Source organism: Zootoca vivipara, chromosome 8, assembly GCF_963506605.1.
Source record: "Zootoca vivipara chromosome 8, rZooViv1.1, whole genome shotgun sequence".
Taxonomy (NCBI): Eukaryota; Metazoa; Chordata; class Lepidosauria; order Squamata; family Lacertidae; genus Zootoca; species Zootoca vivipara.
Genome location: NC_083283.1, coordinates 58204292 through 58462432, shown reverse-complemented (window position 1 = coordinate 58462432; position 258141 = coordinate 58204292). Strand labels below are relative to the sequence as shown.

At 42.6% G+C, this 258141-nt stretch overlaps 1 long non-coding RNA gene across 1 annotated transcript; it reads left to right on the top strand.

Moving 5' to 3' along the window:
- Window positions 1-15261: 15261 nt before the first annotated feature.
- Window positions 15262-176185, top strand: LOC118089812 (uncharacterized). Its single transcript, XR_009558047.1, has 6 exons — window positions 15262-15797; window positions 21817-22048; window positions 72132-72195; window positions 115749-115860; window positions 163308-163463; window positions 173333-176185. It is a non-coding gene; the product is annotated as an uncharacterized LOC118089812 (long non-coding RNA).
- The last annotated feature ends 81956 nt before the right edge of the window (window positions 176186-258141 follow it).

Here is a 258141-nt window from a genome sequence, read left to right as displayed (position 1 = left end):
GTAACCATTTACTGCGATCAGTTTGCCTTCCTGCTGTCTAAGCCACCTTCTGGGTTAGTGACATAGAATGGTAGGGGCCACATCACAGACTTACATGCTTCTAAACATATGGAGGTAGGAAGGAAGAGAGGAGCAATTGGTCTCCTGACAGGAAGGAAGTGAAAGCTGCATACTGGACCTTTAAGTTGTATTTTAAAACTTGCAAAGGGGCCCAGATTAAGGTTACCAGACGTCCCCGTTTCCCAGGGACAGTCCCCAGATTTACAAATCAGTCCCCTGACAAAATCCATCTATTTAGTAGGAAGTTGAAAAGTGTCCCCGGATTCATTGAAAAAAAATCTGGTAACCTTACCCTAGATGCCCCTCACTGGCCCAACCTAGCTGTATTACTATTCACTTCCTGTAGTGCTCCTTGGAGGTGAGCAACTTTTCGGTGAATTCGGCTCCCATCAGTGGTGGCTGTCTGCCATTTAAAGATGCTCCGATGTATTGCCACGGCTCATTGTTGTTGTTGTTGTTTAGTCGTTTAGTCGTGTCCGACTCTTCGTGACCCCATGGACCATAGCACGCCAGGCACTCCTGTCTCGCACTGCCTCCCGCAGTTTGGTCAAACTCATGTTCGTAGCTTCGAGAACACTGTCCAACCATCTTGTCCTCTGTCGTCCCCTTCTCCTAGTGCCCTCAATCTTTCCCAACATCAGGGTCTTTTCCAAGGATTCTTCTCTTCTCATGAGGTGGCCAAAGTATTGGAGCCTCAGCTTCACGATCTGTCCTTCCAGGGAGCACTCAGGGCTGATTTCCTTAAGAATGGATAGGTTTGATCTTCTTGCAGTCCATGGGACTCTCAAGAGTCTCCTCCAGCACCATAATTCAAAAGCATCAATTCTTCGGCGATCAGCCTTCTTTATGGTCCAACTCTCACTTCCATACATCACTACTGGGAAAACCATAGCTTTAACTATACGGACCTTTGTCGGCAAGGTGATGTCTCTGCTTTTTAAGATGCTGTCTAGGTTTGTCATTGCTTTTCTCCCAAGAAGCAGGCGTCTTTTAATTTCGTGACTGCTGTCACCATCTGCAGTGATCAAGGAGCCCAAGAAAGTAAAATCTCTCACTGCCTCCATTTCTTCCCCTTCTATTTGCCAGGAGGTGATGGGACCAGTGGCCATGATCTTGGTTTTTTTGATGTTGAGCTTCAGACCATATTTTGCGCTCTCCTCTTTCACCCTCATTAAAAGGTTCTTTAATTCCTCCTCGCTTTCTGCCATCAAGGTTGTGTCATCTGCATATCTGAGGTTGTTGATATTTCTTCCAGCAATCTTAATTCCGGCTTGGGATTCATCTAGTCCAGCCTTTCGCATGATGAATTCTGCATATAAGTTAAATAAGCAGGGAGACAATATACAACCTTGTCGTACTCCTTTCCCAATTTTGAACCAATCAGTTGTTCCATATCCAGTTCTAACTGTAGCTTCTTGTCCCACATAGAGATTTCTCAGGAGACAGATGAGGTGATCAGGCACTCCCATTTCTTTAAGAACTTGCCATAGTTTGCTGTGGTCGACACAGTCAAAGGCTTTTGCATAGTCAATGAAGCAGAAGTAGACGTTTTTCTGGAACTCTCTAGCTTTCTCCATAATCCAGCGCATGTTTGCTATTTGGTCTCTGGTTCCTCTGCCCCTTCGAAATCCAGCTTGCACTTCTGGGAGTTCTCGGTCCACATACTGCCTAAGCCTGCCTTGTAGAATTTTAAGCATAACCTTGCTAGCGTGTGAAATGAGCGCAATTGTGCGGTAGTTGGAGCATTCTTTGGCACTGCCCTTCTTTGGAATCGGGATGTAGACTGATCTTCTCCAATCCTCTGGCCATTGCTGAGTTTTCCAAACTTGCTGGCATATTGGGTGTAGCACCTTAACAGCATCATCTTTTAAAATTTTAAACAGTTCAGCTGGAATATCATCACTTCCACTGGCCTTGTTATTAGCAATGCTTTCTAAGGCCCATTTGACTTCACTCTCCAAGATGTCTGGCTCAAGGTCAGCAACCACACTACCTGGGGTGTACGAGACCTCCATATCTTTCTGGTATAATTCCTCTGTGTATTCTTGCCACCTCTTCTTGATGTCTTCTGCTTCTGTTAGGTCCTTACCACTTTTGTCCTTGATTATGGTAATCTTTGTATGAAATGTTCCTTTCATATCTCCAGTTTTCTTGAACAGATCTCTGGTTTTCCCCATTCTATTGTTTTCCTCTATTTCTTTGCATTGCTCATTTAAGAAGACCCTCTTGTCTCTCCTTGCTGTTTTTTGGAAATCTGCATTCAGTTTCCTGTATCTTTCCCTATCTCCCTTGCATTTTGCTTGCCTCCTCTCCTCCGCTATTTGTAAGGCCTCGTTGGACAGCCATTTTGCTTTCTTGCATTTCCTTTTCCTTGGGATGGTTTTCATTGCTGCCTCCTGTATAATGTTACGAGCCTCCATCCATAGTTCTTCAGGCACTCTGAGCTATAAAACATATTACCCAACTGCTCTCAACCAATAGACATCATGGCTGAATTCACACAAGCCTCATTCAACAGAACATGCTTAGAAATCTTTGCTGGGAGGTTTATAAGTGCATTCAACTGAACGTGCTTAGAAATCTTATGCTAAACCTTCATGCTAAACACCCAAAGGTCTATAAAAAAGCCTACATGATGAGGGATGTCAGGAACAGGACCTAGAACAACCTTATCCTGCCACCATTTTGAGCTCGTGTGTGTACAGAAAGGGCCTGAATGGGACTATATTGAACCTGACTTCTGGTATTTTTAGCCCCCTTTTCTCTCCCAATGTGGAAATGAGAGCTGTTAATAGAAAACAGGGAGGGGAAATAAAATTTTAACTTAGTTGTTACTGGGCAGCAGCATATTTACAATTTCTTGGAACAAGAATAACCAAAGAAGTTCCTGCCTTTGGCATTCAGTTTGAAGCTGGACATTCCCTCTTCAAACAATGAGATTGTTATTGAGGGGGAAATCTAGAGAGATCACCCATGTAGGGTAATTAATAAAAGACTTTGCTGAATCCCTAGATCCAAAGTACGGAGCTAAACACACGCTCCAGTAAGAAAGCCTTAGAAGAGTATAAAAGTCACAAAACATGTAACAACTGGAGCATTTGGAATATTGGCTGAACAGACCACACTTTAATAAGTTTAAATGCTTTACTTACAAAACTTCCAAGGTCAGATCCACATGTTATTCCATTCAACAGCAAAAAAAACCTGTGTGTGTGTGTGTGGAATGAACTTGTGATCTGGGCTTGAAATGGTCAAGCCCAGACGTGTTGCCTGGTCAACTTCACATAGTGGAAGAGAGTGAACAAAGGAAGCTTCACTTCCTTCATCACCAGAGGCGAGGGTGTATGACCTAGGTGAGTCTAGAAATACAATTCTGCAGTCTTAACCCCTTCATGCATTAACTAGCCCTAAGCTTGCTAGTTATATTTGACTGTAACTTCCCAGTGTTATGTCCTCAGCATTTCATAGGTTCTGGATGCTTATAGCCTCTGGAAGTGTTTTGGATTTTTAATGCTACCGAAAAGTAATAATTACAAATATAAAACACTTTTTGCATAGCAAGGGAGGCTACGTAAGCCATTACCACCACCTCCTCCTCCTGCTCCTTTTGTTTTGTTTTAATTCGTTCATTGAGGTTGGAACTCCTGACAATTATTCTAACAAAATTTGGATTGGATAGTAGCTTTGGGAGAGGTGTCTTTAAAGCTTTTCCCAAGCTATTTTTTTCCCCAAACCATTGTCCTCCCTCCCCTAACCCCCTGCCCTGTTGTTTTCCATCGAAGGGAAAAATAAAGGTACATATATCATGCCTGCAGTTCGCCCCATAATTGGATGAACAGCAGCTAGAGAGTGCAGTAATTTATGCAGAAGAAAAGCCATGGAAGGGAAGGGTTAAAGCCTTGCCTTCCTCAGCACCACTTTGTATGTGTGTGCATGCACACTTCAGAATTAAAATAAATGCCATGAGATCCAGTCATGGTGATAGAACTTCTGCATTAACTACACTAATGACTCATTCATTGCTGAGCCTGTTACCTGAAGGTTGAGCACTTGTTAGGTAGTACACTCATGCATGCTATACTGTAATACATGTGGTGGATTCATGGGTGAACATTTCAGCTTATATCATTTGCAAAATAGGAACGGAGCAGGTTCATTAATTATACTTACCAAGGCCCCTTTAAATTATCAGCCCCAATAAGAGATGCTAGTTTTTTTTTTACAGGTATTATTATTTGCATCAAGTTGCCTGGCATGACTACTGCACATTGGGAATGGAAGAGTGTGCAGAACAAGTAAGGAAAGGAACAGAAATGGGCTGAAAATGCAGTACCGCATGTGAAGTCATTCGCTTGGGACTAATAAGGTTGTCTTTGGATATCTCCTCAGAAGACTTGTCAGCTTGAAATTACAGGGGAAGAAAATGACCTTAAGGTCTTGATCCATCAAAAATGTCTGTGAGCTGCCAATATAATGCAGTTGCAGAACAGGCAAACAGCATACGGGTAATTCTTGGGTTCTGAAAATGAAGCATTCCCAGTACTTGCGATAGGAAATTTAAAATATTGTACAGTGGAATGAATGGTTTGGCAGGGTGCACATGAAATACCGATGTTTCATGGTCTCAAAGGAGTAAGTAAAATGTGTGTATCTACAAACACATGGAGCTACCAATGAGGGAGTGGTATTCCTGTACAGTAATCAATTTTGTGAAGAAAATCAGGGTTTTAGTTTAGTTAAAGGAAGTGGACGGAAAATGAGAGTGGTGACAGCTGTGTTCAGGGAGGTAAAAGAAGTCTATCTGGAGGATGATTTGGGTTCCAAAAGGAACAACAATAGATAAATTGTGCATTATTAAATGTAGGCTGAGGAATTACAAGGAAACCCCCCCCCCACTCCCATGTTCTCAGACCAGTTGCGATGGGCTGGACTTGGAGCGCAGCTCCCGCACCTGGAGAACTGTCACCTGGACATGTGCCCAGAGATGCTGGTGAGCCCATAGCTGCCAAGTTTTCCCTTTTCTCGCAAGGAAGCTTATTCAGCATAATGGAAAATCCCTGAAAAAAAGGGATAACTTGGCAGCTATGGGTGAGCCTGGTGCTGACAAGGCTTCATCATCTGCCTGGCAGCCACTTGCTTATTCAGTTATCAGCACCTGACCCCTTTTTCTAATGATAGCCCAGTGGGTGTTCTTCGGACAGTGGCTTTGAACTCCCACAAGAGCAGTACCACCTCTGTTACCATTCGTGTGTTGTTTGAGACAACAGTTCTCTGTATGATGGGGAGGGTGCACGATTTTTTTAATTTATTACTAGTATTTTCCTTTTGAAATTTTGTGTGCGCCCCTTAGAAATCTGCCCTGGGGCAATGGCCCCCCCTGCCTTCACACAGCTTTGCCCTCCTCTAGAGTTTTACATTTAAATCTTTTGTCAGATAGTCTGTCTATACAGTTTCCCTGTTTTTCCATATTGAATTTTATGGAGAGAATTGTGCAGTGCTTTGGGAGGGTACGCATACCCCTAAACATTTTGTGAACCTAAGTTTGGCCTCATTGAGGGGCAGTATTTCAATATGAGTAGGAAAACGAGAGCACCCCTAAACATTTTTAAAGAGAAAAAAAAGCACTGGAATTGTGTGTGACCATCTTTTAGTATAAGTTCTATTATTTTCAAGTAGAAATACTAAAAAAGAAAAGGTTGTTATATTGTGGGTTTTTCTTTTTAAGAAAAACTTCAGTAAAAAAGTTCAGCAAGTTGTTAGTTAAGAAGGTTTGAAGAGAGTCGGGTGTAGAAAAGGAACTGGTAGGAAGAACAGGGTAAGATTTGCTGAATAAAATAGCCATTGCGTCTCAGCATTTTTTTTTCAGGTTACCAGCCGTTAAACTATTGATCAGTCTACTCAAGATCAAACACTTGAGAATAACGGCTTGCCATCATTGGTGCAGTTAGGTAATTTGCCATCCACATTTAATAGTCTTATACGCTCCACTCTTATGGTCACATGCATGACTTCATTTGTGAAGCACACAATTCACATTCCCCTACATTCCATGCATTAAAACTACTTCTATATTCTGGCATGTTAGAGCAAAAACAAACATGCCAACATTTAAATAATAATAATAATAATAATAATAATAATAATAATAATAATATTCTGAGCATATATGGTTTAGCATAATAATAATAATAATAATAATAATAATAATAATAATAATATTCTGAGCATATGTGGTTTAGCATTTTAAAAACTTACCCAAAACATAGTGCGTCATGACTACAGGAATAAAATGGTGTTTGCATCTGCTACCCTAATGCTAAACATATTTACTTGGGGGGAAAGCACCATTTTGTTGCAGAAAATGACAACAGGTTTTAAATGTAAAAATAATAAAATGAGCACCTGTAACCAGGCACATACCTGGCCAGTGGCCCTGACTATAACATTGTGGGGTTTTTTAATTTAAAAATAAATAAACAATGAAACAACCAATCTCAACCTTGGTGGGGCCCAGCACACCCTTGCCAATGTAGGTGTTGACATCTGGGACTGTTTGCAGCTTCTATGATCAACTGCTGACCTCTGGATGCTTGTTTTTGGGATGGGCCTGGACTGTGGGGCTCTGAACTTTGGCTCTGAGGTCATCGGAGCTGCACCACTGCTTATCATTAGCTAATCAGAACATGTCATGTCAGAACAATAAACTGCCAAAAAAATTGGAAAATCTTTAGTCTTTGAAACTTTGGAAACTCTGGTCAATTCCAACCAACCTGTTTAATAAGTGTTTAGCCTGATTTGTGGGTTGATTAGACAAGAGCTCAAAATCAGCTTGAACTGAGCAGCCTGACTTTCCTGGGATGTGACAGAATCCCACCCGAAAATAGTGAGTCTAGAAGTGCCCTCTAAGCATGAAAAGTCCTTAGATATCCTGATCATCTAAATTAATTAGCTGGGGTGTGGAGAGACCTTTTGCTATCAAAGCAAGTGGCAGAGGATTATAGCCTAAGTCATTACTGTATTTGACCTCTGCTGAACTGCAGGTTGCTGTATCTCCCATAGTAGGAAAAAAGCTAAGCTCACATGGACATTTCCAGCACTTGGACTTTCAAAACAAACACAGCACCGACTTGCTGAGGTGGCATCTCTAGGCAAAAAAATAGAAGAAGTAATAATTCCCAGCACAACATATGTTGTTTCACTTACTGGCACATTTATCTTGATTGTTATATCTGTACTTGTAGATTGGTCTAATGATTTAATTCCTATCTTAAAACATAATTTCAGAAGCGGCATTTGTAGAAGACAGAAGCTGTTGATTGGAAGTAAAGAAATGGGTTGCAGAGCTCTGAATCCCATGTTTATGATAATATGGACTAAACAATCGCCATGAAGGGATACAATTCTGGGGAAGATAGCAGATTGAGTTCTTTGTTTTAACATGTGTTATTTTTTTTCAAGATTCATCATATACAATATACTAGTTTTAGAAACATTTTATCAATCAATTCATAGAAGCATAGAATTATACAATCTGAAGGGACGCAAAGAGACATATAGTCCAACCCCACAGCCTGCCCACAGCCATCCTTGGATGGGCTCGAAGCACCAACCTTCTGGTTCACAGCCAGATGCACTGACCAGATGCACCGCATATCTAGCAAGTCCTTCCATGCTCCCCTTTACTACTGATAGGTTTGCCACCCTGGGCTCCTTTGGGAGGAAGAGTGGGATATAAACTGAGGGCTGTAGCCAGCCACTGCTTGGAATACTAAATAGTAGATCCACTGAAATTCATGAACAATACAAACTTGGGGCCATTAATTTCAATGGGTAAAACTTAGCTGGGGACAACTCTAAATGCAAGAATGAAGTATGGGCAGGAAAGTATAACCCATGGAGACACAAACGGGTCATTATCCAATATGCAATTGTGTCTGGCCTGTGTGTGTGCAGCTTGGTCAGATCTGCTGTCACTCTCTATAGTTATGTGATCTGAGGTCTCTCTGTCATTGGCTGTTCTCCCTCCCCCAGAGGCAGTGACAGGGCAGGATTTTGAAGCAGAGGTCCAGGGTCCTGCTCAGGAGAATGAGCAGGAGGGCCTCCCAATGGAGAGGAACTTTGAAGGAAGTGATGTAATGTAAACATTGCCATAAGCTCATTAAGCCCAGTGTAATCCTAAGAACAATTGAAAACCGGAACTGGAAAATGGCCCATCTTGCTCTCCAGGGACCCACAAGATGCCTATGGTACCCACACTATTACCTAACTTCAGTACTGTTTTCTGTCACTCAGATTCGGGAAGAGGTAGACTCCACCGTGGAAGCAGGGCCAGGGTAAGAGAGTGCTAGAGTCCTGTCTAGTCAAGTTGCATGGGATCAATTTCCATCTGTTAGCTCTGAGGATGTGGACAGACCGCTTGGACGAGTGAAACCAACCACCTGTCTCCTTGATCCTTGCCCCTCCTGGCTTATAAAAGCTAGCCGGGAAGGGCTGGGCGATGGCGGTTATCAAACCGCTTCTTACAAAACCATCTCTAGATGCGGCCAATATGGCCAACTATCGCCCAGTCTCAAATCTTCCATTTTTGGGCAAGGTGATTGAGCGAGTGGTTGCTGAACAACTCCAGGCATGCCTGGAAGAAGTGGACCATTTGGATTCCTTCCAGTCAGGATTCAAGCCTCATCATGGGACTGAAACTCCCTTGGTTGCACTGGTCGATGATCTCTGGTGGGCTAGGGACAAAGGTGAGAGCTGTTTCCTAGTTCTGCTGGATCTCTCAGTGGCTTTTGACACCATCAACCATAACATCCTTCTGGACCATCTAGAGGCACTGGGAGCTGGGGGCACTGTCATACAGTGGTTCTGCTCCTTCCTCCTGGAAGGAGGTTCAGGCCCCTGGGCTCTCACTTGTGGGGTGCCTCACGGTTCTGTCCTCTTCCCCCATGCTTTTCAACATCTACATGCAGCCGCTGGGAGAGATCATCAGGGGGTTTGGGCTGGGTGTTCATCAGTATGCGGATGATACCCAACTCTACCTCTCTTTCAAATCAGAATCAGTGAAGACTGTGTGTGTGTGTGTGTGTGTGTGTGTGTGTCTGGAGGCAGTTGGAGGATGGATGTCAGCAAACAGATTGCGGTTGAATCCTGACAGCACAGAAGTACTGTTTTTGGGGAACAGGAGGCGGGCAGGTGTGGAGGACTCCCTGGTCCTGAATGGGGTAACTGTGCCCCTGAAGGACCAGGTGCGCAGCCTGGGAGTCTTTTTGGACTCACAGCTGTCCATGGAGGCACAGGTCAGTACTGTATCCAGGGCAGCTGTCTACCAGCTCTATCTGGTATGCAGGCTGAGACCCTACCTGCCTGTGGACTGTCTCGCCAGAGTGGTGCATGCTCTAGTTATCTCTCGCTTGGACTTCTGCAATGTGCTCTATGTGGGGCTCCCTTTGAAGGTGACCCGGAAACTACTATTAATCCAGAATGTGGCAGCTAGACTGGTGACTGGGAGCGGCCGCCGAGACCACATAACACCAGTCTTGAAAGACCTACATTGGCTCCCAGTACGTTTCCGAGCACAATTCAAAGTGTTGGTGCTGACCTTTAAAGCCCTAAATGGCCTTGGTCCAGTATACCTGAAGGAGCGTCTCCATCCCCATCGTTCTGCCCGGACACTGAGGTCCAGTGCCAAGGGCCTTCTGGCGGTTCCCTCGCTGCGAGAAGCCAAGTTATAGGGAACCAGGCAGAGGGCCTTCTTGGTAGTGGCACCTGCCCTCTGGAATGCCCACCCACCAGATGTCAAAGAGACTTTTAGAATACATATGAAGGCAGCCCTGTTTAGGGAAGCTTTTAATGTTTAATAGACTATTTTAATATTTTGTTGGAAGCCACCCAGAGTGGCTGGGGAAGCCCAGCCAGATGGACGGGGTATAAATAAATTATTGTTGTTATTATTATTATTATTATTATTATTATTATTATTATTATTATTTGATGGTTATTATAGTTAACCTGATGCTCCTGCCTCTTTCTGGAGCTGCTCAGGACCATGATCTGGAATATGAATGGCCTTTGATTTCCCCTCCTCCTGAACCGAGCTAATGAACAGGAGGCCTTTGGCTTTTCATTGAACATTGCATTGCTGGTCCTGAGCTTTGAGCTGGGACATTGATCACCTCCTTTGATCCTCTGAGGCTTGGGATGGGTGTGGTGAAAAGGGGAGTGGGTCCCAGGTATCCTGTGCCTCAGGAGCGATGAAGTTCTTAAGACACCATTTGTAAAAGGGTCAAACACAGCTTCTGGCTCCCTCTCCTCTTCAGAGAATGTCTCATCAAGACCGAGGTCTGGGTCTAACAACTCTGAAGACAGACAGAGCAAACTCTTTGGCTGATCTTGGGGACATTTGCATAGAATAAGAATGGGAAGGGGGCATACACGCCACCAGTTGAGTTTTCTAATGCTCTTTCTAATTTATTAGAGGATCATATATTGCTTTTCCATCGGTTCCTAGGGCAGTTTACACGGAATTGAAATTACGGCAAAAACAAATTTAGAACAATACCATTAAAACAATAGCTTGGGGGAGGGAAACAGTTAGAAGGGGGGGGGAATACAAAGCAGAATGGAAGTAACTGGCAGCAGTAAAAGAGGCGTGATTAAGAAGCCTGGGAAAATAATAAAGATCTTCACCTTGTGCCAAAATGACATTGATGCAAGTGCTGGGTGAGACACCACCGCCGAGAAGGCTGCACCTCCTATGGCAGGAACACACTAAGGAAGGCCTCTGTTGAAGGCACATATGTGGAGAAGCAATCCTTCTGGCACCTCAGGCTGAAGGCATCTGAGAGTGTAAAGAGTTCCTGTGAGGGACAAGGGATACAGGGAAGTCCCTCCCATCTTAAGTTCCAGCCCATCCCCAAGCGCTGGGGAGAGCAGGGAGAGCTCTGCCTCCAGCGGAGAATCAGGAAGTGGTGTCCGAGGCTCAGGCAAGGTTGCGGAGCCCATGACCCAGGTGGGACAGGAAGGGGGGAGCCCGGGGGAAAGGCCAATTCCCCCAACTCCGGAATTGCGCCGAAAACGTAGGGGGAAGAGGCTGGGTCTCCCAAAGCTTCTTTGCTGGAAGAAAACGCGCCAATCTCCATTCGGAGGTACTGACACCTCACCGTAAGCATATATATATAGATCGCTCTGAGCACTGTAAATAATCAGCACTTAATAAAAGTCTAAAAGGACTATGCTGCGAGGAGTCGTTACTCTAGAGTAGCCACATCAGCACCTGTGACAGTTCCTGTTCTTCTAGAGCAGCCAAGTCTCTCACCCCCTTTGATCTAACATCAAAGTGCATAAGCATAATGTATTTCCAAGGAATGCTCCCTTGTCTGTCCTAGCCTGACTGCCTAGGGTGGCAGCAGCCCGTGGTTATAAATGAAAAGCTTTACTTGACTGAAGGGCTTTGAGTTCTGCTTTGAGCAGAACATTTTACCTGCCTGGTGGAACTGGAAGACCAAGTCCAAAACACATTCTCACTAAAAACATGCTGCAAAATTGTATTTATTATACAGTGGTACCTCTGGATGTGAACGGGATCCATTCCAGAGCCCCGTTCGCATCCAGAACAGTACGAAACCTGAAGCGCCGAATCTGTGTATGCTCGCTGCACGATTCGGCACTTCTGCGCATGCGTGTGATGTCATTCGGCACATCTGTGTCTGCGCGAATTGCCAAACCCAGAAGTAACCCGTTCCGGCACTTCTGGGTTCGGCGTGTTCGTAACCCATGATGTACGCAACCCGCAGCGAACATAACCAGAGGTATGACTGTATGTCCTCCTTGTAAAAAAAAAGGTAAAGGATCCCTGGATTGCTAAGCCCAGTCAAAGGTGATTATGGGGTGTGGCGCTCATCTCGCTTTCAGGCCAAGGGAGCCGCCGTTTGTCCACAGACAACTTTCTGGGTCATGTGGCCAGCATGACTAAACCACTTCTGGTGCAACTGTGATGGAAGCCAGAGTGCACAGAAACGCCGTTTACCTTCCCACTGCAGCGGTACCTATTTATCTACTTGCACTGGTGTGCTTTCAAACTGCTAGGCTGGCAGAAGCTGGGACGGAGCAACAGGATCTCACCCTATCGTGTGGATTCCAACTGCTGACCTTCTGGTCCTCCTTGCATCCTAGGTCTATTAAGGTGGATGGCCATAAGGGACAGTTCTAACTCTATGGTGGTCACATGGCTATAGAATTTTCTTACGTTGGACCTATGTCAGATGTCTACATGCTGGCTTATAGGAAGCCCCTGAAAACCCATGTTTTTCAATTGGCCTTCAAGGCATGATGTAAATTAGCTGGGTGATAGTATGGTTGAACTATGCTTTCCCACCAGCTCTATGGGATATTGCTGAGTTGTACCGGTAGTTTTAAGTTTTAGAATTTTGTATTGTTGTTCTTTTATCTTACTGTTGTTTTTAGTTGTAAACTGCTTTGGATGGTCAGATGCCCAGAAAGGCAGCATAAACTATTTTAACAACGTTTTAAAGAAATAAAAGAATTAAAGGTGGCAAAATGTGTTATTTTTTCACATCCAGATAATTGCAACTTCTGCACTTTGGAGAAGATGGGTGCTCACTTGGAATCTTTTCTGTGTTTGCAGCCTCCAATCCTGGCAAATGGCCAAGAGGACAAAATCTTAGCTCAGTGGAAACCTTAAGACTTAGTAGTAGAAAGATCCTGATGTGCAAGGATAATTTTTAATCTTGTAGAAATATATCTCCTTGGGCCTCCTGAAGCTCACAAGGGAAAAATATACATGTAGTATTATCTAATTGTGGCTGAATGTGAGCTACATGATGGGAAGGACTGGGCTGAAGTGAAACAAAGTGATAAATGAATTTCTGTGGTTGAGAGATATTAGATTGGGATGGCAAGACACGGGGACGAAAAATGACTTTATTAAGTCTTCTGTTGCTATTTTACAGCTCTTTTGGGTCCCATCTAAAGTGCACAGCTACATCTGATAGTAAAAGACAACTTTTTTCACCGGATTAGAACACTATGATGCCCCTTTTAAAAATGTCCCAGCAAGCCACAGGCAAGTATTTTTGCATTGTTTCCAACGTTATGTGTAGGACTACTAGATCAACACCTGTAACCTTCAGTTCTATGAGGCTTGAAACAACAAATAGCAATGAACTTCTTTTAATTTGTGATACACTATTATTCCTATATGCTGTTTTTCCTAAAAATTAAGTAGAGCTGTGTTAGAAAATATTCTTTTGAATGGGATATAATTTCTTTAAAATAAACAAATGGTTGATTGGTTAAATAGGAATCTCCCCTAGGTCAACAGACAGAGAAGTATTTGCAAAAGGTTCACTTCACTTTTTTAAAAACCTGCTTTTAAACCTGTGTGTGGACAGGCGGTCTAGTAAAAGGACGGTAAATGGATTGGACTTATTTGAGAGTCGGGATAAAGCCTATTTCTACAGCCACCATGCAGTCATTAAAAAATTAAGGAAATTTTTTTGGGGGGTGATATTCAACTACCGTAAATTCTTCGGCTAGATTACTGCAATGGGATACAAGACATGCTAGAGATACAAGGGCAGCCCCACAGTAGTGAACAGCAGTAAAGTATTGAGGTTACCAATGCATAGACCACTGTAGTCAGACTACCTTGGTCCAGTTACAGGTAGGTAGCCGTGTTGGTCTGAGTCGAAGCAAAATAAAAAAATTCCTTCAGTAGCACCTTAAAGACCAACTAAGTTTTTATTTTGGTATGAGCTTTCGTGTGCATGCACACTTCTTCAGATACCTACTGAATAGTGCTACTGAAGGAATTTTTTTATTTTACCTTGGTCCAGGAATGGTCACAGCTGGAATATCAGGCAAAGATGGTTGAAGGCACACCTAGTCACAGAGGTCACTTGGGACATTTGTGATAAAGATGGACCACTACCCTCCAACTCCTTCAGATTAAGTGCAAACCTAACCAGAACAGGCTAACTCTTGTGCATAGGAACCTCTTACCCACAAAGCCTTTGTCTTTGCAGGACACAGCTCCGTTTATTCTCGTCCCATCCACCACTGCACCCGGGGCTTGCACAGCCTCATCTGACTCAGATGCAATGGAGAAACAGCGATGCGCATCATCAGTGCAATGATGACACCTTGCTCCAAAACGCCCAATGACCACTCCCTGCAACTTCATGTGGGTAAAACAGTGAACTGTAAACACCAGGGGGCTTAAGGGAACTCTCCCAATGCATGTCTCCGGAGATGGCCCTGCAGGTAGGAAGACGACCACCTTGCCATAGTGCCACTGATGCCCATCCCACAAGGTCAGGATTCCACCATTTTCAAGGATGCTGTGGAAGAGTTGAGTCTCGCAAGGTAGGTTCTAATCCAAGTCAGGCACCAGATATATAAAATCATACTTTCATATTCAGTGTTTAGCGTCCATGACACACCACCAACACCCAGCTCCATTCTCAGAAGTCACTAACTTGAATTATGGCTTTATCACTGAAACATGTTGTATCCCCCTACCTACATTTCCAAGCAGCAGTACTGTAGTTAGCTTGCATATTCTATTCCATGGTGTTCACATTGCCATGGCAGTAGGGAGCGTCTATGAGTCGGCGCCTCCTTTTTCAAGCAGAAGACAAGAGAAGACAGCAGCAAATAGCCGCTGGGTTTTTAGGCAGCAGAATCGAGAGAACTGTAGAGTTGGGAGGAACTCTAATGCCCTAAATGTTTTGATTTCAGGTTTGTTCCTTGTTGTTTTAAACTGGCCCTCTCTCACCTGCTGTCTAAAGTGGTGCAATCCATTCTACCGCCCAACTTCCCTGCAGGTGTAGACCGGCAAAGTAGGTAAAGCGACATGGGGACATTGTAGGGAACCAACTCCGAATTAAGCTTGTTTTTCACTTTTTGTTTTTCCCCCCAAGAGCATATTGGCGCGGCCTTGGTGGAAGTTAGCCGTCGGGACTGGAGGAGAAGTGCTGCGGTGCTCTCCGGGCGCTGCTTGCTCGGGCAGGCGCTGTTCTGCGAGGGGGCCTAAGGGGAGGCCCGGCCGCAACTCGTTGCTCAAGAACAAGGCGCGGTCGGAACATCTCCTCAACTTCGCGCGCACGTGCGCACAAAGGGATTTGGCGCCGCAACGCGCCCAGCGTTTTCTCCCCCTCCTCCTTGGGGTTAACTACGCCTTTACTCGTGGTATCCAAAACAAAGCGCGCGCAGGCCATTGGAAAGAGAGAGGAATCAGTCTACCCATGTGGACTTCCCCCAACTTCCAGGCTAGCTATGATCTACATCCCCTTCCCCCACCCCGCTTCTAAGACTTGTTTGCTGAGGGGTATTACTTTTTTAAGAGCGAGATCGCATGGAGGATGGCACAATGCAATAGCGGCGGCTCAGGGGGGGTGCCTTCATTTTTCCTTTTGTGTACTTTTAACGTTTCCACAACGAGGCACTCGGCTTGGGTAAAAGTTGCAGAGGCGGGATCGACGTGAGAAAAAAGTTAAGCGCAAAGAAAGCCCGAGCTCTTGGCTGCGCCTTTGTTTGGTGCCGGGGGACGCGAGGAGCGGGCGCACACCCGAGGGGCGGCGGGCGAGGGAGAGCCACTTAGCTCAGATAGACGGACCCGCAGCAATTGCATTGTTTTCTCCTTCCCCCCCCCCCCGCTCCGTCCAACCGTTTGAAAGAGGAAGGAGGAGAAAGCGGAAGGGGTTATCCTTCTGTCTCCTAAGGTGAGTTGCGTTTCTCTTTTGTGGAGCGCCGCGAACTTTAACTATTCTTCTCTCCCCATCCTCCCCAAAACAGCGGGACCTTATAGCAGCAAAAGTTTTCTTTTTGTGTGTTAAATACCCCCCCCTCCCACCCAGCCCGGCCTTTGCTTGTGTGCGTTAGTTAGGAAGCTGTAGCCTCAATGGCAGGCAGTTTAGTCTGGGATTAGAATGTGCTCTTGGCGTCGGTGTGTGTTTGTGTACTTCCCCTCCTTCTCATTGATAAAAATATGGAGCAAGTGGAACGAACAGGCTGGGACTGAGACTTGTTGCTTTTGGGAGACGACTGAAAACGATGGTTTGTAGATGAGAATTGGAGGCGGCGGGTGGGGGAAGGACTGTTTTTTTGCTTTCTTCCATAGTCCCCACACTCTTTGCGTTCCTCAACCTCCTCCCCTTTCATTTTGGGAAGCGGCTCCAGTAGTCCCTATTCAGGGAGGACAGGTGAAAAGCCTGGCGAGTCCCTATTATTGTGGGCTGCCGGGTGCTCTCGTTCCCACCGCTCCCTCCCTCTCGCTGTGCAACAGGTAGAGAGAGATGTCAAAAGCTGGTTGCTGCCGATCTCCTTTGCGCGAGGACGCTTTTGTCCCCCTTGGCTGGATGGATACGTTTCCAAAAGTGAAAGGGAAACGTGTTAACCTCACATTTTGCTGGCCTCCCCTATCCTGCACCTCCCTCCCCCCCTTCACTTCGGGTGTGAGGATATCTTCCCCATTTTCGGGAAATCAAGACCTTGTTCTTGGGAATCGTAAGGGGAGGAGTCTGGGAAGGGGAATCGAGCCTAGCCCGAATACCGAGGGGAATTGTTCTCAATGACCGTCAAGGGGAATCCAAACAAAGAGGTGCATCTACCGGAAATAATGATTTGAGAGATTCTCCTCCTTGCCCCCTCCCGCCTCCATTAAAATTGTTTTTCTGGGAGGCTCAGTTAGAGGGAAGTTTTGAACTGGAGGCTGTGATGAGGCGCAAAGGGAAGTCTACGAGAGGCTTCTTTTGGGGGGGGGGAGAAAAAAAGTTGCAGGGCAGGATCTGTTCAAAAGAAGAAGGGAAGGCTGAAGTTAGACTTGAGGTGCTCTTGGATGGGGGTGGGTGGGGAGAGGGAGGGGGAGGGAAAGGGGGTGAGAGGGAGAAACCTGCTGCCGCTTGCTGGTTCTTTGTCTGCTCAGGGAACTTGAACAAAAGAGGAAACTCCGATGAACTCTCCATCTCCCCTTCTGGGTTTATCTGGTCTTTTCAACAGTTTATTCAGACTTCTCCAACTTCTCCCAAAGACTTTGTAGGATGTTCCAGCTACTCCTCAGAGAGTCCTGGTTTTTAATTTTAATATATATATATTTGGTCTTAAGTTAAGAGGAGAAGGAAGGTGAGTTACTTCTGCTGTTTCTCTCCCCCTCTTCCCTTTGTGGCTTTGTTATCAACTGAAAGTGTTAAGTGGAAACTGCGTTAGAGAGGTTGGGATGTGTGCATCAGGCTAGTGTGGAATCCACTTGGGTCTGGATGTTAATACGCTGGGGGTATGATGTTGATTTTGTTAATGCCTGCAATTCTGTCAATTTGGATCTGCTTATGTAATGCAGTTTGGCGGGCACCAAGAAGGGGGGGGGGGAAGAGACTGCCTCTTGCTTGAGATGTGGATTCTCAGGACAGTGACTGGGAAGAGTGTTTTTTGTGACTGGGGGGTGCTGGCTGAACCAAGAATGGGATGCTGAAATGATCAGATTGAAGGGAAGGTGGACATTTTGGAAGGTGTGGTCTACATTGAATCTGCTTGGGTGAGATGCAGGTGAATGCTGGTTCTTTGTTGATGTGTGAGTTTGTGGAGGCATAAATGTATGTACCAGCAGAAACTTCTCCACCTCTGTAGAACTGGAAAGCTGTTCGGAGCTGGACCATTAGGACAGCACATTTCACTGTCAAATGGGCCATTATTAAGATGGAAGTTTTCAGGCCCCTTTGACCTAGCTTTCCAGTATACTTGTGAAAATCTTGTGTTCTTTTTGTTTGTTTCAAAGCTCTGGCATTTCTCCCCTTTTGTTAAGTTTTGGTAACTTACGGTACATTATGTTCCTATTTGCTCTCTTCTTATTATTATTTAAATCATTTGTCCTGAATTTTTCTGTTTCTTTCAATAACCACTTTTTTCTTAATCCCATTGTTTACCTGCTTTTCCCAGTTGCTGTGTTCCTTTCGATTTACTTACCATTCTACAACTTATTTCTTTTACACCACATTTGTTTTGCAGTGATATCTGCAGGCGTGTCTTCTTTTAATACTTTATTTTGATGCAGACTCTTACACTACAGACTTACACTAGTTTAATTCTTCTTTCCTCCCCGGGGAATCCTTGAAAGTTTAGTTCCATGATGTGGACTAGAAATCTTCAGTGCGATTTTCAGCGCCCTTGTAGAACTTCATGTTCCAAGGATCTTTGAGGAAACCATGCTAGTTGGATTGGTACCAAACCATTTTAAGTTTATAGTGTATATCCGTCCTACATTTTCTCCTCACTTTTCTCTCACAAATGTTAGTAGATCCACAGGAGAGCTTGCAATGGATAGATTATTTACTGTCATGGCTGGTCTTGTTGAACCAATATAATTCTAGCACTTGGATCTAGTACTGGAATGACAAATGCTGGATCTAATGTGCAGTAACACACAGGCCTTCTCTATGTAGGAAATTCTGGAGCACCTTCTGAGTATTGTAACCACCGACAGAGCCAGGCTGGTAAGATCAGTAGTACAGATAAAAGTATTGGCAATCTGGACACTGTGTGACTAGGCCTTCATATGAATCCAGTTGTGCGATTCCTATACAAGTTTTCCAGTTAAGGGCTGATGTTAAGGTTTGAGAGTGTAAGCTGTAATGCCAGAAATACTTACAAAGTTCATTAAGCTCAGCAGAGCTCAGAACAATAGAGTACTTCAAGAATAGAGCTACAAAGGAGAGGGGGTGGGAAGAGAAATAGAGAAATCAGGCTCCTAACTTGTACCACCTCATATCTCATATTTTCCAACTTCTGAAATGTTCAGTTTTCTTATTAAATTAATCCCATTACTTTAATTTTTGCTTATATCTTTGTTTAATGTATTTCACTGATTCCCTATTAACTCTCCTACTCCATTTCTTACCTGAGGCTTTAAAGCTTTTTCCAAGGGCTTTTCAACAACAATAGAAGCTTCAAGCCTATAGAAATATTGTGGGGGTTGTGCAGTTGCTATTGTGATTTGTAGTTGAGGAATTGCACTTGGCGCGTATTTGGGCATTGTGCACTTGTTCTACGCGTAAAACCCAAGCAAGTTATGAAAAGGGAAGTTGGCCTTTTAAATAGTCAGTCCTAAAGGTTGCCTTTGGTTTTGGGGATCAGCTGTGAAGTTTAGTTAGAAATCTTAAAAACAAAACAAAAACAAAGATCACCTAGACGTGTACAGAAAAAAGATCCCTGTTCTCACAGTGGCTTATTGGAAGCCTGCAAGCAGGACATGAGTGTGACAATACTTCCTCCACTTGTGCCCATCATATTATTCAGAGGTACAGTGGTACCTCGACTTACGAACGACTCGACAACTGAATTTTTCGACTTACTAGTGGGGCGAATGGCCACACGCTTACGAATTTCTCGACATCCGAACGGAAACCACGGCGGTTTTAGATAGGGTTTTTTCAACTTACGAATTTTTAGATGGGGTTGCTTCGACTTACGAATTTTTCCATTTCCAATGCATTCCTATAGGAAATCACGTTTCCAATGGCGCTTTTCGACTTATGAATTTTTCGACCTACGAAGGTGCCTTCGGAATGGATTAAATTCGTAAGTCGAGGCACCACTGTATACCACTTCTGAAAATCTAGGTGGCTGCTTAGATTCTAGAATAAAGACAATCGGTCCTTTTTGGTTAGATAACTATTCCTCATGCAAGTGCATGCTGTCTCTTGGATCTTATACCCATAGTCAGCATGACTGCAACAATAATAATAACAACAACAACAACTTGTCCTTTCGGTGCTACCAGACAGACTCTTCATTGTTTTTGCAGCAAGAGACTTAACGTGGCCACCCCTATCGAAAAATGGTAGGACCACAGTTTCCAGAAGATGAGTTGTAACCATATTTGGGAAGAGAACTGTGGCTAGTTTAACCATGTGGTTCAAACAGTGTTAAGTATGTTACACTACAGTCAAATGCAGCAAAGCCCCTTTCTCACTGCAAAGCACCCCTGGAGGCACTGTTTTGCGTGGAAGAAGAGGTGAGAAGGAAGGGAATGCTTAAGCCAGGCATAAGCAAACTCGGTCCTCGAGCTAATTTGGGGCTACAACTCCCATCATCCCTAGCTAACAGGACCAGTGGTCAGGGATTATGGGAATTGTAGTCCCAAAACAGATGGAGGGCCAAGTTTGGCCATGCCTGGCTTAAGCCTTCCCTGCTGGCTCACTTGACCCTGAAGATCCTCTCTGCAATCTGTTCCTTTCATTTCTGCTAGTATTGCAGATCCATGTTTACCTTGCAAACATGGGTCTGGAAAATCACAGGGTTAGAAATTTAAATAGGGATGGGAAATTTCAGGGGGAAATTGATGGGCAGAAGGAAGTGATTTGAGCACCTCTCTCTTCCTTCCATCCTTTCTCTGATGCAGATTTCCCTTTGGGCTTTGTTATAGTGTACTGTAATGAAGTTATAGTGTACCTTGCGACTAAATCTACAGGAACAGAAAACTTTTAAATGTATGCAGATTATAAAGTCAGGAGAGCATGGTCTTTGGGGGGGGGGACGACACATTTCCTCAGAGTTGTATCTGCCTATGGGTTGAGTTGCCAGTCACTTTAAGAAATCTTCCCTTTAACAGGCAGTTAAGCATAATGTTTGTAACTCTTTAGATTTGTGGACCCACTTGTAACCGCCTAAGAGTCTAGGATGGTATCCATTTGATACTCTTTTAGTTATTGTGTCAGTCTTCTTGTGTACTTTGTGATTTATGCAAACAACAGGATTTGTGCTTTACTGTGCACCAAACTCAATAAAATTTGTGCTTAACTGTGCGCCAGACTCATCTTTGCTGTAGTTGCGAGGAATTAATGGGTAATGATAAGTTGCCAGAGGTAAGATTTAAAAGTCCAATGCATGTGAAAAAAACCCTATTGAGGAAAAGTTGCTTCTGTAATACTCCTAAAATGGGTGGTGCTTAATTGTAAAAGTACAGTGGTTGAGATGAAATGGGTTAGGCTGCAATCCTCTATGCCTTTACCTGGGAGGAACTCCAATTAAGTCCAGTGGAGCTTACTTTTTAAATAGGCACACATAGATTTGCACTGCAATAAAAGCTTCTAGAACAGTGGCTCCCAATGAGCTAAGTACTGCAGACCCTGTGCTTTTCAAAAGCCAAGTTATGGACACCTTACTTTTGAAAATTTTCATATCTCTATCATTGGTAGCTTTTGTTATGTGAATGGTGCCACAGATTCCCTGGATGGTTTACTTATGAGGTCTGCGAACCCCAATTGGGAACCACTGTTCTAAAGCAGGAGTGGCTCACCTGCTGTTTGGGGCTCTGGTTTACCCTCCCCAGCAAACATTTTTCTGTCCCCCACCGAAGCCCTACCAGGTTTTGCAGCAGCAAAAAGGAAAACTATACAGTAGATTCTGCACTGGGCTGGGCAGAGCACAGTGCCCTGATGGGGATGCAGATTGCCCTTGTGTGTGCAAATGGTCACACTCATCATTGGCATGTGGTCCCCTAGAGCACCCCTGTTCCAAAGGAATATCAGGGTTGTTCTGATACTTTCATCTTTGAACACAAACTAGGCTCACAGGAGTCTTCCACCTGAATTCGAAACATGTTTAGGTGAAAACAGACCTTACTTAAAAATCAGTCAGACTTAAGTCCAAGTATGTGTGCTTACAATCACAGCTTTAGAATTATTTTATAGTGTAACTGTTGAAATGTGCCAATACCAAAGCTTACAACCTTTCATTTCTATTGAATAGGTAAACAGTGTGAATATCTCTGAATCAGGATACCTGCCAGCAAGCTACGTCTAAATCTGTATCAACCAGAACCAGACAGATGCCATGTTTTATTAACCTTCTCATTGTGGAATACAGTATAATCCAAAGAAGACACCAATATTTGGATTTATAAGTTGGAAGAATTTCTCCAAATGGAAGCCGGTGAAAATTGTAGTTGAATGGCTTGGTCACCTCCGTGATTCAGAATAAGGTATGTGTAAAATAAACAGTGTTGTTCAGAATAGGTCTTACTCAAGTACTGATTTGATGCCAAACTTGGGATTTAGCTATGTTATGCATGTCAGTTATGTGCTCCAAAATATGTTCATTTGTTAAATACAGCTTCTGAAATGTTGAGGCATGTGTAAGGCATCAGGAACCTGTGGTCCTCCAGATGTTGTTGGTGTCAATCAGTCCCAGTTGGCATGTTTAATGGTCAGGGATGTTTGGAGCTGGAGCCAGTGTGGCGTCAGACTAAAACATGGGAGAACAGGCTTCAAATCCCCTACTCAGCTTTGTAGCTCACTGGGCGACCTTGGATCATTCGCTGCCTTTCAGGCCAACCTACTTTGTGGGGAATGTTGTGAGGGTGAAATGTGAAGTGGTACAACAATCTATGCTGCCTTGAGCTCCTTGGAGGAAAGATGGGATAAAGAAATAAACAATAAACATCTGGAGGGCCACAGGTTCTCTCTCTCTCTCTCTCTCTCTCTCTCTCTCTCTCTCTCTCTCTCTCTCTCTCTCTGTGTGTGTGTGTGTGTGTGTGTGTGTGTGCCTGTCTGTCTCTATCTATCATCTATCTATCTATCTATCTATCTATCTATCTATCTATCTATCTATCTATCTATCTGGATCTGGCTGGCCTGAGTCTTGTTGGTCCACACAGACAAGAAGAGATTCTTAACTGGTTAGTTCAGAGGAATCAGGTGGTCTAGGTCAAGAGACATATTGTGACCCATAGACTTGACCTTCCCAGTCTGAGCAACTTGTCACAGACTCATTTATTTCCATTGCCTTATAACACATTGCTCGTCTGCTGCCTCTTTGTCTTTTCCCGCCTGCCCTGGAACCCAGCCTTCAATGTGACTTGGGCCACATCGCCTTTTTGGACTGTACCTTCTTTGACCCTGCTTGGCCTTACAAAAGTGATACCTAGATTGGGTGTTGCTGTTCTTTAAAGGTGGTTAGGATCTCTGGGTATCTCTCCCTACACCTTCTGAAATTTACTGCAGCCTTTTCTTTTAAGTTTGTCTTGTTGGATGCTTTTGTGGAAGCCGACCATTTGTACATATTGTGAGTGTCCATTTACACAGTGAATTAGGCTATGGCTTTACGTGGTCAAGGTGGATACTATGGGGGGAATAAATAAGTATTTGGGTAAAATATTAGTGTTGAGAATAGAAGCAATTTTTTGGATTTGTTTAAGATTGGGTGAATGTTAAATGCATGCCTCTGAAAGGTATCTCAGATAGTTGTGGTGTTTGCTTTGGTTTTTGTCTTGTCAGTTTTGTATGCTCTGTTTGTATTTAGGGCATAGTTAGTGCCATGAAAATAGTTGCTTTTGATATGCATATTTTCTCCCAAAAGATTTGTTGAGGTCTGGAAAAGATGTAGGGCAGTTAAGTATGCACTCCTTAAGAAAAAGTGTTGAGGATGGCTGGTTATTTTTTAACATTAGGGAGAGAAGAATAATCTCTTGTTTTCCAAGTTGTAAAGAGAACTTCAATTCCCCCCCCAAATCTTAATTATATTGAGGGTTTATTGATAACAACAACAATATTTATTTATTTATTTATACCCCGCCCATCTGGCTGGATTTCCCCAGCCACTCTGGGTGGCTTCCAATCAAATATTAAAAACACAATACAGGATTAAACATTAAAAACTTCCCTAAACAGGGCTGCCTTCAGATGTCCTTTAAAAGTAAGATAGTTTTCCTTGACATCTGATGGGAGGGCGTTCCACAGGGCAGGTGCCACTACCGAGAAGTCCCTCTGCCTGGTTCCCTGTAACCCCACTTCTCGCAGCGAGAGAATGCCAGAAGGCCCTCGGCACTGGATCTCAGTGTCCGGGCTGAACAATGGGGGTGGAGACGCTCGTTCAGGTATACTGGACTTGAGGCTGTTTAGGGCTTTAAAGGTCAGCACCAACACTTTGAATTGTGCTCGGAAGTGTACTGGGAGCCAATGTAGGTATCTCAAGCTGGTGTTACATGGTCCCAGCGGCAGCTCCCTGTCACCAGTCTAGCTGCCACATTCTGGATTAATTGCAGTTTCCGAGACACCTTCAAAGGTGCCTCTAGCATGGTTTGAGATGTTGGAGCATCTTTCCTGGTGAAGTACAGTACCTTCCACCTCAACAGGATTAACAGGGTCAGGCTGTGAATGAACCGGGAGGCCAAGAAATGGACCTTCACCTCTGGTGGGGTTTATTTTTCACATTTTCACATTTTCACATTTTTCTTTGACACATCTGTTTAGTGTCCCATCACTTTATTGAGTGGTTTGACATTTTCCCGAAAGATCTGCAGCAAGGTTTGTTTGACCTTGGGAATTGTGTGAGGGGGTAGGAGGCTGGTTCTTTCAGCTGGCATTTGGGGCAGGCTGGGAACTAATTTGGAGGGAGGGTAAGGTAAGTAACCTGAGGCACCTTTGGGTGAAGTGCTTCTGACCAACCACTTTCTATTGCTGTCTGACTCAAGGAGATTATTAGTCCAGTATTCCTGGGATCCAGTGGAACCACCCTGCTGAATGCTGGGCAGCAGGGGCAGGTTGGGGAAGCAAGCCTTCCCCTGAGCTCATCTTCATGGTGAGTTGGCAGTGAAAACCTCACTTCAGTGGATTGGGTTTGAGTGGGGGTAGTGTTGCCCAAGAACCGGGATAAAGGCATGAGGATGCTTCCTCCCCCATGCAAATTCCTTTCTCTCTGTTACCTGCTCTCTTGCTGCAGGTCTTTCGCACTAGCTGATAAAGTTGTGATATTTTTTTTTTAAGTAATCTTTATTAGATTTTCCAAAGTAGACACTGATACAAATCATTTCATTCGTTAATATTCCAATTTCAATTATTTCTTATATTATATAGTAAATCCCACACAATTTTATAAATCCCACAAATTTTTATAAAGTAAAAAAAGAACTTATTCAAATTTACTTTTTACTTATATTTTACAAATATCTTTAACTTAACTATGTACAATTTGTTGATACATGAATTTATGACATAATAAAGTCCTTACAACACTCATTGTTGTTAAATCATACATCTCAAAGTTGTGATATTTTGCATGAATCTTTTTTTCCGGGGATATGGATACTATTGCATCATGAAGGCCGTAATTGGGACTGATTCTTATACACCCTGATGCCTTACATTAATGTCGCTGCCTTCTGTCATGGAGGCCTAACCATGATCTGGGCCCATTTTAGATTCACCATAAAATTTTGACATTTCGGAATCTGATCCATAATGTATCTTACCCAAAGGTACCTTCTTACCTTTGAATCCACCTGAAAAACTGAGTGGGTTATGCTGCAGCTTACAGCATCCCTGGAAATAGGTGTTTTATGTTCTTATTTGTTTCATACTGTTAAATTACTGTTAGTGATCAAATAAATAAATGAACATATTGGTCCTCTTTCGCCACTGTAAGATGTTCCATGGCTGCTGGTGGTGGTGGCGATTTAGATGTTCTAGAAGTATATTGGAATATTTCTGTAACTGATTGTTGGAATGACATTAAATGACAAAACTCGTGATTCATTGTAGATTTTCTTGATATTATAATTTGGACTCAGAAATAGATAGCAACTATGTTACAATGTTCAGATGGCATTTCGAAGCGTGTAACTGACTTCTGATTCTAATAGGCATGAAGGGACATCTGGATGGAAGATTTGCTGAATGACATGGGCTGCTTTACTCTTTTTTTCCTCACTGCATTTTTCAGTTATTCTCTCCCCCTCTACTACTCAGTTCTCCACTAGTCAACACTGGAAATGAACCCAGACCTCTGTGTGTGTGTGTGTGAGAGAGAGAGAGAGAGAGAGGGGCGGGTGGGCGGAGGGCGGGCGGAGGGCGGGCCTAGGAAGAATTGGTGAGCAGCAGGTTTAATCACTCCATTGTCCCCACCAATTCTTCTCTGTAAATTCCCACCCTCCTTATTTGTTACCTGACAGTCACCTCTTGGTCCAGCAATGCCTAGTTTTTCCTTGAGAAGGAACATATGCCACAGGTCCTTCTTCCCAGGTGTTTGCATTTATTGGCGTGAGAAATACACCCATGCCCTCTCCGTGTGTGGCTGCGCTGATAGGTTTTCAACCAATCTGTAGTCTTTGTAATTTTAATGTCTGAATATCTGGTAGCTGCCAGTTTATATGTACTTTAGGCTTAACAAAGATGTCAGTTTTGATTTAATGACAGACACTTGTTAGCTTTATATACTGCAGTTTTTCATGAACTGAAAATCTTGCTTAGTTTGAGATGCATAGTTTGCATCTAGAGCGCAAGAAGAACTTTCATTTGACTGTCCTGTACTGAGTTTTCATGGTCTTTTTTTTGGGGGGGAGTTGTTTTTTCAGGTTGGGAATATGTTCTGTTCAATAGCCTTAACTCTGTCTACCACCTCTCTACCCTCTATTAGTTGAGTAAATATCCTAACATTAATAAAAAGGGTGTTCTGTTTTTTTCTTATATGCTTAGGTTAAGTGGGTGAAAGGACTAAAATATCAATAACCATTTGATTATGAAAATTATTTCATTAATGCTTGAGAAAGGGATGTAGTGGCAGATTGACTTATGTCCATACAGAAAGTTCCATGCCCTCATCTTGGCATCTCCAAGTGGGCTGGAAAAGACCCGTGTCTGAAACTCCCTGAAACCCCAGGGTGGTTTGTCTGGCTAATTCATTATACATCTTTAGGTGCCCATTGAAAGTGTTCGTCTTCAACAAGGCCTTGGGTTGATTAGCAATCCTTTAAGATGTGTTTATGGGAGGGATTTTTATGTTTTGTTTTTACTATGTACTTTGAGGTTTTATTCAGTGAACTTCCCTGAGATGAAATTTAATAAATAATAAAATAGTAATAATGAAATTCTTGAGAGCTGCTGCCAGTCAGTGTAGACACTGCTGAGCTAAATGAACTAATTGTGGGGCTTCATCCTCGTCATCGTCATCATCATCATCGTTAATTTGTATGCCATTTTCCCAAAGTGAAACCAAGCTGAAGGTGATTTACAACATCAGAAGATACACATACTGTAATTACAAAAATAAAACAAAATTTGAGTAGCCATGAACAACAAAACACCTCTGTAATTATATAATTAAAATCAAATGGTCCCCGCACATTTCACAATAAGGTCTAACAATAAAGGTACAAATGCATAATACCAAGAACAGCAATAATTAAACATCTGTACAATTAAAATGCGAGCCCATCAATAAACTCCTAAACAACACCCAACCCTGACAGTCTGTAGGCCTACCGAAGAGCAGGTCTTGCAGGCAAGATGGTCTCAGACCCTTTAAGCTAGAGCTTTCCAAACTGTTCATGTTGTTGACACACTTTTTAGACATGCATCATTTCATGACGCAGTAATTCAGTTTTACTAGCAAACTGGAGGTTAAAGTAATCCCTTTCCAGGCCCAGGAAGAGCGCAGGGAGCACTCGCATGACACACCTACCTACTGCAGCCGACACGCTAATGTCTTGCAACACACAGTTTGGAAAGCTCTGCTTTAAGCAATAGTGGCTGCTAACGTTGCTGGAGTTAGTCAGGGCTCCACCCACCTGGACTAGGTGGGAAGAGGCCAATACAGCAAGAAGCAGCTCTCCTAGGACTTGCAGCAGAGATGGTCCTTATTGCAAAGTGTGTATATAGGTAAAGGTAAAAGGTAAAGGACCCCTGGACGGCTAAGTCCAGTCAAAGGCGACTATGGGGTTGCGGTGCTCACCTCACTTTTAGGCTGAGGGAGCCGGCGTTTGTCCACAGACAACTTTCTGGGTCATGTGGCCAGCATGACTAAACCGCTTCTGGCGCAATGGAACACTGTGAAGGAAACCAGAGCGCACAGAAACACCGTTTAGCTCCCCGCCACAGTGGTACCTATTTATCTACTTGCACTGGCATGCTTTTGAACTGCTAGGTTGGCAGGAGCTGGGACAGAGCAATGGGAGTTCAACCTTTTGCAGGGGTTTAAATCGCCGACCTTCTGATCGGCAAGCCCAAGAGGCTCATTGGTTTAGACCATAGTGCCACCCACATCCCTTATGTATCTAGGACAGGGGTTGGCAACCTAAGGCCCAGGGGCCGGATGCTGCCCAATCGCCTTCTCAATCCGGCCTGCGGACGTTCCGGGAATTAGCGTGCTTTTACATGAGTAGAATGTGTGCTTTTATTTAAAATGCATCTATGGGTTATTTGTGGGGCATAGGAATTCATTCATTCCCCCCTCCCCAAAATATAGTCCGGCCCACCACATGGTCTGAGGAACGGTGGACAGGCCCACAGCTGAAAAAGTTTGCTGACCCCTTATCTAGGACATCTATCTATCTATCTATCTATCTATCTATCTATCTATCTATCTATCTATCTATCTATCTAATCATCATCATCTATCATCTATCAATGTATTTACTGGTATGTATATGTATATCTAGCAAATTTGCTTGAGTCCAGATCTTGTAATGCAGAATACAGTATTGTGTCTTCATTTTTAACTCAAAACTAAACAATTCTACAGCCAGAATATATCCAAATTGTGTTTTTCCCAAATTGTGTGGTGGATTTTCAAGCTTTCCCCAAATGGCTTGCCCATTTCAAAATTGTCTTCATCTCTCCAAATTGGGATGTTGCAATGAGGTGAGGCACAATCTGCGCACAAGGATGGAAACAAGGATAGCACTGTAGTCCCTTCTCACAAATGGTCACAGCTTCTTTCCTCTTCTTGCCCTAATTAATGATAGCAGAGCTGGACACTATTATCTCTGTGGTCACTTGGATTTACTCCTGTTACAGGAAATGTGAGCTTCTGAATAGTTGCATTGACTTTCCAGCATAATGCCGCACTGTCCTCTCTATAGCATAAAACATTTCTGGTAATTCTCAGTCACACTTCAGATTCCATTAGGTTTTGAGTACATGCTTATGTGTAGTACTGTGTTTAGAAAGCACCCATAGTTATTAGTGGTTGGTACTAAAGCCAATGGGTTAGCAATTATACGCATTGTGTTGTCTAAGCTTTACAATGGCAGCGCAGCCACACTTGTGTCTTTGTCGTACTAAAATGGAAGTGGTCCACTGTGTACCCAAAGAATATTTTGAGGTAAGGTGTAACAAAAAATGGCTTATAAGTTCCCAGTCTTGCTTCTCTCATTGTAAATGTTGAAATTCTTACTGTGATTTGAGCGTTGTTTTGTTCATGTTAAGATTCTGAAATCCAAATTGGTTTTCTGGCTAAAGTAATAATTAGGTGTGGCCATGATGTAACAGCTCGGCCAAATGAGAGGTGGGAGGGTTTTCAGAGAAACTGCTTTTCTTTATCCATAATAAAAGAAATTCTCCCTGTGGATGATAATGGTGTCCAATAAAGATCATAATCATTTGCTAGCTGATTTTTTTTATTGTACAGCTCCATCTCTGCAATAAAAACATACCAATAATGGTTATAATTGGTTTCATAATTAGATGTGGCATGGTAGTAATGTAGTCTTTTGATATTCTTTTATTACAGTGAGGTTTCTTAACTCATTTATATGTAATAAGGTAAGAGTGAATGGAGTGTGGGTTTTTCTGGGTTTGTATGAGGAAGAACTCCTGGCTCTATCCTGGCTCCTCCTTTCTCCCATTCTCTCTCCCCTCTGCTATGACATCACTTTAAAAGCAAAACACTGTGCAAGCATTTAAAATGGCTTCTGTACAGAAATGTACTGGTAAGGGACCCAATTGAGAGCAAGAATACTAAGTAAAAAAATAGAAGCAGGATATCTTCATATAGGAACCTGCTTACAACAATCACTGTGGGGTTTTTTGTTGTTGTTAACAGACAGAATTAAAATGTTTAAACCACATGCCCCGTAAAAAAAGCAATTTGCACCATTTTATTAACTCCCAGCTCTATAAAAGATATGCATTTTGTTTGACTGACCGTTAAGAAATGCATTAGGAGCTGAAACAAGTTATTGCACAAGCTGCATATGATCTGATAACCTTTTGACTTGGTGCCTGGAAAACCTGTGTTCAAGAAATATTGATTGTTCAAGAAACACAAATTTTGCATGATATGCACTGGCTGCCAGTTTTCCTTGCAGGCTCAGTGCAAGGTGCTGGTGTTAACTTCTAAAAGGTCTGAATAGCTTGGGTATGGTTGCCCTTGAGGGTCAACAAGATCAGCCGTGCTTTGGGGGCACCGTGGATGCAAGCAATGGGAGCGACACCCAATGTGGTTTGTCCTGGGCTGTGCGCTCTCTTTGGGGTGGCATAGGACCTGGGTATCTTAAGGGCTGTGCCACCTTCCATACTCTGTTCATCACATGAAGGCTTGAGTCAGATCCTTTGACAAGGTGAGACATGGTTGATGGCAAGCAGGGCAAGGGAGGGTTGCCTGGCTAAGCAAGTTGCTTCAGGCCCCATCATTATATTGTTTTAGGTGGCTAGTAAACACACGGCTGGTGGAAAAGTCCTCGGAGTTACCGTTTTTTCTCTTTGGAATTTAATATTGGGGTGTGTGTTTTATGATTGATTAAATATAAGCAAGGGACCTTTTTAAAAATGTTTTTGGTATTTTGAATTCTTAGCTGCCGTGACTTACCTAGAAAGTAGACAGAATATAGGTTTGTTAAAAGAAAATACAGTAATAAAATACATAAATTGGGCCTGCAAGAAGAATCTAGTGTGCTTTATAGACGAAAGGGGCCAATAAAAGGTGTTGCTCGTCCAGAATTGTGTGAGATGTCATGCTTTCTATCAGTGCTAATGAAATAGTGCGATTATTTTTTGGCGAACACTTTGCGTGAGAGGGGAGACTTAACAGTCGAGTATCCTTTCTATAGTGTTGGAGATTGGTAACAGAAACACTCTGAAATAATGTGTGTTTTCTGCAACCTAGAAGCTTGAAGCCCAAGAATTGGCTGTTTGGTTCCCATTATTTCCATCTTTACTTAAATATTTTTTAAGCTGCCCTTTGTCAATTAGGTATAGGAGTAGTATACAGTGCCCGCTCTTGCTCCCAGTCACTTCATTGCCTCCTTAGGGTTTCAGGGCTCTTCCATCAATCCCCCCCCCAACCAGCGCCTGCTTCTAGTAACATCGGGTTTTTTTTTTGCTTCAATTCCTGGACTTCTCTCTCTCTCACTAAAAAAAAAAAAGCCTCTTTCTCCATTTTATTTCACTGCCTTGCCCTTTACAGCTTTCCTACTGTTAATTAAAGGCCCCTACATTTCAAGAGCTAAGAATGATGCAGCTTGGTGTGCCATTGAAATGTTAAAGTTCTTTAAAATAGCAGAGATGAAGTCCGGCTAAAGAGGAAGAGTAGGCCTCTGCTTGACTATCTTTGCCGCCATTAAACTGCTGGTACAACAATTACATAAACAAATGAATGTGTAACCTTTTTCAAGTGCTTTCAATCTAGACAAATCAGAAGTCTATTCCATATAACATATTGTAAGTATACTTCTTGTCTGAAAACCAGTCAGTGAAGTACAAGTGGATTACTTTTTTTTGAAAAGCCCGCTAAGTTTTGTGAATTCTTTCTCTCCTCATCAATTGAGGAAACTTTCCTTTATTAGTCTGAGTTGTGATCTTCTTCCACTTATCTTTACATTATAACACAAATAATATTTATTTAAGGAACATGAAATTTCTGTAAATTCCACTCATCCATTTTTAAATTAGTAAACCTTTTAAAAATCAAATAAGATATTTTTACTCCCCACAAGGATAAATCCATGCTGGGGATGTGTGGCTAAAATTTCAAGTAGGATATGGTATTTTAACCCAAGACAGGTGGAGAAAATCAAATGAAGATTGCGGTGAATGTACTGAGATGTTTTCCCAAGGGTTCGGGGAGAACAAATCCTGCATTTATTCCTTTGCACACAATAGAATTCTAAAATTGCTTTAATTGCAAAGTTCTTTTTAAAATGTATTGAATAGGAAAGATGCAAGAGATTAAACCAGTGGCTCCCCGAGAGAGACTAAGGTCCCTCCAACAGGTCATGAGGGCTTTATTTATGGATCACTAGCCTGCTAGTAGTGTGCCTTGAATGCCTTGTAGCACAAAGATATATAGGGAGGGAGAGAGTTCACTTCTAGGTTAAGTGGGTCTCGAACAAAGATGAAATTCCACTGGTAGGTCCTCTTAGGAAGCGCTTTGGGAACCAGCCGTTTATACAATGAATGGTAACACTGCACAAGGACCTATTTTGCTAATTTATTAAGCAAGTGGAATTGGTGGTGATGGGGAGAGCTAAGCAAAAACTACAAGATCGGTGTTTGAACCCGTCCTGGAAGAATCTCTCTTTTCAATTACACACAAAGCTTTATTTTCCCCAGTATTGTTCTGTCACCACTCTTTCACAAATGTTTTGGAGTTCAAGAGGTCTGCTTTTTGCATGGGCATAGTCTGTAGGAAAAACATGTGAAGCAGAAGAAATGAAAAACAGTGACTTCCAAAATGCTGTTATTTTAGAAAAAGTGTGTGTGTGTGTTTGGTGTGAGTGGGGAGTATATGGTAAATGTTGAAAATGTCCACAGTCTGATTAAATAAGGCCCCCCTCTCTCTATTCCTTCCTTCCTCCTTCCTATATATTCTCTTTTACTCACTAAATTTCTTACATATTTTGCGTCCAAACTCCATCTAGAGGCAACCCAACTCTTCCCTTTCTAATTAGAACTACTCAGTTTCTTTTGAGTGGAAAGAGAAGAGTATTTTGGTTTTGGCTGGAAGCTATTCGTTAATTCAGTTCTGTTTTTGGATGACTTGTTGAGGCGTCCAAGAATTAATTGTCGTCCTAACAGCAGAGTTGAGCTCATTCTTTGATTGATAGGCATGATTGATTAACCGCAGATTAAAATGGTGGTACACAAATCGAGCCAGTCATTTGGGGGGATGGATGTTTGGTGCATATGGCATTTCTGCATTATTACAAATTCCTATGTACCTTTTAAAAATGAGCAATGTGTGTTTAATGATTCTTTAAAAAGCAAATTTTTCGCCTGCAATCCAGTTCTGGGGAAATGTTATCTTAATTAAATATTGGAAAGTATGTCCAACATCAAGGTACAGATTATGTATTTTAAATGGTTAATGAGTCAGTTACAAGGAAATGAGTTAATGGAGTAAAAAAAACCCTTTTAATTGGTTGGTTGCAATTTTCTGAAAGTGCTAGGAGAAAGAAAAAGAGACTTGAGGAGTCATTTAATGCGGCAAGCTCACCGCTCCAATTTGGAGCCCTGCATGTGTTAACAGTGTGCACAACAGACTCCAAGGGCAGGGGAGCTATTGATCTAGAAGTGCTCCTTCCCCTTTCATCTTTGGGCCAGGTGTCATCAGGGGAATTGCTCCATTTGCAGAGGCGAATGAGGAAGTCCAGAGTAGGTACAGACCCTGGAGTCCCAGGCCTCCAAGGTATTGTTGGATTGAGGTTGTGCGTTCATATTTACAAAACGGGTTCCCTTAATACATAACATTTTTTGCTACGTGTGTGTTAAATTAATGTCACCCATCACTGCATCATTTCATCTTTTAAACTGATAACATACAGATGATGGTTGAAGGAACCGCAGTACTAATTAAAATCTGTTTCTGGGATCAAGGCTAGACTTGAAATGAGACTTCTAGATTTGTGATGAGCAGAGTTCTCTGTGAGGAGGGGGGGGCATATCCAGATGAAAAGCAGCAGGTGCTTTAACACCCCTCTCCCGCCACCCCACTGCTACCTTTCCTCTGCAGTGCCTCACCCCACCTGTTTTCCCCCTCTGAGTTATGAAACCCAGGCAGGCAGAGGAAGTGTTAAGAACAGCTAGAATTCCAAACATGTCTAGTTCTACCTTTCATGTTATCTGGGAATTCCTTGAGTTGGAGGACACTCTTAACACCTCTTCTGTTAATGTCAGTTGATCTTATGTAAGTGTCTTTTATCCGGCCTTGGCAACAGTGGTATTTATAAAGTTACCCTTGAACTAGGGTGCTTGTAAGGAAACAACCCATTTGTTTTGTGTTATATTTTAAACACCATCCTGTTCCCCACTAATTTTTTTTAGAGAGGCTGAGATGAGCATTCATTGTTGAGAACAGGTTAGTTCAGGGGTCAGCAAACTTTTTCAGCAGGGGGCCGGTCCACTGTCCCTCAGACCATGTGGGGGGCCGGACTATATTTTGAAAAATAAATAAATAAACTAATTCCTATGCCCCACAAATAACCCAGAGATGCATTTTAAATAATAGGACACATTCTACTCATGTAAAAACACCAGGCAGGCCAGATTTAGAAGGTGATTGGGCCGGATCTGGCCCCCGGACCTTAGTTTAGGGACCCCTGGGTTAGTTCTGTGGTTGCAAACTTGGCACCTGTTGGCACAATGGAACTCTTGTGGACTCTCCCTGGCACCCGTCAAACCTCTGAGTCCCCCCCCCGCTCCCTTTGTCACCTCATGAGAAGGATGGTCACCTTCTACCCCCTCACTCTCTCCTCCCCATAGATAGAGCAGAATGAAGAAGTGGGAAAGAAAATCACAACTCTCTCTACTTTTCAGGGCTCAAAATGGCACCTGAACAAATGGGGCAACAAAGAGGGTGGGATGAAAAATGGCAGGAATGCATAGCTGTCAACTTTAGGATTTGAAAATAAGGGATCAGCAGCCTCACCTGTCCCGGGGACGGTCTACGGTATATCTAACAATCCAGGATAGCAGCAGGAAACGGCGCTGGAATAAGGGAATTTCCAGCAAAAAAAGAGGGAAGGTTGACAGCTGTGGCTTGGAATAAGGGAGTTTCCCGCAAAAAAAGGGAGGATTGACAGCTATGCAGGAATGTAGGAGAAGAAGGGAGAGCAATCTAGAAGACTTGGGGAGGGAGAGGCAGTTTGAAAGTACATCAAAGTGCAAGTAGATAAATAGGTACCACTACAGCAGGAAGGTAAACGGTGTTTCCGTGTGCTGCTCTGCTTCGCCAGAAGTGGCTTTGTCATGCTGGCCACATGACCTGGAAGCTGTACACTGGCTCCCTCAACCAATAACGCGAGATGAGCGCTGCAACCCCAGAGTCGGTCACGACTGGACCTAATGGTCAGGGGTCCCTTTACTGGAGAGAGAGAAGGGGGGGGGGAGATAAAGTGCAGATTAGATACAGTAAAACAGTTCCTGTTGAAATCACATGGCTTTTCCTATGAGCCCTTCTCCCCAAATAAAGCCACATATTGCATTTGTCTCTGTTGACACCATCTGATGCTTCCCTGCATTACAAGGCATGGATCCTCATAATTTTTAGAAGGAATCACCAGAAAGCCACCAAATCACAGGTCACCTCTGGGATGACAGATGTGTTTTGTGTGATTTGTTGGTAGTTTTGTTGTCATGTACAAACCATGAAGATCTGTGCCTTGGATCAACATTTTTGACCCATGTCTTATCTGTGATTGTTATTGTGTGGTCTACAAATCTAAGGTTTAATTTGATTGCATTTTTTCAGGGGCCATGTGTAAAATAACATAAATTCAAGAAGATACATTTTAATTCCACTGGATCTGGTGTGTGTGTGTTTGTGTATTCTCTCTTTTTGTCCAGGAGATAGTGGAGAGAGACATCTATATGGGGTGATGCCCACAGCATTCTCTTAAAATTTTAAATGTGCCTTTGGGCTCCCCTGATAAACAGATTTTAAATTGGGAGGAGGAACTGAATCCACAGTGGTGGTTCATAGAAAAGCAGATTTCCATAAGTTCAACTTTTATCAGATGAGGAACTAACATACACACACAATATTGTGAAGAAACATATACCGGTATGTAAATTGAATGGGAGTGATGGTAGGGTTTGACTCTGTAGAATCATCTGGTTAATTTCTGTGACATGATGTTAAAAATGCAATTAACTTTGCCATTTAAATTAATATTATTTAGAAATGTTTTAATATTGGTGGGGTTGTGTCCATAGATCTTTGAAGATTACTCAAACTCTTCATAGGTAAACAGATCATAACTGATGTATACTCTTTATCTAGGGCACCATGGTTTTGTAGCATTGCATTTTTTATATGCAGAGTCTATTACTATAAAACTCTTTTCATAGCATCACAATATACAGAGTTTTAGGAATTGTTCCAACCTTTTTATAGAATGCCCCCCCTGTTGTATGACATTCTAAGCCTATCCCCCTATAGATAACTGCTGCTCCTTTGAACTATAGTCATGTGTGTGATGAAATATGATGGTGATATCGTACTATATTGTTTCAACAACCCACATTTCAAATTAATAATCTGTGTCCCCCATCATATAATCCAAGCCTCCGACAAAGCAGGCCATAATGGCTGCATTGTTAATGTGAATATACATATGAAAGAGTCTTTAGAAATGCATTTTTGGTAGCCGTTAGCCTAATGCATGGCTCATTCATATAAAGGAAAGTCTCCTATCAATCAACCAATTTTTCTCATCCTATTTTTAACATCCAGCTTAGTTCCTTATTTAGTATAATAAATGCAACTAATAATGTGTATTATAGTAATGGCCACACCATTTGGAAAGCACCCCCACCTAGAAATTACAGCAAAATTATTTATTTTAGCAAAGCAACCTTATTTACAACTTTCTCACTTTTTTTTTTTACACTCATCTATGAGGTTCAGTCAACTTCAGTGGGATGTAGCTTTTGCTTCCAACCACCCTCAGGAAATACAGGCAGAAGAAACAAATTTTGCAACAGTGGCTTTGAGAGTGCAACTTCTTTTGTCCTACAGTAGTCGCTTTCAGCAGTCATCGTTCTTTAATTCTGGATCTCATAGGCTGGGAATGTAAGCTGATGAATTTGAAAGCTTACTTTGCTAAGATGAACACTGTTTTTCTGGTTAGATGGTGGTGAACACCATGCTTCCTTTCAGCTTGGCCAAGTGCAAGAGCAAAAGCAACATATAAACTTAACAACGTGAGGATTGCTCTGTTTCCTGAAATGGGAATGTTCAGGGTGTGTTAAGCTTCTCTACCATCTGCAGTTGCTTGGCAGCCATTCTCTTTCCTCTTTGTGATTATGTATTTGTCACTTTTCGAATGGTGCTAACTGGAGCCCCAGCATCACCTCCCTGCCCCCCAGTAGAAAAATGGCAAACCTTGTTGCATCTGAGGAGGAGAGCTGAGACAGTGATTTGCTTTATTATTTGCATTTTGTTTTTTTTTATAAAAACAACAGCTAATGTTGAGCTCAAATTGGCTCACAATAATCACAGTAGCATTAAAGAGCAACAAACATTGCAATCACTATAATATCAAACAAAGTAGAGTATAAATAAAGCAAGCAGCAGCAACAACAACAGATTCATCAAAACAATTTATACAATTCAGTGAAGTTCCAGTAATCCAAAATACGGGAAAGAGCTGCTGGAGCACCAGCCCTGAATGACACCCTCTCTCTGGGAAGGGGCTTCTTCCGCTATTAGAAAGAGCTTATAGGTGACAATAGCATCTTTCTTGCTGCTCTTGCTGTTGCTTGAGCTGTATGGAGAATGCTTGGAGGGACTGAGAGCACAGTAAACCATTATGGAGATGAGGCACTCAACACTAGATCAGGGATCATAAACAAAACTCTGATCAGCCAAAACTGAGGCATTCTGTACAGCTACCTTGCTTGTGAAGAATTTGTTTCTGAGGGTCAAGAAATGGTTTATGCGTGTCTTCTGCCACAAGAATGCAGATAAATATGCTACTGTGGTGCCATGAGGTTGTGACCTTCTGCTAAAACAAAAAGAGAGAAGTAGCAGAAGCGGCAAGAGAGAGGCTGAACTTCTGACATCCACTCCATGGTTATTTACTGATGTATTCTACTTACCCAATGTGTTTCTGTTAAAAATATTTGTTTGTCTCTTTACCTATCAGAATACCTTGTCCATAATTCCTTTTCCAATAAGTACCGTATTTGCTGTAAGGATCTGCCTCTGGAGATTGATTGTTATTTATTTATTTAAATCAAATGTGTTTGGCAACTTGCAGATACCAATAAATTGTCTATTTTTGTGTGTGTGTGGGGGGTCAGCATTTGGTCATTGTTCCTCTTTGTATGGAAGAGCATTAAACCATGTAAGAGGCCCTTACCTGCAGCCTGGAGAGGTAAAGAGACCAGCTACAGGTGTACTTACCTCAGTGAGAACTAGGCCTGTGAGTCTGCTGTTCATGAAACAATAGTCATATCATTCCAAGGAGGTAAATGATGACCCAGTTTCTCATTTGAAGATGTGGAAGTGTAATCCTGGAAGGCCTTTGGGAGCCGTATCTTTCTGGCTTGCGGGCTGAAGCAGGCCTTTCCATATGCTTAGCTGATCCACTTGTGCCAAATTTCCATTCGGCACAAGCAGAGGTCATCAACGGGGCAAGTTAAATCCTGCCAGAGGTGCCTGCATGTGTTGAATACTTCCCCCCCCCCAAAAAAATAAACTAAATTACTCCAAGTGGCTGAGGCAAGCAAACTGTGCTGATGGGAAAGACCAAGAAAATGGACATGGGCCAGTTTATCTTCGTGAAAGATAAACTTTTCTGATATTAACTAGTAATTTCACATTCACAAAGATACTTCTTTCCAGACTGCCATGCTAAATCACTTCTTCAACCATGCCTTTTCTACTTGTGCCTCTGTTGCCATGCAATCTCCTTATACCCTCCATGACATGTTTGTTAATCTCTGAACCCTTTCTGCCTTGTCCCTCCGGTGTAGTTTGTATGTCATGGGACTGTATCAGTATTGTGTTCTGTAGAACACTTGCCCTAGGGTTGGTACTACACAGTTCTAGAGTGTGAATGATAGTGCTGCCCATTGACACAGAACTCTCCCAGCAATTTTACTCCATTGCGTTCTCAATTACAGCTTCCTCTAACAGCTCAAACGAAAAATACCCCACCCCTACCAATTGCGGGGGAAAAGGGCTTTCTGATATCTCATACCTTGACTATTGTTGTCATTGGGCACACCATAGACACAGGACTGGAGGAAAGGACTTAAATTCTGTATGTGCTGGTTGGGACCCTCTGGTCATATGAATGCTTCATGACATGGAGGATCCGGCTTTTGCAGATGGTGTACCCAAAGATGAGTGCTGCTTTACATTCAAATAATTTCTTGTGATGAGAAGTGGCTGTTTCTACCTATCTGAGTTAGTGTGCAAGTTATGGCATCCTTAATAAGGCATATTCACACTATATTTTAAATACACTCTATGTGTGCTTGTGGGTTAGAAAAGTCTCTTGGAAGAGTCACTTGCTGTAGCAGTGATCCCATTCTAGTTAACAGAATGCTGTTGTTTCAGTCTTAGACACATTTGTGTTGATTTGTCTCCCAGTGGTTCTGCTCTTATTTTTAAATAACCATACCCAATAAGTGACCAAAAAGTTGTTACATGATAAGCATTGTTTGTGTTCTGAAATACTGACAGTTAACGAGCGGTTCTTTATATAGCGAGCAATAAATAATCCCTTGTCTTATTTCCCCCCTTTATACTTCCTGTTCAGTTTAATTTATTTAGCTGTTCAGTCACAATGAAATCTGTTAACTGCAACAGAAATGATGGAATGATGTGGCAACTATTTTTATCATGATGTTAGTCTTTTTCAACAGGGTTTTCTTCTAGTAAAAGTTCATCACCTTTTTTTAGTCACTTTGGCAGCCATTGTAATCCAAAAGTTTTATAATCCTATTTGCAAATAATATTCTTTACTTTTAAAGGCAGGCCTTTTTTCTAATTCTTTCGCTCTCTTCTCTCTTAAACATCCTCCTGAGCTAAGCCATGTTCCTGGATTTTGCTTAGGGCAGAGGTTTTCAACCTTTTTGAGTCCAGGGCTCCCTTGACCAACTACATTCTTTCTGTGGCACCCCTGTGGGGCTCAGGAGCCCAGTTATGGTCACCCTTTGCATACAGAGCTGCCAGCCTCTCACCCCTTTTTTGAACACTGTCTCTTGTGGAGTGTTTCCTCAGCCTCCTCTTTCCTCTCCCCTCTCCTCCCACCTGGCAGCCTCTGCTGCAACAAACAGCTGTGCAAGCCTTTGGGAGGTAGAGACATGAGAGGGCATCAGGGGAGGGAGGGAAGGAAAGAAAGAAAGAGGGACAGTGTTGCCCGCGGCACCCCTGACCATCATTAAAGGCACCCCAAGGTGCATTGAAAACCATTGGCTTAGGGTGTATCCTTAAGATGAGAATCTGAGTTTCAGAATTCAGAACAGGAACAAGATGTATAATTATAACATTGCCTGAAACATGTGTCACTTTTGAGGATGACTCTTCACCTTTTCATGGAAGCATTTCCATCCTATATATGAAATGGAAGCACTGGGCAATGTGGCCCGTTGAATAAACTGTTAGATTGGGTGTGGAAGCTTTGGCTCCAGATCCTTCCCATACTTTTGCTTCATGACCTTTTGATTCTGAATGAATGGCCACAGACTATGTTTGCAGGCGCATTTCTCCCTGATGGTCTGTGTATCGCACAGCCTTTTGTGACAAGTTTACGCCATGTGTTTACACATTGTACCATTGTGGAATATGCATGTTTGAGTCACTCTCTTGGCTCTGTTAACATGGGATAGGATCCTAATTAATTGTGCATCTCTTTCTGCTCTGCTTCCAGTTACATCAGTATGTGTGTTGAGGCGGCTGATAAGAACTGGACTGCAATATCCTCTGCTTGTCCTGTTGTCTTTCTTTCATCTACTGGAATGCCCAAGCCTTTTCTCTTTCACATCTTATTGATGCTTGTACGTGCTCATGTAATATATTCTCGTTTGAACAAGTTATTTTGGTATTTATTACTATTTATGGCTTTCACAGCACCATCAGCATGCATGCTACTTTACAGAGTGTAAGTCACAAGGACCTTGCAGTTTAAAATTTGATAAAAGAAAGCAAGAAAGGAAGGAAGGAAGGAAGGAAGGGGGAGAGATGGAAGCAATAGGTGGTGTTGGTGTTTTTTTTAGTTATGTGTGCTTTGGCTGAGTTCAGCCATGAAAATTAACAGGGTTTTGCCAAAGGCATATAGGGAACTCTAGAAAAATCAAACAGAAGCTTATTGATTTTGTGATAGGCAGAATTGCATGTTACCTTTGGCCGATATATGTTCCCACACAAGCATTTGTGTTGAGAACACAAATATGAGAGGTGATTGTGGCATGGAAAATGTACAAAGCCCTATTTCATGTGTGTTAGTTTTCCCTTGCAGCTCCAGGACTCCTTCCCCTTCCCAGCCAGGATCTTTTCCTCCCAGCAAAGTTTGCTTTCTATTAGGCAGCCTATATGGGGGAAATGATTTAAAGCCAGAGTACTTGAAACATTGCATATCTCTATATCCACTTGCCCACCCCTTGACTCCATTGCCGGAGGCTCTTTGCTGGGATACTCCCACCAAGTAAGGTTCAGTGGGTGGTGCTGGGGGCAGGGGGCAAATAAACAATTCTTGGCAGTGTGTGCTTCTTGTAGAACCCACTCCCCAGGGAGAAGTGCCCAGCTTCTACATTGTCATCCTTTTGATCACAGACTTTCAAAACTGGGTAGGTTGGTCTTTATATTGCTTTTACCTGCTTTTTTGTGTTGTCATGTATTTTTACTACATGTAAGGTAGTCTGGGAAAATAATTTGAAGGCCAGGATAAACATCGATTGAACTTGAAATTTCTGGGAGGGGCAAGGGAGAATCAGAGGAGCAGTGGAAGCACTAAGCATTCCTCCTACACACCATTCCCCCCTTCCTTTATTATTTCCTTCTTGTATTGCAGCTAAGAAAGAAATAAGAGGTTTGCAACCCTTCTTTTCCATGGTAATATCTAAGGCTGCCTTGTAGCAGTAATAGTGCCTTTGGAGTCTTCTGAACCAAAGAATAGAATACAGTATTACTGTTCTAATGATGTTACCAACAGAGATAGAATTTGTTTGTTTGTTTGTTTATTACTATTACCCCTAGAAAGGGACCCAGGTGGTGCTGTGGGTTAAACCACAGAGTCTAGGGCTTGCTGATCAGAAGGTCGACGGTTCAAATCCCTACAACGGGGTGAGCTCCCGTTGCTCGGTCCCAGCTCCTGCCCACCTAGCAGTTCAAAAGCACATCAAAGTGCAAGTAGATAAATAGGGACCGCTCTGGCGGAAAGGTAAATGGCGTTTCCGTGTGCTGCTCTGGTTCGCCAGAAGCAGCTTTGTCATGCTGGCCACATGACCTGGAAGCTGTCTGCGAACAAACGCCGGCTCCCTCGGCCTATAGAGGGAGATGAGCGCCGCAACCCCAGAGTCGGACACGACTGGACCTGATGGTCAGGGGCCCCTTTACCTTTACCTTTATTAACCCTAGATCAGTGTGAGCAATTTTACATTGTGACATTTTTCCAATACCAAATCTTCTAGACCCAGGTATGGGGAACCTGTGATCCTCTAAATTTTGGACTTCCAATTCCCATCTGCCTCTGCAAGCATAGCCAGTGGCTAGGAATGCTGGGAGTTGTAGTTCAACAACATCTGGAGGGCCACAGATTTCTCCACCCCTGTTGTAGACAAATAAAACCCTTAAAAGTGTGTCTCTCCCCCACCTCTCTCCTGGATCTTAAAGAGAATGACACACATTACTGGGTTTGCCATTCTGGAGGGCATTTGAATAATTGCCTCTGAAATAAAATCAATACATGATGCAGTAGGCTATTTACATTTAAGAAATATTGAACAGCACAGCAATTTATCGGTTAAAGAAATGGGGGCAGAGTAGCAAACTATTAAGATTTTAAGATTTTGAAAGTGTTCGCAAGCTGCACAGTAGAATATGGCCTAATTTTCTTTTAAAAAAAAGAAACCCAAAGGGCACCAGCTGCTCTGTTCAGTTTTTGCCTGGATATAATATTTACATGGCCTGATTTTATCTTTAGAAGCCTTGTTTATATATCAGCAATTTCCTGAACCTGAATTTGTCAGTCAAAATTTGGATCCTTATAGTTTAGTTGGTAAGGGAGGTTAAATCTTTTTCCACCCTTGTTTCAGAATACACTAGCTCTAGAAAAGTCCTAAATACACAAGAGATTATAGTTTGGCAATTCTTTTTTTCTTTTCTTTTTGGAAACATTGATCCAACAACCTATAATCTCTCATGCATTTTGGACTTTTCTAGAGCTGGTGTTTTCTGAAGCAAGGAGTAAGTATTTGTTTCTTGTTCCAGGAATTCATTAATCCAGTGGACCATCTCTCTTTAGCATAAGAGGTAAAGTGACAACCTTGTATACATCCCAGAGGATTTCTTGAACATAGGTTCTATTGAAGAGAGAGTAGAAGTGCACCACAATGATGTGACTGCCTCTTAGGTTTTTAATGCAGGGATGGCTAACCTGTGACCTTTCATATACCGGTGGAATGCAACTCCTGTCATCCTTGAACTTTGGCACATCCTGGCTGGGGCTGATGGAAGTTGGAGTCTAAGTCCAACAACATCTGAAGGGCCACAGGTTAATCACCCCATAGTTAATGGACTGGTGGAAGATCCCAGGTAGTGAGAGGGAAAACTGTATCTGTTAAACTTCTGCAGTATATAGATGTGCTTTTCCAGGCAGCCAGTGTTGATGCTGATTCACTGATGTATGCACTTAAGAATTAAATACACTGATGCTGCTCCTCATACACACTGCTGATGAGGTGAATAATCTCCAAGTTGTAGAAAGTAAAGTGACAATGACATCATGAACACAAATATTGTTAAGTTGCTTTTCATAGTAAAGATATGGATGTGCACTCATGATTCATGCTTGTTCTTGAAGAGAAAATGTGAACATTGCAGGAAGTGTATTTTTTACATTTAAAAATCCAGCAAGTTTGAAGAAGTGGTACATAATGCACAATTGTGACTGATGGTCATTGTACCGCTATTTATTTATGTATCCAAGTCCTGCAGCCTGATGGACAGAACTACTGCAGGGCCTCTAAGAGGCTTCTCATGCAACAGGATTCTGCATTGGAACTCCAGCTGCTAGTTAGTGGTAAAGAAATTGTATCTTTGGAGCCCCCGGGTTGTACAAGTGTATTGCAACTTGATATTTGATGCCAAAGGGTTTGAACTACTTTTCTAGTCATTTGCATTTGGGAGACATTCCTATGGCTCAGCAGAAATAAATTGCGACCAGGGATTTAAAAAAGACTGTAGTTTACTTCATGTTGCATCAACATAATTATTTTCACCAGCGGATGTGGAAATAACTACAGTGAGAACCTGTTTATGAGCTAACATTGGTAGTAGAGGCTATCATAATCACTAGGAAATGCTGTGTGAGTCTACTTGCAGTGTGTTTCTGATATATTGCAAAACTTAAATGTGACAATATTATTAATGTGTTAATGAGGACAAATGGCTTTTCATAGGTTTCAAGAAGAACAGCCAATCGGTGTTATGGGACATGGCAGGGCCCTGAAAGCAGAGACATAGAATACTCCAGACCTTGAGAATGCAAAACTTACTGGAGTAAACTATTAATGGAATATAACATTCTAAAGTACCGTAATTAATCTTTCAGTCCCTTTCAAAAGCAAATATAGATCATTTAGGGGATGAGGGAACTGTGTTAGAACTTCCTCATGTTACAAGGCATTGTAACTGATCCAGCTGTAACACAGGGTAAATTGTTCTTTTATGTCACTGAAGTATAATAAACAACTCTGTAGAGACTCAGAGAGCAAGACAGGGATATAAGGATGAGATGGTGTGGATGCTGGGGATAGTGTTTACAGTGGAAGTTTGCTTGATATCCTGCAGCAGTATCTCCTTCTGAGGAGACAAGCTGTTGTTCAGCTTAAAAAGTGGTTTGTCTCTTCTGCAATGGAAACTGCTGCAGTAGAAAAAACTAACACAGCAACCAAGGCTGCCTTCTTGTGGGTACTTAGCTGGGAATTAGCCCCATTGAACTCAGTAAAATTTCACCGGAATGTGCACGGGATTGCAACATAAACACACAGCTCTTTTCTCTGGATACTATTCTATTCTGTTTGGATCACAACTGACATTTTAAAAAATCATTTTAGTTGCATAACCAGAGGAGGAAACAACAACATGCTGTTTGACTGATACTTCTTTGTATATTCAATTTTATATGTTTATAAATGCAGCCTGGTTGTTTTCATTATTCCATCCGAAAAGCCTACTCAATCAATAAAATGTAGCTGTTTGCTTGGTGGTCTTAAAAGGAGAAGATCCTAAAGCTGCAGAAGGCTGATGGGTCTTTATCAGGACCTAATAAAATGCCACCAAGTAGTAAGGAAACTTTTGAAAAGTGCCTCGCTTCCACTAAATCAGGGCTATGAAACAAAAGGTCCATAGGCCTTATGTTCTGGGCAATGAAGTCATGCACTAATAGGACAAATGGTTGCTACCAATCATGGCTTCTTTGTCTTTTGCAACTGCCTCTCCTAACATTCACTTTACATTACTTGTGCAAATGTCCAGGAGTGTGGAGAATATAAGAATTGGGGCATGGTGGAAAGAGCCTCCACATGATAGCAAACCTTGGTTGGGTTGTCATGGATGTACTCTCCATTTCCATTGCTCATTTCCTTTGACTTGGGCTAATGACAGTTTGTTATAATGTTGAAATGGTGAGATCTATTTATTTGCTGACCATTTGTTGATCTATTTAAACTGCTGGCCATTCAAAGGGAGGATGAGTTGTGTGAGCCTGAGGTGGGATCTGATGCTCCAACCATGGTTTGATGGTTGCATGCTCAGCAAGAGATATATAAGCCAGGTGCCAAATGACTCATTGAGCCAGTGTCACAGTCACCAAAATTGAATGCCCATTTGCCATTTTGGGCCAGATGGCTCAAAAGTAGTATTTTTCAACACGACTTTTTGGTTCCCGAAATTCATTCCCATTGTGCAGATCAAATATAACAGATAGAATTCTATAGGATGGTGTGCAAAACGGTCAAGATCCAAGGATCCCCAGGCATGCACCTCCAGATGGTGGAGATGTCCGGTGCTATTCTGGCACCCAGACATTTTCACTTGGTTGCAAGTGACCAATAGCCAGGTGCAAAATGATCCTGGCACCTGGTGAATTTTGAATGCTGCAGATGAATGCAAATCACGAATAAAAATATCTTTATAGGTCACGTTCATACAGTTGGATGGTGATTTGGACTTGAAACTGGAAGACCTTAGTTCAGGTGGCTCCTCTGCCATGAACACATCTGGAGCACTTGTGCAAAGTTGCTCTCTTACAGCCCCAGTTTTCCCATTTGCAAAATAGGACTATCTGCAAGGTAATGGTGGTTGGAATGAAGAAAACAATTCTTTGTAAAGTAATTCACAACTTAAGAAGCGTAAGAAATTTTTGTACTGTTCTGGTGGGAACTAGGATATGAGCCTCACCATGTCTCCTTGGTTATTTAATCTTCAGCACTAGAAGGAGAACACAATATAATCTGTAAGATACTGTAGCTATTATATGTGCATAGCACCTAAAAATACATTGGTTAAAAAGATAACGAAGTGGCTTGCTATCTAAAAATAAACAAGGAACAGGAGGAAAGGGGGAGAAATGCTATCTAAGAATGCGGTGTTGATTTAGTTAGAAGGGAGTGACTAAACTTTTCAATTTTTATCTAATTGTGTTGATATTGAACATTGCAGAGGTGGTGATTCTAATACTATATATCCTGCCACTCCACAATTTATAGGAATGTCAAATTGTGTCCTTGAGAGATTAGTGCTTTTGCTCCAGCACTGCTGGGCTGAGTTGGCATTTGCTTCCATGCAGCCTTGACATAAGGAGTGTAAGGCCTAGTTTGGCTGCAGAATATTTAAGAATAGATATGCAAACATATTTCTGAAGAACATATGCAGTCATCAGTATTCAATCTCTAGCCCAACAACTTGTATATAAAGGCTATTTTACAGTAAGCAAAACAAGTTAGCAAAAGCACTAATTTGCCTTTCTCCCAAGGTACTGTAGCTGTAGAAATTCTAGATTTTTAAAATTATAAATCAGCCTTACTAGGCTGATAAATGAGCATGCAGATCATTAAAACATACAAATCCCTAAAGACAGACAGTGATAATGTAGGAGCTGAGATAGTAGAAATGTCTGTGTCAAATGACCTCTTCAAAGGGTTGCTTGTTTTTCGTTTTCTGCTTTTTATAGAGGTTTGTGTCAGCATATGTGCGTAGATTTTTTCCCCAAAGAAAGAGGCTTTTGAGCTTTGTTATAAAACAAAACTATTGTTTCCTTAAGAATTTTCACACACATATTAATGGAATGATAATAGATGTGGTATATAGTATATTATAGATACCATGGAATGCGCTAGATCTATTTTTATATGTACAGTTGTACTAAATTCGCACCAGCATTCTTAAATATTTCTGGCTTGTTTGATAGCTTGTTAACTTGTATGGAAATCTGGGCAGCGCATGGGGACAAACATAGATTCACTTACTTGAGAGCAAGCCTGACTGAACTCCCCCATGTGTAGCAAGTTGTACAAGCTTATTGGGTGGCCTTGGGAAAACCATGATTTCTCAGCCTAGCCTTGCTGAGGTTAAGGGAGACTTTGTAACTAAAATGAGAGATGCACATTGGAATCTGCCCTTGGTCCTTGTGATAGGGCAGGTAAGATGTTAAATAATGTACACGCATTTGCTAAAATCTGGACACCATTGAGTGGTGGATAATATTTTGCTTAATACCCGGTATGTGTTCCTGGTTGTGTTTTTAAAAGAGAAGCAGGATTTTGTTTGTTTGTTCATCTTGGTTAAAGGTAGCAGAAGGTGTAGTGAGATTTGATGGATGATTTCATTGCTGACAACTTACGAAAAACTCAAATTTATCACCGTTTTCTAATTTAAGGGGGTGTTAAATTTTAGCTGGCTGTTGCTCTGTGCTTTTGTAAAATGGTGTTTTATTAGTACAGTAATTAAGATGCCATTTGCAAACAATCAGTACTTGATTAATGGTGACTGAAAAGGAAAGGGACTGCTTGTTTACAATGCTACCTGAAGAATTTATTTAGTTGTTGCTTTCGACTTCAACAGATTGCATAAGACGTTTTCCCGAAAATAGAATGCAGGTGGCTGGCAGATACCATCAGCAGAAATTTGCAAGCATAGTTCAGAGATCTGCTTTCAACTTCTCCAAACACATCAGGTTCACTGAACTCTGGAGTAGTTATTAAAGTGTCACCCAGGAAAATTATTGGTGCCAGTGGGTAATGTGAACACACTAAGGGCTATTCTAGAGTTCATTGAGCATCTATTTCAGTGTTTTACAGAAATAGTTTGTATCATTTCAGTGTTTTACAGAAATAGTTTGTATCATTTTTACAGATCCTAAGCATACGCTGAGCCCAGGTTTAGTATTTCTCCTTCCCAACCCTCATTTTCTTCCCGCTTATTCTCTCTCTTATATAATTAAATTGTATCTTTTACAGGATGGTGCTTCCCTTTTTAATTTTAGCAGAAGAAAAGTGAATAATTGCTGTTTTAAGAGCAAAAAAAATGATGGCGACTATCTTTGTTTCACAGTACAATCGCATTAAGAAGTGGGCTGGGAAAATTCCAGGTTTTGATTCCCCAGGCATCTAGAAATTTCAGCTGAACAGATGAGGAGAAGCTTGGGGGCTGAACATGTCAAATGACAATTGCGTGTCGTAAGCAAACGGGTACAATTAGTTCTACCTTTTATGTTGGATGATGATACAGATACCGTACAAGCCATAAGGATGTCGTCTTCTGGCTAATTTAGAAGTTTTCCTTTGCTCTCAAACTTCCCCTAGTACCAGGAGAATGCATTTACATTTTTTTTGAGATATAAATCTACATAGTACTGCCATTAACATAATTTAATAATTCACTCTATACTAACAGAAGTTGTTGGATTAGGTAGCCTAAAGTTGGTATGTAATACCAGCCAAATAGGTACAGTGTGTTCCAGTATTAGATATAAATTCAGTCACTGAATGGGAAAAAGTAGGTACTGTACTTATTAAACCAGTGCAGCTGGAGGGTATGGTATGCTGTTTATTCACAATATTTGCATGGAGTCTGTATTAGCTCAGTTGAAGCCAGGTGAGGCCAGCCTGAGGTTTGCCCTATGTTCATGGTTCAGTGTGAGCCTACACAGAATTGAAGATTTTGAGTTAGGTGGGTCTTGTAGCACTATATTGTGCTCTTGCCACTTTCTCCACACTGTGCATAATTTTATATACCTCTATCATGTCCCCTCTTACCTTCCTTTTAACTAAATAGCCTGAAATGTGGTAACCTCTCCTCATAGGGGAGCTGCTCCAGCCTCTTGATCATTTTGGTATACATCAGGAGGCTTAGTTTGGTCAGAATTGAGTATACACTTCAAGGTAAAGGTAAAGGTAAGGGGACCCCTGACCATTAGGTCCAGTCATGACCGACTCTGGGGTTGTGGCGCTCATCTCGCGTTATTGGCCGAGGGAGCCAGCGTACAGCTTCCAGGTCATGTGGCCAGCATGACTAAGCCGCTTCTGGTGAACCAGAGCAACGCACGGAAATGCCCTACCGGTATTTATCTACTTGCACTTTGACGTGCTTTCGAACTGCTAGGTTGGCAGGAGCTGGGACCGAGCAATGGGAGCTCACCCCGTTGCAGGGATTCGAACTCCCGACCTTCTGATAAGCAAGCTCTAGGCTCTGTGGTTTAACCCACAGCGCCACCCGCATCCCTATACACTTCAAGAGTTAACACTAAATGCATTACTTCTGGTAAATGAGCCACCATAGCTGCTAGAGAGCTGTGAAAAGTTGTGTCCTGGGCTTTTTAGACTCGTCTACCCATGTACTATCTGAAACCAAAGGGGCACATCGGTTGACTGATGTGATCCCCCCCAGCTCTTCTACCCTGTTATTGGGGCAGAGTGTGAGTTTGTTCCCTGAAGGAGAGGAGGTCTAGCATTTTGTTGTTTCTAGAGCTGTTCCTGTATGTGTGTTGGTTTCTCCATAGGGAACTGGTTCAGCTGGAGAACCAGCTGTGGTTTTCCATTGCAGAGGTCTGTGTGCTTATTGTGCTGCTTGGAATAAAGGACATTGTATGCCTTGTTGTGGGGTGGGGGATTGTAGGGGTAATTCATTAGTACATTAGTTCATTAGGCAAGAAGTACTGGATAGAATGCTGGGAGGGATCCTGCTGGGTGAGGAGAGCATATCCCTCCCCAAGCAATCAATTCTGCCTCCATGAGGAAGCAAGTCTCATGTTTTTTTGCGAACTGCACAGTTTTATGAGGCGCTGGTGGAAAGGGTGTCCTAATGGAATAAATGCTGCAGCTTTGAAACTGCGCTGCACCTGGAGTCTTGATGATTGCATCTGTTTAGCTGTCCGTCTCAAGGCGTATCTTTTGGGCAATGCCGGCGTCCGGTTTGTTCTCCTGCTCAGTCTGACTGCAAGTGTGATCGGGTGACACCCCGATGCTGAATGGAAACTCTTTAGAGCTGCTGCATTAGCTAATGGTATAACATTTCTAATTGCACTTTGTGAGTTCTTCCCGTGTAATGACCAAACAGCTGCCAATGCTTTAGTTTTAGCCATTAGGTAGGAGTGTGTGTATGTGTGTTCTCCTTTGCAATCAGACTGACTCTTGTTTGCATTGCAAAAACAGCCAATTTTTTTAAGCAAAAGGCCTTTAGGCACCACATACTGGTGGCATGTGGGAATGTTATGTGTCCTATAGTTACGACTACAGCAGTAAAGGGAGATGGTTCCCAGCAACAAGTTTACATATGACCTTGTAAACAAAGATACGAGGTGATATAGTTGCTGGAAAGGACAACATGGGTCAAATACTGCCTGGACCTTTTTTAAGAATGTGAGAAGAGTCATACTGGATTGGACCAATGGCCTGTATAGTCCAGCATTCTGTTTTCACATTGGCCAGTCAGATGCCTGTAGGAAGCCCAGGAGTTGGACATGAATGCACCAGAGCTCTCCTGTTCACCTTCACCGGCAACTGGGATTGAGGGGCATATGGCCTATTGAGGGGCATATGGGAAGGAGTAACACAGTCATCATGAGTAGCAAAAATGGGTAAGTCTTTTCCTCTGTCAATCTCTCTGATTCCCTTTTAAGTCCACCCAAGTTGGTGGCCGTTTGTACAAACTGCAGTAGTGAATGTGATAGTTAAAAACTCTGCAGCGTGTGAAGAAATACCTACCGATCTCTTCCCCCCCCCAAACATTGAGGGTCCCCGCCAATTATGAGAGAAGGAGCAAATTTTTCCCCTGTCTACTTCCTCAACAACATGTATTGCTTTACAGTATATACTTCTGTCATGTCCTCCCGCACCTGCTATAAAGTTATGAACATTGTAAGATTTCCTCTTAGGGGAGTTGTTCTAGTGCCTTGGTCATTTTAGTACACATTCTAGCGGTGCTTCTGCTACTGTATTTCGGAGAGAGCTGGCCATCCTGAGTTCCTCCCTCTGTTGCAGCCTCCCCCAACCTGGTGCCCTCTAGATGTTTGGCTGTGACTCCCATCGGCTTCGGCCAGTTTCGCCAATGTCAGGGATGATGGAAGTTGTGTCTGAAATACTTGGAGAGCTATACCAGTTTGGGGAAAGCTTCTCTGATGCAACCAAGCATTACTGCCATGAAGGAGTGATACTACAATACTTGTGTGTTTTGTAGAATTATAATGACCCAGATGACTTTGAAAGAGTATACAGAGCCAACAAACAAGATTTTTCTCTCTCTGTGGGTGGGAGGACAGGGGTTGGCATTTGAGAAAAGAAAATCCTTGCATGGTTTTTGAAACATGTTTTCTTTGGCAAGGTACCTGTGTTCTTTTGTGTATTCTTCACAATTGGGGTGTTAAATCAAATTACTTATCAGAAAACTGCAGGATGGGCCGAAACTCGGTGATAGAGGAGTAGCTCTGCAAGCAAAAGGTCTCGGATACAACCCCTGGCATCTCCAGGCAGGACTGGGAAACACTCCAGTCTGGAAACCTGGAGAGCTGCTACTGCTAGTAACTGCAGTAGATGATAATGAGCTAGTTAGATGGACCAGTGGCATAACTTATAAGGGAAATTCCTGTGTACAGTAATAACAAGCTGCATAATAAGTAAGCACCCATTATCTTATTTTTGATTGTAGCTAATTACCACAAGGAAATAATTTTATTGGAATACAGTAAACTTTTCTAAGGAAAGACATTAAAAAAACACATTAAATGCAATTTCCTACATTGGAATGTAGTGTTAGTTGGCATCTGCTTGTCTCGGGAGACAATGGAGGAGGACGTCTTTGGAGGTGAAGTTGAACCGTTGGAGGGTTGCAGCGCCTGTTGTGGCTCTAGAGACATGTTTTGTTGCAGCTGGGGCAGACAAAGGCGTCCAGTTCTGTTGCTGCAGATGCACCATGACATTTCTTCTCTCTGCTCTCCTCCCAGCAGTCGTTCCTCTTCTGGTCCTAACCACAGATTTGATTAAACCAGGCAAAGGCAGACTCGGCCCTCCAGATGTTTTGGGACTACAACTCCCATCGACCCTAGCTAATATGACCAATGGTCAGGGATGATGGGAATTGTAGTCTTAAAACATCTGGCGGGCTGAGTTTGCCTATGCCTGGATTAAACAATCAAATGCAAGCAGTTTGTTTTATAAGTATTAGCAGATATGTGAAGACGGAGATGATAGTTTAAATGAATTTGAAGTAAGTCTGCTATCCTGTAGTAGAGAATCTGTGCCTGGACTGCAGGGTTTGCAATTCAACATCTTCAGAAGCAGCTATTTGCTAATTTTGCCTAGGTCTTATCTAAACTCAGCTAATGCTATTGGCCACTGCATATATTTGAAATTGGCTGGAACTGTATGTGCCATGTGTGATTTTCATTTTATTTTAAAGCTGCTCCTTTTACCATTCTGCTCCTATATCTTTGCTTTGAGTAAAATGAAAATTGATTTACTGGGCCCCTTTTTAAGCTGAAAAAACTAGTCTTTTCAATATTGATTTATATGAAGATGTTCCATGTTGGTGCTACTTCACCCCTCCCCTCCTGTGGATTTAGTGGCATTGCGCGCGCACACGCACACACACACACACACACACACACACACACACACACACACACAAACCCCCTCTCTTCCGTTACTTAATTATTGCAGCTGTTCCTTTAAAAATAAGATTAGCTTGAAAAAGGTTTAGGTAGGAAAAGTCTGCAGGAAGGAAAACAGTCATCCAAGCAAGGTCAACAAGGAGGTAAAGCTTTATTTGACTGGAATGTTAACTGCGGCTCCATAGTAACATGTATGTTTTCTTGCCAAATGCCCTTATTTGGTTGCGGTACAGATTTGAAAAGATTCACTTACACTAGGATGTGAAACAACATTCCCCCCCCAACCCTTAGATTATTTTTTTTGAAGGCCATGGTTTGGTAAAATCCTTACTTTTGCAATAGGAGAGCAATAGCTTTCTCTCCTTGCTCCCACCCCCACCCTCCAATAAAAATAAAATAAAATGACACTTCAAAACTCTGGTTCAAATTTATTTATTGATTTCTTCCGGTTCTAGCATTGTCACAATGCACAAGTGGTTGAATTACTAAATGAGGCAAAATAAGGATGTATTTTATCTCTCGGAATTTATCGCTCTCTTCTTGGATGTGCAAAGCAACCTGCTTGCACTAAGGTATGCAGTGCAGAATGAGATGTCTGTATTTTGAGAAATTAGAAGGCCATTAAGCTTTACAATGGCAGATGTAGTCATTAGAAGTTAATTTGTTTTGTGAAGTTATCTAGCAGTTTCAGAATCCTGATTGGCCTTCCAATTAAATGGCAGTTGTCTAGCATAGCATTCTTGGATGGGCGGGGGAAACACCCCTTTTGTTCCTAATACTGCCTTGGTGGGTGTTTACGTCTGCTGCTGTTTCAACAATAAGCAAGGGAAGAGAGATGTGATGCACTTGGATTCTGAGGAAGATGTAAGCAACAGGCATGGGACCTCAGTAGCAATTTACCAGAGTCCATCAGGACAATTTTTGTAACAGGAACATAGGAATGGCCTCATCCCAAGTCACACCATTATCTATCTAGCTCACTATCATCTACACTGACTGGTAGCAGCTCTCCAGAATTTCAGACAAGAGTTCTCTTCCAGCCCTACCTGGAGATGCCAGGGATTGAACCTGGGACCTTCTCCACACAAGTCAGATGCTCTACCACTGAGCTATGGCACTCCCCCAATATTCCTAATACTTGTAAGTGTACGTAGTAGCTCTGTCCTTTGGCTTGTGTGTCTGTTCTGGGCTTCGACCCTTCGCTTCTGGGCTCTGTGGTACCATTTGTGATGAAATGATGTCACTTCTATTGACACTGCAAAGTTGATTGTGCAGCAAATATAGACTCCCTAAAGATAGTGGCATTTCCCTTCGGAAGTCTGTTTTTAAAGATTTTCAAAAGGTGAAACTAGGTACTGTAGAGATGTAAAACTGGGTGAGTGAGACCCATTGCACTTGGTGTAATGTACTTCTGAGCAAACAAACCTAGAAGCAGGCTGCAAGTGCCTAGAGAAAAGAGCTTTCCTGGACCCATATTTATTTATATTCTTCTCCATCTCTTATCTTATTTATATGCTGCTCCTTCATGCACCTGGTGCACCCATATCATCCCTGGGCCGATTTAAACAGTATAATTGGCTCAATATTATGTCTCAACTGGCCATAGTTTCTCATTTCATATCAGAAAGAGAATCAACCACCTCCACTCAGTTTGTCTAGGGCATTGTAGGAGCTGGTTGAGCTGACCTTTCTGCCTAAGAATATTGTTTTCCTGTGTTTATTCAGCCATCTTAAAAAAAGGGGGCAAGATCTGGGTTTTCCTGTCCCTCTGCTTTTCCAAGGCAGAGAAAGGGGATTGAAAGAGTGTTGGTGCCATTGTAGACCATATGTTACATGAATAAATGCATTTAATGTGATTTCTTTTATACAAGATCAGGATTGGGGCCATGTCATGCCTGGAGGGTGGGCTTTAACGCTTCCCTTTCACATAATCTCAACAGAAATCATGCTTCCAAGCAAGGTGCGTATTGGCACCAATGGCAGTTTTACCTCCTGGGGCAAATACATAGTAGCTGGGGATAAAATGGGTGAGATTCCCCCCCTCCCAGAATGAGAGCATGAAGGGAATGTCTTAAACCTGCTCGCTGCACACAGTTGTCCCCGTCCTGATTTAGCTCCTCAAGGCTGCTGATTTTAAGTGCAGCCACACACATGGTGGCATAACCTAGTTTATTCCCTTAGTCTAGCCAGCAGAACACATTCTTCAAAATGGAATCTAGTATGTAATACAAACCTCTATTTTGGAGGACACATATGAGTGTTTCTCTCCTACATCTCCCTTGACCCTGTCCCAGGAAGGAGAAGAGAGATCTCTGACCACGGGGCCTCCAGAGGAGATTTTTGTAGCCTTTCCCCTCTCATTTCCAGGAGGGGGCAGGAAGAGGAGCAGCTGTTGGTAGTCTAGTGCAACTGAATGCACCTGGTTATTTTCATATTTGTGGTGATACTGGTGGTTAGATGATTCCTTGGAACTGCATTGGCGTAACTCTTAGTGGTGGCCGATTATGAGCATAGTGTTATGCTTCTAATATTTTCTAATTAGCAGCAGCTCCGTGGAATCCCTAGAATATTTTGAAAAGCATTACCAAGCAGTATTCACTTTAATATGGAGATCACGTTTAAGAATGTTCAAAAGGCCTTTTCAAAAATCCTCAGATTCAAGAGCTTTGACAGAATTGTTATAGGTTACTGTGTCAACGAGGAATTGACGGACACTTAAACCTCTGGATTATGCTGCCATGTGTGTGTGCTAAATCTGCATTCATTTCACATTCATTTCAAGATTCTCTAAGGCAAACTTTAATTTTCACTCCCTTTCTGCCTGTATTATTATTATTATTTAAAGTGGCTTTGCTTCAATATGACTTCCATAATTTTACAGTGATCAGGGAAGTAGGGTCTGCAGTGTTTAAAGCTTCAAAACACAAGCTATTAACACTCTCACATTAAAAGTTAAAAATCTAGCTAGGAGTATTCCACACCTTTTGAACTCTATCCATCAAAGTATATCAAGCGATTGTAAAAACATCCATTGCAGCTCTTCCATGTTATTGAACTAAGCTTCTACTTTTTTACCACCCCCATTCTATTTTTCGCCTCCTGAAATAATGCATCAGCTAATAGTGGAGAACTAGGATATATTGTGGTCCCTTTCAATAGTATGGAAGCATGTTGTTTGAAATCTGAACACAATGGCAGAAGTGTGTTGTTCACCAGGCTAGCTATCTCAAATAAGGATGTCTTAGGGCTGATGCTTAAGACTCTTATTAGGAAGTCCAACTCATTAGGAAGAAATCAGTGGTATGAGAGACTGGATGAAATGTGACCTTTGCCTGTTCCTCCATACAGAATATCTCTGGGTATGCAGCTATATAGAGGGAATCCAATCTGATTTAGCATGTGCCTAGGTACACCTGCCATTTCTGGTGATGATTCATTTGGTCACAGTTGCTGAAAAATGTACAGTGGTGTTCTCTGTCTCTCTCATTGTAGCATATCTGGAAGTTTACAATTGTGGCAGGCCACTCTGAGCTTCATAGTAGAGATGGATTGTACATTTGTACAATCCTGCAACCACACTTCAATGAAATGGTGTTTACTATAGTCAGGGGGAGGGGGAGTGTTGTCAGCAGCATACCTACTAATTGGGTTTGCCATTTGCTCTGCTTTGAAGAATCCTCATCACCAGAGTAGAAATATGGCTACACTTTGATATTTTTTTTTAAATGTTACTGTCCTTTTAAGCTCATTGACACATGTCCTGTAACTTCACCAGAACGCTGCCATCTTGTTAGCGTATTCTGCTAATTCTGAAGTGGGTTGTATCAAAAGTAGCATGTTCACACCTTCCTCTGCAGCATTGATTACTTATGAAGGGAATCTTAACAGCTAGTGTATATGGAAACTTCATGCATTATTATTTAAGAGACAGCAAGTTTTAATGCAGCAGAAGAATATATTTGTTTATCTTGAATAGTGAGGAGGGTTGCTAGTAACATCCAGTACTAAAGATGGTCTCCCATTTCAATGAGGAATCTGGCTATGCAGCAACCACGAAAACCTGGCAAATATAGCAGCACTGCTAAGAAGAGGCTGCACACTCATCCATACTGTTGTTTGATGTGGATAGTCGGCTTCCTGTGTACCTCCATTAATTCTCCATTGTCCATATCATGCTCTCCTCCAAACCACTGCCTTCCCACACTTTCTCCTCCCTCATGCCAGATTTTCTCATACCAGGGATACTCATACTCAGGAAAAGAAGAGGGTGTGAGAAAATCCAGACTGAAGGAAGTGTGGGAAGGCAGTGATTTGGAGGAGAACTTCACATGGACAGCAGAGACTGTCATAAGGGAGGCACAGGAAGCTTATTACCCACAATAAATAACAATATGGACTAGCCCTCACTTCACTATAGAGCGAAATGTGAGCAGTTTTCAAAGTGTGTACCTGGTGTCTTGCATCTGAAGGCATTGGGAGCAGGAAAACCTTGTCACAGTTTCTTAAACTTTTTTATTTTTATTTCACTGATTAAAACAACAATAAGAGTTATCAATTCTGGCCTTCATCGCTTTAGAGTCTGCAAAGAGGAAGAGAAGGCAAAATGGAAAGGAACAGGAACATAATTTGAAGGCAAATAGAGACATTTGTTGTAGTTGTCAGCCATGGAAAGACTTGACTTAATTTTGCCTCCCCCCCCCTCATCGCATGCTTTTGAAAGCCCCAGTGTGGTGCATTGCATGGTTCCCAGCCCCCTGAATATTAGCATGTGCTTTTTCATGATTATTGGACTGCTGTTCTTTAAAAAATAGTAAAAAATAGCACCAACTGCTGTGTCCCCTGCACAGCAATATAATTACGGGTTCTGAAAAATATGAGATGAAAAGAGGTGGGTCAGTGTTTTGAGAAATATCTCAGCAGGGTTCTGAAGTTAGTAGGAGTTGAACAAGGTGAGTTTGTTTCCTTCCCACAGCCAATCTATTGGTACCTAGTCCCTTATTCACTTTATAATACTGTACTCTGTGTGTGTGTGTGTGTGTGTGTGTGTGTGTGTGTAGCATTATTAACATGAAGACTGAAATATATGCAACTTTCAAAAATGGGCTTAAATATTTGGCTTTATCTCTGCCAATGGATTTATACAAAATACAATAAATGAGCTTCTATGTGAAATAATGGCTAGATGCAAGTGGTTGGGTGTTTTTGGGGGATGGGGGTGGGGTGCTTTTTGTTTGTTAATCGACACAACAAAGGGCAACAGATCCAAATGAGTTTGAAATGTTTTTCTCTCCTCAAGTTTCGCATTTTTCAAAGTCATTAATTTCCCCAGCATTGGATAAACTTCAAAAGGCACAACAGAGAAGAACAGTCTTTGTTTTGCTCTTTTAAAAATTATCTACCTGACACTTAGTGTCATAGCAAATAACCTAGCTCATTATTTTTCCAGAACTGTGTTTATGTTGCCCTTTCTTTTCTGCCCTGATACACTGTATGGACAAGCTTTCTCAAATCACCTTCACTGTTACTTCTCTGCTAGCTCTCACCTCCTCGTGTAACTACTCCCCATTCTTTGCCCTTGAGTTCAAGAGTCTGCCAACAGTAACAGGCAGGGGGAAAGGGGAGGTAGGAGAATTAAGATTGGGAGCTCAGAAATGCTGTAGCAGCACTTCAAGATTAAGATTTTAATAAATTCCACCTTGCCTTTTTTTAAAGGATCCTCCTCCTTTCCAGTACATGGTATTTATAAATCAGCTTTTGAGCCACTGACCTTGTCGGTTGTCCCACTTACTGATTACTGTGTGTTTTCTAGTTGGTCCTTTTTATTATTATTACTTTTTTGCTATGATTACAAATGCACACTAAAATAGATGTGTATGTTGGAGTGCATCTTTATGAAAAATAAAATGTCCAGTTGCCTTCATCTACACATAGAGAGGTTGGCTTGCTTGTGTTATCCAGAGAAATCTGTGTTAGCAGGAACGTCTCTTCTCTCTTTTTGGCACACTCAACTGGAGAGGGCTGTTGGATGGAAGATCTTAACCAGTTGGTAAGGGATTTGACTAGATGACACTTGGTTCCATTCCCAGGATGTGCAGTTCACATCCTATTGAAATTAGCACAAACACTCCCCAGTACTTCAGAAACTCTGGATTGTACCCTGATTGATGCTTTAAGTATTTATGTTGTTTTTAGTGGATGGTGTAAAAACTCTTTGGGAGAAGTAGATGAAGGGAGCTTTTGAAATTGGGCTTCTCTGCCTTGCAGCCTTGAGTTTCAGAGCTTGCTCCCTCCCCCCCTCTCTCTGTTCCTCTTTTGCTTCCTAAAAAGATGCATTTGTAGTAGAGTACTACTCAGATCCATGAGGCTTCCTCACCTTCTTTTTGCAAAGGAGAAAACGTGGTTACAAAAATATTGTTTTTGTGAACTGCCCTGAGATGATGAAGGGCAGTATATAAATCTAATAAATAAAACAAAATAAGTAAAATGGACACTTTGAAAACTTTGATTACCAGTGACGGTTGCCCCTCATCAAACTTTCCCACAGTTGTGTTTTTCAACTTTCCATTACCTTCCTGATTTTTTTTTAAAAGATGCTGAAAGAAATTCAAGTTCTCATAGCTTGCTTAAAGTGGACAGAGTCCAAGAAAAAGGCAGTTCTTCTTTCTTTCTTTTCCTTTTTTTACTCTGAGGCATTCTTTACTCAACAGCTCATTAACCGTTAAGATGATGAGGGCAGGGCAGCGGATAGTGCCCATGGCCAGCCCAGCCAAATAAGAAATCTGTGTTTTTAACCCCCACTTTTTCTCTCTCCCTTAATGCTAAGCATTTCCTTGGCACCGATTTCCTAGTGAAGAAACTGCATGGGGACAGAACAAGGAAGCGTTAGGCCAGGCCTGCTTCAAGCTGTTCTCACGAACTAAATGACTGCATGCGGAAGGGAATAATAAGCTGGCTGTCTCTGCAGTTATGATCTGGCTGTGTGAGTCAATTGGTCTGCTAAATCCATTACATTCTCATGCCGTTTAGATTAAGAGGAAAGAAGAGCACTGACCTCTGGCCCAACAGTGAGATCACAATTAAAATCCTGAAGTATTTATAGAGCTTCCCCGGTTTTCTTTTCATTACATTTTTTAATGTAGTCATGGACTTTCCTTCAAAATCACCACAGTTTTTTTAACTTTTTAAGCAAACATAGCTTTTCAGTAGATGAGATTTTTTCCCTTCCTTGTTAAAGCTGTGTTTATCATAGAACGCTACAATACATCAATTTATGACCATCTGTCCCTCCAGCTCATTACTGTCTGCATTGACTAGCAGTGGCTCTCCAGGAGTTTCAGATGCAGACTTTCCCAGCCTTGCCCAGAAATGCCGGGACTCAACTTAGGACCTTTTTGCACGGGAAACATATGCTTGAGCTATAGCACATCATTAATGGCATGGACCATTGGTTTCTAATAGGTATGGACCTGCATTGAACAAAGCTGTACTGAGTGCCTTGGGGACAGGATACTTCTTACCCTTGTTTCATATCGATAAATTCAATAAATGAAAAGGTTTTTCAGAAGTATTTGACTGCCCCATATATACTGTAATTTTTTAAATAATAATTTTTATTGAGTTTACATTTTTACCACATTCACAATCCATTAATTAATCTCACCACAAAAAACATTGCTCAAGCTGAGCTTCGACTCCCCCCCCCATCCCACTCTCTGGCTTTCATAAGTATTAATTTAGATCTTAGCATTTCTATAACAACCTATTTACCTTCTTTCTATCTTAATAAAATGACTGCCCCATATTTTTAAGGCAATTTCACACTACCAAAACATCTTAGATGTTAGAATTCTGCCCACTCATGAATGTCTCCCCCTCTTTCCACTTTTGCAGGCACAAATAGTACCCTGAATTATTATTATTTTTTTTTGGGGGGGGAGAGATTAGGACAGCTCTAAAACAAACAAGCAAAGACAAAGCCTGCCCCGTCTCTGATCACATTATACAAACTCCCAAATTACATGGGACCATGAAGTTGTGGAAACTGGATTCTTTAATGCCATGTGCTTTAGTTAGGTTAGCTATTTGGGAGAATTAGTAATAGCCAGCTTCTTCCCAGATTTGCAAGTTCATTCTCACTACACCTGTTGAGTGAAGCTAGAGGAATCTCATAGTTCCAAGGCATGTGTGGAGTGCCAGCTGAACCATGCCCCTCTGTATTTTGAAATGCAACTAGGACTTATTTTAGTGGCTTTATGTTAGGGCGGCACCAGAACCGAGTTATCTGTGATGCAACTGATCATTTAGTTAATTTTTTGTTTTGTTCTTTTAACTTCATTTGGCAGTGGGGAGGGGGGGGGGAGAAGTTGCACCCTCTGCACCCCTATGTCTATGCCCATGAACGCAGCAGCATATAGATGCCTCACACCATTATCATCGTTATGATTATTTAAAAACCTTTTGTTTTTTAAGCTAAAGAACTGCAGGTAAGTGGTTTTGCAATGCCAGTGCCAAAATGCTTCTCTTCCCTCACCAGTCAACCTGGACTCTCATGAACCCTCCCTGTGGCATTCTAACTATGTTGACCTGGTTACTATAATAGCATGGAGACTTCGGGGCTCTATTTCTTCCAAATATTGCCCATTATACAAATGCTTCATACAGCTATTGCTAATAGGCATCGACACAGTGTGCTGCACGTAACCTTGTAAAGGTGTGGTACTGAGTCAGCTCCACATTTTTCAAACAGATTCCTCGACCTTTCTCTGTACTGTATATATTTTCATTTGCACGTGGCTATCATGGACATCACATTTGCACCAGCCCTTCCAAGACATTCGTTCTGCTTCTGCTTCTGCTGCCAAGATGTGACTCGTGCTATGAGATCAGAATCAAATTCTGAAGTGGAGTCATCCTTGCAGTGCAGATCAGCGTGGGCAGGAAAGGTCATTGTGCTCTTCCTTTGGGATAAATCTGTGGTGAGGTGAGGGAAGAGGAAGCCTGCTTATGTTCCCTTGACCAAGATTCATATCTTTGGCAGTGTTTGAAAAAAGGACTTAATTAGATATTTGTGTAATACAGAGGATAAGGCCTATCAACTGCTATTAGCCATGACTGCTAAAGGAATCCTTGTTTGGGGAACAGACTTCTAAGCCAGAAGAAATCGGAATAAAGAAGTTATAGCTAGATTGAAATTTAATGAGCTTAGGTTACAAGAGGGTAGGCTTTGGTTAAACAGGTTCAAGGTTCTTGTATTAATTCACAAGGGCCTTAATTTGTTTTTAAGAGATCTCAGGGACCACTGGATTCCTTATAACCTTGCCTGATCATTTGTTAGTGCCCCCTCCATGGCTTGGATGCATGGTTCATTTCCACATGGAGTATTCTGGGCCCAATTTTGTGGAACCCTCTACTAGTTCAGGTCAGACAGGCCCCCTCCCTCTTTAATTTCTGGTGCTTACTGAAGACTGTTTTGTTAATTCCAGCAACATTTTAATTGAAGTCTGATAGGCATTCGGCACGGAACTGTATTCGTGTCACATGGAGCTCCCACTGAGGCCAGCGTTACAGGAGGTGTAGCAGCTCTGGATTTCTTATGTAGAGCAGGCAATTGGCCTACAAGACCCTCTCCAACTCTTGTAATCTGTGAGTAGAAGACCACACAGTAGTAGCCTTTGGCAAAGATATTTAAACCTCACTCACCAATGCTAAAGGTTTGTATTCCAGTTCCTAGACTTAGTTAGCCTTTTCTGGCAGAAATTCAATGTATGTAACTGCATGGCACAGCAGTGGTGGGAGAAAATAAGTTACCTGTTCCATGACTGTTATGAAACTGTTAAAGACACAGTATTCCCACCAGGACCAAACCTGGCAGGCCTCCTCCCAATTTCAGATTTTTCCAGATGCTGCTCACAGCTGTAGTTTGCAATATGAATCCTACTTTTTTTTAAAAAACGAAACCTAGATAGATGCTAAGTTCTATTCCAGAAATAAAGGTGTGAAATGCCCACAGCTTTGAATATGTTTATATCTCCTGCTGGTCAAAAAATGCTTCTGGATTCCCTTCAAGCCCTATTAAGTCAAAATGTAACAGGTTGGTTCAAACTAAACAATGCTGTTTCCTCTAGGAAACATTGCTTAATGATTACTCTTGAGCATCCTCCCTTCTTTTCTATTTTAAATTTGCATGTTGGGGGTGGCCATTTAAAATGAAATGTTCATGTTCTCTATGGGTGGTCAGAAAACGGGAGACTTATAAAGATGCAAGTTTGTTTTTGCATGGAATCTTCAAAGGCTTCCAGACTTCCTTGCATGATGATACAGTCAGGAAGTTGCGTGGGAGGAATTTTCTGAAGCTGTTTTCTATAATGGGAAACGTACAGCGACCATCCTCCCCCCCCCTTTTTAGCTGCAAGCTAATACAGCTACAGATTCTTTTGTTTTTGTTTTTTTATTTTTGCTTTGTCCCATAAACCTTTTGATTTTTGCCTCAGTTGCCCTCAGTGTTTCTAGGTGTGCACTGTATGAATTTAATTTGGATATGTGGAAATACAAAGTGCTGCATTCATGATTCAAACCGTTAATAAGATTTCTCAGGCTGGGCAACTTTAGCGGACGTACCTTGAGGTGCCTCGTTCTGGGACTTATTCCAGGCCATATGTTTAGCAGATTTCTGTTTCCTGCATCCGATGCATAGAATGAAGGTTAAAATTACAGTCTCTAGCTGTACAACCTAAGTACAAGTGCTCACAATTTCTCTCGGGAAGTCTTGGGAGAATTTATTTAGCCTGGCATAAGTGATAAGGCCGCTGTCATCTGAACTGGTTTCGACAGCAGCATGTTCAAATGCGTTTCGGATAAATGTGGTTCACTTATGTATTAACTTGCAGCTTGTTTGTTTGTTTATAGTCTCCCCCTGCACCCTGCACTTTTCACTGCAAAAAGTTCCCAGAATGGCTTAGGGAAGATAAATACAAACACAAGACGGTCCCTGTATGCAGGCTTGCAATCTAAAAGACACGACAGCAAAGGAAAATGTGGTGGGGAGGAAGGAGGCAAAGGAAGCAAACTCAGGTGCCAGTTCTTAAAGTTAAAAAGTTCTTATAATGCCCAACTGGGGTGGAAACAGTTGAGGGAGAAAATAAGCAAAAACAAAACAAAACCCAGCTGTCTCAGGAGAATAAAGTGGGCCTTTCACTCTCATCTCTTCTGCTGCCGCAGCTAGATATAATGACTGCTGGATGACAGCTGAGAGAGAGAAGGAGCCAAGTGGAGTTTCTCTCAGCTGAGCTGTGAGTTGTAGTCGAAAACTTCTGGGGGGCACTAGCTTGGTGAAGGCTGGCTTAGTGGGCTTTATCACATGTCAAGTGTTCACAGGGAGTAATTCTGGCATCTGCCCCAGACTACTGTTTGGTGGCTGTTGACAGATAGATGAGGGCTAATGAACTGTAGATGAATTGGAACATAGCCGCTTCTAATCATCACCCTTCAGGCTAAGGTGTGTTGGGGTGGATTTGCCCAAAGTAGACCCACCGAAATGCACGAACATGGCTAAATTAGGGCCATTAATTTCAGCAGGTCTCTGCTGAGGAAATCTTAGTTGAGTGCCACCCTTTATTGCTGTTTCTGAGCAGGTGCAATTTGCTCAGTCACTGGTGTGCTTTTTTATCACCTATATGTGATACAATCACGGCACCCAGGAATAACCTGGCACCAGCAGCCCGTGATTCTATAATCCCAGGGATTTTTGAGTGTGACGCACAAGGGGGTGGCGCTGGAGACTGCCTGGTAGCTGCAGCTAGCATAGCTATAGAACTATTGAAATTCTGGGTTCAATTAAATTGGCTGCTCTTGACCCCTTTATGGCCCAAGATAGTCCTGTGACTTGCAATAACTCAGGGAACTTATCTTTTTCTTAGATGTAACCCCTGCTGTAAGGGACGCGGGTGGTGCTGTGGGTTAAACCACTGATCAGAAGGTCGGTGGTTTGAATCCCCGCGACGGGGTGAGCTCCCGTTGCTCGGTCCCAGCTCCTGCCAACCTAGCAGTTCAAAAGCACCTCAAAGTGCAAGTAGATAAATAGGTACCACTCCGACAGGAAGGTAAACAGCATTTCTGTGTTCTGCTCTGGTTCGCCAGAAGCGGCTTTGTCATGCTGGCCACATGACCTGGAAGCTGTACGCCGGCTCCCTCGGCCAATAATATGAGATGAGAGCCTTTTAACCCCTGCGGTCTACTTTGAGGGCTGTTCTCGGGGCTGCCCTGGTTCTGTGAGCCCACCTTCCTCAAATGCCAGCTATAGTTACATTTCAGGCAATATGAGAATAACTCATATGAATATTCTCACAAAAACCTATGCACCACTTCCTCCATTCTTAAAAAATATATATTTAATATATGTTCAGTTTCCCCTTTATTGCAAGGAAGCTTGCATTGATTTGGCTAATTGGGATGCTGCTCAGTCAATTACATGGGAAAAATAAAATGTGTTTAGTTTTCTTGGCAATATGCATTCCTGTTATCTATTTCATAAGCATCTGGAGCTCTTCTAATTGTAACTGGAGATTGCCTTGCGTGTTCCATGCAAACCAGCTTCCCATGACCTCTTTTTTGCTCGCTGTCGGTGCCAGTGGCTCTTCAGGCCTTTCCAGATAACTCATTTTCAGTGCAATAAATATGCAGTTGTTCTTAATCCGTTGCACGAGAGCCAAGCACCATCCCTCAAGTAGCATTTCTGTTGCGAGGAGATGGCAAGGAGATTTCATCCGGCGCTCAAAATGCAATATTTTGTGCCACAGGGAATGTAATTAGGTACCATAGCCATTGCCATGACTGCTGTATTTTATGTGGCTGAACAAGTGTTATGCAGATGTTTTGGATGTGCCCTCTGACCCATTCCCCCCATTCCTGTGCCCATGATCTTTAGTGATTCTGCTATAATAGTCCCTAATATACCCAAATAACTGCTTTAGATACTGAGTGCATGAACTCCCATCGTGTATAGGAGACATAGAATCAAGGAATTGTAGAGCTAGAATATAACATAACTTTTTTCTTAAATAAATAAATACCAGCAAAGTTCCAACACCCTGCCATTTCATCATGAACATTTTCTCTTTCTTTTATTTTAGTTATCTGAAAGCTGCACCCCTCTCCTCACCATAACTGAATCTGAATTATAACAGGGGATGTATAAGTCGGAGATAACAAACCGGGCTATATGCCTGGGTAATTAAGTACAGTGGTACCTCTACTTACGAATAACTCTACTTACGAATGTTTCTACTTATGAACGGAGCTCCATCTGCCATCTTGGATGCAGTTTAGATAGGATTTTTTCTACTTATGAATTTTTAGATAGGGTTGCTTCTACTTACGAATTTTTTCTCCCAATGCATTCCTATGGGATTCGACTTACAATTTTTTTCGACTTATGAATGTGTGTTCAGAATGCATTAAATTCGTAAGTAGAGGTACCACTGTAGTGCTGTTGGTAATGCTGGGGCTGGAGATAGGAAGAACAGTGGCAGAGGCAGGCGGAAGAAGGGAAACAGTCCCATGTTGATATAGCTGATTTGAGCTGGCAATTGGCTAATGCAGAACAGGAGCAAGGAACCTGTGCCCATAGTCCTGCAGACGTGTAGGTATTCCATTGGGTTGCACACAAGCTTATTGGGGTCCCAGACGCATGCAGCCCAAGCTAAATGGGTGGGCATCAAGGGGGTGGGGCAAAGGTAGAAGGCATTGATGCCATGCATGCACCCCCCACATGGTGTAGGATGTTATACACAATACATCCACCTGTGGCAGGGGAGGGACTCAGTGGTAACGCTCATGCTTTGAATGAAAACGGTCCCAGGTACAATACTGGCAGTACATCCAGTTTCACTTGTGAGTTGAGAAAGGGGTTCAAATCACCTGCCATGTTGAACTTTTTGGCACAGTTCAACTGAGAAGGTCTTCCATTTTCTTATGCTGTTCCCATTCATTTTCAATATGCATCTGCTGGAGAAATTCCTGCTAAATGGTGTCTTTTGACCATTTTAAAGCAAAGGTGTTTGTTCTGTAAGCAGGGATGGGCAAATATGTCTTTTTCCAGTCTGTGACATTTTCGTACGTCATTACCACAGTTCTGCTCCATTCCATTCAGTATTAACCCCCCCTCTCTCTTAACCGCCCCCCCTAAATAGTGTTCAAATTGTGTTGGATCTTAACTTAGCGTTTTGAGAACAGAGTGGCTCCTCCCTCCTGTCCATGGAAGGCTTTTGCTGCAGTGGAAAATCCCACTGGTTGAACTGGGGAGAATGCAATTTTTGCACATTTCTTCACCCCCCTGCAGCTCTCCCCATCCATTTGTTGACGATTGTGGACAAAATGTTAAGCCACAAAATCAAGCTCAACGATCCTGCTGTGATCGGTATGCTGAAGTGACCAAACCTTTCTCAGAAATCGGCAGCACCTACCATTTGTTTCACACCTGCAAAACATTTGTTATGTCCTTTTATTAGGTGCCCCATGGCCAAAGAATCTGTGTAGGAATTGCTAGCCTTCTGTGAAACAAATTCTATAGATCCGTGGCCATGTAAAGAAAAAGCAGTTACCTTGCCTTATATTATTTTACTTGTTTCCGTGAGATCTCAAGGGTGGGTTTGATAATTGCTCCTTTTACAGAAAAGACAAAAAGGAAATGCAGTTCTTGTAGGAACAAAAAAACGGACATTTCCAACGAGTAGTTCTCCAGTACTGATCTGAAGATTTGCTTACATGTAGCAGACACGAGGGCTGGTTTGGTCTACTAGTCTTTTTGCTTTTATGGAGACACCAACCGCCTACCAGCCAGCATATTCCATCAACAGGGTGTCAGTAAACTGGTAGGATGAGTGTGCTGTTATGTGGGCTCTTCGTTCCTGGAAACGAGACATATGGATGAATGTGCTGTTTCCTCTCATTCTGTTTTGTTTTCTATTCTAGGTTATTAATAATATGGAAGCCTTTATAATGAAGACATTTCACCAAAGCCCTATGGTTCTAGGGGACATTGCAAAACATATACACATGGTATAGCATTGCTTTGCTTTTTTTTTTGTAGAACCCCACCCTACTGACTTTGAAATCACTTACTTTTCTTGTGGTCCTAAGAAGATTTGATTGCCACGTACCTCTTACGAAGTACTTGTTGCCACAGCATTTAATGCCTAACTCTGGAACTGTGAACTTGTGGTCTTTCAGGTGGTGATGGACTCCAACTCCCATCAGCCTCAGCTAACATGGCCAATGGTCTGGGATGCTGGGAATTCAGTTAGTGTGCAGTTATGTTAATGGAAACCTTGAGAGAGTTCTTTGCTGTGTTAAAACTGATGTGTTAAAATACAAACAAAACAAAATAGTTTCATCATTAGGGGGTTCATGGCATAGGGGAGGGAAACACATGGTTCACATGTGGACTGCTCATGTTCAATCCTTGAGAACTTCAGCTAAAAGGGTCAGATAAAAACAACCAATACAGTGGTACCTCTAGTTACAAACTTAATTTGTTCTGGAGGTCTGTTCTTAACCTGAAACTGTTCTTAACTAGAGGTGTGCTTTTGCTAATGGGGCCTCTTGCTGCCGCTGCACTGCCAGCACACCATTTCCGTTCTCGTCCTGGGGTCAACGTTCTCAACTTGGTAAATCTTCCAGCTTAGTGGAGTTTGTAACCTGAAGCATTTGTAACCTGAGGCATTTGCAACTTGAGGTACCACTGTACAGATACTGCACCTTGTGACCTTGAAGAGCTGCTGCAAGTCAGAGTAGACGATGTTGCATTAGATGAACAAGTAGTCTGATTTAGTATAAATCAGCTTTTGATGTTCAGGGAATTGTTTTCAGGGAAATGCATTACTTCAATTTAACCTACTCCCCCAATGGTTTATAAGCAGCTCAAATGAACAGTAACCTGTGCCTCTTTTTTTGGGTTCTCTCCCTGACCTTCCTAAGATCTGATTACATAGCAGCATACAATAAATAATTTACATCAGAAGGGCTGTTTTGTATTATATTAATGTAGCATAAATATTCCTTGTAGTAGTGGAAGGCATTCTGATGGTATTATAGGACAGTGCAGTGGGTTTAAAAAACAAACGGGTTAAAAACGTGAAACTAACAGTTGCCTTCCCCACTTTGGTTCAAGAAAAGGAGGACATTTCTTTCTGTTGGAAAACAGTAAATCAAATACCCATAAGAGGGATTTGGGGAATTGACGTACTTTGCACAAATTCTTCTGAAACATGAACATGTGTGGTTTGTGTGTGTACAGTTAAATGCTTTTTAGGGTGGAAGTTTCTCTAAGTAGGGCTGTGTTGCTCTCTGTTTAGAATGAAAGAGACAGCTGTAGGTACCCATAAGAACTAACTCTATCACAATGACAGAATGAAAAAACATTCCTACATGTGTTACAGATTGCTTAGAACTTGGATAAGACCACTGGAAAAATGATTTTGCACTGCAGCCCAAGATAATCTTTGGTATGCATAACACAAGTATATGTGTGCCTAAGGAGGACAAGTTATTTTAGAGAGCATTTAACTGGGCTTCTTAACAGGAAGGCCCTCCTTGATCTCCTGGCAACTTCCTTGGTCCACTTTGGCAAACAGATCAAACCAGAAACTATTGAATCATTCCCCAATGGCTGGTGTTTGTGCAGAGAGGATTTGATTTGCAACTGAAGTGGGGAGTTATCCAGCCCTCCGTGGCCACTTTGAAATGCAGCTGGGCTACCTGCTTGTCACCAGTCAATCACATGGTTATCATATGACATCACATTGAAAGTTCAAGCTGGGGCGGCAAAGAAATGAGATGCCCAAAGACCTGTTTTTATTACTACCACAATATTTTCAATTTTATGAAGGCAGATTTTGGAGCAGCCCAGTAGTAGATGGAACCTTTCTTCATATGTGGTGGACATTGGAAAAAGTTAAAGTATATTGGGAATTGATATATAATGAAATGGGGAAAAAAAAATTGAAACAACTCCCCCCCAAACCCCCCCAATAACAACCCCAGAGGCTTTTCTGCTAGGAATTGTCCAGACAGAGGTTCCCAGGAGACAGAAGAACTTATTCATGCATGCAACAACAGCGGCTCGGATTTTGTTAGCCCGAAAATGGAAAGTAAGAGCGGTCCCTAGTAAGGAAGATTGGCAATTTAAGATGATAGAATATGCAGAATTAGCTGGTTTAATAAGTAGAATAAGAGAGCAAGAAGAACAGGTATTTAAAGAGGAGTGGAATTTTTTGTCGAGTATATTGAAAATAATTGTGCACAGTTAAAAACTCTGGCAGTATTAAAGTAATTCAACAGTATAACGTATTTTGAACAGATGTAAGATGGGAAAATCAAATTGGATGGACATATTGAAATATGCAGGAATGGTGGATAAGTTAAATGAAACTTGGAAGGGGAGGGAGGGATGTCAGTGAACACATGGTATAATAAAAGATGTTTAATTTGAAATGTAAAATTTGAAAATTGAATAAAAATTATTATTTAAAAAAATAGATGCTAGCTCTTCAATAATCAAGGAGAATAACAGCATCCTGAAGAATCTGGATCCTGCGCCTCTGGCCTCCAGTTTATTGCACTAAGAAAGTGGAAGCTCGGTTATCTTTTATTTTGTCATTGTTTTGTAGAACTACTGTAACTTGATGGCTAATACACTACTTCAGACAAAATTTAAGCCCGAGACACCACTGTGTCAGAAAACTTCTGATACAACAATGTGAATTTTCAATGGAAACGATAGGAGAGAAAACCCTTGAGGAAAACCATATGTTCACATTTTAACATGAATAAGTCATCTCCTCTGTAAAATGTAACCATAATTTGGAACCCTTCCCAGGAGAATTGATGTCGTTTCTCTTTTCCTGTCTTCAGTGTAAATGATGAGAATCATTTTGCTTTGCTTAGGCTGTAGGAGCAAGATTTTTAATCTGTCGGTCTTCATCCCACCAACCCACATTTCAATATAAGTATATATTTTTTCACACACCCCCCTAGAACAGGTGGGAAGGGTCCATTCTGCTTGTTAATTATTCTTTTAATTTCTTTTGTGGCTTGTTGTTGTTTAGTCGTTTAGTCGTGTCCGACTCTTCGTGACCCCATGGACCAGAGCACGCCAGGCACTCCTGTCTTGCACTGCCTCCCGTAGTTTGGTCAAACTCATGTTCGTAGCTTCGAGAACACTGTCCAACTATCTCGTCCTCTGTCGTCCCCTTCTCCTAGTGCCCTCAATCTTTCCCAACATCAGAGTCTTTTCCAAGGATTCTTCTCTTCTCATGAGGTGGCCAAAGTATTGGAGCCTCAGCTTCACGATCTGTCCTTCCAGGGAGCACTCAGGGCTGATTTCCTTAAGAATTGATAGGTTTGATCTTCTAGGTTTGATAATTAAGAATTGATAGGTTTGATCTTTTGTGGCTTAGCCTTAGTCTAAGTATCTGAGGGCTGCAAATAAGTTTGTAGAGTGTAAAATGGAATGCTGGACATCAGTCTTGTCGTGAGCTGCTTGTCCAAGCCAAATAACAATTCCGTCTAGGTAAAGTAGCACATTGGGTCCAATACTCCAGCTGTCCTGTGACATGGGATTGTGTCTCTTGTGACCTGCTAAAGGTTATGAGCAAGTGCATGTGGTGGGGTGTTCCCGTAGAAGGCTGTATTGTTCCACCATTATCAGAATGCAGTTCTACTCTGTCAACAGGTACACTTGAACAAAATTTGTGGTCCCGATCTCCACGATGAGCAATATTTTCTGATGACGTCGACCTAATATTGCTGATGACTAAATGGAATCTGGTTCTGTGAAAGAAAAGGAGCTTAAAAGTCACGGTTGAAACTGAGAAGCATACTTAAGGAAATAGTTCAGTAACACTATTGATTTGGCTGGTGTTTACTGCATTGCTTTAGGATGTACTACATAGGACAGCCCTCATGTTATAATTCCCCCCTCCTGCGTTGGTGTGATGTGGTTCTGTTCTTCTCTTTTAAACAGGGTTTGTCCCAGATACCATTCCATTATCACAGGAGAGCCGTGGTTGCTGGTAAACATCTTGCAGGTAGGAAAGCGTCTATGAACCTTCTAGGATGTTCACCCTTCAGTATTTTCAATTGGATTCCCCCAGCGTTTTAGCTAGAGCTGCTTCACATTTTGTATGAATCTTTTTCTATTGGCATACTCAAAGCATGTGTACAGAGAGTTGAAAAATCCACATAAGCAATAATCACGCTTTGATTGTCTACCTACATGCAAATTGTTACCTATTAACTACTGTGTAGGAGGTTTGTAACATGGGGTGCTCATTTTCATAAATTTAGGTCAGAAAACTTCTTAAAGTTGCTTTGGAAATATGGAAAAATCATCCAAAAAACAATTTTAACACAGGATCTTCATGGATTCCTTCTCCTTTCCTCCCTGAGATGCGATACGGCCTAATAAGACTTGCAATGCTGTCCTAGGCTTCTTTTGAGCAATTCACCCCTTCTCCGAGGAACACATCAAAGGCCCTTTATGAACAGTTGTTCACCCCATGCATCTCTCTCTCTCTCTCTCTCTCTCTCTCTCTCTCTCTCTCACACACACACACACACACAGAGAGAGAGAGACACACACAGTGGTTGTCCACATTTCTGTCCTTAAAACCCTTTTATGTGAAGAACTCAGACATACATACATACATACGTGTGTGTGTGTGTGTGTGTGTGTGTGTGTATTTAGAAGTTGTGGAATATATATATATATATATATATATATATATATATATATATATATATATGATTCTAACACAATACTTCCACAACTTCTAAATGCGGTAGCAGGAAAGATCAAGCGGATGACTCATTCTCAGATTGGATTGTAATTTTAGCTAAGAAAAACACATTCGTGATGTTCCAACAGCTAACGCTTGTTGCAGGGATGTTCTCTTGATGAGGGCTATCATCAATCCTTGCCGAACCTCTTTCATACTGCAAGATCTGTTACTGAGAAAAGCAGGTGTCGAAAGAGATGGTGCATATTACAAAGACATAAAACATTCCAGGAGTTGACTTGCAAAAAGCAGAGCCAGCTGGTGGCAGAGGACAGTAAATTCAGTGTTATGTTGATCCTGCTTTGTTGGCAGACAACATCTGGGCAGCAAAGTTCACACAGCTGGATAAATGTTGCACCCTGTAGTTTCTTTTTCCACTTGGACTGAAATGGAGGTGTTGGGCATATAATCTGACCTGAACACAAGGCCAAGATGGTGCTGTGCAACAGTATTTCCATTCTGTCTGTATCTGTCCTCGTTTCCCCTCATCTCTGCCTCCTCGTTGAAACAGAGAATGCCGAGACAACTTGGTGCTTCAGATAAACAAGATATATAAAGCAGATTATGTAATGAACAACCTGCATTATTGCACATAACAATTGATCCGAATGTGGAATTTTGTAGACACACTTCCTTCTGGAAGAACAATTTGGAGAGCAAGCCATATTCTTCCAGTGGCTCTTTGCTTTATTTATCCATGTATTTATGAATAAAAGTATTTATACCTTGTATACCTGGTCCAAAAGCCAGACCGCCCAACTTGAAATATGAATATAGAGCAGTGTAAGGCCAGGTGTCCCTCTTTAGACTGAGCCTGTATCTTGTTCTACTCATACCACTTTTGCGGTATGCTTTTGCATGCTCACCTCAGTGTATCTGCTGCTGCTGCTAAGTGTTGCCTTGGTCCCATAGCCATATTATATGGCTACAGGAGATTGGGAAACACCAATCTAATGGACAGATGAGATCAGCCCAATCTGGTGCCTTCCAGATGTTTTGGAATGGAGCTGATGGGAGTTAGAGTCCCAAACATCTGGAGGACACCAGAATTGGGAAGTGTCCCAGAAATAGACATCATGAATGAATGTAATCAGAGAAAGAGAGAGAGAAGCTCTGGGCCAAATTTAACGAAGGTGTTCCATTAGTGGGAGCCAGCACAAGAGCTCCTGCTGGAGCAGGGGTCAGCAAACTTTTTCAGCAGGGGGCCGGTCTAGTGTCCCTCAAACCTTGTGGGGGGCCGGACTATATTTTGAAAAAAAATATGAACGAATTCCTATGCCCCACAAATAACCCAGAGATGCATTTTAAATAAAAGGACACATTCTATTCATGTAAAAACACCAGGCAGGCCCCACAAATAACCCAGAGATGCATTTTAAATAAAAGGACACATTCTACTCATGTAAAAACATGCTGATTCCTGGACCATCCGTGGGCCAGATTTAGAAGGCGATTGGGCCGCATCCGGCCCCCAGGCCTTATTTTGGGGACCCCTGTGCTACAGCAACAGGGACTTCCCCCCTCACTCTTTTACACAGACTGATCAGTAGCAAGATACTTACATGTGCATATGCACAAAAGGGGTACATCCAGAATTTTGCAAGCTATCTAAATCAATAACTAAATCAATGCATAAATTTGGAACTTCTGTGAGAAATTACAGTGTGGTCTACTTTTGTGTTTGAGGATATATCTTCCAAACAATGTAGAATCCCGATTATTGTACACCTCATAAAAAAAAAGTTTGCATAGAATTGTAGAGTTGGTAGGGACTCTGAGAGCCATCTAGTCCTTCCCCCTGCAATGCAGGAATCTCAACTAAACCATGTGTATGGAATCATAGAATTGGAATGCTGCTCTTCTGTGACTGGTGTCCAAAGGGCAGAATCATCTAGCTTCTCAAAGCGCATAGACCAAAACCACTATTGAAGATTGGACAGTCTTCCAGAATAGCATGTGATGCACCTGAAAAGGAGATCAGGACTCCCAGTGGACCTTCGGAAGCTACTCTTGAAAGCTTTTAGTAATTTGACAGATTTATCACGGTCCTTTCCCAGGCAAATGGAAGTTTGTTCATTTCTTTTCACATTCATTCATAAATACAATATTGTAGAGTACTTCCTACACCTCAGATGTGGGAGAGTTGGCATTATGTGATAGTTGATAGCTGTAGGTTGGGGAAAAGACAGCATTTTCCCTTCATATTTTTTGCTTTCTAAATATGCCTGTTCACACTGCTCCCAGAGTCTTCTGTAGACCTCATAGTCAGCTAACAGGCCCATGTAGGTCTCAAAATGAATACAGATGGGCCAAATCATTCCAATTGCTATTCACTTTCCCAGAGCCAGCCCACTTGTTGCTTCCCACTCTGAAAACATTTGGAGAGTTTGTCATCCTCAGTAGTGGAAGAAACATATGGTGTTTTGAGCAGTGACGGTATCAACAAAGGAACTTTTCATTTAAGAGTACAGCAATGGGGATAGTTATGCAATCTGAATTATTCATAAAGGGGAAAAATTGAATAGCAATTGTGATCACTAAATCTTACGGTGTTTATTCATTAACTATATTCAACTGCTTATACTTTTGCACTTTCCTTTTCAACTGAAAAGTATCCACTTATTTTGGGCTCAACACGCATAGGTGAAACAAAAAGTGGAAAGAACAGAAATCGTTTGTACTTTTATATGCAAATATTCTGCCATGATAAATAGTGTAGTGGTAAATTTGGAGGTACATATAGGTGAGCATAATGGCATAACCCAGTGTTTCTCAACCAGTGTGCCTCCAGATGTTTTGGGACTACAACTCCCATCATCCCTAGCTAGCAAGACCAGTGGTCAGGAATGATGGGAGTTGTAGTCCCAAAACATCTGGAGGCACACTGGTTGAGAAACACTGGCATAACCCATAACCATATTTCCAAGACCACCAAGAGATGGGTAGGAGGAGTCAGATTTACCGGGGGGGGGGGGCAAGGGCAGCAGACTCTTACCTTTATTTTTAAAAAGTGAGTACATTGGACATCTCTGAAGAAAGTTAGGGCACAAAACTTGAAGGTAGCTCTCATGCTTGGGTACTCAGCAGGCAGCACAATTGCTAAGGACACGTAATCACTTAAACACATGGGTGTCCATAGCTTAGGTCTAAGCGGGGAACAAGGATGCATAATTATGCAGGATAACCTCTCCTTGACTTTTGTACACCTGCAATATGATGTTTTTTGTTCAAAGGAGCCATGGAAACTGGTGCAAATATATGGCTAGATAATAAAGGAAGACAAATGGGTTTAATTTTTGCAGCTGTCCTTTCCCAACTTCATATAAGTAGGAGTGTGATACCAGTCACCATTTGCGGCACTGCAGCCCAAGCCTTAGTGTGGTCTGATGTCATAGATCACCCACTCATGCATAAAAACAATGTTGTCTAAAAATATATTGGTTTATATTTTTAAGGATATAGAAAACAAATTGTGTTTGAAAAAACATTGAATGCATTTTAAAAGATAAAAAGGGGATTGCAGATAGCATGTGTTAGGGATTGAAATGTATTTGAACCCCTGGGACACTGTATGACTAACTACATGGTTCATCTATATTTAAGCAACTACATATTATCTTATTATCCAGTTACTGTATATTCTTATTCTTATTTCTCTCTTCCACAACCAGCTTTCAATGCCCTGAATGTTACATACCAAAAATGGTGGGTGTTTTTTTTTAAAAAAAAGATAAATGGTGACCCATAAAATGGAACATTATTATGTCAGGTAAAATATATGCTACAACACCTGAGTGACTGTCATGTATCATATTTGTTATTGGTATAAATATACTCCCTTCCTTTATGGCTGGAATAACTGCCGGGCCACCACGGTTTAGCTAGCGAACATTAATGCAGTTCTCTTAGACCTCATGTACAGGTGTTGACAGATCTTTGTTTTTCTTATGGCTTCTTCTAACGATTCAAAATTGAATGAAACAAGAGACTTCTGAATTTGATCTCTTTAGCATTAATGGTGGAATGTACAAATCAGCCATCTGCAATGCATGCTGCAAGAAACTCTCTCTGTGTGTGGGGGGGGGGCAAGATAATTAGTTTTGAGAAGATTTGTGCAGCATTATGGCAAGATGGAGGAAAAATGGAAGATGTGCTATTATATATCAGTGTCTTGGAAAGACTGATATGAACAGCTGAGACCACACTGTGTGTACCAGTGCTGATAAGTAATGCGCTTGCCTGATATGGGGACTGACTTGAGCTGCAAGATAGCTAGGCTCAGCGTGAAAAACTAATATATATTTAGCTTTCCAGTTGCTTAAAAATGGTGTGTGTGTGTGTGTGTCTGTATGTGAACATTGTTTTGATTTCATAATCTGATGGGACTGAAGTCCAAAGATAATTGGACATCAAGGCAGAATGAGGGAAATGGATAGTCTGAACGGAAGCAAATATTAAACGAACCCTGATTAAAACAGAAAAGGGGAGCTGTTTGCCTTCATTGTCTAGACTAGTGTCCACTGCCGTTTTATCATGTAAGGGACCCTCACACCGTGTTTGCTGGCATTCCATCACTAGCTGTCGCTCCACCGTATCCACTGCAAAGAGTGTTAAGTAAATGGAAGTGATAACTCCGCACAAGAGAGCTATCAACAAGCGAGGAATTTCATCTGTTCGTGGGATATGGAATTCTATCTCTGGAACTAGACCACCCTTGGATAGGCAAGATTGTATTCAATTGAAACGATGTTGGTGGCATGGCTGAATCTCTGCTCTGTTTCTAGGTTCAGACAGCCATGAGATTAGGCCTGTTTCAAGCTGTCTCGTTTCCACGGTTGTGCTCTTTCTTCTGATCCTGATCATTAAGAGCTTAGGTTTCTTCTTGAAATATTAGTATTTGCTGTCACCACACCTTTCCTCCTGTTTGCCCCACCCCGCAAATCAAGCAACCAACTTATCCTTTAGATTCCAGAATGCTTGAATAGTATTTCCATCTCATATACTGGTTTCAGTAGTATACTTGTTACACTTGGCTTATTTTGATCGACACGCTTCTTTGTGTACTTCTGTTCAAAGGAATGTGCTAGTAAGTTGGCAAAAGAAAAATGAATGATGGCACATTCCAGAATACCAGTCACGTTTGCAGCAGGAAAAAGAAGCACCGTCTGGGCTACGGAATCTTAAAGGCTATGGTTACAATAGTGGATGTAGTGGTAATACACCTAAATAAGAATCACAGAATCACAGAAGTTTAGAGTTGGAAGGGATCCTAAGGATCATCTAGTCCAATACTCTGCAATGCAGGAATATGCAGCTGGCCCATGCGGGGATTGAACCTGCAAACTTGGCGTTATCAGCACCATGCGCTAACCAACAGAGCTATCCAGGCTGTCACAAAATATAAAACATTTTTCAGAGCACTTGTAGCTTGTAAGGTAATGGGTACACTGTGCACATTCACATCTTTAAGTGGGTATTTGTGCCTCACGTATATAAACTGAAGCAGGGGAGAATATTTATCCTCCCCTTTTCATGCAACCATTCATCATCTTTGAATGACTTTTGGGGGATAGGCATAAAGAGTTTATGTCTTTCCTTTAAAGATGATGTCTGAGCAAAAGAGAAAAAGCCCTTGGCTGTTTCTTTCTTAAAGGAAAGACAAAAAATCCTTAAAATGCTTCCACTTAAAAATGAATTAAATATTTATTGGGAAGGGGTTAGGGTGTCCTCCAACTCATAAAAATGGTTGGGCAGCATACTTTGTGGCACCAAATTTAAACACCCTAAGCTAGGCACAGATGAAGTTTATTATGTGAACCTCAGCAGAGCCTTGCTGGATCAGACCAAAGGCTCATCTAGTTTAACATCCTGTGTTTCACAGTGACCAGACAGATGCCTATGGGGAGTCCAAAAGCAAGGCATGAGCACAGTAGCATTATCTTGCTGCTATTTCACAGCAGATGCTTTGCAAAGGCAGGCTACCTCTGATGGCTAGTTGCCACTGATAGCCTTATTGTCTGTGAATTTGCTTAATCCCACTTTAAATTCTTTATGTTTGTGGCCATTACAATACCTTGTAATTTCCTGAATCCCACTTGGATTCTTGTTTAAAAAACTGGTGTTATATTTGCCGCTTTCCAGCCGTAAGTATGGAGGCTGATCTTAGGGATATTTCACATTTGATTCTTTAAAGAACTTTTGGGTGGTGAATAACATCCGGACCAAGTGATCTGTTAATTTTCAGCTTGTTCATAAGGACTAGAACTTTTTCTCTTGTCCTCATATTTGTCTTGGATCTTATGACTCCCTCCTTGGAAATGTCAGTTCAGGCATCTTCTACGTATTCTGCAGTGAAGACAGGAGCAAAAAATTAATTCAGTTTCCCTCAATGTGGAGCCGAGTAGGAAATTAAACCCCAAACTTGGTTAAGCAAAGAACTTTGGATTTAAGGAGATTTTGTCTTATTGACTTCTCTGTGCCTGCAGGTTGCCTCAAATCTGAGAATTCCAGCTTAACTGGAAAATAGATCAGACTGGCAAATTGATTTTCTTGCATTCTCACATGACTCCTAAAGGAGATATCTAATTATCTGAAACCTCGCTCCATAAATACCCTGCTTCCTGCTGGCCCAGAGTACCACTTGGGAGTTCAATACAGTAAAGTACAAGCCACATCAAAGCATATTATACTTTCCCCCTAAAACGTATGTATTTAATTTTAGAAGGGGACTGAAAGTTAAGCAGGCACTTGGAAAAATTGTCTTCCAAACTTGATTGATACTTTAAAAAGGGGTGGGTGGGTGGGAAGCATAATCAACACATTTTTCAGCCAGCGCCTTAAAGAACAGAGCTATGACATTTCTGCAATTTTGAGGCAATTCATAGCGTTATGGTCAATTGATTTTATGTGCCTGTGGGCTTGATTATAATAACTTGTAATCATTATTGGAATGCATATTTTGTGGAGAAAGAAACTAATCAAAACCTTCTAACCCAAAGAAAACTACAAGTAAAGAACAAAACACTATATAAAGGCTGCTGTAAGATCACATGATAATGAAGTACATCCATTGGTATTTAAGGTGCTTAAATAATTGAACTTCAGAAAATAGTATTGGACGTAAAATGCAATTTCTAGTCTTAATGTGGGGCTGAGGGGTGTGGAGGGGTGGATCCACTCCTGCTTTTGAAACCCTGTTGCCAGCAAGGACAGAAGGTGGTGGAGGAGTTCCCTACCAGCTCACCAACTTGAGTGTGCTGTAGCTGAGGGATCGGACCCTTTGGGATCCATGGGGCTTTAGATCTAATGGTGTCCCATCTCTGATCTCCATAGGCTCCATCACCTGAGACATCTACCATGGTGGACTACCTCTGTCCCAAGTGGTGCTGTTCTGTGCCGATGGGATAAATCCATACGATCCCATCCTCCTGAACCACTGGCGTTTGCATGTGCTCCACGTCTCATAAATTTGGACCACTTCAGTTGATACCTGTCACAGGATTAATTTCAGGGGACTTGAGTACTTGATATTTTGTGTGTGGGTTGGGGGAACTAGTTATTGACTTATAATTTCACAGTGCCTTTTCACTGAAGAGTTACAGCTTTTAACTAAGCATGTTGCATGTAAATATAGCATCTTTTGATTTTTTTTTTGGGGGGGGAATGAAGGTCAGTGATTTTTGGACTGAAACCAAAAGTAGTATATGAAACAAGATACCTTGTTTTCTGAATCTAAGAGTGTCGTCATACACGCTGCTGAGAAACTAGTCCATAAGTGTCAGCAACTGCTCATTACTGTCTCATGTGGTGAGCCGTGTAACTGCAACCTCTCAGAGAAGAACCTGTCAGATCTGAACCAAGGTCTATCTCCTGAGGTTGACCATTATTTCCTCCTGGGCAGGAATGAGTATAAAGCACTCCATTTTCCAGCTGAAGAAACTTTCTCAAAGAAACAAAAGTCTACCAGAGCTCTAACATGCCTCATTTTCCATCTTGCTCCTTGGTTCTGACTCCTTCCTGCCTGGTTTTCTGCTTGTCCTTGCTGCCCATCCTTCGAGTTGACCTTTGCTGCCCACGGTTCATTTTTGATAGCAGGACAGGATTGTGCATGAGCTTCTCTGCGTGGATGCACTGCATTGACTCGCCACATTGCACTTGTATAGCAATTCAGAGCAATTAGGTGGCATCTAATAGAATATGGGCTCTGTGAAATGTGAGCACATAGAATTGCCTGAGTACTTTGTATGTGTGGCAGTAAAAACCATGACAGCTGCACTCACAGCCTGAACTCATCAGTGGAACATTTGTTGAAAATTATAGGGCCAAGCAAGAATTTTGAGAAGAGGTTAGATGGTAGCAGGGGTTGGGGAGAGATGACGACAGAAATGACAAGGTAGGGCAACAGTTTAATTTTGTCTCTTTGTTCTCTTTAGGCACAGCCTTGGAGTTCCTAGATAACTCTGCAGTAAGCAAAACTTTCAGCAGTGTGGTATTCTGAAATTAGGGTTGAGTGTTAGTGTTGTTCTCTTCCTTGGGACCAGTATATCTTTAACTTGCTTCCAGTAGAACATTCTGGCTGTTAAGGAGCAAATAGAAGACTTGTTTTCTTTGTAGGGCTTGCTGGGAATGTTGAGCTGGTTTGAGTGCTTGCAACACAAGTCAAGACCACAGATAGCCCAAATTTACTGGTTTTTGCCTTTCACCGGTTTCAGGCGGTTTCAGCTCCTCCACTCCACACAGCTGCATTTCAACGTAGCCTTTGCATAGTTTGATCAAAAATTGCACAGCTGGTTGGGGGCACTATGAAACCACAAGGTTAGAAGAAAATCTTGACCTTTTCGAACTCTTTCTGCACATCTAATTTATTGTGCTTTGTAAGATTTAATTAGATAGGTTTTATCTTGTTGCTTCGCAGCAGAGTGTGTGCCTTGGCTTTCCTAAGCCTAACTTTCCATCCACGCAGGCTTGAACTTGGAAAACATGTTTGCTTTTATGAGTGCTTCCTCTCCACCTCATAATTATATTTGCCTTTCATCCCATTTGGAATTTCTCATATGTTTGATTCCTCCAGCAATGAATATGATTTGGTGAAGGTATGTAGCACTTGCTTGCAGCAGCTACTTCAGCTTTCCTGCCTTTATTACACATTCATCTGCTTGCTTCTTTTCTGGAAGCTTATTAACCCACTCGCATGACACAGTCCTTCCAGTAAGGCAGTGCCAAACGGTATAGCAGCATGCCAGAACACTTTAGAAATGAGCATGCTGTTTATTCTTCCAGGGATTAAATAGAATGACTTCCTTCATCTAATATTTATGCCCCAGTCGGTTCAAAATTCCTCTTCATGTTTTATTTTTAAAAGAAGTGAAAGAAAGAGATATGCACCATTTTTACCATCACCATATTGTTTTAGAAATTAGTTTTAAGGATTCCTGCACGAATATCTTTTTTGGGGGGGGGCCTGCATGCTAAAAGCATAAGCTGTGAGAAGGAACAAGGGAATTTTTTAGAAACATGTGTACAGTACCATGACTTGACAGAAAGATGTGTGTAAATGCCAGGGAAGCTATAATTGGCCAGGGACCACCAGCTCATGTGCATATCTTAAAAAACATGTGTGCATGTTCCATATTGAGTGAAGTGGCCTTGAGAGAAGGAGGAATGCTTGGAGCTCTATGATGTTCTAGGGGTGAATGTTAGAACTATTGCAGAGTTATCGCTACTTGTGACTGTTTGACCTGGCTTCATGTCAGAGCTGTTAACCTCTAAATAGCACAGGTTCCCTCCCCCTCTTCTTCTTCTTTTTTTAAAGAATGTGTTCTCTCTCTCTCCCTTTAGAAGATTCCTCATTAATGTAATTTATGGAAACCTCAGTCCCTGAACCAGAAGCTTTCCTCAGTTCTAGGAACTGCATCAAAAAGGGTATGAGAAATACTCAGCTTCAGGCTGAATGCAACTGTCGGCTACCCTGGTTTGCCTTATTTGTTGCTATTAATTTATTATTTAGGTTTGTACCCATCCCTTCAAAAGCATTATCAGGGCAACTGACGATAAAATATTGAAAGCGCCACAAATTAAGAGTTACATTACCATAAACTGAAAAACAACAACACTCTAGAAGCAGTGTTCGCAAAGAAAAGACCAATGCAAGTTTTTAAACCCTGGAAAATAAAAAAGGCCTTTGACTGGTGCTGAAATGAGGACCCAGATGAGCCTCTCCTGGAAAAGCACACCAAAGATCTCTCTTCTTGGTATTGCCGCATGTCCGGGAGTGGGGGGTGGGTGGGTGGGAGGTGACTGAAGATTTTGCAGTCCAAGCAGGACCATGTTGAGACTGGTGATCTTTCAGGCCTTGTATCCTGAGCAAGACTGGAGGAATTGCAAGGGCTACAGAGTTTGGGCCCACTGTGGCACCGGGGAGCACACCTGTGTGTAAAGGTTGTGATCCAAGCCCCAGGCTCTCCCCCACAGCTCAGCATGTGCCTGCTCTTTCATTAATGCAGTTGGCTTATTTAGGGGTTTCCAGTTCCTTTTCTCTTTCAATCAAAGCCCCCAAAGCAGCTCACAATAAGATATAGAATTTACAATATGAAACGTCTTCTTCTTCTTCTTTTTTTAAAAAGGCAAAATAATCATGCTGTGCTCACTCCACTTCTCTGAGTGGTGAGAACTTCTAGGGAAAGAATATGACTTCCCTTGGAAGGAGGTTAATGGAAGTGAATAGTGTTCATTTGTTTACCAATAAACAGCTTGAGTCCCCTATCAGATTTTGAGGGAGAGACACCACTGACCCCCCCAGATTGCTTTCTTACAGGGCCGGCTCTAGGAGTAGTCTGGGTGGTGCGGGGCGCCAGGGCGCCGGCATGCCCACCAGCCGCAGCAAGGGGTGGGGTGGGGGCGCCGGAGCAATCTTCGTAACCCGAAAGTTATGTATGCAGAGCGGTACATAACTAGAGGGTCCACTGTACTTGACAACCTTGCCAGGACTGCTAAGAGAATTTGCAGTAGCGTTTTTGATTCTGTTAACTGTCTCCTATACACCCCTAAGTCTTAAAACACAGAACACATCCTTTAAATAGTATCCCAACTTCTTACACCCAAAAGCCAGAAGAGAAAACTTTTCACTGTCCTCCCACAAATGCCATATTTGTTTGTTTATTTATTTGCTTGGGGTCTAGGGACAGGTTAAAACAATTTAAAAACACAATATTGAATACAGATTGCAATCAAGTGAATAGAATGTGTCATTCTACTAGGTGTGAAAGATCAGGGTAAAAAGGTACATATTCACCATATGACACCATATGATTGTAATAAAGGGGAGGGAATTTCACACCTTAGGCCAACCCTCTAACATCCCACTGTTCAAAATTGGGTTGCTCATTTTTTTGTCCCAAGCTCTTGCAGGAGCCAGTTGACTTGTGCAAGACCAAAAACCGAGTGTCTTTTTGGTTCTGCATTTTGGTGTGAGATAGCTGACTTAAGTGAGACCCCAAAAATGGGATGTTCTGGGATCCAACCAGAAGCTGTGATGACTTCTATAATTCCAGGATGTCCCACTCAAATTGGCATGGTTGAGGGATATGTTTAGGGATGGCCAAAGAAGTTGCACTCTCCTGACCCCTCTCAAAGCTTCTGAGTGTGGTGGAGCTACCAAGAGGACCCACTTGGTGGATGGTCTGGGAGGATCTATAGGGAAAGAAGGAGGCCTCCCATATTAAGTCGGGTTGAGTGTACTTCTATTCTGAGGAATTCCATACTAAGGTGAACCACCATTGGGCAGGGGAAGAGGCAAATCACATGACGTCCTCAGATTGATAGGCAGCCTCAGAGGACAGTGACAGAAGTCAGATTTGGGGTGTGTGCATGTGTATGTGTGTTATCTTATGTGTACTTGGAGTAAGTACAGCATATAGCTTGCAGCAGGAGGGGTTAACCTGTGGCTTTTTGGATGTTGTTGGACTCCAGCTCCCATTGGCCCAGCCTCCAAGACCATTGGTTAGGGATGATGTGAATCCAGCAACATTGGAAGGGTCACAGGTTAGCCACCCCTTGCCTGGAGGCTGCAGTTGAGTGGTGTGAAATGAACCCACAACTTGTAGCGGGTTTACCTTAAGATCCCCCTTTGGTTTTGATTCATTTTTCATTCCGATATTGGTTGGCTTCATGTTGGCTTTGAACTGCAGTGGAAGTTTGGTTTTGTTTTGACTTTATTCTAACTCAGCAGGAGGCTGTCTCCTTATACATATGCAACGCGTTTGCAAGAGAGATTTTTTCCTACTATAAAAAGGCTTGTGTTTTTGCTGGTTGATGCCCACAGTTGAAAGGCTGGATACATGATGTGGTTTTGTGAGAAGTGGAGTCGAGGAAGTGTAGCACACAGGGATGTTTTGATTACTGTTTTTTCTATTTAGAGCGGAGTCTTGCTTTGAAAATACTTGGTGTCCTTTAAACGGTCACACTTGGTGGTGCTGTTCAAAACAGCAGGGGCGAAAATGCCAGGGAAAATACTACCTGCCACTGTAAAATGCTATCTTTCAAAATACCTGCCCCATTAACCTGGAGACTTGTCTAACAGAGAGCTGTAATTTGACCCAAGCTCTTTCAGGTGCACCATTCTCCTTAATTCCAGGGAGGAAGTGAAAACTGCAATTCTGAGAGAAGTTCCATAGCAGTTCTTTTTATCTTTTAAAAATGTGGCCCTGGGTGTCCACCTTCTCTAAGTGGTGCAGGAAGGAAGGAGACACACTGCAACCATAACACAACTACCTGCTTTATTCTTGCATTAAATTAACTTTTAAAAATACATAAAATACATATTTAAATTCCTGTTCATGTTGCAGTTCTCTCTGCTCTCTTTTTATTCCCATTGTCCCCCACCCCCCACCCACTGCCCCCCCCGGTCCCCTTTCTGCCCTTTGTTCCTTTTCCAAAATTAGATTTAGAAAGCCTTAGAACTGCAGCTACCTCCTCAGGGAAGGGAAGTCTTCTGTACTGAAACACTTTTCTTAGCTCCAATTCCTACAGTATCTTTTTCAATAGCGTATGCAGCTGCTTCTCAATGCCTAGCTAGTAGGAACGGTTGTATAGGAGAGGGAAAATATGTCTGCACAGAGACATTTGTAGCTGTAGTTAACAATTATGTGTCAGCATTTCCACGGCAAACCCTCTTTCCAAGAGTTTGTGACTCTTGCCATCAGCATTTTGCTACAACCCAAAACTTGGCATATTCATACTTGGATCCAGAATGACTTTTTGATTTTTAACATAATATTGGAGTCAAAGCAATGCACTAAAACTATTAGGCTGATGCAAATAGTGTTAAGAAATTCATGCTTTTAAAAAGTAGTGTCCTGGCACGATACCATGCCAGAATGTAGACTAATAGCTGAAGGCAATCTGAAGTGGAAAGGCATATACTGTACAACCTAGTAGTTACTTTATGCAAGTACTGTAATGCTGACAGTTGAATGGACACACAGACACTTACTCTCTCCCTTTTAGGAGGATTTCTGAAACCTAGCTTACATTAGGGAAACCTGATTAATGCGAATGGCTTACGTTCTGGGGAGTGACAAAGAATTTAGACCTTCTCTCCCATATCATACTGGCAGACACTGCAAATTTGTGACTGTTAGCATGCAGGCATTTTTAGGTAGAGTTTGCACTTTGCAAGTGGGATATTATTATTATTATTATTATTATTATTATTATTATTATTATTATTATTAAATGTATTGGATCTGATTCAATTTCGGTTGAGATATGCATGTAACAACCTGAATCTTTGCTCATGTTGCTCTTCTCTCCTATCTTTATTGGTTGCATTTTTATTGGATACATTTATTTGCTTGCCAGATATTTATTTGATGCATTTATTTGCTTGCCAAACTCAAAAAGGTTTGAGATTTGAAGTTCTGCTGCTGATGAAACACGACCGCTTTTTGTTATGTGAATTGGCCCTAACTATCAGCTCTGTCTATCCTCTTCACTAATGGCAGCAGTAGTATGTGTGAATCCCATATAAAGAACTACTGTACTCAGCTCCACTTCTCCTTTACATCTGCAGGTGGGTAGTGGAAGTGCTGGACCAGTGTCTTGCCACAGTAATGGAGTGGGTGAGAGCCAACAAACCAAAACTCAATCCAGATAAGACTGAGGCACTATTAATGGGTGGGGCCAGATGGGTGGGAGATCGCCTGTTCTTGATGGGGCTACACTTCATCTGAAGGAGCAGGTTCATAGCTTGGGGGTCCTCCTGGATCCTTTGCTGTCACTCGAGACTCAGGTGGCCTCAGTGGCCCAGAGTGCCTTCCATCAGCTTTGGCTGGTGGTCCAGCTATGCCCCTATCTGAACAGGGATAGCATAACTACTGTTGTCTATGTTCTGGTAATCTCAAGGTTAGATTACTGCAATGTGTCATACATAGGGTTGCCTCTGAAGACAGTTCGGAAACTTCAGCTAGTGCAGAATTCAGTGGGCAGGTTGCTCGCTGGGGCAAGATGGTTTGAGCATATTACACTGATCCTGGTCCAACTGCACTGGCTACCAATTAGTTCCTGGGCCCAATTCAAAGTGCTGGTTTTGACCTATAAAGCCTTAAACAGCTCAGGACTGCAGTACCTCAAGGACCGCCTCCTTCCATATGAACCTACCCAGACCCTGAGATCATCCTCTGAGGCCCTTCTTCATGTGCCTCCTCCTCGAGAGGTCCGGAGGGTGGCAACACGAGAATGTCTGTGGAATGCCATCCCTAGGGAAGTTCGCCTGGCGCTGTCATTATATACCTTTAGGCGCCAGGCAAAAACATTCCTTTTAACCAGGCCTTTAGTTGATTTGATTGCCATTCTATGCTGTTTTAAAATGTGTGTTTCTTTGGGGTGCAGGTTATCGGGTTGTTTTTATTTTGATTATGTATTTCATGGTTTTGTATTTTGATTTTGTTCTGTGGACCACCCTGAGACCTCCTGGTATAGGGAGGTATATAAATTCAATAAATAATAATAATAATAATAATAATAATAATAATAATAATAATAATACTGCATGGGGCCATTTAATATCTGACCATGAAGGACTATATCTTGATTTTCAACATAACAGCACATTCCTGCAACTTGGATCAATTTCCCTTCTTCTTGTTGTTCTTGTTCTTCTTCTGGACACCTTTAATTTGCACAAAAAGTAACTTTGGAAAGAAATCAAATATGTACTTAAGTGAAGCTTTGTGAATTTACTTTCTCTCTTTAAAATTCACTAGTCAGGGGAAGGGAAGGGGAAAGAGAAATATGCTTTCCAGCTTGCATTTTGACAGAGGTAACAATAAGCAAATAATTGAAAGGCTGGGTTTCCCCACATAAAATTGTAGCTCTTTTGAGGGCCAAATTCTCAGCAGCCAGGAATTGCTATATATGAAAGACAAGCTGAGTTGCAAATTGGAATGGGGCTCCGTTTTGAAGTGTGTTGTGCTCCATGCTGGTAAGCAGAGCCAGCAGTTGCCTAGGCATGCCTGCTTCACAGAGTGGTTAGATGCTTCCCACTGTGTCTCAGTCCCAGGGAAGTATGCATTATTATCATCATTATTATTATCATCATTATTTTATATTTATAGTCTGCTTTTTTGCCCAACGGTCCTTAAAATAGCTTGCAACAGTTATGCAGCCGTCGAGCATGTGAGCAAAAGCCCCACTAAGACCGTCTGGGTATTGGCACCAAGTTAGTTAGTTCCACAGCAAGCCAGAACTGATTTTTTTTTTAAACATAAGATTGCTAGAGTGTCTGTTTTAGTGATAGATACAGATAGTCACCTAGGAGGGGAGGAGGAGAATGTGTATAATTTGCATGGCAAATAAGTTAAGGATGCCTTGAGACATAGTTACTTGGCCACTGCCTGCATGGAGTCATAGAAATAAATCAGCCCTTTGGAGCAGAGAACTAGGCAGCTTAGCAAATTCTCCCACTGCAGAGAAGCTGATAGTGCAAGAGCTATTTCGCCTCCTGAAAAGGAGACGGAAAATTATCTCTCTGCCTGATTGAAGCTTCCAAACATTCATCAAGGGGAGCTCCATGTACAGGGCAGTCTAAACAGTATGTTTCTGGAGCGTGACTTACTGTTGCTGGACGATTTATGGAATGCACTTTAGAATACGAAATGTTTCAGATGTGGTCTTTTTTTTATCAAAAAAGTACATTTTGATGTGAAGAATGTTTTGCATTGTATCAAGATGGTGTACTTGTGAGACAGTGTTTGCTTGCTGTAAACATTAATATCAATACATTAAATATTAAAAAAAACTAAAGCATTTCAGCTGCATGCTATACGGAGCAAATGTTTATAAGAGTGATCTTAGATCATTATAAATGGTAAAATGCAGATCTTCTTCTAACAAGGTAGAATGAATGTTATGCCCAACTTCCAGTATTCTCAACAGTAAGACACTTACTTTAAGTGCCAAGGTTTCTACTTTTGATGGAAATTATTCAAGATAGGACACAATGTACTATTGAATTGCAGTTAATTGTTTTTCATTATATTCAGTTTTTGTATTGGAGACATTTTGCCTTGATAGTTATTCTATAGGAAATGCAGGAAGAAGAAGCAGGTTTCACATATTCCATTTCTAACATGAGGGCATAGGGCAAGAAGCAGTTTTGTTTTTAGATACTGTGAAGTTTAGGCCAGTTCATACATTATTTTCTATTGTTTTCTTCACTTGCGGGAACCCACTCATATGACCAAGGCAATGTATGAAACAGGAGCTTAGGGACCTTGAATATGGTACTTTCCATGGTGTCTAAGACTCCCAAGATGTACCATTCAGATTTTCGAAGACAGCTCTGGTTGATACTGGTCAGCTTCTGGCTTGTTAGGTACAACAACAACAACAACAACAACAACAATTTATTATTTATACCCCGCCCATCTGGCTGGGTTTCCCCAGCTACTCTGGGCGGCTTCCAACAGAAAAATAAAATAAAACAATCGATTAAACATCAAAAGCCTCCCTAAACAGGGCTGCCTTCAGAGGCTACAAGGCTCTTGCAAGTGGACAGTGCCCATGTAAAGAGAATAAAACAACAGTATATGTAATGATGGGATTTTATCATAATTATTAGGGGCCTCATGCAACAGATAATATTTAGAACCAGGAACCAAGTGGTTTGAGTGGGTGATGCGGCTGCTATTTATGAAAAAGTTGCTTTCCCTGGGTGGAAATGATGATGTCATGGGCAAGCAACCATATCATCCACCCAACCACATGGTATCTGGTTACAGAACTGACTGTAGAAGCAAGTAGATGAAGCAAGTGAAACATACAGTATTGGTAACCTTGTGCTTAAGGTCAGAAGCACATGGGAAGTGTTGTAGTTATGTGGTAGAGCACATGCCTTTCATGCAAAATGGCTTGGGTACAATCCCTGACACCTCCAAGTAGAGTTGAGAAAGACTCATGTCTGATAGTGGCTCTCCAGAGTTCATCAATGTAGACCATGGTTAGGGAACTTCTGTCCCATGGCCCTAATTAAGCCTCTCCATTTGGCCTACAAGCCTGTTTTGGGCCAAGCTATGGCCACCTACCTGATGTCATATGTGACATTAGGTGTTAGATAGTTAAATATGTAGTTGAGTCAAAGGGGAGTTACAAAGGCAAATTGGGTGGATGGATGGTGTCTGCAAAGCCCTGTGCACAGGTGGGCGCTCAGAGGGACTACTACCTTCTGTGAGTGCTAATGGCTAAGAACTACCCTTAAGAGAGAACTCTGTATTCTATTTGTAACTTTTGTAGCTGTTATGTTAATGTAGTATGATTTTTTTTTAAAAAAATAAAAACTTATTACAAAATGCCTTTGCACCTGCAAAGCTCTGTGCACTGCGCTTTATGAAGACTGACAATCAGCTGCTCATGGAGAATGCAAACCCTGATGGTTAGGGAATTGCATAGTTCCCTATTTGGTTGCTTTGCAAACTCCAGCCATTAGCTGGTCACCCACCTGGGCAAAAACAAGTTAGCTGATGTAATTGTGATGTCAGATGATGGGCAGGTGAGCAGCCCCTCCCACCTGTCATACTTGGGCTCTGTCGGGTGGGGCAATGACCAGGGAGAAGGAGGCTCCCTTGCGGACACTAGATGAAGTCTTCAAGGATGCTACCATGCCCACAAGTGGCATCCTGGCAACCCAGATTTTTCCAATGAGGCTCAGTATTCAACTTTATGAGCGCATCAGTGTTCAGTCAGAAAACATTTCAGGCGCTTATGGTCACAAAGATACCCTTGGAAGTATGTGAGCTCTCTCTGATAGGTCAGAGAGCTGATATTTCCACTGTTGCAGATGGAGAGATTTAGTGCCCTGTACAGCTCCTTGACATAACTAACAGCAGGAACAGCAATTTTGGAAAAATAAATAAATAAATAAATAAATAAGAAGAATATAGAATAAATTGTACAAAGAGAAAAATAGTATGCAGATTTGCCTAGTTTTCATGCTTTATTCAAGTAGCAGAACTCAGCTTTCCTTGGGGCAGAGTTTTAATTTCCCTTTTAGCATAGATTTCTCACTGTGTCCCGGTTTTAATCAGCCTTGATACAGGGATTAAAAATCAAGACTCAGCAAAGTACTAATTGTGACCGTATGATTACAATAGCTGATTGTCAGAAAGCCAGAAGGGTCGGGTGGCAAAAACTTGGTCTCTCTCAGATACTTGGGTTCAACTCTGTCTCCTGCAGGTCAGCAATTTCTCATCTGTGAAACAGATATGCATCACAGGGCTCCCGTGAGTGGTCAGTTCTGGCAATACTCTGCCAAAATAAAAGCGATACAAAAATATAAATGGTAGTCGAAATGGTGGCAACGTTAAGAGATTCTGCAAGGGGTTTCTGGCACCACCCCTTTGGGCATCTTGATTTTTATGATTAGGACAAGAACTGTAGTGTTCTCCCAATGAGTTTTCCTTCCAGTATATTTACAGACTAACAGTTTGGGTATTTTCTGAGGGTGTGTTTTGTTTGGCCACAATACCACTTCCCTCTTGGAACTACTAGGGGGTTGTGAGGCTTAACTCACTGGTATGTGTAATGAGCTATAAAAGTGCAAACCATTTGAAATCTGTGAGTGTTAAAAAAATGTTCTTTGGATAAGACCATGTATGTATGCAAAGGGTTAGTCTAAATTGATTTTTTACAAGGTTTTGGAAATCTGAGTAGGTTTCTGAACTCGGGGAAAAAATCCCTTAAAAATAAATGGAAATGCTGTAAATTTGTAGTCACAGAGGTGTCAAATACTTCCACAATGCAAGTAATGTTCTGGCAGGACTGACTCTACAGTGAATTAAAGCTGTCCTCAGGGAGGGGTGTGTGTGCACAACCCTCTTAGGCATTGAACCTACATACTGTACCGTGTTTCTCATATTTTAAGATGTAGCCATAAAATAAGATGTAGAAGGATTTTCAAGCATTTGAGAAATATAAGCCATACCCCAAAAATAAGCCATAGTGGTAGGCGCCATTCTGGAGGGCGCCAAGGAAGAGGCGATGCTTCCCGCACCTCTCCGGTCACCTCCGAGCCTCCGGGAGCCAGCAGCAGCAATGCCAGCTGCGGCAGGAGGAGGAGGAGGCTTGCCGGGTCGGCACCCAGCAGCACCATGTGGAGCGCCCCGAGCCTCCAGGAACCAACGCTCCTGCTGGCTTGGGGCTTGGAGCGCATGGCGCTGCTGGGTGCCGACCCGGCAGGCCGCCTCCTCCTTCTGCTGTGTTACTGCTGCTGACTTCCGGAGGTTTGGGGCACGCTGGGCGCCGACCCGGCAGGCTGCCTCCGGAGCCCCGACCCGGCGGCGGGACACGGCAAAAGCCGCAGCGCGCGCCGCTCCGAGCACCGACCCAACGGGACGGTGTCTTAAATTATGAGAAACATGGTATGTCCTTTTTCTTATCATGCCTTTCAATTTCCAAATCAGAAAGCTGTTTTAGTCCCCCACCCCATGCACATAAGAAGATTGTTACTAAAGGGAAGCAACTAGAACTTGGTATTTACTTAGGCATGAAGTTGGAGGTTCTCAAACACTTGGACAGTTGCTAATTCATTTTTTGTTTCTGTCTGCTGTTCTGGATAATACCCTGTGGCTCTTAAGTGCACCTAAGTCCTATGATCCACCCATTCATCAGCAGATACAAATTGGCCATTTTGGGGGTAGCTTTCTATAACCAGCACACTGATTCTATTTTATTTTTGTTCATTGGATTGTGTTATGATACATTTGGAATGGATTACTGAAAACCTTCAGTTGTACCATGTCATAAATAGACTGGCCCTGACCCCAGAGTTCAGTGACTCACCAGAAAACTTCAGAAAGTATAAATTCTACCTAGAGGCTAAACATTTCAGGACAGTAAGGAGAAAATTAATATCCTTCTGAAGCTGGATCTGCAGAGGCTTGCATATTATTTATTCAATAATATGTTGCAACAATTTGGGCATGTGCCCGGTGCTGGCCTTGCAAATTGTTAGTACAGATGCTGCTTTTCTAAATGCTCAGAGATGACTGCAGTTTCTCTGTACAAAACTGTAGATACTTAACACTCTGTTTTAGGAGTAAATTTGACTTGCCTCAGTACCATGCACTCATTGGTGTACAGTCGTACCTTGGAAGTCAACTGGAATCCGTTCGACTTCCAAAATGTTCGGAAACCAAAGCATGGCTTCCTATTGGCTGTGGGAAGCTCTGCAGCCAATTGGAAGCCACGGAAACCCTGTTGGACAGTCGGGTTCCAAAGAACGTTCGCAAACCGGAACACTCACTTCCAGGTTTGCGGCGTTTGGGAGCCAAAACATCTGAGTACCAACGCATTCGGGATCCAAGGTATGACTGTGTTTAGAATCACACCATTTGCTTTCAACAGAACACAAAATGCAACAAGTTGTCATTATGGATGGAACTATCAGGATGCCAGCTTGGTAGGTAGAGACCTCATAGATTATAGACCCTGACATGTGTACAAACACAGGTCCTTGTTGGTGACAGCTGAACTGCTTGATGTCAAATGCAACAATGAGTTTCAAGCATAGTCTGTGGTGTTCCAAAGAGAATGAAGGGCAGCTATTAATTAATACAGAAGAAAGTAAAAGATTCCTGGATTGCAGGTCCCTTCCAACTCTATAATTCTGTGATTCTATGAGATCCTTGAGAATGTAAATAAACAAAAGTAATTTCTGTGCTGCTACTTCATATGGATTCATATAATTTTTTATGGACAGTTTTAGGCTACTCGAGAGCTAGGATGGACTAAGGAAGCAAAGTAAAATATATGGAGAGAGATGCCAGCTCAGTGGTAGAGCACAGAATGCCATAGGTTCCATTCCATGCATCACTATGCATTCATTTGTTGGTGGTTGCCCAAGGAGGGTGGCTGCCTTGTTCTCCATCCATGGACACCTTAATCTTCTCCTCTTCTGTGTTGGCCAGCTTAGGGTACTCCCCCAGCAGGATGTTTCCCTTTGTCTCACAGATGTTGTGGAGGATGATGGCAAACCATGATGGCATTCATCAACAAAGTCTTCCTCTGTGTCATGCAATATGCAGAAGGGACAGCCACCTCACATGAATAAACAAACCATAGCTTAGTATTATGTGCAAACCAGGTCATTGCCAGTTCATTTTGTGACATTGAACAACTGATATTACTAGTATCAAATATTTATTTAAAAAAATGAGAGATTTACCTCGTTGAAATCATTTGTGGTAATAGGGGTGCTCTTTGGAATGCCTATAGCCATGGAATGCACCATATCTGTTAAAAATAAAGTGCTTGATCTGAACTGCCTGTGGATGGAAATCAGTCCAAAGGTCTTGCCTGCTGGAGGAAGTGGTAGAGGCAGTTTCCCCCCCTAATTTCCCCCTGCAGTTCCCTGTGTCTCCCACCAACAGCTGACCTGGAGGGGTTGGGAGATCCCCGGAACAGTGTGGAAGCTACAAACAGAAGTGGCACTTGGTGAAAAATCACTTTCTCTTCCCTCCTTCTTCTACAGTGTTTCCCAAACTTGGGTCGTCAGCTGTTTTTGGACTACAATTCCCATCATCCCTAGCTAGCAGGACCAGTGGTCAGGGATAATGGGAATTGTAGTCCAAAAACATCAGGAGACCCAAGTTTGGGAAACACTGTGTGGATACCCGCCTTCACTGGATCCCTGCTGCTTCAACAAACGCAAGGAAGAGCAGGTCTGGATACAATGCAAACTTTATGCATTCCCTTACCTAAATACTTATAGATCTTTAAGTTTCTGCCCTTGCTACATTTACTTGTGTGTAAGTGCATCTGTGCAATAACTCCCTGGTGTACTGGCTATAACCTCAATGCAAGGTCAGGTAGAAGGGGCATGGCAATTACTGATGGCAGTGTTCTTTGACCTTTGCCTTACCTTTGTTTTTCAGGTCAGCTGTAGAAGCTATGTCCTGTCTGAGGTTGTTTCTGTGTTTCACATCCTGTCTGGACAGTTTACATTGACATGCCTAGGATTATATACATTGAATGTGATTGGTTAGCTTCAGTACTCCATTTTCGAATTAACAAATGTCATATAAATAAGTCCAGAGTATAGGTACTTTTCTTTTGCAGTGCAAAATACATTGGTAAAAAAGTGTTTGCTATTCAAGCTTCGACAAAGTTTCTTATTTTGCATAACCAGAGGATCTAATCTACTAATTGGTAGCCTCTAGTATCTAGACGTTTACATGAGCCAGTGATTATATAGCCTCAACCAGTCTTATCCTCCTAAACTTCCATTTATACAATGTATTCTCAATTTTATGATGGGTGCTTTCATTTTTGAGGAGGGCATGAGATGTGTATGAATGGATACATTTGCTTCATATAGAAAAGGAAGGACAGAGAAGAAGAAAAAGTCTTTGTGGTTTACGCATGGCCCTGTTTGCACATTTTAGAAGGAAGGAAGGAAGAATCCATACATGAAATTTGTCTCACTGGCACAAGTAAATAGACAAGTAATTAGGATACAGGTTGAGATATTGCTTCCTTGCGTGCTTGAGCATGTACACAAATTTGTCTAGGAAGAGTTTCCCCCTCCTTTTCAAGCCCACCTCACACTTTGGGAATCTGGGATAGTTATGAAAACTTCAAGCGAGCCTTTCTTTCCTGGCACATCTTTTTTTCTTGGCACATCTACCTTACCAAGGCATCTCTCAAAATCAGATAGTCAATAATCCAGTTGGGTGGGTAAATATCCCCTTTCCTCACCTTCTTGCTCAACATGTATAACAAACCCACATTTATTAGGAGAACACATGCAGACCTTATAGGAGACTCTTTCGTATTCCAGGTTAGATCCACATCTGTGAAAGGCAGTAATTATGTTTGGGTTGAAACTAGAACGGATCTAAACATGTATAAGAATTTCAGACGCAACTTTCTGCAGGTGGTGACTTGGGTAAGGTTAACGACCTAAATCAATATTATTGCGGCTGCTCTCTTCATGAAGGGAAGACGCTGGTCTCCCTGAGCCTCCCTCTCACCCGGCTTCATCTTGTGAAAACTGTTTCAGACCGAGAAAGGGGGGTGGGGGAGGGCGGCCATCACTCACAAACAGGATACTTAATCCTGTGCAGGTGCAGTTTGAGTAACCAGCTATGCAGGGCCTCAAGGTCACTTCGGCTGCAAATTTGGGCAGACTTGAGCTTTTGCAGATGGTAGGAGGGAGATGGGAAGGGGAAAGGGGGACTGGGGTAAACTTTGACATTTTTTCCACATCTGAGACATCTGTGCTTCTCTTTTTAAGATCCATGATGGCACATATCCCTGCCTTTTCTTTACACAGTTCCATATATGCACCTACTTCTACATGTACATGTGTGCAGTGCTTTGTTTCTGGGGAGACGCATACCCCTAAAAATTTTATGAATCTAAGTTTGGCCTCATTGAGGGGCAGTATTTCAATATGAGTAGGAAAATTAGAGTACCCCTAAACATTTTTTTAAAAGAAAAAAGGCACCACATGTATGTATGTAGTGGCACACACATCAAGGTCTCTGGGAGCAGAGGTAACTTTACCTTTGGTTGAAGTACTTGAACTGTTGACACTATTTCCTGTAAAAAAAATGCAGTCTCTGTCAAAGGAAAATACAGGCAAGTAGGTTGCTTCTCTCAGTGGAGTAAACAACTAAGTTTAAAGCCAGGGCTTTTTATTTGCATCCTTCCTATGTCTACTGATTTTTTTCCTTAAAGTGTGTTCACCGAAAAAGTTACCAAGGCAGGTTGCTGCCAACAGCTGCTTCCCTGTTCCAAATTATAGTGCTTTATTTTCTGAAAAAAGATTGCTAGAACCATTCAAATGAGTCCTGCTTTCATGTGAGTCCTAGCGGCAGATTATACCGCCTCATATTCTTCCTTTTAACAATTACTAGCATTTTAGCTATCCTTCTAATAAACCAAAAGCTAATTTTTTTTCTTCTGTCTCTAGTTTTATTTTAGGATTGTTTTTTTAAAATGTATATTGTAAGAAACCTGTAAAATTCACTTAGAAATATTTTCTTCAGAAGTTATTAAGTTTCCTAATTTTTCCTAATTTTTTTTTTTTTAAAGATCTGGACAAAAGAAACTTGTTTAAAGGTGATTTCATTTTTAAAAAGTAAGTTTAAGTAACTGTGGAGCAAAAAAATCCATGAAATCCCTTACCTACAAAAATATAACACTGGATTGGACTATGAAAGCCACCGGTCCTGGGCTTAATGCTGCTCTTGCCTCCATGACATTTTTACAGGAAAACTGTAACAGTTCTCAAATACTTCAGCCAAAAGGTAAATTTACAGGAGAACTTGTGGTGTGCTAGTATGTTTAACAAGCACACATAGAGGACTGCATGCACAAGTGCACAAACAGAAATTGGTGGAGTCTTTTTCTGGGGACACGGGTGTCGCTGTGGTCTAAACCACAGAGTCTAGGGCTTGCCGATCAGAAGGCCGGTGGTTCGAATCCCCATAACGGGGTGAGTTCCCATTGTTTGGTCCCAGCTTCTGCCCACCTAGCAGTTCAAAAGCACATCAAAGTGCAAGTACAGATAAATAGGTACCGCTCCGGTGGGAAGGTAAACAGCATTTCTGTGCGCTGCTCTGGTTCCCCAGAAGCAGCTTTGTCATGCTAGCCACATGACCCGGAAGTTGTCTGCGGACAAATGCCAGCTCCCTTGGCCTATAGAGCGAGGTGAGCGGCACAACCCCAGAGTCATCCACGACTGGACCTAACGGTGAGGGTACCTTTACCCTTTTACCTCTCTTGATGTGGTGTTAATGGTATCCTAAGCACTATGCTGAGTCAAATATAGCAACCAAGGAAACTGCCTTATACTGTGGCTGTTTGTAATTTTTGCACATGTGTAGCTATAGTTCAGCAGTGGATTTTGCACTGTTTCTCTCTCTGTGTGTGTTTCTTGTGTGCACATTTTTAAATTGCCAATTACAGTTAAAGCACGCTCTCTCTCTCCATCTTTGGGGATCTGGGGTAGTTGGGAGGATACCAAAGCCCTTGGGATATTTTGGAACCATTTCTTGTAAACTTGGGCTGTGGAGTGACCATTCACCAACCCCGAACTGGCCTTGGGTGGTGCAGCAGAGCAGGAAGGTACTTGCTAAGAAGCATGCTGTGTTAAAAACCTGCCCATACTTGAAAACTCGGATGGGGAACATAATTTTGTACTAGTTGAGTGAGTGAACTTAATAACAATAATAATAATCTGCAAAATGCAAACGATTCTTATAAAACAGAGCAAATACTGTCTTTGTGCACCCTTATTGAGAGAGTTCCCAAACCAACCAACTGGGCAGGGTGCTCAAGAGAAATGTAGTTGTCTGTTGCATTGGCTGCTGGGGCAAAGGGCTGCAACCTGAGGTATTGCCCAGGTTCTATGAACAACATGCCCCAAAATAGTCTATAAGAGCCAAACAACACAAATGAATCAACATTTGAGGAATAGCAACAAAACTTCCTCTCTCTGGCAGTGTAGCACCACTGCCACCTCAACCTTCCTTCCTGAATCCTGCCTGGCCTGACAGAATTTCCATTCCTGCATTCTGAGAAGGCTCATGAGGAACACTTCTCCTCTTTCTCTTCTGTCTTTTTTTTTTGCCAGGTTTACTTGTTCTGTCTATTAACATGTTGAATCTGCATCCTTCATGCATCCCAAAACCATTGCTTTGGGGATAATCCCTAGATACAGTTGTGTGCCGCAGAAGTTATTGCAATAGACGCGATGATCAAAAACGTAAATGCCAGTCTAAAACTAATGTACGGTAAGTGTTTATTTACACAAAAAAAGGCCAGATATTGAATAAAAAGGGTTCGCAGCTTGAAGCACCCGTACAGAAAATAGAAAATAGTGAAATTGCTAGTTGTCACAAATTATAGAAGCTATCCAGACCCAAGTAAGCCCTATTGTAAAGGTAAAGGTAAAGGGACCCCTGACCATTAGGTCCAGTCGTGACCGACTCTGGGGTTGCGCGCTCATCTCGCATTATTGGCCGAGGGAGCCGGCGTATAGCTTCCAGGTCATGTGGCCAGCATGACAAAGCTGCTTCTGGCAAACCAGAGCAGCACATGGAAACGCTGTTTACTTTCCCGCTGTAGCGGTTCCTACCGTATTTATCTACTTGCATTTTGATGTGCTTTTGAACTGCTAGGTTGGCAGGAGCTGGGACCAAGCAACAGGAGCTCACCCCGTCACGGATTTGAACGGTGACCTTCTGATCAGCAAGCCCTAGGCTCTGTGGTTTAGCCCACAGCGCCACCTGGGTCCCTTAAGCCCTATTGTAGCAACAGGCAAAGAATGCCACATTCCAGGTTATTGCATTCTTCTAGTAAGTTGCAGAGCAGTGAACAGAGAGCTTTGTTTTTTAGGCAGGAGTAAAAGCGAGCATGATTTGGTCAGGCCAGCTGTAATCAATGAGGTCCGCCTGCTGTCTTGATATGTTGCTTTTCCAAATAAATAAATAAATAAATAAATAAATAAATAAATAAATGGCTTATGTGTTGTTGTTTTTAAATGGTTTAAATGTAGCTATATTTTATTGTTTTGATGGATATGTTGCAAATCGCATTGGGTTCTTAATTGATGAAAGGTAGTTTGCAAATAGAGCAAATAATGATAAAATAAACTGCTTAGAGGCATGCACATTTTGTCAAATAATATTTGATTGGGGAAATAGGGGGGAAGTTGGGGCATAGGTTCTAAATATTTATAAACTGAATAAGAATTGTGACTACAGGTATGTCACTAAAATATATATATGCTGTTTCTATTTAATAACTATGTTCAAGACAAGGATGCTTTGTGTGTGCTCCTTATGCCTGTATTTTCCTTTCTTAACGCTTGTTCTTAATTCACATCCATACTCCTCCTTGATGGGATTTTGTATACTTGCAGCTTCATGTCCCAAGCAGCAGTTTAGCTTACATTCTAGTTACCAAACAGGATCGCCTGGCTTTGCAATTCCCCTCTCTGTAGTTTATTGTAGTGACCAGTTATTTTGGGGCACTTGGTTGGATCCTGTTGTGTTTCATCTGCTTCTTCCACACTACCATGTATTCAGATTCACAGGGACAAAAAAAATAATAGCCTGTCTCAGACAGTTTTGAGGCTATTTAAAGTACTGTATGCCACGCTTCCGATGGGGAGGCCACTTGCTGATTATATTTCTAAATTGTGGGCAAACAGTTCCATAATGCCTATTTTAGGAAAACACTGTGGGTATAATTATACAAATCTGCAAGAAAATAAGCAGATCTGCACGGTATTACCTGCTATTGTCCAATTTCTATTGAAACTTTTCCAAGGCTTCATTGCAAATAGCACCCGGGGTCCAAGGGGCTGCTTGCAATTAACATTTTAAAATGCATGCTGACTCAGTGCTAAACTGAAATCTGTCCTCCAGTTTCTCAAAATATTTCTTCTCCTGTGGGAACGGCTTCAGTTTTTTCTGCCTCGTTCTTATCACACTTCAGGATTTTGGTGGGTGCAGAGTTTTCAGCTCATGATATCATTGTAATGTGGCCAGGGGTGGTATACGTATCCCCCCCCCAGCCATTTATTATGTGTTCTGTAGCTTCCCCGACTGCCGATATATCCTCCTTAAAAAGAGCTGCTGGGTTGGTGTTGATGGGGAGTGTTACTTCATGCCTTCCCCTGGCCTTTAAATGAAGGCTAGACACCAGGGAGTGCAGACCAATGGTGAGGTGATTTGCAGATGACAGAAAAGGACACTCACAACCATCTTTCGATTACTTCAAAAGTAAGGTAACCACAGCACAAACCCTATAACACACCTGTGAGAATTTCACCACAATTTTCTCTGGTATTTTTTGCATGCCACCCTCCCCCCTCTCCACACACACACACACACACACACACACACACACTCCTTGATGGAGAATAGTTGGGGGCGGGGATGCAGGATAATTTTTTGGCGCAGGCATTGCCTTGAACCATAGCTGCCAAGTTATCCCTTTTTTCAGGGATTTTCCATTATGCTGAATAGGCTTCTTCACGAGAAAAGGGAAAACTTGGCAGCTATGCCTTGAACAGAGCTTTGTGCAATGTTGAGTATCAATTTGAGCTGTTATAGCTGCAGATTGGGATTCCCCTAGTTTGAATATTACCTGTCAAGCACACCTTAGTTTGCCTCAGGCAAGCCATGCTCTCTTCACAGACCTGCCTCAGCTGCATAAGACGTAAGGTATCTGAGATCTGCTGCCAAGAGTCTCTCCTTCAAGACTCTTGATAATTTACAGTTTAGTCTTGTAAGCTGTCCAGATTGTGGGCCACTTGAATTCCATGTGCAGGTTGCTTGAGCTCGTAAACAAAGAAACAGGGTGTGTGAAATATCAATGCGCACCCACCTGCTCACAATATTCCGAAAGGGCCTTTTTGGTGGTAACACCACACTAACAAAATGCACTCCTTGAAAAGAGGCTCACCTGGTCCGTACATTATGGTCTTTCAAGTGCCAGGTGCAGGCCTTCTTTTCCTCCCAGACCTTTTAATCATCATCGATATTAGGAACTTTTAGGGTCTGACCTCACCACCACCCCGGCCCATTTCCCTCACTGCGTTTTTATTCTGATTTTAATGGCTATTTCAGATGCACTGTTTTATGCAGCTTTTTAGATGACCCCCCCCCCCCCAGGCTTTTTTGCTGTTGTGATTTATTTTATCTTGGTTTTCCTGATTCATTGCGAATTTTTCAAAGCCTATGTATTTCAAAGCCTATGTAAACCTCCTGGATAACTTGACTGGGATGGGCTGTAAATAAATGTAATAAATAATTGCAGGTTTATGAAGCTTGTGCTGAGAAAAATGGGCATGTAGCACTCCTACCCCCTGATCTTTCCAGCTGAAATTTGCTTTTTTATATATATATATAAAACTATACAGTGAGAATGAAACTTCCCATCTTAAATGGTTGTTTTGCTGTAATGGTTTGCCTTAGAGCGATCATGGCCCTGGCCCAGATATTTTGCCCCTGCAGGCTCTTCTTTCTTTTCCAGATGAAGTGGTACATTTGTAATGTGGTATAAAATGCGCTGGGAAACAAGAGACTCGTGAACCATAATATTTCTGTGGAATGTGATAATGTATTGGAGCAGAGACATTTTGTAGGCTTCTCTTTCCCTTCCCCCAACACCTGGCGCTCATGTTGCCGCCGCCGCCGCCGCCCCTTGTGTTGCTTCCTCACTGTTGGTTTTCATATATCAACCTGTCACAGGGTAAGGGAGGGGGGAAATAAATGTAAAGAAAATATGGAAAGCAGTCACGGCTGAGGAAGCAGGCGTCTGATATTGAACTGCTCTGCGAGCAGCAAATATCTACAAGAATGTCCATTCTTGGCTCCCTTCCCTCCGGCCACCCAGTTGGCATATTAGCTTGGGGAGGGAAATGGAATAACTTAAAGAATTTGTCAGCATATCAGAATTCAAGTATTGTGTGTGTGGCATTCTGGAAAAAAGGAAAAGGAAAACAAGGCTAACCTTAGTATTTCAGCTGACTGCTCAGACTGCATAATAGGATATGCTTATCCCAGAGATCAGCTTAACTTACAGGTTGTTTTTTTTTTTAAATGTAAATAGAACCACATTGGGGGAGAGGGGTGGACTGGTGAATATTGGGATCACTGCAGACATGAAGAGGGAGTTTCCTGCTGTGGTCCTGAGGAAAACCTGTCTTTCAAAGCTGTTCCTCCCGCCCATTTCAGCTCCCATGGGAGATTCTCTCCGCCCCCATTGCCCCCAAAGGAAATACCGTCTTCAGAGAAAATGTTTTTCTGAGGACCAAGAGAACCAAAGCTTCATGTCTTCCTCCATACCTACTGTGATCCTGATCATTGTCACTCCACCCACCCTCAAGAGCCCAGCAGCCACTTGGAGATATATAGAAATGTTGAAAGGACACAGTCTTATGCTGCCATGAGACAGGCAGCCTGAGAAATAAGCACACCTAAGAAAGAAAATGGAGAAGAGAGATGATGCTCTCAATTCGATGCTCACTATGTTCAGGCATTTGCTGAAAAGCAGGTCTGGTGACACAGGGTGTGTGTACAAGCCCCCAGAGTATTGGAGGGTTTTATTTGTGTAAATGAGAGTAAAATACAAGGGGTGGGGCTGAGCACTGCTAATGCTTTCTTAAGTCAAATAGGCATTGAGGAATTTATTGAATGGTGCAGTGGGATTAAACCAACCAGATTTCGGGGGGATGGGATAACTCATTTCAAATATAAGGAGCCAACCCCAATAAAATGTACATAATCAAGATGAAAGGTTAGAAATATGTAGTTTGGAGAACCAGAACTTGAAGAATAAAGAGATCAAGGAAGGAAGAAGAAAGATATAAAGGAACCAAGAAGCGGATGCTAATAACAGAACTTCAAACTGAATGCAAGAACGGATGAGGTAACTAACGAAGAGAAAACAATAATGGAGTTATGTCATCAAATTCATGGACCGAAAGAAATAAGATAAAAGAAAGAACCTAAGGTGAGATAAAGGGAAGCCCACAAGGGACAAATTAGAATAACCCAGCCTTGATAAGATCAAAGAATTCACTGAGAAATAAGTGGGGTCAGTGGGAAAAGCTTAAGATGTAGTCCTAACCATGATAACTTGTAAGTTCTTTTAAAATCAGTGGGGCTTACCTCTGAGTAGACACACACAGGATTGTGCAGGTAGGAAGATTTCAGAAGCCCAATTTGACATGTCTTCGCCATGGGAAAAAGGAGAATAATAAAAAAAGCACAGGCAAATTTTGAGCAGAAAAGACCAAGTCAGAAATGCCAGAAATAGACAATAGCTCTGACTGAGCATGATGATGTTGGGGTCATGTGTATTCTCCCACCGCTAGAAAAGTTCCCATGTATGCTGGCTGTGCTCTCTCTGTTCCTGACCTTCGTATTTTGAGCAGGGGAGCTCTGAAAGGGGCTGTCCTTCAATTTTATTGATTGATTGATTTCCACACCGATCTTCATCCAAGGATCCCGGGGCAATTTACGATATAAAAAGCAAAAATGCACAACAATGCAACAAATAAAAGCAGTACCCCTCCTCAGTTTAAACATGGATAGAAGCCCTCTTCAAACCTTCCTTGTTGAACATGGGAAGGCTGGGGATGGGCAGGGAAGCCGGTCACGTGGTGCTACATGTGGCCTTGTGCCCCCTACCTGAATGGATATTGAATAATAATAAATAACATGTAAAGTTATTTTTATGTATGCAAATGCTTAGCTGTTTTTAATGTACAGGTGGCAGCCGTTTTGTGTGCACCCAACTGATGTGCAACCACTGACAACATGAGTCCTTTGGGACCCGGAAGACGGTAGAATGGGGGTTGGATTGGGGTGGCCTTTATGTATGTATGCTCCACTGATGCGCGGGGAGGCCAGGAATGGAACCCCCCATGCAAAATGGCCACCGCCTGTGTGCAGTTGTTCATTGTGTGTTTTTATCGTAATTTTTGCTTGAACTTCCTACTCAGTTCAGTGGGGCTTATGCCAAGGTAAGTCTACAGAGCACCGCAGTCTACATTTTTTAATAAACACTCGGCAAGAGTAAAGCTCCAGTCCTTGGACAGTCCAACTATAATAAGGGATTTTTGTCAAGGCCTTCCCAGAATAATGAGCCTTACAAATTAAACCACAGTGATCTAGGCACCGTAAAGCTTGGAACTGAGCCATATGCAACACTATCTCCATAATGCTGAATACTTGTTCCTTGGCTGCATCCCGGACTGTTTTAAAGTCTCAAAGAAGTTGGCTTTGCATTTGGAAACGGTGTTAAATGATGAAAGACAATGCTTTAAAAATAATGTTAATATTAAATACATAAGCAGGTTTTCAGACAGCCTGGGTGATTAGGCCTAGAGGAGCGGTGCCAAATGTGTCATTAAGGTAGATCTAGGAATACAAAGTGGCTGTTAACAGCATAGATTGCAAGCATGTTTCATTAAGATTCGTTTGATCATCTTAAAATAAGGGCTATAATGATTTGCCATCGCTTTACCAAGAGCCGGAATGTTCTTGCAGTATTCTAATTTAAACTATTCCTCACAATACGGAGCCCAAAGGTCAGGATTCAAGAGTCATTTTTGGTTAAAAGCTCTGTCTTAGAGACTGCAAGTCAGTCTCTTCTATATTCTCCAAACCACCAAGCCCCCACCCTTCCAGTACTTGCAGCAAGTCACGGCAAATATACTTAAAGTAATTAAACTATAAAGCTTCAGCTTGTTTTTAATATTCACACTAATTTGGTGTTTGGGAGACACGAAACACAATGGAATGATATTGCAATTATAATATTACTTGATTTGAAAAGAGATTAAGTAAAGACACAATATGTAATGTAATTCAAAATTAGCCAATTCCTTCAAGCTCTCATTTCCAACCATTTTTTGGTTTGGTGGGTTAGATGCTGTCTTGAGGCAAGGTGTACTTGTACAAAGTTCTTTAAAAATATCTGAATATATTAAAGCTTTTTATGCAGTATCCTAGCAGACTTGGTTGGCAAAAATGGGCAGAAACTGGTCACCAAAGAATTTGGTGTGTGTGTGTGTGTGTGTGTGTGTGTGTGTGTGTGGACAGTGGTAAAGAGGATAGCTGAACTATGGATATCACTGTATATATTTCTAGAATGGGTCTGCCATATTTTGGCTTGATAAATAGAAATGCAGGCCTACTATTTGTCAACTCCAGTCGTTTGCACCCATTCAATATACAGTTTACCAAATCCTGCCAACACCACCACCATTATTATTATTATTATTATTATTATTATTATTATTATTATTTATTATTATTTATTATGTTGTCCTTCCCTATACCTGTAGATCTCAGGGCAGTTCACAACACAGCATTTTAAAAGCTCCCACTCCTATTTTTAAAAGCCACACAATTCACACAACTGACCACTGAATGGGGAGGAGGAAATTGCAGTGCGGGTGACTAAGTGGGGCCCAGAGCTTGGGGGGCAGGAACGGAGCGTGGGGCAGCTTTTGCTTGTCCACCTCAGGCAGCACATGTCTTAGGTCAGCTTGGTGACAGAGAGTGCAGAGTGATGAGGTGTTGGGTTTAATATTTGTATTTATGAGACAGTCCTTTTGTGCTTTCACCCTGTGAAGTATTTTCTAAAGTTTCAGATACTCTTATATGATGACATTTGATAGGTGAACTTTTGGACAAATTCCAGGTGGAATGCTGTTAAAGGATTTGCCTGACATATTATATATATATATATATATATATATATATATATATATATATATATCCCCATCCCTCTTACAGCAGATAATGAAAGATGGCAGGCAATTGCTGGGTGGTCTCAAGTCCAAATAATACAGCATGTGTGTTTACACCAGGTGAAAGGATTACGACTAAAGTGCAGAAAGTGAGGAGGAATAGGAGTGTTGATTTACATACTTAGCCTTTTGGTTCAGCCATCTGTGAGGCAAGTAAAGGGTGTTTGATTGTTTCTGAGTCCATCGTTTATCCATTTTGTGTTTTGATGAGAATGCCTCTGAAGCCCTGGAGTGTCTGTTTGATAGGTACCAGCTCAAAGCATAATGCATTAGTAAAAGCCTGAAAGTTAAACCTCATCACTCTGTGCCCTCCTCCCCCTGTCATTTTATTTATTTGTTTTAGTAGCTTAGGTGTGCAGTAGGATACTGAAACAGGCGGTATTCAAGTGAGTGGATTGATAAAAGAAATGCCTTGCTGCCATTTTACTTGCACCACGGGAAAGAGGGAAGGGAGGGAACGTTTATTTGGAATCGAGGTTAGCCGAGGTTATCTATTTTTTGCCTCAAGCTATGGACTGCTGGCAGTTACAGGTTACTAATCTCTCCAAATCCTACAAAATCAGCACATGTGTGAGCTCTTGGAGTATATGAGCAATCCTCCAGAATGCAGCTAGCAATTGGCAAGTACAGTAATTCTGCCGAGCCTGTAGAAAGCTGGAGGAACACCTCCGCAATGTTCCGTGTTCCCCTTAATCAGTACTTCCCTCTCTAGAGACTGGAATGGGTGGCTTGGAAGGGGTGTTGCCCGGATATTACTTTTCCACCCCACCCCATTCTGTAGAGTCTGAGATCGAGAGTGGAGGGAGGAAAGAAGAACCTCAAGCCATGCAGAAGTTTCTAAATCATTCGGAGGCTTGCCTTAGGTAATTGATTTCGTGCTGGGGAAAGGAGGAATGCCAAGGCAGGCCGATGCCAAACTCTGAACCCAGAGAAGATGCCACATCAATGCAGTTCATCAGGCTGGCATTTATAATTTATTCTGGTGCCTTGTGTCTGTGTGTTTTCACCACTGCATTTAAAGAAAACACACCTAACAACTGGATGCCCGTAGAAGGCAAAACCACTTTTGGTGCTTCTTGTTTTCTTTCTCCCCCTGTGGAATCTTTGGCGAGTGTCTGCTCGATAGCTGTGTTTGCTGACTCCACCAGTCCTCTTGGCACAGCTACTCAGTGACCTCAAAGAGGACTTGTGAGGACAGACCCTGCTAGAAAACAGGCTCTCCATATCTCCATTTCTTTCTTTCTTTCTTTCTTTTTTAAAAAGGCTTTGCTCTCTATCCGTAATGGTCTTTGGAGCAGAATTGCCAGAGTTTGAGGGAAGATTCTGCAGCAGTTTAGGAATGAGGTTTCATCATGCTTTCCTATGAAACAGCCTACTTCAGCAGACTATTTACCAGAGTTTGCTGAAATGCTTTCATTCCAATGAGGTGAGCAGAAAAACCTCCACACATGCAGACTCACGCACAATACGTACTTTCTGTTTGTTTCCCCCACCCACTCTTACCTATTTCCCACCTTAGTGGATCTATGTAGGATCGTAGATCAGTGGTAGGGTATGTAATTTGCATGCAGAAGGTTCCAGGTTCAGTTCCTTTCTCTGAAATTCTGGAGAGCTGCTGTCAGTCAGTGTGGCAATAGTGTAAAGATAGTGCACTAGATGGACCAACGGTGTGCCTAAGATTGAGACAGCTTCCTCATGCAGAAAGTGGAATGCATGAACTAGCATGCAGTATGATTAGTCCCCCTCCCTTCCACACCAATAGACAACTAGGATACATGTTGCTACTTCCTCTACCTGATTTCTTGTGCAGGTATAAAGGGAGCCATCTTTTAAAATACAGATGATTGCAAAGAGATTCCCCCCCCCCTTGCGCAAATAACTCTTATCCTGTTTTGCATCAAAACATATTTTCTTGTCTTTTTATGGGTAATGATAATGAGCAATGAGAGAACAGCTTCATAGATGATAGAGGACATTACAGAAGCCATGCTGCGAGTTAACTGTAAACTAAATTGTGTTCAAATCATCAGCCTAGGGGAATGGTCCCCTGCTGTGCTTTCTCCTTTCTCTGATTTCCAATAAGATTTAAAAGTTTTGTCGCTGCCAAGAAAATGTACAGCATGGGAAGAAAAACACCGAAATTGTTCCACTAATTGTGAAGAGGCAGTGCTTAAAATGCTAAAACAGCCGAGCCTCTTTTCTTATGCCTTAATGGGTGTCTACACGTTTTGGTTTGTTTTTCATGTGCCACTGACCCTCTGTCCTCATCTGAGTTTTCTCCATGTCCTGGACTGGGAGTGAGAGTGAGGGGGTTGTCATGCTGGGCTTTATCCGAAAGTCAGAAGCACTGCGAGTCTCTTGCTGCTTCTGGACAGTCTTTCCTCACAAATCCTTTGGCTTTTGATGTGCAGAGGGCTTGTGGGGAGTATATTATTACAATATAATAAAAAACTTGTACAGAACAGCTGCATATGTGTAATCTCACTGTATACAAGTTGTACAAGTGACAAGAAAGTATTTCAATTTCAATATGTGAAAACAGTTTTAAAAATGGCATGCATAGAAAGAATTAAAAATTGCACACACAGAGTGATTAAGATTAAAAATAGCAGTTGCACAGTTTAAGCTCAATGCAAAGTGCTGGTTTTGACCCCTATGTGGCTCAGGACCGCAGTACCTGAAGGGCCACCTGTCCCCACATGAACTGACCCACACCCTGCATTTGGCATCCAGCACCCATTTCTGTGTGCCCCCTCCGAGGGAAATGCAGAGGAAGGTGACATAAAAACAGGCCTTTTCAGTGGTGCTCCCCACTTGTTATGATGGTGATGATTTATTAAATTTATATACTGCCTTTCATCCAAAGATCACAATATAAAGTTGCTGGACTCCATCTCCCAGCAGCCCCAGCCAGGATGGCCAGCAGTCAAAGATGATGGGAGTTGATTCAAGTAACATCTGGAGTGCTCTCCCCAGGGAGATATGCCTGATACCACCACTATCAACTTTTAAGTGCCAGACAAAAACATTTTTCTTTACCCTGGTTCTCTCCCCTCCCCTCCGCTCCCCTCCTTAATTTGGAGGCTTTTCAATGTGTCTTGAATTTATACGTGTTTAGGTTTTTATTCGGCTTTGGTTTTAATCATTGTTCTATTTTGTAAATCACTTTGGGTTATTTTTTTGCAAAAGAAAAGCAACTAATAAGTGCAATAAACAACAACAACAACAACAACAACAATGGCAATGCATGAAATAAATTCAAATGCAGTTCAAATACCTTTATGCCCAATGTGACTTCCATACAACTTATGTATAGTAAAACAAAGATACCATGGTTGGTGGCAAGGAAGGTGAAAAACATGAATTCCATATAATTAACTGCAGGATGCCTTTGCTGCTGGTACCTATGCAGTTGGACACCAGAAGAAAAGCAGTCTGTTTTGTGTATCTTTTGAGATACAGCAGTTGAAGGAAATGGAACAAATCCCTTGAGAGTGAAGGGTTCGCAAAATACATGCCAGAAAAAGCATGCATGTGGAAAGCAGTGATAGAGGCACACATTCATGGAAAGAAATGTGGTTGCACAGACACTGTACTATAGAGGACACGTTGGTCTTCAATCCTGCAGCCAGCATTTCCAGAGTCTGGGATGGTTTTAATCCAGCAAAATTGGGAGGGACACATGTTTCCTATCTGTGCTCCTAAGAATGAGATTGCAAAAGGTTATGTTGAAACGTATTATCACATCAGGAGTTCTGGCCATGCACCTTCTATGGTGTTGCATGTAGCTCTGGTACTGATGGGGTCTGAGGGTTCAGAGGGATCTCATGTTTTGTAGAACCAAATATTGCATGGTGTGGAAGCTCTGTGATCAGATCTCCTGATTTTATTTTATTTTATTTAACTTCAGAGCAGGAGTGGCTGTTCAGCATGGTAGCTTACACATGCTACTTTCTCTCTGTGTGTATTATCTTGAATCAACACATTTTGTAGAATTCTGCAGATCATATAACACAGTGCCTTCCTATTTCTAAAAGTCTCCTTTAGTGCTGCTTTGGAAATATCCTGAAAATGTAATGTGTGTTCACCCAAGTAGGAAAATTCATATTTTTTATATTTTATTTAGCATTTGGCTGCCTCTACCTTCTGTGGAATCCCTTGGCGATTTTAAAGGGTCAGGATGTGTCCCCATTCTCATATCTCTCTTGTGGGGCTTTCTTTCCAGAACCCTTGTAATGCAGAGAAACTGGCAATTAGTGACCTTCTGCATCAGTAGTTCCTTCTTCTGGGCATTAGACTTGATGTTATGCATCTTGGCATGTGAAGATTTAGAGCATGGCCCCCTGACCCCATCACCAGAGCAGTGGCTCCAGCTGCCAAAGATGTAGGGGAAGAGTAATGGGAAAATGGCAACCTATGATCTTCTATATATGGATGAAAGCAAGCTTAGGTAGTTCTAGTTCTCTTATTTACTTAACTAACAAGAAGCATGTTGATGCAGACCAAAAGTACAGCAATGTCGGACTTGTTTAATATGCCGATATGTATGCAAGAGTGTTTTAAATAGGGAGAGGTATACCAAGAAAGGTGGAATTCCATATGGTACATGTGTTATCTGTGCCCAATTATGCGGTCAACCCAATTATGCGGTCAACCAAACTCAGCCCAGATGCTGGTATGCATTTATCAGATGCTTTTTCTTTTGCTGAAGTCCATGAATTCATTTCCCTCCCTCCCTCCCTCCCTCCTCTCTCTCTCTCTCTCTCTCTCTCTCTCTCTCTCTCTCTCTCTCTCTCTCTCGTGTGTGTGTGTGTGTGTGTCAGAGAGAGAGAGAGAGAGAGAGAGAGAGAGAGAGAGAGAGAGAGAGAGAATTGCACATAGGGAAAGTTAATACTTTTGGACTAAAGCTATAGATAGACAAGGTCTTTTTGGGCTTCAAAGTAATTGGAAATAAGAGTTGACATGTCAAAAAAGCACTCACTTCAATTAGCAACAGTGATGTTTCAACATTAACACTGAAAGACTCAGGAAGCAAGATAACTAGGTTTGACACACTAAGAAAGCATTGTAGGGAGCTGTATGACAGTGTTGAGAATTTATCACCAAGGATCAGTAGCTTAATTTTTAAAAAAAATCAAGAGAATTTTTAGAAATAAATATTTTTGTGACTTTTGACACACCTGTTGCTTAATTATACTTAGTAGACTATTCCACATTTCTACTACAGTGGAAAAATAATTTGGGTGGCTATTGAACTAATGTGTTTTGTGGTGTACAGATAATAGAATTTGGCAGATAAAGTGTGTTCTTCAATTTTTTGGGGGGCTGGCAATATTTGAAACATGTATTTTGTGACCATAAGGACTATAAACTTGCTTATTTTAAACTAAAAGTGGAGGTGCTTAAGAAGCTGAATTCTGTGGTCTTCAATATTGTCTAAGGCTTTTCTGTACTTCCTTAGAATACTGCTAATATCTAGTAGTGTTGGATCAGAATGGTTGAATATGGGGCTTTCACCCCTGCCAACAGGCAGATTCTCATGTTGTCCACCAGCTGTAGCTCTTCAAAAGTAGCTCTGTGTAGAATACAATGTTGTGGTTGTTTCCTTGGCATTGTAAAGCTGTGGGTGGTGATAGGTAGGCCTCTAATTCTTGGGGTGGTTAGAAAATAATTTCCTGCTCTCCAGGATTAGCTTTCGTTTATCGATGAACTGTAGTTGATGAAATGCACTCATGGAAGTAGCTGTCACTTAAGCTTCCCAAAGCAGTCCTAGATCCAGGGCAGAATTCTTCAACCTCGGGTCCCCAGAAGTTGTTGGACTACAACTCCTATCATCCCTGACTATTGGGCTAAGCTAGCTGGGGATGATGGGAGTTGCAGTCTTGAAGAAGACTATTCTAGGGGCTCCCTAAAATCCATTAGGAGCAGGAATTGCCCCCTTTAATCATATGCAACCCAGCTGATGCCAGATCAAAAATATTCCTCTCAGGTAATCAATTCCATCTTATCTGGATTCAGTTTTAGTTCATGATCCACTTGGTCATAGTTAGGACTGGCCCAAAATATTTTGTTGCCTGAGTCGCAGCAGCAGTCTAGCCAAGACTAGCCAATATATTTTTGTATCTGAAGTTTAAAAACCCCACAAGTGTTTCTCTTACTCCCAGCAACAGTGAATTAAATAGGTAACCATTTGCTGGCTTTTCAATATATCTCAAATCATTCTGCCCAATGGTCTTGGCCAGCCCTGGCCATAGTTTTCAAGACCCTGGTTCAGGACAGAGACTACTGCTACCAGGTTGGGAATGAAAAGCAAAGGTAAATGTCTCAGCGTATTGAAGACACCTCCCTCCAGTATCATGTGCACGATTTGCTATTAGCACAACAGGCCCACAAATCTTTCGGTGTTTTTGTATTTGTATGCAATAAAACAAGTATAAATTTACAGAACTGCTTGTAACTGTTTCAGGTGCAACAGTGAGCACTGGCACAACACACCTACACAAATTGTCTTAACATGATTTGAGCATGGGGAATTGCTGAACTGTATATAACCTAGGCATTTACAAAACCACAAACTGCTAGACTGTTACAATAGTGACCTTGTCTTTAGCCTTCCACTCTTGCACTGCCTGTAGGATGGAAATTTCTCAACCACAGTGGGAACAAATTTAAGGTTGGGCTTCCAGTGCTGTTGCTTAATTTAGGGTCTTGCTTCCACTTTGGATAAGTTGTCTAAATTGCTTACTTGTACATGTGTCCTCTTATTTTCCCAGCCCATGTTTCCTTTTCTAGCACTCTTAATACTGCAGTTAGTAATTCACCACTTCCCAACCTCTTAGCTTTGGACAGAAGCCACAGCATTGCATTATAGTCGGTCCAGGGGGAAGGTTCTGACCTTCAGATTTTATTCAGATTACATCTTCCTCACTTAAACAAGTGAAGGCTATCTTTTAGAAGAAAACAGCCTTCCCCCCTTGAATGTCCAAAAATATTTTATTTCAGGAAAATCTGTGCAAACTCCATAGATTTGCTATCTGTAGGTTATAAATGCTTTGTATGGGATGGCTAAGCAAAATCCTATGATCTCTGTGAAAATGTTTAGTGACATCTAGGCAAAGGCGAATATCTCAGTGGGAGAGTAACTGCTTTGCATGCAGAAGGTCACAGGCTCAATCCTTAGCATCTTGAGCTAGGGCCAGGAGAGACCCCTGCCTGAAACCCTGGAGGACAACTTCAACGCACTGTAGACAATGCGAGTGACATGGACCAATGGTTTTACTCTGTATAAGGCAGCTTTATATGTTAGACTGTTAGAAATGTTGTTTGCTTGGAAATTGTTGAAGTCAATGGTGTTTTCTTCCCAGTTTAGCATTCAGCAAATGTAAGAATGAGAAAGTATTTTTACAGGTCCAGGAACTTCTCAGATGTTTATGACTTGGTATCAAAAATTTGCCTTGCTGATAAAGCAGTTTAGTTCATTGCAACCGGGGTCAGGGTTTCCAGCTTTTTTGGACTACAGTTCCCGTCACACCTGACCACTGGTCCTGCTAGTTAGGGATGATGGGAGTTGTAGTCCAAAACAGATGGAGACCTAAGTTTGGGAAACCCTGGCTTAGATAATGGTTAGAGAATGTGTTACCTTCCAGATGTTATGAGAATACAGCTCCCAGCATCCCTGATCATTGGCCATGCTGGTTGGGCTGATGGAAGTTGTAGTCCACAACATCTGGAGCACGCCATGTTGGCTATCCCTGCTTTAGTCACCCATTTAAGATCACCTATTAATTGTTATATTGAGCAAGCACTGGCGTAGGAAGCTGCTTGGGCACCCGGAGCGGCAAATATGATGTGCAGCATCACTACGTACGATGTATGCATCGCTACATACAACGTATGCGTTGCTACATACGACGCATGCGTCGCTACGTAGCACCACTGCGCATGCGTGCTACGTAGCGCTGCCCCCAAAAGACGGAGCTAGGAGCGGGCCATCCCCTCTGCTCCCCCCTTGCTATGCCCCTGTGAGCAAGAAGTCAAAAGGGCATCCATTTTAGTGCAGGGCTATAGAAACATGATGGATGGTTGTAGCGGAAGACATGAAGAACAACTTGTCATTTCTCCTTACTGCATTTTTGGAATCAATAAAGGTGCATGATTTTAAAAACTCCTATCTGTATGATTTCAGTGTAGCTCACAAATGAGACCCTAAAAGTGTAAATTTATCCTATTCTTCTAAAAGTGTTTATGGGCTCATCAACCCTGTTACAGCCTGGCCTGCAAAAATATTTCTATATTTATCTGAACAAGTCACAGTCACTGTTACATAAAACACTATATGAGGATGTTTAGGCAAGACTGAAACATCACAATCAAATTCCCTCTAGTTCTACTGCTTGCACCATCCCTTAAAAACGACAACAGACTCATACATGTTCATGCACTTCAAATTATATAATGCTAGAACACTTTTCCAGATTCCATTATATTTCTCTATATTGTCCTTTATCCTAAATGGAACACGTTCTTATGATACCAGTGCTACCATTCTAGAGACCCAACCATTTTAATTAACTGCCGTCCTATGCATATTTACTTGGAAGGAGCCAGCTTTTGTCTCATCCTAAAGTTTGCAAGAGGCAAAAGGTAATTATGTTATTCCTTCTAGTGGTTTCATAACTGATTGGAACAGTCACATTTTCTTCGCTCATGAGTCAATCTTCACCTGCTATAAAGCTCCTAGCTCATGGAGGAAAGGGTATTTCTCTATGTGCTTAATCTCCAAATCTTTAAAATGTTTTTAAAATGTTTATTATGTGCTGGTTTTAGAGTTCTTGTGAGAAAATATATAACTGCCATATATAGTACAGGGTCTACTTTTAATTGTCTTCTCTCTTTAAAAAAACAGAACCAGACTTTCTTTTTGACATAAAATGACTCAAGACCTTTCTGTGGCGACTTCCCTTTCTTTCAGGTAGAACTCGTGTCAGTGCAGTGAATGATGATTTATCTTTGAGAGAGCCAGTAATTAAAGGATTTACTTGTGGGACTGTGAGTTCCTTCCTGTTGCAGGACAGTTACCTGAGGTAAGTGAGTTATGGGATTCTATGTAATACCGCAAGCTTTCTTTCAGCAGACCTACAGTTAAAAACAGGGATTTTACCTAGATGTTTTCAGATTGGAATAGAAACCCACTGTGATATTGTACGGACACCCTTTAATTAAAAGTCAGACTATCTACTTCTGTTTTCCTGTTTGGTAATCTTGAGGGTTTCCATAAGCAGCAGTAAAGAGGTTGCTATGAATCAGAGAATTATGGAATTGTAGAGTTGGGAGGGACCCCCAAAGGTCCACACTTGAACCAACTTTCATTTAGTAATTGCCAATACTGGATTCCCCCCCCCCCCATGAGTTATTGTGGACAGTGCATTCTTTGACAACTAGCTCTTTCTTAAAGAAGCTTTAAGTTAAGCCTTAAATCAAGAGTAGAAAGTGTGGAGTCCAGTCTAATTTGCTCATTTGCCTAGATACTGTCCTCCTTTTAAAATGGGTCTATTGACATAGAAAGGCTCCTCTGTATTATTTCTTTTCTTACACTTATCAGAAAAAGTTTAACTTTTGGAAAAATATATATTATTTTTTAAATCTTCTTTGCAGAAGGTTGTTTGTCCTTTCGACGCACCACTGCAGAACCAAAACAGGCCTTCCCCACCATTTTTGTGTAGCGAGACTTGTGTTTTTCAGTCATCTAGACCAGGCACCCCCAGACTTCGGCCCTCCAGATGTTTTGGATTACAATTCCCATCTTCCCTGACCACTGGTCCGGTTAGCTAGGGATCATGGGAGTTGTAGGCCAAAACATCTGGAGGGCCACAGTTTGGGGATGCCTGATCTAGACTATAATTCTCGAAGTCAAGCTGATCTGCATATGGCTTCTGTTATTGGCTGAGTTTAATTGCTGTACTTAGTTTTCAGTTCCCTGTGTCCATTCCCCTCCACCCCCATTAAATCCCACATGATGCTGATTCCCCTGAGTCTGTTAAGATTCTGAATTGGCATCATATGAGGCAGTCTGATGAAGTGATAAGTATTTCACACTCTGGTTCTTCATCTTTTATGGTGTGCAAGTTAAAGATCCCTTTCATACACAAGTAAATGAATAAAAAGAACCCCTTTTCACATCTGGAAGACCTTGTGTATCTTTGGCCAATGAGACTGTATGACATCATGTGATGTTATGTTGGCTTAATGTCTAGCCAATATAGCAAAGCAGAATGTGTTAGAATCTCCATCCTATGGATTAATGTTATGGTTCCCATCAGTACTGTTTGTAATAGGTTCCATATTCAGGATCAAGCTGTTGGGTTTTTCTATTGTTGTAGCCAATGCATGTATGTGTGTGCCTGTGAAGATAGATTTTTGGTATCTTGTGTTGTGATACAAGACATGCAATAAGCAATGCATGTCTTAGAGACAAATTGCACATTGTGCTGAGTTTGTGGACACTGCTGAAATCAGCAATAGTGTAAGCATTCTGTTATTCTGTGTATCTCACTGCCTCTTGCCACTCCTCCTGTGCATGGTTGCTTATTTTTGCAAGATTGTTTGCTGGATTACTTTCCCAAGTAGTTTGGTCCTTGGGTTTGGCTCTGGTTACATGGGTGATAGTTTGCTATTCTTCCTCTTATACTAGGTAAAATATTCCCATGGAGATATATTCTGAAATCTACCTTAAACCTGCAAACCCCCGCCCCCCCGCATAACTTTGCAACCTTTATTCACATCTGCATCTGTGTGTCTTGCTCAGTACTTTTCATTTTCCTTTGCAAAAACGGAGGAGGGCCAAGGGAGCTGATGGCAAGCATGCCTTCTTTCCCTTTCTTGCATGGTTCTGAAGGAATGCGGCCGCTTTTGTGGAACTGATTTTGCCACTGAAAAATGCTGCTGAAAACTTTGCCAATAATTACTATTAACTGTTGTGCTGTTTTTATACAAACAGAGAAATTTAAGTTCTAGTCTAAAACCAATCAAGGGGTGTGGGTGTGGGAATCTTTCATTAAAATGGCTTTTTGAGATCGCTTTTTGATTTGGTTTTCCTATTTTCTCCCCTCGCCACCAGACAGATGGCGGTTGCACTTGTTTATTTATTTAATGGGAATCTCTGACGTCTTAATGAAAGACACACAACCTTTAAAGTTCATGCTCCATCAAGTGCACTGCCTAAAGCATGTGTAATTAACGTACACATGTAGTGACAGGAATACACATGTGAATTTCGAATTGGAAAACTAAGATACAGTACTTTGATTTTGGTAACCTGGCCACCACTTGGCTCAGACTTACATGTGAAGTCAGCATAATGTAGGTCATAAAGTCTGAGAGAGGGGTGTGATTCACTAGTCGAGCTCTATGAACAGCTCTACGAACCCTTTGAATTTATTTACACTAGAGCAAGGATGGGGAACCTCTGACCCTCCAGTTGTTGGCTTCCAAACTGGCAGTCCCAGCTCAATGTTAAGGGATGATGGGAGTTAAGGCCCAATAGTTTTGGGAGGTCCATACTCAGCACACCTGACACACCTATCCCTGCACTTGCAAGGTTTGTCTGGAGTGCACCATTAACATGGATAATAATAATAATAATAATAATAATAATAATAATAATAATAATAAAATTATTTATACCCCACCCATCTGGCTGGGTTTCCCCAGCCACTCTGGGCGGCTTCCAACAGAAAAATAAAATAAAATAATCTATTAAACATTAAAAGCCTCCCTAAACAGGGCTGCCTTCACATGTCCTCTAAAAGTCTGGTAGTTATTTTTCTTTTTGACATCTGGTGGGAGGGCGTTCCACAGGGCGGGTGCCACTACCGAGAAGGCCCTCTGCCTGGTTCTCTGTAACTTGGCTTCTTGCAGCGAGGGAACCGCCAGAAGGCCCTCAGCACTGGACCTCAGTGTCCGGGCAGAGCGATGGAGGTGGAGACGCTCCTTCAGGTATACTGGACCGAGGCCGTTTAGGGCTTTAAAGGTCAGTACCAACACTTTGAATTGTGCTCGGAAACGTACTGGGAGCCAATGCAGGTCTTTCAAGACCGGTGATATGTGGTCTCGGCGGCCGCTCCCAGTCACCAGTCTAGCTGCCGCATTCTGGATTAATTGTAGTTTCCGGGTCACCTTCAAAGGTAGCCCCACGTAGAGCGCATTGCAGTAGTCCAAGCGAGAGATAAGTAGAGCATGTGTGTCTTTTTAAAAAAATAGAAAGTTAGTGTTTAATATGTTGCTTGCTATTGCATTTAAAGCCCATTTTTTATTAGAGCAGCTAAATTGCACTATTTAGGTTTAGAGTGCTAGAAATGTGCATGGACAGAAATCATCCGTTAATAAATGGCAGTATAAATTAGACATAGCTATGTTTTTGTCACTTCTTGCCAATGTCCGCCATGCCATATGTTTTGTTTTGGTTTTTTTTTTGTATGGAAAATGGAGCTTAGTCTTCATATAGCTGCTTTTCTTTCCCTTAACCAACAGTTTGGGTCACATTTTCTGGCATCACTGAGACAGCATTAATGCAACTCCTATGAGATGTAACTATGTTAAAAAGTCTGACTCAAGAGAATTATGGTCAAGCAGACAACTCCCATGAATCTTGAAAGACAAGCCAGTCTCCTTGGCATTAGGAGGGAAGCACAGTTGCCAGTGATATTTTTAGATATGGTTGCTATCCAGATATCTAATACATGTAAATCCCTCAAATTCTGTTGGCTTTGGGTCCTAAAATCATCAAAACATTTACAGAACTTTGGGGTGGGGGACATAGCTGCCAAGTTATCCCTTTTTTACAGGGACTTTCCCTTATTTCCTCGCGAGAAAAGGGAAAACTTGGCAGCTATGGTGGGGGAAAGCAGTAAGTATATAAACATTTTTTAAAAATGCTTTATAATATTGGTATGTTCAAAATGATAAAGTGTAGAAAACTTACTTCCTTTTTTATTGAAGTGCTTTATTGCCTGAATAAAAGACTGCTGGGATATTGTTGCAGACTACATCGTCCTCAGCTTTCTATATATGTAAAAAAGAAAAAGAAAGGATGAATCCTGATTCCAGCCAAAGAGGCCCAGGTCCAGTGACTCAGATTACCTGCCCTCTTTTCTTCCACACTCCCTTCTCTCAATATGTTTCTTCTCTGATTTTGATGTTGTATGGGAAAGTTGAAGGCAGGTCACAAGTTTTAGAGAGGAGACTTCAGAAAACTGTTTTAAAAACAACAGCACAGTCTTACTAAAATAGAAGAAGTTGAAAGTTTGAAAATGAGTAGTTTTGAAAACAGGTCACCACTTTCTTCCTTTCAAGTCACTAAATTCAGATGTTTGGATGTCCTGATTACTTCTAAATATAATACCCAGTTTCCAGCTACTGTTATGGCATGACATGCTAAATTAGGATGGCTGAGGATGGTTTCCTGCTTGTAAAGCTGATCTTCGACATTCTACACCAGGTCGAGAGGTGATTTGGTTCCCTAATACTTTTGGGAATTGCTAAAATGCTGTTGTAGAGGAATTGTCAGGAGGGCTTTGTGCCATTATTTTTAGATCTTTTTAAGGTTGTGTTTAGTCTCGCTCGTGATCCTGTGAGACGTTAACTGTGGCAGTATAATTATTTTTAGAGAAAGCCTGGCCTGCATTTCCTGGCTACCACATAGAGGCCACTTTAAATCACTGTAGCTTATGGTTTTATTACATAGTTAGCTACAGGTGTAGAGCTGCTCGCCACACAGAATAGGTGTAGTTTTTGCCATGTCACTACATACTTAACAGAGACTTTTTTTGCAATCTCCTTGTGCAGTGATGGTTTTCAGCAGAGTCTAGCCATGAGGTGAGGCAAGTGTTAGTTCTCTGACACTGTTTAAAAACATGGAGTAGTCAGGATAACACTCTTCATGGTAACGTAACGGTAATGAAAGTCCATAAGAAGCCCCCCAAAATCTTTATTAGGGCATTCCACTCGCCCATCCCATCTTAAGTCCACGACCAGATGCAAACCTCATCTCTTAAACCCCAGCCCATCACAAATCCCCATTGCCTTGCTTATAACTTAGCCTGTTGAAGAATTTTGAAGATCTCAAAAGTTTGCATAGTATTTTGTGATATTTTGGTTGGTCTAATAAAAGTATGGCTATAATAAGGATTTTAGAATCTCATTGCAATGTGGATGGATGCGACACATGACCCAGTGTCTTTATACTGCTGAATGTGTAAGGTTACTGGTAGCTGCCACAGGTGATAAATGACCACATCTGTATCCATTTTTATTTATTTATTTGGTTCATATAGTAGTGTGGTGAAAAACGTTCGATTGATGTGATGAAAAAATTGCATGGTATGTGATTTGGAGCAGTGTGAAGTGAGCCGGCATGCGACTGCAGCAATGTGTAGACCAGCCCTGAGAGGCCTGGGGTGAGCTTTGAAACATCTTGCACTTCTAAGAACTGTGGTGTGTTGATGGTGGCATGCATATATTAAAGTCCTTTCCAGCTATCCTGCCTATGACCTCTGTTAGGTAGCTGGTAATGGCATCACCTGGCTTGTGATCAGATTGCCCCCCCCCCAGTGTAATATACTTTCTTTTACAAGGCTGTGGGGCGGGGGAAATATATTTTGGCGTGCTATGTTTGAGCTATGATATCTCTGCTTGTATTTGATGAGTGAGACATTGTTCTGCTTTTTACATCCCTCAAAGGAAGTGTCTGTTGACACAGCCTCTGGTTCAGTCATCTTTTATTATACAACACTCTGGGAAGCCTTTAGGGCAATCCAATGGCCCTAAAAGCAGCTTCTTTCACACAAGGAGAGAGACAAGCCTAACCAGACACCAGCAGTTCATATTTCTTTATTTACAGAGATATCTGTAATGATAATATCAGGCCTCATAGAAGACTAGGCCTGCTGAGGTTTGGGAGTTAGGCCTCCCAGCTGCTGCTTTACCTGCCAGGGTATATTAGAAGGAACACCTTCTCGTTTTTAAGAATTAGCAGTGGAGCAGTAAAGGCTAGTTTAGCATTTTAGGCATAATTGTTGAGGAACCTTTTGATGAAGCTGAATAGGACTTTCTGGGCAACCTGGGTGAGGGTGTTACTGGTACAGAACTAGCATGTAGATTGAATGTGGGAAATGTACATCTTCAGGCAGCTTCAGGGTACAACTGAAAAGAGATCCTAATTGTTGCTGCTGTTGTTAGACCACTTCATGACATAAAACTATTGAAGCAGTGCACACAGTAAAAACATAACTAAATACTGAAATCAACTTTTAAGAACAATAAAATCCATTAAACAAACTCTAGAACATTAACACTATCCATACAAATTCTAAAAAACCAAGGAAATCATTTCATCAAATATAAAATGTATCTTCCATAAATGACTGGAAAAGCTTCAGAGAAACCCTTAGAAAGAAAGAAAGAAATTCTTAGGTAGGCACCAGAACACCCCCACAGGGTAGACTCCTGTCTAGTTTCATCTGGTAATAGATACTACACATAGGATGTCGCTAACCCTGATACTGTGTAGAAAAACTGTAGAATCATGAGTTGGAAGTGATATTGGAAGTGATGGTCCAAGCTAGTACTCAGTGCAGGATCTGCAAAGCTGGCTACAACTATAGCATCTCTGACAGATGGCCACCCAGACTGCGTAAATAACTCTTGCAAAAGAGAGTTCACTACACCCTGAGGCAGTCTGCTCCACGGTCAAATTATACGTACCAGTAGGAAATGTATCCCACTGCTTAGCTGAAACCTGCTTCCCTGAAATTTCTACCTGTTCGCTCTCTTCCTGCCCTCCCAAAGCTCATACCAATGACAAACTTAGTTGGTCTCTAAGGTGCTACTGGAAGGATTTTTATTGATTTATTTTTTGAACAGAAAAGAAATTTGCTCCATCTTCTGAATCGTATCTGAAGACTGCTATCATGTTTCCCCTTGTTTTTTTTTGTTTTTTAAAAAATCTTATCTCTGAAATTAGCCACAACTGGTGGCTGGCAGATGGGACAAACACAGGAGGAGGTGACAGCAGTAGCTCAATAGCTATTCAAGGCAAAACTTCTGGCATGACAACATTTCAAGCAGGGCTTGACAGAGTTTAGGAAAGGCGAGGCAAGACAGAGCTTCAGGCTAATAAAGATAAGGTGAGGCTTCGGGTGAGGTGAGCCAAACCGAAACAGAGCTTCAGGTGAGTTAAGGTGAGGTGTCAGATGAGGCCAAGGAAGATGGTGCTTCAGGCAAGGCAAGGTTCCAGGACTCTGCAGAGCAAGAGTGGGGAACCAGATGTTGTTAGGCTCAAACAACTATCAGCCCCAACCATCATGGAAAGTAATGATGGGAGCTGCAGCCCAGTAACACCTGGAGAGCCACAGGTCGCTCAGATGGAGGAGCCAAATCCTGGGGCATCAGTTGTATGAGGCTTGCAAGGCCTCTATTGGCTCCCCAGATCACTTGATCTGGCTGGACCCGACAGTGCAGCTTTCAGCCATATCATTTTGGAGCCGTGGAGTGAGGGAAAGCATACTACCAGCTCCTCCTGTGCCAGTGGCAGAGAAAGAGGGGTGGTGGTGGAAAACCTGGAACCTGCTGCCAGATTTTTCAGTTGGAATTCACTGATGTTTGTGTCTAATAGAACCACAGAATATTGAATGCATTCAAGGGAGAATCACAGAACAATAGAACTGTAGAGTTGGAAGGGACCCCAAGGGTCATTTAGTCCAACTCAGATGTATCTTTGCTGTGAATATATCAAGCCACCCAGCTCTGTTTTGGCAGAAGAGATGTTGTAATTGTCACTTTCTTCTTTCTAAGTGACTCTTGGGTGTATACTCCAATTTAGCCACCCATTAACCTCTGTTCAGCCTGTCATAGTGGTTAGTAATAAGGAGAAAAGTAATAATAAGGAGAGAATAAGGCTGCTTCTCTGTCTGTTCTCTGTTATGTTTTGGCCAGATAGTTAAAATGTTTCTCTTCTGCTAGAGTATTTTAACCTTGCTAGCTCTGGTTTTGTTTTAATTGTTTTACTCCAGCTTTTAATGCTGTCTGTTTGTAACAGTACTGAAAGTTTACAGTTCTAAACCACCCTGGGAGCCCCGATACAGCTGAAAGGTGGCATAAAAAGCATTTGTATAAATAAAAATACATTTTAAAAGATGGATTCTGCTATCCAATCTTTTAGCCTTTAGGTGGAACATGGATTCTGATCCAAAAAGTGATCATGAATGCAAAACCATTTAGTAGGATATATCTTGAATTTGAAATTCATGGTTTGTGTCTAAGCTAGCCTTCATATTCCAATGCAAAGCTTTTATAGTTGGCTCACTCTTGCTATATCTTTAATTTAGGGCTAATTCCAGAAGCACTTCCATGTCATAAATGTAAAGGAAATACAGAAAATCTTAAGGTTCTCTTAGTCCTCCTGCTAATTAAGGGTCAAGGAGTAAACGCTATTAGTTTTCATTATAATTGTAGTGCTATAAATGTGAACAGAATTATATAGCTACATTACTTTACTTTGTTTAATGGGACCTACATCACCAAAAGAGTCTTGTATGTTTAGCAGAAGATCTGGACCTTGTGGCTCACTTAAAGTCCAGTGACACTTTAAAGACTTGGCTTGCTGTTATCTCTCCCCCCTTTTAAATAAAGAGTGACTCTGATTTTAAATCAAAGCCTCAGACCTGCTTAAATTCATCTATAGTGGGTTGTAGCCAACTAAGTGTTACTCAGAGTAGTTGCTCATGTTCATTAATTTTAATGGGTCTCTTCTGAGTAGGATGAGCATTGGATATAACCCAGTGTTCAAATACGGCATCTCTAAGACCGTTTGGTTAGTCCACAGAATTATATTTTACGAGCTAATTTCTAAAGGGGGTAGGTCAAAATCAGTGTAGCTTTGGAAGGTTCGGTCTGCCATCTTGATTCAAAATGGCATCCAATTGTATCAATACATAGAGGAAAACATAGTCCTTGATCTTGGGAACTCTCATGCAAAATTAGGTTGCGATGTGTTAAGAGGTATGCATAGTGAACCAACATTCCAAAATACATAATATATAGATGTGTTAAAGTCAACCTGGGGTTACATTTATTTACTTTTAGTAGTTGAACTGTTGTTTCATAGTGCTATGACAAATGTAAAGACCATGCCTTGCCATATCCTGGTTCAACATTTTTTGGTGTGTGTGTGTGTGTGTGTGGGAAATTGGAAATGAGTACACAGAGACAACCAATTGACATGCTCAAATACTCAGTGGAAGGAATAAATAATACCAGGGCTAGTTCAGATATTACAGATGAGTGTACATACAGCCCACATATGAGTGCCACTGAAAAACAATTCCATCTGGTGGGCTTTGTGTGTAAAATGCAATGTTTGTAAACAATGAATGTAGCACATGGTTGGAGTGGTTCCGATTTGCTTCACATTATATAGCTGTTGAAAACAATAGCCCAAAATTTCTGTCTTTGGAAAACTACTTAGGCTTCAGTTTCCGATCCTTACATAAAAGTGCCCTTGAAATAATCTGCTTAGAATTATAGTGTCAGGAATTAATAGAAGTGGACAGGATTGGAAAACTGATCATCTGCAGTAAATCAGACATTGTTCTTTTCCAGAATCCCTAGTACTAGCTCCAACTACACTAGGTTCATTCACACTGACTCATCCTGCAGGCTTCCAACACTGCATGTTTTGTAATAGGAGGAGACAGCTATAAACCTGGCTTTGCCAAAATGGCTACTTTCCCAACTCTGCAAATTTAGGTAGGCTTAAGATGTCTCTCCTCCCCCCCCAGCCCCCTAAAAAGGCTGCTCTCCCTAAATTGCAAGGAATTACTACTTCAGAACCATAGGTGGCTCAGGGAATAAGAGATGACTTGATTCTCTAATGTCCATCATCTATTGCTTTGCTTAGGCAGGTGCTAAATAAGCTAGTTGTTGTTTGTAAGTGATAACAGATAAAAGCAGCCAGAGCCTTAAAAATTGCTAACAACAGGCAACACATTTCTGGATTTAGACACGGATGTTAAAGGAGTAAAATCTGCTGTTTTGTGGATATGGGCAGATGATAAAACAGCATATTATTTCTTGGTGCAGTTACGATATGCTTTCTGCTTTTTCTTACATTGGCCTAACCTCTGTTGTGCTGCTGTAGCTTTGGCATGCACATGCTTTTGTTGAGAAGGGTACACAATGACCTGACTGCAAATCCTACAGATCCTTGTGCAAGCATTGCCATAAACAACTATAAATTGTAAGTTTCTGGGAGGTGGAAACTTCAAGGGCAAGAGAAGCACAGAAAAGGGAAGGTGTGTACAATATCAAATGCTGTCAGTCTTTGCATAAACCTGTCTTCTTGGGAGAAAAGCAATGACAAACCTAGACAGCATCTTAAAAAGCAGAGACATCACCTTGCCAACAAAGGTCTGTATAGTTAAAGCTATGGTTTTCCCAGTAGTGATGTATGGAAGTGAGAACTGGACCATAAAGAAGTATGATCGCCGAAGAATTGATGCTTTTGAATTATGGTGCTGGGGGAGACTCTTGAGAGTCCCATGGACTGCAAGAAGATCAAACCTATCCATTCTGAAGGAAATCAGCCCTGAGTGCTCACTGGAAGGTCAGATCGTGAAGCTGAGGCTCCAATACTTTGGCAACCTCATGAGAAGAGAAGACTCCCTAGAAAAGACCCTGATGTTGGGAAAGATTGAGGGCACAAGGAGAAGGGGACGACAGAGGACAAGATGGTTGGACAGTGTTCTCAAAGCTACCAACATGAGTTTGACTAAACTGCAGGAGACAGTGGAAGACAGGAGTGCCCGGCATGCTATGGTCCATGGGGTCACGAAGAGTCGGACACGACTAAACGACTAAACAAAAAAATCTTCTTGGTAATGCCATGGATTTCATTTGTCAAGGAGCAGATCTTAAAGGCATGTGGGGCCCAAACTCTTATCATTGAAAGTCCACATTTGTGCTTAATGCAATCTGTTGACTTTCTTCTCTTTTCCACCTTCCATACTGATTTGTGGTGTTAACAGCAGGAGTAAGGCAAGAAAAGCATGCAGGATGGAGTATCAATCAGGACAGACACCTTAGTTATACTCTGTGCTTTCTGTGCATGAGTATCTTCAGTCTGTCTTACTGCCCTGTGGGCTTTATGTCTCCTTTAGTAAATATTCATGTTCTTCTCTTGGTCTTCTGTGGGTAAGAGAAGGTGAATTTTGCCAGTGATGGGAACTGCTACATATAGTTAATACTTTGTGTGTGACAGTAGTGAATTGGCAGGATTAAAGCAAACTAAGTAAGCCTCAGATGCATTCTTTGAACCAAGGCTTCATCTGGCTCAACTGTGAGCTAGTTTGCAGTATGAGTTCCCTGCACATTTTTGTTAAAGGTTAACAAAACTGTTTAGACAACTTTAATGGCTGTACATCAATCTGCTGCATCAAGTTGATTAATGGAGCTCATTTCTGTAGTGAATTCTTTAATTGCTCCTTATTTACCGCAGGGAGGGGGCGTGGTGTACTTTTTGATTAAGGCAGCTGTCTGGAGTGTTCATTCACCTTGTAAATTCAATTCGTGTCAGGGTTCATTTCTGAAATAGCCTACATTTCTACCTGCTCTTCTGAACCTTCTCCAAAACGAGGCATCATCCTGGAAGCACGTTATTATAATTTGTGTGAGATGTATGTGCTTTAGTGATTGCAGTATCTTAACAGAAATCGATCAGAATGCATTTTAAAAGGTTGCTTCCGGATTGTGAATTAGTCTTTCAACATAATTTGTTATCCCTTTTCAGGAGAAGTAACTTTAAATACATGGTCATTAGCAGTCAACTCTCCCACATTTCTTGTCATTTCCCCTGCTGTCTTCAGGGGCTTCAGCAAAGCTCCATTACCTGTAAGCTGCTACCTCTGTCTTGAAGAGAAACTGAAAGCAACACAGAAACATAGTTCATCCTCCAAAACCTTCAGCAGGGGGGTGATAAAGGGATTGTTGCCTATGATGCCTTCACCCATCCCATTCTTCAATCACACACAAAAAACTGTTTTATAGTGTTTCCAGAACCTGTTTAGACAGTGGAATAGGTAAAAAATCAGATGTATATGCGTATGTATGTATGTATGAAGGGAAATGATGCCTCTTATCATATCAAAAATTGTCTGCGGTTAACAAGGATGAAGCCATTCTGAATGTGGCCTTGCTAATGCAAATAATGCATGGCTGTTTTTGGGCATTGAGACCAGACTAAATGTGAGATTTTTTAAAAAAGTATGCCATTATATATAGGTGTGTGTGCATGTGCACACATTGAGCTTTTTGTCACTAGGTTACACCATAGGTACACAGGGACGTGGGTCGTGCTGTGGTCTAAACCACTGAGCCTAGGGCTTGCTGATCAGAAGGTTGGTGGTTCGAATCCCCGCGACAGGGTGAGCTCCCGTTGCTCGCTTCCAGCTCCTGCCAACCTAGCAGTTCGAATGCGGCTTTGTCATGCTGGCCACATGACCTGGAAGCTGTACGCCAGCTCCCTCGGCCAATAACGCGAGATGAGTGCCGCAACCTGAGAGTCGGTCACGACTGGACCTAATGGTCAGGGGTCCCTTTATCTTTACCCACACCACAGCTATATATATCTATGTTCAGCTAGGAAGCTTATGTATGTGTTTACTCTTTTGCAGTGTCTGGGTATAAACAGGCAAATTGTCAGAGCTGAATCTTTGGATTAATCACTGCACATCAAACATTCTGATAGGTGTTTAGAAGAAGAATGAATCTGTTTCCTGTTGGATACAAAAGCAAGGCGAAAATGATGGCTTTGAAAATCGGCCAGAAGCTGAGATCTGAAATTAAAAAGAATTAAGGCATTTGATGGCAGGTTTTTTTTTATTAAATGCTAATTGTGAAACAGTAATTTGGCATCTGAAGGACAAGGTTTGAAGGCCTGCAAAAATTATGGAAAACTATTTGAATGCAACTAAAAAAGTAAGTTGTAGAAAAGGAAAAAAACCGCGCAGCTCCAAAACTGCGCCTTAAAACCAATGCAGTAGAAATATATAAAATGTAGCCTAAAGTTCTTGGCCAGTAAAGCGAGATGAGCGCTGCAACCCCAGAGTCGTTTGCGACTGGACTTAACTGTCAGGGGTCCTTTACCTTTACCTTTTTAACCTGAAGCTACTGGCCATCAAAAAACAATGGAGGTGCTGGAGAATGGAGATGGAATAAAAGCCTCCCTATTGTAGATAAATAATGAGAAGTTTGGCAAAACCATTTGGTGAGATGCGTTTCTTTCAAAATGGAAGATGCAATAAGAACATTTGAGTTGTGTATGGAAGTGGGTGTTGTTCCCTAGTGTTGTGTATTAATTCAAATATTCTGTAATCTGGCTAGAGTACTGTCCATTTGTCTTTTTAAAGGGGACAAACACAATCCTCAGTATGATTGGGTTCCACCGGAAAGTTAGTGTGTTATTGGTTCCCGCCTGTATCCTTCTTCACCCAAGCCTTGTTCCTATAAATACAGCTTCCCTTTACCCTAATCCCCAGTCCTGTTTGCCCTAAATAAAGAACTGTTCTCTTGAAGATGTGTATCTGGATTTATCAAGCCACAACACAACACCTAGCATTGGTCTTTGAGCCACAGAGTGAACTGTTAGCCTATACATGTCTGACCCACTTATCCTTGTGTCTCTAAGAGAGTTGCATTTGCTTATGCCCAACCTTCTGGTAGCAAGATGTAGGCAAGGCTAGAAGAGAGGTGAGTAGAGCCTAATTGAACTGGGCCAGAATTGGAGGATATGCACATGCCCCCTTCCAAATGCACACATAACAGGACACACACAAGGACACACATGACTCACTGTAGATGCAACACACACACACACACACACACACACACACACACACACACACACACACACTATGTATTCTCATCTTGCCCCCCACTGAGCTCTGCAGTTAGGCTTGTGGGAGGAGCCTCCTTTCAGCTCTGACAGAAGGGTTTTCCCCCCCTAATTGCTGCAAGCTGAATGGAGAGGCCACTGGGCCACCAGTTTCCCACCCCTGCTTCTGTGTGCAAGTGGAGTGGAGCGGCACACATACACAGATGCAGTCTACTTGTTCTGTGGCTGATTTTTTTCACAGCGTGGAAGCTGTGGCAGTTCTGCACTATCTTGCTGAGTAGTAAGCTATCAGTATTAAACTCTAGAATAGGAAGACAACTACTGTACAGTTATTGTGTGAAAGAGGGGGGGGCAATGGTTGTGTTCTGAGCTGTGTTGCATTGTAAATGCTCTTGCTGCTATTGATTATTAATCATATTTTTATAAGATTTATTATCTGTCGTTCACCATAAGGTCCCAGGGCAGATTACAAACTATGTAAAAATTACAGTGTTAAAATCGGTTCAGACATTCAGAAGAATAGGATGGATCTTAAAAAATACCTCTCTCGGTTGGCCAAGGCCAGGGTCAAATGGTACATCTTCAGCATATGTAGTAAACAGTTGCGGACTGGTTCCTTCCACCCCATCTCTCAGAACTGAGAGCTCAGAATGCATAACTTCTGTTTTATCATGATTCAGCTGTGTTTTATTGGTCCATACCCAGCCCACTGCGACGTCCAAAAACATCATTCTAGATCAGGCATCCCCAAACTGTGGCCCTCCAGATGTTTTGGCCTACAACTCCCATGATCTCTAGCTAACAGGACCAGTGGTCAGGGAAGATGGGAATTGCAGTCCAAAACATCTGGAGGGCCTAAGTTTGGGGATGCCTGTTCTAGATCCTATTAAACTGTTTTGGCCACGTGGTGCCCATTAAATGTATTTGTTTTGCTTTGGGGATTGTAGTCCCATTTGTGTTTCACAAGCTGGTCTCCGACTGTGATAATTTATTTATTTATTATTGGCCCACATGTAGCCCTGAGGATTTTGTGGTGCTTTGAAATGGGTTTCTGAAGTTCCCTCCATGGTGGGTGGCTGGGTGGGTGGGAGGTTACCTGACATCTTTGTGATGTCAGGTGAATGACAGGTGGGCCATATCCGGTTCCCCACCCCTGTTTGTAGTTTACTCACTAGGTGGCAGTAGACTTAGATCTTTCTGGGTGGAGTCACAGAATCATAGAATTGTAGAGTTGGAAGGGACCCCCAGTCCAGCCCCCTGCAATGCAGGAATCTCCTGCTCAACGCAGGGCTCAGACCCATGACCCTGAGTTTTAAGAGTCTCATGTTGTATTGACGTAGCTATCCCTGGAGTACTTTGGAAAATCATAAAGTTCTTGTCTAGCTGTAAGACTGGCGTGGCCTCTTAACCTTCTTTGAAAGTGTTTTGGAGCTTATTGTTATCATTTCCACCCCTGCTTCGCCCACACCTGCTGCAGCCAACAGAAAAAAAAGAGCATTCAGACTTCTGTTTAAAGTTCAGTGTGTCTGAGAAAGGCAGCTGACACATGCAGACTTCAGAAGCAGCTCTACCTTAATTATTTGTCCTGATTGTAGCTGCAGATTGCCCCAATAAATGCTAATGATCCTGGATTCCTTCAGTCCTGTTAGCTTCCTTTTCCTCTTACTTTCTTCACTGAAAGTCTTGAAACCCAAGGGCTGGTTTCAACAAAGGGCATAGGAGGGTGGGAGGGAGATGAAGGGAAAGGCAAGCAGATAACAGCCACATGTAATCAGCATTTTATTGCCATCCTCAGGAAGTGGGAATAGTTGAGAAAGAAGAAGAAAAAGAAAGTAGATTGGAGCAAGGAAAGTTAATTACGGCGAGGTATTTGACAGGAAATTACAAAATACAAGCAGACAGGAGAAACACACTTTTAAAACAGGCTAGGAAGTCTCCAGTTACTCCATGCTGTGTATTCAAAAAAATAAATAACGCTCAAAAGCAAGTGCTGAAAATAGTAGTTTAAACAAAAGCTACCTTATCTGATAAAGACATTTTGAGCACAAAGGGAAATTTATATATTAGCCGGCAGTCTTCAAATAAACTGATGGTTTTGATAATACCATGGATTTAATTGTGGGGGTGGGAAAGAATGAGTTTTCATTTGAATGACCTGCAGATGCAGCAAGTCCTTGCGAAAACCGTCTGGGTTTATCTTGCACATACAAACATACACACACTCGTCTATTCTTGTAAACATTGTTTATCGCTGTTTTGCAGAAATTGTAAAGGTAGACTTATGGATGTAGGCTGAAGCCGATAAATATGTGCATATTTTAAATGCCCCTCTGCAGAGCTAATATGTTTCATTTCATCTGCTAGGGTATGTAGATGGAGTCGCGGTTTATCCATGTTGGGGAATGAACAGCAAAGCAACATTTTAAGGGAGGGTTCAGAATTCCCATGGCTTGACAGAGTTCTGGAAGATTTATCATGCTATTATCATTTCATTGTTGGCTTAAGAGTGCCCTGTTCTTTACCATTCACCATGCCTGTCTTGTTATCCTTCTGTAAAGCAGGGAAACTCCCTTTTCCATGTTACCCATTTATGCAGGAAAGAGCTTGTGGACTTTGCTCCCTCCTGCCTTGTTCCTCTGAATTGCCATCAGTTTTGAAGCTGGAAAGAAACCACCACCAAGAGACGAACACCTAATACAAATTTTCTCTCTCAGACTTAATGAAATTGCATTCTATGTACTGGTAGATATGATGAAATAAGGATCCTGTGTTTAAACTCCATTCTTGGGTCCTGCCTGTATTCTATCCTCTGCATTTGCAGACAACCTGAAGTAGTGGCACAATCACAAAAAGTGCCTTTGCTCAATCCTACTAACAATCTGCCTGTTGGTGTGCTTTTTGTCTTACTTTTGCTAGCATGAATTCATATTGCCCCAAGATGAGAATAGTGCCTTCACTTGCAGTTAACATACTCTGAGTGGTAGAGAAATGCTCATTGAGGCTGTGGGGATAGGAAAGAATCCTCTCGGATCATTGTAGTACAAAAAGAGAGACCTAGTTTTGACAGGTCACATTTCCATATCGGACTCACCCATAATTGGGTAATTTGCCTTTGGCCATCCTTCTCAATATAAAAAAAGCTACTTTCTTTCAGGGCTGTGATGATATAAGTTGTTTTAGTCTATTAATTATATGAGTATTAGCTCATCAGTCAATTGATCTATTAAATCTGCAAGAGTGTTCATATGGAGAAAATCATCATGCCATGCCGATTTAGTTTTTTTAGCCAATAGTCACATTTTGCACATTTTGCCCTCCCCCTGTCACTTGGAAGAGAATGGCGCTCCTAAAGATGATGCTTGTTATCTTCAATTTGTATAAGCATTTGTATCAAAATACATTGTAAAAAAAAACAAACGACTGGATGATTTAGGTCAGCCTTTTGCTTTGCCAAAATGTTTAATTCAATGAATTTAACATTAATTAGCTCTTGATGAACCCTACTTAACTTTAAATAGATGTAGCTGGCTCTGTTTCAGTGATCTTCACAGTCTCCTCCTGAAGCCCGTGCTGAAAAACATAAGCTTACAGAAGCATGCCTTAAGACAGTGTTTCTCAACCAGTGTGCCTCCAGATGTTTTGGGACTACAACTCCCATCATTCCTGACCACTGGTCTTGCTAGCTAGGGATGATGGGAGTTGTAGTCCCAAAACATCTGGAGGCACACTGGTTGAGAAACACTGCCTTAAGACCACCTGGCACAGGAGATAGGGGGCATCATAGCTCAATGGCAGAGGGCATGCTTTGCATGCAGAATGTCCCAGATCCAATCGCACACAGTTCCAGTTGGAAGTTGATGGGGAAGAAGTCTATGTGCCCAAAATAGTGGAGAAGCTGTTACCTGTCAGAGCAGAGAAATAGGTTGGCGGGTAGAAGGCTGTTTTCCATGTACCATAGTGTATGCCAGAGCTGCATTCCCCGATGCCCTCCAGATGTTTTGGACTACAACTCCCATCAGCCCCAGAAAGCATGCTCAACAGTCAGAGATGATGGGAGTTGTAGTCCAAAACATCTGGAGGGTGCTGGGTTGGAATGGCTGCACTGGAGCATAGGAGTCTCTCACATTTTGGACTTGATCTCTGGCACACTTGACAAAAAGGTTGGTCACAGCTGCTATAGGCTACAGTATGTATGACTCTGCTGTCATAGCGTATTTCTACAAGAATCTTGACACCACTAGTTTAGCCTTTTAAGAAAGAGAGAATAAATTGAGGCTAGGCAAGCATGCAACCATTACTAGCAACAGCGTGACTTCATAGGTCAGGCTTCTCTTCCTTCCTCACTGTCTCCAAAACCTGCCTGTCTTACTGTAGTGCATGTTACGTTATACCCGTTGACAATTTTATAGCACAGGCGGAAGAGATATAAAACCAAAGGGCAGGGAGTGGGGGACGGAGGCCAGTGGAAAGAGGTCTGCTGCCACAGCAGAAATGGCTTTGTCTAACGTGACATACTTCCCTTGCTCTGAGACAATGGGATTTAGAGGCATGAGGGATTTTGAAATGAATGCTACCAAAGTTAATATTATAAATGCCCCAGTCATAGTTATGAATCAGCAATGCATCATTGTGCTGTCTTGCTCTTCTCGGAAATGTCACATGGTTCTCTTCTCCCCCCCCCCCTGCCCCGATTACTAACCTGACTAGAGATGTAGTTGACCAAGCTCTGCTTCTGGTTCTGTATGCTCAGGTTTCTAAGCCCTCTTTATTCAGGCAAGAATAGGAGTTTAATTGTGCTGGTCCAAGGTTAATCCAAGAGGCAAGGTCCAGGGCCGGTCCAAAGTCTAAGGAATCAACGAGGGGTCTATCCAATGAAGCTGAAGAAGGGTGCAGGGCAGGAAACTAGGCAAGGTCAGGAGCAGGAACACAGGCAGGATCTGGCAAGCAGCAATGTTGCTCCCGCAACTTGGGGCGGGGTCTGACTGCCTTTTATCTCTGACGAGGTAATGCCCGGTCCCGGTCCCCCGATGACTCACCACCCTGCCTCTCCTGAAGATGAGCACTCCTCCTGCGAGTACTCAGGTCTCTCCTCCTCTCATCCCTGAGCCTCTGCAGCTCGGGAGACGCTGGAGGGTTACTGGACCCAGGAGCCGCCTCAGCCTCTCCTGACCCAGCTGGTAGTGGAGCAGCTGACGGCAATGAGGTATTCCCCGCATCTGGAGCCAGGACAGGCTCAGGCCCCTGACTTGGCCCAGCTGCTGCTTGTTGCAGGGGAACCTGAGCAGACTGAGGCTCTTCAGGAACAGGCCCCAGACTAGGTTCAGCTGTTGTCCGTGGCAGAGGATCCGGTGCGGACTGAGCCTCCTCCGGTTCCGAGTCTGAGCCAGAGTCCCAGGTCATCACATTAATAAAGCAGCAGCAGGGCTGCAGACAGGGTGAAACCCTAAGATTGGCCAGGTCTGACACAAATACCTGGGGCCTCATCTTCTGCCCCGTCCCCCTTTGCCAGCAAAGTAGTTCAAACTTCAGCTCCTATCATTTCCAACTTTCAGAGGAACTCTCGGGGACGCCTGGCTGCTAAGCACACCTTTCAGGCTTGGTATTGGTATGGGTAAAGCTATTGGTAAAGCTGCCAAAAGATCCAGCTTGATGATGATACTAATCAGTTATTTTATTGGTTGTGGTGCTGTTGATGCCAAGGTTGCAAGTTTGATCCCCGTATGGGACAGCTGCAATGCAGGGGGTTGGACCAGACGAGCCTCAGGGTCCCTTCCAACCAGCGCCAGATTTACGTACTGTATAAGCTATAGCTTAGGGCAGGCATGTCAAACCTGCGGCCCTCCAGATGTTTTGGCCTACAACTCCCATGATCCCTAGCTAGCAGGACCAGTGGTTGGGGAAGATGGGAATTGTAGTCCAAAACATCTGGAGGGCCGCAGGTTTGACATGCCTGGCTTAGGGCCCCACGTTCTTGCTCCCACCCCGAATGAAAAATAATTTAAAGTTAGAGCTTAATGATTATTTCACTATTAATATACTTCTTCTTAATAGTATTTCAGTTCAACAATTACAACAAATACGTATTTTGTTATGTGCAAATGGCTTTAGATGCCTATTAGGTCCAAAAATGACCGTATTCAACACAAAAAAACATTGACAATTTGTTGTTGACAAAGGACAGCTGGACATATAAAGGGCCCCATTACCTTCAGTAGCTAAATGGGCCCTGCTTCCAACCCTACAATTCTATGATTCTATGGAGCATACAAAGTTGTCACAGTAATCAGACCATTACCAGGAGGATGGGTGGGAGAACAAAACGTGGTGATAATGTTTGGTTAGGGACATAAAACCTGCACATTTTGGACTTGTATTCCTAACAGTTGTTTCCTTGGGAAATACTGTATAGCACAGTGCTGCTTTTATAACAGAAGGAAATTTTTAAAAAGCACTGCTTTTCAGTGGAAGAAAAATATAAAAAGATGAGATCCAAAGTAGGTTGCAAAAACTGAACATCAGCAACAGCAATACCAATACCCCCCCCCCCAAAAAAAAACCCAATAACCCTGCCTAAGATTCTTAGTCCAACCTGAATGTGCAGAAGCTGAAAATTCAGATCTCAAACCTTTGTGTTCTGGGAACATGTTCTAACTAAGTTCAAGGCCTCAGATTTTTGTTAGGTATGGGAATGATGAGCACACATCTGCTTGCATCTATAAACACAACAGGAGGAGGCCTGGTTTTAAATTACCATCCTACTGCTGTGAAACCTTCCTAGTAATCCTATAAAACTGTCAGAGGCTGATGGGTCCTTGAGGGTTATGGCAATTTTCAACACCCTGCTATCAAATGTCAAAAGAATGTGAGGATTTGGTTACTACATAAATATTCCAAACTGGATTTTATTGCATTTTTTAAAACTCTCTGGTTTCTTTTTTTAGATACCTGCACAAGAAACAACTATGAAACACAGTTCTGTTTCCCCCACTTCTGTATATTTTTTTCATTCATACACACGATCTTATCTGTGTGAAAGTAAGCATGTGTTTAGGTATGGTCCCTAGCTCTGTAGGTTGTATATATTAAATTATTATATGTGTGAAGGGCCTTGCATGGCATGGAGAAAGTCCCGTGTTCAATGCCTGATGTTTCCAGGTATTGCTGGGAAGAACTCTAGTCTGATTCCCCGAGAGCTGCTGCCAGCCAGTGCATAGCGTTTATAGACATTACTGAGCTAGGTGAACCAATCACTTGCCTTGCTGTAAGGCAGCATCCTCTGTTTCACACTGGAAAATACTAGAAAATAATTCAAACTAGCAAGGTAATGAGAGTAGAAAAATAGCTCATCTGTGGAACGCTACATGTATCCTGAATGCAAACCAAATAGGAGAAAGTCGTTATTTATAGAGTAAAGAAATTGTCCCCTGTTCTTATTCAAACCTAATGCAAAGCAGACTCTTAATTTTGTAGCCCCATCTCTAAATGGGAGTTTGAACATTGTTTTGCTCAGGAGGAACAGGAAGCGCTTCTCCAATTGTTTCTGTTCTGGGAGTTTCCGCAGTGAAGATCTGGATAGCTCAGTTAGATAGAGCTCAGTGCCGGTAATGCCGAGGTTGCAGGTTCGATTCCTGCATGTGATAGCTGCATTGTACTGGATTGCAGGGGTTGGGCTAGATGATCCTCAAGGTCCCTTCCGACTCTACGATTCTATGATCTCTGTAATGGGTGGGGGTGGAGACCGTTTGGGGTAGGTGCAAGCGGCGGGTTTTGACCTAGGAAAGGAGAGCCATCAAAGTTTCAGGAAACAGGAGTGAAGCAGGGCAGGGATGTTGGAGATGAGCAGAGGAAAGGGAGGGGAAGTTCCTGTGCCAGGCAAAAAGCCGTGCCACGAGTGGCCACATTTGGATCTTGATCACAGAAAGGTGCAGAAATGTTTAACATGCAATTAAAAGAATTCAGAACAAAGTCATGGAGAGAGGGAGAGGGAGAGGGGGAGAGGGAGAGAGGGGGAGAGAGGTTTGCACAGTGTGTTTCATTAAATATAGTAGCTTTGAAAGGGTTGCTAATAAAGAAATGAAAACTGGTCCAAACAGGCTTTGTAAGAGAGCCATTAAGTGAAGCTGCATGTTGTGCTTGTGTTTCAGCTACTCTGGTGCTGATATTAGCCAGCATTCTTTCTTCTCCCCCCCCTTTCGTCTCCCCCCTGATTTGTTCCAGCTAAAACTGGCTCTTGGCAGCCTATTTTATCAGCTGGCCTGTTGTATTTAGAGCTGAACCTCACTCCTTATCTCCTGCACTGTGGCAGGGCCTCAGCCTTCAGGAGTCCAGGGCTCTGCTCTTTTTTTGTTTATACTTGTGATCCTTTTCTTATTTTGCTCTTTCGGTTTCTGCACTGCTTTCCTGGAGGCAGTGACTAGCATTTGGGTTTTTATGCATGCCAGGGATGAAAAGTGTGGCTGGGTTAATGTGGCTTCTCCAGTTTTTGTATTGACGCAGTGTGTTTGTGAATGATGTAATTTTCCTAAAGGCCTTTTTCCTTTAAATGTTGTGCCAAAGATGCCAACCTATTTGATTTTTCGTTGTGCATACACCAGGAGAAACAAGGTGGAGGAGAGATACAGTGAACTCATGGGGGGGGGGGAGTTTGGACAAAGGAGTCCATGAACATTTTTTATTGAGAAAAAACACACACAAGTGTTTCTACCTTCCAAGAAGCAGTAATCAAGCAAGCTTTGTTTATTTTCACTCTTCTCAGTAGGACATGATATAATTAAGGGCATCTTTGTTATACAAACAAAAACACATGATTTCTCCTCTCAGCTGGAGTAAATCTAAGATGGCGGAGTATCAACATCCTCCCTTCTGACCTCCGTACTTTACTGGTTTGTTTTTAAGTTTTTTACTGTTTTATACCGTGTTTATATTTTATTTTCGTTTTATTCTTATCTACTTAATTTAGCTCAGTTTTAAGTTTTAAGTTTTAGTCATAGGTTTTAAGGAATTAAAGTACAGCAGGGAGTTGTTTAAAGTCTTCCTGACCTTCACTTGGGGGAGCGTCTGGGCCTCAGCGTTTTTTTTTTTAAAAGAAGAAACCTTTCAAGTTGTGACTGCTCTTATCGTTATCTCCCTGCATTTACTCCCTGCTCCACCATTCTACTAACCAAGCAAATGAACTGAAGCGAGACTTTTACCAACCTGATTTTTACCAAATAAATAATGGTGACGACCCGGAGTGGCTGTAAAACCTCGGGCCTTCCTCGGAGTGATATAAGACCTCTCTCTAAAAGAGCTACTCTAAAGGAAGCACAAACAAAAATCACTCGGCCCTATAAGAATAGGGGCAAAGTGGAGCTGATTGAGAATCAGCAGAAAATTGAAACTTCCCCCCTCTGCACCGAGTCCTCTGCCAGCCACAACGAAGGGCCGGCAGTGCAGAGAGAGGATTGTGCGGAGGAATGCCACAACAATGGGCCGATAAAGCTCAAAATAATTTCAAATATAACTGGTACAGACACCGAAGTACTCCCGAAACAGAGACTTAAACCCCTAGCTTCTCCTGAACCATCCCAAGACCGAGAAGTGGAGGAACTGATGTTAAAACAAATTGCAGAGCTGTCTTCGGGAAACTCTAAAACATCAAAAGATTCTTGCTTCCAATCCCCTGAGACAAATGGTGAGGATTTATCCGTTATCAAATGGCTGGTGCTTTTAACTGAGGATATTGAACATATAAAATCCTACCTGGGCACCTGTACAAAAATCCTCACTATAATGATGGACACTTGTAAAATCCTCTGCAGGGAACCTGGCGGAGTGACTGCAGAATTGGAAAGTAACAACAACTTGCCTCCTATCACCTGCAAAAATAGATCATCAAGGAATGTAAAGAGATCCAGCAGGGCTATCGCCTTGAAAAGGAGACCCATAAGTGCAAAAAAGAGCAAAAATGTTAAAAATTTCAAGGCAGTGCATTACAAAAAAATGGATTTTAAAAAGCTCTTTAAACTCCTCAAGAGTTCCCCAATAACCGGGATCAGTGGGAACACCAAGAAACTTCCTGCCAGGAAGCCTTCTAAGCAAGAACTTTCTATAAACCCTTGCCCTGATGCTGCATTGGAATGCTTGGAACCCCTAACGCCTACCCCAACACCTAACTCCAAGCAAGACCTTTTGATTCAAGATCCATGGTCTCACGTTTTATCTGCAGATAAGACCAATCCCTCTAAGAAGAGGAACCTGACAAATAATAACTGGAATTTGGTGCTATACCGAAACAAGCTCGTTCTATCAAATTATCCTAAACCCCCAGGACTCCTGTCACAAGAAGAGCGTAAAGCCCATCTACTGAACTTTCTAAAGCTCTATATGCCAGGTATCCTTAATAACCCTACTGACTTGGCCCAAGTGGAATATCTATACTTCGACGGATTCCTTGCCAGAGCGGTGGTCTCATTTTATGACGGGAGACTGGCAAAACTGGTGTACAAATGTAGAGAACACCTGAAGACAAGTGGCGTAAGAATCTCAAGGTACTTTAAAAATGAAGCACCCCCAATTCCACTTATTCCCCATACTGTGATTTTGCCAAAAACTCTCCAACATAAGATTGACCAACATGTTCTAATTGATATAAACTCTGTGGATGACATCCTTAATCACCCTACTGGTCTGGTAGCCAAGGACCCTCAAAAGTTGGACTCCCTTGGGCCCACGTATGCGGTGAATCAGGGAATCGTCCTTGACAGCTTTGAAAATAATTTACTTCATTCTTATAGTGCTCTCCCACAAGAAGCTCAGAAAGAAATACTCCAAAAAATGGACACTCTCCGCCTTTGCCTGACAAAAGTGATGAAGGAACAGCTGAGACTACCTAAACAAAATATACCTGACTGTGCTTCAGATTCTGCCCCATTCTTATACCACCAAGAGCTGGACTTGTGGGTTGGGAAGGCACCCACCCCTTCCAGCCAACAGGTTGTTGCTGAGATGAACCCACTCTTCCATAATCTGGAGGCGAAAACCTCTCCACCAGACTCATGCACCACGCAACCCCCCTCTGAGGCAAATATGGCCACAACATCTGCCTGGGATAAAATGAGAGAACTTAATGAGGCCGAATTGGGCTCTCCATATAAAGTGCCCTATATGAGTGCGCTTACTTGCAACTTTATTAACCCACTCTCTTCCAACGTGAGCAAGCTGAATACATCCATAGATATCATCGAACTGGTAACAGAACCAGCTGAACCAGCTCAACAAATGAGAGACGACCCTATTTTATTCTCAGCCCCGAAGTGTGATCTGGTTGAAGACCCAACGGGTCGTATTAACAAAATTACTCAAACAATTAATGAAAATCCAACTAGTGGCACTACTTCTGTTGACTTAATTTCTCTCTCCCTAAGTAATACCCCTCTAATTCTACCATCTGGCTCTGAAGAGCCGACTATTTTAGGCCTAAAACCTGCCTCTAGTGAGACGAGTGGCTTGATTTTACAGTCAAACCATCCCAGTAAATCTAAACGATTGGGATGTATAACACGATTGCCACCTTCTCAAAGAAAAATAACTGAATTTTTTGAAGCTGAAACTCCCCCGAACTCAGAACCCCATTCCCACTCGATTTGACTACCTAATGACCAACCTAGTCACCCTCTGATGTCATTTCTATGCTGGAATATTGCGGGATGGAGGGGGAAGAAACTTGATCCAGACTTCTTAAAATTTGTTAACTTATTCCAAGTGATTCTTTTACAAGAAACTTGGGAAGAGGAGGTGATTGATATAAACGGATATGATATTATTTTACTTCCAGCTTGTCCCTCTCTTAAAGGTGGACGCCCCAGAGGAGGTTTGGCGATAGCCATTTCCCTCAAATTGCAAGCAAAACTTACACTTGTGAAATCACTCCCTCCTTACGCGATCACAGGCTTGATTTCAGGAGGGAAATTTGAATTACTGGTAACAAATGTTTATTTCCCCCCTGGGGGGCAAGCAGCGGACCTCCACTCCAAATGGGAAGCACTTGAAGAACATCTAGCTTTCTGCTATACCAAGTATCCGAATACCTCGTCAGTCTTGGGAGGTGATTTCAATGCTCGTACAGCTGCAAACTGGGAAGCGTTAGGCAAGGCCAAATGGTGGGTCCCCCCTGATCACCAGAACTTGGACCTATCCCCCCACGTACAAAGAAAATCGAAAGATAATAGGGTCAATGAAGCGGGCACCCTCCTTTATCAGCTGATTTTACGTATGAATTTAATAATTTTAAACGGGAACTGTCCCCCGGATATTCCGGGTGATTTTACTCATTTGAGCACACATACAAATAGTGTTCTTGATTATTTTATTGTCTCCAGAGATTTATTCCCAATTTTTTCTTATTTTAAAATAGAAAACGTTCAAATGAGCGACCATCTTCCCTTGAGTGCCAAGCTTTCCCTAGACTGGCAGCCAGTCAAGTCTAGGCACCCCATATATATGGGAATAAATGCTGCAGAACAAGTGAGAGGAACAAAATGGTCTGTAAGTCAAGCCCAGAAATATACGGAATTTTTCCAACAAGAGATAGTTCAAACCCATGCTCTTTTAGATTTAGATCTGTATGGGTATGAACAAATTATTAACTCATTCTCTCTGCTTACGGAAGACCTTATGTCCTTTTTTACAGTACCAGCTATTCAGGTAAATTGGGCCCATTTTAAGACTGGTGCCCCCTGGTTTAATTTACATTGCAGACAAGCTAGACAGCATCTTTGTGCCATTTACAAAGAATATAAATCTTCTGGTGCTTTAGTATTACCTAGAAATTACCAACAAGCAAAAATAGCATATAAGGAAGCTCAGAGAATGGCTAAACAAGAGTGGCAACAAAATCGCTGGCAGGCACTCATAGTCGCCTCTAGCTCACGTAGTTCACGGCAATTTTGGCAATTGGTTAATAGAAGATCAAAGAGGTACCCCCTAACAATTATTCCTGCCCCAGTCTGGGAATCCTTCCTAAGGAAATATTTTGCGTCAACAGAACCCAATACCAACACTCTTGATGATGTATTTGAGCATCTCCCCATCTGGTCCCCTATTGATCCTGACGAAATCTTGGATCTAATTTCTAAACTTAAAATTGGCAAAGCCCCCGGGCCAGATTTGGTTCCGGCGGAAGCCATAAAACTACATTCTGACTGGTGGGCAAAAATCTTGGCTGTCACCTTCGATGCCATTAATGCAACTGGAAGGGTACCAAAAATATGGAAGGATGCTATAATAATTCCGATATATAAAAAAGGCTCCCCGGATGATCCGGAGAATTACAGGAATATTAGCCTATTGTCAATAATTGGAAAGATATACGCACGTTTTCTATTGCGTAGACTTACTCAATGGGCTGAAGAAAAGAAACTGATAGGCCCTGAGCAAGCAGGATTCAGACCGAACCAGTCAACAACGGACCATGTTTTAGTTTTGCACCATCTAGCCCGAAAATATTCTTCTTCAAACCAAGGCCAACTCTGTGCGGCTTTTATCGACCTTAAGGCTGCATTTGACAGCATCCCCAGAAGGTTACTCTGGGAAAAGTTGGTTCGATGGGGAATTGACAGACGACTTTTGTGGCTAATAATTCAGCTGCATGAGGGGTCGGCTGCTAGGGTGAGAATAACCCCAGCCGGCGATCTCACAAACTCTGTGCCCATCAACAGAGGAGTCCGTCAAGGTTGTATCCTAGCTCCTTTTCTTTTCAATTTATTTATTAGTGACATGAGGACACCATTGGCTGAATCTCAGACAACCATTCATGCCCCCCGTCTTGCAAACTATCGATGCCCATTACTACTCTATGCTGATGATGCAGTAATTTTGTCATTTTCAAGAATTGGCCTCAGGAGAGCACTTAAAATATTTGTTTCATACTGCAAAACCAACTCCCTTACTATAAATCAATCTAAATCAAAAGTACTAATCTTCTCAAAAAGTCGAAAATCCTATAAGTGGCAATTAGATGGAAAACCTATTGAACAGGTATATAAATTTCAATATTTGGGAGTTTTTCTCCAATACAATCTGGGTTGGAAGGCGCATATTGCATATATTTCAAATAAGGCTAAAGCCCTTTCTTTTGCGCTTTTGCGCTTTTTCTTTTCCGATGGGGCTCTTCATGTGCCATCCGCCCTGAAGGTATTTAAAGCCAAAGTGATCGCGACACTGGCATATGCTGTCCCTTTATGGGGGACCGCAGTAAATTTGATGCCATTGGAGGTCATTCAAAACCAATTCCTGAGACGGCTGTTAAAACTCCCTCAGTGCGTTAGCAATGCGGCTATTCGCTTAGAATTAAAAACTACATCTTTAGAAAATACTCTTTGGAGGCGCAGCCTTTGCTATTGGTTGTCCTTATGGCATAGGCTCCCGAATCTGTACCTGATTCAATGTCTTTGGAGGGATGATTTTCCCAGCCCATGGGCAAGAGAGATCCATTCTAAAGTAGTGACCTATGGATTGTCCCCATCAGAACTATTAAAACTGGACCTAGCCACGGCTAAAAGAACCCTCATTCAAAAACTTGAGGAGATTGACCTCCAACAAAACACCATTCTGGGTAGTGGCACTTGCTCACCACTAAATCTTGGCATAGTGCCTTCCCAGCAGATACCATCTTATTTGACTTCCTTGTCTGTAGCGGTCCACAGATACGCCTTTATTAAGGCAAGATTTAATGCCTTTCCTTCTAATGTTATGAACAATAGATTTTCCAAAGGTCAGATTTCAGCTGTGTGTGTATGTGATAATAGATCTATTGAATCCTTACAACATATACTATTTTGCTGCCCACTGCATTCAGTTTCTCGGACCAGATTTTTGTTCCCTTTATTATCGGAAACCTCGGGTGACTCCTTGGAAACACAGTTAACACACTTACTGCAAGATTCTGATCCGAGTAGGTCCCTTTTTGTTGCCAGGTTTCTGATTACAGTCTTAGCTTATAAGAGGAAAAATGGATTACTTTATGATTATTGATCTCGCTTATATAATACTGATTTATAGTGATAATCTGATATTTTAAGTGCTGTATTGCTCTTATTTTAATGGAATTTAGGAATTTATGATTTTAGATATGTATTTGAATTTTATTAATTTTATTTTGTCATATTTGCTTTGTTGTACAATGTATATTGGTATTGCATATGGGCCTATGGCCGTAATAAACTATCTATCTATCTATCTCCTCTCAGCTCTGTGTGGCTGACCATACGGTACTGGCCTCAGCACATGTAAGTCTGTGCGCCTATCCAGTTAGCTAAACTCATACCCAACCCATATTTTCATGTAAACCAACATACAACTTTATTGACTTGAAAACAAACTTGAAGCAATCAACTTTCAAATGCAGAGGATAAAAAAACTTTGCTGTAGAAGAAGGATTAATGGTGGTTTGAATCTGACTGAGATAAGAGAGGTGGCATGTATGGACAGGTGAAAAGAGAGTGCAGTATTTGGCTTTCCAAGCTGCTACTTAGAGGAGCAGGTGACAAGGCCAGAGAGACTTTTCTGGGGAGAACCCCTCAACAGGATGACATATCCTACATAGCTGCAAACAACTGATGCCTGGTAATTGACCATTGTTGATCAGTTGTTAACAGACGTAAAACAACTTAAAAATTAAGTTGTAGAAACAAATAACAAAATGTTTATTTGAGATGGAACACACCCTTATCTTTGTAGAGTCTCTTATCTTCTTTGAGAAATAGCACCAGTAATTGATTTTAAATAGTTGTGGTCATCTTCATAAAGTGAATGAACCTTCTCTGTATTCTTAACCATGCTTACCATCTATTTTCTGAATTTCCTGAATCTCCTGAGAGATTAAAGTGTTCATCATGCCTTAAGACTAATGGCACACAGGTGTTTATCCACATATGGAGAAACAGTGAGGTCAAGGCAGGGTTATGCCCTTGACTTTATACTTTGATTTCCCCATGGTTTTAGAAGATGCTAGAAAAGCTGGAAGTTCGAGGCGTCAATGCTTATGTTGATGGTGGCAAAAAGATTCTAGCGATTGCTTGTGAACTTTCCACAGATAATATACAATAATGTAGGCAAGAATATCTGGCAGTATGGTGAACTTCCTTGGATTTCTGATTGGTTCCAGATTTGTGGTTAAAAATTGCCTAGTGGTCAGACACAACTTATGTCTAGCTTTCTATGTGGTAATAGGTGCAGCAGCATACATTTCCAAATGTGTAATGGTTATCTGCATCCACCAGTATTGCTGCCTTTTTTCTTTTATAAATGCATAGTGCAGGCTTCCTCAACCTCAGCCCTCCAGATTATTGAGACTACAGTTCCCATCATCCCTGACCACTGGTCCTGCTAGCTAGGGATCATGGGAGTTGTAGGCCAAAAACATGGAGGGCCAAGGCTGAGGAAGCCTGGAATAGTGTCTCTAAACACACAGGGTGGGATTTACCTAACCAGTCCCATCAACAGAAGCCCCGCGCAAGGACTTTTACTTGTGCAGTGGGGCTCCCCTGTCTTCTTCCTCTGTGCACACCCTGTGCCCCCTGAAATACAGAACAACTGGAAAAGCATGGCACTGGATTTTGCAGGATTCCGTTAACACACCTGATTTACAAAAAGGGTTACATCCCTCCATTTTGTGTGTGTGTGTGTGTGTGTGTGTGAGAGAGAGAGAGAGAGAGAGAGAGAGAGAGAATATGACTGGTTTGTACATAGTTGTGCTCATTCTATAAGGAATTTTAAAGTTCAGCTGTTTATTTCCCTTGCATGCTCATTAGGGAAGGCCACATAAATTTAACCGTCAGCACTTCTAATTGTGGAAGGTAAAAAGCTTTTCCAGAGTCCCATGTACTGGAAAGCTGAGTGAGTGAGTGAGACAGTCAGACAGTCTGTGTGTATGTAAACTTTTACGTCATTTTCTGATTTCTGGTAGTGATTACTGAGAGGGAGTCAGAGAGAGGAAATCTCAGCAGAAAAAAAGAGAAGGAAATATTTAAATATGTAGATCTGGTCTATATAATTAAAGGGACACATTTTGCTACATTATCTATACTGAGATTTGGAAAAAAGCAACATCAACAACAAAAATAAACCTCAAAACAATATGGGAAAGTATGCCTCAAAGTCTGTTCAATTAGGAATTGGACTGTAACTAGGAATAAAACTTTTAACTAAGATAAAGGTTCCATTTCACCAAAGATAAAAATAGAAAATACCCCAAGGCTTTATGCAAAGAAACTCCAGTGAGAGAATAGCTTTCTGTTGCGCCTAGTTCAGGAAAAAATGTGAAGGGAGACTTATTCAGTCAGCAAAACATACATGGTAGACTCCTGAGAACAGACTGATATGAGAAGCTCTTGTTCAGAAATGGTTGCATAAAGTCCTTCAAAGCCCCAGCAGCTTTGATCAAAATCTCTGATGGTAGAGAGAATATTTGAGGGCCTCAAGGCTGCTGGAAGCTTGGGAATGAATCTGTAAGCGGTGAATTTTTCAGGGGTGATGTGACCTGGAGACCATTGCCTATCTTTTCATTGTTGAAAGAATCACAGTGCTTCCTCCAAACTTGCTGTTCCAAACAGCAGATGGCCTTACCTCTTCCACTTCAAGAAACTTCAACATGCAGATTCAATGTAAACCAGCTATTCTTTGTGGGTGTGAAGTGTTACCACTTGGAAGGTCATCTGCATTATCTGGGTCCTTGCTATTTGTTTTGGTTTCTTGCAGTTTCTTACAGTTCCTCCTCCCACAATAGCATTATTTTACATTAAATAGTTTCTGTGCCCTTGGAATTAATTACAACATTCAAAATTCAGTGCATTACAGCTTTAAAGTCACATGCTTTACTACAAGAAGTTGTGTGTATGCATAAACACACAGGTTTTTGTTGTTGTTTCTAGATGCGATTTGTTTCATAATATAATGCCCACAGTAAAGCAAAGAAGATGTTTGCACTTTCATATATGCAAGCCATTGGATAAAATTTCAAAACGGAAATGGAAGCAAATATTTTGGATTGTTGATATTTAGCCATAACAGGGCTACTTTGACACATAAACATACAGCGTGAAAATTGTGGTTCTGTCTAACAATACACCCTGTCTCATATATTCATAATGTTGCTTCCAGATCAGCTTATACTGAAAATGACCTATTTGTGATCCTAAATGGTTGACTCAGATTTGTGTTTATCACTTGATGGCTTCTAGGTGTGAAAGTCATGACAGATGACACACCACATAGAGAGCTTTCATATTGCCATTGTCATAGGTGAAGCTGGGCTCTTAGACCTGTGGTCCTGTCCCAACTTCTTGGGAAGTGTTTGGAGAAGGACCTTGTGGTGGAGGCATTGTAGGCCTGGAATTCCACCGAGTCATTCCATCTCTTTCCAGTTTCATATGCATCTGTCCTGCAAGCCTTCAAACAGTTTAATCAAGAGAGCCTTTTCTTGGTGTATTTCTAGGCTATTCATACACTGCATGACTCAAACTGAAATTCACAGATTCAGGATGGTTTTGGCTAGGCCTTTTCCTTTTCACTGAGTGTCTGTTTTATGTTTCCTGTCTGTAGGTGCATGCATCACTCCTTGACCATATTCCTTGTATACTGATATGTAGACCATGGCTTGGCTTGTTCATTTATCTGAATACATTTTTCTTTCTCTGCTCTGTATGTGTTTGATTTACTGCAAAACCACCCATTCCAATGTAAATGCCATTGATTTAAATGAGATTTGCTTCAGGCAAGCCTGCATAGGATTGCAGCCTTCTTGTTTTCTGAGTTGTGTTTTGATCAGTGGGAGGTCTGGTGAGGTCTGAAAAACATTGTTTGGTTTCTGGGGACTTTGAAGCAACAAATGGCCCCTTCAAAATCTAACAAATTTACTGCAGCATAAGCTTTCATAGAGGAAAGAATGGGGACAATAACCATAGTTAGTGGACAAATGAGACAGTACTAAATGACAGGTGAAAGGAGAATACTCCCATAAGCATCTTGAGGGCCCACAAAAACCTGAAACTAAACAGTATACTTCCCTTGTTTGTTCATTGATATGTATCACACCTGTGGCAGGGAAGCCTTTGACTCCACTAGTCTTGAGTGAGTATGATATAAGGAATTTTTGCCAACATTTCAGGACAATATTCAGCAACAATCTAGATGTCAATAGGGAGGAAATCATCACATTGCAATGATGGGAGGAAAAGTCAGGTCGAAGTCAAGAACGCTGAGTAGGAAGAGATCACAGTAAGATGGAAAGTGAAGTTCGGGGGAGAGTACAGGCAGAATGACTGTAGGAAGCCGTATTTACAGGGGGGCTAGCCAGGTATTTTGCCCCAGGTGAAGCCTCTAGAGGAGCACTATTGAGGTGTGTGAGGGTGTGTGTGTGTGTGTGTACCAAACTGCGAGTGGGGTGGGTGTGCCAAACTGGGTCTTTGACGAGTGAAATAAAGCTTAGTTTCACCAAGGGAACAGTGAGTGGAGATACTGAAGTCTTGAGAGGGTTGGTTGAAAGAATGTACGTATGAGAAGTCTTCCTCAGTCTATCACCATGCCAAGAAAAGCTTCATCATTGGACGATGAGAATCCTAGTACCCCAGAGTCAGTTGAGTGAGGGGTTGGAGGCTGAATTTCACCTGCTGATTTGAGCTAACAAGCCAATTATTTTGGCTAGAAGCTTCTAGTTGTGTTTGAAATAACAGGAGGCCGTTTTGAAGAACAGAGGGGGAAAGAGCTAAAATATGGAAAATATCAGTGACATGTAATTACTGGCTACTCTTTCCCTATTGATTTTCTCATTGATATACTTGCTGTTTGCTTGCATGTGTGATGTGTCACGATGACATTTAAGCCTGTGTTGTAGGCAACATTCATTCATCCAACAAATGAGGTGGGAAGATAAGCACTTTGAAAGCCCTATTTCCCGAGAAGGCATCTGTGCACCACCAACCTGTGCTTGCTTTCTCATTGCAGCAGTAAATTGTTTCAGGCCTGTCGTCATGATGATGAGTTATCATTAGCCTCTTATCTCCGACAGAAGAGCCTGTAGTTGATCAACTTTCCCAGAACTGGAATGATGACAATCAGTCTGACAGAGCATGTCAAGCAGATGAAAAGGGGAGCTTGGAACGGCAGAAACATTAATGAAAAATAGTTTATTAAAACCCAGCTCCTTTAGAAGTTGATAGGAACTTGACTGAGAAAACTGTATGAATTTGGTTTATCAGACAGAAACAATCCTTTCTTAAGTTGCATTGTGATATGGACTGAAAGTATGCTTTTTTGTTTCTGAAGTGATGTAAATATTTATGGCAAAATTATGGCATTAGAAGGAGAACAAGCATCACTATTTGTCATATGAGTAAAGCAGATGTTGGGGCAAAGAGGAGATAAAAATGGAAAAGGACATGTGTTCTATCTAGTTCCCATGAAATCTCCATGGCAGCTTTTCTTTGATCTGGGTTTTCATGGGTGTCCTAAGATATTTTGCTGTCTGAGATGGAATAGCAAATGCTCCCCTCTCCATCAAGATGCAGCCTCCAAGACTGGTCATTTTATTTTGGCACCTGAGGCAGAAAATCCCGCAAGCACTTCTTCCTTTCCCTGGCAGTAAAAATCCAACAATATTAAATTAAATTAAATAACAATTTTTCTGCCCTTCCATTGCTCCCCAAACCAACTGCCCAAGATGGCTGCCTTCTCACCTTTAAAATGTGTGGGTAGTTTTGATCACATTTTTCTTAGTGTGTTCCCTGAGGATTTTGACGAAATCTTACAACATTATGCATATTTCTAAATGTTTTCAGAGCTCTGACATACTTCCTTCTTTCCAATATGGAATATGTGTGACTATATTCTTTTCAGCTATGTGTAGCATTTTTATAAAATATGAAGTGAGGACCTAGTAATTAGAAAGACTCGTTTTATTAAGCCACTTGCAAATTAGTTCACATTTTGTGATTCTTCATGGTAGACCACACACACATGCCTTGGATTAAAATTAGAGCAAAGCCACATAGTCACCAGAATTTTGTCACATAGTTGCACTTGATTAGACTGTTTCACAGCACAGTTTTTTGTTTTATTGAAGGAGGGTAGGTGTTGCATGTTTAAACGTTTTTTAAAATATTCTCAGGGAAACTTGCACGGCACAGAGATCAGTTTTGCTTTTCTGTGTTCCAGGAGATTTTATTTTTCTGGATATATGGGAGGATTCATTGAACATTCCCAACTTGTTTTCTGAAGTAGCATAGCTCAGCAGTAGCTGCATGTTGTGATTCTGCTGATTGTGTAGCTAAGCTAAAGACAAGAGTTGAAGTTAACTGGTGTCCTTGCATTCAGAGGAGAACTTTTGATCCAATAGAGATGTCAACTAGCAGCAGAGAAGAGTAGATTGCTTTTACTGATGCCTCCTCCTATCTGTAGCATACACACTGTTTTGGAGACCCTCCCAAATCTCTGGATCTGATTTCCAGTGTGTTAGTTCAGTTTGAACAATAGTTTGAGGAGGAACTAGGATCATTGCACCGTGGTTTGATCCTGTCCTTGCTTCAACAAACCATAGTTAATACTAACCAGAGCTCCCAGGATTTTCGAAAGATTGTAAGGTGGGGAAAGAGTGTTTGGGTTTTTTTTTGGGGGGGGGGGATGAAATTAATATATGAGTAGAAAGGTACAATAGCAAAGGCAGGTAATCATACATTTGTTCTAAGTGGCTTTTTAGCCCTGTACCTAGCACATGATGGCTTAGCCGTTAGTTTTACTGAAGATGATAAACTTAATGATTTCTAGGTAGCAGGTGGATCTGCACCCCAGTGGATGACATGTAGAGATTTGCCACCTGCTTAGGGGGAGAGGGAAAGAATTGGAATGTTTCTGCTGATCTGGCTCTATTTAGACAGCCCTCTCAACTACCCCTTTCTCCGTTTGTTTCAGTTCCACTTCCCCTTGCCCACACTAATTTGCTCTGAGCCTTCAGACAACACACGTGCAATCTTAAGTGCAGCTTAATATTTTATCAGCAGCTGTGGTTGGTCTTAGCTGTGGTTTAGGGGAACAAGCCAACTTCAAACCGTGGCTGATCCTGGCTTGTTTTCCTAAACCATTGTTAAGATTAACGATAGTTTCAGGTTTGGACATAATGATAAACCATGATGCATTGAAAACAGAAGGAAATGCTCCCGATCTCCTTGGGTTTGCACTGGAGAAGGAAGAGGAGCACATCAGCCCAAAGATTCTGCATTCAACATTAACCATAGTTTTATGTTATGCTCTAAGCAGATTGCTAAATCCCAGTGGCTGAGAAGCAACAGCAGGAATGAGCTTTGGCCTCTTTAGAAAGCATGATGTTAGAAGAGATAGACATCTGCTCTGAAGTAGCAGTTAAAAGTGTACATCACTGCCAGCTGCTTTAATTTTTTGGTGGTATAATTAAATTTATGCCCCAGCCCTATGGCCAGGTATGCCCTCTGGGTGGCTCACAACAATAAAATCAGCACAATATTAAGCAAGAACCCAACACTTGATTATAGTTAACGTTAATATAAGACAGATACAACATGGCATAATTAGCTATAAGCAGATGAGAAATCTGCACAATTTTGGGCACAAGTGAATTAGTTTTGCCTTGCCTTGTCTCCACCACTAAACTGATGACTCAGCTTGAGCTATATGAGATCAATGCATTCAGTTTAGTTCAATAAATATTAAAACCTGTACAACAATGGGTTGTTTTTCTTTGCTTTTTAGACTGGGGCTCGTTCTCTGCGCTAAACTCTTCTGTTTATTATTTTGTGAAAGTCAAATTAAGTGTTCACTATCAGCTGTTTTTATACCCAGAGTGCTGGAGTTCTTTGATCCTAATGCTTAAGAGACTTAAGGGTGGACAGGATAAATAAATTCAGTTAGGGCAGAACAAGTCATAAGAGTCTGGGCAAAACCGTGTGTATATATGTGCAAGGCATGCCTGCAGTGAAGATCGCATTGGAATAGAAAGGGTGTTGAAAGGCCTTTTTGGTGAACAGGCTGTGACTTTTACCTCGCTCATTACTATCAACTAGGCAACACACTAACTCTGACTGTAGCTGCTGCGACCATGACTTTTTAGCCATACCATGGGGAGATGAGCAGCTTCCATACTCTTTTCAGCAGAGAGGTAACAGTATGTATAAAAGCGGATTCTTCTTAATTTCCTTCCCCTTGTATGTACACTGATGCAATTTTAAATGAATATCACTGTACCTTTTTATCTAGTGCTGCAGAACCAGAGATGTGAAAAGTTCTCCTAGGTGACTTAAATACCCCAAATACTTTTCAAGACCACGTTGATAATTTATCATGGCATGCCAAGGAGCAGTTTTTAGAACTAATAATGTAGACAAATCCCACTGTGGAAATGTATCATGCAGGCTCCTCCTTTTTGGCAACTGGTGACATGGCATCCAGAAAATAATTAATCATACGATGAAATCGTGTGAACTGTTTTTGACAGCCAGGAGGTCTATGTGGCAAAATCTAATTGTGATTGCTTAATCTAACATAGCTTGGGGAGGATGTCCTTAGGACACAATGTTAGTTTATTTGATTAATCAAATGCATATTATGAGCTCTCATTTCAGTGGGTTAAATTTTCAGACAGTATTACAGACAGTGTCTCTAGGAGGGTCTAATATGAACCAAAGTTGCATAGTGGTCAGAGTGTTGGACTAGGTCCTAGGACATGGGGGACCAGGATTCAAACTCAGCCACGAGACTTGTGAGGTGACCTTGACCCTCTCTTAGTCTAACAGTTTCTCAACCAAATCTACTTCACAAGGTTGTTGTGAGGATTCAGGACACAGCATATAGCACAGCAGTATTTCCTCCTTGTTTATATCATAACAAACAGCATCCTATTCTTAAAATCACTGTTTTCTAAGCTGAAAAGCAGCCAGTCCTTTGAACAGTGGAATAGCTCTGGTGCAACCCCCCCCCCCCCGCCCAAAAGCACCAGCTGCAATTGCAGTTCTATCCATGCATGCATATATGTAAAGATAAAGGTAAAGAGACCCCTGACTGTTAAGTCCAGGTTGTGGCGCTCATCTCGCTTTACTGGCAACGGGAGCTCACCCCGTCACGGGGATCCGAACTGCCGACTTTATGATCGGCAAGCCCTAGACTCTGTGGTTTATCCCACAGCGCCACTCGCGTCCCTTTGTATATATACACATATCCTTTAATTGAGGTATACAAATGATTTCATGTACAAAAGCCATCTCCATTGACCTTGACGTACCTGATGATAACTGATGGAATTTAATGTGACTAAGACTATGGGCAGTGCTTAGATTGCTTTACCAATTCTAAATGAAATGGTGTTGGAGAGCGGCCTTTTTAACAGGTGGGGGGCGGGGGAGGCCTATAGAAGTCCTTTTTGTTTGTTTTTATAAATATTTTTTATTATGTTTTCATTTTAACACTTCAAAATAAACATTTACATAATACCATGTATTCAATTACTTCCCTTCTTCGCTTTCCCTGGTTCATTTTGTTTATCTATTATTCCTGCATATTTTACTATGTCCATTTTTGTCGGTCCTCCAATTTTACATCATTCAATTATTAATTAAACTGTTGAATTTATCTTAATGCTAGCATTTTCAAATATGTGCAGTTATTTTCCATATAGTCAGCAAAAATGTTCCATCCCTCTTTAAATAAATATTCTTCTTTCTCTATTAGGGTATTTGTTAAACCTTCTAGTTCCACATATTCCGTCATATTAAATTGCCAATCCTCCTTACCCGGGACCTCTCTCACTTTCCATTTTTGGGCTAACAAAATGCAAGCAGCTGTTGTTGCGTACATAAACAAGTTTCTCTGACACTTGGGGACTTCTGTTTGCACCATTTCTAACAAAAATGCCTCCAGTCTTTTCGGGAAGGCTGTTTTAAACATTTTTTTCATCTCATTATAAATCATTTCCCAGTATTCTTTAACCTTTTTGCATGGCCACCACGTGTGGAAAAAGTTCCCTCTGTTTCTTTACATTTCCAAGACAAATCTGATTCTGCTTTATACATCTTAGCCAATCTGCTTGGAGTTAGATACCATCTATGAATCATTTTCATATTATTCTCTTTCAGTGGATAGCATGCAATAAATTTCAAATCATTCTTCCAAAGTTTATCCCAAAGATTTAGGTCAATGTCCATTGTTCAGTGTGTCATTGAAGCTTTGACCAGCCTATCCTTTGTTTCCCATTCTGTTGGAGCCCTGTTTGGAGTAGGCAAACTCCAATACAGACGTACCTCGGGTTACGAACACCTCGGGTTACGAACTGCGCAAACCCGGAAGTATTTTCGGCCGCGATCGCAGTTTGCGAAAATAGCGCTTTGCACGTGCGCATGCAAAGTTAGGGCAGAACAAGTCATAAGAGTCTGGGCAAAACCGTGTGTATATATGCGCACGAAAATAGCGGTTTGCACGTGCGCATGCGCAAAGCACGAAAATAGCGCTTTGCGCATGCGCAAAATGGCCGTTCGGGTTACGAACTTTTCGGGTTACGAACTGCGACCCGGAACGGATCATGTTCGTAACCCGAGGTACTACCGGTACTGTAACACTAGAAACTCTCAATCCCAAAGAATTAGTTATCGTTACAGATAGCTTGCCTCTCTCCTTCTGACAAAACACACACACTTTGGTTAGAGGCAAAAGGTCAATCCCAGTCATCACAAACCAATCCATTTGAGGTTTGAAGGGTCTGTTGATGCACAACTGCAGATGGGACAAGATTATTCCCCGCCTCCAGCAATGATCAGCAAAGGCCCATCAGAGCCAGCTGCATTCCACCCCCTGCTGCCTGTTGCACAGCTCCTGTTTTCTCATCTCTTCTCCTCACACCTAACAAGGACAATTCATGCAACATACCACCCCTACTGCTGCACAGCTCTCGCTCTCTCTCTCCCCCCCCCCAGGTCCTCCCTTAGGAAATAGTAAGCCTAAGATTCTCATTCAAATGATTGCTTAATTCATATTATTTTCTAGGTTTTGTGTTGCTCTCTCCCATTGCTTTATGTTTCTGTGTTTTGCTTTGAAGTTCAGAATATCCATAGGAAAATAATGATACGCTGTGAATGAAGCACTGTACATTGGTCAACAGATTGATTTGTTTCTGTTGCAGTCTTGATGCTGTAGTCTTTATTATTGTTTATGCTTTACTCCCTGACCCACTGGGGTTGCTAATGTGCAAATTCGAACGTTGATTGGATCGCCAATTAAAAGGAACACAAGCACCATGTCGTACACATATAATAAAACTGGTAATTTTATATCTTGTCTGCTGATGAAGATAAAAGATGAGCTGCCATGTTGTCAAAGAAAAACAGAACAAAACACCCAAGCAAACCTGAACCAGGAAAAGAACAAAATACAGCCTTGGTTTAAATATACCTATATTTGCCGAAATAAAATGCCTCATAGATCCAGTTACAGAAGTCCTAACCATCATAGCTGTCTTCCTGTGGGTCGTTGTGTCTGACTGTTAACCAGAAGGTTGGTGGTTTGAGCCCACCCAGGGATGGCTGTGGGCAGGATTCCTGCATTGTAGGACTAGATGACCCTTGGGGTCCCTTCCAACTTTCTGATTTTCTGATTCATTGTACTTTGTAGTACCCATATACACAGCTATCACTAGCAGCAATAAATGACAATTCACAGGGGAGTCACTGAAGGTCAGAACACTGTACCAAAGTGCCACTTCACAAGTATGACTTCATTAAATCCATGTGCCAGCCAATCTAATCCAGAATGCAAGCAAAGCCAGCAAGAGAAGGGCCCCACAAGATAGTATCTCTGGCACCTGCATTCCCGAGACATTTTGCAGACCATTTGGTTTTATTTAGATGGTGTTTTCAGTAGCATGGCATTTCTCAATGCTCCAAACCCCGTTTGGAGAACAGGCAAGGAAAGCCATTGATTACTGATCAACAGCTTTTGATGTGCATGCTTTTCTCCAGTCAAGCTCTTGGTCACCAAACTCTGGCAGAACATGGTTCCAGCTTGCTTATAAAGACGCTCTTGAAATGCTGTGAAATATCTTAGCCACATCTCTTTTCCTTGAGGCTATATGTTTGCTCTACTAATGGGAGGGAAGGAAGGGAATGACATCAGTGATGCATGAATGGGAGATTGTTCATGTACCAGGTTACATCATCTTTTGATATGCAGCATATGTCAGCAGTGCTGAAAGGCAGGTAACCCAAACCCTAGAGGCACCTGTGGCAAATGTACCTAGATGATATGACAGCATAACCTTATGCTGATAATATTCTAAAGTTGGGATGTGTGGGTAGCTATACTTGCAAGTATTCTAAATGCAAGACTATAGTAACAATAGTAAATGGTTTCTGCAGAAAGCCCAACAGTTTCTATTTTTCTCTCAAATATCTTAAGCAGAATTGAGGACGACTTGTAAGGCAACATGTAGTTGGCTCAGTGTTATTTCAAAGTAGATTTGCTTCTGCACTAGCCCTTTTTCTCTGGAATTGACACCCCCCCCCCCCATTTAGTTATCATAGAGATTCTGCACAATGTTGTGGTTTAATGCAGGGCAATGGTCTCCAGATGCTGAGCTGTTGGACTGCACCTTCCATCATTCCTAGCCATGCAGCCAGCCATTGCATTTCAGTCTTCTTCATATTATTGTCTTGTCTTGAGCAGCGCTGACTTCAAACATTTGATATCTCATTAAAGGTGCTCTTAAAATAAAATAAAATGGCAACCTCATTCAAAATATAAATGTTGGTAGTGAAATCAGCATTTTGGGTAGAGATATGGTAATATCTGGTACAAATGTGGATTGTTCATTTATTTAGGAGAATAATATCCTCTCCTTTGATTGAATTGATACACAAAGTGGAGCAGGATATATACATGCATACGCACAAATTCAAATCCACACAGTCCAATAACCTTTAGCTTCCTTCCTAGAGGATTGTGCCAGAATTAATAAGATCACAAACTCGGTGATAATGTTCTCATTTCCCTTCCCTTCCTCTTTCTTCTTCTTTTCCTTTCCTGTGTTTGACAACTTTTTTAAAAAAAGGTGAAAAGAAAACCTTATCAAACAAACAAACAAACAAACAAACAACAGCAGTGCCAAAGTTGGAAATAAGATTTGGGCTTGTATTCTAACTTGGGTATATATTAAATTATTTGTCTGCCACAGTAACAAATGTAATAGGCTAATTAGAAATACAAGTAGCTAATACTCTGAGTTATTTTTACAGAATCTGTGAAGATAAAAAGCTGAGAAGGAAAGGCAGAAATCATTTTGTTGAGCTTATGTTTCCCATGAAGACTTTTGATAAAAAAAAGTTCAATGGAAAATGGGGAGGAGATGCTTGGGTGCACTTGCAAGATTGCCTAGCCTGCTAATCCTTCATATTTGGCTGGCTCCAGCTTTTTTTTCTTTAAGTATTGAACACATGTTCTGGTACTGTTCAAAGGCCTGTGAGAGTTGGGAGTTGATCGAAAGCTCTCAATTCCACTGAAGTGGGTGGCCAAAGTGCAGGCGTTCAACAGCTGCACCGAGCCTACTGATCTTTGTCATTTATGAATTATTTTGCATGCCGTCTGGAACCAAAATGGTGCTGTAGTTTTTAATAGAGGCAGTTGTTTAGGTACGTAGCCAAAGAAGCACATTTTGTGCATGTTATAAAATGATCAACTCTTCAAAGGCTATTTTTTCCCCTCCTTTCCTTTTTTTAATTTTTGCTTCAGTGCCTTCCAGCTAGAATTCAGATGCAGATGTCTAAACTTTTAAGTGTTTTATTTGAATTGTTTTTCCTAAGTTGCTACTTTATGCACTTGCGGATGAATGTAGTGGAAAATGTGCTGATCAGGAGAATTCGTTCACTGGCAAGAACACCTCCTTCCATATCGAGCTGCCTGTGCTTTCAGATCAGCCCATGGGGCCTCCTCATAGTCACTACATAGTGGGTAGGAGCCCAGGAAAGGGCTTTTTCAGTGGTGTCTCCTTCAATGGGAGACTGAGCCTTCAGGGGTTTGGTGAAGACTTTTTCAAAGAATGTTTGGAGTAGGTTGCTGTTCTGGTTGTCACAGTTGCTGCTACTAGTAACTTTTATTTGGTTGTTGTGTGTTTCTAACAAACTGCGTTTTTATGTACCTTGGTTCCTGAACGGCTTAGTTGTCGGAACAAATTGGCTCCCAAACGCTGCAAACCCAGAAGTGTGTGTTCTGGTTTGCAAACATTTTTTGGAAACTGAATGTCCAACGCAGCGTCCGATTGAGTGCAGGAAGCTCCTGCAGCCAATCGGAAGCCGCGCCTTGGTTTTCGAACAGTTTCGAGAGTTGAACAGACTCATGGAATGGATTAAGATTGAGAACCAAGGTGCCACAGTACTTTTATGTATTTATTTTGTATATAAAACAACCTTTGCAAAGGGTGGTGTGTAAATATTCTAAATAAGATAAAAACTGCAGTTAACTCATGTACATAAAACCCAGCTAATAGACCATCCACTGTATTTTGTAACTGAAGCTCCCAAGGAGTCTTGCAAGGCCTCCACATTTACAAAGCATCACAGAAGTCCAAGCAGGTCATACTTGTACAGGATGTATCGCACAGGGTAGTGTGCAGCAGAGGTTGTGAACCTTTCTAGACTCGAGGGCCCATTTGCAAGCAAGAAAAACTGTTGTAGGCAGCGCACACACACTGCAACTGAGCACACACTGCAACCCACCCCATTGACTACAGTAGGATGCTTCTTTTAAGCCAAATTTCAGTGGAGGGAGAAAACCCTGTGAGTGCCAGGAACCATATTGGTGACTCTTGCTGTGCAGAATGTTCAGTAATCCAAGCATGATGCATTATAGTAATTCAAGCAGGAGCTAATCCAAATACAGTGGTACCTCGGTTTACAACCACAATTGGTTCTGGAAGTCTGTTCTTAAACTGAAGCATACTTAACCTGAAGCGAACTTTCCTATTGAAAGTAATGGAAAGTGGATTAATCCGTTCCAGACGATGAAAAGCACCCCCTAAAACAGCAATTTAACACGAATTTTACTGTCTAATGAGGCCATTGATCCATAAAATGAAGGCAATAATCATTGTACTGTACTAAAAAATAAATCAGACAGTATTTTAGGTGAAAAAAATTAACATTTATTTCTTACCTGGGCTGATGATACTCATTGTTTGGATGGAGGCTCAGGGTCCTCTTCCACAATCACAGTGCTTTCGCGGAGGTCGGGCCTTCGCTCCAATGCCTCCCAGAGTGAAGGCCCGGCCTCCGGGAGGCATTGGAGTGAAGGCCCAGCCTCCGCAAAGGCACCGGAGCGTCCGATGCCTTTGCGGAGGCCGGGCCTTTTCTCCAATGCCTCCGCAGAGGCCGGGCCTTCGCTCCGGGCCTTCATTCCGGGCATTCACAGAGCCATGGGAGCGCCTCCGCAGCTGCGGCCTCCGTAGGCCTCGAAAACCTTGGTTTGCTTACTTCCGGGTTACAATCGTTCGTAAACTGAAAATTCGTAAACCGAGGTGTTCCTAAACCAAGGCTGTAGCCGTGGTTAAGTTTCATTGAAGATGTGATGTAGCTGTTGCACTAGCCAGAGATTCTGAAAAGGGTCAAGGCCCCTTTAATCCATTTCGACTTCCAGAGACAGATCTGGCATAGCCCCCAAACTGCAGTCCTAATCCTTAGTGCAATGCCATTCAGCCAAGGCTGAACACAACCTCCAAAGTTAGAAAAACCACCCAGTAACAGTGCCTCTTCTTCTTGTGTAGGTTAAGTTTATGCTGATTGGACCTCATTCAGCCCATTCATGCCTTTGGATGCTGCCCTCAGCTGCAGCCTTCCCTGATTCAGATGAAAAAGAGAAACAGTGCTGGATGTTCTACATATTTATGATATATCACCCAACTTCTCCAGATGACTGTCATCAGGGTTTTCATGTACATATTTCATAGCATGGGGGACAAGATGTAGCCCTGCTCCACACCATACTGTAGCTGCCAAGAGTCACCATTGGCACCGCCTTCTCAAGACTGCCATCAACATGAGAACTTGACAGCTAGGAGTCAGTTGCCATCCCAGATCGTCTATCAGAAGGATACCACGGTTGCTAATATTGAAAGCCACTGAAAGTTCGAGGAGACTTAGCAAGGTCAGATTCCTCTTTTTCTTTTTCCAGGATAGGTTATGCACCAGAGTGAACAAGCCTGTTCCATGCCAAAGCCAAATTTAAATGGGCCCACCCAATAATTTTCCAGCAGCCACTGCCATGAGCATCTTGTCCAAGAAGGAGAAATTTGTGATGATATTTAAGGGCAGCATATCAACCATTTCCTGCAATGAGGCATTGCATTCTGTGTTAAAAATAAAATAAATAAATTATCTTCTGCATCCAGTTGGTCAGTCCTCTCCTGATAGATGTTTTATATGAGCCAGGAATGGCAAGGGTCAAGCAAATATAGATGGAAAGCTGAACTCCTTCAAATACCTTTTCAGTGTCCTTAGGCCTCAACCACTGGAATACATCACAAAAAAACACCTGGCTATATGGTGCTCTTGTAGCTGCTGATTGTACTGTAGATAACCTGGCACCCCTGGATTAGGAGCATGTCACATTTGTCAGCCTCTGATAATTCAGTGTATATGTTAGAATATATGCAAAACGAAATAAAACTAAAGTAGTGGCACACCCCCATGGCCAATTAGCATGCTAATGCATTTCATGTTGCAAGGATTCCAGGATCTGGGGTGGTGGGGTGGGAAACCTCATGGTTCATTCACAGCTATTAAAATAGGAGAGCTAGTGATCAGTAGCAACAGAGTTTCCATACAGAGGTGGAATACAGATGGGGTGTGTGTGGACATACACTCACCATAAAGCAAATTATTTCATTGTTGACATAGGCAATATGTTGTTAAAAGCGAATGGCTGTCATCTGTTAGAACCTGCAAGGAATAGTAGAGGGTAATAAATTGCCGAAGAGGCAGCTCTCCGGTGGCATGCCATACCTTTCTTATTTAGCACGAAGGGGAAGAAATTAACTGCATGCTCTTATACATTGTCTTAAGATGCATATTCAGTGTGTGCCACAGTGGCTCTTTGTGGTATATAATGGAATATCTGCTGTGGCTACGTAGTTAGAGTAATAGGTTTCCATTGTTGCAGGCAGAGTAAAGGTTCTGTGGAATTACAGCGCATCCATTGAAGCAATTTCTATCTTAACAATAGCCTTCCTCCGTCTTACGATTCAACATCAGCAGCAATGTGGAATACCAACAAAGCACACTTCAGTGTAACAGTGGAGTGGCTAACCCTTGTAAATGTTCCTTGAGGAGAATTTTGTACAGTGGTACCTCTGGTTAAGAACTTAATTATTAATGTGACAATGTTCTTAACCTGAAGCACCACTTTAGCTAATGGGGCCTCCTGGTGCTGTCGCACTGCCAGAGCATGATTTCTGTTCTCATCCTGAAGCAAAGTTCTTAACCTGAGGTACTATTTCTGGGTTAGCGGAGTTTGTAACCTGAAGCATTTGTAACCCGAGGTACCACTGTACTCTGCATCTCGTGGGACCCCCATGAGGTTTGAAGGATGGACGGCAGATGTTTGCTTCGCCAACTAGCATGTCAGGGAGAAGGTAAGCTAGGATTTTCTCCTCTAGACATGTGTGATTTATATCTACAGGGAGACACATACAATCTCCCATTTGCAGGCTGAAATGGTATAGCCCAGCAAGAGGGGCTCATATGATTCTTCTGATTGTGTGCTTCAGTTCTTAAACATACAAGACTTTGGGGCAGAGTACATTGCATTTGCTAGGAGAATATTGCCCTAAATAGGTTTTTATGCTAACTAACTGGTCCCAGATCTGGCCCAATATATTTTGTTGTTTTCGGTGGAGCAGAAGATGGTGACCCTTCCCCATTCAAAGTATGGAAGCTGACTGGACTGTTAGGTGAATTTTGATTCAGTGTTGTTGATGGGATCGTGCTCTCCATCATGAGTCTGAGGCAACAATGGTGTGCAAAGAGATGCAGTGAAGCACACATATAGCTCTGTTCTCCAAAGGAAGGATAGACCAGGGGACCTTAGGAGTAACAGCCAGGAGCTGCTGCCATTGTGCCTAGGCATCTGTTGCCTGAGATATGGACTTAATGTTGTCCAATGGTAGGGCTGGCCCTGATAGATATGTAATGCATTTCATTATTCAGTGTGTGGATTGCTGCTGTCGTTTTCTGAATCTCTGCACTCACACACTGTTTTCCTGATGGCACCAAGTTGTGAGGTGGAAGTGTGGTTTCATAATGTGATGAGGAATCTTGTGGAAAGTAGTTCTACACATTATAGCAAGGTCACATTTCTGTAAAGGGGCGCAACTTTTATCTTGTCTATAAGTAAAAGTAGAAAAGAGTGAGTATTGAAGGAATATTTAAACAGGAAAATAGTGGTTTTGCACTGAACCCAGTGCTGCTATTTGCTCTGTTCAATCAAAGATTACTTGCAAAGATTTCCCTCATTTTCAGAGTTGTTCTCTCCCCCCCCCCTGGTGTTCTGAATGTTTAGGCTGTCTCTTCAATCAGTAACTGAGCCCAAGATAGAATCACCAGCACCACCAGCACAAGAACCTATCTTGTGGATGATGGAGACCTAAAGGAAGTAGCTTATGCAATCCAAAACCAAAATGAAATTGAAGAGAAATATAACATAAAATATGTGCAGGTAAGCAATTTATTCCCTGTTGTTTTATATGATGTATATTTCTATTTGTTAATAATACAGTATGTATTATTCCGGCAAGCACTATCATACTATGTTTCTTGAGAATGATTTAATTCCTAGATTCACTGTGTGACATTGGACAAGTTTCTGTCTCTCAGCATCAGTTACCCCATCTGTTAACTGGAATACTAAAAAGTTTTCATGGTGTAGGTTTTGAGTAGAGAGGGCCTGTTTAGGAGGAGAACCACCCACATTACAGTATAAGGATTTTAGCTGTGCAATCCCATAGATTTACTCCAATGGGGGAAGGGCCTAGAGGCCGTTTCCTGACACTTTTCATGCAAAAAATTCCAGGTGTAATCCCTGGCCCTACCTAAATCTCTGGAGAGCTGCTGCCAGTCAGAGTTGACAGTGCTGCGCTAGATGGACTTAATAGTCTGACTTATAAATACAGTATTTTTTTAACAACACAAAACTGCTCATTGGTTTGCAATGTAGGCCCTGTATTATTCTTTCTTTCTTTCTTTCTTTCTTTCTTTCTTTCTTTCTTTCTTTCTTTCTTTCTTTCTTTCTTTCTTTCTTTCTTTCTTTCTTATAAACCTATATCCCGGGGACACGGGTGGCACTGTGGTCTAAACTGCTGAGCCTAGGGCTTGCCGATCAGAAGGTCAGCGGTTCGAATCCCTGCGTCGGGGTGAGCTCCCGTTGCTCGGTCCCAGCTCCTGCCAACCTAGCAGTTTGAAAGCACGTCAAAGTGCAAGTAGATAAATAGGTACCACTCCGGCGGGAAGGTAAACGGCGTTTCCATGTGCTGCTCTGGTTTTGCCAGAAGCGGCTTAGCCATGTTGGTCACATGACGTGGAAAAACTGTCTGCGGACAAACGTCGGCTCCCTCGGCCACTAAAGCAAGATGAGCATTGCAACCCCAGAGTCATCCGTGACATGACTTAACTGTCAGGGGTCCTTTACCTTTACCTTAAACCTATATCCCACCCTTCTAGTGAGTTTGCATCAATTAATAACATTCAGCAATTGAAAACAATATAATCAAATAATGTTAATAATAACGGTGTGAAATATGAATTGCTTTCTTATGAACTGCACAGGCATCTGAAACAAGGCATGCTGTCTTAATGTGTGACAAACTTGTCTTAGGTAAGAAGGAATGTTCTTGAGGTTCCAATGCATGTTTCCATGATAGATTTGCTCCTGCGACATCACACAGGCAATTTAAAATGCTGCCTTCTAATCAGCTCTATTAGCTATTCCCTCTGAAGTGTGAGTCCCTTGCAAGTCTGTCAGAGCTCAGGTCTCTGTGAGCTCTCATGGCTCATCTTTGACTTATTAAGAAATTATTCCTCTGGGTTCTTCATTCCACTAAAACAGGTCTGCTGGTGCGCTGAGATTTGACGGGGCAAGATTTGCCACTGACGACGGGTTTTAGATCCTGACATTTGGTAACCTGGATGCAAGCTGACTGAGAAATTAATTTAGGTGCTTTTATTAAAATGCACGTGTTTTAAAAAGGCACGTAAAGTCAGAGCTTTAGGTTATAAAATGGATAACATAATAAAAGGCTTGTGTGATCAAGGATGACCAAGACACATTTTGTATTAGGTGGGTCAAAAACAAGGTCAAAATAATGAGTCACTCTCCAATAATTTATATAACACTTTACAAAAGTGCATCCGGCTTCACATTCATGAGAGCATTAATTTTTTCATTAACCTAGCTGTGCCAATTGCTTCCTATCAGCTCTCATGGAGTGAGTAGCAACTGCTGCGGGATGATTAGCCAAATGGCAGGCTGCTTCCTATTTGCCTCACTTCCCTTCAAACCGCCTCCCATCGTAACCACTGTACTTGCTTCCCATCAGCTGCTGCTGTGGCGACTCTGCTGTTAGTCCGAGGAATGGTGTATTGCCCTTTTACAAGCTATATGTGGTCAGAGGGCAACTCATCTGGAGAATGAGCAAAGATAGGCTAGGCTTCCCTGCATTTCTGATCTTTTTCTCTGCTGCAGCTCAGCACATTAAGAGAAAGGGTAGATTGGAAAGCGTTGGGGCTTGGGAAGAGTAGGTTGTCTTACACTCTTTCCCCTGCTCTCCTGATTATATGTGTGCTCTGGAGAGCATGTGAAGTGCTTGCCCAATCTGGGGCCACACACATCAGTTGTATGGGTCCCAAGGACAGATTGCAAGATGCAATACAGCCCATGGACATCTTATGTGATGTGGTCCTTAGGCTCATCAAATTTACTTGCACTCCTCTGTTTTTTGGATCAGAAGGGGTAGGAATGTGACCTAGAAATTCTTAAAACATTTTTTCTTTCTTTCTTTCTATCTTAAACATATTTTCTTTCTTTCCCTTGGAAATTCAGCAAGCCTTCAAGCTTTCTGTGGCATTTGCCGGCTCCAAATTTCCAGAGCTATAGTGAATGTGATATCTAATAGAGGCTTACTATATTTTGTGAACAGACACAAGGAGGGGGATCTTGCTTCCTTGCCAATTGAGCAGCATGTGTTGTAATATTGTGGAACCATCACCTGTAGCCCCTCGTTCTCCCTGTCCTCCAAATATTTCATTCAGAAACATGGCCTACTCCTAGTTTATATGTTTGAAATGACATTGCAGGATTCCATGATGTATAAAGGTGCTGCAATGTTTCTGAGCAGATAGTAAAGCAGGTTGCCCCGATACCATTAACAATCTCTTTCCTAAACGACTATTGTTTGCTTATTTTTGAGATGACTTCCTTCAAAGCAGCTGCACGCATTAGCCAGTTTTACCTGCTATGCAAGATGTTGTTGTTTTTTGAAAGGAATTCAACATGTAGACTCTTCTGTGGTCCTCAAAGCCCTTCTGTTTCAGAAGGGGCTTACTATATATGTTCATGCATGGTTGAGGGATGGCGGGAGAACTATTCAACTATTTCCTCCTTCCTTATTTTACCTAAGGAAAAACACTGTGTGTGTATGTTAGAGGATGTTGAAATATGTCTCTGTGTGTAAAACTAAAATGTTTAGAAAATATTTGAGAAGGGGATTTCTTTTTGCTATCTAGTGGATCTTACAGCATGTGGCCAGATATTAGCATGCTTATGCAGCCCAGTCTTCCTCTTTTATTAACAGTCTTCAGCGAGTTGCACAGAGTAGCTCTAGTCATGTGGAACTGTTTAGAAATGCAAGCAGTGACAATAGGAAATGTCAAGCTTCTAATGGAATAAGTGCAGTAAAATTACAGGCAGCAAATGTTCATTAATAAATTAGAACCATGTTTTCTTTTTCTTCTAATTGCGTTGGTCTCTGGCGGACAAGTGATTGTATTTTTCAAGTAACTTTTATCATTTACCTTTCATTTGTCTGGGGGTGTAAGGGGCAATGGAAGCAAAAACCTATACCAAAACCCCTTCTTTTAATAATGTGCTGTACATTTAATACTATTCCTGCTGAAATGTAGTTGGTTGGAATTGCTTCAGGAAATGATAGCAGACGCGAGACGCTTGTGTAGCTACTTAAGGTGTGAACCAGGGGAACATCAGTGAAATATGAGAAGTAGTTGTAGGAAATCATGACTGCAAGTAAACACCACAACAAGGGCATCTTGAATATTAAAGTCTGCATGCACACTGCAACAATCTTTCTGCTGTGCAAGGCTATGCAGCTAAAAGGACAGATTGTGTTAGGAAGACTTAAGTCAGCATGGACAAATTTGTCCATTTTGATTTCTCTCACCTTCTAATTCTTTCCAGTTTTAAAATTGCCACATTTGTGCATCAGTTAGCATTAAAAAAAAGTCCTTATAGAAATTCATCAGCAGTATAAATTCCAAATTCCCTTAATATACACCTGTTTGGATGCATTTTTGGGGGGCCAAATATGCATAATTTGTTCACCTTTTCCCTTTAATATAATACATTTTGGTATGTTACCTTCCCACTATACGGTATATGCATTTTGATGCACACTTTGCCCTAGTACACATACATATTTTTTGGCTTGAGAATTCCATCACAAAATTTGCCAAAGCACAAATTTTGTAAGGTAGCTGTGTTTCAGTTTGTATATAGTTTCGGAATATGCCAGTTAGGTAGCTTCATATTAAAATGCAAACTAAGCAGAACTCTTTCCCCAGTGCTATACTTAAGATACACATTACAGTTGCTATATGAAACATCAGTGTTTCCCAAAAGTATGGACCTCATACCTGAATCTTTCAACACCTTTGTATCTGGATCTGGGCACTCAGGGAATATTGGCGGTGTTTCCCACAACAATCATAATGTGTAAATCTGCCCGTACTTACGTTCTGCATAAGTGTAAAGTTCTGTGGCATAAGCTTCCCTAATAAAATTAGCCTGAACTTTGCAGAGGGTTTTCCTAGCACCACATAGAATGTTTGGCAACAGATGAGCCACCCTCCTTGTTAAATCTGCTTGTTTTTATTCAAAAGGAGTGCAAGCCCAGTTCTCTCTGTGGTAATATCTTTCGATTTTAACACTCTGCTGAGCTGCTGAAAAGGAACGGGCCACCCAGTTCTTCGAAGGAGCAGCTGTAGCCCTTCGACAGACCTCTCAATGGCTGGAGAGAAGCAGCACACGTTCTCATTTGTCTGCATAAAACATGGGTGGCCAAATATCTCTTGTTTTCTGGAGGTGGCAGCTATTGTCCCCTGCTCCAGCTTTGCAATCTGAAATAGTTTTGTTTGGCTTCCCGTTTCTGCTTATTCAAACACATTTGGATAACAACAAGGATTTGCAAAGCAGCACACAGGATAGTGACCTCTTCCACAACCCCCTCCTTTTTGAAGCTGTTGTTATGGCTTGAATTGTCCTAACAGGGTCTGAAAGAATTGATCGCTGGATGCTTTCCTTCTTGTTCTTTGGCAAAGAACCACCATTTCATACCATATATTTATTGATGGAGCACAGTGGCGTGTTCCAGGTTGTGTGTGTGAGTGTGTGAGTGTGTGTGTGTGTGTGTGTGAGAGAGAGAGAGAGGATTAACACATGATATATGTGTTTGGGACGCAGGTGGCGCTGTGGTCTAAAGCACAGAGCCTAGGGCTTGCCGATCAGAAGGTCAGCGGTTTGAATCCTCCCAACAGGGTGAACTCCCGTTGCTCAGTCCCAGCTCCTGCCAACCTAGCAGTTTGAAAGCACATCAAAGTGCAAGTAGATAAGTAGGTACCACTCAGGCAGGAAGGTAAACAGTGTTTCTGTGCACTGCTCTGGTTCGCCAGAAGTGGCTTTGTCATGCTGGCCACATGACCTGCAAGCTGTTCGCTGGCTCCCTCGGCCAATAAAGCGAGATGATTGCCACAACCCCAGAGTCAGTCACGACTGGACCTAATGCTCAGGGGTCCCTTTACCCTTTACCTTTATATGTGTTTTTAGACATATTGCACGTTGCTTTAAGGAAACATGCTTTTGAAGAGTTTTAAAGAGAAACTTTTTTAAAAAAAAGGTATCTGAAGAAGTGTGCATGCACACGAAAGCTCATACCAAAATAAAAACTTAGTTGGTCTTTAAGGTGCTACCGAAGGAATTTTTTTATTTTTTTAAAAAAGAGAGCTTTGCAGGTGCCAGGTGTTGCCTCTGCATGTAAAGATCCAGAAATGAGTTCTGCAATATTTCATTGCACATACCATAATGTTTCCCAATCCCCTCCTCCATATAAATATCAATATTCAATGGCAATATCCACATGCCTTCCGGAATGTGTACAGATCGATTGGCTTATTGTACTTCCTAATTAACAGGAATGTGAAGCAGGTCCACACCCTGGAGATTCCTCTGTAACTATTGCTACTTCTGGATACCCAGAGGCTGAAGGCAGATATGGCTGGTTTGTTAGCAGTACCCATACCTTAGTAATGCCCATAATGCATTGCTGTAATACACTCTGGTGGGACTGCCTTTGACAAGTACTTGGAAACCTTAGGTGGTTCAGAAGGCAGCTGCCCAAGAACTACTTGGAGCTTGCAGAATTCAGAAATAAGATCAATATTAGGAAAATGGTAAAGGACCCCTGAGCATTAGGTCCAGTCGTGACTGACTCTGGGGTTGTGGCAATCATCTTGCTTTATTGGCCGAGGGAGCCAGCGAACAGCTTGCAGGTCATGTGGCCAGCATGACAAAGCCACTTCTGGCGAACCAGAGCAGTGCACAGAAACACTGTTTACCTTCCTGCCTGAGTGGTACCTACTTATCTACTTGCACTTTGATGTGTTTTTAAACTTCTAGGTTGGCAGGAGCTGGGACTGATTTATATACTGCTTGATCAAAAGCTCTAAGCAGTTAATATCAAACATACATTCGTCGTGATTGCCTTCTGGAGACTACTGCAAACTTATTTATATTAGATGGACTGGGTATCTGATTTGCTGTTGCCCAAAGTGCTATGTTGTTTATGGTGTGTTGCATTTCCTACTGTTTTTATCATTCTTTTTAGGTGTCTTGGTGGCTTTTCCAACAGGAAGGAGGGATACAAATTATTTTGCTAGCAAAATAATTAAAATGAGATCTCTGTGCTGTTTGTTGGCATGCTTAGCTGTCATCATAGGCCATATCCTCTTTTTCTAGTGGCCAGCTTTCTCTTTCTCTCATGAAACCCTCCTCATAAGTCTGAAGGGTGCTGAGAGATTGTTATCTCAGGCTAACTGAATATGTAAACATTTCTTCCCAGGTGCAACTACAGAAACTTGTAGAGGTGAGGTTACGAGGAAGCATTTGATTGACTGGTCAGTTTGTATTTCTGCGTTTATGCTCCTGTTTTCCTTTGCCGCTGTATTTCATGTGGACATATTGATAGTGTCAATATTTAGAAGGACCCGGGAAATCTTTGGAACATAATCAATAAGCAGATGCAAAGCAGATGCACCCACAGACCTTGAAATTGCTAAGTTGTGCTGAGGTGTAAGAGAACCAGATTATTGCAGTTTGAAATGTATGTTTACCTTGCCAAAATTATGCTTTTGCTGATAATGTTCAACTTTCTGCCTTGAATGTTTGTTGTTGAAGGTACAGGTGTTTTGATATTTTGCGAACTTTTAGGCATATCAGCATATTTTACAGATTAGTTCATTTGTGTCCAGTGTAATATGTGAAACCATGTACCCCTCTCTCTTCAGGCCATACCCCTCACCTTTTTTGAGTGTTTTTATGTAGCTGGTTTGTACCCTTTAACTGTGATGATTTCTCCTGCTTAACTGCATGCATCCTGGGGAGGGGTGTGTGTGTGTTTGTGTAGAAACCTCTGTGTGGTTGGATGTAGCTTATGGTACAAAATGTATGAGTCTCACATCCATTGCCTCTGGTCCTGCCCACCATCCCACTTCTGACACCACGGGGATGCGGGTGGCGCTGTGGTCTAAACCACTGAGCTTCTTGGGCTTGCCAATCAGAAGGTCAGTGGTTTGAATCTGTGCAACGGGGTGAGCTCCTGTTGCTCTGTCTCAGCTTCTGCCAACCTGGCAGTTCGAAAGCATGCCAGTGCAAGTAGATAATTAGGTACCACTGTGACAGGAAGGTAAATAGTGTCTCCGTGCACTCTGGTTTCTGTCACGGTGTTCTGTTGTGCCAGAAGCGGTTTATTCATGCTGGCCACATGACCTGGAAAGCTGTCTATGGACAAACGCCGCTCCCTCAACCTGAAAGCGAGAGGACCGCCACTCCCATAGTCACCTTTGACTGGACTTAACCGTCCAGGGGTCCTTTACCTTTACCTTTTTTTTACCACCATGGGCATGCAGTCCCCAGAAGGTTGGTCACAGGGGAATGTAGCTCTCAAGCTACCTTAGATCTGAACCAACAGGGACTGATCCCATTCAAGAGAGAGGGAGAGAGATGGGCTCTTTTAGTTTCAGACCTAATCTTAAAGAAACAGATGGTATCTGATTAAGAACACTGGGACTAAGACTATGTACCAGTTAGCAACGGGTTAGTAATATCAAGGATAGCCATCTCATATGAATTGTTGTCCTTGTTACACTGATGCTAAATGAAAGGTGCCTTGCAAGTGCAGTTTTATTAGGACACACATGATTGCATAACTTTTTGCTTAATTTATCCTGCACGAGTTTAGATGGTAGACATTTTGCTTAAGGAAATTGAGGGTGGTTTTGTTTTTGTTTTTTTACATGAAGTATAGTAGGAGCCTGCTCAGGATATCTTAACATATTTTGGAGATAATATTTGTCTAGGCTGCTTTCCTTTTTATAACATCAAAATAATGACCAGTGTAAGCAAAACGCAAAAACCAAAACCAGCTCATAAATTCATAGGATTATCTCAAAAATGGAGAGGGATGCTATTTATGAAACATGTTTTTTTTTTTTACTTATTTGCTTATTTGGATGATGGGACTATTTTTGGCAGATAGGAGGAAACCTTGGGGGCTGAGAAGACTTTGGCATGTATTCTTTTTCAAAAATGTGTGAGAAAAGTGTGGGAATGTTGCTCACCACCTCACACATTCTCACAAACTACTCTGAGTATCATAGAATCATAGAGTTGGAAGAGGCCACAAGGGCCATCCAGTCCAACCCCCTGCCAAGCAGGAAACACCATCAAAGCATTCTTGACATATGCCTGTCAAGCCTCTGCTTAAAGAACTCCAAAGAAGGAGACTCCACCACACTCCTTGGCAGCAAATTCCAGCTCTTACTGTCGAACAGCTCTTACTGTCAGGAAATTCTTCCTAATGTTTAGGTGGAATCTTCTTTCTTGTAGTTTGAATCCATTGCTCCATGTCCACTTCTCTGGAGCAGCAGAAAACAACCTTTGTCCCTCCTCTATATGACATCCTTTTATATATTTGAACATGACCATCATATCAGCCCTTAACCTTCTCTTCTCCAGGCTAAACATACCCAGCTCCCTAAGCCGTTCCTCATGAGGCATCATTTCCAGGCCGTTGACCATTTTGGTTGCCCTCCTCTAGACACGTTCCAGCTTGTCAGTATCCTTCTTGAACTGTGGTGCCCAGAACTGGACACAGTACTCCAGATGAGGTCTGGCCAGAGCATAATACTGTGGTACTATTACTTCCCTTGATCTAGATGCTATACTCCTATTGATGCAGCCCAGAATTGCATTGGCTTTTTTAGCTGCTGCATCACACTGTTGACTCATATCAAGTTTGTGGTCTACTAAGACTCCTAGATCCTTTTCACATGTGCTGCTCTCAAGCCAGGTGTCACCCATCCTGTATTTGTGCCTTTCATTTTTATTTTTATTTGCCCAAGTGTAGTACTTTACATTTCTCCCTGTTAAAATTCATCTTGTTTGCTTTGGCCCAGTTGTCTAATCTAGTAGTTCTAAGCTTACCTTATATTTTAGGAGTAGCAATTTCCACAGAGCTTTCAATCTTCCTTTCTCACTGAACATCAAACCCCCTCTCCCCTGCCTCAACTCCCCCCCCTGACATTTTGTACCACCAAAAAGGGCGTTTTGACCTGCTTCTAAACTTTCTCCATAGGTAAACAGATAATCATATCCGGGTGTTTTACAGTAACTGCTGATGTGTTTTTGAAATGTGCTATGTGACTGACCTTGATACCACACAGTCTATCCTGGGCCAGTGTGTTTACTGAACAGGATGACTAATGCAAAAAGTTACATCATAAGTGATGACAAAACAAATGCAATGGAAAGACTTGCATCTTTCTGAGATGTTTTGCTCGCATCATTAAAAATCAGCAGGTAAAATGAATGTTGGTGGCCGTGTGTATAGATGGATGCACATTCCTAGTTGACACCAGGGCAGCCACATGCACACAAACTCCCTTTTGTGCAGCTGCTTCTTTATTCCCTCCAAGATCTTTGATTCAGTGGCTTATAGAAAATGCTCTTCCCTCTCTCTCTACCAGGTTGCCTCAGCCACAACCAGAAAAGCCGGCAGCTGCTGATGGAGGCCTCCTCCTGCTTATCCTGAGGGCCACCCTGTTATGTCTTAAAAGGCTTTGCTGTATCCCCGCCATCTGCTCCCCAATGACAGTGTGCCTGAGTTTTGTTCGCCTTCACTGCTCTCATCCTTTTGGGTGGCAGCTGACAACGGGCAATGTTCCCGTTCTCCTCTGTTTTTTTCCACTAAGAAGGCAATCCTGCCTCACCTCCCGGTTTTTTGAAGAGCTGTGCAGTTGGTGATTTAAGGCAGTGAGGATAGGCATAGCGCACGCCTGATTTATAACCATTTCTGCATGATGCCACACCTGTCTGGTGTTTAAAAAAACTGGCCTGGTCACATTGTGCCAAGATAACGGTTTTGCCTATATAGAGAAATCATGAAGATTATCTACATGAAATGACATGACATGACATCATGTGTGCACATTTGGGCAGGCCTGCCTCCAGATGTGTTTTTAAGCTTATTGGGGAATGGCTAAAGGTTGGCGATGAAGCAACCCTAGCATTTCTAGGTAGAGCTGTGAGAAATCCCTTCCCAAAAACCGGGGGAGCTGTTGCAAGTCAGGATCGACAATACTGGGATAGATGATCTGGCTCTACATAAAGCAGATTTCTGTACCTCATTTCCTGGGTTTTACCTATATTCTAGCCTTGCTGCTTAGAATCCCACAGACTCCCACCTTTCATTTTCTGGCCAAAGTCTCCAGCCCTTACAGAAGCGGAAACAGGAGGCAAAATGTGCAGGCTGTATCCTTTCCAGTGCTTTTGTGAGAATTGAGCCTGCTATCAACTATCAGTGTTACCACTGAGTATAGTCACAGCAGTAATCCATAGAGATAAAAACAAGAGCGTGACACACCCGTTGTCTGAAGAAAGGGCTTCCTGGTTTATTTCTCTCTCTCCCCTCTCCCCACCCTGGTCATCCTTGGTGGCAAAGTGATTGCTGCTCCTAGAAAACAATTCAGAAATCCGTAGGTTTTGTGTAGCTGTTATGGGGTAGGAACTTTTTTACCCTAATGCAAAAGATAGCAGCAAAGTTGGAAGTTTCCTATTCAAGTCTTGACACTTGTGAGTTTTATATATTTGGAAAATCACCTGGCCAATACAAATACAAATCCAGTTGTTTTTCCTGTAAGGAAACATGAGAACATTGGTTAAGCCCACTCCGCAGTGTAGTCCAGTTTTGTTACACCCACATTGCTGGTGGGAGAGCTAATGCATGACAACCTTGTAGTATAATCCAGTAGTTGTTATCATGTTTCCTGGATTGTTGGGATTTTTTAGGGGAATTCAACCAGAGGGGGCTGACTCAACTCCTCTTTCCCCCTCGTTCCTAATCCCAGTTCATATTCTCCTTACTGACCTTACTTCCTCCTATCCCCAGAGTACAAATAACTGTGCTAAAAAAGAACTAGCAGAAGGTTTTAATAGTTTCATAACTTAATGGCACAATCCTGTGCATATCTACTTAGAAGTAAGTCCTACTGAGTTTGATAGGACTTGCTAACTGGAAGTTAGTAAGTTCTGCAGTTTAAGGCTATAGTCCAGGCATCCCCAAACTTCGGCCCTCCAGATGTTTTGGACTACAATTCCCATCTTCCCTGACCACTGGTCCTGTTAAGTTGTAGGTCAAAACATCTGGAGGGCTGCAGTTTGGGGATGCCTGCAGTCCTTTACCCATTGACCTGCAGTAAGCTCAGCAGGTGAGCTTAAGGGACGCAGGTGGCTTGCTGATCAGAAGGTCGGGGTTCGAATCCCTGTGACGGGGTGAGCTCCCGTTGCTCGGTCCCAGCTCCTGCCAACCTAGCAGTTCAAAAGCACGTCAAAGTGCAAGTAGATAAATAGGGACCGCTACAGCGGGAAGGTAAACGGCGTTTCCGTGTGCTGCTCTGGTTTGCCAGAAGCGGCTTTGTCATGCTGGCTACATGACCTGGAAGCTATACGCCGGCTCCCTCGGCCAATAATGCGAGATGAGCGCGCAACCCCAGAGTCGGTAACGACTGAACCTAATGGCCAGGGGTCCCTTTACCTTTTACTTTAAGCTCAGCTCAACTCAACTCAGTGAGACCTACTTCCAACAGTGGCGTGGATGGGTCTGCAGTGCTGCCTAGGCTTCTCAAGGCCGTGTGTTGCTGCAGGTTACCAAGAGGGAGAGGTGGAGGGGCAAGGCAGCAGGGAGGTCAGCATGGTGCAACGTAGTGGCAGAACCATCTGATTGGAAACATGAGACCAAGCAAATGAAAATGTCTGGACTGTGGGCATTTCCATAATCCTACAAAGTCAAAATCAACCAAGGCAAGCTTCTCTGTGTATGATTTCTAGGCATCTGTTGCCAGGGCACATTTGGAAGCATAAGACCTAGATACAGAATCAAGAGAGGAAGTGTGTGTGTGTGTGTGTGTGTGTGTAATAGTTTGACACCCCAAGAGGGAAATAATTGGGAGATTATTTGCATAAAGATCCCCATCATTCTCTAAGTATTACAGAGAGAACTGAAGTGCCTATGATGAACTTTGGCATATATGCCTATGTGGCATATTTTACGTGCCTACAGTGTGGTACTGTCTTCTTCCTCTCAAAATTGATGTTACAGGCAGAGAAGTCTTGGATAAAGCAGGGTTGCAGCTGCAGAACATTTCCCACACCAGGCAGGATATGCAAAAGTATTTTGGGTGTAGGGAACGAGAGGGTGAGGTTTGCATATTCACTGCTGGCAAAACAAACCTCCTGCATCTTTTTCTTTCCTGTTGCTAAAATCTTTCAGGCTTGTTTTCTATACACCATGATTCAGGGCAACAGGAAAAGTCATTTGGTTTTTTTTAAAAAAAAGGAAAATAATGGTGAAAAGGTTGGTTATGACTTCCCTGAATAATCATTACTGAAGTTTGCCTGCTGCTTGTTTATAGTAAATATTTGTTGTACTTCTGGAAAATGTAGCATGATGTGCCATAGGAATTGGTCTCATTATTTCTTAGTTTGGAAAACCTAGGAAAAGTTCTTTTCAAAAAATAAAATTGTTTTCAGGTTTTCGACTTACTGTAATAGTGCAGAATTGCACTGTGCTGTTCTTTTCCATTCAACAAAAGAAAGGGTATCGAATCAGACACAGGCTAATGGCTTTCCATACTCTCATTTTCTTGCCAATACCTGTCAGCTCCAATAGTACAATGATAACATTGACATGAGTCAAGGGAACTGCTGGAGATTGGGAAAACAATAGGTTTCTTTCCACTTGTTGAACGTTTTCAACCTCTTTACAATTTGGAAATAGTAAGTCACAGCACCCTGTGGTGCATGAAGCTGTGTGTGCAGTGCTTATTCATTTGGGATAAAATAAAAAAATGGTTCAGGTGATGCCATTTGTAGTGGACCAGCTGCGTTGGTAGATCATCAATGCACACAGGACTCTTCTATGCAGCTTGAATCCTTGCTGCTCCATTCATTTATAAGTGTGTCACAATTTCATCCCCTGCTTCCCCCACCAAACTCAAGGCAGTGTACATGTCCTTTCTCCCATGCTACCCTTTCATTAGATTGAGAGTATGTAGTCCACTTGAAGGCATAAAAGAGGACTTCTAGTTAGCAACTTTTCCCAACAAGGCTTGAAAGTGAGCTTGGGCCTAGTCTGTCTTTCTTGGCCTGAAATTGGGCCCTTCTGCGTTCCATGATCCCCCACCTGGTGCACTTCCTGTTGTTCTGGCAAGGTGACATGCAAGGCATTTGGTTCACCACCCATGAGGGACCTGCCTGCACTTCTATAGTCCCTCATGCTACAAACAAGGAAAGTGGCTTTCCATAAAATCAACATGTGCTAATATTTATCTGTAGATGCAAATTTGGAAATAATTGCTGTAATGCAACAACAACAACAACAACAACAACAACAACAACAACAACAACAACAACAACAACAATACAATGCATGCCACTGTAGTAGGGGAGACTGTGATTGATTTTTTTATCTGTGTGCCTGCTCAGTCTGGTGTCCTAGTGTTGTTGATGGGTGACTTCAATGCTCCTGTTCTCCTTTCTTATTATTTTGGGTTTTTTTGCCTTGGACTGGAAAGCTTCAAATCAAGCTCTGCTTCTAAAGGATGACTGTCCTCTGATACCCCTTCAAATACGGACTGTCCTTTGAAAAGAAGGTTACGTGGGATGGGGCCATTCTCACAGCCACTGTTAGGATCCTGTACTTACAAGGCTTAGGTTGGGGAGCTGAAAGACTGGAAGAAGCAGCTTGGTCCTGACAGTTGGAATGAGGGTAAATGGAGCCAATGTAATATTGATGGCTTCTCCTCCCTGGCTTGGTATGAATAGGAGTTGCAGCAGGGGCTTTGCCCCAACTTCACTTGGTGTGCCCCCAGCTTTCAAAATTTGCCTGGCACATAGCGCATTTTGCAGCTACCTATTGCCCACTTTGCGACCAAGTGAAGATGCTTGTGCATCAGGATAGCGGCTGACTTCTCCACCATCTAGAGGTGCATGCCTGGGGATCCTTGGATCTTGACTGTTTTCACACTCTAGCCACCCATCCTGTAGAATTCTATCGGTTATATTTTATCTGCATAATCCAAATGAATTTCAGAAACCAAAAAGTTGTATTGAAAAAATGGCAACTAGGCATTTTGTTTTGGCGACTGCAACCCTGGTTTAAAGAGCCACTTGGCACCTAGCTTATATATCTAATGCAGTGTCCATCCCCTACTGAGGCTGACACACAGGTAAGCATATGTTGCATGCTGCTGTCCTTTTCAGTTGCCTTAATTCCTACTCCCCTTTTCACGTTACCTATCTTCTCTTGTTTCGGCTAGCAAGCTTTCTTTGGGGAAGGGGTTGGGGCAGTAAAAGGATGCCTACAAATGGGTAGGGGGGCCAGCAGAGGAGAGAGTAGCCGACAGTGCCTTTCAGTTGCTCATACTGTTGCAATGCAAAGATCCTTCCAAGTCATTGTTTGTTGTGCCGCTGTGAAAACTATTGTCCGCTGCATTGTTATATCACCTAGGAAATCTTCCAGAAACAAAGTTGATTCATGCATATCATGCTCAGAAGGCCTGATATTTGCCCTGAAGTTGCCCTTGCAAATTTCCCAGGTATATCACTCCTGAACGGATGATAGGCAGCTACAGAAATGGGTGGTGGTTGTATGGAAGGGGTGGGGAAGAGAGACTTAAGCTATTGAGAATTGAAAACCATTGTAATGTCTTTAACCTCTGCAGTATTAACACTGTAAATTGCTCCTGGATAAAAAAGTCTCTCTTTGTCAGGTTTTGTAAAACATATTGGACTTCAGTGCTCCCTCAACCATATGCTTCCCAAATGCTGAATTAAGTTGCACACCAGCCCCAGCAATGGAAGGCCTGAGGCAGAGAATTAGTTAGGTGTGAGAAACCGAGGGTATTTCCCCCACCCCTCCTCTTGCCTTGAAACCAATTTTCACTATTCATAGGCTGAAGAGAATTATCAGCCCGAAATGAAGTCACAATGAGCTCATTGTTGTTCAGCGAGTTTTTTATATAGAGTCCCAGATCTGATCTTGAAACTTTGTGTTTTAACTTCGCTCACATGATTGGTTCAGAGACCCTTAGGGGGAGGCTTCTCATCACGGTAGTTAGAATGTGCGGGTCAAATGGTTCCTTTAAAGGCTGAGACATCTCCGTTTTGTTTAGGTGTGTTGTTCTATTCTGCCCCCTTGCCCAAGCAGTGATAATGTTGGGGTGAGCTGTCAGCTCTGCAAAACCGCTTACATGAATGCAGCAGAGCTGATCACATTCTCGTGATCTCATTCTGCACGATGAGATCATTTACATGAGGTCAACAAGCTATCACGCCATGTAGGCCGTTCTCTAGAGTATCTAAACCATACAAACAGTGATGTAAGCTCAGTGCCAAGTATATATGTAATCACTCATTGTGTTTTGATGTGGCGAAGCTGTGGAATTTAGAATTTTTTTCCTTCCCCTCTCTTTTAATTCTCTTTTAAACTAACCGAAAGCCATCATCACAATTGCCCTTGAAAAGGGATTTGCTTTGTTCAGTTTCTGACTTTACATGCTGCAAAAACAAGATATCCAATTCGTTCTGGATTGTAAAGGCTGGCAGTGGCGAGAGTTGTTGGTTAATACTAATACTAATAATTTAAATTCTGTTATGCTTCCCCATCTTAAATAATTCAAAACATCACTAGGAAGGCCAATAGGGGGAAGGTAGCTAACACCTGTATGAGAAGCACCTAATAATATGCCTACTGCCTAAAAAGCTCTCCTATCTGTCCGCTGGGAGAATTGGGTCTGACTGGATGTCTACATAACAAGCATTCTCATGTATTTTATAATTAAAAAAGAAGTACGTGTGGTTAACCACCCAGTCTTCTGGCCCCCCTAGTAGGAATTTCTCTGAAGGCCTTTAAAGAAATCCTTTTCTCCCTTCTGCAAGTCCCATATGCTATTCTTGGTGGTTGCTTTTTCATGCAAGGCAGCTGGAGGATTCAGCACAATGGCACCCCCCCCACTGTCTTTCGTATTCTGCTGGAATCATTCTGCATGTACTGCTCGCACCATCCTTGCAGGTCAGGGATACTGGAACAGGGACTGGTGAATCTATCAGTTTCAGTTTCTCTCACACTTCTATTTTTTCTGTATCTTCTGCTCAGTTCTGCATCAGTTTTATCTTTTTATAAAAGTCCCCCTGAAAATACATGTGTGAATTTCTCCTAATATACGTATTTTTGTATGCAATTCTGCCCAATATACCCATTTTGAAAAAGCAATTTCCCTATATATAATATAGTCTCGTGTGTTATTTTCACTAAAATGTGCATTTTTACGCACATTTTGCCCCACAGTAATGCATTTTTCTATGCATTCTGTGGCTGGAGCAAAAATCCACAGAAATATGAATTTTATTGGATGGCTGTGTAATGTACATGCATTGTTTTGGAAAGTGTGAATTGGGTGAACTGAATCACATTTCTCACCCATTGCTATCTTGGAAACTGCTATCCCATGTGAAGAATTTGCTTGCATAAAGGTGAGCATGAGTATGCACACAGACACACAAGAGAGATGCAGGCTTATTTTTAAGAAATGAAGGCTTCTGGTGAACAATATCTGTTCAATAGCAATGTGAAGATATATGTTAAAGCATGAAATTACAACATCTACACTGATTAGCAATAGAGGAAACTCTGGTTCTGCTATTTATTGTGTTGTCCCCCCCCCCCAAAACACACACACACACCAATAGAATGAAGTGGGAAATATATAAAAAATTGTATGAATTGTTATTGGAGTGGGCCACAAAAGATGAACAAACTAAGGAAGTAATGATCAAATGGGCACAGGATTTGGGGAAGGTAATTTTAATTGATGACTGGGAAAAATTGTGGAATTGGGATATAAAATATATTTCAAATTACGATTTAAAATAAAATGTTTATAAGATGCAATATAGGTGGCACCTCACACCGTCAAGATTGGCGAAAATGTATAAAGGAAATAATAATTTGTGTTGGAGATGTAAGGAGGAGGTAGGTACTTACATACATGTCTGGTGGCATTGCAAAGGAATCAAAAATTTTTGGAATGAAATCTATAAAGAACTAAAAAAGATAGTCAAATATTCTTTCAAAAAAGATCCTGAAATATTCCTTTTGGGGATGTTAAAAGAAGCATAGCTGCCAAGTTATCCCTTTTTTAAAGGGATTTTCCCTTATGCTGAATAGGCTTCCTCGCAAGAAAAGGGAAAACTTGGCAGCTATGAAAAGAAGAGATCAAAGCAAGAGACAGATGTGTTCTGATGTATGCAACTGTAGTGGGGAGACTTCTGATAGCAAAGAATTGGAAAAGTGACAAAGTTCCGAGTAAAGAAGATTGGCTTACAAAGTTAATGGTATATCAAAAGTCGGCAATTAAAGTTGGGGTAGCAAAGGGGTTGAGTGAAGAAGAAGTAGGGAAGGATTGGATCTCCTTTAAACAATATTTAAAGAAACAGGTGGAAAAAGCTAATCTTGTAGCAGAAATATGAAGGGTACAAAATTAAGAAAGTAATAGGGAATTATAGGGGGAAAGGTATGCAATTAGCTAAGTAAATACAAGGCAGAATATAGGAGAGGCTGGAAGTCACTGGTGGTGGAGGGGGGTGGGGATAGGGATCTAATTTGGAAGAAGTATGTTCGAATTCATTTTGAGTAGATTTTTGGTTTATGGTTTATTGTTAATTTGTGTTCATATTTTATCATTAATTTGGGTTACTGTTAATTTGTGTTTATATTTTATATTTACTTTATATTATAGTTTATTGTTTATTGCTAATTTGTGTTTATTTGTGTTTACGTTAATTTGATTTAATGTTAATTTGTGTTTATATTTTATATTTTCTTTATATGTTGGTGTTTCTATTATTGTGTATGTTTTTAATTGATAAATAAACTCAATTTTAATTATTAAAAAAATATATTGTGGAAAACAGAAATGTAGAACTCCCCCCCACCCCCACCCCATTGAAAGCTAGGTAAGGGGACACAGGGCAAACAACAAGATGAATTTTAAACACCCACCCACTCAACACCTCTGAAGCATAGCAGCCTGACACTTAAAAACATAACTAATTATTATAATTTGCATACAGTATTAGTCTCTACAGCCCCAACCAATGTAGCCAATAGACAGGCATGATGGTGTTTTAGCAGCTTCAAACAGCTAAAGAGAGATTTCTATGCCATAGCAATAATGATAAAATGGAGGTAATAGTCTCAGATTGCTTGCGGGTCTATTTTGCACAATGTTTGAAATGGAATTAATACATTAGCCACAACCTGAAATGCTTTGCAACCTACTACCGTGTTTCCCCTTTTTTAAGACACCGTCTTATTCTTTTTTTCCTCAAAAAAACACACGGTGTCTTATTTTCAGGGGATGTCTTGTACCTTAAGGCCTCCTCGGAGGGGCCAGGCAGCTGGCTCGGGGTGCTGCTGGGCGCTCTGTGCGGCGCTGCAGCAGCAGCCGGTTCCAGGCACCAAGGCAGCAGGCCGCTGGCTCAGCGCTCCGCCCGGCGCTGCTGGGCGCTCCTCTCTGTAGCTGCCTGTTCTGGTGGTGGGGCGGCAGGCAAAAAAGAAAAAAAGAGGCCAGGTCGCTGCAGGGCATTCCGAGTGCTTGGCGCTGCGGAGCGCTCTGCTCTGCAGCTGCCGGTGGCGGGGCAGCAGGCAAAAAAAATAAAAATAAAGAGGCCAGGCCGCTGCGCTCCGCCCGACGCTGCAGGGCGTTCCGAGCGCTCGGCGTTGTGGAGCGCTCCGCTCTGCAGCTGCCTGTTTCGGTGGTGGGGCGGCAGGCAAGAAAGAAAAAAAAGAGGCCAGGCCGCTGCGCTCCGCCCAGGGCTGCAGGGCGTTACGAGCGCTCGGGGCTGCAGAGCGCTCCTCTCTGCAGCTGCCGGTTCCGGTGGTGGGGCGGCAGGAAAAAAAGGGGAAAAAGAGGTCAGGCTGCTTCAGGGTGTTCCGAGCGCTCGGCGCTGCGGAGCGCTCTGCTCTGCAGCTGCCGGTGGCACGGCGGCAGGCAAAAAAAATAAAAATAAAGAGGCCAGGCCGCTGCGCTCCGCCCGGCGCTGCAGGGCGTTACGAGCGCTCGGGGCTGCAGAGCGCTCCGCTCTGCAGCTGCCGGTTCCGGTGGCGGGGCGGCAGGCAAAAAAGGAAAAAAAGAGGTCAGGCTGTTGCAGGGCGTTCCAAGCGCTCGGCGCTGCGGAGCGCTCTGCTCTGCAGCTGCCGGTGGCGGGGCGGCAGGCAAAAAAGGAAAAAAAGAGGTCAGGCTGTTGCAGGGCGTTCCAAGCGCTCGGCGCTGTGGAGCGCTCTGCAGCTGCCGGTGGTGGGGCGGCAGGCAAAAAAGGAAAAAAAGAGGTCACGCTGTTGCAGGGCGTTCCAAGCGCTCGGCGCTGCGGAGCGCTCTGCTCTGCAGCTGCCGGTGGCGGGGCGGCAGGCAAAAAAAATAAAAATAAAGAGGCCAGGCCGCTGCGCTCCGCCCGGGGCTGCAGGGCGTTACGAGCGCTCGGGGCTGCAGAGCGCTCCGCTCTGCAGCTGCCGGTTCCGGTGGCGGGGCGGCAGGCAAAAAAGGAAAAAAAGAGGTCAGGCTGTTGCAGGGCGTTCCAAGCGCTCGGCGCTGCGGAGCGCTCTGCTCTGCAGCTGCCGGTGGCGGGGCGGCAGGCAAAAAAGGAAAAAAAGAGGTCAGGCTGTTGCAGGGCGTTCCAAGCGCTCGGCGCTGTGGAGCGCTCTGCAGCTGCCGGTGGTGGGGCGGCAGGCAAAAAAGGAAAAAAAGAGGTCACGCTGTTGCAGGGCGTTCCAAGCGCTCGGCGCTGCGGAGCGCTCTGCTCTGCAGCTGCCGGTGGCGGGGCGGCAGGCAAAAAAAATAAAAATAAAGAGGCCAGGCCGCTGCGCTCCGCCCGGGGCTGCAGGGCGTTACGAGCGCTCGGGGCTGCAGAGCGCTCCGCTCTGCAGCTGCCGGTTCCGGTGGCGGGGCGGCAGGCAAAAAAGGAAAAAAGAGGTCATGCTGTTGCAGGGCGTTCCAAGCGCTCGGCGCTGCGGAGCGCTCTGCTCTGCAGCTGCCGGTGGCGGGGCGGCAGGCAAAAAAGGAAAAAAAGAGGTCAGGCTGTTGCAGGGCGTTCCAAGCGCTCGGCGCTGCGGAGCGCTCTGCTCTGCAGCTGCCGGTGGCGAGGCGGCAGGCAAAAAAATTTAAAGAGGCCAGGCCGCTGTGCTCCGCCCGATGCTGCAGGGCGTTCCAAGCGCTCGGCGCTGTGGAGCGCTTCGCTCTGTAGCTGCTGGTTCCAGGCAAAAAAGAAAAAAAGAGGCCAGGCCGCTGCGCTCCGCCCAGCGCTGCGGAGCGCTCCCCTCTGCAGCCGTCGGTTCCGGTGGCGGGGCGGCAGGCCGCCTCAGGCAGGCAAAAAAAAGAGAGGCCAGGCTGCTGGCTCGGGCGCTCCGTGCGCTCGCTGCTGCAGCAGCAGCCGGTTCCAGGCCCCTCTGGCTGCCTGGGTCCCGCTGGCTGGCTGGAGCGCTCGGCGGTCTCGTTCTACACGGCATGCCTTATTTTCGGGGGGTGCCTTATATTTCACTAAAGCTAAAAAATGCTGCCATGGCTTACTTTTTGACTACGTATTTAAAAAGGGGAAACACGGTAACACAATATCTCATTGATGTTCTCCTTTCCCCCGGATAGCATTCAGGCAGCAATCCTATGTATGCTTTCCTGAGACTACCCCTCCCCACCCTCTGACTATACATAAGGGTCTGGAGACTTCTGTTTCAGTGTACAGTGGAACCTCGGTTTATGAACACCTCGGTTTATGAATTTTTGGTTTACGAACGCTGTGGACCCATCTGGAACGGATTAATTCATTTTCCATTACTTTCAATGGGAAAGTTCACTTCAGTTTATGAACGCTTCAGTTTATGAACAGACTTCCGGAACCAATTACACCCATGCTTCGGGTTAAGTACGCTTCAGGTTGAGTACTCCGCGGACCTGTCTGGAACGGATTAATCCACTTTCCAATACTTTCAGTGGGAAAGTTCGCTTCAGTTTATGAACAGACTTCCGGAACCAATTGTGTTCATAAACCGAGGTACCACTGTATCTGAAGAAGTGTGCATGCGCACGAAAGCTCATACCAATGACAAACTTAGTTGGTTTCTAAGGTGCTACTGGAAGAATGTTTTTGTTTTTGTTCCTGATAGTATTGAACTTAGTAGCCCTAGTTCAGGATTGCACAGTTTTAAATAGATTATGTTCTAAGAAACCTTGTGCTTGTGGACTCTGCACTGCAGAATACCCAAGATCTCAAGGCAACAATTTGTTGAGATAAATTCCTTAAAAAGTACATCATATATTGCTTTTTTAAAAAAAACAACAAAAATATCAGCTGTTATAGCTGTGAAATGCAACTTGCCTCAGAACTGTTTCACATGTTGCACAGAAGCTGTAAAGAGAGAGAGAGAGAGAAGAAAAACAAACAAACACAAATTTCCTCACTTTTACTGCAATGTTATGTGTGGTACTCACAGATTTCTTTTTTAAATTTTTTTTAAAATCTTTATTTAAATTTAAAAATTAAACACATACAAATCAAACGAACAAATCAAAAATATATCAAATATATTATACAAAAAACAAAATCTTACAATTAAATACAATGTGAGGTGAACTGGCTGCAACATCTGTCACCCCATTGATCGCCAGGGTTGATTCAGCTGATCTGGCTGGCTAGGCGGGTGTCCCCTTCTCCCTCACCGCGTTCCTCCCAACGCTATACACTCGGTGGAAGAGGACGACCATCCCAGATAGAAGGAGTATACCGTTCTTTGGTCAAGGGTATACGATAGCTGCGCTCCCCTGCTAGAACCTCCAAACAAGCTCAGGGACCCCCCAGATTTCAACCTGCACTGCTATCTTTGTGCTTCGGAAGTCAACTGGGAAGGTAGTAAGGGGAAATCGAGTGTTGCTTGCTTCCCATGTTAAGGCAGAAGCAGAGCAAGAAGGGAGCATGAGTTCATCGTCATGACCTCTGTAGAGTCGCACACTGGGGGAAACACACGTGAACAACTCCCTAATGAGGGCATAGTGGATCCCCTGTTCCTTCAGCAAAGGGTTTAACATGACATTTGTCATGGTGAGAGAAAGGTAGTGATTCTCCCTCTACACTTTGCTGCCACGAAGATGGGAATGTTTCAGAGTGTATTTTTGTTCCAGCATTTCCCCCCTCCTTCTGGTTTTAAGTATTTATGGTGCTGATTTAAGCGATGGAATATTAGTTACTCAAACCACCACTGCTAAGGAAACAACGTCAAATTTCTTTGGGTTCCCCCCCCTGTTCACATTTACACTGCTGTGGGCCACATTGCTGGTTTTAAAACTGATTCCTCGTAGTGTTTAACTCCTCTTGTTTTGAAGAGCATCTGAAGAGCTGTTTGAAGAAAGTCAACTGAAACGGTGTTAACAAACAAACACCAAACAAAACCCTAATTAAGTCTTCTAGAAATTTTCACATGGCTTTCAAGTTATAGTTGGTGGTTCTCAAATTGCTCCATGAAATAGATGGGCCATCTGGCCACTTAGAGAGCCCCTGCTAACCTCTCTTGGTGGGCTGTAGATATCTGCTTGTGAGAGCCACTGTGTGGTGTTAAGGATTTGCATGTGTGGAGATGTGATGTCACCTGCTTAAGAGGTTAGGGGACAGGCTCTGTTATAGTGGCTTGACGGCCAAGATCTGTACCTGTGATGGTTTTCTACTGCTGTAGTAAATAGGAAGTGGGGAAAGAAGTCCTGGGTGACAAAAGAGGTATTGAGCAGCACAGGGTTTTGACTTGACAGTCCCTCACTGGACTACTCGCATTGATCCTGCTAGTCCATTTGGGCTAGCAAAGATTAATGTGGGACTTGTCCCTTGCGCAGGTCAAGTCTCCATCTGAATGCAAGTACAAAATTGCTTGGGCCAGCCTTTTGAAATCTCACTGGTTGCTTTCAAAGAGAGAGAAATAAACCGCACTACAGTATTCTTTAATGTTGTTTCAGTTTTATCTAGCTGTTTTTACTTTGAGGTTCTTGTGTAAAAACCAAACAGAGATTACATGCTCAGGGTAGAATTCAGCGTCACGCTATTACAAACGTTCTGTCCGTGCAAGAATTTGCCGGACAGAATTATTGCCCCTCTGCTACCCCTGCACACTGTCCTGGGGGTTATATCTACCCCCGAGTCAGATTGGGGGAGCTCGCTGGGGAAGTCCTTGTGCAGGACTTCTGCTGATGGGGCATCTTAGGTGAATCCTGCCCACAACATTTTAGTATTCAGATGTCAATACTTCCCCCCCCCTTCCTGTTCCTGAAACATTGTAGGAGAGACATGCTAGCCAACTACCCAGCAGAAGAATGGAGTGTTATCCGGAATAGCTGCATTAATATTTATGTCTGTTTTATTAGAGATCCCCCCCCCCCGAGAGAACCTTAAGATTGCATTCCACAATATGACATTAATTACTGTTTTGCAAGGGCAAAAATGGGAAGGTAGAGTTTTCAGGGCTAAGTTAGACTCCAGTTTGGAGAACCCTTGTTCTCTGAATAAATTTCTCTGCATTCAGGACTCCCTTCTGTTCAGTGATTCATTTGTTCACTTGACCTCACGCAAACCTAGCTGTGTTTTATTAATTGCGCAAACTACAAATCCTCTATAACCAAATCAGCATAGGAAAACTGAGGACTATGATGATCTCAAATGTGTATGGCATTAAAGGGTCAATTAACAACAGAGGAGCAATTGGGTTCTCTTGTGTCTTGCAGTGTAAGAACTCTCATATGACAGAGTGTTCTCCTTGGCTGCTGCAGTTGCACTTACTCAATGCCTCATTCTGTTTCAGCATTTAACCAGCTGTAAAGACATTTATTGAATTATTTGTTCCTTGGCCATGAGTAAATCATTGCTTGTGTGACCCTACAATATAAGGCATTTGAATTATTTATTTTTTTAGAGTAATGGTCAGGCACATGCCACTGATAAACCTCATGAATTTGGAGAATACCCAGAGATTTTCACATATCATATATATCAACAAATATTTCAGCATTTTGCACTGTGAAAGAGCAGATGCCTTCCTCAAGCTGTCAGAGCTGCTTGCGAGGTGGCCTAACCTCTCATAAACCTTGACGTGGGGCTTAAGCTTTTTTTTTTTTAGTCAACAACAATCTGAGCCTCCTTCTAGGAATTTGGTCTTGTGAGTGACCTTTGGATTCAGCCAAGCAATTGCTTGAACATGTATTGAATGCTTTACTCAATCATAACCAGGTCTGATTTTTCCCTCTCTGAGTTCAAAATTTTTCCATGACCTACGGAATTTTCTGTGGCTGTTGTGGTTCACAAATACACATTCCCTGCCCTTTTCCAGTTAAGAGCATAACCTGGAAAATTATTGAAAACGTTGTACCATTTGTTTCTTTTAAAAATGGGTTACTCCTGGTTTGTAATAAAAGACCGCTGGCCACAAATTTGTCTTCTGTCCATACGTCATTTCCACTTTTCTTTGCATACAACCAGGTTAAACATACGCACCTACTTCTGTTTCTAATACAGTGGTACCTCGGTTTATGAACACAATTGGTTCCGGAAGTCTGTTCATAAACTGAAGCGTTCATAAACTGAAGCGAACTTTCCCATTGAAAGTAATGGAAAGTGGATTAATCTGTTCCAGACAGTCCACAGAGTTCTTAAACTGAAGCGTTCATAAACTGAAGCGAACTTTCCCATTGAAAGTAATGGAAAGTGTATTAATCCGTTCCAGGCGGGTCCGCGGAGTACTTAAACTGAAGCATTCATAAACTGAAGCATGGGTGTAATTGGTTCCGGAAGTCTGTTCATAAACTGAAGTGTTCATAAACTGAAGCGAACTTTCTCATTGAAAGTAATGGAAAATGAATTAATTCGTTCCAGATGGGTCCACAGCGTTCATAAACCGAAAATTCATAAACCGAGGTGTTCATAAACCGAGGTTCCACTGTATTGTCCTATGTGTGCAAGTTCAGAAATACGCATTATATGTAGCTGCTTGCTTCTATGCGGCAGGTTTATTTTCCTTTCCTTACACAATGCAGCCTCTGTGGTTGTCATTTGAAGTGGAAAATGACAAGCCCACCTCCAGGAGTAGGCTACCTGTATCTTTTTTCTAGAAGGGGTAATGCATTTGTGGGGAGGGAAGCTATAGTAATATGGTGCATCTCCCCACCCCCACCCCTGCCAGCATACTGGCCTTCAACTCAGATTTCAGCCTCGATGATTGCATTTTGTAATAAAACTTGTCAAAAGTCTCTCACAAAGAACTCAGGTTCAGCTTCTGGTATTTGTTCATATACATATGATGTTGTGCTTTTGACCTGAAAGGAAGACTTAGTGGTGCCATAAACTGAATTTGTTTAAGCCTGTTCTTCAGAAGACGGTTCAGTTAAATAGCTATTTCTATTTAATAGCCTATCAACAGGGAGAGAGTGAGCGGGTGCCATTTACCCAGATGCTGATTACTGCGGTTGGACAGCTTTGTTGCAATTTGCTAACCTTGTTTACCAAACGAAAATTGACCTCCTAAACCTCATTGACTTAGTTGCGTGCCATTTTTAAACATTTTATATTAAAAAAAAATATTGGCACAGTATTGTCAGGCTCACGGGCAGAGGATTTGTCTCAGCGCTTTCCTAGTTTAGAATTAATTGAAGATGCCCCAAATTTGAAACAGCCTCATAGCATTTAATAATGGCAGTACAAAACAGAATGCTCAGTGTTGCAATGGTACCATGAAGTTCAGCCCTTGGTTTATTTGGAACCAGAAGACAAAGGGCAATTGGGGATATAGTCAGCAGTTAGCTACAGGTAAATGGGTCTGTAATATGTATAAACATGCCTGCATGTTCTGGCCTGCTAATGTGGCTAGACTAGTGTGTAACAGAAACCCTGTTTTCCTCACTCTGTTTTACAACTTCCACGAATCCACCACACTGGCAGCATATTTTAAGGGCATTTGTTTGAACACATGAAGATAAGACACATGCAACCAGAACAGTATTTCAAAGCAGTTCTCAAGCATTGCTTACTTAGAGCGCATATTTTAGGTGTTTGGTTGAGATCTGCCACTAAACGAAATGCATGTTGCAATAGTATGATATTGTCTCATAAAGTACCTGTACCCAATTCCATTGCCTGTTTCTGGGAAGCTAATCTGGGGCATTACAAATGACTGTAATGCTATGAGCCAATAGAATAGTATGTTCAGTTTTCTCTGCTCACATCTTCCTGAAAGAATTAACAAGATGACAAAAACAACTGTTGAAGTCTCTCTCTCTCTCTCTCTCTCTCTCTCTCTCTCTCTCTCTCTCTCTCTCTCTCTCTCTCTCCAGTACAGTTAATAGCTGAATTGCTTATTCTCCTTTTAGGTCTGAAGCTCATGTGTGACTATATATGTCTTCCAAGGTCTTTTGCCTTGTGAGAACATTTACTTGCCGTCCTCTTTGAGATTCTGCCTAGAAGATATACTTTGGCCTTTCTTTTCTTTTCTCCTGAGCATCTCTCAACCACTTGGGGCACAAGGAGAAGCAGGATAGAAGCGATTAAATAAACAACAACAACAACAACATTCTTCTGGCCTTCAAGTGTCCCTTTCTGCCTTGTGTTCTCCTCGCCCTGGATTTTTCATAAACTCTGCTAAATCCATTTTATTGATCTGCTATTCTCTGCGCCTGCCTGGCAGCATTAAGCATCCTTTCTTTGCTGCAATTGGATTTGAAAGTTGATAGAGCACAGTGAGAAAAGGGCGTGTGCCCTGATTCACTACAGTAAAGAATTCTCTTCCTGGCCCAAGACGAACTGTTATTTCCTTGTTTCCCAGCTGCACTAATGAGGACCAACCTTACAGGGTTGTCGTGTTGCTTACTGAGATAATGTATGTGAAAGTTATCTGGATGCAATAAAGAGCTATGTAAGTGCAGGATGATATTATTGTATTTACTCTCCTTGTCAGTGATCACTGGTGATGTTTGTTCTTCACTAACAGTATTTATGATTTCTTCATTCACATGGGTTTCCCACCCACATTAGCCTGCACTATCCCATAGGACTGATTTTAGCCTTGTTTTGTTTATTGTGCTGTGAATACAAACCAACTTGCTGTTATGTTACTTTAGTTGCAAGCTAGCTGCTTCCTGTTTTGCTTCCTGACTTGGTTTCTTCCCTTTGATGTCTGTGGTTTGATTCCTTGCCATTTGATTTCACACAATTCTGTACATTAAGTTCCATTCATTCCAGACCTAGTTCCTTAATTCTCCTGACTCGCCTCCTCTTTCCCTTCTTCATGCTTCAGCTGCACCTGAGTTGCAGTGGCATCAAACAGTTTTGTCTCTTGATGACAAGTGAAGGGAGAAATGGTCTTGCACTATCTCAACTTCTCCCCCCCCCTTTATAAATGAAAACACCCTGGAGGAGGAGAGCCTGGGAGGGGAAGGGGACAGTCTAGACTTCCAAACAGTTTCCCTTTCCTGACACAGTCAGATCATATTTCCTTCCTAAGGAACACGGCTGTTTGTTTTCAATCCCAGTCTTCCAGAAAACGCTTGAATCAAAATCTGACTGTAAAGAACGACTCGAGAGTGGATGTGCTGAAGTTTGCCTCCTCTTCCTTGGTCTTCATTAACCAGAGAGGTCTGCTTGGCTGGAGGAGAGAAGAACAGGATGCCAACAGCAGCCCAAGCTTCAAAAGGCAGCAGCCAAACAAAGGTGTTCATCATACTTCAAATAGAGAGATCATGCTTTTTTTATCCGGGTGTACCTTTAGTGAATCACTCATCCTCTGAGGTAAATAGAATCCACGTAATGAATGACACTGTAAAAGGTAAAGTTAAAGGACCCCGGACAGTTAAGTCCAGTCGCAGACGATTCTGGGGTTGCAGTGCTCACCTCACTTTACAGGCAGAGGGAGTTGCATGTCGAGACCCCGTAACCACCCCCTCAAGGAGGAATAAAAACTCTAAGACACAGGATAAAAGGTTAATGTTATTGGCCAAATTTAGGCCACAACTTTATTGGTTACAGAATGTGAACAGTATTGGCTTAAGCATTGAGTAGACCAGGCTATATCTGACTCCTGCCCACTCTACGGGAAGTCTGGTAAGGTAAACCACCAGTAGGGGGAGCCCCGTCAATACAAACCAACTCGAGCTCCCCCTTGGGTTCCCGAAAGGGTCGTGACATGGCCCTAGCCCCGCCCCGGGCTTCAGACAAGATCTATACCCCCGGATTCCTTTAACGGAATACACCTAAGCATGGAGGGGCAGGCGATGGCCAGGCCTCCCCTCCCCCATCAGAAGGTCACCCAATGCCTAACCACGAAACCTTACAAAGTTATGGCGATTGCTAGCGGTACCTATTTATCTACTTGCACTATTTTGGCGTGCTTTCGAACTCCTAGGTTGGCAGGAGCTGGGACCGAGCAACGGGAGCTCACACCATCACAGGGATTCGAACCGTCAACCTTCTGATCGGCAAGCCCTAGGCTCTGTGGTTTAGACCACAGCGCCACCAGCGTTTCAATGACATTGTAGGCCTAGATTATAATTGCCGTGGTAGGTGGAAAGAAACTATTGAACATCATATTGTAGGTTGTGGTATGGGGTAGTGCAAGGTGAGCAGTAGGCAGCCAAAGGCTCTGTTGCTGAAGATGTCTCCTGGGCATCAGGCATTGGTGCCAGATCCAGGGAAACTATCAGGCTGTGAGCCCAGTTCCCCAGGAAAGGACATCCCCATCAAAAGCAGGCTTCACACCTAATTCCAGCTCAGCAGAACAGCCAAGCAACAACATTTTCATTTTATATGGAACAAGTTTCACATTTGTTTGCCCATATCCATTCCATCTGTGATGTGAGACACCGGCTCACAGCTTGCACCACCTCATTAGAATCTGGTGGAAAAGGGAGAAAGAATTCATAGAGTTGTCACAACCCAAATCTCTGAATGCAGTCGGCAGGTTTGTGTAGATCATTGATGGACCATTAGATGTTGTTGCAGGCCATCTTTCATTGACGCTCTCCAGCATGCCTCGTGATCAGGAATGATAGGAATTGTAGTCCAGCAACATCTGGAGGGCCACAAGGTTCCCCAGCCCCGATGAAGATGTTAAATAGCAGGGCAGGTGAGATGGAACCCAAAAGCCACATTTTGGAGCAGCAAATTTCATTGCCTCGCATCCTGGGATTTGATCTCAAGGAATCAACACCTACCACAGATTGTTCACTAGGGCTACTGAGGCAGGTTTGGTCCTGAAACCATGGTGGGAAAGAAAGCATTTAGAGAATTTAAATGATAAATATATGTGGGGATGGGGATGATGTGGTGATGGCTTTGGTATATTTGCATTGCATTGTGATGCAATATGGAATAAAATCTTTAAAAAAAAAATCTAAAAAGGCAAAATAAATAAATAATTTAGAGAATTGTAGAAAATATGGTCTAAATCATGGAATTTGCATTGTCCATGAAGTGCAGCACTGTTAAATAGTAATGGTTGCACTATTCTCTTGAAAGATCAGTTCAGGTGAATCATCTTGGGCAAAATTCTAGAATCCCAATTTTGCTATGGAACTTAACAGTTTCCACCACCACCTTTTATATTTCTTTGTTGACACAGAATCCTCATATCCTGTACTAATGCAGAGTTTTTGTCACAGCAGGGTCTTTTGAGGACATAGTACTTCACCAGGAATTAAGTGTAATAGCTTCCCAGTAACAATCAACAAATAAAATTTATTGCTAGAGAAGGGAGCCAGCATTTGCTCTTTGAACTTCTGTCAGGGTTTGCAAGGGAAGTTTGCAAGGGTCTGGATTTAGTGTAACTTCCCTGTCTGAAGATCAGTACAACTTAATGTTCATCTGAGGTCAGCGTGAGAAAATAGAGCTACATTGCTTAAGCCTCAGCATTGCAACAGTAGTAAGAAGCAACTCATTTGCCCTAGAATGCTTGTTAAATATTATTCTTGGAAGGTTTTGTTTTTTGTTTTTTACTAAGGGTGCAAAACAGTGCATTTAAGTGACTTTCAAACAGATAAGCAAACTTTCCTCAGGGACTTAAAAGATTAAAACAACATTGGACAAGCCTAAAGCCTGAAAACCAATGAGTTATCTGTGGGCCTTCCTTAAAACTCAAGACTAGTCTTCATGAAATCCTAACCTGAGGCCTATTCCTTTCTATCTAAGATTATTGGTTGGTCTAGAATCTAGATGCAGCAGGGTGGAGAATTGGCATCTTGAAGAAAGGGCAAGGAGATGTGTTAAAAGCAGTGGAGCACCTCCTAATCCTGACCATTGAATGCACTGCCTGCTTACACCCTCTTGTGTCTGAAACTGCAAGTTTAAGCATCAGAAAGTCAACCCCACTGAGCTTTTGTGAATTTGAACAAACAGGATATGTTCTATCACCATTTTGGTCAGTTGTAATTTTGGCATTCTTCTATGACTGTTACACTTTCTCTTTGGGGAAACTGGATTATTATTTGGGGCTTCTACATCTCTCATGATTTTTGTAAGTTTTAATATAATCTTAAATGAGTGTTTTAATAATCCGTTCTAGCTTGTTTAATAGCATCTGAAAGGAGTATTTTTATAATCTGTTATGATCTGTCCCAACTTGCTTAACATAATATATTAACATAATATATTATATTATTATATGTCCTAGCCTCTCCAGCCTGATGTCCTCCACGTGTTTTGGGCTGTAAACTGGTGATCTTTGACCAATTGGCCACACTCCCTGGATCTGATGCACATTGTAGTCCAAAGATATAGAGGGCACCAGATTGGGGAAGGCTGATCTGTCCCATAGATTTCGAAATAGACAGGACTGTAAACAGCTGAGAGTCAAGTGTTATCACTGGAGCTGTGTGTGATGATTCTGCAGAAGTGCAGCAACAGAACAACATGAAAACAATAGAGCGAGAAGGAGAGAGAAAGTAAATTATATTGGATGAAAAGGTCAGTTTCCCGATAATTTCTGTGTTTTTATTCTGAAGTCAGCTTTTTTATTTTGAGTTGATTTGATATTTGTATTCTGCTTTTTCAACAACAAATGTTGCACTCAAAGCTTCTCACAGTAATCACAATGGCATTTAAAAAGCACCAAACACTGAATTTGTTGCATATAAACAACGGCAACAAATTCACCAAAGTAAATTGGTTGCTTTATTTATATGCTGTTGTATTCTGCCTGCTCAGTATACATACTTTTACACTATGTACAAGCAATACTTTTTTAAAACAAAAAGCTAAACCATTAATATTGTTTTCTTTATAATCACCCTCTTTTTAAAAAGGGAGCTCTACATTATCTGTGGTTGTGATTTTAAGACCACCTCCCCTTCCCCATTGTACCCACTAGTGAGAAACTGCTTCCCATCCTTTTGCTCCTTCCTGTGTACTGACATTTAAGGTCAAGTATTTATAGACTTGCGTCTGTTTGTGTGGGCACATATCTCCCTTTTGCCTCCTTATGTCAGGTGTGCATTAAAGCAGCACACACTGCTTGCAGCCAGCCCACATCCTTTACCCAAAGAGCTTGTGGAGCAGGTGCAGCAACACCAGCCAGGGGAAACCCTCAGATTGTACGCCGTTGGAGCAGGTGCATGAGGGTTCCTCGTTTTGTCACATGACGACCTTACTGCAGTGCATCAGCTACTGTACTGATGTTTGTTACATTTTCTCTTATTGAGTCAAGATCCCCACTTGACCTTATAATGAGTGCAGTGTTGCACTCACACACTCTGTAGGTCGTTCTGTAACCATTTCTCTCATTTTGGGTGATGTGGGGGCAAGAGGAAGCAACTGAAAGGAGGGTACAATAATTCGGAGCGTTTTCACCATAATTAAGGGTGCCCTGGTGTAATTACACCGAAATAACTAAATCATCTTGTGTGTTTTATAGTGGGAAGGCAAAGTGGCAGGGGGAAATGGTTATTTATTCTGAGGTCATCACCTGCCTGTGCTGTTTTGTGTTGCTAGGGATCTTTGAGGAGTTTGATCTTTGTGGATCCTGATGCAGGCAGACCTGAGCCTTACAACTTGGCCTCATATGTACACAAGTATCCATTAGGTTTTGCACCTCTCTGAACTTTTGCACTGTGTTCCTTTGCTCAAATTATGTACCGAAATGCATTAAAGATGAACATAAAGATATGTGATTGTGATTAAATATGGTAGAATTACATATTTTAAAATAAATACACATTTAAATGAGAATTTTCATGTGGATTTAAACCAAAAACCCAAAAAACCCACACAGATTAAGGTAGAAGCAGGATTGAACGGATACATTAGAGGGGGAAACCATAGACTGAGAATAGACTGATCTACTCATCTCTAGCTGTGGCCAAACATGTTTAGTTGTGAATGTGTACAGGAATGCCAAGACTTCAAAGGGCTTATGGCATGAAAGAGCCATAGTTCTTTCATCCTGAAAGCATTTGATGGTACAATGTTTTAATGTCCCTTCCCCACACCCATATGTCCTCTGAGTCTTGTAGACGTAAGGAAGTAGACAGCTTCTATATTTTTCTATGATAGCACCCTTCCTTTCCCTTTGTTGTTGCTGAACTGCGAATGGGAAAGGAATGGCTCAGACCTACTAGATTATGGGGACCTAAGCCCACCTTTTCCTTTCTCCCACTCTTGCTCTTTTTCCTGAGCCACAGCATGGCTCACCTAGCCCAATAAGATTTACTCTGGTCAGCAGTAGGCATCCATATTATTGAGATCCTGCTTGAGGACCTACAGTTGGAATGGTCAGCAATTGATGTAGGCTAATGATTCATCTATCCCAGCATCCTATTTTCACAATGGGAAAGCAGATAGAATCATAGAATTGTAGAGTTGGAAGGGACCCTGAGGATCATCTCGTCCAACCCCCTGCAACACAGGGATATGCAGCTGTCCCATATGGGGATCAAACCTGCAACCTTTGCATTATCAGAACCATGCTGTAACCAGGTGAGCTATCCAGGCTGTGTCTCTGCACCTTCCATTGCATGTATAGTGTTGTGAAAACATCCCCAGCTGCATCAGGATTCATCTTGCACAGCTTCACATACAGTGGTGCCTCGCTAGACGAATTTAATTCGTTCCACGGGTCTTTTCTTATAATGAAAAATTCGTCTAGCAAATCCCATAGGAATGCATTGAATTTTATTTTTGCCCATAGGAACGCATTAATTGAATTTCAATGCATTCCTATGGGAAACCGCAATTCGCTAGACGAATTTTTCGTAAAATGAATTCGTCTAGCGAGGCAACCTCCACTAGAAAAAAACCTTTCGTTAAGTGGAAATTTCGTTAAGCAGGGCATTCGTTAAGCGAGGCTACAATTCCCATAATCCCCGACCACTGGTCCTGTTAGCTAGGGATGATGGGAATTGTAGTTCCAAAACATTATGAAGGGCCGGAGTTTGCCTATGCCTGCTCTAGATATTAACCTGCCCCAAAGATTTGGATTGTCCTTAGGGATATGATGATTGTGCCAGTAGGACTTACCCTGACATCTTGTTTTTGTGACATCATCAGTCTTTCCAAATAATCCTTTAAAAAAATACTACTTTAACAATTTTTTATTTCTATCTTAAAGCTGACCTCTTGCACTTGAATTGTATGATGTGTTGGGGTTAAAAAAAATCAGCCTCCATTCCCTGCTGCGCAGCACATGAAAGAGAATGAGATCATGCTCTTGTGAATAGTTTTTGAATGCATGATGAGAACATCAATAATTACATTTGATGATTTAAAAAATAAATTTAAATTCATAATGTTTAGGGCATGAACCTATCTGCCAGCTAAAGGCTTATTGGCATGATGTGTCTGACATCAGGTCAGAGGTTGCTTTAAGCGGTGTTTACATTGAAATCATTTGGACGTCAGTGTAGACGCCACTGGATGTTGTGCCTTTCGGAAGCTAATTTGTGAAGAGGGATAGAAATTCCCTTAAAACCAAGGCAGCTTCCCCCTGCAAATATTATGCTCAACTGGAAGTGGGGGAGATGGTACATTTGAAGAGAAGCTTCCAACAAGAACAAGGGTTTAGCTCCGCAGGGAAGGACTGTACCTCAGTGGCAGATCATTTGTTTTGCATGAGGAAGACTCCAGGATGAATCCCTGCCATCAGCTGCTATAAGAACCAGGTCACAGGTGATGTGAAAGACATCTGCCTCTGAAACCCTAGAGACATGGACAAATAGTTTGACATGGTATGGTCAGCAACCTTTTTCAGCCGTGGGCCGGTCCACTGTCCCTCAGACCAAGTGGTGGGGTGGACTATTATTTTTTGGGGGGGATGGGACGAATTCCTATGCCCCACAAATAACCCAGAGGTGCATTTTAAATAAAAGGACACAGTCTACTCATGTAAAAACATGCTGATTCCCGGACTGTCTGTGTGGCAATTGGGCCACACCCGGCCCTGGGCTTTAGGTTGCCTACCCCTGGTATGGGGGATCTTCCTAAGTTCCCACGGTTGCTTATTTGTTCTGTGCTATCCATGCAAGTCCTGCTTGCCTATGTAGTTGTGACCATCAAATAATGACTAGTCATCTTGGGAGAAGTAGGAGCTCTGATTCTAAATTTCTGCTGCTTACCAAACCTTCCACCTGGGAAGTACGTGCTAGTTATGTACAATAATGTAGAAAGCTGGACTAATGCTTGGATGCAATTGCACAATTTTGTGTGTTGTTTCTTTATGAGTTGAGATATGTTCATGGTTTTCTTAAGTTGCATGGGGAAAAGGGGGGGTGGATTTTCAATGGTGGGAGTGGGGAACCATTTACCGGTGGGTCAAATGTGGCCCCGCAAGCCATGCAATCCAGTCCTCATGACCCCTGGGACTCCCCTAGACTATGCTCCCTCTCACCAGGCCAGGCCATCGGCACTTATCCTTGCACTACAATAATGCATCTTGATTGCCTAAATGGAGGGATGGGTGTGGAGGGGTGTAGAAACCTCTGATTTTACATGGCTGGAATGTAGCCCAAACGAAACGGCCACATCCATTGCACCATCCAATTTTGCTTTTAGCCGCATCCACCATATGCAGGCATCCTCCCACTGAAAGTTTGCCAGCGAGAATACAGAACTAAGGCTGAAATAAGTTACATTTCCCTGATCCATGAGGTTGGTAGGCAAACACAACCCATATCTTACGGGCTGGGAAAAAATGCTAACCAAGGAGATCAATTTTTGCAGAGACTGCTTCTCACACTTTCACCTCTGATGCTTTCCCACGTTAAATTTTAGACTGCAAGTTCTTGGGGGCAAGAGCACACTCTGGAATGTGCCATGCACACTGTTAATGTTTAATAAATAAATAATCCTGCTAAGATTTACTATTTTGCCACTCCTGGATAGTTTTCTTATGCCCTTACTATTCCTAACACTGCTTGAGCAAAAATATTTGGCATTACTAATTGAAGACAGTAGGATTTACTTCTAAATGAATGTATTCAGCACTCAGGGATCAAATTGCCCATCAGCAGTTTTATTGCATTTCCTTAAGTATTGGCCATTTTGGGAGGCAGGAAGCTCAATCAGCTGAATTATTGCTCTGGACTGAACTCAGTGCTCTGTTTCTGAACTTGGAAGTATAGATTTGTGTCTGCATCTACATATTTATTACATAGCAACATTTGTGATGGAAAAGTGGGTTCTGGTTTCACTGACTCAACAGCAACTTCTGGTGACCATATGGTTCTAGTAATTTCATATATGTGTGTTGATGTCTGGAATTAAGTAGTTCTTGGCCTAGGACAGAAAATACGTTGATGGTCATTCAGGGGTCACTGAATGATTGGCCTGTTTTGCTGCTTCATCGAACAACTTACTTATCTCAGTTACTCAAGTTCTCCATATTGGGGGGCAGAGGAAAGGAAGGCAGAACAGACTGGCTCATACATCAGGAAAGACTCGGAAGGGAGGACAAATATTTTCCAGGATTAATAATGTTAGTCAAAACATTAAAGAAAAGAAAAAAAGAATTGTGTTTGGAGAGGAAGAAGTGCTCTGACAAGTGTGACCTCTGCTTTTCTCCTGAGTCCCTGTCTTTGAAACCCAAAGCTGCCTTTAATGTTCACCAGGTGTCACCAGGGCTCTCCACTTCCTTTCAAGATAGGAAATTTAGCTTTGCCGTTTCAGCCTCTCTGATTCTCTGCAAGTGAGTATATTCATATTCCTTTCAGTTGTACCCTATGAGTTCAAAGGACACAAAGAGGTTGGAAAATGGTTTGACTTACTTTTCTCGCCGCCCTTAAAAGTATGGGATCCCAGAATGTTTGTGCACTTTGACAGCTAGGCAAAAGGGTCCTGCATCTAGATCTATGAGGTTACCCAGTGTACAGTGGTACCTCGGGTCACAGACGCTTCAGGTTACAGACTCCGCTAACCCAGAAATAGTACCTCAGGTTAAGAACTTTGCTTCAGGATGAGAACAAAAATTACGTGGCGGTGGGAAGCAGCAGGAGGCCCCATTAGGTAAAGTGGTGTTTCAGGTTAAGAACAGTTTCAGGTTAAGCATGGACCTCCGGAACGAATTAAATCCTTAGCACTGTACATTCTTACCTGCTGTACCAGTTGCCTCTTGCTGAACCTCCATTTTTCTCCCTGCTGCTACAGTTTGCCTCAAGCTGCTGCCATTTTGAACATAATGTATATGCATCCTTTGAGCTCATCTTGAAGCTGAATATGGTGACAATTGTTTAAGCTAGAGGTTAAAGGTAAAGGGACCCCTGACCATTAGGTCCAGTCGTGACCAACTCTGGGGTTGCGGCACTCATCTCGCGTTATTGGCCGAGGGAGCCAGCGAACAGCTTGCAGGTCATGTGGCCAGCATGACTAAGCCGCTTCTGGCGAACCAGAGCAGCACACGGAAACGCTGTTTACCTTTTTGCTGTAGCGGTACCTATTTATCTACTTGCACTTTGACGTGCTTTCGAACTGCTAGGTTGGCAGGAGCAGGGACCGAGCAATGGGAGCTCACTCCATCGTGGGGATTCAAACCGCCAACCTTCTGATCAGCAAGCCCTAGGCTCTGTGGTTTAATCCGTAACACCACCCACCTCCCTGCTAAGCCAGAGGTTAGCAGGTTGCAAAAATAATAATAATATTCACTTAAAGGCATTAATCTTCTTTCCAGATTAATTTATTGTTTTTTATTTCTTTCTTATCACCATCCTTGTTAATTATAGAGATCATTTAACAGATTTGAAAAGCTTCATGCTACCAAGCCATGTTTGGAATCCCAAGTCCACTCTCTATCTCTCTTTTTTTTTTTTACATTCTTTTGTCGTTTAAACTAGATCTCTTCCCTCGAGGGAAAAAAAAAGGTTGAATTGCTTTTGCCATGTTTTCAATTTGCCTTTGGGTAGTTCTGTGTGCAGTAAATAAAAATAAAAGTTTAGTTTGTAACTTGATTTCATTACTGCTTTTCTGCTCGGTCATGTTAATTTAATAGTTCCCAGTTTTCTAGATCCTTTTTAATTTTCTTCATATGTGAAATAAAAATGAAGTTTTTAAGAAGTCTTCAGAGGTGGCCCCACTATAATGTGTTGCAATATTTCAGTAATCTAACCTCTTCTACTTTTGCAAACCTTGGGGTTCCTGTAAGCCTGTTGATACCTGCATCTTGTCTGCAAAAGTAACAGATCAGTCATAGAGGGAATGGTAAGATGATAATGATCTGTCCTATTAATTGAGCACCTTAAATACTGCCCTGTGATACATAAATATTGTTGGTGCTGATTAGAGAACTCATCTGTATTGCAAGTTCTATAATTCACTTTCTAATCCCTCCTCCCCATTGTTGGAAAGATAGCTATGTGTTTGATAAAGGTAAAAGGTAAAGGGACCCCTGACCATTAGGTCCAGTCGTGACCGACTCTGGGGTTGCGCGCTCATCTCGCATTATTGGCCGAGGGAGCCGGCGTATAGCTTCCAGGTCATGTGGCCAGCATGACAAAGCCGCTTCTGGCAAACCAGAGCAGCACATGGAAACACCGTTTACCTTCCCGCTGTAGCGGTTCCTATTTATCTACTTGCATTTTGATGTGCTTTCGAACTGCTAGGTTGGCAGGAGCTGGGACCAAGCAATGGGAGCTCACCCCGTCACAGGGATTCGAACCGCCGACCTTCTGATCGGCAAGCCCTAGGCTCAGTGGTTTAACCACAGCACCACCTGGGTCGCTGTTTGATAGCTCATGCTAAACAGAAGACAATTTAAGCAGTGGATTAATTTAGCTGCATTTTATATTTTAGATATTGTAAGTTGTGACAGTATAGAGAAGACGAGCCCCATTTCTGTTGCACCACAATTGTGCATTAGGCATTGGCAAATGAATCCCTTGTGCACACGGGATCCATTCAAAAGGTGCAGCCCTTGTGGGCACTTGCCATGTTATTTTCTCGAATTGTGCAGAGAGAGCACTGGTGCTTGGAACTCAGCAGAGTGCTGTAAGCATCTCCAAATGGTACATGTGACGTAGAGCCATCATTGTAGAAAAATGCTTCCTACAAACTTCCAAGCTGCTGGGGTACTGTTTAAATGTAAAATGATAAAAAAATAATCCCAGAGACTTGCTGCTTTCATTGTTTGTCTTTGATATAGCTCAAAAATTATTGCTTCTTAACAGTGATAAACACAATGTGTACAAGCAATACATCTGTGCTAAGAAAATTATTCTTACACTATATCAATTGTTACAGTTCCTCATTCTTTTTATGTTACTAATCAGTTTCCTTGCCTCTCCCCCCACTCTTGGTTATATGCCCCCGCTCCCCGCTCCCCCAGGCTGTTTTGTTGCTTAGCTATATGAAAAGAATCTCATCTGGGGTCTTTTTTTCCACCCATTTGGAATGCATGAGTCACTTAATATGCATTCAAAAGGAAATATGCATCTCTATTCAGTTTTTTAAACCAACACAGTGTTTACCTTTATTGTACTTGGTGGGGGTCTTAGGTCAGGGGTGGGGAACCTTTTTCAAGTCGCATTCCCTCGGATCTAACTTTCCAAGAGATGCATGCTAGTGGTGAGTGGGGCAAGTGCAAAAAGTGCGGGTAGGGGCACCCCATAAATATTTCTCATAAACAGGCATACACTCATTCACTTCCACAGCAGTTTAGGCACCAGCAGGCACTTCAACCTTCCAACAGCTTGACTTCACCCCCAAAGGCACGCTCCTCCATTGTCTCCCGAGACAGATGGATGCCAACCCAGTTTAAACATCTCCTTACCTTTCTTCAAGCCTATTTGTCGAAGGGTGGGGGCTTGTGGAAATTTCATTTGGTTAATCTTTCCCTCCCCACCTGCATTCTCCACAAAGATCACCCACTTGCCTCACACCCTGTGCAACAATTAGGCTTAAAAACAATTTTCCATTTGCACCAAGAGAGAGCTTCCTTCAAGCCTAATTGTCACACAGAGAAGAGTAGTTCGGGTGAAGAGGGTCAGATCACAATGGGAAAATAATCTTAACCCCTTTTTCCTCAGCAGTGCCCTTCCTTGTGACATCTCCTCTTCTCTGCAGTGCCTGTGCTCCCTCAGAAACTACTCCAGAAGGCTGGAGAACCCCTGGAGCAGATTTTGGGGCACGTGGGGAGAGGGAAGGAAGGGAAAGTCTTATTTCCTGTTCCCAAGTCTTGATTTCCCAGATAGGGAACCTGCTTTTGAGACTCCATTGGATAAAGAAGATGAGACCTACCATTTGTCAAAATAACACACTGGGAAGAAGGTATAGTAGACAGACAGACATCTTGTTGAGGTATACATACAGTTTGCTTTTGGGCTGCTTGTGGAAGAGTCCATAGCTCAGTGGTAGAGCACATGCTTTCCATGTACGGTAATTAGACTTAGGTCCAATCCCTAGTGTTTCCACATAGGGTTGGGAGAGATCCCGGCTGGAAACCCTGGAGAGCAGGTGCCAGTCGGTGTCACAATACTACGGTAAGCTAGGATGAATCAGTGGTCTGACTTGGTGTAAGGCAGCTTCCTACCGGTATGTTCCCTGGGTGAAAAGTGGTAAGGAGTTGATTTAAAAATAATACAGATGGGATGATGAAGACCAAAGTTGCCTCCAGACTGCCAATATCTTGCAGGAGGAACCCAAGTGCATATTGGAAATTCAGGTTTGCAAAAAAAATAAGTGGGTTAAAGTGGTTTAGAGCAAACAATCCACTTTAAAGAAATAAAGACTTACTGCAGTAAGGAAGGTGACTGGGAAACACTGAAAAGGGTGGTACGAAGAAATGATTAATGGGAAGACATAAACGCCACATAAGCAAATCAGGCTGAATGCTCAGAGCTGTAAAACTCCCCTCCCCGCAACAAAACAGATTGGATACTCAATAAAAACAGGACATAGTCTAACCTCTGCATAAGCAAATCAGGAAGCATGATCAATAAACAGATTGTCTAGAGGAGCCCTAAAACACACTTAATGAAGTTTGTCTGAATTACTCAGAACAGCTGGTCTATCCTAGAAGTATTAACTGAGAAGATTATACAACCCTCCTTTAAAAGTAAAAGTTAGTAATAACCCAATAAAGTTAAAAAGCTTGCCTCTGTTATCTTTGGCTGTAGTTCACGGCTATGCTTCATGATTGTGAGGGTAACAAGAGAAGAAAGGGGATGTTTCTGTATCTGAAAGGCTAAAAGGTCCTACGCAACTATTTTTTTGTTTTGTGTCTTTAGCTTAATTTCTCAGTAACATACTGTTTGGAATGTTTTGTTTAAAGAACAGGATTTTACTTGATGTTCTCATCTTTTGCTCTGAACAGTGTTTTTGGAGAAGCAATGCCCATAATTTAAATGGATAAGAAAATAACGTTCCCAAAAGCCAATTTCAAGCTAAGGAAACACCAAAGCTCGGTTAAGTGAAAAATCTAGAGGAAAACAACAGATGTTTAGTAGCTACCTAATGCAATGGGAATAATCCAGCCCCTTTCGGGCCCAGAGCAGGAAACCGAGGGGTCTCCCTTTGCTTATTGCACCAGTCCTGTGCCATCGCTCTGGCATTCATTCATGCCCACTCTCTTCAGCGTACAAACTTCCCACAGTATCTGTTCATCATGTGACATGTTTCCACCTCTGGCTGGTGGTGGTGATGCAATGAAGTGGGCTACTGGATGCCTATAGATGAGGTGTTGCTGTGACTTACCGTGAATGGCCCAGGTGTGTTGGTGGTATGTCTAGCACAGCAATGGAGCAGCACAATGGAGCCAGTTTGGTGGAGCAAATGATACATAATTACGTGGCATCATTCTTTCACAACTAAACATAAAAGTTAAAAAAAATATATATATTTCTTGATCCGCATCTGCTAGATGAAGTGATCCCCAAGTGAGAAGCTTCTTTATATTTGAACAAACTCACGAATATGTGTTTTTATTTGAGAATCTGGTTACTGGCAATTCAAGTGTTTGCTAGATATTTGATGTAACTCATTTGGAAAATTGTAATAGGTTTCCAGATTGATCATGAAGAAGAGGTGTTAATTTATAGTACACACAGGTTAACTTAAAGCTTTTTAAAAGAGATTTATTGGTAGGTTGCCCTGTTTGCCAAAGCGGGTATCCAGTCTTCCTCATCGAATGACATTTGTTTCACAATAAACACAAATAAACTCTTCAGTGTCACAGACAGCCTTTTCATGTTAGAAATCTGGCTCCAAATTAGCAGTGGTTTGATGGTTAATTTATGCGGTAAAATATTAATCAAAAATAAAACCTGTTGGTCTCATGCCACGTAGTAACTATGAGAGTGGGCCTCATTTCTTATTTATTTATTTATTTATTCATTCATTCAATCAATCAATCAATCAATCAATCAAGAATGCCTGGCTTTGTTCATGTCTCCTTTGGGTTGGTGGGTTCAAGTGGACCATTTGTTAGTTTGTTTCAGAAAAGATAACCTAATTTCTACCATTGGTTTTCAAAGTAGGTTAGCACAAATAAAAACAACCACATATAAGAAATAAAATGGGTGGCTCCTGTTCTTATGTATCCTTTGCTAAAAGGTCCCCCATTTTCAATATTTACTGACCAGTCCCACAGTTTCCCAGCTGTGATGTGGAAATGTTTTTGTGACCTCTCCCCAAAGAGCTCCCCTGCAGTGTGTCCTTTAAAAATAAAATTTTGTTCATACCCACAGTTACACTTTGACCATGCCCACTTTGCAATGAACCCCTCAGAGGCTTCACCACAGGTCATTGTGACTCGTCTAAGCCCTGTAAGTTAGTATTAAATACAGTCTTTAAAAAGTAACATTTGTGATAATCTGTGAATTTCCACACAGCCATGATTTAAGAACATCTATGGATGCCCTTTTCCAAGTGTCTGGGGTATGCAAAAAGGCTACTTGGGAGTGAACCCACTCATTCAGAACTGATATCGGAAAGCTTTGGTTCTGTTCTGACATTGGCTATTTTCAAAGCAAACAGAGAATATTTGGCACTGCCCTAATTCTGCACCTCTGTTCCTTTGTCAGAGTTTTGCTCACTACAAATCAGTGACCATCTTGCTTTCCCCAGAATTCCAGGCTTCTGATGTGTGAAAAAGCCAGTATTCTAGCTAGAGCTAACTGGGCTTACTTCATAGCAATTTCGCAATGGATGAAAGAACTATTAGGCATTCCTGAAAGCTTACAGGTTCACCCCAGAGTGAATTATTACAATTTAGTTGTCAGCTTTAGAATGCTCTTACACTGAAATGCTAATACGCTTTTGACTGTAGCTGCTCAGCTATGAACATCTGTAACACTGTTGTAGCGTACACGGTGAAAAACAAAATAAGTGGTGGCTGAGTACTTCTATTGACAATTTTTCTTTTCAGTCTGAAGCCACCTGAAGACTCTAACTAGATGAATAATAGCCTAACCTCCATATGGTTTCCGTTCTTTTAGGGTGATAGCATACAGAAAGAAAATCTACTTTTAGCTCTGGCTTCTGTTTGCCTCTTTGTGAGTGCGTCTGAGAAGGCTTCCTGTCTGCTTGCTGATAGGAAATGTTAGTAAAACAGACGGGTTGAGTGACATTTCTCATGCGCTGCTAACATTTGCAAACTGGCACAGAGAACCTATTTTGATGCAGTCGTTAGCATGAAGGAATTCTTTATGACAGAGCTAAAATCACAATCCTTCACTTTAAAAAAGGGAGGAAAGGCACAAAACAACAATTTCTGTCTTGTTCATGGCCTTATACTATACATGCAGTGCTGTCTAGACTTTTTCCTATTTACAGTTTACAATAAGTACCATACCAACCAGAGTAGATGGGCTGCAACCCGGGACCCAAATGAACGATGGAAAGCTTGACCTTACAGTCACTGGGGTTTAACTAGGGCAGATTCTGTTCACATCTCCGTGTTGCACTTGGGTGCTGAATCCCTTTCATTTCTGCCTTATACATGGATGTCTATCATTCACTCTTGTGGCAGAAAAGTAAAGTGTTGTATTCATGGACAGTGTTGCAGGAGGGGCAAACTCCACACACCACCAAGGTTGGTGCTAATCTGGTCTCCTCTGAGAAGGATTCCATGAAAAATAGGTCCACAGAGTGTTTCCTCTGTCTTCTATCTTCACCTGCTTATCTTAGTGGCATTTTGCTAGTTGCTCTTAAGATGCGGAGACCTTAATTTACGGTACCCTTGCAAATAATTCCACGAACAATGGATTTAGTAACAAATGTTAGTCATTTGTGGTCTAAAAGGGTGGCGAGTTTTGTAGGGTTCTAGTGCCTGGTCACCTAGAGGCAAGTCTTGTTCACCTCTTTACAAGCCTGAAAGTAAGAATTTGGTATTCTGGAACCCGGTGAGAAAAGCAATGTGCAGGAAGCAGGATAACTCATGCACAATTTGCCAAACGTTCGCTTAGCAGATTTTTTTTGATGTTCGCCACAAACTCATCAGTAGACGAAGTGGCAACTGTATAGCTAAGGTTATTCTCCCCTTCATTAGGATAAACTCCCATTTGAGTGACATTGCCCTTTTTCAGAGGCGTAATTCAGCTTACAAAATCAGTGTTGTAACACCCGCCTTTGCTCCATTCTTCTTCATTTCTGCAGTAGTAGGAATAATAACATCTCCGCTTGCTCCTGCTTTCATCAGCTGGGCTGGGTCCCTTCCTTCCCCTCTCAGAGGCCACCAGAAACAACTGCCCCGTGAGGAAGAGCAGCAGGACCATCTGCTCTTGGGGAGGGTGTCATTTGAGCCTCCCTGAGCCTTTCCCGTAGCAGCTGGAGTGATGAGTCACTGGCAGATTCTGACAAGAGCCCACCCTGTAAGGCCAGCAGCTTCTGACTGTATTATAGTCACTTCCAGAAAGGCTAGGATGCCAGGATATTTCTTGGAGGCCTGTCAAAGCCTGCTTGGAAATGTGACCCACCTGTGGCACCAGACCCTTCTGCTCTAGGGAGAGGGTGGCGTCAACTAGATACCTCCACACACGTCTTACTTTCCATGGAGGGATTGGCAAGATGCTGGAATATTTCTGCAAGGCATGAGAAGATTGAAGCCCTGCCGTGTAAGTTCAATGTCCGACATTTCAGTTGTGGGAGCTAATCAGATCTGTAGCTGAGGCTAGTTCCTGTGTTTGACTTTTTCCTCCTCCCTCCAAAACCATCTTCCTTCTGTGTCATGTCATTTAATCTTAGAATCATAGAACTGTAGAGTTGGAAGGGACCTGAGGGTCGTTTAGTCCAACTCCTTCCAATGCAGGAATCTCAACTTGATAATACATGACAGATGACCATCCAACCCCTGCTTTAAAAGGAAGGAGAGTCCACAACCTCTTGTTGGAGTCTGTCAAACAGCTTTTACTTGTCAGAAAGTTCTTCCTGATGTTTAGTCAGAATCTCCTTTCTTGTAACTTGAATCCATTGGTTTGGGTCCCAGAGCAGGAGAAAACAAGCTTGCTCCATCCCTCTACATGACAGCCCTTTATATATTTGAAGATGGCTATCATATCTCCTCCCTGTCTCCTCTTTACCAGGCTAAACATACCCAACTCCCTCACCTTGGTCGCCCTCCTCTGCACACTGTCCAGCTTGTCAATATCCTTCTTAATCCACAGGCGGCTCAGTGAGTCAATGCATCTGGCTGTTAATCAAAAGGTTGGTTCAATTCCACCCAGGGACGGCTGTGGGCAGGATTCCTGTATTGCAGGGGGTTGGACTAGATGACTCATGGGGTCCCTCCTCACTCTACAGTTCCATGATTCTTGAATTGCGGTGCCCAGAACTTGACACAGTACTCCAGGTGTGGTCTGACCAAGGCAGATTAGAACGGGACACTATATAAGTGTCCTTGATTGGGACACTATATTTCTGATGATGCAGTGTTTGACTTAATTCTGGATTTATTAAGCTGTTCGGCAAGACCCTTTCAACTGAAGCAGGGTTAAAGAAAACCCCATCTTTGAATAAATAAATAAATAAAATGTTTGCTACAAGTTAATTTATTATTTTCCTTCCAGCTGCTTTCACGTTCATAGGTCCATCCAAGTGAAGGGTAAGTTTGCAGTCAAAATATGCCCAGAATGAACAGATACAATGGTACGCTGTCTCAGGGCGCCTGCTTTCAGAAAGGCCACACTAGTTCCAGTATACAGACTCTGTGCTCTCAGGAGCACACAGCCAATTCCACAAATAACAGCGCCTTCTAGGGGAGGGGTCAGCAGAAGGTAGCTTGGGATCTGCCAGAAGATTATCTGTACTGTAGTAGGTTGGCAAGGGTTTCTCATTCCCAAATCACTTAACAGTAGCCACAACAAAATAGTCTCTCTGCATGCTAGATATAGCTGTTAGAAAGCCTGGCACTTGCATGGTGCAGGTCACCGCAGGGTACTTAGCTCATGGCATGTGGCAGGGAGTTGGTTTGACACTTGACTTTTTTAAATAGTGGTTTGACTACTAGCTGCTAATAATAATAATAATAATAATAATAATAATAATAATAATAATAATACAGCCGTACCTCTGAAGTCGAACACCTTGCGAGACAAACGTTTTGGCTCCCAAATGCTGCAAACCCATAAGTGATTGTTCTGGTTTGCAAACATTATTTGGAACCCGAAAGTCTGTCGCTGCTTCCACAGCTTCCAATTGGCTGCAGGAGCTTCCTGCAGCCAATTGGAAGCCACGCCTTGGTTCCTGAACGTTTTGGAAGTCGAATGGACTTCTGGAATGGATTCTGTTTGATTTCCAAGGTACGGCTGTAGTTTAGTAAGACTTTACATGGCAAGGAAAAACAAAATAAAGACCTGGAACATACCTGTGTCTGATTACAACAAACATAAGGGCAAAACGAGTATACAACAGAAAATCTCTCACAAATATACAATCCATATAGCAGAAACAAATAAGTGAAGCAATCATGGAACCATCATAGAAGTAACTGTGAAGCTGCTATATGACTCCTGGGTTCAGTCGGTGGAACTCAGAATTCTAGTAAAAAAAAACCCTCAAACCTGAAGTTTGCTCATGTCCCATCTAGTAGCTTCTGCATACTTTTGGGTTATAATTCTGTCTGTTACCATTGTATATCTCAAATCCTATTGATCTGAGTAGTTGTTCTTTCTAGTGCATGTTGACAACACACACGCACACAAGCACGCACACACAGTTGATTCTTGCTCACTTACTCTGCACATAATTTTCATTTGATATGCTGAGTGCAGTGCAGTCCAGGTGTATGAATTAGCTGAGAAGCCACTAGATTTGAGCTCCTACTCACAGTTCCTTTGGACCTAGACTCAGCTTTCCTGGTGCCTTACTGTTCTCAGACACCAAAACTCCAGGAACTTACCAACCCTACCCCACTATTGCCTCATGTTCACATAGCGAGAAATTGAATAACTGCTACAGATAGCACAATCTGTTCTGGACATTGCTCAAGTCTGAATCATGGTGAGCCATCATTAGGTTTTGCTGGCATTCCGAAGACCCTGGCAGACTCACCCTGTCGCTGTGCTGCAAACTAACCTGGCTATGTGTTGTACGGTTTGGTGGATATTGCTTTGTATCATTTGCCTTTTCCTATCCACTCTGCCTAATGCCTTTCTTGTTTCCTGTGTTGCGTTTCTGCAAAGGCTTTATAGTTCTACTGCATGGTTGGAGGAAGCACCAGCCCTCTTGGTAGTTCCACCTTCCTCAGTAGTTTGAGGGGGGATCCAGCAGAGGGCATTCTCTGTGGTAGCCCCTGTGTTGTGGAATTCCCTCTCCACAGATACACCCAGATTCTTCACTATACAGATTTTGGTGAATACTGAACATGCATTTCTTTACCATGTAACCCACCCTGGGATCTGCTGGTGAAAGGTGGGCATCAAATTTATTATTATGAAGAATAATAAACAATAATAAATTTTAAAAACTAAAATAAATTATGTCAAGCCTTTGAAAAACATTAGGGCTTCAGGAATAAGCAAGGGCACTATTATAGGGTGTTTTCTTTGTCTGGAATCCTTTAAAAATGTTTTTTTATTTTACAACTACGTTACGAGTTCTGCAACTGATGGGCTTATTGAATGCGAATTGCTTGAGTGCATGATAGACCAACAAAGACGAGAAGCAAACCTATAGACTGTAATATAAAAATTGGCTCAACGGAGTGCATTCACCCCATTTTGGAAGTGATGAGAGAGCTCCAAAGAGTGACAGAAAACTAGTGGGGTAGAAAAGGGAAGGATTGAGAGTGTGAGCAGCCCCACTCACAACTGAACCTTTGGAACCAAAGGTTGCCTTGCTGAGCATCAAGGGGATTTTGAGGAACACCACTATCTGTGACTTGGCTGGATTTGCCAAGTGAGGAAAGAGAGCAGAGAGCTTTACCACAAGTCCTGGTTTGGACATCACACTAAAGCAAACCTTGTCTTAGCTTGGTGTGGCAGTAAAAGGATTTGGGAGGAGCAATGAGGCTGCTCTCTGGTGGAATCTTGGTAAGCCATAGCTTGACAAAGCCAGTATTTCTCTTTTGTGTGCGGGCTGTGCAGTTTTGTCGGAGAGTGCACAAACTGGAATTCTGATGTGCCTTAAACTCAGTCTTGGAACACACAGCACCCCCCCCTTCTTTAAATGCTCCTTAGTTTCCATGAAAACAGCACCCGCTACTTAACCATTTGGGATTATATGTTTCCAAATGAGTTTAGGCAAATAGGATTATGAGCAGCTTTCTTGTCTTTGTATAAGTTTGATTATATAACTTTGTGGGGCAGGTACATTTCTTTCCAGAACTGTGTTTGCACCGGCAAGTTTCTTATCCTTTCAGATTTGCTGTTGGCCACTTTTAACCTCAAGACAATCTTGCATTCCTTTCAGCCATCCTTTATGGTAGGATATTAGGCACAAAAATGTGGTTTGGTTTCTTGCCTTCACTGTCTTATCACCCTGTGGTTGGCATGGCGGACACGGCATAGTTGCATTTCTTCACGAAGTCTACAGGTAATACTGCATGGTGTTAATGAGACACATGTGAAATGCTTGTGCATTTTGGACACATATAAAGTGTCCGCTCTCCTGGCATCAGTATTTTCCTGTGGATTGTGTTAAGTGATATTGACAGGTCATGTGGTCATTAGGGGCTTGACACAGCAGGAGGTAGCAGATATGCGTCTTCTGCATTAACACAATCAACATCCGTTCAACAGAAGGCCAGCCAGGCCTTTCCCTAGGAAACATATGCCAAAACTATTATCAATGGCTACATTATGGCCTGCAGCAAACTGGACAGGATGCTAATGGGGAGGGACTTGTGCAAGGAAGGCCCTGAGAGCCCCGCAGTCTTTCCAAGAAGAGCGTTGAATGAAAATTATACTTCCACGGCTGGAACAATATATTGGTGTTGTCAGCAACATTAGAATTGTGATCTCTGTGCTGCTTTAGGATTCTGTAGGTTTGCTTTGTTTGTTTTGGCTGCTGTTTAACAGAGAGCGTGCCAGAAGCACAGGAAAAAACATTGAAGATGTTTATAAAAAGCACCGAAGGCCCTGGACAGCTCATTATTTCTCTTTGACGGAGAAATCTGTGATGCACATTAGGGTAGCTGCCACTATGTGTAATGAGCCTCTCTGCCATGTCATATTCAGGAGCTGTAATTCCATCCTACTAAATCATGTGATTATTATTATTATTATTTTATTTTATTTTATTTTAATATGAAGCAGTGGTATTATTGGTAGATGTTATAGGTGTAAAGGGAAATAAGTTGTGGTTTGCCACCCATGTAATATAATGAGAACCAGATGAAGGAAAGGCTTTATTCATCATCATCATCATCATCATCATCATCATCATCATCATCATCATGTAATTGTTGTTAAATGAGACAGGTGCAGTATTTCAAACCTTTTCAAGTAGGCATAACAAAAGATGTAACCTTGGAAGTAGCTGACAATCTAAAAATTGGTTACCAGATCAGATGGGCATTCCCCTTTAAAATTCTTAAAAAGGATTCAAACATAAATGTAAAATTGTTACTATTTTGACAAAGTGATGCAACTAAGCACAAAATTAAATCTTTTTTACTTAAGGCTTGAGTCACTTCTGTGCTTTTTTTTTTTTTAAAAAAAGAATGTATGGAAGATTCTCTGTGCTACACCGCTGTCCACCTTACTTCTGCCCTGGTAAGCTTGTGGAAAGCACAATTAAAGCTCTAAATATTAGGCATATGAAAGAACAAACCATGCTGAGAGAGACTCAGTATGACATCTGCAAAAGGGTGTCTTGCCTCACTGATGATTCTTTTGATGTGTCAGCAACCATGTAGATAAGACATATTTGGACTTTCAAAAAGCTTCTGACAAAAACATTGCTACCGATCTTTATTAAGTGACATTGTCAACCAATTTACTATTTCTGTTCTGCCTTACTGTTTCCACTGGCTGATTTTCGACCTAACAGCAACATGTACCCATCATTTTGGACACCGGGTGCCTGCTTTTGCCATGTCTGGGAACGGGACCTGGACCAGCTGCTTCAGAGGCCAGCATAGTCCCCTTCCGCCTTCGTGCCACCGGAACCTTTCCTGCCTTTGCCTGTGGCTACTTCCCAGTTCCATGAGTTCCCTTGCATGGTGGAGGTGTGTTGAGAAGATAGGTATGGCCCCAGTTCAGCCTGCATGGGTTGGCTTCTTCTGTGATATGTGTGGTATATGAGTGTCAGTTCTGACATTGTCCCTGATCAGTGGCCTGTGTCTGTGTTTCAAGGGACTCTGTGGGAGTATTTGACATTTTCACACCATTTGTCTATTTTTATGTTGTATGTCTCCCCCACCCCATGCCCCCCCAGGCTCCACATGCATTGAATTCATTCCAATAGTATGGCGGCCATTCCAAGGGTCCAGTAGTAGCATCATGTTGGATTGCTTTGTCCATATGCATTGAGACCAGTTCACTTTTCTGACTGAAAGGCTGAAGGCTATTTGTAGAAAGGAAGTAAGCTTTCAGCATCATTTTCTTGCTTTAATTCTAGCACAGACCTACTGCAGGCAGTTGGCTGACTTGTGTCAAAGAAACCCTGTAATAAGTAGGCCCGGAAATAATATGGGAAAATGTATGTTTAGCCTGTCGATGTGTCAGCTCTTTCTCTCTCCTCCTCCTCCTCCTCTTTCTTTCTGCCATCAGTGTAAGTGAATTCCACATTCAATCACAGATTGAATATATGCCTTGTAGCATTGATTTTTTTCTTTCCTGGTCAACACCTATCATCCTGTGTAAATTTCATTTTGAAAAAAATAAGTACGACCCACCTTTTCTGCAGCCGCATCATAATCTTTTTCCTGACTTCAGAATGTGGCAGATTGTGTTTGTGTGAAAAGCTTACAAAAACATACCGTATTTTTTCGTGTATAAGACAATATATTTCCGTTAGAAATAATAGGCAAAAATTGTGGGTCGTCTTATACACGGATAGTGGGGGATGACGACGGGCGATTGGTGGCAGGAGCCAGCAGGGGACTGGCAGCGGTGATTGGGCGTGTGATTGGTTGCTGCGGCAAGGCCTGCTGACGATTGGCTGCGGCTGCGGCAATTGGGCAGGTGATTTACGGCAACGGCGAGGCATGCGTGCAATTGACTGTGGTTGAGTTGAGTGGGCAGGTGAGCTTTTGGCAGTGAGTGTGATGATTGGTGGCCCTGGCAATGTGTGTGATTTGTATTGGTGGGCAGGCTGTAGAGCAATTGGCGGCAGTGCCCCCTCCACCAGCTCAACAACTCTGGGCAATCTCCCCCCAAAAGTAGCTCAACAACTTTGGGCAATTTCCCCTCCAAATTTATTTTATTGTGGTCCAAAAAAATAGGGGTCGTCTTATACACGGGGGCATGTTATACACGGAAAAATATGGTACCTATCTCTCGTCCCTTTGTCTCTACACATTAAAAAATAAAAAAAATCACAGCATTAAATCACAGGCATCAAATACGGAACATGCCTGATATCCTTGGACCCTTCAGGGGGACAGAAAGAATTTATTGGTACCCATGTAAATTATATATGCATATTGTATATACATTCCAAATGTGCCCACAGGCTGGGGATCCCTGGTATGTATTGTAATTTTTGAATTAATTTTTTCACTCATGCTCAGGCATTTTGACTTGTGAGAATGCATGTCTGCATTTATTGAAATGGTTCTCTCTCTCTCTCTCTCTCTCTCTCTCTCTCTCTCTCTCTGTGTGTGTGTGTGTGTGTGTGATGTATATGTCTTGAGAAGGAGACCTCTGTCAACTGAATTGATTAAATCTGGGGTAGAATATTCTCTTTCCTCACTTGCTTACTCCCAATATTTTTCTAAGTGTTGTTTAGAATCGGGACAAATAATACTGTCAAAAAGGCTCCTAAACCTTGCAAGGAACCCTGTAGCCTTATTTTTACCCATCATGAAGGAATTATCATGCAGCATACGTGTGTAGGCTTGTAATTACCATGCAGATTGTGCGAAGTACAAATTACTTTTTCATCAGGGCAGAAGAAAGTGTTTCTCAAAATTATATCCCTTAACAGAAGCAAAAGCATATGACCATTAAATATATGTTGGTTCATCAAAGCTAATAATGTTGAGTGGACTCCAAAACTGTTCCAGGAATGAAGATCGTTGTAGATTGGAAAGTACATTTGAACTGATGAAAAATTGATCCCAGATTAACATTTCTTTTTTATAGTCTGGAATGTGTATCACAAATCCGCAGTGAACTGTGGCCAACTATTCCCATGAAAGAGAGATCCTAGAGGGATAACTCCCAAAGTGATATGTGCAAACGAAATAGCATATGGTTATACATATGTGTGAGATAGCCTCTTGACCTTGGATGAAATACGGTACTTTAAAGAGCCCCCACCATTAAGTAGTTTTTAATGACTTTTTAAAAAGTATCTAGTTACTACTTTCAGAGCACCAGCAAATCTGTTTGAAGTGCAAGGCGAAAGTAACACACTGTGGCAGTGAGGATTGTTGTGAATGTATTGAACATTCAGGAAAGCTTAGCTCAAAAAGCTCATTTCATTTACAAGGAAGGATTGGATTGTAATCCATCTTGTCACGAACTGAATAATTCTGGGTGCACAATTTGGGTTAGGGACAATCATATCTCAATAAGCCAAGATATGTACTAGTCTTTTAGCCACACATGCAGTTCCTTTCTCTTTGGTGAGAGCAAAACAAAAGAGTATTGCTTTAACAATAGTTTCTTGTTTTGCCTGAACCAAGAACCCATTTCCACCACCCTTCTGAGTGATACCCCCTCCGCACCCTTTCCCTACATAAGCGCCTGGGGACTTCTGCTTCAGTGTATCTGAAGAAGTGTGCATGCACACGAAAGCTCATACCAAAATAAAAACTTAGTTGGTCTTTAAGGTGCTGCTGGAAGGAATTTTTTTAAAAGGTAGCTGTTATCTCTCTTTATACTGAGGTTACATATTCTGCTATAAAAATCTGATAGAGGAGCTTGTTTATGTTAACTGCCCATCTTCCCTACCCCACACCTATCAAAACAGTACTAGGCCATATAAGAGGACCAGTTCCTTCAAAGGCAAGATCATTCTGAGAATGGTCAATACAACTTGCTGTTTTCCTTACTAATGAACCACCTTCCCCTCTACAGTGGAACCTCGGTTTACGAACACCTCAGGTTACGAATTTATAGTTTACGAATGCCATGGACCCATCTGGAATGGATTAATTCACTTTCCATTACTTTCAATGGGAAAGTTCGCTTCAGTTTATGAACGCTTCAGTTTATGAACAGACTTCCGGAACCAATTACACCCATGCTTCAGGTTAAGTACGCTTCAGGTTGAGTACTCCGCGGACCTGTCTGGAACGGATTAATCCACTTTCCATTACTTTCAATGGGAAAGTTCGCTTCAGTTTATGAATGTTTCAGTTTAAGTACTCCGCGGACCGTCTGGAACAGATTAATTCACTTTCCATTACTTTCAATGGGAAAGTTCACTTCAGTTTATGACCGCTTCAGTTTATGAACAGACCAATTGTGTTCATAAACCGAGGTACCACTGTACATCTATAAAATAATTATCTGCAGGATGCTTTTATTCTCAGGATTGCTAGGACCTTTCCTGACCCCTTCTATTTCATTCCCTTTCTGCTCTTTAAGTATATTTAAATATTAGGAAACAGAGCAACCCTGGTTATACAATGAAAATCAGATTCTTTGGAGGTGTACAACCCAGTACACTTTGCGTTATGAGGTGCTCTTAGTTGCTTCTCATTAGATCCCTTTTGGTTCTTCTCAAATACATGTTCAGATTTGTCAGGTTTTTATAGTTCTCTGGTAATGCCAAGTAAGCAAATTTGGGGAGAGAGAGAGAGAGACAGAAGCTTCCTTATTTTAAATCCACTTTTCAACCACATAGTCCTCTGCTGGCTTTCAAGAATCCTTGAGAAAGTGTGCAACTCTATTGCCGAACTGTGCCTTTTTATTTGGGAGTTCGTTACAAACTCCCAAACAGCTATTTTAAGCTTTTGTCAGCTGTATTGGAAATCAGCATTTCATGACTTTGTTCATGAGAGGGGTTTTCAGAGAAAGGGATTGCATTCCAGCTGGAACAGAGTTATGTTTATACATCTTCTGTTTATACACCTTCCATTCATTCCCACTGTATTCTGAGTATCCTTGGTGAGGCAGTGAGATATTACCACTGCATGCTAATCAGACTACATATTCCTGTTTATATGTGGCTTTGATGCCAGCACCAGAAAAAGAAAGAAAGAAAGGAATAAATATCATTTGGATTCTAGCATTTTGTCATAAAGGCATGCCTAACTCTATGCGAATCTGTCCCTCTGCTCACCTTACCATGCCATTCAGTTCGATTATTTAGTTTTCAGCCCACGGACTAAGATTCCTTTCTTTGTGACCGAGTCAAAGGCAAAAGCAAAATTCACCTTTGTACCGTACTCTTGTTTTCTACGCACATTCACATGCTTCACACACATTCGCATCTTGCATCTTGACAAGCAAGAGACATTAAAAGCTGAGGGGTATTTCCAGTGTGACGACCCGTGTCCCACTCTGCCTTACTATCACTGCGACACAGGAATCCAGAGGGGAAAACACCCACCCTCTGGTCCTGTCGCCTCAAAAATAAACCCCTTTTCCTAATGGGTTTCTAAGTAAGGAGAGCCTTCCAGCCTACGTGGCCTGGTACCTTAAGAAACTCTAGGCTGTCCCCCAGGAATAACCTCTTGCCTCCTGTAAAGGGTCTCCCTCAGTTGGATTCCCCCACTGTAGAAGTTTGCCCTAGGCACTCTGGCAACTTCTTGGCACCTCAGGTTACCCTTCTAAGCCTCCTCCGTGTAACTTCAGGACACAAACCACCACCTCCCTGCCTGAGGTGAGTTTGGCCCTCTCTTGAGTCACCACGGCTGTGAGTCCTGGTACCTCGCTGGAAAAATACAAACGGACCTCTTGTTGGCAAAAACAGAGATGAAGTTTTATTGTGTTAAAAACATAAGTGATTCATTTATTAATTAGCTTTGTTCCAGTTGTACAAAATAAACTCAGTCAAACATTTAACTTTAAGTTTTCCTAGCCTCTTAACTGTCTTCATATAAGCCACCTCATAACACCACACCACACCTTCCTCCCTCTCCCTCCTAACTGACCAAACCGACTCTCCCTCCTTTCAAACCTGGCACAGTCCCGCCCCCATCAGAGTTCTATGCCAGTCAGGCTGGAGGTGGGTTAACTCTTTGCCAGCCGGGCAGAAATAAACATTTTAAAAGTGCTTCAATTTGTCACATATCTCCCCCACCACAAAGACATTGCGTCGGCTTGCTCTTAACTAACTAGAGCAATGCCAAAGCAATGGGCTTGGGGTTAAAAATACTTCAATGCATTCTATAACATTCATATTACAAAGTCAACTAAATTAACATCTCATAAACTTGTACACAGATAAACCATGTTTGGCATGTGTCAGATTATAACGCCTAAGCACAAATGTTCTGCTAGGGTTATCACCGTTTCATATAATAATTTGCACCATCCTATACCTCTCAAAAAAAATACCTGGATAAGGCGTCCGCTATGATGTTTTCCTTCCCACTTATGTGCTTACCCTGTGTCTATTACATGAGTTGCTAGGTTGGTCCTCCCTGGGATGTTTGAGAAGATCTGAGCAAACTGAGCAAGGACTAATTTTAACTGCTCCTTTTGCTCTGGGGTCAGACTTTCATCGAATGACACCTCTGCTAGAGTTGTGCCCTTACTTAGCTCTCCCCATCCAGTTAAATGAATTCCTTGGGTCACCTTCCCCTTTACTTGCAACACCAACTTATTTCTGTCAAAATAAGGCTTAAGTAAATTTACATGAAAATTCTTACATCGGTTCCCTTCCCCATCTAACTCTACCAAATAGTTCACCGCCGATATCCTCTCGACCACTTTGAAGGGACCGTCCCACGACATCTCCAACTTCTTTCGACGTCTTGTTCTTAACACGAGCACACTGTCACCGGGCTGGAAAGATCTGTCTCTTGCGTGTGCATCATACCACTGCTTCTGTCGACGCTGTGCCTGCTGCAAGTTGTGAGCAGCTTGCTCCCGTAGCTCTTGAAGGTCGCTCTGCAGCTCCTGTAGATACGTCACAACATCAGGGCTGTCGATCTGCTCCTCCCCTGACCACGCTGCTTTCATCAAGTCTAGGGGTCCTCGTGGCTGTCGTCCAAATAGGAGTTCAAAAGGACTGAACCCTGTGCTCTCCTGCGGCACTTCGCGATAACCAAATAGGAAGTGTTGCAGCCTCTCATCCCAGTCGTTAGGATGATTGATGGAATAGGTTTTTAGCATCCGGCTCAGGGTCGAATTAAATTTCTCCGTCAAGCCATTCGACTGTGGATGATAAGCCGTAGTTTTAACATGCTTAATCCCACAAAGAGTTAAAAGCTCTTCCATGGTCTTGGACGTGAAGGATGTCCCTAAATCTGTTATAATTTCTTTGGGGAATCCCAGCCTTAAGAATACCGACATGAGGGCTTTTGCTACAGTCTTGGAATCAATGTCCTTTAGAGGTATTGCTTCTGGATAGCGCGTAGCATAATCCACGAGGCATAAAATAAATTTATTCCCCCTTTTTGTAACTCTGGAGATAGGCCCGAGGATGTCCACTCCTACTCTGGAAAAGGGCTCAGTAATTACAGGAATAGACTGTAACAAGCCTCGCGTTTTGTCCGCTCTTTTGCCTGCTTTTTGGCAGATCACACAGGACTTGCAATACTCTTTGATGTCCTTGCCCATCCCAGGCCAGTAAAATCTTGCTTGGATTCTATCACTAGTCTTTCTAATGCCTAGATGCGCTGCTGAGGGTGCGTCGTGTGCCATTTGTAGCACTTGCAACCGGTAAGCTCTTGGCAACACTAACTGTTTCTTCCTTTCCCAAACCGCAGCAGTTTTCCTCCTCCTAGAAATTCTATACAGTCTTCCCTCAATGGTGGTAAATAAGCAGGGGTTCTCCACAGTTACTTCTGCAGTAGGACTTTGTGCTTTACCCCACAGCTCTTTTATAGTTTCATCCTCTTTTTGATCACTCAAGAATTGGGCACCGTGCTCCTGGACCACTGGCACGCTAATCAGCCCTTCATCCTCACCAGGCTCTATGGGTGACTCTATAACTGCAGGAGGATTACTCTCAGTGACTTGAGACTGTGACCTAGTTATCACTTGAATACGGTGCTTCTGACTAGCTAGGTCATTTCCTATTAAAAAGGGTACCTCCAATTCATTTAGGATTCCTACTCTCCATTTGCCACAAAATCCTTTGTAGGTAATATCAACTTCAGCTAATGGTACTTCAAAATGTGGCCCCCATATGCCTTTTAAACTATAGGACTGACCCTTGAGGTACTGCTCCTTTGGAACAAATTGTGATTTGACAAGTGAGACTTCTGCTCCTGTGTCCCTCAAACCTAAAAAAAACTGACCATTTAATTCAATTGGCTCCATGTAATCTTGGTTGCACTCCTGCTCAGCCCTCCAGACCTGTAAGACCTTAGAAGTAGTCTCAGCTGGACTGTCTGATTTCTCTGAGCCTTCTGTCTGAGGCGAGCTATTTTCCTGTGACTGCATTACCAGTTTTACTTGTTTAGCTGCAGTAGGTGTAGTTTGCGACTTAACCAGCAGGGGGCACCTGGCACGTACATGGCCCTCACGATTACAGAAAAAACAAGTGATTTTCTTAGACCCTGTCTTGTCAGAAACTGATTCCCTGACAGGAAAATTTTCTTGCCTGTCTTTATTTTCTCTGTTTCTCCATGGATTACCCTTCTGTGAGTGTTTTGGGAATGCTATTTCATTGAAATCTCCTTGTAGTTCGTCTAAGACCTCAGCAACCCGTGCCACAGTTTTCAGTTTTTTATCCCTCAAGAACCAACGTAAATTGCTAGGGATTTGCTTAAAAAATTGTTCTAAACAAATTAATTGTTTTAACTCATCAAAGTCCTTCACTCCACTCCCTTGAATCCATCTGTCAAGTAATTTATCTAAGCGGCTAGCTAGTTGGGCATAAGTCTCTTTATGTTCCTTTTTTGCCTCACGAAAAGCCTTTCTGCTTTGTTCAGCCGTGAGTCCACATCGAACCCTGACTCTTTGCTTAAATACTTGGTAACTTGACAGCTCTTCTTCCCTCAGGTCAGCATAAATTTCACTTAGTATCCCACAAATTTGAGGTCTTAAATAAAGCATCCAGTTCTCCTCAGGTATTTGAAATTCCACACAAACGCGTTCGAAGGTAAATAGAAACGATTCGACATTATCGTCCTTTCCAAATTTGGGGAACCTTTTTAAATTAATTGTGATACTATCATTATTAACTGGGCTACTAGTTAATTCTGATCGCAAACGTATCTCTTCAAGCTTCATTCTGTCCTGTTCTAATTGAACCCTTAACCTCTCGGACTGCATTCTCTCCTCAGATGCCATCTTTTCCCTCTCAGCTTCAATTCTAGCTTTTTCCCTCTCACTTTCAGCTTCAATCCTAGCTTTTTCTCTCTCACTTTCAGCTGCTATCTTTTCCCTCTCAGCTTCAATTCGGGCCATCTCAATTCGTAGTTTCATCAGTTCTACCTGAGAATCTGGGCTTCCCTCAGCCCCTTCCGTTCTTTCATCTCCTTTTGCCTCTCTGGGTTTTCTTACGTGAGTCATTTTCCTCACAGGAAAATCCTGACAGACTCAAACCAAACTAGGCGCGTGAGCTTTTAATTTCGATCACGACGCTGCCACCAAAAATGTGACGACCCGTGTCCCACTCTGCCTTACTATCACTGCGACACAGGAATCCAGAGGGGAAAACACCCACCCTCTGGTCCTGTCGCCTCAAAAATAAACCCCTTTTCCTAATGGGTTTCTAAGTAAGGAGAGCCTTCCAGCCTACGTGGCCTGGTACCTTAAGAAACTCTAGGCTGTCCCCCAGGAATAACCTCTTGCCTCCTGTAAAGGGTCTCCCTCAGTTGGATTCCCCCACTGTAGAAGTTTGCCCTAGGCACTCTGGCAACTTCTTGGCACCTCAGGTTACCCTTCTAAGCCTCCTCCGTGTAACTACAGGACACAAACCACCACCTCCCTGCCTGAGGTGAGTTTTGCCCTCTCTTGAGTCACCACGGCTGTGAGTCCTGGTACCTCGCTGGAAAAATACAAACGGACCTCTTGTTGGCAAAAACAGAGATGAAGTTTTATTGTGTTAAAAACATAAGTGATTCTTTAACGTGTCATTTATTAATTAGCTTTGTTCCAGTTGTACAAAATAAACTCAGTCAAACATTTAACTTTAAGTTTTCCTAGCCTCTTAACTGTCTTCATATAAGCCACCACATAACACCACACCACACCTTCCTCCCTCTCCCTCCTAACTGACCAAACCGACTCTCCCTCCTTTCAAACCTGGCACAGTCCCGCCCCCATCAGAGTTCTATGCCAGTCAGGCTGGAGGTGGGTTAACTCTTTGCCAGCCGGGCAGAAATAAACATTTTAAAAGTGCTTCAATTTGTCACACCAGCCAGGCAAAAAAAAAAATTGGGTGCAAAGCAGGGCAAGTGAGGATTGTGATCAGAGTGTGTTTGTTGGTATGTGGCTTGGGGAGAGTTCCAGAGGTCCTGGAGAGAGAGAGAGAGAGAGAGAGAGAGAGAGAGAGAGAGAGAGAGAGAGAGAGAGAGCTGGGAGGGCCGCATTCAACCCCCAGGCCTGAGGTTGGAAATGGCAACATAAAAATATGTGTGTGTTTGTAAATGTTCCTGTAGGATCCCTACCTCTATGTTGGTAGGACTGACATGTGAATCTAAATTTGTAAAAAGGATTGTATGGGTTGATTTGTGTGGAATGGTGAGCTGATGGCCCCATTTTGAGCAGAGGTGTCTTTCTAACTCAGATAAACATTTGTTTTACATGTTGGCAAAACAATTCACCCATTTCTCAAAGTGTCCAGCAGCAATCTTTACATTTACAACCTGTTTAGAAGGCAGGGCCAGTCTTCTGTTTTAACATCATCATCCTCATCCTCATCATCATCATCAACAACAACACCCCACCCATCTGGGCAGCTAAAAGTTATGTAATTCTTTATCTCCTTGACATCTGAAGGAAAAGCATTCCACGGGGAGGGCGCCACTACCGAAAAGGCCTCCTGTCCTCTTTTATCCAGAGAACAAGCTCCCCTGAATTCAAAGAGTGTGAAAACTCTTACATCACCTGCTGAATCATTTTCAACATCAATATATAACTGAAAAGTTTCCAACCAATAAGCTTAGAGAGAGAGAAATATATATAAACATATTTTAAGACAAGTGAGGAATATCCCTGGGGATCTCTATTGGTTTCTCCCACATACGTGTGGACCAGCCTGAGCACTCACTCCTAATTGGATAAGGGCTCCTCTAGATTCCTGGAAGAATAGGATGTTATAGTATGTGTGGTCTAACTTTCTTATAGGATGGTGCCCACTTCTGAATTGAACAAATGCTGAAACAGTGTAACATGGCTTAGGGCCACACTTCAGAACACCAGAACCCACTTCTCAAAGGCTGCCTCAGCTGAGGACAAAAGGCTGTAGTCACCAGTACCAGTACTATGATGCTGACGCCATAAAATTTCTTGAGGAGTCCATTTGCCCAGAGGCTGCTGTGCTGTAGTCAATAGTCCCCTCACCAAGCATCTAATGAGATATCCTTTAGAATAGGGGTGGCTAACCTGTGGGGCTAATGGGAATCCAACAGGGCCACAGGTTAGCCACCCCTGATTTAGAAAATGAGGGATATTAGAAGAATGGGAATATATAAGAATTCCCCCTTTAAACTAGAATGAGATTAGACTTTTCTAATGTGATTCATATGACAGGAACATGGACATAATTCTCTCCTTATACAAACTGCCCCCTTTTTTGTATCTATTAATTGTGTAGCTCAATACAAAACGAAATATTAGCTTAAGTGATACATCTGCAGTGTCTGCTGCCAAGTGTGTATTGATCGTACCTAATGGAATCTTTGTCGGATTGTTGTCTGTCTGGCATAGTGTGTGTTCATGACATTAAAGGAACATAACACGTCAGCCAGTCAGAAGCTATTTTACTCTAAAACGTTATCTGCTGGCTGCCCAGAGTGTTCAGATTTTATGAGCTTCTAAGCAGGAATATAGAGGCACAACCTTGGGTATTTGCAGACTTTATGCAATGCCTAATTGAGCCTTTGCATCCAATACTCCTTTCAGCTGCGTATTTGTTGGCTAGGCTCATTCAAAGGAGTTGAACCCAGTCGGCTGAGGCCTTCCCTGCACATTCATTTGTAGATGGATGGAGCTTCTATTAGCCCAAATGGTGCCCTCCAGATGTTGCTGGATTCCAGCTTCCTTCAGCCTTAGGCAGCAAGACCCATGATTGGCGGTGCTTGGACTTGTAGTCCAGCAACATCTGGACGGCATCATGTTGGTGGCCTCTGCATTACTGCACAAGAACAAGCCAGTGTTGCATTGGAAAGGGTTTCTTGGCTTTCTACACCATTTCAGGCTTAGGGATGTGGCATCTAGTGTACAGAACTGTATTGGATGTAAGATAATTGATCTTATAAAGATATTATTTGTTTGTTGGTTTGTTTGCTTATTAGCTTGCTTTTAAACAACAACAACAACAACAACAACAACAACAACAACAACTTATTATATTAGTTGTGATTGTGGATTTAGTCAGGTGAGCAGTTAATTATTAGTCTTGATGCATGGATAACGCTGCCTTGCTAACCATGGTAAGAGCATTGAAGTGCCACAACAGTTCTGACGTTGTTTTCTGCTTCTCTCTCATGCTCATAAGAAGCCTTGGTTATCATTGAGCTTGCATTATGGTTTTACCAACCATGGGTAGCTCAAATCACAGTTTGCAAACCTGCTTCAATTACAACCAAGCAAACAACAGTTTGAGGCTAATAATGGTTAGTAAAACACCTGTGCATTAATATCTCATATTGAGATCCACGACTTTGAACAGGGCAAGCTGCTGCAATTCCCGCCCCCATGTTACATGTTACTGTAACATGTTACATGTTACTGTTACATTACAAATACTAAAATTAAAGTCCTTGGATGGCGTGTTTCAAGAGGACAGCCAATGAGAAAGACCTTTGGAACATGACAGTTTTACGCCATTGAGGCTGAATTTATTTATTTATTGAAAATCTGAAGACAAAATCATGTGGTACCCTATAACTGGTTAGCTCTTCAGGCAACAGCTGACTTCATCAGGTGTGTCAAGTGCACAGAGGAGGTGATGGGTTACACACACACACACACACACACACACACACACACACACACACGTCTGTCTGTCTGTCTGTCTCAAGTCCAATACATTTCTTACCCCAACAGCACTTCAGAGGAGACTATACCAGAACTGCGTATTTTATACCTTGTAATTTAGGATGTTTTATAAGCAACTTTGAAGAGTTTTTATTGGATTATAAATGAAACATAATTTAAATCAATGACAACAAACAGTGGCTTCAAGAAGCTGTGTTTTCAGAGAGGAGTATGTTTTTGCAGACAGAATGCTTTCTTTCCCAGCTGTGGTTGCTGTCAGAAAAGCCATAGCAAGACATACTCTGTGCGGGTAAGGCAGGATTATATATTTTATCCATGAGTACACACAAAACCCACCTCTCAGTGCTGGGATAAGGGTAAGCAGGAGCTATTCCTGATCTCTTCCTTGTGTTCAGCTGTTATTTCAACAGCTTGCACTCCCGGTTGTTGCTTTACTTTTCTGCTGATTTCCAGACTTTTTGAGGAACTCTTCTGTTTCTCTTCTTCAAGGAAGCATGCTATTATCTCCCCTGTAATAGACTTTTCATTATGTGTAACATAATTTGTGACATTGCTGCCTTTAACGTTTCTGCTGTACTGAAATGTAAGAGAGAAAAATACTGATTGAGATAAGCATGTTTATTAACATGCTTCCTGCTGTGCCAAAACTCAAGGATGGAAGAGGGTATGTGCTTTTCTTTCCCAAGACAATCTGCATATTTTGTCATTATGATGCATGGTGGTTGTGATTGCTGTCTCTTAGCTGTGATTTTAAAGTCTTGGCTGATGATTAATTCCATGGCTCAGACAATTGCAAATGGCCTTTGCTCCAGTCACATAAATTTTGCACATCTCTAATAACAATGGCATTCATTATAAGATGGTACATAGAAGGGGGCTGGTTTGCAGTGGCATAGGGGAAAGAAAAATCGAGGGTTCAGGAAAAGAAGGTGGCTCGTTTTTTATCATCAATCACTTCCGTGATTTAGAGAATTTTAGTTACAAACCGCATTATAATACTGTAATGTATTATGTTCACATTCTACTTGTAGTTTGCGGTTCTGGGGTGAATCATATCGAAGGCACAGTAGCAATGTGGAGTGCATTTCTAAAGTTGCAGCCTAAGCACGCTTACTTGGAAATAAGTACTACAGAGCATAGTGGGACTTTCTTCTGAAGCTGCATGTATAGGATTGTGCTGTAAGTCTTCTGTGAATGGAGCACACACCTCATAAAGTTTCCAAGCCCTTTCAAGCTTGCAGTGGCTTCAGATAGTTGCACAAGTCATGCCACATTAAGGCTGCATTCAGACATGGAGGAGAATATTGCATTAGCTTTCCTTACTATAATGCTAGTGCTTCTGTCCTGTTTCCTAACATTCCTTTCATACCGCAGTATCTGTTGTGGCTTCTTAACTGATATGCCAGGATATAGTGCTAAATTTCATTCACACCAGTTGGTGTGCAGGGACACAACAATGAACGTCATTGGACAATGTCACTACTCCCCCATGCTTTCTGGAGCTAAATGCTTCTGTTCCCAAATGAAAATGGCAGGAAAGAACTGTATGCTGGCATTCTGCCCCAAATTTTGTCATTTTTGTGATCATCCAGGTTTAGGGGACTGCCAGTGGTTTTTTCCCTCTCTCTCCTGGAATCAAATAACATAGAAATGAGCACTAAACATGCACTATATTCCATTCGTTTCCCAAAACGGACTTTTACATCATGTGACAGTTCAGTATAATGCAGAAATTAGCATTTAGGGAAATGGAATAAACTACTGTGTGAATGCAGCCCTAGTTTATGAATTCTTCTGTTATGGACTTTGATACCTTCTATGCCAGCACTCGGATGAGTTATTAAACTTTCTGGTCATCTTTCTGTCAACTTTTTGGTCCTTTTTTGGCACAAGGATCTTGATGCACATTTGGGCCGCTTTATTATAATATGTGGCAGCGAACAGGTTTGCTGCTATGTGTACATATGAGTGGAAATGGCTGCTAACTCCAAGCTGCCCTGCAGGTGTGTCTGTATACTGCAGACATTTGCAAATGTTCATCAGTAGCATTTGTTCTATGCAAAGTGTATGATATGTAACGAGGCCCCTGGTGCAAGGTGTCTTGTTTATACAAGTGCAATGCAGCAACAACACATTCCTTCCCAGGGTGGATGCTTGCTTTAATTTGCTTGCCATTTACTCTCGCTTCCAGTGTCTGGCATTGGTGATAAATGTAGTCAAGATGGGGCCAGAGCTTTTGTGTGAGTATGCCCTGTGATTTACAGAGCTTAAATCTCTTCTCTTTTCCCTTATGCCCCGGCTTCATGAACAGAGGCGGCTCTGTGTCCAAACTGACAACCACTTCTTTCATTGCATTTCTTTATATTTCCTTAAGCTTCATTGTCCACACACCAAAACAGAATGGAATCCAGTGCTTAACTTCTAACCTCCCGACCCATCCCCCCACAGAAAAGCACAATATGACCATTCCCCCCCTGTCTTCTCATATTAGAAATGTTATTGCAATATACGTAGCCCCTTTATCTGCTTTGGCAGGACACAGCCAGAGAGAAGATGATGGGTTTCTGTGAACAGTCATATCCTCTACCCCAAGCTTCTCATAAAAGGATGCTCATCAAATCCAGAGGACTGACTATTGCTTTTATTGTCTTCCTTTTTTATTGGAGGTGTGGGAGGGCAGAAGGTTGGGTTTTTGGTAAAAACGGGAGTATTCAGACCAGGAAGTGACTGTCTTCTGACGTGTGCCGTTCATTTTCCCTTTTGTGCAAGCCTTGTTTACTGTCATCTGTTCTGTCAGAGACTGGGCAGTGTTGACTCTGCAGAGCCAGTTCCTGACTCATCTGTAGTAAAGTTGCTGTGTCTGTCCATCGTTGTTTTTGTTTTCAACTAGATGATAAGGTCATTGCAGGAAGCATTTCGTGGGAGCTTTCACAATCGTCTTTAGGGAGGCTACTGTACAGCATGTTCTCTGTATTGACTTCAGCAAGAAAAGAATGATGACAATGAAACCCTCAAGCAGCCTGAAGTTGGACAGTTAGTCCTGGATACTAAGCATTCTTAGTCATCGTGTTGCACCACTGATGTTATCTCAGAAGATGAGCAAAGTTGAATAGTAGCCAGGTTGAGTGTGTGGTGCTAGTTTAAAAACAAGAGCATTTATTATGAAAACAGGGGGCTCCTCTTCTTTTTTAATTATGTTTGAGTTCTCCCTTCTCCTGACTTGTTCAGAACTTCAGTTTCATTCATTCTCAGGCGTAACTAGAAAAGTTTTAATACATCTGAGAAGCCGTTTGACTGCGGAAGGAGAGTGCGCTTTGATGAACTATTAACTCACTTAAAATATTTGAAAAATATTTGTTTTTATGCCACTTTTGACAAATCATCTTACAAGAATAAAAGACTGAAGAGCACACTATCTTTTATCTGTTTTATTTGCCTTAATATACCCATATTTGCAAGCAGTTTCCTCAATATAATGCATTTTAAAACACCCTTCCCCCTAATATATGCATTAGTTTGATTGGAGAACTGCATTGCCAAAATTGATGACATGCAAATTTTAAAGGATAGCTCTCTTTCAGTTCACATACCGTTTCAGGGACTGCAAATTAGATTGATTCACATTTTTAAAATTGCGTGTGGAGGTCCCCAAACCACCCCTAAATAAATCACAACGTAGACAGGATTTAAGTTTAATGGTTTTTGGCATGAATTTGGCCACAACTTTATTAAATCCAAAACAATGTGAGTGGTTGCGTAGGCATTGGTTCTCAACTGTCACCTAAGGACAGAAATGATAATAATAATAACTTGCCTTGTCAACACGGGGAAAACAGGGAGAGACGGGGACCCGGGTGCACAGAACTCTCCCCTCTCCCTTCAGGCTCCCAGAGGCTTCAATATGCCGTCCTGGCCCCCTACCTTGGGGTTACGGACACAGCATAGAGCCCCTGTATTCCTGACCAGGATTTCCCCAACCACTCAGGCATAAACTTGGGGCCAACTTAATCAATAAGACCCTTTAATACAACCAAAAAAACCAATGCCTAACCGCCAACCTTACAAGTTGTGACTATTTGCTATGCAGTAGGCGAAAACCCAAATGGCACCAGCCAATCAGCCAAGTGGGAAAAATTCCTACCGGCCCCTGAATACAGGCGACCAAAAAAAAAAAAGTCATAGCAATGTCAACACAGAGGCCTATAAAAAACAGCGGAGGGAGGGTGGGGATCAGAAACGCAGCCAAAGAGAAGGAAAAAACCAAGCATTAAAGTATTTATACCCCAGGGGCTTGACTTACTAAATTGATACATGCGATTATGCCCAACAACAGCCCATATCCAATCAACGGTGGCCACTCATGCCCCCACCGTTGTCACAGGCGTGGTTTGCTAGCCCCCACCGCAAATCGTGCTCTCCATGATGGAGAACCCGCATTGTCCCTCATCCCTACCACCAACTCACAGCCAGGTTTCCTGGGTCTTGGCACTCCACAAGCTGGCATGCAGCCCTGCTGAAAGCTGACTGTCTTATCGTGATCTGCATGAAAAACTGCTTATGCATCTGTGTGACATGCCACATCTTCTCAGAAGTTCTGCCAAAGCCTGAACCTGAGCATTTCCCAAAGGCAATGTCGAGTCACCCTAGTTTGGGAAACATTTTGTGGCTGTGGATGATGACTTTGTTTAGATTGTGTAGTCTTTATACAGTTAGCATGCCATACAGTTTTAGACGGATGATTTGGTTTTGTGCAGTTTTAAGACTCTGTAAATAGGGTGGAATATGGACTGTATCTCCTGTCTAAACCAATATAAACATAACTTGTGGAGTGGAGAAGAGTTTGGGATTCAGCTGTCAGAGGGTCATGGCTCCTTCAGCATCTCATATTTTAGAACTCTTGCTTTGGAGTGTGTGTTGAAACCCCAATAAGCTCCTTTAATTAGCATTGTCATTCTGATTCAGTGGCATTCGAAACATGTTTTCATATAAGTACTTGTGAAGGCAAGTGTGCAATTCTGGTTGAAGATACTGTTGTTTGACTGTGACATGGGAACATTTCTTTTTTCAAAGCCCCATTTAGAACACCTCCATCTGGGCCTAAAGGGTGGTTGAGATGCTGCAGAATTTCTTGATCATGAATGCTAAACTATGTATATGAGCAGCAGTAACAACAGTGTATTTTAGCATGTGTGCTGTGTGAAATGGAATATGGATGCCACTGGATACCGTAGTATGTCACAATGGTAGTTAGATAAATTCCTGATAGGGTGATTCTGTTTTGTTTGGATCCTGCTTTTGCTCCAGGGAGCAAAGGTTGCAATAATGGGATTCTTCAATTTATCCTCACAAGAACATGCAAGGTTAAGTTGAGAAGTAGTGAACAGACTCTGGTCACTCAGTGGGCTTTATGACTGGGCAGATATTTGAACCCAGGTCTCTGTGGTCTAACACTCTGCACCACACTTCCTTTAATTTCATGCAAGTTGTATGGCATTCTGAGAGAGATCGGCGGAACATTTGACTTCTTAAATATAAGTTACGAATGACAGCAGAAATATACGGCTAGCTAAGTTTGCAATGTGTTCAGTCATTGCATTGCATCTCCATTTAAATGTATTTTGTCTTTTGTGTTACCTTTTTCAACTGATAATTTAAAATTGCTCTCCGTGGGGATGTTCTCCGTGTCGATCTGCCTATCAATCTTCCTATCTGAATGCAGAAGTATTTGATTAGTGTGTTTAAAGCAATAAAGATGTCTAGAGTAGTGTCACAGTGATTGATACTAATTATAAGTCTTTATGTGGCTCCTTCAGTTTGGCCACTTCCCTTGCAGATTGCAATTTTATTGTTAAAATAATGCCCTGCTGTCCACAGACTAGGGCCATAAATTGTGGACTATCTTTCTTTAATGATTCTGTATCCAGTGGGAGAATCCCAATAACCTTCATTATCTTTGCTCAAAGAAGTCAGTGACTTCCACAGTGAGCGAGGAATGGATTTATTAGGGCCAGCTGAAGACTGCCTGGGATCACATCAGAGGTTATCTTGATAGTGCTTCTAGTACATTAGAATAAGCAGAAACATTAGGCAGGCACTTGCAGATAACTGATGATTTTCATTTGGTGTCTGTCTGTCACAATATTACAGTAAACAGAAATTGCTGCTCTTGAATAGGTCAAACCACTGTGGAACACAACGTGAAGATTTGTGGAACGTACATGGCTTGTCTGGACTTAAATGAATGAGATGTTCTGAAAATTATCTCTTTAAACACATTACATGTAGCTAGTTGCAATCCTTTGAAGCATATTCGTTGGGATTTTTACTGCCCAGAGAATCACTACATGAATTTCTTTTCGTTTTTACCTCTGTGGGAAATCAGCTTTTCATAGGGAAACTGTGTTATTAAATGGATATATATATAACATTTATGGTATTTTGTAGGCACAAGTTTCACGCGATATACAAGCTTAGTTGGACTATGTTCTACATACTTGTGTGTGTGTGTGGAGATCAGCAGTCAATTCTCAGCTGGAATAAGTTTCCTGACCATGCCTTGGTTGTAAACTGTGGTAGTCAAGCAGATCTCTTCCTTCTGCACACACACACACACACACACACACACACACACTGCCTCAATCAGATTTGCCCAGGGCGAAACATGACTGTAACAAGTGAACTAGTTTGACCTGGACGTCCAGAGCTTAAAGTACCATAAACATTGGGGCTTCTTGGAACAGAGGTTAGAGAGAAGGCAGTAGGGATTGGGGAGAAATGTGACGTTGTTCACATTTAAAGGTGAACCTAATTTACACTTCCTAAAACAATGTGAAAAAGGAAAACACAACCACCCTTCAAAATTCACACTTCTCCAAATCTTTCAGTGCAGTTCTCCAGCCAACTAAGGTACAGTATACAAAAATGCATATGGTATGCATAAAAATCCATGTGTTACAAAAATGTATTGTATCATGAGAAACTGCTTACATGACCATTGGTATTAGGCAAAATTGTATACAAAATCTGAGCATATTAGAAATTTGTAGTAAAGTGTTGATTCATTTTCATGAAGATTTTTTTTAAAAAATGTAGACTGATATCGAAATGTGGAGAACTGAGTTTAATATTGGAAAAATGAGAAACAGATAAATCAAAATGGGCAGGCCACATTTGTGTTAGATTCAAGGAATGTGATGCATTCACCAAAGCTGCTGATTGAAACCCAAGCTGTAAGGTTCTTGTTTGACATCTGAGTTACCTACAGCTCATTTTGTGAAGCTGCTACAACTAGTGTGGTCAGCCTAAAAGAAAAAGAAAAACCATCAAAACTGATCTAGGGTGTTGGAACACTTTCCTTGAAAGGAAAGGTGAAAACCTTTGGACCTTTTTAGATTAGGAACAAGTTGAGAGATATACAGTAAGGTAAAGGGACCCCTGACCATTAGGTCCAGTTGTGGATGAATCTGGGGTTGTGGCGCTCATCTTGTTTTATTGGCCAAGGGAGCCGGCGTACAGCTTCAGGATCATGTGGCCAGCATGAAAAAGTCGCTTCTGGCGAAACCAGAGCAGCGCATGGAAACGCCGTTTACCTTCCCGCCAGAGCGGTACCTATTTATCTACTTGCATTTTGACATGCTTTTGAACTGTTAGGTTGGCAGGAGCTGGGACCGAGCAACGGGAGCTCACCCCGTCATGGGGATCCGAACCACCGACCTTCTGATCGGCAAGCCTTAGGCTCTGTGGTTATTCTGGCCTTCACACTGTACTTACATGCTTTCTGGAATCACCTGGGTGGCCACTGTTTGAGACCGGATCAAATAAGATTTATCGGGGTTATTTTTGTATCACTCCTCCTCTTGTAAAACAAGGTTGGAGCAGTGCAAAAGGCAGCCTGTAGCCATACTGGGGCAGGATCAGTCCAAAGGCTCATCTCTCAGCCAGTATTCTATTCTCACAGTAGCCAACCAGATGCAAATAGCACAGAGGATCCAAGCGCAGCAGCACTCTGCTCATGTGTGATCCCAACAGTGGAGCAGCTGGGAGTCAGCTGGAACAGACCTCCTAGCTGCTTAGAACAGCAAGCAAGCCTGATGTGGTGGCTTTCATAGGGGTTGCTGACACAATGACCTATTTGATTGCACAGTGTCTTATCTGTAGCTTATAGCTTGTCTCTCTGCAATTCCTTCCTTTGTCCAGAATTGAGTTATGGCACACTAAGCTGAATCCCAACTTTATATCTTTCATAAGCCATTGTTGACTCAAGCCCTGATACTGTTTTGGGTAAGGAATTCACAGTTGTAAGGCAACTCTAAGGGAGCTTCTTTTCCAGAGTGCCATTTCTTTCATCTCAGGCCTGTTGAGACACCAAACCTGTAAGTGGTTTGATGGAGACAACACAGGACTATGCATCTGTCTGTTGAGGGTATCTCTACTGACTCTGCTCTCTCTAGTTGTCACCAGCTTTTATAGGAGGCCAGTGTAGATTCTAGCATTGAAAGTTAATTATATATACACAGTCACCAAAAATTAATATGTACTGGCCAGCAGTCTCAAGAACTTCCAAAACATTCAGATAAGCAAACATTTAGATAAGCAGTCATGATATTTACATAGGATTAAATGGCTATTATTAGTCATTTATGAAGCACAGCCTTGGCATGCCAAATAATTTACAGTCCTTATCTGCTCCTTCCTCACAGCAGCCTTATGAAGAAGATCATTATTATTTCTGTTTTTATGGATGGAGAGCTGAGTTTGCGAGATAGTGACTTGCCCAAAGCTTCCCGGGGAACCCATTCCATTGCTGAGCTAGGAGCTGAAATTGAGTTTCCCAGGTTGATTTTCAAAACTCAGTCCTCTGGATTATGCTGGCAGGCCCAGGGGCAGAAAATGAACTCAGATCATTAGTTTTGAAAACTTGAGGTTTGTGTTTAAGTGAGCTGCAGCATGTTGGTACACACACATATATGCAATTGTCCCACACCTACAATATTTCTGTTTTTAGTTTCCTAAATGCATTGATCAGGAAACACAGTAATATTTATTATTTTCTAAAACTTTTATCCTGACTACTTTCTGGAGAACTCATGGCATCGAACAAGTTAAAATGCCAAAACAGTATTTCATATGAGTAGACCACCCATGAAAGCTCTTTTATGTGTTATGAATCCCTATGTATAAAATAGGCCAGACTCTGTCTATGAACAGTTTAAATCCAGGTCGCACTGCATTGTCCTTCATCATAGAGTTTGCTTGCCTCAAACTGAGAGCAATTGCTTGTTCTGTAGAAGCAGCTGAAGACAAATGTTTGTTTTGTAAAAGCAGTTTGCCTCAAGTCACAAATGATGGTGTACTTTGCAGTACAGTAGTAATGTAGTAATATGCCAGCCTAGCACTTCTGTCTAGTCATAGATGCTCCATTTGAATTTATCTGTTGCTAGGAACATGCTCTTCCTACCCCCCAAAGCTAAGCCCCCAAATTACATATATAGGTGATGATGCCTAGCCCAAAGAGAAGTCTTGTGCCTGTCCAATTTAGATAGTAGAGCGTTGAACTTTTCCAGCTTCTCTCGTAACAGTGTTGTAGTAACATGGGAAGCAACTCACCACTGAACAGATAGGAGTGTCCTTCAAGCCCAGAGGATGGCAAACTCATTTGCTGGTTGATTATTTCTTCAACTTCTCTCCATCTTGCCATTGACCCCCCTCTATGGGACCCTGTAAGTTACCTCTTTGGCCCTTTTATCAGCTCATGTGGGACCAACATGGATAGCTGGCCCTGATGAATACTTGAGGTTCCTGACTCCTATGGTTGTAATTCGTGGGCAGTCATTTCATTTAATCCTTATTCTAATTTTTAAGCTGTATTTTAATCCATTGTTTGATTGTGTTTTAATGTATTTGATATTTGATGTTAGCCGCCCTGAGGGTGGGGTATAAATAAAAATTTACTTACTTACATTGACTACCTGAATTCAGAATTCTGAATTTCCATCAACATTGAGCTGGACAAGCACATTGGCAACTACTCAAAGATGAACATAGTTGAAGACTATGTAGTCTTATGTAGTTGTATGGAAACTACAGTGTGATGGTTCAGATGTAACAGCAAACTGTGGTTTGCACTTAACAGAACATTACTAATAAAATCTGAGCATACAAGTGAAGGAGGAGGGAGACAGCCAAGCCCAGGTTTCACTCATGAAACAAGGTTGTTCGTACTAGGCTTCTCAAGCCATATCACAGTTGTGTCTAAATGGCTGAGGTTTTGAAGCTTTTCTGCTATCTGTGCTAGCTTTTAATCACCCCTCCCCCCCCAAAATCATTCTTTTTCTCAAGCTCAATATGGGGAACAAGCCAATAAATATGCATGTATTATTTTTCTCTAGTTCAGTTCCCCCATCTACCCATTCCCAATTTAAATGCTGAATTTAGGAACTGAATAATCAATTGTTTGACTGAAGAAAGTAGTGCTCATTCTCTCACAATATGATTTTGTTATTTTTGACAAATTCATGCAAGTTCATATGTGTCACAGTGGCCGGAGTGGACTACTTCAGAGTAACGACGCTACGCAGCTCTGCATTTTATTCTTTTATTGGTGCTGCGTATTTACAGTGCTCAAGTCATTGCTATTTACACGGAGCGATGTTGTCAGTCGGTTTCAGAACCTCCTAATGGCTTTTGGCGCGTCTTTCTCCAACACAAAAGCTTTGGCAGACCCATCCTCTTGCCCCTCCTCTTCCTGCGTAATTCTGGAGTTGGGGGGATGGGTCTTCCCCCCTTACTTGCCCCTTCCTGTCCCACCTGGGACCCTGGCTCCTCTACCTTGCCTGAGCCTCGGACACGACTTCCTGCTTCCCCACTGGAATCGGAACTCTCCCTGCTTTCCCCTTTGCTCGGGGACGGGCTTGAACTCAGGAGGGGAGGGACTTCGCGATATCCCCTGTCCCTCACATCCACCCCCCTCCCAAGCTCTCCTTCACCCCTCCCCAGGCCCCCCCCATGTGTCGGTGACGACTGGAAGCCTAAAAACTCGGTGCTCTCCGAGCCCGTTGGTGTGAACACCTCCCCCCAGTCCTGCGAGCCCCCCCCCCTTCCGCCTGGGAGGACGGGAATCCCAAAAAGTCTGTGGCGTCAGAGCTGGTGGGGGTAAAAATGTTTTGCCAATCTGCTCCTTCCTCTGACTGGGTGGATCTTGGCGACACCCATACCTCATCCTCTGGTTCCTCAAACTCCGCTTCCCAGCGCCATGGTGAGCTGTTCTCCCGTGCCTCCTCCTCCTCCCCCTCCCTTTCCATGTGCCAGGGCTTGGGTCTGTGGGGAAAGAGGGCGTGAAATTCTTCCACCAAGAATTCCTCCTGTATCTGAGTGGCGGGAACCCATTCATTCTGGGACGGTGGAGCATCCTCCCATGCCATGAGGTACTCCAGGCCCCCCACCCCCCACCTTGAATCCAGGATGGCCGTGGCCTCATTGAGTTGCTCCCTGCTTTCCCTCTCCCCCCCTCCCTCGGGGGTTTGTTCGCTGTCTCGGAGCCTGCTGCTTTCCCTGTACGGCGACAGCAGCGATCTATGAAACACTGGATGCACCCTCATGTCCTCTGGCAGTGCCAGCCTGTATGCCACCGGGTTGACCTGTTGCGTGACCGTGAAGGGGCCCAGCCATTTGGGTGCCAGCTTTTTGCACCTCCCTCTGGTGGGAAGGCCCTCCGAGGACAACCACACCTTGTCCCCCACCCTGATGACCTCCCCTTGTCGCCTGTGGCGATCTGCCCCCTTTTTGTACGCTTCCTTGGCCCTCTCCAAGTGTTCTCTGAGCTGCTGGTGCACCGTCTCCAGTTCCTCTGCCCAATCCTCAGCCTGTGGGCCCTCCTCCTCCTCCTCCCTCTCCCTCTCTGGGAAAGATCTGAGGTCGCGCCCGTAATTGGCCTTAAAGGGCGACACCCCTGTGGAGACGTGCACTGCATTGTTGTAGGCAAATTCTGCTAGTGGCAAGCGATCCACCCAGTCCGTTTGCCGCTGGCTGACGTAGCATCTCAGGTACTGCTGCAGAATGGCGTTGACCCTCTCCGCTTGTCCGTTGGTCTGCGGGTGTCTAGCCGTCGACAAGCTGACCTCCACCTGCAGGAGGTTCATGAGCCGCCGCCAGAACCTGGAAACAAATTGGCGGCCACGATCCGAAATAACCCTTAAAGGTAATCCATGCAGTCTGAAAATGTGATCAACAAACAGTTTGGCTGTCTCTTCTGCCGAGACTGCCCTGGCACACGGTATAAAGTGACACATTTTGGACATGAGGTCCACCACCACCAACACTGCAGTCTTACCCCTGGACGAAGGCAGATCTGTGATGAAGTCCATGGACACCACTTCCCACGGCCTGTGTGGTGTGGCTAAGGGCTCCAGCAACCCTGGTGGCGCTGCTCTGACCACCTTCGCCCGCTGGCAGGTGGTACAGCCCCTTACATAGTCTCGAACATCTTCCCTCACCCCTGGCCACCAGAAGTGTCTCATGACTAGGTGAGTGGTCTTGTCCCGTCCAAAATGCCCCGCTGTAGGGTTGTCGTGCATCTGCTTGAGGACCGTACGTCGAAGCTGGGTGGTGGGTAGGTACAGCGCACCCTTGTAGAAAAGCAGCCCTCTGCGTTCTGCAAAGTCTTTTGCCTGCTCCCTCCCCCCTCTCAGTTCTCTGAAGATGCGGTTGGCAAATTCATCCGCTGCCGTCAGTGCTGTGAGTTCTGCCTCGCTCACCACTGCTGCTCCGCAGGACCATGCCGACGGGGGGAAAATGTGCCTTGGGGCTGGTGGCGCCTCCTCCTCCATGTACTCTGGCTTGCGGGAGAGGGCATCCGCCCTGACATTCTGCTCTCCTGGGATGTAGTGTATGGAGAAGTTGAAGTTCGAGAAGAACTCCGCCCACCGTATCTGCCGCTGGTTGAGCACCCTGGCAGTTCTCCAGAACTCCAGGTTCTTGTGGTCTGTGCACACCTGGATGGGGTGCTTGGCGCCCACCAGGAAGTGTCTCCAGTGCTGGAACGCCGCGTGGATCGCAAGAAGTTCCCGATCAAAAACTGTGTAGTTTCGCTCGGGCTGGGTCAACTTCCTGGAGAAGAAGGCACAGGGTCTCCACTCTCTGTTGGCGTCCAGTTGCAACAAAATGGCGCCCACAGCCTTATCAGAAGCATCTGTTTCAATGCGTAGGGGCGCGTCCTGAACCACGTGGAACAGGTTCTGGTCTGAGGCGAACACCCTCTTGAGGCTTTCGAACGCTGCTTGCGCCTCTGGTGTCCACCTGAACTTCTGCTTGCCTCTCAGGCAGTCAGTGATGGGAGCCGTAACTCGAGAGAAGTTCTTGATGAACTTCCTGTAGAAGTTGGCAAAGCCTAGTAGGCGTTGGGCATCTTTGCGCGTCCTGGGGCTGTGCCAGTCCAGGATGGTCTGCACCTTGTCCTTGTCCATTGCCAGCCCCTTGTCTGACAGCTTGTAGCCCAGGAAGTCCACCTCCTTGGTGTGAAACTTGCACTTCTCCAGCTTCACATACAGGTGGTTCTCCTTCAGGCGCTGTAACACCTCCCTGACGTCCTTCACGTGCTGCACTGGGTCGTTGGAGTAAATAAGGATGTCATCCAGAAAGACCAAGCATTTCCTGAAGAGTAGGGACCCCAGGACGTGGTGCATGAAGGCCTGGAAGCATGCTGAGCCCCCTTGCAACCCGAAGGGCATCACCAGATATTCAAAAGAGCCCAGAGGCGTGAACATCGTGGTTTTCCACTCATCGCCTTCCCGGATCCTGATCAAGTTGTACGCCCCCCTCAGGTCTAGCTTGGTGAAAATCTTGCCCCTGCGTGCCGCTGTCAGGAGATCATCCACTCTGGGCATGGGGAAAGCCACTGGCTCTGTCACCGAATTCAGCCGTCTAAAATCCACCACAAGACGGCGCTGTTGCGTGTCTTTCTTGTCCACCCAGAAGACCGGGCTGCCCCCTGCTGCCTTGCTTTCTCTGATGAACCCCCGCTTGAGGTTCTTGTCGATAAAAGCGCGCAGATCCTCCAGTTCCTGGTCTGACATGGCGTACAGCTTGGCTGGGGGTATAGTTGCCCCAGGCACCAGGTTGATCTGGCAGTCAAAAGGCCTGTGTGGGGGCAGGTGGTCGGACTCCGCTTCACTGAAGACCTCCTGCAGGTCCCAGTATGGTTTGGGTATCGCCTCACCCCCTTTGACGTGCATGGTGGCCACCGTGGCTATCGGAGGCCCCTCCCCTGGTTGGTGCTGCATGCAATGTTCCAGGCAAAAGTCCGATCCAAAAGTGATGCATCTCTGATGCCAACTTATGGAGGGGTCGTGGCGCGCCAGCCAGCTCATGCCCAAAACGATTGGGGGGTCTGAGATGGTGGTGACGTTGAATGCCAGTGTCTCTGAGTGCCTTCCAACCGTCATTCTCATGGGGGGGGTTTGATGAGTGATGGCCCCTCCCAGCAGCTCTCTGCCGTCAATGGTTGCCACGTGCAGAGGAAAATCCAGCTGCAGAAGCTGGATCTGGTGCTCTTCTGCAAAGTTCCTCGAGAAGAAGTTCGCTGACGCCCCACTGTCAATTAAGGCGAGGACTGTCAGGGGATAGCCATTAGGGAGCGTGAGCGTCACTTCTAGAACCACTCCTGCTCTGGGAGGGGTGGGCTGGCTCTGCTCCTCTCTGTGCGGGTGGGTGGGCTGGGGCTGTTGTCTGCTGACTGTGCCTGGCTGCCGCCCCTTGTCTCCTGCAGCCAGGCTTTCCCGTTTCCCTGCTGTGGTGCTGCGTCAGTGGGGGAGGGCACAACCGTTCCCGCCTTTCCTTGCCACTCCCTGCGATGTGGGCAGTCTCTGACGAGATGCTGGGGGGAGTTGCAGAGAAAGCAATTCCCACCCCTTCCCTCCTTGCGTCTTGGCGCCGCTGGGGTTTGAAAAGCCCGCGCGCGCGCGCTATCAATCTGCATGGGTTCCTGGTCCTGACTGGCCCCAGGCGTGGCTTGAAAGGGTTGTTGAGGGAGTGGCTTCTCCTGCGACCGTGGGAACCAAGCCCGCTTTGCGCGCGTTGCTTGCTTGTCGCTCCATCTGGATTCCTGCCTCACCCCCACCGCCAGAGCCGCTTTGCTCAGTTGATCCATATTACTGGGCTTTGGACCTCTCGAGAGCTCATCCTTCACCTCCTCATGCAACCCCAAGTAAAACGCCGCTTGCATTGGGGCAGACTCCAGATCCCACCCCAATCTGTGCACCAGCATGGTGAATTTCGCCCAATACGCGCGAACTGTCATATTTCCTTGGCGTAAATTATGAAGTTCCTCCTTAGTCTGGTCCATATGACTATCGGACGAATACATCGTTTTCAAACCTTCTAGAAATAGTTTGACATTCTTCATGCAAGGATTCCTTGTTGCAATTAACGGTCTTAGCCACTCCCTGGCCGCCCCTGTAAGGTGCTCCACAATAAACGCTACTCTGTGCTCATCATCAGGGAACTCATCGTGGTGCAGCTCAAGAGCATACACAATCTCAGTCTCAAAGCCCTGAAACTCCTTCGGGTCTCCATTGAACTTGCTTACTAGGGTCCCGGCTCTCCTTCCTGGCAGCACTTGGACTTGGGGTGCCCCTCCCGCCTTGTTTTTCTCTGCATCCAGCTTGTTTTGGAGGTCTACCGCCACCGCCCTTAAATGCTGCTCTTTTTCCTGGAGCTCTCTCACCTGTTCCGCAAGTTGTAGCCGGTCGTCCTGGACCTTCTTAGTCTCCTCTTTAGCTGCCTTCAATTCTCCCTGCGCCTGCAGCGACAGCTGTTGCAGTTCTAGCTGGGCTTGCTCAGCGATCTGCCGCCACTTCTCCGCCTCTGACACGCTCATCCCGGCAACTCCAAAGTAGCCCAAAAATGATTAGGAGGTTGCTGTCACAGTGGCCGGAGTGGACTACTTCAGAGTAACGACGCTACGCAGCTCTGCATTTTATTCTTTTATTGGTGCTGCGTATTTACAGTGCTCAAGTCATTGCTATTTACACGGAGCGATGTTGTCAGTCGGTTTCAGAACCTCCTAATGGCTTTTGGCGCGTCTTTCTCCAACACAAAAGCTTTGGCAGACCCATCCTCTTGCCCCTCCTCTTCCTGCGTAATTCTGGAGTTGGGGGGATGGGTCTTCCCCCCTTACTTGCCCCTTCCTGTCCCACCTGGGACCCTGGCTCCTCTACCTTGCCTGAGCCTCGGACACGACTTCCTGCTTCCCCACTGGAATCGGAACTCTCCCTGCTTTCCCCTTTGCTCGGGGACGGGCTTGAACTCAGGAGGGGAGGGACTTCGCGATATCCCCTGTCCCTCACAATATGTAATACAAGAGAAGGATTTTTTTTAATATTAAAAATGTAGAAGTCGAAAGGCTTCCGTTTGAAGCTTCAGGTTAAGCCTTCAAGGTTTTCTAAAGCATTCTTACAGCATGTTACTAATTAAGATAGGGTCTCCATTTTAAGTTATACCAATAATACCATTAGAGTTTCCCCCACCCATAAGAACTTCTGCAATTCACGTGATACAGATTTCAAGGAACTGCTCAGAATGTGGTTTTACTGAGTGTAATGTAGATCCAAGTAACACAACCAGAACCTATTGTGCAGCCAGAGCCCACCTGAAAATTAATTCAGATTAGATGGAGCAGAAGGTCCCAGGTTCCATCTCTGATATTTCCAGGTAGGGATGGGAAAGACACCCCCCCATCTAAAACCCTGAAGAGCCACTGCTAATCTAGACCATGTTGTACCTTCTAGTTATTGAACTCGTGTCTCCCATTTGCCCTAGATAGTTGTCAAAGATTATGGAGCTGGACTCCAATACTAGTTGATTGGCATTACGTTGACATACTGGGGTTTTCCATTAAAGTGTAATTTCAGAGCTTCTTTTTGGTGCCCATGAGGGATCTCTTTGTTTACCTGGCCCTTCATTTGAAGCCAATTCCTTCCTCTCCAAGCCCAGAGGGAAGAGCCTGCCAACTAAAGTGAAGCCCCAAACCAGGTAATGTCAAGGGGCTGTCAGGAATGCTGGTTCCTCCACAGGTCAGGAAATGACTCGAGATGTGAAGTGCAACCAGCTTTTATTCAAAAAGTAAAAACACAACAGAGTTCATCTAGGCTAGTCTCTCTTAGTTGAAGTTGTTGCTGGAACTGGCATCTCGCTCCTCCTTCCCTCTCGAGCCCCCTCACTCTGAACTCCTCCAAGCAGCTGTAAACTGCGGTGAGGAAGGAATCCTCCTCTAGGCCTGTCTGACTTGTTGCTTAGCAATGTGCAAGGCTCTTTGTGATTGGAGTGTCAGTAGAAGAGGAGATCTGGCTTCAGAGGGACTGCCCAGCTGCTGAGCCACAGAAGCAACAGCATCTGGTTCTTCTCTGTCAGAGTCTGCACTCACACTGAGACCCTTGTTGCCCAGCCCTGTTCTGGAATGGCTTTCTTCTTCATTCCCCCCGTGTTCACTCAGACTTCTTGCTTCTATCACCTCCCAGCTTGTCCCTTCTGCAGACTAGTCCTCTGTGTCCCTCAGCACTGTCCTAGGTCTAAGTCTCTTTCCTCTGTGTCATCCCTGGGCAGTTCTTAGGTAGGTTGTGGCCCACCACTCTTCCTCATTCCTCAGTCTTTGACAGGTAATTGCTAAGGTGCCATTGCAGTCTTCTCCTTTTATATATGCACCATCCAGGAACCTGATTTATATAGACCAGATAACATGCGGGCCTTGCCCTAATGAGTGAAAATGTTGCCCTGATTTCATTGGACTTGATATGCGTATCCACCATTTAGACTTCAAATCTAATCCCTGTGACCTTGCTATCCAGGCTGCCTTTTACTTTTGCCCACTTTTGTACATGTGTGAATAGGCCCTCACACCACTTGTCTGCTAGAAATAAATTACAATCCAGTTATTATAGCAGACATCTGTGTGGTCCAGTGTGCGCAGTATTTTCAGTAATCATTTTTGCAGTCTTGGCCAACTGTCATGAAAAGGATCAGATGTGGAATTAAACAGAAGTTTTATACTTCAAAACTGCCACAGTTATACATTCATTAAAAGGAAGCCTATTTGCAGGCATACAAAGAGCCATTGTTACGCAAGCAGAAATCATATACAACTGTGGAAGGGTTTCATCTCTTTTATACAGTTGTTGTGTTCTTATTTTCTTTGTCTTGCAAGTAGAAACTGCTTGTCTTTTGTTGAACTCCCCTGACTACAATTGCATTTTTTTTGTTAAGAATTGGATGATTATTGGCAGATGTATCATTTAATTTGTGTTCATGCATCCTATTGGGATTTCAAAGCCTCCCTCAACTGTTCATTGTCTTGGTGTATTTTTTTTTAATACAAAGCTGTGATAAATTCTGACCAACTTATTTATGAGATTTGTTCTATTAAGATGCATCTGTGTTAATCCTGAACTGATTAAACATTTGGATGGTTGTAGGATGCCAGAATCATTGCCACGTCAGAGTATTTTACCAACAGCTACTGCTATTTCACTTTTATTATATGCCAACAGGGAAAAAGTCTGTTGAGCTGTTGGCAGAAGGAATGAAATAATACAATTACACCAAGACTTATTCATTCCAAATTCAAACTAGCATGAATCCTGGGAGTTGTAATTGGTGATGAATCTTAGAATTCTTTGTCTCACCTCCCTAGTCTCTCTCATTGGTCAAGGTTTTCTTCACTGTACTCAGGCAGGTTTGAACACAATTTGTTCTTATAGTTCAGGGCGGTCCTGCAGGTGCTGTTGGACTCCAACTCACATCAGCCACAACCAACATGGTCAATGGTCAGGGATGATGGGAATTGTAATCCAACTACACCTAAAGGGCCACAGGTCCTCCACCCTGCCTTTGTGTGAGAGGGCCTCATTCTGCTCTCTCACTGGGACTGATAAGGGTCCCTCTGGTGCATCAGTCCCAATTCTCTTCTGACTAGTTATAAGCTTTTGCTATTGCTATGGGAAATCCTCTGGGCAATCCCAAATTTATAATGATCAATGTACGCTGCCTTTTAAGGGCCTTTTGAGTCCCCTTCCCAAACTGATGGGATAGTTATATGAATCTTGTGTGGCAGAGGCTAATGAGCCTGTAGTGGTGTCCTTGTAAATGTCATATAAAATGTAGATATGAAGTAGGGTTCAATGTGCAGCAGTATATAGAGGTCTCTTCATGGAACTGGTAAAAATTCCAACATACATAGTAAGGCAAAGGCATATGAAGAGCATCTGTGAGCCTCTCATGTCCCTAAATCCAGAATTAAGCTCCCTTCAGAGTTACTGTGTCATTGTTGTCTTGATTCTTTGGCCCAGCCATGGTAATTGCCTTACACATCTCTTCTTCTGTCCAGAGATAGTTGCTTGTTTGCCTGTGTGTGTATTTGTGGCATGTAACTCTCCAACAGTTTGACTTCACCCCCGAAGGCGCACTCTTCCATTGTCTCCTGAGACAGAGGGATGACAACCATTTTACCCCAGCTTAATAAGATGGGCACTTGGCCGATTAGCAGGATGAACCCACCCATCCCTAAGCTTTGCCTGTTTAAATTGCAGGCGGGAATGTGTTTGAATGGAGGAACATTCAGCCAGGTGAGCTTTCACCAGCTGCTTGAAGTATTGCAGTTGAGAAGAGAGTTTTATTACTCCATCTGCTGTTTTAAGACCGCTGGACCTAAGACTCATGAAGTAGCAGTAAAAATTGTAGGGACAGGCATCTTACAACATCTTAGCCATGGTTGCAGAATTAAAAGGAAGGCCCACACTCGTAATTGCTGCTTCCATTTGAGTTCTTTTACAGAGTTCAGTTATCCAGCAATAATGTATTGATCAGTTCAATAGGATCCTTGGATCCTGGCCTAAAGTTGTTGTTGTCTTGTTTTTTAAAAATCCTACACTTATATGGGGCCTCCAGTGATTTTGTATCCTTGGCCAAGTTCATACTTGCTTAGCTTCAATAATGCTACAGCCATGGGGTGTTCCTAAACCAACTACTGCGCCATTTCTGAAACGTTTATAATTTTCATATGTTTAACTCACAAAAATAAGTGGCTTTTGCTGCAAATAAATTGATTTTTATTTTTTGGCTTATTGTCATTTGAATGTTTAGCCTTTATTTTATTTCTGGATTCAGCTCTTGTTTATTACTGCTCAGTCCATTCCCACTTGTAACACTTGGATGCCTGCCAAGCACTCTTTGTTTACAGTAACAAGGGTGGAAAAGCTGACTTCCTGACCGTACTCCCAAAGTCTAAGGTGAAGCGTCTGGCAGGTGTGAAAAAACATTGCTCTTGCATTTGAACCTGTGCAATGTATTCCATATAAGGACCCAGTCCTAAACTAACAAAGGAAAATTGGACTGTTGCCCAAGATGAAATATTAACACTTCATTAGGCTATGACCTGGTTCAGCTGCAAAGTCGGTGCATCTAACATCAAGTCATTTGGATATATAATTCTTGCTTGTACATTTTCCTACAGGAGAAGTCAGAACGCAGCAAGCAACTGGAGGCTGCGCATCACACAGTGAAGCTCCTATGAGGCCTTTTTACCACAACTTTCTTTTTCAGGTTTGTACTATACAACCTGTATGTACTTTTGTTTATGGCCGTATATGGCTGGTAACTCTTGATTGTTTGGGGGAGCCTTTGAACTTAAGTTGAGAGCAGAATAGAAATACATCTAAGGTGGAGTGGGGAGCCCTTTTCAGTTAGCTATGCAGGTGAGTGGGTCCTGATCAGCTGATCAATACCAACAGCAAACCCTTTTAAAGTTGCCTATTTACAGATGCAACCTGGATTAAAGCCACACTAGCAAATGGACAGTTTTTCTCCGCAAATGGGCAAAGTTGCAAGGCCACCCTGCAGAGGAAACTTGTCACTTTGCAGGCATGGTTTGAACACAAACTGCACCTGCAAGGGTTTCCTGTCAGCTGAGCAGAGCTGTCAGTGAGGAACAACCAGCAGTGCACTTTAATCTGCCAGTGGCTGCTTTACAGCCACATCTTCACCTGCCCCTCACCTGCCATCGCATATTATGTCAGGTGTGGGACAACTGGTTGTGGTTTGGGGGAAGCGGTCTCAAAAGCCAAATTAAGGAACTTACTGGACCTAATCTGGCCTGTGGATCAGTTGTTCCCCGTGCCTGACCTATGTTTTTCCTGTCCAGTTATGCTTGTCATGTTTAAACTTGCCTCCCTGGCACGACAAGCATGGAGAATATTCACTTCCAGAGCCCATATTTTGAAAAGCTTGCAGTACACAGCTTAGCTTGCTTTCTTGTCCAAAGATTGTTCTCCATTGTTATCTTGATATCAGCTCTTCCTCTTATGACACAGGTAAGCTTATTGCACCCAAGGCTACATACTTTGTAATACTACAAGTTACCAAATGGAGAGTATTGTAGTTTTTTGTTGTGAACAGCACTAAGATCTACAGGTACAGAGTGGTATACAAATTAAAAAACCGAAACAAAATTGACCTTTTCTGAAGGGACTGTTTACTGATCATAGATAATACTTTTGCTGTTCTTGTTATGTGCAATTCATCACACACACACAGCAAACATTGTATGATTGTGTCAACTCTCTATTATGATTCTTACTGTAGCTATACATTATACACAGAGCATGTCAGTTTAAAAAGTGAGTAGCTGACATAATAGCAGGTTTTCATTTAAAAGCCATATGAACAGCACCGACTAGCCCACCCTGAATCTTAAATATGTTCTAAAAATTCCCAGTTAAGCCCTGTTGTCATGAAGACGGGCGATGAGCCTATTTGGACTGTACCAATTCAGATTGCAGGGGGTCGCATGGGTGAGATTTCCACCATGTCCAAAATATAGCAATAGACAGAGCTTCCCCCAGCTGGTACTCACCAGAACTCAGTTCCAGCACCTCTCAGGTAGGTGCTATTGCTATTGTAAGAGAACAAGGGAGACATTCATGGTGAGTTCCAGCACCTCTTTTTCTAGAAAAATGGCACTGGCAATAGATTTTCAGTTTACATAGAAAATGAGCAAACCGGGGGGAAAGGTTTGCTTCCAATAGCTGTGGTGCACAAGAGCACTGTGAAGTGCTAGCACTAAAAGAAGGTTAGGAAATGGCTTGGTCCAGGCACAATCACAGAGACAAGTTTAGTGTCATTACTTTGATCTGTGTATCATATTTTGTGATCCTTTGCAGAGGCTCATGAGAACTGTTGTTACTTTGACCTTGGAATTGTGATGGTGTGCATATTTCTGGAATCCAACCCTGAGCAAACTTCTGTTGAGAGGCCTTTGCTGATGCAAGTGTATTGATAAAGAAGCAGGCAGAATAAAATATGCAATCAAAGAGATGTGCAACCAAAGGGATGGCATTCAGATGAGCCTGAAGCCACTAAATAGCCCTTGGCAAGTCACACCAAAGTTAGGGATGTTTGTTTTGCTTTATTGGCCAACATCCAACTTGGGGTCATTGCTGGAGCTATGTGCAACTCTTGGGTTTCTATTTATGTAAGAGTTGACAAATGTTTGTTTTGGTTTCAGTCCACAGGCTTCGCACCCCTAGGTTTCACTTTGAGGTTTCATGTTGAGTGAAAAATAAAGAGTTCTGTCTGGTTTGGGGTTAAAACCTCAAGTAACCACAGACTTCTCTCTAGAGTCTACAGGGAAAGGAGACGGTTCACTGGAAAGGGCTAGATGTGCTGAGCTTCATGAACTTTTCAAGGGAGCGTGAGCTGAATAGTGACTCTACTCTTTCCCATCAGGACAGGCTTAGTGACATGCTTCAGGTTTATTTTTTTTCTGAAGTCAATATATCAAAGTTCACAGCCTGTTCAAAAATATTATTTCCCTCACAGTTCCTGTAAGTTTATTGAGAGTTGTTTTTTCTCGTAAAGTCATAACAGTTGACCAATACTTTAATAGTGCTGCCTAAACCCTTCTCTACTTATACCAATTCTCACCATTGGCACCCAGTCCCATCTCTCCTTAGGCCTTGTATGCTGAGATGTATTTTAAAAACTTCTGAGCATTGGAGTGTTCATGAGCATTCCATCACACCTTTTTAAATAGAGCCACTGGCTTAGCCGTTGAGGACTCATTTCAGTCAACTAGCCCAAGGCTACTAATGTTTTAAAACAGCAGCCTGTGTTTTACCTCCTTGTCCCTTTGTTTTGTTTATTTGATTTGGGAAATAATTGGGAATAGCTATTGCTTCTCTGAATTTCTACCTTGCTGTATGCTGGAATTTACTCATGCAAAGGTTGATGACACAAGAGAGTCTCCAAAGCTGGCTCTGATTTCACATATAGAGATAGCGATTATATAGATTACAGGTGTTGATTTAGGTAAAGGTAAAGGGACCCCTGACCATTAGGTCCAGCCGTGACCAACTCTGGGGTTGCGCACTCATCTCGCATTATTGGCCGAGGGAGCCGGCGTATAGCTTCCAGGTCATGTGGCCAGCATGACGAAGCCACTTCTGGCAAACCAGAGCAGCACATGGAAACGCCATTTACCTTCCCGCTGTAGCGGTTCCTATTTATCTACTTGCATTTTTGACGTGCTTTCGAACTGCTAGGTTGGCAGGAGCTGGCACCGAGCAACGGGAGCTCACCCTGTCACAGGGATTCAAACCGCTGACCTTCTGATCAGCAAGCCCTAGGCTCAGTGGTTTAACCCACAGCGCCACCTGGGTCCCAGGCATTTAGCAGGCATTTAAAAATTGGAATGTTAAGAGTGTTGGGATGTACACTGACACTTATCTGATACTCTGTGAAAGTTGAGCACCTTTCAGCTGGTTGATCAATTACATTTAAATGCATTTACAGATTACTGAAACTCGGTTGTTGTTGTTGTTGTTGTTGTTGTTGTTGTTTAGTCGTGTCCGACTCTTCGTGACCCTATGGACCAGAGCACGCCGGGCACTCCTGTCTTCCACTGCCTCCCGCAGTTTGGTCAGACTCCTGTTCGTAGCTTCGAGAACACTGTCCAACCATCTCGTCCTATGTCATCCCCTTTTCCTTGTGCCCTCCATCTTTCCCAACATCAGGGTCTTTTCCAGGGAGTCTTCTCTTCTCATGAGGTGGCCAAAGTATTATGGGTGCATTATTCTTTTTTAAATAGAGCAAGACAACCTGCAACTTAATAAATAAAACAACATTGATTTATTAAGACAGACTGAGCTGATGTATCAAAATTGCCAAAGCCATGATTCCCAGTGCAACTGCAAACTATAAAAAGCACCACGTAGTATTAGACAAGCCAGTGTTCTCATGGCCTCTTTGCGTATTATAGCATATATATTTTCTGTGCCTAGGTGGCAAGTTATATCAACAGTATGCAGTGTGTGGGAGTTCCATAGCAAATCACCTTTTGGAACCCTTTTCTTCTTTTCCCTGTGTCCAAGGCTATATATAGCCTGTGGTATGCAAACTGGTTTTGCATTTGCATCATGCTTGTATCTGCGGAGTGGTCCTTTGGGCCCCCCAGGACTGGACCAGTGAGCATCCTCTTTCATCTGAGAACCAATGAAAAGAAGCATTTGCTGTTTGGGGCTGCTTTCCTCCCCATCCCTTTTTTCACCTGCATTTTAACCGGAGTAGTTTTCTCTCTGTGCTTTGCTCATCTCTTTTCCTTATCCCAAGTGATGTGTATGTGTACATTGCTAATACGTCAATCTACGTTTGAGTGGTGTCATACGAATGCCAGAACTTGTACCAGGCTACTGTACAATGCAGCCACCCACGTTGGGAAGCCACTGTCTCATCCAAACACAGCTTCCAGTTAGATTCCAAGGAAATACTGTATAGAAGTAGAGGTACAAGGGCATTGCCACAGATAAGCAAACAAAAGGAATGGAAGACATGTCGCCTCCTAGTCTGTCATTTTGCACCAATATTGGAGCAACGCAAGCCTCAGAATTGTTAGCGGTTTGTCTGATGATAGTTATGCCTACAGGTTTCCCCACCCCTTTTTGGCCAGCTGACTATTCCCTCATTACCAGACTTCTGTAGGCAAGAGGGAACACAGAGGGGGACCATTAACCTATTGGAGACTTGAGAGAAAGCCACAGAGAAAATTCTCAGGGGTTTAACTGGCCGTTTAAGGAACGTACAGTGTTTATTAACTGCATTAATTAAGGAAATACAGTGGCATGCCATGCGTGCAGGAACAAAACTGGTAAGGGTGATTTTCTTCCTGTTTTGCCTTCAAAATTATATTTATCTCACACACACACACACGCGTACACACACACACACACACAAATATGCACACTCTGTTCTTTCCCTCTCAACCATGTGTGCTCACATATTTCTGCACATGCACACACACACATACCGTATAACATCAGCAAACATATTTGCTGTTGGCAGTCACATGTGAGCAAAACCTACTTTATGCACAATAAAGCAGAAGCATCTTGGCCCAGATTGTTTGTGTCTCTGGTAAACCCAGCACTTGGGGGAAATGATTAATGCTCCTTCTCTTTCCATGACTGCAGCAGGACAAGCTTTACCTGCATAATGAATCCGGCAGGTGACGGTAACAGGGGAAAGGGAACATCCTAGGTGAACATATTATTTGCCAGAAATAAATTATTCAGGATGCAGTTTCAAATAGAGATTGCTGGGAGAGATAAAGCCATTGGGGATCTCTCCCCCTCCCCCCCGCCAGTTCAGGCTACAGAGACATGGAGCATGCTTTTCAGGAATTCACTTAAGTGGAATCAGCTTAGAATAATGCAGCCAAGAAGTAATATTGCTGCCATCCAGCTAGTGTCTGTGGAACAGCATCCTCGGCATCTCTTCACAGTAGCATGCACGCACATAGGCGCAGACACGATGCTGTGTGCAGAAGCGTATGTACACAGATTGCATTTTCCAAAAGGAAACTGCACCGCAGCTACCTGAGAGCAGCATTTGTTGGCTCAAGACGATTATTTGCCGATGTTGCTCTTGTTTCCCTGAACTAGTTGGCCACATCAGCATCCGTCTGCCAGCGCATCATGTGGCTCCTCACGCGATGCTCGGCTTCTTGCAGTTTGGGCAAAGAGAGCTCTCGTGACTCTGCACTCCTAGGCAGTAATATTCAGCAGCGCAGAAATCCAAATCCAAAACGGCAGAAATAAAGTTGCGTGTTATTTTAGTGGCTTGATTTTTTAATTTTTTTTTTAAAACGATGATTTTAACTCTCCATTTTGGGGCTGGGTGGGATTGCGGTGCGGGGGGGGGGAACTCCTGCTCTTTACTTCCTGCAGGATTCGAGCCGTGCTGTTTGGAAGGAGCGATTTCGTCTTCTCTCAGAGCGATGACGCTGTACCACTTTCGGCATATCCTGCTCCCCCCATTTACCTGGGTGGCTGCTATTGCTGCTGTTGCTGCGGCTGCTGCTGTTGGGCTTGCTCCTGCCTGCCTGCCTTCCTGCGTTTCAACCTGGCTTGCACTACGGGAGAATCTCTCGTCGGCACACTCTCGGCAAGATGCGAGGAAAATCTGGGCAGTGCATTCTGTTCCTGCTGGAAGAGAAGAAATGTGCGATTATGGGTTTTTATTCCCCCCACCCCACCCCACCCTAAAGGGTGAAAAATGTGAGTCAAAGAGATACGATGCCAGGTAATCCAGTGTTCACAGCAAGGGCATCGGCAGCGATCCTGTACGTATGGCAAGGGCATCGACAAGAAGAATCCCAGGCACTGCTGTTCGAAGGGATTATTATGGGGAAAGCCATGGCGATGCCGTGCTTCACCTCAGAGGAGCTGTGCTGGAGATGGATAAATAAAGTATCTGATACGTGAGCCTGTCAGAGCATAGCCATGGGAGGAAAAGAGTGGAAAGGGAGCAAGCCAGCAAATGAAAAGGAGGAAGAGGAGACGGCATGCCGTTTGATCGCGTCTGCTCATTTCTGCAATGGTGATGATGATGGCATAATTTACAGGACCCATACCTGGATAGAGGGACTCTAAATTGTAGCCTGAACACTCCCTAATGCGGTTACGGAGGAAACAAAAAGACATGAGCACCTTGTGGGGGAAAAGAGAAGTGTGCAGTGTATGTTGTATGTGTGTCTGTGTTTGTACATATCTGCATTGAGAGAGAGGCAGCTTTCGGACTCAAATGCATAGGAAGTCTTTCAGGCTGCTGGATCAGGCTTGGTTACGGTGCATATTTTCAACTACCTCCTTTAGACGTGTTCTTTTCCTCAATAAGCAGTCAGCTTGTTTGAAAAAGACACACATTTGGAGGCGAGATTCGGGAAATTCTTTCTCTCTCTCTCTTCCCTTTAACACCTCGAAGCCTTGAATCTTCTATATGTTACAGGGAAGAACAGTGGGATTTTTTGTTTGCTTCATCTTTACAATCTTTATAAACACAGCTGTACTCAGTCTAGTGAAAAAATTCTATACTGTAAATAGACGTGTGGTCAGTCTAATCAAAATAAATTATCCCAGATGATTTTGGAAGCCCAGCTGGCAACTCCTCATTTTCAGATGGCTCAATGTGCAGCCGAAATGAAAAACGGCAACGTATTTACATTTTTAATGCATTTCAAAGTCAGCCTGTGATTTGAAAAAAAGAGAGAGAGAAAGCTGGGGAGGGGGACTCAGGAGTCCCACTGAAAAAGCACAGTGCTCAATTTTGGCAAAGATTTGCTCTGAAATGCTCACTGGCAAGTCCTATTTCTTGTTTTGCCGGGGTGGGGGGGGCAGTGAAGTAAGAATAGTGTTGTTGATGTTTTTAAGAACAGCTGAACTTGCTATAATATACTTAATACGGTAACTGCTTCTGAATAATAACTAAAGGTGGTCATATCTGTGTAATGGGCCAAATGAAGTGAAAGGAAACAAATGCTGCAGGCAGATAGGAGAAGCTTGGCGGACTCTTCAGCAGCTGCCTACTTTACGTATGTGTGGGTGTTTAAATCCAGAGACCATAAATTTTTCTTCATGTGTATCCAAAGGAGTTTTTCAGTAGTCATTCTCTAAGGCTCCTGTCTATACCTTGCAGGATTTTTTTTGCTGATGAGTGTACTTGTTTGCTCGGTAAAATCTTAGCCAGCTGTTGGAGAAATGTAGTTTTCTGCTTGTTTTAAAGGGAGAAATCTGGCTTAGGAAAATACATTTTTGCTCTGCAGGGGAGCTACACCTCTTCTTCAGATATTGTGGTTCCAGCTCAGACATTTTAAACGGGGAGAGAGATGGGGGTGAAAAGAGGAAGAGAGGGAGGGAGGGAGGGAGCGAGAGAGCAGAGAAAGAGACTTGTGTAAATCTTACAAAGCTGCATAGACCAGCAAAATGTCAGCAGCTTGTAATTAGCAGTTCATGGTTACGTCAGCGACCATATCTTTCCAAGAATAACTCTGATGCATGCCACAAAGTGAGGAAGATAGTCACAACCTACATTATCAGCCCTGGTTCAAACAAGGGCAAATGGATTAATGTATGTGCTGTGTTCATAAATCAAATATGGATGGGATTACATGTTGTGGGGCTTGCTGCGTTCTGCATAGTTGAGGGCTCAGTTGTCAAGTTTTCTGCAGAAGCGGGCTGTGGGGAGAGATTTGCAGAGTATAGACTGCGAACCTTTTTAAAAAAAACGCATTGGTTGCCCGTAACAAACGCCTTTGCTTTTTATGCAGGCTTCATCTAACACACGCAGCTGGCTGACATGGTTGCACCACAGTTGCCAAAAAGGAGAAAACAACAAATGCAGATGTGTGATGCTTTCACTGAAAGGCTACAGCAGAGAAAGCGCACCGTTACTGTAGATTTGAGTTTTGCTGGGCTTTTCAAGTATGCTCCACAAGTAATGCGAGATGGCTTTTAATCAGCCTTTTCTATTCCAAAGGGTGTGTTTTCTTTCAAATGTGTCAAATTTGGTACAGCATTTTTTTAAAAATCCAAAGCAGATCCTGTTGGGGGGGGGAGAGAGAGAGAGAACTTCTTTGGGAACATTTCAGGAGCTGAGCCTGACTGCTTTGGGTATGCATTTGCAGTCCTGCTGCATGCAAGCAGTGAGGGGGACGGGGGAGGTGCCTGGTCCGTGATTGGCCTTTTGCAGATGCCTTTTACGCAGCACTTTTCCTGGCTTTTATCTGCAAGCCTTTGCAACGTGCGGTTTGTGTTTCTCCCCTCCTGTTCTGTGCTGCCCAAATTGCTCGGAGCCTCTTCTGGTTTCCCAGATTCCCCGCAGAAGTCAGCCTCAGTTCAGCTCTTGTTTATTTAGCTCGCCTTAATAATATGCCCAAAATAGACTGCATTGTGCAAACATGTTATATTTTGGGCTGGGAAAAAATGCGCATTTTGTTCAGAGGACAGGGCTGTGTGTTAACACGAAGCCAATAGCTCTTTTGTTGCTGCATGCAGCGCAGTTTAAACATCCTTTAATGACTTGGGAAGTTTACAAAAGCCGTCATTCTCCCAGCCCCGCATTTTGGATTTGGGCAACGTGTGTGCCATGCCTGGACCCAGAATAGGGCTGTTCTGTGCACCAAACAGGCTGGAAGGATTTCATTTGGCTTGCGTGTGTGTAAGTTCAAACAGCTGGTCATTAATGCAGGACCTATCTCCAGAGTGAAAACGTTAGCGGACGTGAATGGCTGCCTGATTAATGCTGCCCTTCAAAGGCTCCTCCATCCAGCAGTCATGCTTGCAGCGGAATAATGCAGCCTGATTTGATTGCGCTCTAACAGCGTAGTATGTCATTGTGTCGCCAAGCAATTGAGGTTATTATGGGGCAGGGCTGACAGACGGGACAGTGGGGTTACTAGACCGTGGCATTTTTAGAAATACAGGCCTGACCTACTTAGAGTTATTCTTGCTGGCTGGCTGGCAGCTGCATGGTGCATGGAGCGTCCTGATAGGCTGAGGCTGTTGCTAGGGGGAATTAGCATGAATTTTTCCACATGCAGCCTCTGATTGAATGATAAAAGCTGACTGGAATTAAAGAGATTCAGCTCAGCATTATGTAGATTTATCTCCCTTATTTCTCCTTCTGGAAGCAGAGAAAAGGAACAAAAAGCTGTGTATTCTTTGACCCATTTTCCTATCCAAGGGGAGGCAGATCTTGTACTGTTTTAATTCTTGAAATTATGTTATGGGGGAAAGGGCCATTTGACATCACAGAATGTTTAGCATGGGCTGACTGCTTCCTCCATCTGATTTACATAGCGCTTTTCTGAAGCAAGCTTTTTCACCCCTTCCTCTGTGCAGGTATAGACTCCTTTATTGTTAAGAAAACGAAAGAATAGGTAGGATACTGAGTTTCGAAGGAAGCCATGTAGCGTTTGCTACATGATATAAATCCTGGGAAATTTTTGGAGCTGCCTCCATTCGTTCCTAAACAGAGATCATTTCCCTCAACCCTAATGCAGAAAGACACATACAGGGATTTCTGCAATGTTGGATGTGAGAAATTACTTGCCATATTGCATTCTTATATTGATGAGGCTTCCTCATTCTCCTCCAACCAATTTGATAATATTTTCCCTGTCCCTGGATTTAAGTATATCTTTAAATGCTCTGTGTCAAAGACATGGGGTGGGGGCAGGGGGGGTGGGGATTGAGCACATGCCTTCTTCTTTCAATGTGTCTCCCCACCCCCCACCCCAGTTCAGCTCTGACTTTTTGGTGACAATCCGAGGCTCCCTGCAAGGGCAAATAAAACACCCAAGTCAATGCTGCTTGGGTGTAATCACAGATCTTACCTTTCTTACCACTACTGATTATGTAAGATCTGTAAAATACACAGAAAGCATCCATTTATCTTCTTAGGCATCACTGAGAAAGGAATGGCAATTCTCTGAACAGAATAAGTGGTGTGTGCACACTCAATTTGAATTTGACAAATTGCACAAATGTATACATTTGACTGAATAATACAATGGAAGTTTATTTGAATTCAGAAGATAGTAGTAGTAGTAGTAATAATAATAATAATAATAAATTATTTATTATTTATACCCTGCCCATCTTCTTTGCCGTTGCTACCACCACTGGGTGGGTTCGACATTGAGCTCTAAGCCTTGTCCGGTCAGCTTCAGAATGAGTTATCCACCACCAGCGCTTTAGCCATTTCAGCGATTGTTTCATTGCCCTCAGATCTGTGGAAAACCACGGGGCAGTCCGGGCTCCATGCAATCGGAGAGGGCGCTTCGGAGCCAAACAGTCAATAGCCCTGGTTAACTCCATCCCTGGCGAATGAAAGGCCTCGAACAGTTTCTGATAGGAGCCTACACCAATCTGAAGTGGATCTGTAATTGGCTTTATCCCTGCTGCAGGAACCCCCCCCCCCCCAAGGCTTCCCTCACTTCCTTTTTTAACAATTTGTGCAATTCCCACGAGTTGTAAAGTGCCTTTTCCTCTATTGCTAGCATTGCTTGTGGTCCTGCAGACTAGCCAAGTAGCCAGCAAGTTTTCACCTGCCTGTGGCTATTCTTCCTGGAATTTTCCCAATGTCCTAAGTGGAATAACACAATGTTAGTGGTTGGTGATTCATCCCCTATATGTGAGGAGAAAAGTCAGAAGCAACTGTGAAACTCGGGGGCCATGGAAGAAAACAATGGGATCAAGGATCAATTCATTGTATTTGGAGCAAAAAAATGTATGCACTCTTGTTCCTTAATGGCCTTTTTATATCCCTGAAGTAGCTAATTATGAAACAAACTGGAGAAACTGATGGCTGGAAATCCACAATAAAACTTCTACTGTCCTCCAGTGTATGTAATAATAACAACCAATAAACTTAGTTACACCATAGTGTTGGAGCAGTAACTTGCTTGCAGTGCTGCAAATTACATCAGATGGAAAATGGAGGGGGAAAGTGATGAATACTAGGGGATTTCTCTCTGCCTCCCATATTTTTAAGCAAAAGAACACACATTCACAGAAATGTGTTTTTTTATA